The sequence below is a fragment of the Thamnophis elegans genome, chromosome 9 (genome assembly GCF_009769535.1).
Source record: "Thamnophis elegans isolate rThaEle1 chromosome 9, rThaEle1.pri, whole genome shotgun sequence".
Classification (NCBI taxonomy): Eukaryota; Metazoa; Chordata; class Lepidosauria; order Squamata; family Colubridae; genus Thamnophis; species Thamnophis elegans.
In genome coordinates this window covers 57,772,284-58,022,753 of record NC_045549.1, presented here as the reverse complement: position 1 = coordinate 58,022,753, position 250,470 = coordinate 57,772,284, and the positions used below count along the sequence as shown (strand labels likewise).

Sequence of the window (250,470 nt, the reverse complement as noted above, 5' to 3'; positions counted from 1 at the left end):
AAGGAGATCAATTAAGGATCGTTTGGAGCCTCTGTAAGTTTTCAGCCAGGGGAGAAGCAGAAAAATGAATGGTGTGTGTTCCCTGCAAGGAAAATTCATATAGTGGAGCTGCAGCCTGAAGAGAGATGCTGTTAGTATATGTCCTCCAGCTGCACAGGTCAACAATTTTCAGTGATCTGACTATGTGTCAAGAACATTGAAGCAACAATAGACATCCAGAGATGTACTGGATATGTGGGTGGAGATTTGCTATTCCGCCTGGCTTCCCAACTGTCTTTGCAGAAACAAGGGAGAAAGTTAGAAAAAGGTTCTGTGTTTGCATACAGGATTAATCCAGTATTTAAGTATCTGCAGACATTTTACAGGAAGAGACATTTCTCCTCTCTGAACACCCCAAAAATAAACCAAAACATATACCTAAAGTCAGATCACCCTATGGAATGTACAAGAACACAGTACAAGAGGCATATATTTTAAAGACACATGTTTTCCTGGGGAGGCAGCTGAAAAGAATAGAGTGCTGCACATTGTCATGGAAAAACTCAGTTTTCTTGCTATTTTCCCCAAAGTTACTGTATTTACTACAAATAATATCTTTGGGAGAGGACAAGAAATGAGTGAGCAATTTTCCATCATGAAAGTGGTACAGAAAAGGAAGGATTAGATCTCTGTGCTGGATGCTGTGGTTCTGAATTGGATTAGAGCTGCTCAATGCAGCTAGTTCTGCTCAATGCAGCTGGTTTTTTTTTTTTTCTGAAAAGAACCAAGTTAAGCACTTCTTTAAAAATGCTTGCTAAACATTTATGGTCTTATGTTGCAAGATGACAACTTTTAGTTCTTTTATGTTCTGACTTACAATAGTGACATTTTTAGAACTGAACATCCAGCAGTTCTTTGTCAAATTTCTACTAATAGCTTGACATTACAGAATCTAGGATTTAGTGCAAGGAATTGACAGATTCAAAAGTCAGTCTTAAAGCTGCATAAAAAAATTGATGCGGACTCTATCCCTAGCTCTGGGAATGAATATTTTCTTTATTACAATCTTATTTAAAGCATTAATTTTTCATGAACGTTCAGATTTTGCTTCTTTGATTGTCTGGAAATTTGCAAACTCACCATGCCAGTAAAGACTGTCGGATTCAGGCTATTTTGCTCAAACTCATCAAAACCTTCCAATCCATGAGGCCTATATCGCTTATATCCCGCTAAAAATATTTCACCATCAAAAGCCAATGCATCCTTAGCCAAACAAGGGTTCACCATCTTTTCTTTTTCAGGAAAAGTCTGGAAGTAATGATGATGTCTATCTGAGTCTGTCATTGTTGTGTAATATAGAATTATATTTTAGTTTAACCTCTAAAGTTCTAAAATTGCTTAAGAAACTAGTTATCTGAAGAATCATCTTTCCCCTTATAAATCCATTTAGAACTACACAGGAAAAGCTCTTTTGTAAATGTTCCCATTTCAGAGTCTTATTTGGCAGTCATATAGAAAAGGGTCTTTTGTTGAATTGTTCCCAAATTGTAGAACACAATTCCTTGGAGCTGCATAACCTCTTCCATCTTCATAAAGAGAATTTAGATACCTCTTCAGTCTTAAGTTTCTATTAAAAACTATAATTGTTTTTGCCTTACTATTTTCAGCAAACTACCACTTCCTTTTGCTTATCCTGATTGGGTAGGAAATACAAATAGAACTAAAGCCTCATAGAAATAGAAATAAATAAAGGGAAAGAGGGTAAAGGAAAGGAAAAGAAAAGAAAAATCAGGGACTTTCAACTTCTTTCAGTGAGAAATAATAGTTTTAATATCAAGTTTATGCTTATCTAAAATGATAAATATTAGCCATTTCTATTGGATGGGTTTCTGCTGGTTTAATTACTGGTTCTCAACCCGCGCATGTGCGTTGATCAATGTAAATTGTTTTTTGCACATGCGCAGAACAATTTACAGTGAATTGCACACACACAGTCACTAAAAACCAAAATAGCGGCAGCCCAGTGACGGCGAGGGAAGTTCTGTGCCCCAGGCCTGAATTCCACTACAGGTTTGGCCAAACCGGGAGCAACCCACCTCTGATTTCTATAATCATAATCTACTTAGTTGTCAAAACCCAAAACAGGTAAATAAGTGGCATGTAATTCTTTCTGATTCCAAATCTTTTGATTTAAGGGTGGGTTTACCTTGAATAAAAGGTTATTTCAGCATATATGTAACACTTCCACCTCACAATCATTTCCTTTCTAAGGAAAGCCTCCTGGGGTGACACCCAAAGGGCTATTTTAAGAAAAAATTCTTTATATTTATTCCAGACCCCATAAGTGAAATTTATTCCAGTCAACTTTTATTACAAACTTTAATAAGCTGAAGAGAAAATGTGTATGTGTGTTTCATTTAGAATATATACTGCACTGTCAAATGGTACTTATATAGAAAAAAGCTATGGATTTAAGCTTACAGATCATTTGGCTAAAGAGATGTCACTATGATGCCACAGACACGTGTCACATAGTTATGATGTTGCATGTGGCTAAAATTAGACCCATTTATCTTGAGTCGATCATTCATTTTTCTTGAACCTGTACAGGAGAACTGATTAAAAAATTACATTCCTGTCACACACACACAAAAGCTATCCTGTACTCAGCCTTTGCATACTTGGCCCTACCTAACAAAATGAAATTTAGTAGTGATAAAAGTAAGTTTCTACATTTAGGCAACAAAAAACAATTGCATAGGTATAAAATAGGAGGTGCCTGGCTCAATAGTAGTAACTGTGAGAAGGATCTAAGAGTCCTAGTGGATAATCACTTAAGTATGAGCTAGCAGTGTGCTGCAGCTTCCAAAAAAGCTAACAGTCTTAGGCTGCATTAACAGGGATAGAATCAAGATCACATAAAATATTAGTACTGCTTTATAATGTATTGATAAGAGCACTGAATATGGCATCCAGTTTGGATGTCATGGTATAAAAAAGATGTTGAGAATCTAGAAAGTGCAGAGAAGAGGAACAAAGATGACTAGGAGACTGGAGGCTAAAACATATGAATTGGATTTGTCTAGTTTAATGAAAAGAAGGACTAGGGGTGGCATGATAGCAGTCTTCCAATATCTAACATCTACAACAAGGAAGAGGGGTTCAATCAGTCTCTAAAGCACCTCTAAAGGGAGAACAAGAAGCAATAGATGGAAAGTAATCAAGAGAACAAACTAGAAATAAAGAGAAATGTCTCAAGAGAGAGAACAATTAATCAGTGGAACAGCTTGCCTTCAGAAGTCGTAGATGCACCATAACTGGATGTTTTTAAGAAAAGTCTGGACAACCATTAATATGAAAAGGTTATAGGGTCTCCTGCTTGAGCAGGGGGTTGGACTAATAAGGTCCCTTCCAACTCTGTTATTCTGTAGACAATGTTGCTGCATTGATGCTTCTTTTAAATAAAGCTAAACAGTTAATACTTGGAATGGTAGGCTACATAGGAAATACTAGAACTACCAGTTAGGCTGGTAAATTGAAAAATATCCTGGAAGAAGTCAGTGCTAAACCATATCATCTGTTATTATCTGGCTCAAACTAAGCTACTCATGATATGACTCAATTATATTGACTCATGTCTCAGATCATCCTCAAGAACACTGAAGCTTGGCTGTTAGATACTATGGGGTTTTAACAGATTATCAGAGTCATCTAGTTATAGGTCATCTAGTTATAGGTCATCTAGTCCAACCTCCCGCTCAAGCAGGAGACCCTACACCATTTCTGACAAATGGCAGTCCAATCTCTTCTTGAAAGTCTTAAGTGATGATGGTGGTAAGAGACTGCTCAACTTTCAGACACTAGGTGGTAGTGCAGGGGTCACATTCTTGTGAAAACTAATTTCCTTGAAGACAGATGTTGTTTGTGGATGGATTTTATCTCCTGCATACTCTAGTTCCTCTCCATGTGGGAGACATTCAGAAGGGAACGTCTCACCCATTGTGGTGCAATCTATTTAGCAACTCAAGACTGTGTTTTAGAATATCTTGAACTGAAGTCTGAGAAAGACAGAGAGATGTTGAAATGCTGGGTGGAAAGAGATGAAGAATGAACTTTAAACTTAACAAATATGATAGCTCAGATGTACAATATGTAGAAGTTTATAACATCTTTATTGACCACAATTACGAATCAACTTTGTTCTCAAATAGCTGGATTTATTTTATACACAAATACACATGCTAATTGGGCTATTGGATATGAAATATGTTCAACACGTTTTCCAAAGTTGTGTTCAGAAACTGAGCCAATAGGTTATCTTTAAGTTCCACCACTTTCATTAAATGTGGAATATCTTGTACATCAGTGGTGGGTTTCAAAAATTGTTGGAACCTACTCTGTGGGTGTGGCCTCCTTTGTAGGAGTGGCTTGCCGCTCCATGTGACTGGATATGAAATTATGAATTAATACTTAGGTCAGTCCAAGTAGCTATTCAGAAACTCTGGCATTGAAGCATGCAAGTCTTAAAGCTGTCAAGTTACAAGATCCTTGCCAGTGGTAGGTTTCAAAAATTTTTGGAACCTCTTCTGTAGGTGTGGCCTGCTTTCCGGGTCCACTGGTGGAAGCTCTTCTAACTGGTCCGGTGGATTTGACGAACCGGTTCTACCGAATAGGTGCAAACTGGTAGGAACCCACCTCTGTTGCACATTAATCCTACCTTATAAAATATTGTAAATATACTGTAAATTCTTACCTTTCTTTATCAACCACTATTTAGTATCTGGGTTCTAACCTTAAGTTAAAAAAATAAACAGGCAAAAAGACATATTTAATATTTTTATTTAAGATATACAGACTTATTAAAACCTTAAACAATATGAAATGTGTAGTGCTATAAATATGTTTCACATGCTTTGTTTTGTTCATTTCCCTAGCCATTCCAAAACCCCATTAATCTTTCTCGTGTCTCCACGAAGAAGTTGGGTTTTGCTGAACAAGTTGTCTTCAGTAACTAATAATCTTGGTTACACTGTCCTAATGAGATTATAATCGATTATTATTATTGTGTGCATTATTTTAGTAACATTTACATCTCAAGACTAAAATATTTCTCCATCAAAAGTATTTTTTTCTTCTATGTGTCGGATTTTTGGAGACTGTCTCTTTCCTAGGGCTGAGAGAAAATGACTGGCCTAGTCATTTTCAGGTTACCCAGCTGGCTTTGTGCCTAAAACAGAATTAGAACTCACCGTATCATTGTGTCTATCCAGATGCCTTGACACTACACCAAACTGTTTCTTATCAAAAGTATAAAGACTCAGTAGGAAGCTGAAAATTACCACATGATAGAAAATCTAAATTTGAACACCACTTTTTAGAACTTTTCCTCACTGTATTGCAGTTCTGAACTGAATACTATTTCATATAATTCATAAATAAAAGATGTGTTTATGAAAAACAACCTTGGGTCCCAAACATAGCAATCTAAAATGCAGATGAGCATCTCAGAGACGACTACTTGAAAGTGGCAGAGAGATAATCACATAACACAACTACAACTCCCTTCCAAGATAGGTTTATACAAATAACAGTAAGGCTGCTCTTTTACTTGGGAGTAAAAGTGATTAAGAGCAACTGGGGATATTTATAAATAGGCTAAGAAATCTTCCAATTGACTCTGTTCCCACATTTATTCGTACAGGCTAATTTCACAGGAGTGAAATCTCCTTATCAGTTGTTAATCAGCACTCAAACATTGTTCAGGGACACAACTCTACCAAGTTACTATTACTACAAGCAAAATGTCAAGACATCCTTATCCCTTTTCTTTTTGACTTGCCAGGCAACAGTTGCCATTGTGACCAGTCAGAATTTAAGAGAAGTCTTTGGTGCTCCCAAATTTGAACAATTAATTTGTAATGAATAAGCTTGCTTTTTTCAACTGTTCTGTTCATTTTGTTGTAGCTCCAGTTAAGCCACCTGGCTTGAGTTTTCCTACAATACAGCAGGCTTGATGGATTGGGTTCTCCTTGTGCAGAACTATCCCTGTTAAATTCACCTCCTAATGATTAATTGATTGAGTCAGTTGATCTCTTTCTGATGATCTTTCTACACATTCATCCATTTGCTGTCCCAGTTAATTAAAATATTTGGGGACCTTTTGAAGTGAATCAATAAAATTAGTTATTAAAATGAATCCTGCCTATTAGTTACATTAAAAGATGATGGTGGTGGTGGTGGTGACAATGGAAACTGAATGTGTAGATTCAGTGCTGGTCACCTGATGTGAATCATAAAATCTAGAATAGTGACAGCACCTGTAAATTTATTCCAGTATTGTACAGTTTAATTGTTACCTTAATTGTATTATGAATCTCTGTGTTTTTTGGAAAAAAAACCTTTGAAAAAAATCAAGGAAGTAGGTTATGCAGAACTGTTCTTATATAACCCAATGTATGCTGCTGATGTCAATAAAACAATATATTATGAGAGTTCTTAATTATTTGGTGTGTGGCTTGATTTACTTTCCCCAAAAAGACTATGGTTAGCTTTGTAATATAGCTAACTCAATGATAATATTGAAGCTTAGACTTCATTTCAGATAAGAAAGTGGATAAAATATTGCTTTTATGCACAGCCATTTTCACTTCTTTCACTGAACATCAATGCATCACAACAGATGCTATATTACTGATCCCTTTGTACCAGTACTTCCACACTTCAAACATTCTCTTCAGTGGTGGGTTTCAAAAATTTTTAGAACCTCTTCTGTAGGTGTGGCCTGTTCTGTGGGAGTGGCTTGCCAGCCATGTGACTGAGTGGGAGTGGCTTGGTAGTCATGTGACTGGGTGGGAGTGGCCACGATCATGTAACTGAATTCTTTGCCCCAATGAATGATCTACAAAAAGAAGATATAAAAAAGGAAATTTATTATTTTGTGCACTTACTACTTAAATAAAATTAAAATAAGTACACAATAAAAGAGCTACTTACAGAAGGAAGATGACTGTCCTTGTCGGTCTTCTACATCACTGACCACACTTGCTCCAGTGAATGGCCTGCACAAAGAAGAGATACAGAAATGAACTCTTCAATTTGCATGCCCTGCATTAGGATGAAACAAGCACACAAAACAATAAAAGAGCTACTTACATAGGAAAGATGACTGTCATTGCCGGTTTTCTACATCACTGACCACACTTGCTCCAATGAATGGCCTGTACAAAGAGACATAGAAATGAACTCTTCAATTGCATGCACTGCATTAGGATGAAACAAGCACACAAAATAATAGAAAGGGAAGATGACTGTCCTTTTTTGTGTTGAAGTCACCCACTGACCACCTTGCTCCAATAAATGGCCTGCACAAAGAGACACAGAAAGGAAGACTTTAATTGCATGCATTACTACAATAAGGATGTAATCAGCACACAAAGCAGTAAAACAGCTATTTACATAGGAAAGATGATTGCCTTGCCGGTCTTCTACATCACTGACCACACTTGCTCCAATGAATGGCCTGCACAAAGAAGAAATGAACTCTTCAATTTGCATGCACTACATTAGGATGAAACCAGCACACAAAACAATAAAAGAGCTACTTACAGAGGGAAGATGACTGTCTTGCCAGTCTTCTGCACCACCACCACCTCACCACCTTGCTCCAATAACCTGCACAAAGAAGAGACACAGAAAGGAAGATTTTAATTGCATGCACTTACACCTTACATAAGAATAACACAATGAAAGAGATACACTCAAGTACTTACTTGTCTTATTGGTTTTCTGATTGAAGATATTTCCAGATTGTTCTTAGGCTTCCAGACTCCTCAGCTGCAGTTTTCTTGTTCTTTATTCGTGGATCATCAGCCATGAAATGGTGTGATCTGAGCCACTTTTTCACTGCAGGAATTGGGTCCCATCTCTCAACAGGCATGCCAAGAACACTTATCATCATCAGATTACTTACGTTTGGAAAAATTAGGTGGGTTCTTTGCTCTGAACATATGAGGTTCATTTTTGAGAACCCACTTTCTATCTCTGCTCAACTAACAGCAATTGTGTTGACATTATCTCTAGCTTTTCTGATACCATCAGGAATTTTGTAGTTGTTTGGATTTTTGAGCACATTTTCCAAAAAAATCTCTGTAGTCATTTAAATTAATTTTGTAATTAAAAATTTCGCTAAATTCAATCAATGCTGCCTCTGCTTCTGCCCATGGAATGACTACATCTTCAATGTTCCAGTAATCCAGCTCCAAATATGTGATAAAGTGTAACTTGTTTGTGGCTGGCAATTGGATACCTGTTTTTAGATGGTCGCAATCCACTAGCCTTTTATTCAAATTGGTGATGATGCTTGACAAAAGGTTTTCATGAGGAATGGCAACAAATCATTGATTTGGAGCTAAATTTATGTTTTTGAAGGCTTGTGTAGCTAGTATTGCATCAATGTTTTTTTCATATAGGCTCTTCCCTGTCTAAGCACTTCAAATGCTTTAATTGTTTGCAATACTAATTATTTGGCCCTGATGATATCTGTGTTTCTCCCCTGCAGGGCATTTGACAGAAGAGAAATCTCATTTAGAATATCGATCATGAGGGCCAAATCGTTCAAAAATTTAAAATTTTAAAATGGGAAGCCATGCCAGGGAATTTTTTATTGCCCAGAAAAAAACTAATGTAGCGCTGGATAAGCACGCCACACAGCTATGGTTGACCTTAAACTAAAGGCAGCCCATCTTGGTCCCAAAACTCTGCCAATCTTCATAATTTCAATGCCCAATTGTTCAGAGATTTGGAAAAGGTCATTCTGGCTCTTGCAGGATTTCTGGAAACTAGTGTGTATTTTATCAAGGAAGATCTTGAAGTGGTTGAGTTGTTTTATTTCTTTTATTGTATCATCCAGCACAGGTTGGAGGCGGTGGTTCAAGCAGTGCCAGATTATGATGTTTTAGAAGTCTTGAGCAATTCTGGTGCTGACTCCAGATTTTCTCCCAAGCATAATGTTGGCACCATCGGAGTAGAAAACTATTAATTTCTTCTGCAGATATTCGGTGGTTAATCCAACTTTACATAAGCTTCCTGTTGCTGCAGAACATATTGTCTCTGCATCTTGTTTCTCCAATTCCAACAGCTCAACGAAAATGGTTGCTGGGCATTCTGAATCCTCCACTTTAACAAAAACTATCAGAACTGCTTTCATTGAAGGCTTCCTCAGTTATTAAACACACCTTTAGATTCTTTGCAATAATCCTGGAAAACACAGTGGTTTTAATTTTGTTTGCAATGAATTCAACTATTTTCACTGTGGACTGCAAGCCTACTCCAACATCTACTCCAATCATAGTTAGCAAATTTATCTGTGCTTCAATGTCTGAGAATGGATTGCATCTTTGTGCCAGGTCGTAAACAGTAAAAAATAATTTGCAAGTACTGGATAAATGTTTGTCAGTTGACTTATCTATGGATTTGGTTAAAGCATCTTGCTCCCATTGTTTACTGCATCATCCAGCACAAGTTGGAGGCAGTGCCAGATTATGATATTTGAGAAGTCTTGAGCTATTCTGGTGCTGACTCCAAATTTTCTCCCAAGCATAACATTGGCACCATCAGAGCAGAAAATTTTCTACAAATAAGGTGTGCTTTTGATTGAAAATGTTCTTCAATTTTTTTCTGAGAGATGCTTGGTGATTCTCCTTAGTTGTCCCTGCTGCCACAACCTGGAAATGTTTCCACTCTCTAGAAACATGAATCCCTTTCTCTAATGAGAACAAGGATTTTGCATAATACTCACAACATAACTTTTTGTCAGATATTACTAGTCCATCATACTTCTCCTGGAAGTTTCTAAATTGCTGCAAAGCCCAGCAGTCAGGAAATTGTGGAACTTCAGTGGAGGAGACGGACTTGCTGCTTTCTCCGACCTCAAGTGGTGGAAGTGGTTGTGCTGGTGGTGCTGGGACTGGTGGTGCTGGTGCTGGTGGTGCTGGTGATCTTGGTGCTGGTGACTGTTGTTGATCAGGTGATTGCCCCTCTCTTGGTTTTTTGGACAAGAAAGAAGTCATACTCTGTTGCCTGTTCTTCATCCTGTTAAATAATACTAACTGCAAAAGAAATAAAACAATACTGGACTCGATTGTGGTTGTAAGTGGAGGACTACAGGTAACAAAAGGGACCTCTGTTTTCACCCAATAATGTACAGTCTTTTCAGGAAGAATGTCCCCCAACAAACAGGAAAGATATAGTCTTTCATCTAAGAAGTTAAATTAAGAATGAATGTCATAAGTAGATTCACAGAGCAATACAGATTTCTTTTTCTGAAATTTATTCCTCAGGTCAAAAAAACAGGACTATACGAATTAGGTTCAGTACTTAGGTCAGTCCAAGTAGCTATTCAAGAGTTAGTGGTGTCATGGTTAGAAGCAATGGTAAAGCAAGATATGAATTTAAAACCAGAAATATTTTCTTGGGTATTTCAAAGGGAATACAATACATATTTAATTTTACACATGTTAGCAGCTGCTGGAATTGTGTTTGCACAACAGTGGAAAAACAAAGATATGAAAATGAATAAATATTAGAATGTGCAGGAATGAATAAATTGACAATTAAAATGAAGGCATCTTCAAATACTTTTTCACGTGGGGTTTGTTTTATCAATGGCTAACTAACAGAAACAGAAATTAGAAATCTAAAAGTATGAAAGAAAACACCAATTATGTAAGGAAAGGTCACTAAAATGTATAAGGAAATATTATTAGTACTTGACCATTTTAATGTGTAGATAATTGTGGGACATTACACACATACTATGACAGCGCCAGGAAAACACCAAAAGAACAACAGTTTTCCCCCAAAAGACTGCAGATAAAACCAGTTTTTCCCCTAAACCTAAGGACAGGAAAGACACAGCCACTGGAATAAAAACCATCAAGGCATTTTGGGAAGTTTTAAAGGACAGTGCCAGGAAGCTCACAGAACCAGAAACCACCAGACAAAACACCAGCTGAAAGGTAAATTTTAAACGCATCCATTAAGACAAATAGCTCTCCTGGCTCCCCTTTTCCTGTTTCCTGGCAGAACTAACCCCCAGGATAGGAAAGACAAAAGACCTGGGACCAAGATTAGCCCAGGAAAGCAGGGCAATCAGAAACCATCAAAACCAATCAAGCTGCAGGAGCTTACAAAGCAGCACACAACTCAACATATGAAAACAGCCATGGAGTCACTTGGTTATTGCTGCAAGAAGCAACCACCTCACAATTACCTCAACAACTAGGTATCACACAGAAACACACAAAATCTAGTAAAGCTGCCTTGCACCAACCTGACCTGCCCATAGAAAAGCAGCCACTTTGAGGCATATAAATTTTATGTGCCTGGATGAATGAGTTCCGAAATGTATGCTAAATTTCACGAACAGGTTCTGGCGTACCGGTGCGAACCGGGAGAAACCCACCCCTGATTCTCTTTCTATTTTTCATCTTTTTTAGTGGATATCTACCAATATGTATAAATTTATTTCCTTGTTGTAATTTTTAGCTACTTAGATCTAATTTGCAAATATTCACTATTTATCTCTGTTAAACACCATTCATATTCATGCTTGAAATTCTAAATAGGTTAGTCAACTTCTCTGTATTCTATTGTATGGTGCACACTCATCTATTCATGTCAATAGATGAGCAGAATAATTCTATGTAAAATAGGCTATTGCAAGCCAACATATCTTTTCTTGGAGCCCATCAACTGAGAAAAAACATGACTACTTTCAGGAGTTGCAGACAGGTGGTAGATGAATGCCCTGCATGTTCTGAAGCATCTTTCTTGCTTTTGAATCAAAAGCTGCCTGGCTTAATATGTACAATACAGAAGCAAAACAGAAAGCTGTATAGGTTATTTCTATTGAGTATCTGTCAGGCTAAGCCCAAGAATGAAGAGCAATTGAGTCACAGTTCAGTTCTTTATTTGCTTACACACAACAGACATAATCTTGCCAGACTAAACCCTTACTATTCTCTCCCAACAGAGATACCTTGGAAGATTATAGAGAGTGGCTATCCTTATTCGTTTCCTCAGTCTACTATTTGGTTCTGGGCTGTGCTATATTTTGTCTTGACCTCTTTTAGGGGTGTACTCCCTCCCTGAGAAACTCAAACCACACCCTCACAATGTCTGATTTAATTTCCAAAAGAATGTTAATTGTAAAATCAAGAATGACACATGGTGATTTTTTTCGAGATGAGTTCTTTATTGTTTTACAACTACAGGCAAAATCTTGTCAGACTGAGCACTCAACTATCTGCATCTACAGTTTATTCTGTGAACTACCCAATATTAGAGAGGGGCAGTCTTTATCCTCTTTCTCTCATACATAATATTTGGACTGAATTATTCTATAATATTTGGACTGAATTATTCTTCTGGAATGCAATACCTTCCTCCTAGGAATCCATCTGATAACATTCCATCACAAATACAGTAGAAAATAATTCATTTGCAATACTTGTTCCCTGAACAAGGTGAGAAAAAGGCATTACTTGAAAAATGCTGGATAAAACCTCATGCAAAATGTGAGTCTTAATTGGAAAGGCAGTGATTGGAAAAATCAACATTTTCTTTCATGCAAGTGGATTTTTAACACTGATTGCAACTGAGATAAAAAATCAAATTAAGTGGAATATTTATGTCAGATCTTACTCCAGTCACTAATGAAATGCTTTGTTATATTTAAGCTCAAACACCCCATTGAGATTTGTAATTGATATATTAGATGTAAGGGAAAATAATCACAATTAAAATGTTTTGTTTTGTGATTACTTTTGTTTTTAAATGAAATGTCTTAAGTGTTCTTCATAATAAATTGTTTGATATTCCATGATCTTGAAAACAATTTCATATGACACTATTCTCTTGTCCAACACCACAGAACTCTCTCTTTGATGAAAAAGCCATAAAGATAAAGAGTTGGAGGCATGATGAAAATTGATACTTTACTGTCAGGAAAGCATGGGGCTTTGGACATACTACAGGACATCCTGGCCAAAAAAACCCCTCTCTATCCCTTTTCTGGCCATATTAGAAAACTCCTCCCCCGCTTTGGATTTCTCTACCACTGGGAGGTTGTGATACAGAAGGAAATGGCCATCACACCTCTTTGGGGAAGAACAGACCAGAAAATAGATTTCAACGAATAACGAGAATTACATTGTATCACCATCGGCTATAAACAGAGTTTTCTCAATCTCAGCAACTTTAAAATGTGAGCATTTCAATTGAGTAAAATAATTCCATGATAAGTTCCACGATAAGCCAAAGAGTCCCCCCCAGCGGGGGGAATGTGGTTAATTCTCTAATGTTAACCTCTACATTAATCTCTTTCAGGAACCATTTCTCTTATGAGGAGAGGCCGCCTGTCAGGCCTGCAGTCATATTCCTTTCTGGATCTTTGGCCTGCCACACTGTCTATATTTTACTATGCTGTTTCTAATGGGGGGAAATGGGAAGGGGGATGCTATGGAGAAAAATGCTATGTAGCCAAAATAAAATTCCTTTCTAGAATCCAAGGTCATTCTTCGTCTCTACACCTCTGCACCTGACCGGAACTGGATGGGTGGAACTGCCAGCATGGCAGTGGAAGATTGGACATTGTGATAGACCTGTGGATGTAGGGGCAAGATCATGAACTTTCAACTGGGTGGGGGAAACCCAGGAAGCTCAGATTTAGGTTTCCCAGATGTGCCAACATGACTCTCTTAATAAATTGGAACTTTGAGGAATACTTTACCTTGGACTCTGATTTAATTTTGGATATTATTTGGAACCCTGACAGGAAGATTTTCTGTGAGGAATCCTAACATGCTTCTAGGAGCTCTAAACTGCCCCTAAACCAGCTTCCAGGCATCTTTCTTTGCATTTCATCTTTCTAGGTTCTGTCTGCTTTAATTGCAAGCAAAATACATAACAAATATAACTATTTTTAGAGTGCTTTGAAAGCAGCCAATTCAGATAAAAATAACTCTTTGTGTAGTTTAAGTAGCAGCCTTCAGTTGCTAAACACAGAGATGTATTTTGAGCACTTATGTAAAGGAAAAGAAAAGCATTTGGGGAAAAACTATGAGAAAAATCATGCTTCAAAGAAGTGAGGTTCATTTTCCTAAATCTAAGGCTTTGAGGAGACAAAGACACAATCAAAATCAAAGACACACAAAAGGAAAAAATAGCCCAAACTATCAAAATAGTACTGTAAGGGATAGATTGGGAAATCAAATCAAAATAGGCAAAAAAGTGGTAAGAAAAAACCCTATCCATTCTAGGCAAGTTCAAACCACCTGGATTACATCTCAGAGTTTTGAAGGAGCTGACAGATGTGATCTCAGAACCCCTGAACCAGTGGTGGGTTTCAAAAAAATTTGGAACCTCTTCTGTAGGTGTGGCCTGCTTTCCAGGTCCACTGGTGGAATCTCTTCTAACCGGTTCGGTAGATTTGAACGAACCGGTTCTACCGAATAGGTGCGAACTGGTAGGAACCCAGTTAAATGCACCTAGGGTGATAGGGTTTGTTTTAAATGGATAAAAAGATCTGTGCTGCTCGTTATCAAAATCCAAGTGGAAGTGAGGACACCACTGATCCTGATGCTGGAAGGCAGAGGCAGAATTCCTCCCCCCCCCCATTAAGTTGTGTCTTATACTCCTGTGCATCTTATACTCAAAAAATACTGTTTTGCAATAAACAAAATATTTAGAAACTCTGCACAATCAGCAAAAACATACCCAGGCACAGGTTTACCATCTGATCATAATCTACTACTTGCCAAAGTCCAGCTGAAAGTTAAAATGATGAAAAACCCGAATACTCCTAAACCAAGAATTGACAGTGACTTCATCATTAAATATGGAGATGAGACAAAATAAGAACTAGAAATTCATTTAAGAGAAACCAACAATGTAAATAATGAAGATGTAGAAATGAATTGGAATAAATTTAAAAATGCAATAGTAGAGGTAACAAACTGAAAACAAAGAGAGAGGTATCACAAGAAACAACAGTGGATGGATGAAATTGGTCATCTTGTGGATGAAAGACACTCTTATAAAAATAAAGAAATTACAATGAATTGCTGAAAACAATTAGAAGAAAAAGTCGACTGGCAAAAGAAAAGTGGTTTGCAAAGAGATGCAAAGAAATAGAAGAAACAGAATGTATTCATGATAATTTCAACTTACACAAAAAAAATGAAAGAAGTAGCAGGTGTCTACAAAAAGAAAAACAACTTAGTTGACAAGGAGGGGAAATCATTTTGAATGAGGATGAAAAACTAAAAAGATGGAAGGAATATACTGAAGACCTTTTTGAGGCTACCAGGGATGATATTGATATGGGAACTTGTTGTGGTCCAGCAGGAGCCATTGGAGCTGCCACCAGACTCCGACAGCGAGGGGCCCTATGAGTCGGCTCTGGAGGATGTGGAGGACCCTGGACAGGGTTCCGACTCCAATCAGGGCAGAGAGAGGCTGGTTGGCCACCAGGTGGCACCTGAGCCTTGGACCAGTGGGGAGGAAACAAGGGAGAGTGAGCCGGACGCCAGCAGTGAGTTGTTCCTGGATGCACAGCACCGAAGAGCTACTAAGCATCAGGAACAGTTGCGCAGTTACAAGAGGTAACTGCACTCAGCTGGTGGTCATTAGGCTCCTCTCCAGACTATAAAAAGACTGCTTGTGCACACACCGCTCTTGCAGAAGTCAACGCAGAAACGAATGTCGGAGAATATTGCTGTGAGCTTGGCAGGCTGGATTGCTGCCAAGCCTTATCTGTGCTGGATTGCTGCCCAAGCTTGTCTGTGCCGGTTTGCTGCCAAGGACGTGTCTGTCTGTTAATTAAATGTCATAACTTATCTTTGGCTCGGAGTGTGCTTTGGTGGGGAATGAGGGGGGTCATAACAGGAACTATAACAACTGGACCAAACATCACTATGGAGGAGATTGAACACGCAATAAAAATAGCAAAAACAAGAAAAGCCACAGGACCTGATGGTATCCCAGTAGAAAATTTTAAATTGCTGGAAGAAATTTTTACTACAGCTCTTCAATAGAATATATGAAACAGGAAAGGTACCAAATGATTGGCTAATCCCCCCCCCCCAAAAAAAAATGCAAAGAAGTATGGAATACAGAACAATAAGCTTAATGAGTCATGCCCTGAAAATATTCCTGAGAATAATTCACACAAGAATATACAACAAAATTGAGGAGTGTCTAAGTAACACACAATTTGGTTTCAGAAACAATCTTGGTATACGAGATGCCCTATTCAGTATTCAAGTTCTTGTACAGTGCTGTAGAGATGTCAATCACAGTGTTTACATGTGCTTCATCAATTTTGAAAAAGCATTTGATAAAATAAGGCATAGCAAACTATTACAAATCCTGAAACAAGTTTCATCACTGGAAATACCCATAAATATCTAATATTGTTAGATGTTGTTATCAATTTTGTGGGTCAATGAAAAAAGTTTTTCAAAAAAGCCTGCTTTGATGGGAGACATTTCCACATACTTTCTACATGTGCTTTTCCCACCACAGCCAGGATCCTGGATACATACAAGATTTACAACAAACATGAAAAAATCATGTTTCAATTTAATCACTTGAACTCAACTGCTTGCCCTTTGTTATTTGGGATGCCCTCTTTTCCCCTTGTCTTATATTGGTATTTTCTTATTTCCATTTCAACCTATGCTATTTTGTCATGAAATATTGCTAAGAATTCTCTTTTCTCCCATGACAGAAAGTAAATTGACATATTAAGGAAGATAGATGTCACAGCCAAGTGCAGAGACAAAAAATAATCCCACTGTTACTTCTAAGAGTAGACAGACCCTGCTGAAAAACTAGTATCTTGGGGGTCAACAAATTATGTTAGATAGAGGCCAGCTCTTGTATTCACTTATTAGGTTTTCCACCAATGCTTATTGGGAAGTAACATTTGCTTTGAAAATCTCTCTTCTGCTTCCTATCTCTCCATTCTAATGCTCCTAATTCAAATGCATTCAAGTGAACATTGATACTAGTCCCATTTTTTTTTACTATTCTTCATATTAGATCTGCTAATTCCTGTACTTATCCAACAGCTGAATTCGTAATCATGATTATTTTAGTTTTTGAACATTTTCAGAAATGTTATCCTGGTGTGTGATCTATACAATAATCACAAATTGAGGGAGAAAGGGGCTAACGTCATGATGGCATGACATGCGATCTTGGTGCTCTGAGATTGCAGTCAATATTTCTGCTGCTGGATGGTCCATTCGGACCTAAACTGTCCTGCAGAGATGGTGATTGAGAAGGGCACCTCCTGCTGATCTCAGGGACACCGGAAAGTCCCTGAAAGTTGCAGGAATAGCCTTTTTCCAGCAACAGAAACACAGCTAATGAAGCTGCTGAAGTTGGGACAGCTCCAGAACGGGAAGAAAGTGAAAAGAGAAAGTGTGTCGAATTGGTGAGGAAATTTTATTATTAGAAAAAGAGACTATCCCCCCCAAAAAATAAGTTAAATTAAAATTGAAGATAGAAGACTGTAAGTGGCGAAATTAATCTATATTAAACTTAGTGTGTTATCCTGTTTCTAATTTTTTTTCATGGATGGAATTTTTGCAAAGGCTCCCTATTTTTTAAACTGAATGGATTAATTTTTTCTTCTTCTTTTTTCACTTTTTTTTCATCTATGGATTAAAATTTTCCTTCTTTTTGATAATGCTTGATTGGATTGATTGGATTGTTCTTGATCTCCATTTAAGGGTTTTTTCTTTCTTAAGCTTAGAATATAAAGAAGATAAGACTATAAAGGGGGTTGTAACAACAGGAGGAAAAGCAGTTACACTGCCACTTAGAGGCTGGAGGCTGGATACATTGTTTTTTCTTCTTTCTCTTTGATCACTTGAGATTCAAGGTTCTTTCAGTTTGTTTACTGACAGTGATAATAGGAAGAGCACAAGTTGTTTATACAGGTGCTTTTTGGGAGTTCTATCACTAGCTATTGGAGGGAAGACAACACTTCCTCCCGCATCTCTGTCAGGTTGGGTATTCCCAGCTGCATGTCTGGCTCTTCGATCACCAGTGGGATAGCATTGCTTGCATGGGCTCCTGCTGGCATCGGCATTGGCTCCTTCAATGGCTTACCAGTGGCCTCTTTCCCCTTTTTCTCAGCCATCTCTTCCTGACAATTTCCCTTCCCCCTAAATTGATAGGGGTGGAGGCTCATGAGTCCTGAAGGTTTGATGAGTTTTAGGTGGGTTGGTTTAATGTCACGTTTCTGAGTAATGCTCCCAACCAATTCAAGACTCTGAGGCCTTGGCTTCCTCAAAAATCTGGTTTATTGGGTATATCATATTGGCAAAGTCAGCGGTGAAACCAACACTGAATAATTCCCATATTTTTGATATAATTAAGAATAGATACAGTCCACACACACACCCCTTGTGGCCTTGTGGTCACATTAGCCAATCAAGGAGGTGATGAACTTCTCAGCACTCCCTCCTGCCATTGCTAGGGCATGTTGATCTGGCCTTGGTTCTCAGGAGCCTTATTGTTGTTATGTCTGGCCAATTGGAGGAAAACATTCTACATTTCATAAGTCCCCCCCCCCCCCATATAAGCATGGCAACTAAGAAATGAAGCAAGAAAAATATGGCTTCAAGTAGAGTCATTTGGAGAGTTGACATTAACATTTTTTCCTGACAAATAAAAAAAACAGCTTGCAAATATGTTTCACAGTTAAATGAAGTGTTTCCTTGGCAAGGAATAATCTGGGCTCTTTTGCCAGTTTACACCTATTGGTTTGGGTCTGTTGATTAAGATAGTGACAGCATGGCAGAAATTCTTGTGATGACATTCTCAGATATTATCTTGTGATAATATTCCCATTTTTATGTAACATCATCATAACAGAGCCAGGCTGGTGCAGTGGTTAAGGCATCAGACTAGAAACTGCGAGAACATTATGAATTCTACCCCCATCTTAGGCACGAAGCCAGCAGTGTGAGTTTGGGCTAATCATTCCCTCAGAGCCCTGGGAAGGAGGCAATGCAAACTATGTCTTGAAAGACCTTGGCAATTGTATGGACTAGTCCAGGAAGTTGCCAAGAGTAAAAAACAAAACAAAACAATGGACACACAGTGACAAGGGTAGGGCAGTTGCTGTCTCTTGTAATTTTGAGCTGATCAAAATTTTTAAGGATTTCTTCTTCCAGAGTTTTGCATCATCTGTGGATAGAACCCTGCATCTCTGAGTTTTTCCTTTACATGGTTTTTCAATTCTGCATATTTTTAACAGACAAAACATCTCTCTTTTCCTACCTATATTGTTTCAATTTACCACTGCTACAAAACAAACAGTGCATCTCCACCATAACAGTAATTATTCACAATGCAAAATGAATAAAATGCAATTCATTAACTGATTGCTGTCCAAAAACCGATGAAGCTTTATGGATTAGAAATTTCTGTTTCCAGCTTTAATTATAGGATGTGATTCAAAGTTCTGGAAATTATTGAGCTATGTGTGCAATCAAACTGTCAGAAATAACATTAAAGCAATAGCAGTTACTTACTGTTACATAGAATATTAGCTGGTTTGATGGGCATAATATGAGACGTGTGCGCAGAGCTGAATAAGGGCAGGAGAATATTAAAAAGTGAAAAGATATTAAAATTGTGGTTATTACTCCCCCTAGTGCCAATCTCATTGAAGGATATTTTTGAATTTCAGTTGTGTTAACAATTGAGTATTAACTGCAGGCTAAACAGATACATTCCGGAGATCTTGCTTCAATAGAGAATATTTGCAAAAATGGATTCAGAGAGAATCAGTGTCTTCATTTTCTACCTGCCGTTGCATATGGCTGAAATAAGGAGAAAGGAAATGTTCATTGGGAATTATGACACGCTGTGAACATATAAGACAGCTAATCATCTTCAGTGTGTAAATGAAGACTCAATCATCCAGGCCAAAACTATTTTTAAAAGTTAAATCATGGCAACTGCACTGAAGTTTATTAAAACTGAGATGTTTCGTAATTCATCCAAGTAACTTCTTCAATCTAAATGAAATTTTTGGGTAGGCATAATCAAAAATCATTGGAATGTACTAACTCTTGCCATACCGACTTCAGGGATTTCTTCAGTGGTGGGATTCATATAATTTAGCAACTGGTTCTCTGCCCTAATGACTGGCTGGGTAGGTGTGGCTGGGTGGTCATGTGACTGGGTGGGCGTGGCCAGCCCAACATCACTCAGGTTGAGGGGCACCTCTCCTTACCCCTCCCCTGCAGCCACTCCTCACCTTGCCTGACTTCTCCTCGCAGGGTTGCTCACCTGACCTTTGAAATAAGGACAACAAGCACTTTGCCACCATTTGGGCTCTTTTCCCCTTAGCCTTAATTAGGGCTGAGGATGGCTAGAGCCATGACTGGGCTCCTGGCAGCAATGCCTCCTCCACTCAGACAAATGGAGCCTAGGCATCTTCCTCCTCACTTCCACTGGCAGCCTCTCATAAGAGAAAGGCCAGTGCTGAAGGCCAGAAAAACTAGGAAGTGCTTTGCTGCCTTACCTGCTGCTGCACATGAAAGAGACTCTGAGCAGCTGCTTTGGGGGCATCCCGGTAAGGGAAGCCTGCCACATCCAGGCCTGGCTGCATCCTCTGAGCAGCAATCGCAGCCCCGGCCGCCACCACCTAGCAAGACAGCCAGCCTAGCCCGAGCCCACCAGGTGCTCCTAGCCACTGGCAGGGACCTTCTGCCACCTTCTGCCGCTTTCTTTTTTTTTTAAATATTTTTTTTATTTTTCAAAACAAACACAACATCCTTCTTTACATGCTGTAGAAAGTGTATCAGTTGGTTACAAAAAGACTTCCGTGCATCTCTTCCACAGTCAACAAACTTAATTTATATTAACTCAAGTATTTTAACTCAGATATTTATACATGTTACCATCATCATATCTCTATTTTCATTTGATTATAATTGTTTAAACATCTTTCATCATAAAATATACCAAGATTTAATACATAACCACATACTGGCCTTTCATTTACTATTTCTAAAATCCTCCACTAACACTGAATCCTTATGTCCAATTCTAGCTAAACATCCATAATATTTAATAACAAAATTTTCTAATTCTCCTTTCCAAATCACTGTTTACAATTTACATCCAGTTTCCTTATGTTATACCCATATCTATCTCTATCTCTATCTCTATCTCTATCTCTATCTCTATCTCTATCTCTATCTCTATCTCTATCTCTATCTCTATCTCTATCTCTATCTCTATCTCTATCTATCTATCTATCTATCTATCTATCTATCTATCTATCTATCTATCTATCTATCTGTTGTTATCCTTAAGCCTCCTTTATTATATATCCCGTATCATAACATTTTCCCCCTTATAATCAAAACTTTAACTGTATCTAACTTAGTTCTTTTTTTATTAACCTTTATATATAATCCAAAGGGATTTCTAATCTTCCTTTCATGGGTACCATTCAATATTCATATCCAATTATACTCATCATGACACTACACATTGTATACATTAGTAACATTAAAAATTATTTATTTAACTATATCTATTGTCAATAAATTTCACTAAGTTTAACTAGTTTTAAATTATACTCTTTCATCTATCAACCTGTATCTTTCCAATAGCAAAATAGCCTCATATCTTCTGCCATTTGTGGTGTCAGTCCTATAATCATCTCCTTGATCAACTTTGTATGGACTCCTCTTAGCAACTCCTTGCTTATAAGATCTCTCATGTAATCTCGATGCCCTTCTTCTGTTTCCTTAATCAGCTTATCTTTGATTGTCAGTAGTCTTATCAATGATATTGCTAATAAAATTTATCTCTTTAAATCCATAAATTATTTTCTTTTTTCTTCTTCTGTATCTTGCCATCTGGGCTAAATTTCTCCTCCATTTAATTTCTCTTTCAGTATTCCACTCTTTCCATTTTCAGAGACAAACCAATCACCATAAATATCAGCAAATTTAATTTCTTTATTCATTTTCCACTTCAAATTTTTGGGTTTTAACCACCATGTTTCCCACTTGATAAACATCCTCAACTACTTCATCATATTTTGCTGTTAGATGCTCTAAGTCTCCTAGCTTCTTCTCTATCCTCTCATATGTATTTGATAATTTCTGTATTTCTAAGAATATCTTTTGCAAGCTTAAGGTTTCTTTCTGCTGTTGAAATTGTGCCATTATCTCCAGCTAACAAACACAGCTGCTCTAGCTTGGAAGGTTAATAAGATTAAGCATAGATTCACAATAACATTTTGTTTTCACTTTTTTCTAGTTAAAGATATACTTCAAAGGGACATCTGTATGCTTTCCTTCTTATCACTCTCTATAACCAAGCAGTGAGACCTTGTAGTGCCAAGCCAAAATAATCAGTGAGAAAAATAAGAGTGGTTCATTTCCAATACATAAACCTTCCAGCCTCCGAGTAGCAGTGTTATTGTTGCAATTTTCCTTGTTTCATTTTGTATCTTTTTTGTATTTCAAGTTTAAAAAAGAGCCCAATTTTTGAATGAGTTAGGAGAACACCCACAGTAATGAAAGAGGAAAATTTTAGTCCATAGGTTACAGAGAATAATAACAGAAAAAAGTAGAAGAAAACTTAATCCATTCATTTTAAAAGGCTTGCATAAATTCTTTCCATGAAGATAGCATTTTAAAAGTAGCAATAGCAGTTAGACTTATATACCACTTCATAGGGCTTTCAGCCCTCTCTAAGCGGTTTACAGAGTCAGCATATCGCCCCCACAGTCTGGGTCCTCATTTCATCCACCTCAGAAGGATGGAAGGCTGAGTCAACCTTGAGCCAGTGAGATTAGAACTGCTGAACTGCAGATAACAGTCAGCTGAAGTGGCCTGCAGTACTGCACCCTAACCACTGCGCCACCTCGGCTCAAAAGTAAGATAACTCACTGTCCAAAACCATTCCAAATTTAATTCCTCTGCTTAATTCTTCTGTTCTCCAATTTAAATTAATTTTAAGTTTTTAATAGGCAGTCTCTTTTTAAAATGGTAAAAGTTCCCCACCAGCTGGAAACACTTTCTCTTTCCGTATCCTTCCATTTTGGAGCCACCCCAACTTTGTCAGCCTTGGCTAGATTTTTGTCGCCGGCTTGAAGAACTTCTCTTGCATCAATCAGGGGCTTTGTGATGTCCCCAAGGTCTGCAAGACATATTCTTCCTGTTCAGTGTCTCTGCAGGACGGTTTAGGTCCGATTGGACCACCCAGCAGCATAAGTATCGGCTGCAGTCTCAGAGCATCAAGACCGCACGTTTGCATTGTTGCAACGTTGGGTCCTCATCCCCTCCTGCCGCTTTCTGCATTTAACTTTGGGGCCACTCGGGCAAAGGCAGTCTGCCACATCCAGGCCCAGCTATATCTCCCGAGCAACAATCCCAGCCTTGGGCACTGCCAATGCTACCTTGCAAGCCAGACAGCCTAGCCCTAGCCTGGGCCCACTGGGTGCTCCTGACCAGTCTCCCAGAGACTGTGCATGAAGGGACAATTGTCCTGTGTTGCCTAGAGAGGCTGTTGGGCAAGGCCAGTTGGTGAGGACTATGCATCCAACAAAGGGGCCAGGTGAAGGGCTTCCTCCCCTCCCTCTTTTATGCATATTTACAAAGAAAGGGCTGGGAACTTCAAGCCAGGTGTGACCTCCAGCCCCAGCCTCACCCACCCCTGCTGGCAGCTCTGGGCTGGGCAGAGGTTCAGCTTTCCTGGTTGGCCACAACCCCCAATCCCCACCTGCCCTTTCCTTATTCCCATGGCTGGTGGCAGAGAGGAAAGCAAGCCAGGGCCAAGCTGCCACCTTTCAACTACTTGAGAGACCGCCTACTGCCAATTACTTCCACTAGGCCAATAAGATCCCATAGACTAGGCCTCCTCCGAATTCCATCAGCCGGTCAATGTCGACTGGCAACTACCCGGAGGAGAGCCTTCTCGGTGGCTGCTCCGACCCTATGGAACGAAGAGATTCGTACCCTCACCACCCTCTAGACCTTCCGCGTAGCCCTTAAAACCTGGCTGTCCTGACAGGCCTGGGGCTAAAGACTTCAACCCCACCCGAATAGTATGACTGTTGTGCTTTTTTAACGATGTATTGTCTTCATGTGTATAACTTGTTTTGTACTTCCCTCCCCCTGAATTGTGAGCCGCCCTGAGTCCCCACAGGGAAAAGGGCAGCATACAAATAAAGTTAAAATCAAAAAAATCAAAACCCTCTCTGCCAGTCCACATCTCCCCCCCCCCCGGACTCTCTGCAGCTGCTGGGTCTTACCTGCTACAGCTGCCTGTGGGCAGCAGTCAGCCAGGGACTGTGAGGCAGTCACATGCTAGTCTACCTTTATTTCTTTGTCAATAAATATAAATTTAACAACTTCTGCTTATTTTCCCATCAACTTGTCTTTATCAAAATTAGCTTTTAAATTCTAATCTTTCTCCCCTCCCTCACTTTTTATCATAACAAGTGGCTTCCTAATATTACAAATAAAAGTGGCAATCACAAAGAAGAAAGAAACTTGTGAAATATCTGGAATTCTGAAAGGGATATAAACTTGAATGGGCTGACAGCTTTGGCCATTTTCAACCTCTCTCTCTCTCTTAAGTTTGTTATTTTTTTGTTTTAGTGTAATTTCTCATCTTTTGCCCTGGGAATAACTGTGAGGTTGGGATGTGAGAAACAAGAATAGGTTGAATGGCAGGGAAAGGATTTTCTTCTCACAATATCAAATTCAGAGATTTTATTTAACAGCTTCTAAACTCCTATGATACATTTCTTAACACAATAGGCATCCAGATATTTGTTTTAGAAATATAGGCCCCACCCCAAATCTAGATGAGCAGAAAATAAGTAGGGATCCACTGCAAATATCAAGGATCATAACATTCATTCATTCATTCTGTGCCACCAAGCCAGTATTGCTCTTAACTATCATATATGGCATCTGGATAACTTTTCCAAAGCTTTTGTTGCTTTCCTACCAAGTGCTAATCTGTAATGTAAATGTCTATGGAGATTCTCAATCATCCAGGTCATGTTTCCCTCAAAGGTACTTTTTACAGAAGTTCTAACTTAAGAAGCTTCTTGGATAAGAAGTGAAACATTTTCAAATAAAAAATCCCCTAAGAAAGTTCAGTTGCCTATTGCAAAAAGCACCTTTGGGACAATCTGTAGTGTAGATAGCCCATCCTCAAAGGCAGAAGTTATCTATCTCTGAGAATTGTCTTAACTATCAGCTGAACTGTTTAGAATTTTAAAAAAATGTTTTAAAAGTATTGGGAGTGGCTATGAATTGACTTCATTTGGAAGAATGTTGACTTTAGTTCATAAAGGAAATTTCTAGGCTGTTGGATTTGGAGTTGGGTAAATGAAAACCGTACAAAATTTTTCCTGGGCTTCTCTGCTCACTTCTAAGAAATTGAAGTATATGAAATCAACCCTCTTAGAACTTATTTTCTGACTATGTTTGGAAAATTAACAGCAAGTAAATTCTACTGTTGAGAGATGGTCATTGATATTGGATTTTATTGGGTAAATACATGGATGGGTACTTGCTGATGCTCTTTTCTCTTGTGCATACTCAGAATAGGCATACTTATCAACAAGCAGACTTCCACCGATGCCTATTTTTTATCCATTAACTGAATGTGTCTCCATATTTGTGGAAAATAGTATCTGTTCACAAATTTTCCCCTTTGTTTTCATGAAGTGAGAAACGGAGGGGAAGGAACATTGTTAGCTAAGAGCCGAGGTGGCGCAGTGGTTAAATGCAGCACTGCAGGCTACTTCAGCTGACTGCAGTTCTGCAGTTCGGCTGTTCAAATCTCACCGGCTCAGGGTTGACTCAGCCTTCCATCCTTCCGAGGTGGGTAAAATGAGAACCCGGATTGTTGTTGGGGGCAATATGCCGACTCTGTAAACCGCTTAGAGAGGGCTGAAAGCCCTATGAAGCGGTATATAAGTCTAACTGCTATTGCTATTGCTATAGCTTCCTGCTAATTTTTTTCTTGTATCCCCCTGAGGAGAGCTCAGAACTGTGTGCTTATGCTAGTCTTCCTTTATTTTTTTTGTCAATAAATATAAATTTAACAACTTCTGCTTGTTTTCCCATCAACTTGTCTTTCTCAAAATTAGCTTTTAAACTTTCTTGGTGAAAGTATTCTTCTGATTTTCTCACCACTTCCCCCTTTAGTCAGACCTCAAAGCCATCTCCATCTGTAAAAGCTGTAATACTACAAAATTGGTCAACACTTTACTCAATTAGTACGTGGAAATTGTGTGAACACGTAAAACAGTAGCTGTAAAAGGAATCTGAGGAGTAAAACAATACTGTACTGAAGAAAAATAACACCAAAATAGGACACAGATGTCTCAGTGATTTGATAAAATGTTTTTGTCTAGTCTGAAAAATAACTGTAGCAAATACTTAATGTGTTAAAAGTTGAGAAACTGAAAAGTTATATAAGTTGGTCCTTCCAAATTGGCTAGTAAATTAATACAAAATTCTGAGAATGAATGCTCTGATATGTAAATGTTTATCTACAATAAAAATCCACTGTAATGGAGAAAACCTCACTGATATCGTTCAAACGTAGGTTGGTTTACCCTAATTAGATCTGAGCTATTACTTCAGGCATCTGAAATGGCAGTTAGATAATAAAGCCCCCATTAAGAGTCTCATCTTGTGGACCAGAAATACTAGAAGAATATTTGAACTCTTTTCACTTTTGTTGGTGTGATTTTGGTCTGAATCAAATGAGGAATGGGAATGGACCAGTTGTAGGGCTTCTACAAGGTCAGCTAGATAATGAGGTTCAGGATGAGTTCAGATCATTTTCTTAAATAAGTCAACTTTAAATTTGTGGATTTCAACTTCCAGAAATCCCCAGCCTTCACTGGAAATTGATCTTCACACCTGTTAAAATGTGTGGGGAAAAAAACTTTTAAAAGGTTTGAAAACAGTAGTTTAGAGCATTCTCCTCAGATGAAACCTATTTTGATGTACTTTTTAAAATCTGACAATAATTATACCCTCCGATATCATAATAAACAAAAGGAGATAGACTAGCAATGCATAAAGCTGAAAATGTTCCAATAAGCAATGTGAAACAAATGTTTACATTTTAAAAGTGTCATGTCTTCAAATCAGAGTGTGTCAAAATACAACTATCCTTCAAAATGTGCACTTCTTTTATGAATTTGTGTATGGAGGCTGGATGCATGAAAGAAAAGTTTCTTGTGTATCTTCTATGAGAAAGTATTTTGGCTTATACACTACACCTTCTGACCTTGGTGTAGCTGTACCACTGATCTTCCAAGATGATGCCTTCATCCCCTACCTCACCTTATGCTAATTCATGAGACTGACAGAATGCCTTACTTCCAAATGCTAGGAAAAAATATGATGAAACTGATAAATTATTTAGAGACTCCTTCTCCTATCTAGAGAAATGAGTCTTCATCTGGAGATAGAACTATCTCACAAGTAATAAATGTTAATTATTTTGTTTTATTGCATTAAGCAATCACATTTATAGTAATGTTAAAGGAGATAACAACTGAGGAATGCTCAAAACAAGGAAAGTAGGGTAAAGGGATCTCTAGAAAAAACAGGTAAAGGAATATAGGAGGTTCTAAGTGGATTAAAAAAACAGTTTATTTTTTATTTACTTTATACGTTTACTAAGTAAATAAAGTGACTCTGGGCAGTGTGCAACCATTAAAATAAAACAAATATATAAAAACAACTATTAAAAAACTGAAATTATTGAAAAAACACAACAATTCAATACAGGACAGAGTAGATTAAACATAGTACTTGAGCCATCTAAGATATCCCTGCCCCTTTTGACTCCTAGGCCTGATAACAAAGTCAAATCTTGAGGGATTTACAGAACATTAAAAAGGATGGCACTAATTTTATTTGGGAGGAGTAAGAATGTTCCATAAAGCATAAGCCATGGCAGAGGAGGCCTGCCTCTTGGGACCCAGCAAGTGTTAGTCCATATCAGATGGTACCAGAAGTCCAGTGGTGGGATTCAGCCAGTTCGCATCTATTCGGGAGAACCGATTGGTAACTTTCTAAGTAGTTCAGAGAACCAGTTGTTGGAAGAAATCTTTTGTTTTTTTCCACTTTTCAGTACTAATCCTGTAAGGAAGGCAGGAAGGAAACATTCTAGTGTTGTTTCTAGCCTAATCTTTATTGACCTGCTTACAGAAACTGCCTCTCTGGTTAACCCTTATTACATTGTAATAGCTAAGGCGAAGCCTCCATCGACCTGAGTGACCTTGAGTTGGCCACGCCCACCCAGTAACATAACCACCGAGCCCCACCTACCCAGATGGTCATTAGGGCAGAGAATCGGTTGTTAAATTATTTGAATCCCACCACTGCAGGAGTCTATGCCAGATCTAATGGGATGGGCAGATATAACTGGGAAAAGGCAATTTTCCAGATGCCATGAAGGGCTTTAAAGGTTATGTGAGAAGTTTTGTATCAAAATTTATTTTATTCTTTATACTATTTCCATCTTTCCTTAAAACATTAATAAAATCCACAGTGGTCTGAGAATCAGTGTCTTCACTAGATAATTGATAGTCAAGCTGAAACTTAATTAATCAAGTAAAAATAGTAAATCGGGGGGGGGGGGACTTTTACCCAAACTTCCTCAAACTCCTAATAAGTTGCTGAGAGCTAATCCACATATCAAAGGAAAAATAGGGTTAATTAAACTAGGACTCCCAATGGAACTGCATGTTCACAAGAATGCATACATACATATACACATGCCCCTCAAGTGTCATCATAGAATCAGCACCAAGACACTTACACACCCCAGACTGTCAGCCCTGAATCCATCTTTGGATAGACTTTACAGGGCTGCCACAGTGGGAACAGGAGAGTAGCGAAGGGAGTAAATCATAACAATATTCTTTCACATGATATCAAGGGGTTGCTGGCACCTGGAAGGGAGTAGGTGAAGTTTGGCAGCAGCTGAGACAGAGGATTGATTGGCCATGTGGTGTGAATGTCACTGGATAAAGCAGGATGTGTTTTACTGTGGGTGGAGGAAAACACAGGAGTTCAGATTTGGGTTTTCCCCAGATGTGCCAATATGACTTCTCTAATAAAATCTTACTTTGATGGACTTCGTCTCGGAGTTCTGAGGAGTTAGTTGGAATGCTTACACAGACAAGCACTCCCAAGCATTGCCACTTTACTCCATTTCTCTGCAGCTGCATCAGAGTTGGTATTCAGTTGGTTGAGACCAGTTTGGTAGCAGAAATTTTGAGTAGTTCGGAGAACTGAAAAATATCACCTCTCGCTGGCACTGGCCCTGCCTGGTTGCCCGCTTGCCACTCACCCCATCTTCCCCCCCTCTGCTTGCCCCACCCCACCCAGTCATTCCTCATCTCCCCGCCATAGTACACTGTGTGGCTCCTTGTGTTGACCAAATAGTCTCTGCTCTGTGGCTTGCCTGCCTCCCAACATGGTGCCTGCAGCCCAACCAAGCAGCCCTGACCTGCCTGCCTGGGTAAGTAAGCCTGTGAGTTGCGCTATTCCCCCCCTTCCCTGGCCTTCAGGTTGCCTGGCTTGCTTTACTGCCTCATATCCATGTGGGCTGCAGCGCTCATGGCCTAGTAAGCTTCCCCCCCCCCCACTGTCCCTGGCCACAAGCTTGCTTGCCTTGCTTTGCCACTACGGCTGCATCCCATGTGGCACCAGAAAGCTGAATGGCTGTGCTGGCTGGAAGAACCTTCTCCCCCTGGCCAGGAAACTGTATGGCTGTGCTGGCTGGGAAAACCTCTCCCTCTGGCCAGGAAGCCGCATGACTGTGCTGGCTGGGAGAACACTCTCCCACTGACCAGAAGGCTGTGCTTGCTAGGAGAACAAATTTCCCAAGGATTTCTTTGCCTACCTGATTTCCAGTTCCTTTGGGTTTCTTGCCATCGTGTGCAGGGAAATGAAAGTTTGTGGGGCTAAAAAAAAATTCATTCAATCAATCAGCAGGTGGACCAGCACCACCAGCACCAGCACTACCAGCACCACCAGCACCACCAGCACCAACACCACAAGCACCATGAGCACCAACACCACCAGCACCACCAGCACTACAAGCACAACCACCTCCACCACTTGAAGTTGGAGAAAGCAGCAAGTCCATCTCCTCCACTGAAAGTCTTCACAATCTTCCTGTCTGCTGGAAATTGCAGCAATACAGAAACTTCCAGGAGAAATATGATGGACTGGCAGTGTCTGACAAAAAGTTAGGTTGTGAGTACTGTGTGAAACACAAGTTCTCATTAGAGAAAGATGTTCAACGTTTCCAGAGAATAGAAAAATTTCTAGGTTGAGGCAGCAGGGACAAATAAAGAGAATCAGCAAGCATCTCTCATAAAAAAATGAAGGAACATTTCCAATCAAAATCACACACCATTTATAGAGAGAACATTAAACAACGGGAACAGGATGCTTTAACAAAATCCGTAGATAAGTCAACTGGAAAACATTTATCCACTACTAGCACAATATTTTTTACAGTTTACAATCTGGCACAAAGATGTAAACTATTCTCAGACATTGAAGGGCAGGGAGATTTGCTAACTGCAATTGGAGTAGATCTGGGATTAGGATTGCATTCATGGAGATCCGCAGTGAATTTAGTTGATTTCATTGCAAAAGAAATTAAAACCACCATGTTTTCCAGCATTATTGCAAAGAATCTGAAAGTGTGTTTGAATATTGATGAAGCCTCAATGCTATCAATGAAAGCAGTTGTGATAGTTTTTGTTAAAGTTGAGGATTCAGAATGCCCAACAACCACTTTGGTTGAGCTAGTGGAATTGGAGAAACAAGATGTGGAGACCATATGTTCTGCAGTGATGGGAAGCTTACATAAAATTGGGTTTAACCACGGAATATTTGCAAAAGCATTTAATAGCATTCTGTTCTGATGGTGTCAGCATTATATTTGAGAGAAAATCTGGAGTGAGCACCAGAATAGCTAAAGAGTTCCCAAACGTTGTAATCTGGCACTGCTTGAACCATCGCCTCCAACTTCTGCTGGATGACTCCATAAAGGACATCAAGCAACTGAATGACTTCAAAATATTCCATGACAAGATACACACCACTTTCCATAAATCCTGCAAGAGCCAGACAGAACTTTTCCAAATCTCCTCCCATCACCCCCAAATAAATGGAGGGTGTAAGAGAGCCAATTCAGTACTGGAACAATACCTTAGATACTATATTATCAACAAGACAATTGGATTGATCTCTTATCATTTGCAGAAGTGGCATATAATAATCCAGTGCACTGGGTTTACTCCCTTTAACCTGGCCTCAGGTCAGGACTTTGTAGCAATCCCCAAGCTACCCCTGGAGAAAGCCCCAATCCCCTCGTTATTAGAGTGAATGCAACAATTGCAAAATACAATGGCCAATAGCCATTTCCATAAATCCTGCAAGAGCCAGATGGAACTTTTCCAAATCTCTGAACAACTGGACAATGAAACCATGAAGATTGGTGGAGTTTTGGGACCAAGATGGGCTGCCGGTAGTTTAAGGTCAGCCATAGCTGTGTGGCATGCTTATCCAGTGCTACATCAGTTTTTTTCTGGGCAATGAAAAATTCCTAAGCATGGCTTCCCATCTTGAAAATTTAAATTTTTTGACTGATTTGCCCCTCATGATTGATATTCTAAATGAGATTTCTCTTTTGTCAAATGCCTTGCAGGGGAGAAACACAGATATCATCAAGGCCAAAAAATTGGTATTGTGACCAATTAAAGCATTTGAAAAGTTTAGACGGGGAAAGGACCCATATGAAAAAAGGTTGATGGAATGATAGCTTCAGAAGACTTCCAAAATATAAAATTAGTTCAAAATCTACAATTTGTTGCACTTCCTCAGGAAAATCTTTTGGAAAGCATCATCATCATCAATTTGAAGAAAAGGCTGATGGATTGTGAACATCTAAAAACAGGTAGCCAATTGCCAGATGCAAACAAATCACAATTTCTCACATACAGTATTTGGAGCTAAATTACTGGAACATTGAACATGCAGTCGTTCCATGGGCAGAAGCAGAGGAAGGATTGATTGAATTTGGAGAAATGTTTAACTATGAAATTGATTTGAATGACTACAGAGATTTTTTGGAAAATATACTCAAAGATCCAAAGAACCACACAATTCCTAACAGTATCAAAAAAGCTAGAGATATTGTCAGGACAATTGCTGTTAGGTCAGCAGAGGCGGAAAGGGGGTTCTCAAAAATGAACCTCATATGTTCAGAACAAAGAACCTAACTGTTCCAAAATTAGTAATTTGATGACAATAAGAGTTATTGGCATGTCTATAAAAAGATAGGATCCAAGATTGGATAAAAAGATAGGATCCAATTCCTTCAGTCAAAAAGTGGCTCGGAGCACACCATAACACAGCCGATGATCCACAAGTAAAGAGCAAGAGAAGTGCAACTGAGGAGGTTGGAAATGAAAGAAAAATGTGGAAATATCTTCAACCCCAAAACCAATGACACAAGTAAGTACTTGAGTGTATCTCTTTCATTGTGTTATTCTTATGTAAGCTGTAAGTGCATGCAATTAAAGTCTTCCTTTCTGTGTCTCTTCTTTGTGTCTCATTCATTGGGGCAAGAGGTCAGTTGGTGGTGTTGAAGACCGGCAGGACAGTCATCTTTCCTCTGTAAGTAGCTGTTTTATGTACTTATTTTATTCTTATTTAAGTAGTAAGTGCACAAAATAATAAATTTACTTTTTTATATCTTCTTTTTGTAGATCATTTATTGAGGCAAAGAATTCAGTGAGATCAACTTGGTCACTCCTACCTGGTCACATGACTGCCAAGTGACTCCCACCGAGTCACATGACCACCAAGCACCTCCCATCCGGTCACATGACTGTCAAGCGGCTCCCAACCAGTCACATGACTGCCAAGCCACATCCACAAGATAGGCCACACCCATAGAATAGGTAATGAAAAAATTGAAACCCACCGCTGGATCTAATACCCATCCAAGAAAATGCTTCTACCAGTATGATGTCATAGGAGACAGGCCAGACCTCATTGGTACATGGCCAAGCAGAATTTATAAGCCTCTCAAATTAGAATCCACAGACCCTTTTAGAGTAATGAATATATCTTTATGTAATGAAACAGGGAGGCTAGACCTTTTTATATAAAATATAAAAATAAAAAGGAAGATTGCATATTAAAATGAAAAAGTACTAATCTTAGCCAAAGTTGATTGGTTTCTATAAATACTTTATTGCTTTTGCTTCTTACAGCTTTGTTTGGTTTAAAACACTTGTGAGGTTTGTATCATTCAAATTCTGCTAATCTTTATTGTTTCACTGGTTAAAGCATTTGGCCAAATAAGTATAATAAATTAAATAAAAACATGAAAATATATGTATAGAAAAGCATGCTGATTAAAATACAATTTGGAAAGCTTTCCTTTGTATGCCATTATTGTAGTCTTTAAATACACACACACACACACACACACACACACACACATATATATATATATATATGAATTTGAAAAATGTAAGATCAATGGATTAAATGATAAGGGAGCAGGAAAAATAATGTGGAAAAGTTTGACTGAAAGGGCAAAATCATATTGTAAATAAAATTTGTTTTTATTTGCTCATTTAAGGTCTCTTTTCCTTATTTTAAACTTCATATTGGAATTTTCAAAGGGGATATTAGTGACTACAAAAATATGTAGAAAAAAGATTACCACAGATGCGGGGATAAAATCTTGCAAATAATTCATCATACTATGTAGAAGAGCTTTTTTAGCTTTGACAATGCTGAAAAGTTGATCTTTTTTATTATTTTTTATTAATATAAATAGAAAGAAGAACATGTTCAAAATCCATATAAACAGGATGTTGTCTGGTTACAATTCTTTTGAGTAATGTTCATCATAAAAATAATAATAATATTGTCTAATAGTAATCTCATAATGACAGTGCTTTTCCCTCATAATATTAATCCATATTTATTGTTAATACTAATCAGAATTAATCAAAATTAATAAGTTACAGTGATCAAGTCTAATAATAAAATTAATTATTCTCTTGTAATTTTAGAAGTTCTAACTCCTATTCCTCTTATTTAATCATCGATAAAACAGATCCCATACCTCAAAATATTCAATGTCTTCCTTTTCTTGAATTTCAAATGTTAGTTTATTCATTTCTGCACATTCTAAAATATTTGTTATTATCTTTCCCTCTGTGGGGATCTCCTCGCCCTTCCAATGTTGTGCTAACACAATTCTGGCTGCGGTTAACACATATATTATTAAATATACATTCCTTTACTGTATTTGTCTGGTATGATGCCCAACAGAAATTTTTCTGGTTTTAAATCTACATGTTCCTTTATCATTTTTTCTAGCAAGGTGTGTATTTTGGTCCAGTATTTTTTTTTACTTTCAGACATGTCCACCACATGTAATAATACAAACCTGGGGTTCTCCCCCAAAACTTACATGTATCTCCCTTGGGAGTTTGTTCTTTTTAGCATAGCTAGTGTGAATTCTGAACACTTCTTCTATCTCCATCCTAATCTCGTGTGTTGTTATCTGTAAAGTTTGAGTCAATAGATCTAACATCAACTCAGCTATGTTTTCTTCTTTCTCTTCCTCGATATTCTGAAACCCCAGGAAGTATTCAGCCTTTTCCATTTGTAACTGGATTACAGTTCCTTCAAGTTCTTTATTGGCCTGTGTTAGTCTCTGATTTATTTTCTCTGGTTTTTTCTCTACTTGTTCTGTTTTTTCTTCAATTATTTTAATCTTTTCTTCATTTTTGGTTAGCATTTGTTGAAAAGTCCCCAATTTTTCATCCATACTTTGCCTTTTCCCCTTGATCTCTCCCATCTCAGTCCTCATCTCACCCATGTCAGTCTTTATTTCATTATGGTTTTTGGATATGGCCTCTTATTGTGATTCGAACAATGTTTGCATAACTTTTTGAATTGTATTCATTTTTTCCTTATGGATTAAACTTTCTATTGACCTTTGGCTTAAAGGGTTTAATGTTGCTGATGATGGGGCAGATGATGTGCTGATCCAGTTCCCCCCCCCCTGCCTCAAGTTAGATAGGTTTGAATTTGACATTTTGAACTTTATCAATGTTTCAGCAACTTTAGATAAGGTGCCCCGCCACCCTTCAAATTTCTTCCAAATTCTCCACTCCCTCTTTGTGCCATCTTTAATATTAAATGGTAACGCTCTTTCCCCCACAATATTTTTCCTCCCTTTCAATCCTCAACAAATTTCACTACTTAACTTTAATTTTAACTCTACATTCTACACAGATTGTAACTAAAATGCCCAAGTAGTCTCTTTAGTATCCCTCTCAATTCACTTATTCTTCATATAGGAAATTATATTTGTAATCCTCAAGGCCCACAAAAAACCCAATAGTTGCATGTCACTTCTATTCAACAGTTCAAAAAATCTCCACTTTCATGCTGTCCAACGTATTTGTAATCCACAAAGAGTCAAATGCTCTTAAGGACAAGTCTCTATGTCTTCCCCATCTATTTCTAAGTATCCAGTGTAAGCAGTTTGCAAGTGTTAATTCACAGGACAGCACCCAATTAAGTTTATCAGCTCAGCTTAGTTCCAAGGAACCCAAGTCTTTTTTATTGCATCAGACTGTTCAATTGTGCAAGGTCTTCTCCCTTTGCTTGACAGGTTCCACCAGCAGGTGATGTCCTTATTCTATTTCTCCACTTTCACCCAAATCCACTTCAAACCTTCACTTCTGCAAAGTTCACTTTCCAGAATTACAACATATACTATATACCAAAGTGTATCTTAAGTATCAATGAAGCTGGCAAAATATCCACAAGCAAGCCACCTGGAACTCTAACCCATTAAAGGTCTATTTTTTTTTACCAAGTACTCTCTTCTCCTTCACTTGGGTCTGTCCTCAGCTTGTGTATTTAGTTGCTGCAATTCTAGAGAGGTGAATAAAGACCACCTTCTCTCTTTTAGAGTCTCATTTTCAGAAAGAAGTTAATTTCTGGGATAAATTCCTGAACAGGAGTTGGAAATTAAGAATAGCTCACCCAGATCACACACGCTGTTTACTGCTCATCTCCTTTATTGCTCTTTCATTGAAGCTGTCATAGCTTGGGTTCAGCCAACTTAAAGTCCATCTTTTACCCCCATCATGATGTGGAGTTTTCTGGGATCAAACAGTGAGTTTGCAGGCTCCCTATGATGGATGACACTTCCCCCTCTGCCTCCACCACCTCTCCAAGGTGGCTTGCAATTGGACCTCCTGCCAGGTGGAATACAATGTCTTAACATGGAGTTCCATGAAAACTTGTCATTCTTGCCACAATGTCAGCTCTGCCTCTCCTGAAGCGTTGGTGTTTTAAATACCAACTCTTTCTTGAAATGATTTTGATATAACACATAACTATGTATATGTTTTACAGATATATTTGTTGCATTTGTTTCCTACAAATGCAAGTTTGTTTCATGACAAACCTGCATGATAGGCTAAACTGTGAGATAGTGATTGGTCTCATAATCTTCCATAAGTTTCCCAGTTGAATAAGAATTGAAATTAAGATCCAGCATAAAAGAGAATGTGTACCAATTATCTACCATATAGCCATCTGTCAGGCATTTATCAAGTCAGTTAACTGAACCATGGTTTAAGGTCCTTCTGGAAGGCCAGCAGAATCCTGTCCAGCCTAATGATGTTCCAGTGTAAGATCCAGCATAAAAGAGAATGTGTACCAATTATCTACCATATAGCCATCTGTCAGGCATTTATCAAGTCAGTTAACTGAACCATGGTTTAAGGTCCTTCTGGAAGGCCAGCAGAATCCTGTCCAGTGTAATGATGTTCCATAAGGCAGTGGTCACAGCAAAAAATATTTTCCTCCTAGGTCTTTCAACAAAACTCCACCATAATAAATTCATTATAAGTCTGTCCAGATGCAGTTTGTCTAAGGCATCAGGCTACAAATCATAAGATTGTGAATATTAGCTCCACCATGGGCACAAAACCAACAAGTAACATTGGACCAGTCAATCTCTCTCAGTCCTAAAAAAAGACAGTAGCAAATTATTTCTAAAATCTGGTCAAGAAAACTTCAGGGACTTGACCAGAAAGTTACTAAGAAACACCATTGGCTTCAAGGCAAACATAAAAAAGTCTGTCTCGAAACTTATTCTTACAGTTTTCAGGACTATGTTTTCTTCCAACATGCATTAAAGATGCCTTTCCAAAATCCATGTGATTCTTGATTCTTTGGCTGGCTAACTACATGGGCTCTAGAGAGAAAATTTGGAACAGGATAGAGACACTCTGACATTCCTCCCTCTCAAATTCCTCAAGTGTGACCCCAAGAGAAAGATGGCAGCAGCTCAGAAAGCTGGCAACTGTTCCATTTATTTACCATCTTGTAATGTGGCCCAGTGTGTGCTTCCCAATGCACACATACACATAGATGTACACAGAAGCAAATGGGAAAGCAGTCGCAATCACAACAGCTCACTTTTTTGTTGTTGTTGCAGAAATTACAAAGGCCTCCTTAAGCCACTTTTGGTAAAGGAATTAGAAATAATTTATTTGTTTAGATTATACAAAGGCTTTGATGTTGCTTCAGTTGTCAAGAATTAAACGAGTTACAAGCAATCAAAGACAATGCTGTGCGAATTTCTCACATAGCAATCTATGGCATGAAAAGCTTTAGGAAAAATTGGAGCTGTTCATCCTTTTAAATAGACTTTGAAGTTGCAATCACTGTGGCTTAAAATGGAAAAAAACATTTGCTTAAATGGATGACTAATGCCTAATAGAAGCCATCTTATTAATGAACCATCAGGCACTCTTGCAAACCATAAGAGAAAAATAAGAGTTCAGTACAAAGGCCTCTGATTCATCACCTATTCAAACAGTAATGATAAATATTGGTGGTTTCTTAAATACAAGAAATGGTTCCTACATTAAACATTATTTTAATTATTCAGTATTTTAGGGTGAAATTTCACAGTGGAATTCTTTCATACACTTAAAGGCAAAGATATTATATCCAGATTTGTTTGCTAATAGTACAGAACTGTTCCCTTGGATAGCTTACAAAACCGTCAAAAATTCTAATTAATTTTATTTAGATCCATGAGCAGCCTAATTTAATATTTAAAATGATCAGATTGTGAATCTGCCCAAATATTGAACAGAATGAGAAAACATTTTACCAAAAGCAGTGAAGTTGCAACCCAATGGTTATTAAATGTTATTAATACAACAAATTTTAAAAAATCAATAATGGTTATAAATGTTTAATCAAAGATAAATATTTCCCAAATCACAACCCTTTCAAACCACCACCTCAAATGAATTGTTTCACTGAAAAAGAATATATGTTTCTCTGTATGTGTGTGTTTCATACAAAGACACATGCACCAGAGGTGGGTTGCTATTTTTTTTACTACCTGTTTTTTTTACTGCTTTTGTACATGTGATGCTTCTGCACATGCATCAAGGAAGCAAGAATTGCATAGAATTGCATAGTAAAATATCTTTAATGTTAATCTCTGCTGAACACAGAATGTTGGAAACTCTGGGATTTCTAGCATCCATTTTTAGTACATTCAATAAGACTGAATTTCTTTTAATGAACTGAAATGTTTCCTCCCAGGTTTTTTTGCCATTTGTTCTGAGTTGCTGTTTATAAGATAAGTGCCAATTGACTTGCCTACATTCTCCTGATTATTTATATGTATCTACTTTCCCTTCCATTCCTTCCCAGACTTGCCACAATCTCTTAGAACATTGATCTATTTATTCACTATGCTTGTGGTTGAGGTTTTTTACCATTGAAATTACTGATCTCACACGCCTGGTAATATGAAATTCTTTAATCTGATAGTGAATGTGTTGCATAGACAGAGCCAGAAAGCTGTGGTGAAGCAAAAGGCATACATATGGTGGCATCATGCCTTTTGCTTCATAAGATAAAGAAAGTGAAATCAAATTATTTCCCTATCTTAGGCAAAGCTCCTGTATTTGAAGAAATGCCCAATTAGTTCCAACCTCATAAATGAATTATTTTAAATATTATTTAGTTTGAATGTATTACGCATATGTATTCCTTTAATATGTGTTTTAGATAGGATTCTTATGAAAAAAAATGTTATTTTCAAGGAATGTTTAAAAAGAATTCCAATGTTCTCTGTTGCTATGGCAATGCCTAGTGAAGTGTTTTTTAATTAGAATACATAATATTGAAACCTTTCTCTTAAACTGCAGAATTAATTGAGCTGCTAGTCCTTATATTTCATGCAACAAAAATAATCTGTTCACATAAAGACAGCACCAATAGGATGGATGAAAATGGAATAAACACAGCTTTGCACATGTGGGAGTCATATTAAGGAAGATCTTGTGTAGAAATGAGCAGTGAAACTATGCTTCAGACAAGCCTCCAACCCTGCTAAAAAGGCATGCATTAGATGTTGATTTTCTATATATTTTGGAATCTAATCCTACAATATTTAAAAGCTTACATGAATGGGATCAATATCCATTGGCTTCTCTTTTTAGATACTCATATTAAATGCATGAAGGTACAGTTACTTCTATAGATGATAGCTTGTTTTACAGTTCAGTTGAAAAATGTGAGCTATATCAAGTACTATTTGATAAGACAGCTCCAGATGATGTACTTCCTGCAGGCAGTAGAATACTTCCAAGACTAATGGGATGAAGAAACTAGGACAGTGTTAGTGAATCTTTTCTATATCAAGTTCCAAAATGGGAGCATGTGCATGCAGGGAGAGGGCTTCACTGGAAAGAGCATCTCCCCAGTGTGCATGCATGGGAGTGCCAGAAATCAGAAGAGCATGCACGCTGGCCACCTGGTCTTCCAGTTTCTGGCGTGCATGCATGCGCAAAGACCAGCTAGCCAGCACACATCTGCATGCTGGAAACCATGCATGCCAGGGAGCTGCTCTTCTGGTTTCCAGTGCTTCTGCGCACCCAACTATTGGCTAGGCAAAAATTGAAAAATATTTTGGAAGAAGTCAGTGATAAATCACTACAGTGGAGCTGCCCTGAATATAATCTTGATATATCCATTAAGTCACTGCAAACTAAACATACCCTTGAAGTAGGCTTTGCTGTACATTATAAGTGTGAGAGAACTGATACTATATCCCACCCCCACCCCCAATCCTTCAAGGGGATAATGTTCAAGTCAGATGCCATTGTGGCCTTCATCCCCTTGTTAATGGTGGACAACATGAGAACAATGTCAAAAAAATGCAGGAAAGAATTCTATTGGCATGGTGGTAAATTTTATAAAAAGAAAAGAAAGAACTTGATTGTACAGCACCTTGCATTTCCATTTCCTAAGTGAAAATAATCAAAATATGCTAACGTTATGTCACTATTTTGCTTTCATGAGTAAGTTTTGGTTGACTAGTGAGCAGAATATAAAAATATTTTCCCCAACATTTAATAATTTAGGATCACAAGATGCAGATTAATTATAGATACCAAAGTAAACAGATAGGAATAGATCTTAGCTGTGAAAAGTTATACAGTCCAGGAATACCTTGCACTATTTGGCTTACAATTTTTCTGCTGGGATCAGAGACCAATTAAACTCTGTTCATGCAGTTAATTTTAAAGTGTTTCAGTTTCTCAAAAAAAATAAAATAAATCTGAAATGTTTCCATGGAGATTAGCAAGAGATAGTCAAATGACGAACTTCTTGCCTGTATATTTGCTTTGGTTTCTATGGTTTCCAGATGGCAGAAAAAAATGAAGTTACGGATTTGTAAAATATAAAAGGTTAATACAGGTTCAAAGGGAAACAGAAATAGCCTTCTGTTCCATCAACAAGGGAACTCAGTAACTTCTTGTAAATCGTGTGATGATACTGTTCAACTTCATGCTTTTGTAACCCACTCCAGCAGGGGTAACATATCTGTTCAGCAGGCATATTATTTTGTATCAATGATGGATACAATATTTTGAGGGGGCAAAATGCTGCACAATCATCTGAGCCATTTGTTGAATTGTGCAATTAATGTTATCTTAGTTTTAACGAAGCAGGACAAATAACCTGACTACTCAAAGAAGTCAAACTGAATGACATGTAATAAAACACACAGGACAGCTGTCGAAAATAGCAGCTTATGCCACATACTTTCTGTAACATATATTAATTCTTACCCAATGTGGAACTTCCGGTCTGGCGTCACGCTGGAACGGGCTGCTGACAGACTCTCTGTTCGGTTCGCCCGGTCTTTCCACGAGCGTGGCCGTAATAGGCAAGGTCCCTTCGAGGTGCGAGGACCTTTGGAGAGGGGAAACCTTTGTGCAGTGGAGGGTGAAAGGCGATCTCCTCCCACGAAGCAAGAGGCTCCCTCAGAGTTCGTGCAAAAGAGGTCGGCTGATTAATGGCCGACCAGAAGGCGTGACTGCCAGCCACTAATAAGGAAGGGAGAGACAGCTGCAGGGAATATATAGCGGACCAAATGACGGTAATCACAAGATCTGACTTAAAAGCCTAAACCTAAAAGATAAACAACTTTACTGCAATAAATACAGATACGTGTGTGGGCGCATTTATCTGCAGCGGCTATTAAATACAAACAGTGAACTTTTGTGAAAGCTGATTGACGTTGTGAATAGAAGAAGACAGGCTTTGGACTAGTTAAATTTGAGGATTAACAGAGGACGAGACGAAGAAGAGAAGCTGGATTTGCCTGCCTGGGAAAAAGGAAAGAAGTTTAATCACAAGGGTTTGAAGTACCCGGTGTCATATTACAGCCAGAGACAGCAGAAGGAAAACACTACACTGACAACAGGAAGAGATTGATGGGTGAGTTCTAAATACTTTCTGGCCTCTCCTGCACCCTGTCGTATCACGCTGAAACGTTTCTCTTCCTGACTCTCCCAGATACTATAGAATTAACTGAGCCTATATTTCACAGCCCTGCTCCAGCTTAATTACCCTGTATGTACCCCGGGCTCTGTATAACTACTTAAGCAGCACTCAGAAGGTACTAGACTTACACCTTATAGGGGAAGAGCTGAATTAAAGCAAATGGCAACGAAAACAGTAACCTTAATTAAAGGGAGTAAAAAGCAAACTCCCCTATCTACCCCGGTGAGGGAAAAGTCCCCTGAGGGCAGGCAAACGGGAGATAAGGCAGCCCCAACCCTGCAAGACCAGGAAGTAACAATGGACTCCCTACAAGAGACAATATTGAAGATGGGGGAAAGTGTCGCCAAAGGCCTGGAGGGAGTAAAGAATGAAATGCGTGAAGTAAGAAACAATATGGGAAAAATTGAGGAACGTATAGGAGTAATACAAACAGCGCTGCTGAAAAATGAGCAGGAAATTCAAAATGTTAAGGGGAGAACGGAAATAGTGGAAAAAAGGATAGACAAAGTGGAGGACAATCTGGAATCTATAAACTCAAGCCTGGAGGAGGCCATCCTCCAGCTAGAATTAGAGCGATCAGCATATTATTTAAGACTACAAAACGTGGAGGAAGCAAAAGATGAAAACCTCCGGGAGCTGATTGGAGAAATCCTGGGATTAGTCCTCGGCAGGCCGAAAAAAGAGGTTATTAATGATCTGGACGAAGCCTATAGAGTCAATACAGGCTTCGCGAGACGCCACCGGCTTCCGAGGGAGATCCATGTGAGGGTGTTGAGAAGACAGCTGAGAGAGGACATTCTAAGTACAATAAGAGGGGACTCTCTAACATACAAAGGTAAAGAAATTCTCATCTTAAAACAGACTCCACGGAGAGTCAGAGAGAAGAGAAGGAAATACAACTTCCTCTCCACACGTTTAAACAGAGACAGAATTCAGTTCAGATGGCTCCTTCCAGAAGGAATGTTGATAACATGGAGGGAAAAGAAATACCGAATAGATACCTTGGCGAAAGCTCAAGAATTCCAGGAACTTTTACTAGCAGACGATGAGAGATTTAATAAAGAAGGACTTTTAAGACAGGGGGACACTATAATTGAAACTCAACCAGAGGGGCGGGGGCCAGGAGAGGCCAGAGAACGAGAGAGATATGGCAGAGAAGATTCGAGAGCAAGGTCACCCATCGAGACTCGATCCAAAGGTGCCCTCAAAGCGAATAACGTGTAAGGGAATTGAAGAATGGGAAACGAATGTACTATCAGCTAATGTAAATGGTCTTAACATAACTTCCAAAAGAAAACGAGTACTGTTGGATCTAGTGAAACAAAAGTTAGATGTAATCTGTCTTCAGGAAACCCACATTAAAGAAAAATACAATAACCTGTTGGTCTGTCCAAAACTAGGTAAAACATTCTGCTCGTCAGCACAAACCAGAAAAAGAGGAATTGTGATGTATATAAAAGAATGGTTGAACCCCAAATTAATATATGCAGACAAAGATGGTAGGGTATTAATGGTGGAGATAATTAATGGTGGGAAAAAATTTTTACTAGTTGGAATCTATGCCCCAAATCAAAAACAAGAGAGATTTTATATTAATCTATATAAGAGGATAAATGAAATAGAGTGGCAAAATATATGTATTCTAGGGGATTTCAACGCTATAGCAGATGGTAAGATGGACTATAAGGGTACCCACAAGAAAAGCACAAGAAGGAAACTACCGTCTGCCTATGTAAATATGGTGAAGGATTTAGATCTTTATGATGTCTGGCGAGCAATGAATGACAAGATGCAACAGTACACGTTTTACTCCCATCCACATAATTCATGGTCCCGTATCGACATGGTTTGGTCAAACTCGGAGCTACTCATGGATACCGTAAATATTGAAATAATAACCAACAAGTGGGCCGATCATCACCCAGTCTTATGGCAATGGAAAGGGAAGGCAAGGATAAAAGCTAGGTGGACATTAAACCAGAACATACTACAAGAGAAACAATTTGTACAACAAATAGAAAAGGAACTGGGCTACTTCTTTAAAGAAAACGGTAAAGAGCAGACCTCAATACAAAATGTTTGGGACACGATGAAGGCAGTTGGGAGGGGAATTTCCATAGCCTATATAATAAGAAGAAACAAAATGCACAGGGAAAAACTTAATACACTGAACAAAGAACTAAGAGAGACGGAACTGCTGACCCAGAAAGAGCCAGAAAATAGTAGACACAGGGAAAAAGGAGAGTTAATTAAACACCAAATAAATTTGATCTCCCAAGAGGAAATAGCACAAAACATTAAGAAAATGAAGCAGAATTATTTTGAACATGCAAATAAAACTGGGAGATGGTTGGCCCACAAAATAAGAAAGGAGAAGGTCAAAAGAATTATTAAACAACTGTATGACGAGGAGGGGAATCTGAAACAAGAAATAGGAGAAAAGAAAAAGATAGTACAGAACTATTATAGGAAACTATATAAACAAGACGAAATTAATGAACAGGACATTAGAAAATACCTTATAAAGCAGAAGCTTCCAGTCTTGTCGGAGGAGATGAGAGAGATGCTCGATAAAGAAATTACACAAGAAGAACTGAAAAAGGCCATTCAAAAACAAAAAAACAATAAAACACCTGGGCCGGATGGGCTCCCGTCGGAAATATATAAAAAACTTCAAAATACCATAGAAGACAAATTATTAGAACTATGTAATGATACATTGCAAAATGGTAGGGTCCCAAAATCATGGGGGGAAGCCTACATTACCCTAATACCAAAGGAAGAGGCGGACAGTAGCAAGGTCCAAAATTATAGACCCATATCCCTGTTAAATGCAGATTACAAAATCTTTGTATCAATATTGGCGGAAAGACTAAAAATAATATTAAATCAAAGTATCCATTCGGATCAAAACGGCTTTCTCCCAAAAAGACATATTAGAAACAATACAAGAATAATAATTGATACCCTGGAATTCTATCAAACAAGATCCGAGAAACAACTCGCATTAATCTTTGTCGACGCTCAGAAAGCCTTTGATAACCTAGATTGGAACTTTCTAACCACTCAACTAAAAATGATGAAATTTGGCGATAAATTTATTAGGATTATAGAATCTATATATTCACGGCAATCTGCAAATATTATAGTCAATGGGGAACTAACGGAGAGGATACAAATTGGAAAGGGTGTTAGACAAGGGTGCCCGCTCTCCCCACTACTATTTATTACGTCTCTAGAGGTCCTTTTAAATCGGATAAGATCAAATCAGGAAATTAGGGGCCTGACCATAAAAAAAGAACAATATAAAGTACAGGCCTTCGCGGATGACATGGTCTTTATCGTGGAAGACCCCTTACTTTCAGGACCGAATTTGATGAAGGACATTGAGAACTTTGGGTGTGTGGCCGGTTTAAAAATAAACAAGGAAAAAACAAAAATGATTATAAAAAATTTCCCCAAAAACCAGATTGGAGAACTAGAGGAAACAATGGAATTAAAGGTAACTAAAAAAATTAAGTATTTAGGGATCTGGCTGTCTGCGAAGTGCTCTTCCATAAAAGAAGACAACTATGATAAGTTGTTACAGAATACCCAAAAGGACTTAAAAACCTGGTCAAAACTACAACTATCACTGATGGGAAGAGTCGCAGTAATTAAAATGAATGTTCTCCCAAAAATCCTCTACCTATTTCAAACGGCACCGGTTAAGCTAGGGGAAAAATTTTATAATGATTTGGACAAAATGATTCGTAACTTTATATGGAATGGTAAAAAGCCCAGAATAAAATATATGCACCTGCAGGATAAAAGAACTCAAGGGGGAATGGGATTACCGGAATGGAAAACATATCATCAAGCAGCAACAACTATGTGGATAAAAGAATGGGTAATGTTAGCTAATAAAAGAATCTTAACAATAGAGGGCCACGACCTGCAATACGGGTGGCACAACTACTTATGGTGCGAGGGAAATAAAATCCACAATTATTTTAGTAGTCACCATTTAAGGGGGGTATTGATTAAGGACTGGCTCGAAATTAGAAGGAGATACTATACGCAACTACCTAAATGGATATCTCCGACGGAAGCCCTGATATACCCGAATTTGATAAACTTGGATAAAATTGTTACCTACCAACAGTTGCTAGACGACCAAAACAAACTAAACCCCAGGGAAAATTTGGCTGATAAGGGAATAAACATCGATTGGTGGCCATATCTTCAAATTCAAAACAAACATAAATTCGATCTAGCACAACCTGGCTTCCAGAACAAGAACCAGGAATTAGATAAAATTTTAATTGGACCAGATGAGAAATTAATTTCAAAAATATACAACTGCTTACTGATTCGAAAAACGGAAGCAGAAAGAGTAAAAGAAGTCATGGTAACCTGGGCCCAAAACATCGGCCACTCAATAGATCTAGACGACTGGGAAAGAGTCTGGGAATGGAATCTAAAATTGACAAAGTCGACGGCCTATAAAGAAAATATATATAAAATGTTCTATCGCTGGCATCTTCCACCGACAAGACTGGCGAAAATGTCTTCAAAAGTTTCAGCCATATGCTGGAAATGTAAAACGGTGCTGGGCACGTACTACCATATGTGGTGGACGTGTCCGGTAGCCAAAGCATATTGGAAGCAAATACTAGGATGGCTGAATGGAATCCTGTCAATTAAACTATGCTTTAAGCCGGAAACTTTCTTATTAGGAATAATAGATCAAAAAATTTGCAAATCTGACCAATACCTCCTAGTCCATATTCTGACAGCGTCAAGGATTGTTTACGCACAGTGCTGGAAGAGTGAAAATGCCCCTACCAACACTATGGTGATGAATAAAATTTTAGAACTAGCAGAAATGAACAGACTGACGATGCGAATTAATGACAAAGAAGACACAGACTTTTATACAGTCTGGGAGAAGCTATACAAATGGCTTGATGAGTCAGTGAAGACCTAGACATAAAAAGAGATAGCTAACTAACCTATCACGATTAAACCAATAACTCAAATGAACAATATACAACAACTGAGAGATAAACGAAAGGAGAAATGTATCAGGGGCGAGAACCCACCGTCGAGCAATTTTGTCACGCTACAATGCTGGGAAAACTTTAAAAAGCTGATAGGAAATTCGCTATAATTACCTGCATGAAATTAGTGATCAAACTTCATTTTAGATGAGGCGAGAAGACGTATAATCCTTGCCTCTTCAAGCAAGGAAAGGGAAAGAGAACCAGATTGTCCTCAGCAGAGGAAAATACGCAAATGTAACAAAGGTTAGAAGGGAGGGAAGGAGGATAGTAGGGAAGTCTGGATGGAGAGGAGAAAGGAGAGGAATAGGAAAGGCAGAAGAAGGGGGGAAGAAAGAGGAGGAAGAGAAAGAAGAGAAGGGAAAGAAGGTGGGAAGAAAGAAGGAGAGAAGAAAGAGAAGAAACTGGGGGAGGAAGGAGGGAGGGAAGAAGAGAGGGTAGTAAAGAGGGAAAGAGGGAGGGAAAGAAAGAGAGAAGGTGAGTTGAAAGGAAGGAGGGAAGGAGGGAGGAAAGGAGGGAGATTAAGAGAAAAGGAAGGAGGAGGGAAAGAGGCAGGGAAGGAGGGAAGGTATGTGTGAAGGAGGGGGGGAGCGAGGGAGGGAAAGGAGGGGGAAGGAAAGGAGAAAAGGAGAAAAGAAAGGAGGGAAGGCAGGGGAGAAGGAAGTAAGGGGGGAGGGAAGAAAAGAGGGAGGGAAAGATACCTAACCTTTGATGTTTATAATGATTTGATAGTATGGGAATATCTCGAAATGTAGTTGTATTGTTTTGTTACAAGTTATGGATGTTGCATTTTCTTTTTACCAATAAAATCTATAAAAAAAAATAAAAAAAAAATTCTTACCCAATGTGCTATTCTTATGTTTTTCCATGCTTGGGTCAAACTATATTTTCAGGTGTCACAAATAAAAGATACCACACTATAATTTCAAGAAATAAATAGAGGTTGAACAAGGTAGCCTGTTTTCCACAACTATCCCCAAATATTGATGCTTAAGCTATGGATCTTCAAGGCCAGAGACAGTTGATCTCAGGCAGATTGATTCAGTCTGATTTATTATCCTTAGTCTATTCAGACTGAATGATGTTGATGCAAACAATACATGAGATCAAAATTAGGTCATATGAAGTCAAGAGAAGTCAAGACAAGCTTCTTGTGCTTGTTTAGTCTTAGCAAGAATCAGATGCTTAGCAATCAAGATCAGGGAGATTCACCAGACTATTCAGCTGAGTCATAAAATAAGCTATTCTGAGCAGATGAACATTGATAATGCCTTGGCTCCACATCTTCTGGAAACTGATTCTAATTGTGTTTCTCATGCAACTTCCAACTTGAGACTGATTGATAAGGGAAAGTTTTTGAAAGTGATCTTTAAAGACTATTTAAAAACAAGTGGAATAAAAAAATGATCTTGTGGGAGGCAACATGAGACATAAATCCATTATAAAATAAAATACTTGAACATCATTGCTCAATATTGGATTATTCTTTTTTTTTTTAATTCAGCCCATCCAAAGCAACGGAATTACATTGGTTTTCATTAAAGAAATGTATTAGATCTAAATTTCATCAAATATCAATTGCTGTAGATATGGGAGTTAGAGAATGCTTTTAAGAATATTTTATCTTGTGTCATTATTACCTCTTCTGTTCTGCTCAGCATATTTAATAAAAAGTCCCATGGCAGCAGAGATTTTATTGACAGAAGTTCAAGGGTTCAAGGTAGCCTTGCAAAGAAGGGTGGCACCCATGGGAAAGAATAATGTTATATTCTTCATGTGTATATTCTTCTCTTCATAGAGACACCTAATGAGCGATATGAGTGGGTCACTTTCCACCTGAAATATGTGGATTAGCAGGGATACTTTAAGAAGAGGAGGAGAAGACACAGCTGCCATTCTGCAATAGGTTGCATAGGGTTCCTCCAGAGTATAATGTGTAAATAGTGGCATTTTAAAAAAAGTCTTAAGTAAAATTGTGCACTAAAAAGACTTGTATAAAATATAGGCATTTTATGTCACGTGCCAATACCCTCCCTTTTTGTAATTATCATATGTTGTCTTAAAAAGGAACTGCAACAGAAGCTCTTAAAACAGGCATTTGAATTTTGCATCTGATTTCCAAGTCTTCAAAAAGGGGGGAAAAAACAGATCCAGGAAACTACAGACCTATCAGCCTGACCTCAATATCAGGAAAGATTCTGGAAAAGGTAATCAAGCAACGAATTAGCGAACACCTAGAAGCAAACAAAGTAATAGCCAAAAGCCAACATGGGTTTATCAAAAACAGATCATGCCAGACTAATCTTATTGCATTCTTTGATAATGTGACAAAATTAGTGGGCCAGAGGAATGCTGTCAATATAGTTTACTTGAACTTCAGCAAGGCATTTGATAAGGTAGACCATAACCTACTACTAGATAAAGTAGAAGAATGTGGGTTAGACAGCATCACCACCAGATGGATTCGTAACTGGCTGACCAACCGCACTCAACGTGTAGTCCTCAATGGAACTGCATCTTCATGGAGGGAAGTATGCAGTGGAGTACCCCAAGGCTCTGTTTTGGGCCCAGTACTCTTCAACATCTTTATCAATGATTGGATGAGGGAATAAATGGGGAACACATCATATTTGCAGATGATACTAAGCTGGCAGGAATAGCCAACACGCCAGAAGATAGGCTAAAGATACAGAAGGATCTTGACAAACTTGAACATTGGGCACTATCTAATAAAATGAAATTCAATGGTGAAAAGAGTAAGGTTCTACATTAGGCAACAAAAACAAAATTCACAGGTACAATATAGGTGGTATCTTGCTCAACAGTAGTAACTTTGAAAGGGATCTTGGAGTCCTAGTGAACAACCATTTAAATATGAGCAGCAGTGTGCAGCAGCTGCCAAAAAAGCCAACACAGTTCTAGGCTGCATAAACAGACGGATAGAATCAAGATCATGTGAAGGGTTAATACCATTTTATAATGCCTTGGTAAGGCCACACTTGGAATACGGCATCCAGTTTTGGTCACCACGATGTAGAAAAGATGTGGAGACTCTAGAAAGAGTGCAGAGAAGAGCAACAATGATGATTAGGGGACTGGAGACTAAAACATATGAACAACAGTTGCAGGAACTGGGTATGTCTAGTTTAATAGAAAGAAGGACTAAGGGAAACATGATAGCAGTGTTCCAATATCTCAGGGGTTGCCACAAAGAAGAGGGAGTCACACTATTCTTCAAGGCACCTGAGGGTAGAACAAGAAACAATGGGTGGAAACTAATCAAAGAGAGAAGCAACTTAGAACTGAGGAGAAATTTCCTGACAGTTAGAACAATTAATCAGTGGAATAGCTTGCCTCCAGAAGTTGTGAATGCCCCAACACTGGAAGTCTTTAAGAAAATGTTGGATAGCCATTTGTCTGAAATGGTATAGGGTTTCCTGCCCAGGCAGGAGGTTGGACTAGAAGACCTCCAAGGTCCCTTCCAACTCTGCTATTGTATTGTATTGTCTCCTTCTCTAATGCTTGACATCCATTTTGTGTCTAAAACTGAAGCCCTTTAACACTGCTGTTTCCATTGTATGTTCTTTCTTCTAAGAAATGGATCAGCCACATAAAAAGAGAATTATTATTGGGCTGTGCACTTCCCAAGAAGGTGAGAAGTTATTAATTGCCTCACACTCACGAGAAGTTTTTTAAAACTTTGCAAGGTTTTTCCCTGCACAACAGCTGAGAGACGCTAGCAGTGGGGCACAATTTGGGGATGGTGGATGGGGCAGGGAATGGGGCAGGGCAGGCCACGAGATGCACATCTTACCGGAGACGGGCAGCTCCAGCTCTTTTGGCTTTTTCAGGGCTTTCTTTTAAAAAAGCCTCTCCAGATGACCGTAAAAACTTCCGAGGTTGCTTCAGGATGGGGCAGTCTGGCAGCCTTTCCCCTCCCCTTCCCCAGGCACCTGCAGCCTCGGGGCCTGCCCAGGTGCTTGGTTAAAGTGCAGATTGGATCCTAATGGTCCATCACTGGAGGCTTTTAAAAAGGGGAACTTTTCAGCAGCTGGGCAGCCAACAAAGCTCTCAGCCATGACCAGCACTGCTGCCACTCCTGCTGTCCAGGCGGACAAAGGGAGCAGGTGGCAGTGGCCTCGGTATGGCGTGAGCTTTGGGCCTGGCCTAGGGAGGTGGCGAGTGGCTTGCCTGGGCAGTGGCTGCAACAACCACAGGAGGAGCGCCCCTTTTGCCTCTGACAGGCCTTCCCTGCAGTTGCAGCCACAGCACCCCCCTCCTGCTGGCAGCTGAGGGCCTGGTCCCACCTCATGCGTTGCACCCACCTCCCAACCTTCGCCCGTGCCTCCATGCCATTTTCAGGCAACCTGTTTGCTGGGCTGCCCCCATACCCACTGCGGCACAGAGGCATGGGCAAAGGCTGGGAATGGGGTGTGTGTGCAACACACAGGAGATCCTAGGTGTAGTTTACTCATGAGCAACATTGGTTGGGAGAGGTAGGGACAAATGAGCTAAATAAAATTGGGAAGCTCTTCCTAAATTTTAAATTTGCAGCAGTACCAGAAAGAAAGAAATTTGTAGGGATATTGTTCTGTATTTGGCAGACCTTCCATACTTAACCCAATTTAAGCAGTTGATAATTTAAATATTCCTTTATTTCTAAACTCCAGTTCTGATTTTTTTTCTTAGAAAAAATAGTTTTTGTTCTTTAACCAAGGCACTATAATTAAATGCATCTTTTAGCTCTCTCTATTTTGTTCTTGCCACTGATGAGCCTTCAGAAATGTATCTAATTAATTTCATGTAGCTTTTAGAGTCCTCAAATTAAGTTGATATGACTAACTAGATTAAAAGTGCAATCAAAACATGAAAAATAAATGATGTTCCAAAACATATCAAAACTGTTCTTCAAGTCAGTTTGCTGGAAATACTCACTAATCTGGTAAACGGCTTTCAAACATCCAGAAATTGTTACCAAAGGTTAATGAAATGATTCTATCCATTTTATTAGATATATCTGAATATTAGCCTTTTAGTTATTCAGAAAACATGCTTTCCATGATATTGATACAGTAGAGAAACCTTTCTTTGAAAACACAACTCTGATGAAATCAAATGTTTGGAGGTTGCTATTCTCTGTGATTAACACTTAAGGCACACTAATCAGATTTCATCTCCAGCCAGAAAGCTAATGGAATGACTGTACTCCCTTCGATTTCTGGATCTTTGCAACAATCAGGATGAAGCCAGTGCCGTGGGCTACCCTACAAACATTTGCTATAGGCTTACTGGTGAAGTTTGTGCAAAATATATTGGGAAATGCAAAACAATGCTGTTGTTGCACAGACAGAAGAGCTGATCTGGTTGGAATGGAGCATTGGCACTGCCTGTTTACCTTCTTTCTTCTCCTGGAGGTATTTTGGAGGCCTCATAATGAACAGTCCATTGGAGATGTCATACTGGGTGACTATGGGAAAAGTTGTACTTCAATCCCAGCAGAAGAGAACAAATGGGAAAAATCTGCCACAGATAGCAACCCAATTTAATATTAAATCTTAAGCTTCAGATTTTTTATGATGTCCTTTCCTTTATTAAAACATACCTTAAATTTCATTCTAGGCTAAGGAATCTGACATTCAGTTTCATGCATGGAACCCACAAAATTAGAATATTTTCAAATATTTGTCTCCAAAGCCATTCCTCTTGTACCTGGAAATGGAGAATTTTCCTTCCCCCCCCCCCTGATCTGTAAATATTCAGTCACATGTTATCAAGACAGCTACCTTTATTGCATACTACAGATGAGTGTGGGATGATAAGGAGCAGAGGTGGTTTGCTCCCTGTTCAGCCCGGATCAAGCAAACCAATAATAGCGGTGGTGGGAGGCTCCGTCCACCTGCCTGGATGGTTCTGCTCATGCGCAGAAGTGTTGCATGCATACAAGCAAACTGGTAGTAAAAAATGTAAACCTACCATTGGGCCGGCTCTCCCAAGCCTCTTGAAAGAGGTTCATAGCCTGGGACATCATAAGGTTCTCATCATCATTGTCCTGCCAAGCAGCTGTCGGCTGCCGATGTCACCTTGTGGTAACTCCAGCCAGAATTTCCTCAGGGTCATACTTCTGTCCCACTCCCAACGACCATCTGGGGCGGACGGATCATTCCTCCCAATTCAGATCCACCATCCGCTCGATCTCCCAGTGACACGAGGATGCAGCCCCATGTCGTCCTCTTGGTCACTGCCTGGGTAAGACATTCCATTGAAGATTTGGGTTTTATTTACATTCCCCCCAGAAGGTGTTATATCCGGGATGAGTGTGAAAGTGAGATCTTGCTTAATGCCAAGCCGGCCTCCCTCAGCAACCAAGAAAGAAACCACTTAACTCCATTTTGCAGAATTAAGAGTACTTTTACTGGTTATGAAGAGATAGCAGCTAAGCAAAGCAAGATCTGAGGCAAAAGCGCACGAAATCATACATATCAATAGGTGACCAAACCCCCTCCCCCTGGTAACCCTCATCCCACTGTCCAATCTGCAAATCCCTTAGGTGTCATGTGAGTTCCATCTTCAAGGAGCATCATCAGGTTAGTATGCAGAACGGTTGGCCTTGACCGACACCAAGCACTAATCTCCAGCATGCGCAGTAGACAGTGAGAACAAAACTCTCTTTTTACAATCTCTCCTGTACTTAAACTTTCCCTCCCAAATACCAGCCCCCTCTCCCCATTTCAATGGCAGCCGAAAGCAAATAGAGAAACAGGCTGATATCATCCCTTTTTTGCTTTTGTCTGCCAATGCCGTGTATAAATTGCCCAATTTTGCATGTTGTTTTTTAATATGTACTTCCTGTAAGTATATAATGTCCAATTTTAATTTCTCTAATTTATTAAATATTCTTCTTTTTATTGCTGAATTTATTCCATTTATGTTGATTGAAATTACTTTTATCTCTTCTTCCATATCTTACTTATTTGTAGGTTTAGTTGATCTAATTGTTCTTATCTCCCTTTGTCCTTTCATCTCCTTTACTTTTGCTTCTTCTCTTAATGCTTTTTTTCCCTGCTCTTTCATTGCCTCTTTTGGATCTTTCTCTTTGACTTCCTGACATTTAGCTCCTCCCTCTTCTCTCACCCTCTCTTCCTCCTGGAGTCCTATATATTGTTCATAAAATAATTCTACCTTCTCTAGGGAGTCTAATCTGTGTAATCTAATCAAATAACAATGTTGGAGGTAATGGAGGGAATTAAAAGGCAAAAGAAGGGGAAAACAACAAGACGAAATCATACATATCAATAGGTGACCAAACCCCCTCCCCCTGGATTACCAGCAGAATTATACAAAACCTTACAAGATGTACTAAGCAACGTAATGTTGGAACTATTTAATTAGTTATTAAGGGAGGCAAAGTTACATGGTCTGAGGAGTACATAACTCTTATACCAAAAGAAGACTCAGATTTACAGCAAGTAAAGAACTACAGGCCAATTTCATTACTAAATGTGGATTATCAATGATGGCAGAAAGAATGAAGAGACTCTTTAATGAATTTATACATATGGACCAAAATGGATTCATACCTAAGAGACAGATGAGAGACAACATGCAGATTGTACTGAACACGTTAGAGCGCTATAAAGCTCACCAAGAGAAACAAATGGTGCTGCTATTCTTGGACACAAAAGGCTTTTGACAACATGAACTGGAAATTTATGATAATGGAATTACAAATGATGGAGTTTGGTGAGGGGTTTATTAACATGATTGAAACAATTTATAATAATCAATCAGCAAAGGTGATGGTAAATGGGGATATGACAGGAAAGGTAGCAATCAAAAAGGGAACAAGGCAAGGATGCCCACTATCACCACTATTATTTATATTGACACTAGAGATCATGAACAGAGAAATAAGACAGAATAAAGAAATAAAAGGAATGAGGATTAAAAAAGAATATAAGCTACAAGCATTTGCTGATGATTTGGTGTTTATTATGGAAGGTCCAATAGACATAGGACCGAAACTAATTGAAATAATAGAAGAATATGGAGAAGTAGCAGGGTTGAAAATAAAGAAAGATAAAACAAATATTCTGGTGAAATTTATAACAGCAAAACAAAAAAAAAGAGTTAATGGGAAAACTGGATATACAGGTAGTTTAAAAAGTGAAATATCTGGGTATTCAATTGACATCAAGATGTGTAACAATAAAGGAGGATAACTATTATAAGGTGAGAAACAAACATTAGAATTAGACTTGGACAAGTGGAGAAATTTACAGCTATCATTAATGGGAAGAATAGTGGTAATAAAATGAATATATTACCAAGAATTTTATACCTTTTTCAAACAATAATGACGTGGAGCCGCAGCGGTGAAGCTGGAATGGTGGGGCTAGTGCAACTCGCAGGTTTACTTACCTAGGCAGGCAGATCTGGGCCACTCAGTTGGGGTGCAGGCACCATGTTGAAAGGCAGGCCAGTTTGTGTGGCTCCTCGGGGTGAACACGAGGAGCCATTCAGTGTGCTAGGCCGGGGAAGTGAGGAGTGACTGGGTGAGATGGGGAAAGTGGCGGGTGGGGTCAGTGGTGAGTGACCCCACTCTTTCTGGCAGGTGATATTTGCCAGTTCTTCGAACTACTCAAAATTTCCACTACCAGTTCACCCAAACTGGTCTGAACCGGCTGAATACCACCTCTGATCTAGACAGACCTGAACACTGGGCCCTATCTAATAAAATAAAATCCAGTGTAGAGAAAAATAAGTTTTTACACTTAGGCAAGAAGAACCAAATGTACAAGTACAGATTAGGTGAAAGCTGGCTCAATAGCGGTAACTGTGAGAGGGATCTTGGAGTCCTAGTGGACAATCATTTAAATATGAGCTAGCAGTATGCAGCAACTGTCAAAAAAATGCAATCCTAGGTTGCATCAATAGAGGGATAGATTCAAGATCACATGAAGTATTAATACCACTTTATAAAGCATTGGTAAGACCACACATAAAATATTGAATCCAGTTTTGGTTGTCACAATATAAAAAAGATGTGAAGACTCTAAAAAATATCTGGAAAGAGCAACAAAGATAATTAGGGGGCTCTAGACTAAAACATATGGAGAATGGTTACAGGAATTGCGTATGTCTAGTTTAATACAAAGAAGGAGTAGGAATGACATGATAGCAGTGTTCCAATATTTGAGGAGTGGCCACAAAAAGTTACAGATCACCCATGAACACACACACACAGACACACACACACACACACACATCCCGTGTAACTCTTGAATGAATAGAATATGATAATATACCCCTTTTTAATAGAAAAAGATCATGACTCTAATATTATTTTTAAAAACCCAAATTATACAAAATATTACAAAATGGCAAAAAGTCAGGAGAGAATGTCACCACTGGTCATTGTGAAATTGTGTTTTTTTTTTAAAAAAATAGACATAAGCATTAATTCAAACTTTTGAATTTTTCAAATTCAAACAAAAAAATAATTCTACATTTCTGGCTAAAAGCACCCCAGGATCTGTATCAAACTCTAAAAGACATAATGTTATGTTTAGAATAGATGTTGCCATTTGGGTTGTCATGGAAACTTATAAGGTGTATAATTTTTCTTTCTGCATTACTGGGAGAGAATAAAGGAATAAATTGTCATTCGAAATGATCCAGGTTCACACAGGCATGACGCTTCTCATTAAACAATAAGAAGAAGAAAACAGAGCTACCTGGTTTTTACATGGAACATTTGCTCATTCACATTTTGCAAGCACTATATATTTTCCTTTATTCACATGCAGTGGAAGCAACTGAGTTTATTTTATTTTATTTTTTGCTTTAAACGCTGCCTTCTATTTTTGCTATTTTTGCTTTAAATGCTGCCTTCTAATATTGCTACAATTACATCGTAATACTCAGTAAGTTTGGTCCCTTGCTGTAACATCATCTTCTCATGGCTCTCCTGAATTTTCAGCTATTAACCAAAATATTAGGCATAGTTCTACTTTTTTCATCCAGAATTTCCTGATTGAGATTACTGACCAAACTCAGCAAAATATCACATTTGCTAATCAGCATACAGAGACTCAGATAATTCAGAAAAGATGAATTATGCATAAGGCCATCACCTGCTGATTGATCCAAAATCCATTATATACCTCCATTGGTTTAAATGGTTTTTGGAAGACCACAGTGTACAGAGCGAAACTTCTCTATGCTTTTGAGAAATATGCCTCGCATCATCAAATGGAAAGTGCATTTACTAGCATAGTCAATAAAATAAAGAATATCGGAAATGTATATGCTGCACAATATTCTTTCCTGTTCCCTATATTATTCAAAGTGCCTCCCAACATTTCTTTTTCATGGATAATTGGCCAAAGTCACTTTGGACAGCAAGATGGATGGCATATAAATTTAATAAATAAATAATAAATAGTCAGTGAAGTGTCTACCGTTGCCTTTGATTACAAATTTAACAGTCCTTTTCCTGATCTATTCTAGCTGAGTGATTTGGCATCCAAAACATCTGAAGGCAATTATAATCCAAAATCCATCAAATCTGTCTGGGTTGTACTACAGTATTAGAAAATGTTAGAAAACTGCTGTTTTATTGTCTTTAGTTAATATTAGCCCTTTTAACTTTAAGGCAAAATGTAAACATTAATGTTCTAGATAAAAAAAATAATACAATATGCACATTTAATTATAAAAATATCAGAAGTTTGATCTTTTATTAAACCTTACAATTCTCCCCTAACTCAGAGTTCTTTCCTTCCTATTCAATTGTTCTTAATTTTTTCATTCAAGTCAAAATTTAGAGGCACCTATGTTAAGTTTTAGGAACATGTTTTCAGATGCAAGTTCCCAGGAGACCCAGCCCAGCGCAGCCTGGCATCTCTGCCCAGGAACCTAGAGATTGAGGCAGCTGACTGGAGGCAAGAGCCCAGCAGAGTGGTGGAGGTGAGAGCCCATCAGAGCGACAGGACCAAGTGGAGGTGAACCATCAACCTAGACCCGACAGACCAGGAGACCAGCTGAATGATGGCACTGAGCAGAAGTGAACCATTGACCCAGTCCAGTAGCCCAGGAACTTGTTGAGGAGCCCAGTTGCCCAGAACCCAGCCCTGTTCAGCAGCCAGATCCCCACCCAGCCCAGGACCTCAGCCCCACAACCCAGGACCCACCCAGAGATCACAGATTCAGCAGAGTAGCATATTTGTTAGATTATTGGCATCCTTTGTTAGAAAGAAATCAGCTCTTCCTTTTGTTAGTTTATGTTATGTTATTGAGAGGAGATTCAATTCTTAGGGGAGCAAAACCTGTTGTGGCCCAGCAGGAGCTGTTGGAGCTGCCACCAGACTCCGACAACGAGGGGCCCTATGAGTCAGCTCTGGAGGATGTGGAGGACCCTGGACAGGGTTCCGACTCCGAGCAGGGCGCAGAGAGACTGGTTGGCCACCAGATGGCACCTGAGCCTTGGACCAGTGGGGGGGAGACAAGGGAGAGTGATCCAGAAGCCAGCAGTGAGTTGTTCCTGGATGCATGCCATCGAAGAGCTACTAGGCATCAGGAACAATTACGCAATTACAGGAGGTAATTGCGCTCAGCTGGTGGTTATTAGGCTCCTCTCCAGACTATAAAAAAGACTGCTTGTGCACACGCCCCTCTTGCAGAAGTCAACGCATTGACTAAAGAGAACTGTCGTAACTAACTTGGCAGGCTGGATTGCTGCCAAGGTTTGTCTGACTTGCTGCCAAGATTTGTCTGACTTGCTGCCAAGGACCTTATCTGTTTGTTTGCTTGGCTTTCAGCCACTGAGATTTTGGCTTCTTGCTATTAAAAGTGCATTCTAGTTAAGCTTGTCTCGGCTTTCGTTACTGGATGGAGGAGGAGGTCAGAACAAAAACCAATCATCCATAGACTGGACATCAATTTAGGGACATATGCTGTCTTCCTGGAGCAAAAATCAAAGATGTGGCTGAGAACCTTATTAAAATAATCAATCCCACAAATTACTATCCCTTTCTTCTCCTTCACATAGGGACCAACGACACTGCAATGAAGCCTCCAGAGGGCAAAAAACGGTCAAAAATGAAAACCAAAAATCAGCTTGTCACTGTGGATGTGCGCTGAAATACGGTCCACTTTCTGATCCATACCATCAATTAAGTTCAAAATATTTTGAAACACCAAGGCCATCTCATTAAGAAATTCTCTCGTTCCCAGCACTGTTCCTTCAACTCCAGCCATAATGACAATAAACGTAGGGTAAATAATCACGTCTCAATCAAATCCAACATTCAGGGAGTCCAAGATCCTGGGAGTATGCCTTCTTTCCAGCAGATATTTATTTCACTCAATCTCTACTTTTTTCAGAACAAAATCAATTTTCCAGATGGGTCAGTCCCAGCATTAACTCTGTATTCTGTTAATCCAAAATATTTTCCAAGTTCCTTGAGTCTACTCTGTATTTTTTAGTCTTTTTTTTTCTAGCTTCCCAGGAGCTCAGTAAGTTTCCAAGAATCTAGGAGTCATTTTTCCTTCCATCAGTGGATGGTGCTCTCAACTTACTTTTCAACATAAATCTCTATAAGAATGGTATTTTCCGCGGCTTGCAATATTATTTTGAGTCTCTTCTTTAGGGTTTTTTCTTATCCTTGGGGTAACTTTAAAGAAAAAAGAATCATCTCACCCAGCAACACAGTTCTGTTCACAGCTCTCTACTTTCCCGCACTGTCTTGGGTATTCTGGCTGGTTCCTGCTTCATAGCAGCCATTTTGACTGCCGTTGCTCCTCATCTTCAGATAAGGAGGCTTTCCAAATCAGGGAGCAGAGATGAAGCTCTCCTCATCCTGCAAGGGGGGGCTATGGCTCAGATTTGAGCTCTACAAAGGGAAGACCATGGAGTGGGATCATGGTGATTGTGTTCCTCACCTCCGACACCACAGAAAGCTCAGCCTTATAGCATATATAGCATGTGTCTTTGGATATTGCATGTATCTTTGGAACTCCTTGCTATTGCAAAAGAGGTGATTAGTTGCTGTTTACTGTGTGCACTCAATTTGTTTTCCTTTTCCTTGGAGCCTAGGAAGGAAAGGAAAACATTTATAGAGAACCATTTTTTTCATGGTTAGGACCACAGGCTAGAAGTTGGGAGAACTTTAAGTTCAAATCCTGCTTTGGCCATGAGGACTGGCTGGGTGATTTTGAACTGGTTATTTCCTCCCCTGCTCCCAGCCCTAGGAAGGAGGCATTGGTAAGCCACTTCTGTATCTGTTACCAAAGAAAAACTGCTACCACCATCTCGGCAGTTTCTAGCAACATGATTTCCATAGCCTATTACATCAGTGGGAAGCCCCAATTTAATTTTTCAGGAAAATGTTGTGGGAATTTTCCTCCTTTTTTATGCTTTGGAAACTCTTTTACTTCCCTGAAAGCAAAATTGGACCCTCTGACAGGGAAAGGTCAGAGCTGACTGCAGAGCTAGGAGATCAGGCTTCCAAGGGCGCCAGAAGAACAACTGGAAGTTGAGGTAACTTTCACACATTTTGAATCAAATTTTGCCTTGCTTTTGTTGCTATCATTTCAAACTTAGTAAAAGTACCTCTTCTCTAATCCAATAGAGTTGGGGGTTTTCTTCTTGAGTTTTGAATGGAAGCAGGCCTGACAGGTAATTGGTTTAACAACTAGAAGTAGTCAGTGCACAAGCACCTTCTCTATATGCCCATTAAAAAAATCTAGGATCCTGTGATTCCAAATACCAATTAGAGACACAGAGAAGACTTCAATTAGCAGTATTGTAATGACATTGACTATTCCCAACAAAAATTACCATTATGTGGAGGGGATATATAGATCTTCCAGAGTCATCCTAGTGACCAAAAAATAAGATGTATCAAGAAAAAGGGACCATGAAGAGTTAAGGAACATCCAACAAAAAGGGATGCCCACGTTGGTGGTTTACACAATCAGAAATCTGCTAACTCTAAATGTACAACAAGGTTAGAGAACATTTTAAGAAAAAAATAGTCTTCAAGGTCAATAGGTGACCTTAGTGTAATATTGGCCATCTTGTTTAGTATGTTCCATACAATAGCACTAGCACTTAGACTTAGTGTTATGTTCCATGCCCTGCAGTCCCTCTATTTTATGGAGCAAGAAATCCTTTTGTAGAAAGAAAATGTAAATACAAGGTCAATTATCCCCACAAGTCACAACTGCTGTGCCCAGTCTTCCACAAGTATTTCTTGGAGGTTCACTTGATGATGTTTCTGTAAGATGTAGTTTTCCTATACATTTATGTTTAAATACATGGAACATCAACAATAAATACACATAATCAATGAAATCATATACACAATTACATACATACAAAGCAATATCCAAATGTTCACCATCCCATTGTTCTATGAAGCTAATATAGCATCAGTCCTAGGACAAAGTCAATATGGCAGGGCAGCGATGGCAATCTTGTTGTAGCTGGAATGGTGACCAGTGTATTCACATCTGTAGTGATCAGCAGGAAAAGTATAACCAAGTATAGTTTTCAGTAGTGTGGAGAACTCTTCCCAAAATGGCTGTAGTTTCTTCTGACAGGTTCCTATTAAAATCTACTGAAGCAAAAGACAATCATTAGTGAGAGGTGGTGCTGACTTCATGGTGATACGATGCATCTCCATGGGCTCCATGGGATTGTGCTGAATTCAACCTACTAGGAGGTTCCGAGGGACCCAAATCACCTTTGAGTGGTGATGAAGACCCTCATTAATCACAAGGAGACTGCATACTCCTATTTGACATGGAGGAAGCTCTCAATCCAGCAGGAAAAAAAGATGGCCATTGCTTGCCTGACCAGAGCTGTGGCAGTCAACCGATGCAGCAAGCTTGGAATTTGAGGAACAGTGTGATCGATCTGTCTGAGATTTTTCCAACTCCTGTTCTTTTTTTACCTAGAACCAAACCCTAAAAGGGAAAAAAAATCCAGGAAGAGACTCTTAGAGCTATTTGTTAAAGCAGCGAATAAGTACCTAGAGAAAAATCCCTGACCCGGAAGACAGGAACTAAAGGGAGAAAAGTAAAAAAACTTCTAAAACACAGAAAATTGGACTTTTAAATTGATAGGTGCTGGCTTAGGAAAGGCATTTTAAAATGCTGGAACTATTTACTTAAATATAAATTGAATCAAACGTGGTCAAATACATGTCAGACTGGAGACACTGAATCTTAAGCAGAGACCGCCACCCACTGACAAATGGAAAATGTACCATACCTCTAAAAGTCTGGAGAAAAATTGATAAGAGAATTAAACAATACCTGGAGACCTGTAGTGATATCTTCTTCTTCTGGATTTTTATCCACCTTATGACTACTGGAGGTTTAATTGTGAGAGCAAGGTTCCTGGACTATCTAAAAGGAACTGACTGATAAATCCTGGGATATAAAGAACTATGATTATTGTACTCCCTGAGGAGTAATGTTAGGACCGAATATATGGTTTTTGGACTATTGAGAAAGAGTGGGACTTATTAAAATAAGATGAGATGCTTCTTCAGAGGAAAATGAGTAGACTTTTACAAGAAATGCCATTGATGTTCCAGAATATTAATGATACTATGACAGAAAACCACAGGGAGATAAGGAATCTAATACATGGTATGGATGGGAAAATAGAAAATGTTTCACAAGAGATAATGAACAAAGATCAAAATGTCCAGAGAAAAGAGAAGACAACAGAAAGAATGGAGGAAAAGATAGAACAGAAAAATCAGCAAATAAAACAAGAAAAGAAAAAGGAAAGGATAAAGATAATAACAACTGATGAAATAAATCTAGGAAAAATATCTTAAAAGATTTTAAAATGAAATCAGATAAGCAGGAAGATACTTTTGAAAGAGAGGTAGGGGCTTGGGTAGATACATTGGAGGACTGACAGTATAAGATGGCAGAGATGGGAGAAATATTTAAACTAGATAGAGATAAAGATCCAATAGAGGAATACAGGAGGCAAGCCAAAAAACAAATAAGAATTAAAGTATTAAAATGGGCAAGAGTTGATGGATAGAAAGGAACTGTCTTAGAAACAAGAATTAGGGGGGTTATTTGTATACACACTTTAATATAATAGAATAAAAATAATAACTAGCTTGGAAGACCAGAGGTTGAAAGATGGTATTGTTATATATGTTCAACTAATATTGTGTTGGTGTTAGAGTGGCATATTGAAACATTGAACAATTAAATATTGACAGATTATATCTTAATACAAATATGTGTATCAATACTAAGATCACAGAAGTTTGATTAACATAACAAATATTAATATCATTATTGTTATTTATATCAAAATGAATGATATCCAGATGCCATGCTATTTATGCATTGATGTTGATGTAAAAAATAAAATAAACCTGGGAGACAGTGGGAGTCAAAAAGAGGAGGTGGAATTTATCCCCCCCCCCCAAAAAAAAAGTGGTGAGCAAGCTTGTGAGCTATTTATTGAACTGGAAGCAAAGAAAAGATTTTTTTTTTTTAAAAAGAGAAGACATTTAAAAGCTAGGAAGTCAGACTGGGGATTTAAAATACAAGATAGATTAAGTTGAAAACTTTTTGGAGTATGAAATTTGGACACCTGGAACATTTAAAAAGCTTTAGAGCAGATGATACAATTTAAGCTAACAAAAGAGAAGGGAGAGAAATAGAGCAACAGTGACATAGATTGAAGAAAACTGCAGAGAAGCGAAAGTAATGAAAGTATGACCTTCACTGTATATTGAAGATAAGCTTGTTTGTTACAATAACACCTGTGCTAGCAAATTGTTTAGAAGAAACAGCAAAGACAGAGAGTAAAACACTGTAACTTTTTAAACAGTGTAGGTCTTTGAACTTAGATAAAAACTAAACAGATAAAGTAAATAGAAGCTTGGAAATAGCAAAGAACTTTTTTTTCCTTCCTGTTTGAACTTGTTTTTCTTTTGGGTGATTTATGAACCTGACTGGTTGAACTTAGGGGCTTGGTGGGACTAAGTGGATTATAAATTTATCACATTTATTAAATCTATCAAGAGAAGAAAGGATTAGGGTTTGAAGAACCTAAAGGTTAACATGGAATTTCATTTCTGTTTTTCTATTTTCCTCTCTTTTGGACTACATAACAGCAAGTTTGTAACTATTTGGAGATGTTGGTGGTGGCTTGATTTATGAAAAAACTCTTTAAGTGGAAATTTGTGGGGGATTGAGGGACTGTTAGAATATTATTTGTATAATTGCTTATTATTCTTTTTAAACTTTTTGAGGATCTCAAGACTACTTGAAATGACTAGTACTTCAAATTTAAGCAAAGTAGAGAGAAAAAATGCAACGGCATTCTCAGCAGCAGCAGCTGCAACTAGTCCAGCACGTCAAAGATCTTTGGATAGCAAGTTGCAGCAGGAGAAAATGAACACAATGAATACAATGCAAGCAGAATTGAAATTAATGCTCCAAACATTTCAAGAAGCCACAACAAGATATGAAAGAAAGAATGGAAAAGATAGAGGTTAAAATGGAAAAGATGGATGATAAAATGGAGAACATTCAACAAACAATAACTAAAAATGAACAAACAAAGGATGCAGAAAATAGAAGAGAAATCAGAACAAACAGAGAAGAAAATGGAACAGATGGGTGATAGATTTACACAGTCCAATAAAAATTTTGAGAGAACAGTAATCATGTTGGAGATGGATAAAGCTGAATACTTCTTGAGATTCCAGTATATTGAGGAAGAAAAAGGGGAAAACCTTGCAGATATAATGGCAGAATTGTTGGCAGAAGATGTGGAGGGGAACAAGCAAGAGATGCTTGCTGGGATGGATGAAATATTTAGAGTAGACACAAGATATGCATCAAGAAATAAATCACCTAGAGAGGTACCTTTGAGAAGGCACTAAGAACAGAGATACTTCAAAGAGGAAGAGATAACCCATTGAAATATAAAGGAAGAGACATAATAGTTCTGAAACAAGTCCCTAGAAGAGTAAGAGACACGAGAAAACAATATCAATTTCTGACAAGACAATTAATTAATCATGAAGTACATTTCAGATGGTTGATACCTGAGGGAATCCTGGTAACCTGGATAGATCAAAGGCATAGATTGGATACTATAGAGAAAGCAGAGCAATGTTATGATGAACAATTTGGATCATATGAGGAAAAAGGAAAGAGAGATGAGAGATGATAAGAAACAAGTAGAAGCATCATAAGGAGGAAAAGTACAACAAAAAGAAGATGAAACAGAATTATCAGAGAGAGCCTAACAAGAAGGTGCAAAGACAAAAGAGCAGAGAGAAATAAGAGCGACCATAACAATAAGACCTATCTACAAGTAAAACCATGGAAGATGAAATAAAACTACTGTCGATTAATATAAATGGATTGAATTCTCCTATGAAAAGGACTTTTAACAAATTAGGAAAGTTAAAATTAGATTTTATTTGTCTTCAAGAGGTCCCCATCAAAAAGCAACAACACAATAAATTATTGGAATATCCTAAAATGGGGAAACTATACTCCTCATTAGCATAACAAAAGAAAAGAGGTGTGGTTCTATATATTAAAGAAACAATAAAAGCAAGATAAATTTATGCAGATGAAGAGGAGAAAATATTGATGGTGGAGGTAACAATGAACTATCAACAAATACTTTTGGTAGCAATATATGCACTAAATTATAAACAAGAATTTTTTAATGAAAAACTGCATAAGAAAATTACTGAATTGGAATATGAAAATATTTGTGTGGTAGTAGATTTCAACACAATTGTAAATGCAGAATTGGATTATAAAAGTAGCAAAGAACATAAAAAGCTAGAAAAATGCTTCCAAAAACTTTCTTTAAAATGGCAGAAGAAATAGGTATTCAAGTTATATGGAGAGAAATAAATCCTAAAAGAAATCAGTACTCATTTTATTCAAATAGACATGTGCCTTGATCAAGAATAGATATGATATGAATGTCACCAAAGTTAAAATCAAATGTTCAAGAAATAGAAACAGAAGCAAGCACTTTGGCAGATCATAATCCAATTGGAGTTAAATCAAAAGGACAGAAGAGAAAATGGAGATGGACATTGAATCAATCAATACTAAAAGACAAGGAATTTATACAGAGTATGGAAAAAGACATTGACTTTTTTTTCCAGGAAAAATAGAAAAGAAGAAACCTCATTAAAAAACGTATGGGACACTGCTATATTTGGGGACTAGTTATAACATACACAGGGGGAAAAACAAGTAAAAGAAACAAAACCAAAAGACGTTAGCAGAAGAACACAAGAAACTGGCATTAGAATTACAGAAAGAACCAAGTCAAAGAGTCAATGCAAAAGGAATACATCAGGAGGGTCCAGAAAATATTAAAATCAAAGCTGAATGCTGGAAACATAATTAAAGCCATTAATACATGGGCAGTCCCAGTGATACACTACTCAGCTGGAATCATCAACTGGACTTTGACTGAACTGGAAAACATGGACCAGAAAACGCACAAACTTTTGAATATGTACAGCGCTTTACTTCCACGAAGTGACAGGTTGTACCTGTCAAGAAAACTAGGAGGTAGAGGGCTATTGCGAATCCATCAAACTGTGGGAGAAAAAAAACGAAGTTTGAATGATTATGTGAATCAAAGTACAGAAAAATTGCTGCAGGCTGTGAAAATGGAGAACATTATAAAAACAACAGAAAAAAGGCAGAATGTAAGGGAAAAACAACAGGATGACAGATTAAACAAATGGAAAACCAAAGCTTTGCATGGACAGCACTTGAAAAACATTGAAGGAAAATGTGATGACAACTTCACATGGACATGGCTTAAGACTGGTTCCACCCCAGGCGCTTGATGGACCCTGAAAGGTTCCTGATGGAGCTTGGGACTTTTCCTGAATCCCTTGCTCACAGCTCGACCGAAGCCCTAGTGGAAGCCTGGGATAGGGCGGCCACTGGGGCCTTGGATTGTGTTGTGCCTTTGCAGCCTCTGACCTGGTGTCAATCCCAGGTAGCTCCCTGGTTTACTGAGGAGCTTCAGGAGATGAAACGCCAGAAAAGACGCCTAGACAGTGCCAAAAGTTTGGATCTGAGTACAGCAAAAACCACGGGGAACATCAGGCTCAGAAGGTTTTAGAGAATGAGAAAGTCAAGATCTTTTGGGACTTCAGAATTCAGACTGACAGGCACTTTGCCCACAACACACCTGACACAAAAATAGTTGAAAAGAAAAAAGTATGGTTCATTGACATTGCAATACCTAGTGATGCGCAAATTGAAGATAAGCAGCAAGAAAAAATCACAAAGTACCGGGACTTGCAAATTGAAGTAGAGCAAAGGTGGAAAAAGAAATCGAGTGTTGGAAATTCTAAATTTATCATACTTGAATATTCTGACTCTACAAAAATACCACCCTATTTAGAAAAGCTTATATCCTTCGATGTTACCTTAACAGTTCCTAGGTCCTTGGTTAGGACTTGAGCTGTTGAGCTACCAACCAGCCCCAAAGGCTGTGAATATCACCAAAGATTAACATGATGATGATGATGATGATGATGACGACGACAACAACAACAACAACAACAATAATAACAACTCTGCCATTGCCGGTCCCAATCCCGGATGAGAAAGGAGGAGGGTTGGGGTCAGGTTGGCAACCTGGCCCAATTAAAAAAACCCACCAACCCATACAATATGGTGAAAGAAACGGATAAAAGTTTTATACCGCATTGGTCGTCGCGCGGGTTAACAAGGGCCATGGTGGATGTTGGGGTCCCTGGACATCCATCGACAAGTGGGCTACAAGTGGACCAGCCAACAAAATGACAAAAAGTGCAGATGAAAACCGTGCCATAATGGCCTGTTACTACAACTCAGAGCCAGAAAAAAGAGGTTATTTAAAGCAAATGTATGAATTATGGAAACAACAATATCCAGATTCAAATGTTAGTGAACAACGACTAGCAGATCAAAGGCGATTTATTATACGGAATAAAGTGTTTAGTGAAGTTGAACTTCAGGAAATTCAGGCAAATTGCAAAACCAAAAAAAACAATATCACAAGCGGAAATAACTGATATTCAAGACACAACTAAAGACATTATAGTAGAACTCCCAGAAGAAGCTCTCGGGGAGGAAATAACACCACCACCACTAGAACCAGTTATCACTGAACCAACTGATGAACTAATTCAAAAACAAAAAGAATTGAAGGATAAGATCATGGAGCATTTTCTGCTTAATGAGGAAAGGCAACGTTTACCATCACTAAAAACTGTGCCTAAGAAAATTTTGGCCCCTATCATGAAAATGGTTAATGCAGTGTTTTCAACAATTGAATCGGGATCCATCTTGGAAACGAACCAGTTAATGTACAGTGCAGTTGTAATAGTCACTAATGAACTAGGCATTAAAATCAAAGTACCTAGTCACACAACAGAAAAAGCATCAAAGCCAAAGTGGAAAATCCGATTAGAACAAAAAGTCAAAAAATTAAGGGCAGATGCTAGTAACTTAAAGAACATGCATGAGCAACGGCTTAAAAACAACAAAATCATAGATCGGCTAATCAGAAGATATAGATTGGATACAAGAAACATCAATGAAGCTGTAAAGATTGTAAAACAGCAGATAACAGCAACAGCTAGAAAAATTGAAAGATATGAGACACGAATCATCCAATATAAACAAAATCAGCAATTTCGATCTGACCAACGGCGTTTTTATCAAAGTCTTAATGTGAATGGTGACACCAAAAGTGAAAAACCAGAAAAGCAGGCCACAGTTGAATTCTGGAAAGAATTGTGGGAAAATGCAAAGGACTACAATAAGGAAGCAAAGTGGATACATGACTTTGAGAAAAGCATTGGCAACAAACAAATGCAAGTATTAGAAATAACAACTGAGATGGTCAAAAATCGAGTAGAAAAGGTAAACAATTGGACATCACCTGGAAAGGACCAATTACATGGTTTCTGGCTCAAATATCTGACCAGTTTACATGCAATATTGGCCAGGCAACTGAATGAAATTTTACAAAAGGGCCAAATTGATGAATGGTTGACAACTGGAAAAACATACTTGATTCAGAAAGATGCAACTAAAGGAACAACACCTGAAAACTACAGACCAATAACATGCTTGCCAACAACCTTCAAATTACTCACAGGCATTATTGCAGATAACATGATGGATTATTTGGAAACAAACAACATCTTGCGAGTAGAGCAAAAAGGCAACAAAAGAAGGAGCATGGGCACAAAAGATCAGCTCCTAATTGATAAAATGATATTAGAAAATTGTAAGAACAGAAAAACGAACTTGAATATGGTCTGGATTGATTACAAAAAGGCATTTGACTCACTGCCACATAGTTGGATCATAAAATGCTTAGAAACAACTGGCATTAGCAAAAATATTACATCCTTTACTGAAAAGGCAATGAAACAATGGAGAACTGAGTTGGCAGTAGGGAATGAGATCTACGGAATGGTTAATATCAAGCGAGGAATTTTCCAGGGTGATTCACTTTCACGTCTTCTCTTCATCATCGCAATGATCCCACTATCAGTAATCTTAAAAAGAAATGAAATTAGGCTACCAAACAGCCAAAGAAGCTGAAAAAAATTCGCATTTACTATATATGGATGATTTGAAACTCTATGGAAAGTCAGAAATAAAAATCCAATCATTGACAAACACAGTCCGAGTATTCAGCACCGATATTTCAATGCAGTTTGGCATGGAAAAATGTGCCACTGTATCTATAAAAAGGGGCAAAATCACTGCATGTGAGGGAATTGAAATGCCCAATGGCCAACTAATTAAATGCAACGAAAATGAAGCCTACAAATACTTAAGCATTCTGCAGTTGGATAACATCAAGCATGGAGAAGTAAAAACTATTGTCAGATGAGAGTACACCAACAGAGTTAGGAAAATTTTGAAATCTAAATTGAATGGTAGAAATACAATCAAGGCCATAAATACCTGGGCAATACCAGTTATAAGATACACGGCTGGTATAGTTAACTGGACACAAGCTGATTTGGACATTTTGGACCAAAAAACCAGGAAACTAATGACAATGCACTACAGTTTACATCCACGTGGTGATACTGATATACTATACCTGCCCCGAAAATCAGGTGGCAGAGGATTATTACAAGTGAAGCAAACAGTTGAAGAAGAAAGACATGCACTGGCTGATTATTTAAAAGAAAGTCAAGAACATCTATTAATCGAAGTAAAGAACAAAAATCTACTGAAGGCCCAACAGACGAAACAAGAATACAGAAAAGATATGATAAAATCAAGAATGGAGAGTTGGCACAACAAAGCACTGCATGGCCAATTCCTGGAAAAAATAAAAGATAAAGTGGACAGTGAACAAACTTGGTTATGGTTAACAACAGGTACATTAAAGAAAGAAACAGAGTCACTAATCCTGGCTGCGCAAGAACAAGCTATCCGCACAAATGCCATTAAGGCCAAAATCGAAAAATCCCCTGATGATGCCAAATGCAGACTTTGCAAAGAAGCTGATGAAACTGTTGATCACATACTCAGCTGCTGTAAAAAAAATCGTGCAGACTGATTATAAATTGCGGCACAATTCAGTAGCACAAATGATCCATTGGAATTTGTGCAAAAATTATATTAAAACAGCAAGAAACTGGTGGGAACATCAGCCTGAAAAAGTCACCGAAAATCAGATGGTCAAGATCTTGTGGGATAAAATAAAGAGCTACATGGGTATTGTATACATGCATCATGCTTTATGTTATTGTATATAAACTAATTCCTTCTATAAATGAATCCTGCTGAATTATTTAGTTGTGTGCTGGTTGGATTGTTGTAAACTCTGACATACAATATCACATTGAATTGCCTCCCACTAAAAAACTCCATAACCACAGGAATGTTTACTCCCCAAACCCTTCAGAAAGTTCAGACCCAAGAGACTGTATGATGACCACCAGAAATAAATATATAATTATTTCCTTTCATTAAAGTAGAATTACCATACCTAATAAAACAACAAAATAACAAGTCTTGGAATACAAGAAAAACCTATCCATTGTTAATGCAGACTGGAAATTTGCAAAGAGTGAAATTTGGAGAGGGTGAGCACTAAAGAATCTCTGTATCATAGTAGGCTTCTTGCTAGATTTTGCTTACCACCAGTAGCTACTAGGAGGGACTAGTTACATTCTGATAAGAATTCATGAACCTGATTGAATTCCTTGCTAATTTGTGTTCTGTATAAATTGTGGCATTTCAATACTACATGGTGTTAGCTCAGCAGATCCCCCAAGAGCAGGGTTGAAGATGAGGTATCCATATTTTGAATGGGGTTCTCTAGGCTTAGGAATATCAACAAAAAACTGATCACATTTTATGCAAACACCTCACCTTGATTTCCGCAGTCTTCTGCAGAGCAACTGTTCAGAAGTGGGAATTGCCTTGAAACATCTTTAGCCTGTGTGAAATTTAAATTATAACAGGGTGAGTTGGTAATTGGACGCTTCTTGGAAACAGAACTAGCACTATTTTGGTTGGTCTACCTTATGGGCCCTTGTATTGTGTGAATCAGGCACTCCACTATATATTTATTTCCATTCATTTGTTGATTTGCACCTTCATTTGAATGCCCGGCTTCCGGGAATGATTTGGCTTTTGTACTATTTGCATGGTCGCTAATTTCTGTGTTATGCCACTTGAATGTATGCTTAATTCTGAGAGTATGTGGGTGGCTAATAGATACTTCTGTCTTAATTCTTTGTTGCCGATATATGTTCTCTGATTCTTTGATATAGTTGACCTTCTGTCTGTCTTATTAAATGTAGCTACAACTTAGGCAGTTTCTCCTATAAATAATGCTGATTCTTCTTTCTTAGTGGTTGGTAGGTAGTTGAAGATGATACACAACTATACTCCCATTTGTCACTCTTGAAAAGATGAGAACAAGGAACTAAAATCACAGACCTACGCTGAACTGTTACAGATCCTGAAATAACATCAACAATCTCACTCTAAATCCATAGAAAATAAAACATGGAAAAAGAAGACAAAATGCTTGTACTACCCACCCCAGCTGCCTCCTCATTTCTAATTGTGTGCATTTGTGTGGTTGGATGCAAAACCATTTCAGCAGTTCCTATGTGGGAGAGCTGAAAATGGGCCACCTGCAGAGCACAGTATCCCTTCCCCCAACAATTCTTTTAAAACAAAATGCATTTGCAGCAGAAATAAATCAGCTCAGCTCTCAAACATAGCCCAAATCATGAGATCAAAGCCAAGAACTGCTTTAAAATTGGTTTAAAGCCTTACCACAATGTATTATTTAGAGCAACATGTTTGTACTGGGTATAGCTAGATAGTGTTGTGGTCCACCGGCAGCCTGCGGATCTGGCAGCAGAGTCGGACAGCAAGGAGGTTGGGGAGGAACATGGGCCAGTCCTGGAGTCTGGGAAAGGCTCAGACAAGGGCTCTGAGTCAGAGGCAGAGTGAGGCCCAGAGCCATCTGGGAGTTATGTGCTGCCTCCAGAGTCGGACAGCAGTGAGGCAAAGGAACAGGCTCCCCCTGCGTGCATGCACAGAACTGCCAAAAGGCAAGAACAGTTAAGACATAAGGGATGACTTGGGAGTAAGGCTTGGAGGTGATTGGCCAAACCCATAGGACATAAAGGAGGAACAAAGGCATATCAGCCTTTGCAGGAAGGAACTTGGTTCATGCTGGTCAGTTTACCTTCTGAAGCTCCATTTTGACTCTTTGCTCCGTGTGGCCTTGCCAAGCTAATTGCCAGTTAAGTCTATCGCAGTGTTTCAAAGAAGACAAAGGGGGGTGCTTATCAGCCTTATCCCAAAGGACTTTGGCAGCCTACTGTAAGACTCTTTACAACTATTTGGGACTCATTGCCGGCTGTGAATGAACACAATTCACAGCCTTTGAAATAAAAAGGTTTTTGGGACTACACATGTGCTTTTTACTGTATCAGGAAGCCTAGGTCAGAATAGGTAGGCATGTAAGTACATAGATACATTGGTACATAAAGAACTGGCCTTGTTCAATGTACATTACAATGACTATTTGTTCGGTCATAACACATAAAAAAGGGTAGCTGCATCTATCTAATCATCTCTGAAATCAAAAGAGTTAAGATAGTGGAACTTATGATTAAAGTGAATAGTCTAATTTTTCTTACTCTTCCTTCACTGATGTCCTTGTCCCTGCTCCTGTATTTGTCAATGTTCACACCACTGTTTTTTTTTAATTCCACGCTCAGTTGGCTGAATATGCATACTGATATGCTGTATTACAATGGTCTCCAACCTTTTTATCACCGCGGACCGGCCAATGTTTGATAATTTTACCGCAGCCCGCTGAGGGGGGGTGGACATTGATTGTTTATATTTTAGATTGTTTTGATTTAATAATTTTAATTTGATTGTATTTAAACATGCCTTCAAAATAAAATACAGTTACATCAAAAAATGAATATAAAGTGATTTAACATTTTAACTCACTAGAACGCTAAATCAATGAGAACCCTGAGCTTGTTTCTTTGCAACGAGACGGTTCCATCTGGGGGTAATAGGAGACAATGACACCCGAAGTGTGTTGCTTATGTCCAGTTTATTCCGTTGTTTTGTTTCGATTGCTGTCACTGCAGAAAACCCCGTTTCACACAGATAGGATGTTGGAAATGGCAATAGGGATTTAAGTGCTGTGGTGGCAATCTCAGGGTATTTCGCCATGACTTTTCTTTTTCCCAAGGAAACTTTCTAATGACGTCTGTTTGTACTCATTTTTGCTAATTTGTGGGTTAAATTTGAGCAAACACAATATACACATACACCAAGCACTGTTAAACATGAGAAAGTACCGGTGAACAGAGAGAAGAGCGCCCCGATATCACGATATTTTGTGCATGCGCGGTATTGGTGCAGTTTTCGGTGATGTCTCTCAGCTCCTGGTTAATCTCTCGTCCATGGAAAGTCGAACAAACCTGAGAGAAATACACCACAGTAAATAAAATGGAAATAATTTAATGTTCCTTGGGCGGCCTGGTACTATTTGATCCACGGACCGGTACCGGTACGTGGTCCGGGGGTTGGGGACCACTGCTGTATTAGATCATGTCAAATTTTTCAACGTTCAATTTTCAAACATTAGGGTTTGGGGGAAGGAGGATCCACGTTGCGATGTCACAACGTACAGTCTCAATATTCCGAGACCGTCGTTGACACTTTTGCCACTGGACGGTCCATTGAGACCTAAACCATCCCGTAGAGATGGTGATCAGGAAGACGAAGCCTTGCTGGTCTCAGGGACATTGCAAAATCCCTGATTGACCAAAGGGAAGCACTTCAAGTTGGCGGTAAATAGGCAGCCCCCAGGCTGATGAAGTCGGGACAGCTCCGGAAGGAAGGAAGTGAAAAGTGAAAGTGAGTCCATCTGGTAAGGTATTTTTTCTATTTTGGTAAAGACTGCCCAAAGAAATGTTTCTTTAAAGCCAAATTAGATCCTTAAGCAAAAGAATGGAGCAGCGAAATTAACTTTAATTGGATTGCTTTAGAAAGTTTTTTTTCTTTGTAACTATTCTTTGTGGATTGAAGTGCTCGCAACGTTTCTCATTTCTCCTCTTAAAGTGAATGGATTGATTTTTTTCTTCTGTTTTTTGTTGCTTTGTTTTTTTACTTCTGGATTAAAACAATTCTTCCTATTACTTGTTATTAAATTTCACAAAAAGAAATCTAAAGAATTTTGTTTCCTATAAGCCAGAGATAAATATTAGAAAGTGAAAGTCCCTTGGGAGTGGGACAGCATACAAATTAAATAAATAAACAAAAGTAGCACACTGCCACTCGGAGGTCAGAGGCTGGGGTTTTTTAAACAATGTATCTCTTCTCTTTCTTTCTTTGATTTCACTGACTTTGTAGCTGAAGGGTTTGCAACTTGTTTACAGAAACTGATAAAGGGCCAAGGTCATGAATTGCTTTCATAGGTACCTTTGAGAACTATTTCGGCAGGGGAAAGAAAGGGGAAAAAACCAGAACCCTTCTCCTTTGAAGAGCATAAAAGAACTTGTGTTCAAGTCAATCTAAAATAAAAAAAAATAAAAGAGGCCTGGAAGGCTAGAGTGGCAGTGGCTATTAGTTTTTTTCTTTCTTTCTTCTGTTTTGGAAACATGGATCAATATTCAGATGAGGAAACCTTAAAATTCCAAAAATATCTTGGCTGGAATTCAAAATCTACTGGAAGGATATGGGAGAATTGAGAAGAAGTTGGAAAGACTAGTCTTCCTCACAGCAAAATATGGTGGGATTGGAGCCCCAAAAATTAAAGGGGAGAATGAAGTTATAGAAGATAAAGATAAGACAATAGATGAATTTATTAATGGAGCAAATGTGAGTGGAATTGGAAAGAAGGGAATATGGAAAAGGGAATTTGATGAATTGGAGCTCTACCCCAGATTTTTTCTGGGGTAGAGCTCCAGAAGAAGAAAAAAATGGTAATGATGATGTACTTAAAAAGAGAATTTTTTTTCAGAAGCAAGATTGACAACCAAAGACAAGCTAATTTTAGTACCAGCCAGTGGGCAATGAGATTACCTGAGAGATCCTTCAAGCAACAAAGTGTGGAGAGAAGTCTATAAAAACCTTATAAAGGAGTTAAAAAGAAGATTGACACCACAATTGGCAAGAGAGATAAGACTGTTTTGTTACTGGAAAGATACAGGTTGGCAATGAAAGTTGATAATAAAAAATTAGTTGATTTTGGTGATTAATAAGTAGGAATTTAGTAACTCTTAGATTGTTTTAGATTGTTATTAAATGTTTATTCATTAACAAATAATTAACTATAATAATAATGAAATGATAATGGATACAGTTTAATGATATGTACATGTATTGGCAAACTAGTAAAAGAAATTTGGATATAAATTGCAAATTGTGACTTGGGAAAAAGACCTATAAATTTTATTAACAATTTTTTATTTAGATCTTGTTATAAAGGTATAAGGGGTTTTTTTTGGGGGGGGGGTGTCTGACGAGAGGAGATGGGACATAAATAGTAAATGATTTTTAGCCAATTATAATAACAACAAGGAAATGTCAATGGACATTGTTTAACAATATATACACACTATGGTATTGGCAAAAGTAACTTGGATATAAATTCTAAACAGTGATTTGGGGGGAAAGGGGGGGGAAAGGTTTAGAAACTTTATTAATTGATTTTTACTTGAAAGATATCATAAATGTGTAATGTTATTGGAGGATGTTTTGAAATAGCTAATGAATGCCATTATGTGGTTGTGTCTTTAAGTATGAATGATTTGAGGTAAAAGCACGTTCAAATAATTGTAGTCAAATGAGAATTGGTCAAATGGTACATTGATAGTAAGATATACAAAGATTTTTTGATTTAAAGTGTATAATCTAATATGAACTATAAGTAATGACTGTGGAAGAAATGCATGGAAGTTATCTGTAACCAATCGACACACTTTCTACAAGATGTAATGAAGAATGATTCTTTTTTGTGTTTTTGTTCAATTAAAATAAAAAAACTTTTTTAAAAAAAAGTTGTGCCTTGGGAATTGTAAAGATATTTTGGCTTCTTTAATATAATTTAGATGTGCTTGGTAAGTAACTACATAAATATAATCACTTTTCAGACCAGCAATTCCCCAGCAAACAATTTAGATCAGCAATTCTCCAGTACCATCAAAGAAATACATTATTCTGTGTGCAGTGAGCTGGATGGAAAATATCTTCATCATTTTACTCAAGAGAAAGGCTCAAAATCAGGAAAACCTGCTCAAGTGATTGCAGATAACCTGATGTATTTCATGAAGAAAAAAGGCATTCACAAAAACTTGAAGCCATTGGAGGAGATTTTATAAATGTTAATACTGGCTGTAAAGGTGATGCCATGGGTAGGGATCAAGCCAGAGCATTCACTCTGCTGGAGCTAATTGACTGATCTGAAAGTGTATATGAGCTATCTTTGACGTACAAACTGATTCAAGTGGAAATAAAGAAGTTCATTGATGGACCAATGTAATTGTCAGCTTCTATCTTGCTTGCTTGCTGTCGGCTGCCATAGTAATGGGGGGAGGGGGCTTAGGTATTTGGGAGGGGAAAAGTGCAGGTGGAGATGTCTCGGAACAATGAGGGAGGATTGCTCCCATCATCTACTGTCCAGCTGAATGGACGTATTTATGCCCAGTCAAGGTCAACTGTCTCTGCATAGCATGTGGATGAAGCCACCTGAAGATGCCCCCCACATGACACCCTTGAGGGCTGGGGACTGGGCATTCAGTCTGGGCCTGCGGGGGGGGGGGGGGGGTTGGGAAAACTTTTGATATGTAAACCTTTGCGCCTTTAGCCTCAGACCTTGCTTTACTTTGGTTGCTATCATTTCATATCTAGTAAAAGTACCATTTCTCTAAAACAATGGAGAATTGGGGGTCTCCTTTCTTGGATTTTGAGGGAGGCACCTCTGACATTAAGTAAGGTCTGCTTTATTGGCCATCCCGGAGTTAACACTACCGAGGGGGCTGAGCAAAGAATGCCCAACCAAGGTAGTGATCAGGAGGACCTGGGGCTGCCAGGTCCACTCCTTCCTTGCCTTGCCCTGGTTGGGAAGAAACGGAGTGGATGGCTGAACTGAAACTTGAGGAGACGCTGGTTCATGCCAAATGGTCATTGGCAGTGGGACGGATGGAGACTCCAGAGGGGATTCTCCCAGAAGTAACAGCCACCAGACGCTGGCAGACGCTGAAGAGAGTAGGAGAGTATGTGAAAGGTATACTTTGCCAGTGTGTGTGGGAGCTGAGCAGGGAGAAGGGGGAGCAGAAGCCCCTGCTAACCCAGAATTAGTCCCTGGAGCTCAACCAGGGCCAGCACAGACTGCCAGAGCTCAAGCGGTGGCAGCACTCCAGCCCCCACCGTGGGTGGGAGAGTAGCCCAGGGAAGGCACGGAATTCCAAAGGTCTCTCCACTAGGTGTGAAATATGGAGGGGATCCCAAAACTCTGGGATTCTTCCTAGCAAAAGTCTGGAATTACATGCAGGAGTGTAGGGAGGACTTTGCTTCAGAAGCAGCAAAAGTGAGATGTGTCACCATAGTGCTGGAAGGGGCAGCAACTGAGTGGATGGTGATCCTTCATACCGAAGATTCCCCACAGCTGAGAGATTACGATATGTTTATGACAGTCCTAAGGGCACCTTTCAAAGACTCCTAGCTGAGTGTAAGGCTAGGACCAGGATGAAATCCTTAACCCGGGGCAGAGATCAATGGCAGCATACACCCAGGAGTTTTGCGAGCTGGCTTGCCACATGCGGGGATGGTCCCAGGAAGCTCTGGTGGAATGTTACAAAGATGGCCTTAACAAGGATATCTACCAGCTATGTGTTTCCCGAGAGGTGCCCTGAGACCTTCAGTGCTGGTATGTGATGGCAGCAGATGTAGAAATTTACCTGGCCAGAAGCCAGCACTGTGGGGCAGCAGTTGGAGCAAACCTTCCCCCTCAGTCTCGAAAGAGGACCCTAGAGCTGCTAAAGGGGTGTCAGCAGCCAAGCCCAGATCAACAGCATGTTTCAGATGCAGAAAGACTCAGATTACCCTGCCTACAGAAATGGAACCCTCATGTGAATTGGAAGAAGAGTTTGCTGCACATCCCGGTGTCCTTGTGGCCAGGTTGTGAAGACAAACAAGCGGAAGGCCACATGGAAGGCAGGGAAGCATGTTGGGGTTGCTGGCCACGGGGAAGGGAGCTAGCAGCCTACTCCCTTCCCTGCAGTCCTGCCATGCTTGCCTGCCTTCCCGGCGGTACCCCACGCCCACTTACCTTCCAAAGTTGCTGTCCAGCCCAGCCCAGCCAGTGGGTGGAGACACAGCCATTGCTCTTGGGCTGAGAGGGGTGGTGGCGGTGCTCTGGGAGGGCAGGCATGTGCAGCAGTCCCATGGCAAGGCTTTGGGGAAGGGAGTAGGCTGCTAGCTCCAACCGACATGCTTGCCTGCCTTCCACGTGGCCTTTCCTTGCTTTGCCTTGCCTGGCCTCTCCGCCATCCTGGAACTGCGCCACGCTGGGGAGTTCTCCTGCACAGACACACCCAGCAACAGCAGCTCTACACACACACACACACACACACACACACAGGGGGGGGAGAGAGACAGAAGAAAGAAAAAGAAAAAAGAGAAAGAAAAAGAAAGAGAAAGAAGGAAAGAAAGAGGAAGGGGAGAGAGAGAAATGAAAGAAAATGAAAGAAAGAAAGAGAGAGAGAGAGAGAGAGAGAGAGAGAGAGAGAGAGAGAGAGAGAAAGAAAAAGAAAGGGTTGCAAGAAAAGCAATCTGAGCCTGTTAACATAAGGGAATATTTACATCTACCATACATAGATACATTTAAACAGCAATCTATTTCTCAATATTTGGGTGATGCTAATGGTAGGTTATTTGTAGTAATGAGCTTTACTTAATGTAATTACTTGACAAGTAATTAAGTTGTTTAAAGCTTTTTTACATTTTTTGAGTTTTTTCAGTGCCATCGCCCAGTACGAATCTACAGAGTTATTTAAAAAGAAACATCTCAAGCTAAGCTTAAGTTTATGTGAGAAAAGTGAAATCTTTGCTATTGCAAGCTTCATCTACTTCCGATACTCTGGTGTGCCATTTGATAAAGCTGGATTGAATTGTTGCTCACCTTATTTTCCAGATGTTGTATCAAAGACTGAGCATAGTGCCACAGATCTGCACCATTGCTTTCGCTATAATTTTCATTGGTATGAAAGCTGATGCTATGTTGAACTGGATTCCTTCTTTTTGTTTTCTTTTTAACAATAGTATGAAAGTGATTTTCAACTGCCTCATTTCAAAAAGGTTTTCTTCAACTTCCCAACCTAGTCCAGAGACATTTATTTCCTGATATATTACATGTAAGAACTATTAAAGTCCAACCATGTATCTTTAACTTTTTTAAAACTTTGCCAATGAAGGAGAATATTTGGTGATCTTTGGTGCAAAACTTTGCATTATCCTATTTTAAATAGAATCCAATCATTCTGAATATGCAAAATAATCCAGATATTTTGGGTTATCTTCTTCACTGTAATCCATTACTTTTGTTTTAAATTTTTGTTTTGAATATTTTGAAAGCAAATATGAGAGCAGGATTTGGGGTGGGAAATGGGAAAGTTCCCCATCCACATGTTTGCTGAACTTCACAGCATTAGGTGTACCATAATGGTACCATGTGTATGGTTCTGGACATGTCTCATCAGACCTACAGTATAGACATTTAATCATATCTAGAAAGACTTTTCCTCTCTTTTGGTCATGACATGAAATTTATTTTCTAAAGAGATAGAAGTCTGTTTTTCTCCAGTTTAAGAACACTTTAAGATATGTAGTTAGGAAGCAACAGTATGCTGCAAAATTATTTAATTAAATGCTATTAAATCAAGATGATTATTGCTCAAAACAAAGTGTCTGTGATAAACACAATTGCTTTTCCATTTCTATTTCTTTGACCCTGTCCGTATACCTGCCTAACTATTGTTTCTTCTTTCCTCATCCTTGCCAGCAATATTTCCCCCCCCCCACCTCCATATGCTGCAACAGCATCATGTTTTAAACCTGGTATCGCCATCTGTGATTTTTTGAAGACATTTTTGCCTATTTTGTCTAGCTAATATAATCCTTTAGAATGTAGAATATTACCTTCAATACATTCAATATATCTTCAACATCTTCATCAATGATTGGATGAGGGAATAAATGGGGAACTCATCAAACTTGCAGATGACACTAAGCTGGCGGGAATAGCCAACACTCCAGAAGATAGGCTAAAGATACAGAAGGATCTTAACAAACTTGAACATTGGGCACTATCTAATAAAATGAATTCAATGGTGAAAAGAGTAAGGTTCTACATTTAGGCAACAAAAACGAAATGCACAGGTGCAGTATAAGTGGTACCTTGCTCAACAGTAGTAACTGTGAAAGGGATCTTGGAGTCCTAGTGGACAACCATTTAAATATGAGCCAGCAGTGTGCAGCAGCTGCCAAAAAAGCCAACACAGTTCTAGGCTGCATAAACAGAGGAATAGAATCAAGATCACGTGAAGGGTTAATACCACTTTATAATGTCTTGGTAAGGCCACACTTGGAATACTGCATTCAGTCTTGGTCACCACGATGTAGAAAAGATGTGGAGACTCTAGAAAGAGTGCAGAGAAGAGCAACAAAGATGATTAAGGGACTGGAGACTAAAACATATGAGGAACGGTTGCAGGAACTGGGTATGTCTAGTTTAATAGAAAGAAGGACTAGGGGAGACATGATAGCAGTGTTCCAATATCTCAAGGGTTGCCACAAAGAAGAGGGAGTCAAACTATTCTCCAAGGCACCTGAGGGTAGAACAAGAAGCAATGGGTGGAAACTAATCAAGGAGAGAAGCAACTTAGAACTGAGGAGAAATTTCCTGACAGTTAGAACAATTAATCAGTGGAATAGCTTGCCTCCAGAAGTTGTGAATGCCCCAACACTGGAAGTCTTTAAGAAGATGTTGGATAGCCATTTGTCTGAAACTGTATAGGGTTTCCTGCCTAGGCATGGGTTTGGACTAGAAGACCTCCAAGGTCCCTTCCAACTCTGCTATTGTATTGTATTGTATTGTATAACATAGGCAGTGTTTGCTTGCTTCCGGAAATTAGTCCTAAACGGGGCTGGAGTTCTGTTATGATTTGAAATGCCAGCCCGTAAAGATAATTGTGAAAACGTTTAACTCTGGCAACTATAGCCAAGTCCTCTTTGTCTTTGTCTAAGTGGCTATAATTGTATTCGGCTGCAGCTAGTGTCCTCGAGAAAAACGCAACAGGTGCTTCATGCCCATTCGGTAAAAGGTGGCTAAGAACAGCGTCCACTCTGTAAGGAGAGGCATCACAAGATAATACAATGGGTAGCATATCACTGTATTGTGCTAGAATGGAGTTAGAGATTAATAGCTGCTTGATGGCCTTAAATGCTTGAGCTTCTCTGTGACCCCAAACCCACGGTGATTTGACATCTAGTAGCCGGTGCAATGGCTCTGCTATGGAAGCTTTATGTGGTAGGGATATTGCATAGAAATTGAGTAAGCCTAAGAAAGCTTGTAGCTCGGCTCTATTGTTCAGTGTGCGCACATCAAGGATAGCTCTAGTTTTGGCAGGTGTAGGATGGATTCCCTCAGAGTCAACCAAGAAACCCAGGAATTCCATTTGAGGCACAGCTATGGGCATTTCTCCCTTTTTACTCTGAGGCCAAAGCTCTGGAATTGCTGTAACACAGAGCGAAGACTGGCCATAAGCACAGAACAATCTGGGGCTGCTATTAAAACATCATCGAAGTATGGTATTACTCCGGCAATTCCCTGAAATAGCTGCTCCATCAGGCTCTGGAATAAACCGGGTACTACACTAACTCTGAACTGGAGGTGACAACATCGAAAGGCGATGGGTAATGATCGTCTGTGCCTCTGCAGTTTCATTGTCTACCAGCAGTTGTGGTATGCTTGGGCCAAATCAAGTTTAGCAAACATATGCCTTTTTCCTAAAAAGTGCAGCAAATGCTGCACTACGGGCACAGGGTAGGCATTGGGTGGCAAAGTGTGGTTTATTGTGACCTTATAGTTGGCACACAAATGCAGAGATCTGTCTGGTTTTATTGGGGTCACTATGGGGGTCTCCCACTTAGAATAATCCACTGGTTCAAGCACCCTCTGAGCAATTAATTTGTTGAGTTCAGCGTTGACTTTAGCTTTAAGGCCAAAAGGAATGCGCCTAGGCTTGAGGCATATAGGGGCAACAGCCAGGTCCAAATTGAATGATACTGGCTTTCCTGTGTACATTCCCAGCTTCCCATCAAACAAAGAAAGGAATTCCTGTGCCAGGATGTCTTTGTCTATATTTTGTACCATATTCACACCACTAATACACAGCCCTAATGAATCAAACCAATCCAGGCCAAGGAGACTGGGCAATCTTCCTTCTACCACCACCAAGGGTAGAGAACTCGTTATATTTAATGCGGAACTGGCCATGTCCCACAATGGGAATATTATTGCCCTGGTAATATCTAAGGGACAAATCACAGGGTTGTAATTGCCTCTTTGATAGTCTAGGCCAGTGTTTCTCAACCTTGGCAGCTTGAAGATGGGTGGACTTCAACTCCCAGAATCCCCCTGCCAGTCTAGCTGGTGGAAGAATTCTGGGAGTTGAAGTCCATTGATCTTCAAGGTGCCGAGGTTGAGAAACACTGGCCTAGATTATCAAAGACTATCAAAGACTATCACTAGTCTAGGCAATAATCTTTTTATAGTGCTCCAGGACACAATGAAGTGGCAGATCCCGTGTCCACCTCCATGTCACAATTAGACCCTCCTATTTGTACCATGAGGTGAATTTTCTTATGTAACGTTTGACTGATATGCTGAATAAAATTTCTGGGCACAGCATATATAGCATTACAGCATTACAGTCATTTCCCCCTCAAAGGAACTTTGATTGATATCATCTTTGAAATTTAGGTTTTTCTGTTTTTTTCTTCAGTCGGATAAGTTGCTCTACAGACTTTGGCTATGTGCCCTTTTTAGCCACATCTTTTACAGACAGCATTTTTAAAGTTACAAGCTGTCCTGGGGTAATTTCCCCCACATCCAAAACAAGTCCCTTGGCTAGAACGGGGATAGCTTTTATTTCTACCCTCACTTAAGCAATTAATTTCTTCTTCCTCATCAGAAAAGCTCTCAATGGTAGCCTCACTCTAGTGAATAGCCACATCTGAGGGGGTTTCAACCTTCGATGGACAGTGCGGCAGCTGGTTCTGTATAACTGCTAGGGATTGAGCTGACATTTCTGCAGCTTTAGTCTCACCCAGTGCTGATTGAAAAGTTACCTCAGGCTTGGCAAGGAGGCACCGTTGTAGGCGAAGATCCCTCACTCCGCATACCAGCCTGTCTGACAGAGCTTCATCAAGATCTCTGAATTCACAATGCAAGGCTGTAGATCTCAAAGAGGCAACATAATGATTTATAGACTCCCCATCTGCCTGATTCCTATGATAAAACTCATGGCGTCTGGCAATTTTAGAGTGAGTAAGAGTGCATTTTTAATTTAAACATTAAGGTGTCCCAAGGGACTGCATGTATAGAGATTGGTGCTGACAGGACTCGGGCCACATCCAACATTTCGGTTCCACACGCAGTCAGGAAGGTAGCACGCTTCCTATCACTGGAAATATTGGTGAGGTGGTTCGCTCTGAGGTAACATTTGAACCTCTCTACAAATGATTCCCAAGTTGCAGTAGTAGGACTGAACAGAGTGAATGGTGTGTGGGAAGCCATCTGCGATCGTCTGTGGTGCTGATTTTAAAATTCTCTGAAGTAATTTTATCATTTTGTCTACCGTGTATATTTCAAAGACTAAGGAATCTGCTGCCTCAGTTTGAGGATCCCACCTTCGTCACCAGTGTTCAATACTTTGAACAAAGGTGTTTAACAAACTGAGGCGAGACAGATCTAACACCAAGCATTTATTTTACAACAAGAATCACTATCACGCAATTAGCAATTAGAATACAAACTGCAAGTGCCTGTCTGACAGCTCCTTAAATATCCCGCTGTCAGACGACTGGACCAATCAGAATTCAGCTCTGTTCCCGCCCAGGGAATAGCCTGCTTCAGATGCTGAATACTAACAGGACACATCTACTGTATGTCCTTTTTTCAATTCCAAGCACTTCCACTCTACCCACCCACTCCAATTCCTGTCTCAGCTTTGAGGCTTCTCTCCTGGTGATAATCAAGCAACAAGTCAACATTTTAACTGGCATTAATTTCTGGGGAGTACAAATTTGCTCGTTCCTGAGATAAGCATGTTTAATGCTGTTACATCAGAAATGGGTAACAAAAAAGGTTATGCAAATATAAGGTTCTTGTATTCACTATGGCCAAGTCTTATTTATGAGCACTTAAGTGTCAATTCTCTGGGGGTTATATGTTATAGAAAAAGTTATGATTACTTTTGAAAGGAAGAGGTAAGAGTCTTTTCACCCTGTGAAACCACGTGGGTGGTTTCATTGGAGAAGAGGTAATCACAGCAGGGCCCAAGAAATTTCAATATTTGGCTTTTCTTCCCTCCTTATTCTTTTTTCCCCCTGAGCTTACAAGCTGTTTCAAATGTAATGATTCTGGGCATGAGTTATGAATGCATATTGGAATTTTGCACTACTCTCTGATTTACATGCTCTGAGCAGAACTTGGTATCCAGGGAGAAGGCAAAGAAAATCTGTACATGACAAGTGAAGCAAGGGAGAATAAGGTAGCAGGGGGTTGAAGAAATGTGTCAGCACATGGCTCTGACAAGTGAAAGATTAAAATAAGCCAAAAGGCCAGCTTCTGTCCTCAAGTCCAGGGGTTTTCTAGCCTTTTAGCTGGGGAAGAGGGCAAGAAAGTAGCGTTCCAGCAGCACCCTCTTCCTCACACCCGGTCCTTCCCTTTCAAACTTCGGGAGCACGTTTTTACGAAGGGTGTACCCCCCCCCCCCGGGGCTGTCTGGCACTGCAGCAACCTGTTCGGATTTCAACTGGGAATCTTCCAAGGAAGCCGCGAAGCAAGCGCCGAGGCAGACGCACGAAGCCTACCAGCCGCCCCCACATCCAGCGTGGGTTGTAGGTGAAGCTGCTGCTACGTTTGCTGTCCCGGCTCTAACTGAAACAGAGTGGGAGGAGAAAGGGAGAGCGACCCCCACTCCTTTTCCCGGAGAAGCCGCGGCTAAAGCTGCCGCGCTTTTATGTGCACACAGACTTGATGGATCTAGTTGGAGCCATAACCACGCAAGGGCGAGGGGGCCAGTGCTAAGTCGCCGGCCTAATTCGCACAGCGGAATGGAATGGGGGTGAGGGAAGAAGACAAGGCTCTCCCTACAAACACGCGCGCGCACATACACGCGCGTGCGAAGCAGTGGCGGAGGCAGCATCGCTGCCCATTGCTAGGTTTAGGAGAAAGAGAGAGTATAGGGAAGCTCCGCGCTAGGACCCAGCAAAGCAAGACGGCGCCTCTGGGCCCTTTTTGCCCTGCGGACCTACGACTGCAGCAGCGCGCGTCATTGCCGGGGTGGCAGCAGGCACAAGGCGCGGCGGGGTGGTCTTTTTTCCTCCTCTCTTCTGCGGCGCCGCCCCTCCCGGTTCCTGGAACTCCAATTGGGGGAAGCGTGCCTACTGCAGCCGCTGCTTGCCTTGCTGTCCGCTCGCTCGGATGCGCGGATGCCGACGCGCTCCTCCTCCTCCTCCTACCCCCAAGACTAGACCTGCACGCGGACAGACTGCTGCTCGCCTGCGCTCACCTCGCGCTCGGGTTTCCCCTCCTCGCGCACGCCCGGCCACGCCGAGCCCGCTTTGAATCCGCTGCTTTTCGTAGGATTGCTGTGTGGGGCGGCTGGTGCTGGTGCTGCAGTCGTCTTTCGGCGCCCCCCTCCCCCCCCAAGCCTCCCAAGTTTCCCCATTTTCGAGCTTCCTTTTCTCTCCTGGCAAGATTTCTTCAGCCTCACCAAGTCCCCCTCTTCCTTCTCATTATTATTGTCATTATCATCACTACCACCACCACCACCACAGCTACATCTTCCTCCCTCCCTCCCTCTCTCTCTCTAAGCTCCTGGTACTCCCAAGGTAGGCTTCTCACATCCCCCATCCTTTCCCCTCTTATCTCCATCCATGGAAAAACTCAAGAATGCGTGGTTTTGTGTGTTGATCTGCACAAAAACGGGGGAAAGATGTTAGCCTCTGTTTCCGCCAGTCTCGACTTGGATGTGCTTATGCATAAAGAGGATTCACTGAACCTTTCCTCACCCCTCAGCTAATGCGAGCCTCCTGTTTTGAGTAGATCCTTTTAAAAAAAAGATCCTGCAACTTTGTGCTGCTGACGGTTGTTATTTATGAAGTGCATATCTCGTCTTCGTGAACGTGACAGGTATTGTTTTCAAACAGCTGTCAAACATGTTCAACATTTGGAAGATATAAACTGCATTGGATTATAGGGATGTCTGTAATACCCTTCCTCCTGTTCCTTTCCTCCTCTTCTGTGTCTCTTTTATATTTTGGAAAATATATAAAATTAGAGTAAATGTATATACAAATACCAGTAGTGAAGTGATGAATTAATTTACTGGATAGGGAAAAGTCTGGAATGTTTTTATGTTATAAAGAAGGGTGGAAAGAAAACAATATTACTTGGATCTGTCCATATGTCACTTTTAATTATGCACTGCATGTTCGAGCAAAGCATGATCTCAGTGGGGGATGGCAATATAATAAGTTGCTCACTGGGAGAAAAAGTGCTTCTGAGACCCCAAGATTTAAAGTCCTCCTTGAAGTGATGGTACTTGAGTTGACTGAAAGCATCGATAAATAGATATAAGCTAAGTATCCTCTCCTTTTCAGCCTTTAGGTTTTGCAAAACAGCTGCTCTCAAGAGGAAGAAAATACCCTACATGATGCAGTGGCTTCTCATTTTCTTGATATGCTTTTCTGCAAGGTGAGAGGGAATTTGGATTGTCTATCAGCAACATTAAGGAATATATTGTTTTCTAATGATTGGTGTAAATGGCATATGTACAGAGATGAGTGTATCATATTCCTAACATGAGTTTTCTAATTGTATGCAGAATAAGTAAAGTAACGGAAGAAGTTATGGGGATGGTAAAATGCTAGAAAACTTACAGTAGACCAGTCTTAAATGTCAAATGATATTTGTCATGTTTATCCTAAAATAAAACAGAAATTAGTTAGGAGGGGTTTTTTTTGTATTTTTTGATGTTTTGCAATGATTTCTGGAGTCATTGTGCTACTATTAATTATCCCAAGCCTGTCCACGCCGAGAATAAGATTTTTCTAACGCCCAGAAACAAGACAAAATAGGAAAGGTAGTGGGGTATTTTGTATATAGACTAGTATTTTTGGTCAAGATAATGGAAAGGACTTGTTTAATCTGTAAACCTCTAGGTGAAGATAGTATACAATTTCATAATCCCTTAAAATAAAACAATGATATGAATTACTAATCAACTTTTCTGGCTGCTGAATAAATGGCAGTTCTAAAATAACAGTATCATAGAGCACAACTTAAAGATGTTCATTAAATTGTCACCTGATCTCATTATGCAATGCATCCAGTTAATAGTGATTTGTCACTACATTTTTGCTTGTAGATTCAAATCTGGATCCAGCTACATATATTTGTAGCTGGATTGAAAATGTGCTTTCAATTTTATCCAACTAGCAAAGATACTGCAGTATGAGTTTGGCCATAGAGGGCCTGATCTTCCTGTCTTTACTCAAGTGAGTAAGTCATATTGCTGTCAAGGAATCAGCATGAATAACAGAAAATGATTCCAGTTTGTTCATTTTTCTGAATTAGACTTAATGATAGCCATTTTGTGTACTAATTTGTCTATGGAAGAGACCTTCATTGGATATTTCCACAAAAGTATGTTTTTATACAATATGCATGCATTAAGAATAGTGTTTAGAATATGTTCTCAAGTAACCTGCGGCAAATAGTTTTAGATGATTGAATGGAGATGGTAAAGCAATATTAATGCTATTTTAATGTGGTTCTGTTATTTGAAATTTATATGTCTTTGTCATTTGAATTTGTATTTTAAGAGGTGCTTTACTTTTCAGTAGTAGTCTTAGCCAAGCAGCAGAAGCATATTGGATTTATTATTGCTTTTAGTAAAAGGATAGGAGGGAGCTAAGTGATTTATTGTTGTTGTTTTATTTTCCAAGCATCTTTAAATTCATTCTGCATATAATGTTTCTTATTTTAGGAAATCAATATATGTTTTTCATTGAAACCTGATCGTTGTTTTCAATTGCTGTTGTTGTTGCTGCAAGAATTTTTACAGCAATAATGCCAATCTCAGGGTTTTTTTTAAAAGCTGAGCAGAACTCTTATTATTTGCTTTGTCATCCTATATGTGCCCATTAAATACAAACATGGAGGCCAATTCAACATAATGGCTTATGAACCTTACTGTCCCTGAGTGCATACAGTAAATGTTTAGGTGGTCCCAAGTAAAATAAATAAATAATGGTCAACATCTTTGTACTGATTGTTCTTGAAGACATTCATTTGTACAGCACCAGTTGGGGAGTTCTGTATAACTCTTGTTTTCATAGGTAACCATAAATCAGCATTGTACAATATTTTGGAGTACTTTATGGACAGCTTTTCTTATGGGGAAAAATGATTATGTTTCCAGTTCTGCAAAGACCGGAAAATCATGTCAACCTCTTCTCTTAGGGGTTGTTACCAGCTACCTATATTTATGTACCGTATTTTTTGGACTATAAGACGAACCTTCTGCCCAAAAAAGAGGGTGAAAATCTAGGTGTGTCTTATATACTGAACACAGCATTGTTGGCCTCCTGAAACCCCATCCCCTTTGCAAAATGGACATGCTGAGGGTTTGGGAGGCTTGCAAAGTGCTCCTGAGGGCTGAGGAGGGCAAAAATGAGCAAAAAACAGGCCATTTTTGCTCATTTTTGGCTTCACCAGCCCCAGGAGCACTCCACAAGCCTCCCAAAGCTCTGCATGCCCCCCTCTTTTTTTTTGCAAAAAACAAGACATGCAGAGTGCAAAAACGTTTTTAAAAAATTTACCTCTTCAAAATCATGGTGCGTCTTATACTCCGGTGCATCTTATAGTTCGATAAATACGGTAATTGCTAGCAGTAAAACATGACAACATCTAGCTAGTTTTGGTACATCTAGTTAATACTCGGGTAGTAGACTATGAGAAACCCTAGGTCTATAAATTAGATTGAATTTTGAACAAATCCCAGAAGAAGGTAATGGCAAGCCAGTTTTGTGCTGTTGCCACGGAAGCTACATAGATGTGTCCATGTAGTCACAAGAGTCAGCCTTGACTTGGAAGAATTGTTACTTTTATGTTGCATAAATATTGCAGCTATGCATGCCTGAAATGTTATTTGAAAAAAAGGGCTTCATACCTCAGTTGAGCATGGCACTTCTCTGCTATTTATTTTTTAAAGCAGCAGATCTTTTTAAAGGTTTCTTTGCAAATCCTAAAAAAAATGCTACTGCAAACTCATGCAGAAGTCTTAAAAAAAGGTTGCTTTAAAGAACAACAAAAAAATCCACCTCTGCCAACTCAAGATATGAAGCAGTTCTTTTGAATTGTTTCTGAAACTTAAAAAGGTAAAGGTTCCCCTCGCACATATGTGCTAGTCATTCCCAACTCTAGGGTGTGGTGCTCATCTCCGTTTCAAAGCCAAAGAGCCAGCCCTGTTCAAAGATGTCTCCATGGTCATGTGGCTATGCTGTCATATTTCATGTGCTTGAAATATACTTTGTTTCATTGGTTCTGAGTTCTATACATAGAAAAGAAACCCCTTCCTGGATTATATCCACTTATGTAAAGTAAAACGAAGTCTCCCTCAAGTCAGAATTGATTCCTAGTGAACTCATGGACATGATGTGCCGTTTTCTTAAAAATATGGAAGTGGCTGTCACTTTTCTCCTGGGATAGCATTTTCAAAATTCTTATCTTGGCTACAAGTTGAAGATTTCCTGGTGGTCTTCCATTCAAGTACTGACCATATCTAATCCACCTTAGCTTTTTCAACATCATGCAAGGTTATTGGTTAAAGAGTGGAAAAGGACACATAATTTGAGTATTTAATACTGAGTAGAATTTACTGCAGGAAGCAGCAGGAAATTAGAAACAGGAAAGTAACTGCTGTTGTTTTAGCATTATATATTAAAAGGTGATGTTAAATGAAAGGTTCCATATTTAAAAAACGATTGATCGCTACATATTCAAACCATAATGAATGTACATGGAGCATACTTAGTTTATTTTTTTCCCAATGTCTGTTAGATCAGCACTGGCTGACCCCAATGAAGATGAAGCAAAAAATAACATTACCATCTTCACAAGAATTCTAGACAGACTTCTGGATGGTTATGATAATCGGCTAAGACCTGGACTGGGAGGTAATGAATAATTTGATTCTGAAACAAACAAAAGATCCTACAATGTTGCTAGAACTCCATGGTTTAATAATTCTGTTTATTAATGTTCTCCTAGTAGTAAAATTTCCTGCAGGAATTTTTAAGTTGTGGGTGAAATGTTGAGCATAGGTTTAAGAAAGTAGTTTCCAAACCTTTCATGTTTAAAATCACTTTTTAGTACTGATGGTATGAAGTTCTTGGATGAGTAGCATTTTCCGTTTTATATTTGGGATTAATTTGGAACTTAATACTGTATGTAATGCTAGTTATTTCAGTATATATAAACTGCCACAAGGGCCTGGTGTGGTACTTTAATCCTATCAGGGAAAGAACTTTGACTATTAAACTATCATTGAAATATTGGAAATATTAATGAAAATTAATAGCTTCTCTGTCTAAATAACTAGTGTTAAAAGCACTATGTAGCACAGTTAACATAAATTACTTCTGCTAGAACTATTAAAGAAAGTCATGATGACACATGTAGTTTATTTAAATACCCGTCTTTCATCCAGAGCTTCCCAGGGCTCTCTCTTTTTGCAGTTGTTTTTGGAGTGAATTAAACTTACCTATCTCTGATCTGCCTTTCACTAGGGGAGACTTTTGTTGCCAACCTGGGCAAGGAAATATTTTCTTTATTCTACAAAATTTAACATAGATTTGAAACAGAACTGGACAGTAAGTTGTGGAATACAAGGCTGTGAAATCTGTGAGAAAATCTGTTAAAAAGAAAACAATTCCTGCATCCTGATCAAGAGGCAAAGCTTAGGGATAGAAAATTGGCTGTGTTTTGATTGAACCTTTTCTCCTCTTAGCCTTTTACGGAATCCCTTGAAGTTTTCATGGACTTCTAGGATTCTATGAAATACAGTTTGAAAATATCCTGATATAACCTACATGCTATAGAAATATGGTAATTTGAAACACACATACTGGTGGTCCTCTCCCTACAACCACAATTAAGACCAAAATCTCTGTTGCTAAGCAAGGTGGTTGTTAAGTGAGTCAGGCCCAAATTTTTTGTCATAATTGTTAAATCATTGTAATTATTAAGCAAATCCAGCTTTATGCATTGAGTTTGCTTGTGGAAACTATCTGGCAAGCTCATAAATGGGGATCACGTGGCTCTAGAACATGCTGTTTGCCAAGCTCTGAAATTTTGATCATGTCACTATAGGGATGGTGTGATGGTCCTAAGTGTGAGTACTGGTCCTAAGTTATTTTTGTCCTAAGTGCTCTTGTAACTATGAACAGTTGCTAAATGAATTGTTGTAAACCAAAGAAAACCTGTACTCACTCACAAATAAACCTTCTCAGTTGGCTGAAATATACAGACACAATATAGTACTTTTGTCAACATTCCGACTGACAAACCCAACCAAAACAAACACAACCGAAATGGTCCTAATGCAAAACTTTATTATTTGCAGTTGTTTTTGGAGTGAATTAAACTTACCTATCTCTGATCTGCCTTTCACTAGGGGAGACTTTTGTTGCCAACCTGGGCAAGGAAACTGCAAACTGCAAAAGGCCATTTCAGCACAGATGAGGGCAAAACTAGATTTGACTAATTCCTGCACAAATCCACATAATTAAAGTATAGATTCCCCCCCCCCCCCCATTAGACCAGGTCACACTGTCCAATTGAGTCTCATTGTATTTTTATGGGAAAAAGTCTTTGACTTTGGCAAACACATGCCAAAGTGTCCTTGGTTCTCATGGCTGTCTTCTTGATGTCTGGATTCTACGTTCCATCTTCCCATTCCCCTCCCATCTGGTTCATTGGCAAGCTGAGAAGTGATAATGGTTGCAACAGCAAAAGCACACTTCAAAACTTGACAACTTTTTTCAAAATCTTTATTGCCACATACGTCAGAAACAGCAGCAGCAAAAAGAAAAAGATTTAAATGAAATATGCAGTTTATATTTTTAATAGCTAGAACAAGAGAACAGTAATTTAGGAGAAAAAAGAAAAAAAATGCAACCATTTAGTGCTAAAGAATCAGTAGGTTGGGGAAAGAATTATTTCTGTATGTTGCATCAAAATTTTGCATTTGAGTCCTGGAAAAAGTCTAAACATTGACCTTGCTGTTCAGGTAACTGTGTATTGATTTAACAATAAAATAAGAGGCTGATACATCTCTTACCTCTTTTGATTATTTCTGGCATCACTGTATGAATAAATGATGATTCACAAATCTTTACTATATTAAAAAATAAAATGCAAGAATATTGTTTGCCAGGAATTATGTAGCCAGTGGTGTACTGTAGATAGAATTTTGTTAATGTGTTCTTTGAATTAAAGATAGTGTAGAATCTTGTCTTTTCTTCTGGAGGCCTTCTTGACTACTACTTACTGATTTAAACTGTCTGTTTTCTTATTTTCTGTTGTTTCTATTTGTCTTGCATGGAGTTCCAACACAGGAATGGAATAACTCTTTATTTGAGCTGTGGCTATGCCAGCTTTTCCTGATCATATGGTAGATTTGCTGTAAAATTATTACATGAGCGATCATATATTTTTATATAGTTGTTCAATTCTTTGATGGCTGATTTTGTCAATCATGTAGTGCTTAGATAATTGCTGATAATTTGAACAATATATAATCATGTGGATGAGAACAGTGCAAGAAAAATTAGTTCTAGACTGCAATGGAAAGCTCAGCCTTACAGATTATAGACATGTGAGAGAATAGAAGGGTCCTCCTTTGTTCTCTTAGTAAAATATTCTATTTTGAGGGCTGACCAGAATAGCAGTACAGTTGTTTTGTAGATATAAAGGTGTATGAAAGATAGATGTAGTCTCCATTAAGATTTATTTTGCTCTGACAGAAGAGTTTGCCTGCCTTATCCTAATTTTCATTAGCAAAGAGGTCTAGGAGTTAGGATTATTCTGTTCATTGTGAATAATTGCCTAGAACTGTAGACAAATACATTCTATGGGTTCTTCCTCCGAGTTCTGGGTTTTGAAATGTACAAATGCTGAATGTTGACATCTTATAATGTACAAAGAATAATGTACATACATTATTCTAGGTAATTCTCTTCTTTCTCCTCTGCCATTCCCATAGTTTTCAAACTATGTTCTCAGAACAAAAAGGGAGTTCCTTACGATAAAGCTTAAAAGGACAATTTAGCTCAAGCAACCTCAAACTAAGGCCCGCCAATGCAAAGTGGAGTGTTGGGATGAAAAGCAACTGTCAGCTTATAAAGTAGTGCTTTAAAAGTCTTTAAAAACACTTTAAAAACAGACTTTCAGATGTTTTTCACAGCCTATTTATCTGAACCGGCAGAAAAAAAATGCTTTAAAAAGTGGGGAAAAAAGAGCTTCCAAGGATCACACGGATCAGCTGTGAGCCGCACAATCATCAGAAGCTTTCTCCCTCACTTTTTAAAGCATTTTTTCCTGCCTATTCGCCCGAACCGGCAGGAAAAAAATGCTTTAAAAAGCGGTGAAAAAGCTTCCGTCAATTGCACAGCTCACAGCTGAGCCATGCAATCCTCAGAAGCTTTTTTTTTAAAATACCAGTTCGCAGAAGCAGAGACAACCGTCCCTACCGATTTGGCCAAATGGGGGGATTTCACCCCTGGTTTTACCCCCACTGTATTTTTTTTCCAGAGAGTAAGTCATCTATGTAGAAAGTTTGGTTGAAATTGCTAGAGGCGTTCCAGAGTTATACTGGAACACATAGACACAGACACACACAAACACCCCACTCAGGGGTCTCTTATCCCCACAGTGTTTGTCTCTGGAGGGTACGTCATCTGTGTAGCAAGTTTGGTCAAAATTACTCGAGGCGTTCCAGAGTTATGCTGGAACATATATATGCCCATCCATCCATTCAGCCTTTATATGTATGTATGGGTGTGTATATGCATGTTTATATAGATGTAGGTCTTTGGTTATTCGGGTTTTCTCCCGCGTAAAATTGGAGGTTTATATAGATATAGATATATTAATACCATGGAAACAAATGTTTTAAATTTTGATGATTTTTTAAGTATATGAGAGATTCTGCTGTTGTTTTATGAGAAAGCACCAAGCCATTTGAAAAAAAAAAAGACAAGAATTGTTCTTTACCAAAAATTGTTATAATTTTATTTAAAATATCTGCAAACACATAAAAAAAGGAAAGGATATCTTATATAGCAGTAGTCTTATGTGAAGATTTAGATTTGTTCATTCAACAGTAGTTATGTGCTTTATTTATAGTGGAAATTAACTGTATAAATAAACTTATGTGCTGAAATTAATTCTCCAAATACAACTTTTGACAGTGAAATACATTCTCACATATGTTAAAAAGGCAGGTTCTTTGGGCTAGGTACATTTGGTGAAAGACAGCATGTGCTTCCACCCTTATAGTGCCTTTTTTGGCAACTGTAAGAACATGCAATAGCTATTTTCTTCTGTTAATTTCTGTCTCACAGATGTGCAGAAGAACAAAGACTTCATCAAGAATATGAGTCTCCAAGAACAATCTTATCCTAATGTTGTTATTTGAACACATAAGAGTCAGCTTAACCCACCACCTAGGAGACCGATGGATCCAAAGCAATAGCTTTTAAAAAAATTAAACTTAAATTAAAATCTTAAGAAATGATATACAGAAATAGTTTTGCACTGAGGTTTGCACATTGAAGTCTAGTTCCTTTTCCCCATAGCTTTGCAAAAAGCATTTTAATTGTGATGCTACAGAGGATTCTGAAACACTTTCAGTTTACTCATATCTAAGTGATCTTGTACTTTCTAGCATAAGTTACTTATACTGTAGCTCCTGAAATAATAAAAATTCTACAGTTTGATCCTCTTGGTGGTTCTGAGGAATGCGTAACATATGCTTAAATCTGAAAAATGTAGTCCTCCTTCTCTAACTGGTTAGTTTTTTCGGAAATGAACCACTTTTCTCAAAGTACATTTAGATATAAGGTATAAGGTAAAGAGTAAAGGTTTCCTCTGTCCACTTGTGTCCAACTCTAGAGGGTGGTGCTCATCCCTGTTTCTTAGCCAAGGGAACCAGCATTGTCTGGAGAAATCTCGGTAGTCATGTAGCTGGCATGACTATACACTGAGATGCATGAAGGCTGTTACTTCAATTTAGTAAATTAATATGTATCATCAGGTTGACACCATTGCCTGCAAATATGATTAAGATGCCAGAATACCTGTCAGGTCCCATATATTTCTACAGGGACACTGGCATTTTGGTGGGAGAAGGAGGGGAGGAATGGAGTGATCTGTATATGAAGTTTCTGTTTCTTGCATTACTGTGTTAATCTCTATGTAAAGTTTCTGTTTCCCTGCAACAATGTAGTATGGGAGGGGTTTGGTTAGAATTGCTTTTAAATGGCTGGTTCTAAGTGAGAAACTTCAGATCTCTTGTTATCACAAACCTTTCAATAAAAGCTCTTTTTGGAACAACTACAATTGCAAGAGTCTTGCTTTCTTGGGAAGATTGGAGAGGCAAGCTCTTACAATACCCTTTAATTAAATCATTGGTATAATTTAATGCCTCTATTTTCAAGAAGCAACATACACTCTACTCCTGTTCTTGTTCCTGGTGTCCCCCTTTCAGGAAAAGGAAAAACAATTGGTTGTTAAAATAAATTTCCAGCATAAATAGTCACTTTGGATAGTGAGATTGGTGGCATATTAAATAAATATAAATAAATATTCTGAGTGGAGGTGAATGAATAATGAAACAGAAGAAATGGGATCATGGAAGTTGAATAAAGTCTATTTAGGATGTATAGCATAGCATAGTCATTTATTCTGAGGCTTAATTAATGCAAGTTTTAAACTAAATGTGTTGAACTTATAGCATTAAAAATCTGAAACATTCTGAAATTTGTTTACATCCAAAACTGAAATATTTCATATGAGAAAATACATAACTGGTTTTAATAAATAAATGTCAGAAATAATCTAATATATCACACCAAGAGTTTCACAGCAGTAGAGTGGTGATATGATAGACCACCATGTTGCTGCAGCTACCAATATGTTATGGTGCGGTATGTGAAAATGGAAACTCCCCAGCTGCTGCCACCTCCTTGCCACCTATCCCAATGTGCTCTGCCCACCTGCTCATTTGCCTACCCACCCAGCTCTCCCTCTGGCCGGCCGCAGCGAGTTATCCATGTAGGGAGTTTGCTGTGTAGAATTGTTCTGAGATGGCCGTGGAGAGTTGTCCTCTTCAGATATGGGAATTGGAAATGACCGTGAGGATCAGAAAGAAGAATATTGTCAGATAAGAGCTTGAGCCCATCTCAAGAAAATAACTTGAGAAAATATCTCAGACAAGCCCCTCCCTAGTTTGCACTCATGATAAACTCTAGGAGGGGGAAAGTACATCCAGATTTACAAGATTCTGTTATATGTAGTCCTTGAGTTACAACCACTCAGTCAACAATTGTTTAAAGGTACAACAGTATTTAGAGAAGGAAATATGATTGGTCCTTGTAGTTGCAGCCATTGCATCATTTCTGTGTTTACATGATTACAATTTGAATGGATAGATATTGATAAATATCAAAGAGAAGAAAGAGGGAAAATCGGATAAATCTTATTCAAAGATGATGAATACTCCAACAGAAGCTTCCATCTTAACCTAGAAAAAAGTTAAAGGAAAAATCTTCACGTCAAACTCAGTTGCTCATGATTTAATGGAACATGATTCTTTTGCTCCAAATATTTCTTTCAAAGTTAAAAACACTTTCTAGTTGTTGTTTCATTTTCCGCAGCACTGATATTTCTTATTCAGTCTTTGTGTTTCAGGATCACCCAAGATGAACTATGGGCTGACATCTTGAGGGACAATCTGGGGGGGGGGGGATTAACATTCATTGCACACATGTTATAATGTATCACCAATCTGTGATATTAACATAGTTTTAAAGGACTGTGCGAGAGCAAGTTTTATAAATCAAACTTCTTCACTGTCCTCAAAGTTCAGAATTTTGCCTGAGCCTGATAAAAAAAGATGACAAAAGATACTTTAGGCATTGAGCCATCCAAGTTTTTATGACTCTTAACCCAGCACTATAATTTTATAAGCTATGGTTGCCTGCAAACGTTAGTGTACTTTAATGAATAGTGGAAAAAGATTATGCTTACATTACACAAGGTCTCTTGCATTTCTGTTGAATTATTTTAGCAAAAATCTTTTGGAGCAAGTATTATTTGATGCATAGTGATTAAATCATAACAGATCTCTGTCTAGACTTGTAAACATGACAGTTGGAAGTAGACAGTATGTGTGACACAATATAATTTGTATGAAATTATTATGTTTGTGATACAACAGTTTCTAAAACTTTTATTTTACAAAATCAGCTTGGGAAAAATTTACAAGATAAAAATTCAAAAGAAAATTCATTATTATACAAAATGGGGCATATTTATTTTAGAGGAAAAGACCGGTGGAAGATTAAAACAGAGCAAGATGCAGAATTGATATGGAGCTACCCAAATAAATCTGCTGTCTGACTGCGAAAAGATCTTGCCAAAAATAAATGCTCCTAATAAATGACTAATTTTCCTTTGAAGTTTGGTCTGAGGCTCATGAATCAATTAGGGCATTTTTTGGAAACCTGACAGACAGTCAGATCTAAGCTTTGTTTGAGTTATATCTGAACTTTACCCCTGTTCCTTCCCTCCCCTCAGTCTGTGCCATAAATCATATTCCCAAATGAGGTGCACCCCTTCCAAGCCTGCTGCAGTAATCTGAGATCCGACTTCAGCCAATAGTATGTGTGGAATGCGCTCCCCCTCTTCTCTTATTATGGCAACTTTAGGAGTTGACATCTGCTGGAATTCATTCTATTAACATTTTATCCAATCATAGATAGAACCCGTTTCCTATCTTTTTAGTCTTTTCTCCCATTTTATTAAGGGGCAGAGTTATCCTCTTAATAATTATCAATCCAGATCATTTTGTTGAAGAGTCATGCATTTCGCTTATTTTTAATTTTTCTTTTTAACCAAACCATGATATTAGAGATGCATATCACATTTTAGCAGATTATTTATGGCTACAAATAAAACCATATTTTGAGCTCAACTGTGTTTTTAGCAAAATATGTAAAAATAGTGGGCTAGAGCCAGACCATGCCATACTATAGCCTGCTAAAATAAGTTAGACTTAATATTTTTTCCATGAAGGTGAATGTACAAAGACATTTGGAAAGATAATAACTTGTAGTGACTGCAAGACTTAATTATTAATAAGATCACATATCTTGAGGTGTTTTTCCCTCAAGAATGGTCAGAATCCTCTTAATAGTTTCAATATCAGAAAATAAAGAAATTACAGAAACAAGATAGAACACATAAGGGATTTGACTAAATTTGGAAAGAAAATGCAAAAATAAGAATATTGCTGTGGTTTATGCACAAGGCCCAGTTAAATACAACTCAATAACTGAACAAGTCAGGCTATATGATTAAATGGATAAAAAATTCAAACAGAACAATTGACACGCAACAGTGGGATAATAGGTAGAAGGAAAATATTAAATTTACATTGGATATTACATTTTGGGAACTTGCACAAGATGTAATGACTAGTAAAATTGATAATTTATTCTCTAAAAATAACTGTAAAGCTAATAATCGGATGGATCATTGTTGCACATTGAACAGCAATGCTGTAAAGTCCAACAATTCTGTAAAATGATTTGCTGCATACATTAATTAATTAACATTCCTGCCATTTTTATTAAATTTTCATCGCCAGATTAAATCCTCTATTCCTCTGTGAATAGTTGTTATTTAATTGTTGTCTTAAGCTCTACAATCTGACAGATGTTGGGATTGGGACTCCAAGATCTAGGCTACAAAAATTCAGATGATAACAGCGAGTAATTAAAAAGTTTAAGACAATAGTGAGGAAGAAGGCGGGGCTTAGCAGTGAGAAGACGGAGTTTCAGGCTGTTCCTGAAATTCCCCTATTCCGAAGGAATTTGGACGGGTCATTGGACCCTAGCTGTCCCGTAGAAGACAGTGAAAGGTGAGGGGAGATCCAGTGACCTCAGAGACGATCGCCAAGTCTCTGGGGGGCGTGGAATTAACCCCTCCTGCCAACTCCTTTTGGATTAGCTATATGCTAACCGAAACTGCAGGTTGCCCCTAAGAATGGTATGAATGGATTCAACTGGTAAGCTGATTTTATTACTCAAAGAGAGACGGTCCGCACTAAAATTTAAGCTAATTGGAACCAAAGAACAGAAGAATCTAGCGGCGAATTGGTCTTTTTTTTAAAATGGATTTATGGCTGGTGGTTACTCTATTTCTTGAACGCTTTAAGGAATTCTTCAACATCTCCCCCTGACTCTTTCTAAGTGGGCTGTAAAACTAACGATCTGACACTTTTATTGCTTGGCTGTGTTAGTCTAAGATCAGATAAGATCACACAGTTCCCAGCGTATTTTTACTTGCAAATATCTTAGAGTCTTTAACTACGACACAACATGGCGTCGAATTATATTTCCAAGGGCTCGCTTCATACACTTCTTTCTGCATTTCGAAAACTGTTTGATTCTTATCAAAGATTTGAAAAAAAATTGGATTATTTGACATTAAAACTTGAAGGAAAAGGTGAAAACGTTGAATGTTTGGATGTTCCTGAAACACAAATGAAAAATGTGAGAAATGACGTCTGTTCTATCTCGGAGGAAGGAAGAAACGCTATGCTGGAAAGGGGGAGAGCTAAAGAAACTACACTTTATGAAACATCATTGGCAGATTCCATAATTCCACCTTCGAGAATTAAAGTTAATTTGAAAAGTTTAACTAGCTTGGGACAACATTACTATTTCATCAGAGACAATCTGAGCAAAAAGGTGCGAAGATATCCCTGTTTGGACTTGCTTATAAAAGCATTTGGTAAATCTATTCATCGAATGGCAATAGGACTGAGAAGGTTTTGCTATTGGAGAGACATAGGCTGACAGATGGAAGAATACAACTTAAAATTAGCTAAATCTAATTACTTTTATTTGTAATAGATATAGCTGAATAATAACTGATATTGATAGTAATGTATATAATGTGGAGTTGATATGATACATAATAATTGGATATGAGAAAGGAAGGTTAGAAATTCTTTTGGACCATATATAAAGGTTATTAACTACAATAATTACCACTATTAAAAAATAAAATAAAATATATACAGTTAAATATTAATTAATATGGGGAAAATGTTATGATATATGATATAACTACATAAAGAAGGGAGAATGATAATAAACTACACTGCATGGAAGATGGACTTTTTGATATTAAATATTATGGATGCTCAGCTAAAATAGGATATGAGGATTTGATGTTAATAGAGGATTTTGCAAACAAGTAAATGAAATGTCAGCATGTGGTTATGGACTAAATCTTTGGCATAGTTAAGGTTGAAGGATGTTTGAATAACTGTAGTTAACTAAAAGTGGAGGTATAATGATGGCAATATGGTAAACATTTGAGTCAAGATTTTTGAATTAATATGAATTAATGGAAGAGATGCACCAAAACATGTTGTAACCAGCTGATATACATTTTTTTATATAATATATACCTGTGTTGTTTTTTCTTTTTTTTTCTTTTTTTCTTTTTCTTTTTTGTTTTTTCTTCCCTGCCTTGTCCTTCGTTCTTTTTGTCTTTTTTGTCTTTTTTGTTGGTCTCTTTTTTTTATTTTTTTATTTTCCCACTGGTCTGGGCATGTATTGTTTAAGAGTATTATTATTATTAATATTTTAAAATAATAATTACAGTCAAATGAAAATGGATATATGACGATGGTGATATGTATGAATATCTGAGTTAAAACACTTGAGTTAACATGAGTTATGTTTGTTGACTGTGGAGGAGATGTACGAAAGTTTATTTGTGATCGACTGATACACCTTCTATAGCATGTAAAGAAGGATGTTGTACTTGTTTTAAATTAAAAATTGAAAAAAAATTTAAAGAAAAAAAAAAGTTTAAGACAATAGTCCAGGTCTGCTAAACTACACTTCTCAGAGATGTACATTTACTGTCCACCAACAACTTCAATTAGGCAGGATAACTCATACTCCTAATATGCGTGATTGCAGTAGCTACTGCACTTAAAATTCTGGCAGCTTTGTGCTGTGCAAGCTGCTGTTTCTTAGTCATCCTCCATGGATGTATTGCTCATAGAATATACTATAATCATCTCTTTGTATTAGAGTGTGAATAACTAAAATCTGATATTATCTTAACTGACAGATTAGTGAAAACTGGATCAAATTACAATTTGTTTGTTGAAAATGATTCCTCAGATAGGATAGTTCTTTTAAAAGGAACCAACTTATTTATAAGAGGTTGCCTTTCTAATTCCCAGTATTTACCTTTTTCTGCTTGTCAAGATCCATCTTCAGTTCATTGACTATATGAAATAATTTTGCTTGGAAAGTTTTTGATAACTAAACTTGTGACTACCATTCTGGAAGATTCATTATTCTGTTGCACAAATAAAGTGAATGCAAAATACAAAAACAGAGCTTCTCTGGTGTTCACACTCCTCTGGGGAGCCACCTGACTTAATAGCCCCACAGCTGGCTGGCGGACTTCCAGTAGCCATACCAGCAGGCCCCTGGGCTGACCGCGATAGCAATCTCAGAGGCAATATTAAGGCTAAAATTTCCAGGACTCCGGAAAAGCAACATATCCGACTCCAGGCAGAGTTGAGGCCCAAGGAGAAATGCTCAGGCAGCGGCAGGAGGGCTAGAGTCACTGCCCAGTCAGGCTGAGCATACTCCAAGCAGCAGAGAAATTGAAAGAGAGAAATAAAGCTGCCGCAGCAGCAAAATTCCTTGCAGTGAGACTCCTTTGCCCTAGAGTGAGACAAAGCGCTTAGATGGCTGACCAAGAGGGTTCAGCAACATCAAGCACCCCTGATGTGGGGTGGATCAGCAGTTCCCAGAATCCAGATCATGCACAAGACTCCAAAGGGCGGAAATCGGCCACTAGAGGAGCAGCGGCCAAAATACTAGCCAGAACGTTTTCCTCTCAAAGAGCTTCAAAAGCTGAGGAAAAGGATGCCAGTAAAAGACAAGAGCTTATTGATAAGAGATTTGCCATGGCTGAGAAGGAGGCAGAGTGAAGGAGGGGCGGGAACAAATGGAGAGGAAATGTTTGGAAATTCCCGCGTTTCATCAGCTCAGCCAATGGAATTAATGCAACAGATTATTTGTGCTCAAGCACCAGATGGGCTAGAGAGCAACTTCTACAGCCAGCTCTTTGTTTAGATGATAATGTGAGTCTGACTGATTGACAGGAAAATTTCCAGGCTTGGAATCAGTGGGAGCTGCAAATAAAGAGGATAAAACTGGTTCCTGAAACCATATTTATTCCCATAACAGCGGATCTTTGATCACCTGGGATTATGGACCAGATGAAAGCTCTGATATCAGAGGGCTTAACACAGGTCATGGCTGAACAGGGGTGTTGACTGCTTCTGTGGCGCCAGAAAAAAGCAGAGACCAGGATTACTTCATGGCAACAGAACAGCGAAGAGAATTGCAAATATTTCAATGGTCACACTTAACCTTCTCATCCATGCAGAGCAAAACATCAGCCTCAGGGGATGAGGACCAGAGGGAAGCAGAACTCTCAGAAGATGCAGGGATGGCTCCAGATAACCCAGTTTTTGCAGGACTTTTTCAGCCAGCCCTGTTTAAGTCCTTGTTATTTAAAGCCAAGGCAGTAACACACATGGGAGCTGACCCAACTGCAACTGATCCAACAACAGAGTTAGCAGATTCAAATGAGCTTCTATTTGCCAAACCAACCACAGAGAGTAAGGAAATTCCCTCACCAGAGTTGTTCCTAGATGTAGTTCTAGGACAATGGACTCAACCAGGGGTATTCCCAACTCCAAGCAGGAATGATAAGATATTTTATAATGTGGCCCCAGATACCTCCAAAGCTCCAACCACCAACAATAGATGGTCCAGTGGCAGCCTCCACATCCTCCAACATCCTGGCCAACAATGCTGAGGATGGTTTAAAGGGAGAGGATAAAAAGGCAGAGCTGACCCTTCACAAGGTGCATCAAGCAGCTACCTGGACAGTCAAAGCGACTACAACTGCCTCATTCTTCAGCAGGGCCTCTTTGGTCTGGCTTCACCAGATGCAGGAGAGGGTGGCCCCCAGAGATATCCAATTGCATCAGAACCTCAACAAGCTGATAGCGATGGTGAAATTTATGGCAGACACCACTTTGAATGGCACAAAATTTGCCCCCAAAGCCATCGCAGCCTCAGTTGCGGTCCAATGCCTGGTTTGGCGGCGCCATTGGCAGGGGGACTTGAAACATAAATGGAAGCTAGCTACTGCTCCCTTCAAAGGGAACAAACTCTTTGGGGAGGCAATAGAGTCCATTTTAGTGGAGACTAAAGACAAGAGAAAGTTCCTGCCTTATATATATATATATAGGTTCGTTGACCACCGTTCCCCACCTTATTTCTGCAGACTGTTCTTTTGGTCCACAAGAGAGTTTGGTTCGCAAAGAGCGTATGCTCACAAGCAGGATCAACAACCAGATAGATATGTGTTCTGACCCCCTCCTCCGTCCCATAATGAATGCCGAGACAAGCTTAGCTGGAATTCCACAGCACTTTATTAGCAGGAAACATAAATCTCGGTGGCTGAAAGCCCAAGCATAACAAACAGATAAGAACCTTGGCAGCGACTTCGACAGATACAGATAACAGCTTCTCTAGTGTTAAGAATTAAGTTGAATCCTGCAAACCAGACTCCTCCCAGAATCTCTCCTTAAATACAATCCTGAGAGGAGCCTAATTACAACCACTTGGGTCCAATTATCTTTTGTATCTGCATAGCTGTTCTCTTCGTTGATCTGCCCGGCATTGCCGGGCATCCAGGACCACCTCCCTTGTCTCCTCGTCACTACTCCAAGGCCTGACGTCAGGAGCACACTCCCTTCAGCTTTCACCACTGCTCCATGCCTCAGGAGCCTCCTGGTGGCCAACCAGCCTCTCTGCACCCTGCTCAGAGTCAGAATCCTGTCCAGGGTCCTCCACATCTTCCAGAGCCGACTCATAAGGCCCCTCACTGTCGGAGTCTGTTTGCAGCTCCTGCTGGGCCACAACAGATAGGGATTTAGGGACAGGAATGGACAATGTTTCCAGGGAAAATGCCCATTTTGGGGAAGAGCCAGCTGTCCACAACAAGTGCCACCAAAACAAGTGATGACAGGCCCAACCCGCCCATTGGCGGAAGGTTGGGCCTATTTGCTGACTGATGGGAGACAACCACCACAGATATCTGGGTCTTGAACACAGTGAGACTATGGCTTATCCTTGAATTCCCTTCCACACCCCTGAGCTTCTTCATAAGTTGTCCGGTCTCAAGGGACAGGGCAAAAAGAAGCCTCATGGAAGCAGCAGTCCAACATCTATTGGACATCCAAGTTATTCAACCAGTCCCACAGGGTGAAAAGGGAAAGGGGTTCTATTCCATCCTGTTTGTAGTTCCAAAGACCTCAGGGGGAGAGGGTGGAGAGCAATTTTGGATCTGAAGAAATTAAACACATAATTTACAAAAGGTTCAAAATTGATACAGTCCCCTTCGCCTCTCAGGGCAACGGTAGACTTATGAATCACAATCTGGACCTTACAGAACCACAGGTTCTCTGTAAACGTCTACAAGAGTTATCTGTCTCCTACCAGTTGACTACTACACCTGGGAGCAGTCATAGATACCAGGGCATGTGAAGTCTATCTGTCGCAAGAGTGCCATGTCAGCATAAAAGCATTAGCAGGCCAAGTTCTGACAACCTGAACAGTAACCCTGGATCTTCTCTCACAGCTCCTGGGCAAAATGGTGTCCTGTATATCGATCGTGCTTTGGGCACGGCTTCATGCAAGAACTTGGCAGTGGTTCCTCCTGCCCTACCAAAGATCAGGCAGAAGCAATGCGAAGGTCAAGGTTCATGTTAAACCAAGGCTACTGCAATCCCTTCAATGGTGGCGGTCGCGTGCCATAAGATGTTTTTTCAAAGAACCAAACCACCTGACTATTACCCCAGATGCCAGCCTATTTGGCCTGGGTGCCCACTGCTAGTCCCAGAGAGCACAAGGACAGTAGTCCCAAGAGGACCTCAGGAACAAAATCAACTGGCTGGAACTCAGGACGACTCATATAGCCCTCAGAGGTTTCCAGGAGATTATAGTGTGAAACCACATACTCATTCTGATGGACAATGTAGCCACCAAGGCCCATATCAACTGTCAAGGGGTGACTCATTCCAGAGCACTCATGCAAGAGTCAAGACGGTTAGGGATTTGGGCAGAGAAACACCTTCTCTCTATCAGAGTGGAACACATCTCAGGGACAGCAAATGTGCAAGCAGACTGGCTCAGCAGAACCAAGGTCGACCACTCAGAATGGCATCTACAGACCTGTTCAGGAAACTGTCAAAAAGATTCACAAACCCAATTCTGGATCTCTTTGCTTCCCCAGCAAACACTCAGTTGCCAAGGTTCTACTCCAGGTTCCTGATACCAAGGGCGGAAAGAGCCAATGCTCTCTGCAATTTGTGGTTCCTCCACGTCCATTAATTGCTAGAGTAATCAAGAAAGTGAACAATGGAATGTCAAGCTGCATTTGAAAAACTTAAATGGCTGTTTGCAGCAGAGCCAATTCTAAACCATCCAGTTTCCAGTTTATTGGTATTTGTATGCCGTCCACTCCCAGGGGACTCTGGGCAGCTTACAGACAAACACGGGAATTAAAAATTAAAAATAGATCACATCTGTGTGATCTAATCGGTCTTTGGGAGGTAAATGGCAGGAGGCGGTCTCTCAGGTAGCCAGGTCCTAAACCATGTAGGGCTTTAAAAGTAATGACTAGCACCTTGAAGCGTGTCCAGAGACCAATGGGAAGCCAGTGCAGTTTGTGGAGGATAGGTGTAACATGGGTGTATCTAGGTAATCCATTATCGCTCGTGTGGCTGCATTCTGGACCAACTGCAGTCTTCGAGTACTCTTCAGGGGCAGCCCCATGTAGAGCGCATTACAGTAATCCAGTCTTGAGGTGATGAGGGCATGAGTGACCATCCGAAGGGCCTCCCGGTCCAGATAGGGTCGCAACTGGTGCACCAGGCGAACCTGGGCAAAGACCCCCCTGGTCACAGCCGACAAATGATGTTCTAACATCAGCTGTGGATCCAGGAGTACTCCCAAATTGCGAGCCCTCTCTGAGGGGTGTATAACTTCGCCCCCCAGGCTAAGAGATGGAATAAGTGGACCATCCTTGGGAGGGAGCATCAATAGCCACTCAGTCTTGTCGGGATTGAGTGCAAGCTTGTTCCAGATACAGAGAAACCATTCATCATCCAAGAAGATGTCAGTGATGTGGCAATAGGAGCAGTCCTGCTTCAGAAAAATGAACAAGACCAATTACCACCATGCACTTACACATCCAAAAAATTGAATGAAACTGAGCAGAGGTGGACCATTTGGGAGAAAGAAGCTTACACAGTTCGGTGGTCACTTTTAACCTGGAGGCATTTCCTAGAAGGGAGTAAGATTCCTTTTGAAGTCTGGATGAATCATAAAAATTTAGAAGCCCTAAAGAGCCCCAGGAAACTCTCCCCAAAACAAGTATGATGGGCTCAGTACTTTAAACACTTTGAATTTACGCTCAGATATCTCCAGAGGGGAAAAATTTTCTGGCAGATGCACTATCCAGAAAACAATTGTATGAAGCCAGATGTAATCAAACCCATGATACAAAATAATCAAATAGTTGCTAAAGTAACCACCAGATCCCAGGCAAAACAAGAAACTTTGATGGAGAATGACACCACCAAAACTTTTAAACAAGCCACCCATGAATGGTTTTTGAGCCACAAAGACAGCAGCCTGATGAAAGATAACTTAGCTTGGGTGGGAGGGAAGATGTATGTTCCAGCTAGCCAAAGACTGTGCTTAATGGCAAGGTGCCACGACTCCAAATTAGCTGGACAATTTGGTTTTGTGAAAACTTTACACCTTTACACCTAATTCAAAGGCAATTTTGGTAGCCATCACTAAAAAAGGACATAGAGAACTATGTAGTCAGCTGCCCTATTTGTGTGGCAGCTAAAAGACACCAAGGGAAAATCCCAGGAGTATTACAGAAGGTAGCTGAACCTTCAGCACCCTGGAGAGAGATTGCTATGGACTTTATTGTTGAACTACCAGAAAATGCAGGGAATGCTGTCATTTGGGTCATAAAAGACCTGTTTTCAAAATAGGCACATTTTATACCTTGCCAAATGATCCCAACTGCCAAAAGTCTAGCCAAGTTATTCCTGATACACATTTATCACCTTCATGGAGCCCCACATGGCTTATGAAACACATGGCTAGTAGTTAGATTAGCTTTAGAGGAAGCTAGAGTGGCTTTTAAAATTCAAACTGACAAGAAAAGAGTGGAACCCAAACCTTTCCATGTTGGAGATAGAGTATACTTATCTACAAAATTCCTGAAATCATTGCAACCATCAAAGAAATTAGGGCCGAATTTCATTGGACCTTTCCCTATCACTAGAATCATCAATCCAGTAACAATAGAATTATTCCTTCCAAAGACACTCAGGCAAGTCCATCCAGTATTTCACATTAGTTTACTGAAACAAGAAGTAATCTCACCACTCAGACCATCCACATGTACACCATCTGTTCCTATCATGATAGAAGGCGAACAACACTTTGAAATTAAGGAAATCCTTGACTCTAGGATCCACAGAGGGAAAACCTAATACTTAGTTGCTTGGAAGCACCTACCTTCATCCCAAAATGAATGAGTAGCTAAACACCATGTTGGGGCCCCTACATTATTGAAAAAAATCCACTCCTAATATCCTGACAAACCTTGTTACAATACTATGATGGAATTTTTGTTTTTATCTTTTCATAGGTGGATCTCTCCTTTTTCTAAGGAAGGCAGCATGTCAGGTCCCTAAAAGTGATACTGCCATTTAATTGGGAGGAGGGTGGCCTTGAAATCAATTTATTAGCTATGCCTATGACAACTGATATTTTACAACTAGTTTCTTGGTGCTGAAATGCCTGAGATCCCATCACCTTTTGGGGGAATGTTTATGATAGCCACCTGGGACATTTCACTTTACTGTGTAATGGAAGATAGCCATGGGAATGTATGTTTATTTGGCTCTCAGGGCAGTTGATAAAGGAAACATCTTCACACTTGTGTATTGGCTAAAATCTGCATTCTAACAAATGGGAAGGGTCTCTACTGCTTTAATTCGACTTGCATTGCCTAAGGGGATGCAGATGTTGCTTTGAGTTTAATGGCTTCCATTCTTCTTAATAAAAGGTTCCTTTTGAAATACTCCATTTCAAGAGTCTTCATTTTCTTAAGTTAGGAGAGGAGCCCTTACAGCAGAGATGCTTTACTCATTCTTTGCATCAGTCTTCACATAAAAAGAAACTACAGGTGAAACTCAAAAAATTAGAATATCGTGCAAAAGTTAATTTATTTCAGTAATGCAACTTAAAAGGTGAAACTAATATATGAGATAAGACTCATTACATGCAAAGCAAGATAATTCAAGCCATGATTTGTCATAATTGTGATGATTATGGTGTACAGCTCATGAAAACCCCAAATCCACCATCTCAGAAAATTAGAATATTACATGCAATCAATAAAACAAGAATTGTACATAGAACAATATCGGGCCTCTGAAAAGTATAAGCATACATATGTACTCAGTACTTGGTTTGGGCCCCTTTTGCAGCAATTACTGCCTCAATACGGCGTGGCGTGGAAGCTATCAGCCTGTGGCACTGCTGAGGTGTTATGGAAGACCAGGATGCTTCAATAGCGGCCTTCAGCTCTTCCGCATTGTTCGGTCTCATGTCTCTCATCTTTATCTTGGCAATGCCCCATAGATTCTCTATGGGGTTCAGGTCAGGCAAGTTTGCTGGCCAATCAAGCACAGTAATCCCACGGTCATTGAACCAGGTTTTGGTGCTTTTGGCAGTGTGGGCAGGTGCCTAGTCCTGCTGGAAAATGAAGTCAGCATCTCCATAAAGCTCGTCTGTGGAAGGAAGCATGAAGTGCTCCAAAATCTCCTGGTAGACGGCTGCGTTGACCCTGGTCTGCGTTAACCCTGTGTTGACGCAGTCGTCCAAAATCCTGTTGCTCAGTGGTCCTAAGTCCTCTTTTCTGATGAGAGCAACTTTTGCCAAAAGCACCAAAAACTGGTTCAATGACCGTGGGATTACTGTGCTTGATTGGCCTCTCCATTCTTCCTCCATACTCTGAGTCCTTGGTTTCCAAATGAGATGCAAAAGTTGTAAAAAATAGTAAGAGAACACCTTCTTGATCTTGATGAATTCATATCACCGGGACTTGATGGATTACATTCCAGAGTTATAAAGGAGCTGGCAGATGTCATCTCAGAACCACTGTACCATGCCTTTCAAAAATCCTGGAGCTTTGGGGAACTACCAGAGGACTGGAAAAGAGCTGATGTTGGTCCCATCTTCAAAAAAGGGAAAAAAACCCAGACCCTGGAAACTACAGACCAATCAGACATTAATACCCTGGAAGATACTGGAAAAGATAATAAAATACAGATTTTCCTACATCTAGAAATGAGTAAAGTAATAACTAGCAGTCAGCATGTGTTTGTTAAAAACAGATCATGCCAAGCCAATCTTATTTCATTCTTCAATATAGTGACTAAATTAGCAGATCAGCGAAATACTGTGGACATAGTATACTGAGACTTCAGCAAGGCGTTTGACAAAGTAGACCACAACCTACTTCTTGGTAAGCTAGAAAAAAGTGGGATAGATAGTATCACCACCAGATGGATTTATAACTGTCTGACAAACTGTATTCAACGAGTAGTCCTTAATGGGTCTACATCTACATGAAGGGAAGTAAGCAGTGGGATACCATAAGATTCTGTCTTAGGCCGAGTACTCTTCAATATCTTCATAAATGATTTAGATGAGGGAATATAAGGGGAACTTACCGAATTTGCAGATGATACAAAACTGGCGGGAATAGCTAACGCCCTAGATCTGTGATGGTGAACCTATGGCATGCATGGCAAAGGTGATACACAGAGCCCTCTCTGTAGGTACATGTGATGTTGCCAGCTGCTCTTCTGGGTTCAGTCATGCGCAAGTGCACCGGCTAGCTGGTCTGGTGTGCATGCACACTGACCATCTACTCCCTTCCGGGTTCTGGTGCTCTGACCTATGACACTCGGTGCCAAAAAGGTTAACCATCATTGCCCTAGATGATAGGCTCATGATCCAGATGGATCTTGACAGACTTGAACACTGGCCCTATCTAACAAAATGAAATTCAATGAAGAAAAAAGTCAAATCTTACACTTAGACAAGAAAAACAAAAATTACACATATAGACTGAGCGAGGCTTAGTAGCAGTAAATGTGAGAGGGATCTTGGAGTCTTAGTAGGCAACCAGTTAAATATGAGCTAGCAGTGTGCGACGGCAGCCAAAAAAGCCAATGCAATCCTAAACTGCATTAACAGAGGGACACAATCAAGATCAAGTGAGATACTAATATCACTCTATAAAGCCTTAGTATTACCACACCTAGAATACTGCATCTAGTTTTGGTCACCACACTATAAAAAGATGTTGAAACTCTAAAAAAAAATGCAGAGAAGAGCAACCAGAATGATTAGAGGACTGGCGACTAAAACATATGAAGAATGATTACAGGAATTGGACATGGCTAGTCTAGTGAAGAGAAAGACCAGGAGAGACATGATAGCAGTGTTCCAATATTTGATGGGCTGCCTGAGAGACAAGGGGGTCAAGCTATTTTCCAAAGCACCTGAAGGCCAGACAAGGAATAATGGATGGAAACTGATCCAGGAGAGATTCAACCTAGAAATAAGGAGAATTTTTCTGACAGTGAGAACAATCAACCAATGGAACAGCTTGCCTTTGGGAGTTGTGGGAGCTTCATCACTGGAGGCTTTCAAGAAGAGATTGGACTACCATTTGTCATAAATGGTGTAGGGTCTCCTGCTTGAGGGGGGGGGGGGGGGTTGGACTAGATGACATGCAAGGTCCCTTCCAACTCTTAATCTTACCTCCACAGATTTGTTTTTGGCCAATGATGAGTCATCTCATTTTGAAGGAAATAGCTAATGTCAAATTGGAACAGTTTGTATTTTAAATGCTAGATGGGAATTTGTTAAAATGTTTGGCATTAAGACTATTTTTTTCTAAAGTCTTTATGCAGTTGTATAAAACATAATACCACTGATTTTTCTTGTTATTCACTATTCTATACATAATGTGCCTTATTTTGAATTAAATTAAATTTGCAATGATAGGAATGAGAAATGTACTAACATAAATTGTAAAGGTAAAGTTTCCCCTCGCACATATGTGCTAGTCATTCCTGACTCTAGGGGGTGGTGTTCATCTCCATTTCAAAGCCGAAGAGTGAGCATTGCCCGGATACATCTCCATGGTCATATGGCCAGCATGACTAAATGCCAAAGGTGCATGGAATGCTGTTACCTTTCCACCAAAGATGGTCCCTATTTTTTTATTTGTATTTTTACATGCTTTTGAATTGCTAGGTTGGCAGAAGCTGGGACAAGTAACGGGAGCTCACTTTGTTACACGGCACTAGGGATTGAAACTCCCGACATTCTGATCTACAAGCTCAGCATGTTAGCCACTGAGCCACTGCGTCCCTGTAGCATAAATTGTACACACACATATATATTTAATATTTGCAGTTTTAGAAACAGTACTTGAAAGGTTTTTCCAAACTCAATAGACATTTTTCATAGATAGATTTCTGAAACTGGCACTAAAACCTGTTTGAAAGTACCAGTGATTGAAGAATCAATAGAGGAATTGCCAGTGTCATAGATTAAGTAGTTTGGATTGTTTCCCTTGGACCTTGTACTCTGTAGTGGGGAGAGCAATTTATGGACGTAAGCAACTTTCTCTACTAGCTTCCTCTTTATTTAGCTAGTGGGAAATTGACAGAGGAGGTAGCAAATAGCAGTCATTTGATTGTAGATCACTGCAACATCATAATTGTAACCTGGGAGCCTAAGTGCCCAGATTGTGATCACATGGCTGCAGGGACACTGTGAAAGTCACAATTTCAGAAACTGTTTATTAGTCCCCCTCGTTCAGTTCTGTTGAATAATTGCTAAATGAGTGGTCATAAATTAAGGATTATGTGTATGACTAAAAATATCACACAGGATATACACATCATATATATAACATCTGTGGGTGTGTGGGTGTATGACAGAGATTGAAGGGTAGATTTGATATGCCATTCTTGTAGATTCTTGATCTCTTTTAGCATTCTCATTGTCAAAGGTGGTGACTAAATCTTGGATTATTAGTGGGCTACAGAATAAACAGGCATTACATGCTTATGATTTAGAAAACCTGTTGTATAATAGCTGTCTCTATGGTTCTTTCTGTGAGGATGGTTTATATTTTCATGGTTTATATGATCAATTCTAATGGAGCCTGAAATTTGGAAAGTAGAAGGCTTTGATCCAGATAGATAGCTTAGCCATAATAGGTGATAAATGAATCTTTATGCGAATGTAGCATTATTCTCCCATCTCTTTTTTATGCATGCATCAAATAAGATCAGATGGTAATTCCATCTGGATTGAATTTAAGACTCCTTCATATATGAATTTCTGAAAATATATTACAAGGTGGTATTTCACTAATTGATCAGATTAACAAAGAGTTTTATTACTAGTTGTCTTTCAGGATATTTAAATGCATTCAAAATGTCCAAAGCTTTAAATGGTGAAAGGTAGAAATCTTTATTACAATAGAAACTGATATCTTATGTGAATTATGTGAATGTATATCTATAATCTATATGTAAGAGAATAAATGACAGTAAAAATATAAAGCATAATATAGGTAAATAATATTTGGTCATAAGTAGCTAAGTTTAAATAAATAAAGAAATGTACATAAAAATGGATAACGAATAAGGAGATTATGAATGAAAGATAGAAATGTATAGTAGGAAAAACACTAACTGCAAAGAAACTGATTCGGAACTGCGGTATGATATACGATGGAACTTATTGTTCCTATGTTGTTTTTAAGTTATGTGTTTGTTTTTGTTGACGTGCTTATGTATTTAAAATAAAATAAAGAATTTATCAGGAAAAAAAAAAGAAACTGATATCTTGCAGTTTGCCATATAATTTCAAGCAGATGATTTGCCCATTTGTACTTATTAGTATTAGACTCAACTCTATTTAGTCTTTACTCGTTTTACTTTTTGCTACTTTTTGAATTTTGCATACTAGAAGAGCATCTCACCTGGATTTCATCATGCCATTTCCATTGTCTACCACATTTATTTTCTAAGTCTCAGTCTGCAAATCTTCAGGCTACTTAGATCATTAAGCACAGTGTTCAACATGGATATAATGATTTTTTGCTTCTTGTGTAAAAATTGAAAACAAGAGTAAAACGGAGGCGGGGCTGTGTTGAATTGGTGAGATAAATTTTATTATTAGAGAAGGGAACACCCCAAAAGATCAAAAGTAAAATTAAAATTGAAGACGGGAGAAGTTAAGCGGTGAGATTAAGCCTGCGTCAAACTTACTGTGTTATCTTTCTTTAATTTTTTTTTATGGATGAAATTTTTATGAATGCTTCTTACTTTTTAAACTGGTTTTTTTCTTCTTCTATTTTTCTTTTTTTAATACTTATTGATTAAGATTTCCTTTCTTTTTTTTCAATGCTCTATTGGATTGTTTTTCTAAGAACCTTTCTCCTTAGGATTGGAATATAAAAGGAAGCGAAAGCATAGGAAAAAGAAGTAACACTGCCACTTAGAGGCTTGGAGGCTTGGAAACATTGTTTTTCTTTTTTCTCTTTGAACATTTGATCTACATTTCAAGGTTTCTGAGCTTGTTTATTGAAAATGATAGCGGGAAGAGTACAGATTGTTTATGCAGGTGCTCCTCTGGGGTACTATCATTAGCTGGACTGGAGTGAAAAGAAAGCCTTGACTTGAAAGATTGCAGTGAACTTGTTTGGAATTTAATAAAAAAGCTTTGGATGCTATAGTGGCAGTGTTTACTATCTGGAGGAATGGCGCAACATGAAAAAGAAAAGGAATTAACATTGCAGATCATTATGCAAGAAATTCAAAAAATACAAGTAAGAACAGAGAGCATTGAAAAGAAAATGGAAAATATAGAACAAAGAACAGAAAAACTAGATGAAAAAAATGAGAATATTTACAATGATGAAATTGGAGGACAGAGTTTAAAAAATTGAAGAAAAAGATGAACAAAGAGATAAGAAAATTGTTGATATTGACAGCAGATTGAGCGTGGTTAAAAATGACAGGAGTGGAATATTGAAATGGGAGATGGACAGATTGGAACTTTACCTCAGATTCCAAAACATAGAAGAAGAAAGGGGAGAAAATTTGGCAGAAGTAATGAGAGAAATTTTGGCAAAAGCGTAGGTAATAACCAAAGGGAAGTTGATGGAAGGAACAGATGGAGGGTTTCGAGTCTTTACAACATATGCAATGAAAAACAAGTTGCCAAGAGAAGTCCATATAAGATCTACCAAGAAAGCAATCAGAACACAAATACTACAAATGGCAAGAGATATAAGATTGCACTACTATTGGAAGGATACAGGATGATGTAATGAAATGCTATAATAAAAACTAATTTAAATTTAGTTAAAGATGTAATATTATTGGATGGTTTTAGGATGAAGTAATGAAACGCCATAATATAAATTTATTTTAAATTTAGAATATCTCACATAAAAGGATGTAATAATAGTTATAGTCAAATGAATGTATAACAATGATAATAATTGTATACATACATATAGACATATAGATTGATGATATGTGATTCTATATAAATTGCAAGTGAAGATTATTGTGAGGAAGAACAAAAGCTTTGTAACCAATCGACATACTGTATGTAACTGGAGGATGGTTTTTATGTTTTGTGTGTGTTTATGTTTGTTTGTTTTAAAATAAAAAAAATTATATAAAAAGAAAAGAAAACAAGAGTAAAACTAGAAAGCAAGGAAGATAGAAAACTTTTTGGTAACCCTCATTATATTGTAAGTGTTTAATACAATAAATATTTTAAAATGTTCATGGAAATAATACACCTTCCGATAAATAGCTTTCATGAAGTAAAGAAAAAAAATACATTAGAAAACCAAAAACAAAGTTCAACACATTAACAGGGCATTGTAAAAGGGAAAAATAGCATTACTTAGAGTGGATATCTTCAAATTTTGTTTGAAAAGAAATTCTGTAGTTTTGCATAATAAAATATTCTCCTGCAACAAAGTACAGTATATCAAAACCATTCTTTTATCTATAGTCTCTGCTATCCCCTGCCATCACATAAAGTATGTTGCCTTTTACAGCAGTATTTTGCAAGTATTAAGGAATATTAAACCAATTTCAGGATTATTGATTTTTTTCAATTTCTTTACAAACTTTTGACCAAAGTTTGTTTAATGTAACATGCAATGATGGATTGGATATTTGGAGAAAAGATAGTAAGTTGTATTAAAACGTTTACACTAAGATATTTTGCAAAAGTCAGGCTATATACATACATACATACCAGTGATGGGTTCTGGATCCTGTTTCAACCAGTATGTGCAGCGTCCACATGCGTCTTAGCACCTCCGTGAGCCTCCGTGAAGCTCCAGCTGCTCAATGGAGCATCGTGCAGGTGCTGTATGTGCTGTGTGCATGCACGGAAGCACCAAAGACTTAAAAGACCAGTAAGGAGCTCGGACGGGTGGGTCCTCCGGAGCACCATACTGGAACGGTATCTGGTGCTCCCGGCAGGCTCCGGTACGCCTGTACTGGGGCGTACTGCCTGCAACTCATATATCATAATTTTACCGGATGTTGGTTTTGGATTATTTTCACAGTAAATTCTTGATGGTTTTTACAAATATGTATATTTGAATCGTGCTACAGGAAACAAAATCCAGTAAAATTAATTGTTAGAATTCAAATAATTTTCTGAAAAGAATCTTTGTTAAGAACTTATGTTAAAAACTCACACTCTGTGTGTTTTTTTTTTTACAAATGCTTGCAGATGTTGTAAATGTTTCAACCTTATTCTTCTGAATTCAGGTTGTTACTTGTATTAATTCTCTTTGCAAGCTGTATTCAGAAGTTACAGAACTAATACTTCTATAAAGAATCCAAAGGCATATTACAATTGTGACTGAAATAAAATACATTTTATGTTAAGCAAGGTTTTTAAATTTATTTTGAAAAATTATTTGCTATATTAATTAACATTAAGAAAGAAATACACAATTTATTGGGCTTTTATCAATCCAGATGGCTTTAGATATGTAAGAGAGATTCTTAAAAAAAACTTGGCACCATTTAAAAAGATGATTTAGAGATGCTTTATGAGCAAAGGATTAAAGCAATGGTTTTAATTGTATATTATCAAAATAGTACGAGGTAAAAATATTTTTTTACGTTTTTATTTCAAACACTCCAATTTCCATTGTCTGTTTATTTATTGGCAAAGAAATATTTCTTAATTTATGCATAATTATAAAAAGAGCCAGAATCATAGAATTAGAGAGATGGAAGGGATCTTGGAGGTCTTCTAGTCCAATCCTCTGCCCAAGGCAGAATACCTTATATCAGGGCTGTCAAACCCGTGTTGTCAACCAATCTCCTGGCTTCTTTCTTTCAAAACACACACACACACACACACACACACACACACACACACACACACACACACACCATTTATATATATACACACAGAGAGACTAATACTTTTAGGTATTAATTATCAATAAAAAGCAAATTAGGTTAGAGAATAAAATAGAATTCTTTAATGGCCAAGTGTGATTGGACACACAAGGAATTTATCTTTAGTGCATATGCTCTCAGTGTACATAAAAAAAGATACATTTGTCAAGAATCATAAGGTACAACACTTAATGATAGTCATAGGGTACAAATAAGCAACCAGGAAACAATTAATATCAATATAAATTGTAACTGTACAAGCAACAAAGTTGCAGTCCTGCAGTCATAAGTGGGAGGAGATGGGTGATAGGAACGATGAAAAGACTAATAGTAATAGTAATGCAGCCTTAGTGAATAGTTTGACAGTGATGAGGGAATTATTTGTTTAGCAGAGTGATGGCGTTCAGGGAAAAATGTTCTTGTGTCTAGTTCTCTTGGTGTGCAGTGCTCTATAGCGTCGTTTTGAGGGTAGGAGGTATGTCCAGGATGCGAGGGGTATGTAAATATTTTCTTGGCCCTCTTTTTGACTCGTACAGTGTACAGGTCCTCAATGGAAGGCAGGTTGGCAATAATTGTTTTTTCTGTAGTTCTGATTATTCTCTGAAGTCTGTGTCTGTCTTGTTGGGTTGCAGAACCAAACCAGACAGTTACAGAGGTGCAGATGACAGACTCAATAATTCCTCTGTAGAACTGTATCAGCAGCTCCTTGGGCAGTTTGAGTTGGTGCAGAAAGAACATTCTTTGTTGTGCTTTTTTGATGATGTTTTTGGTGTTAGGTGTGTATTTTAGGTTTTGAGATATGATAGAACCTAGAAATTTGAAGGTCTCTATTGTTGATACTGTGTTGTCTAGTATTGTAAGAGGTGGTAGTATGGGAGGGTTTCTCCTAAGTCTACCACTTCTACAGTTTTGAGTGTGTTCAGTTCCAGATGGTTCCGGTCGCACCACGAGGCTAGTTGTTCAACCTCCCATCTGTATGCGGTTTCATGGTTGTCTCGAATGAGACCAATCATTGTTGTATCATCTGCAAACTTCAATAGTTTAACAGATGGATCATTTGAAATGCAGTCATTGGTATATATAAAGAAGAGAAGTTGAGAGAGCACATAGCCCTGGGAGGCTCCTGTGTTAATTGTACAGGTATCTGATGTGATTTTTGTCTAGCTTCACTTGCTGCTTCCTGTCTGTTAGGAAGCTTGTGATCCACTTACAAATATGTTTAGGCTGATTTAGTTTAGTTAGAAGAATGTCCAGTATGAGGGTATTGAATGCTGAACTAAAGTCTACAAAGAGGACCCTTGCGTAGGTCTTTGGAGATTCAAGATGTTGTAGGATGTAGTGCAGAGCCATATTAACAGCATCATCTGTCGATCTATTTGCTCGGTATGCCAATTGCAGGGGGTCTAATGTTTCATTACTTGGAAAATTATGTCTTCTCCTTTCTGTGTATTTAATGAAATTCTCAAGCCCAGGATGACATCATAGTAATTCTGCATCCAATTTTAGCTACCTGATATCATAATAAAATAAAATTAATGAGTTTGTACATATACACATACTGTATATATGTATATTATTAGTAGCAAAATAATTAAGCTCAGAATTCCAGTTGTAATAAGCTTTCCATCAATAAAATTTTCTAGCCATTTTTAATTATTAATATTAAAAATTCACAGTGTAATTAAAACTTCAAATAAGAAACCTGATTCAAAGTATAACTTTTAAATTCAGTCAAATGTGTATTGAATATATTAAAACAAATATGTCCTAACTCGCAAAGCATTAGACGGGAAAATCATATACTATGAGAAGGAGAAAGAAGGTTAGAAGGAAAATCCTTCTCAAATAACGTACTCAAGTTACTCAAATAAGGAAAAAAAAACAATTATTGCATATAGCACAACTTGATCAGACTTTAAATCAGGGGTAGTCAATCTTTTTATACCTACCGCCCACTTTTGTATCTCTGTTAGTAGTAAATGTTCTAACCGCCCACCAATTCCACAGTAATGGTGATTTATAAAGTAGGGAAGTGACTTTACTTTATAAAATATATAAAGTAGAGTTACAGCAAACCTCTACCGCCCACCATGAAAGTTGAAACGCCCACTAGTGTGCGGTAGGGACCAGGTTAACTACCCTTGCTTTAAATGATAAAAAGTTAGTTTCCTTTTTCTTTTCCAACCCCTATGTTTCTTACAATTAGATTTTCTCTCAATTTAAGATGCAGCCTCCCTCAAGAAAATTATCTCTTCATTAAAAGGCCATCTGTCTGTGCAAGAGAATTTGATATACCATCTCACATAATTTGTAGTTAATAGATAGGCAAGAAAACCAGGCTATCAAAGAACAGAGTGGCTCAATACCATCAACGTTGACACCATCTAGAGCAAGGGTCTCACACTCGTGGCCCCAGACCGGATGTGTCACGCACTGACCATGCCTACCCCTGTTTTAATGAAGGGGAAATGTTGTGATATGCCACGTGACGACAACGTGTCATTGCAAGCTTGACACCCCTGATCTAGAGCATAGAACAACTCAAAGAAGTTGTGCAAGATCAGAAAATTTGCCAACTGGATTGTTTAAAGTTTCTTGGGGGCAATATTTGCTGTTGTTCACGTGTTTGGTAATTTAGCTTCTGATAGTAGTTTGTTATAAAAGTCTTTCAGTGGCAAATGTAACGTGTCTTCAAAAGATTTATAAAATTATGCTGGGAGCCCATCAGCCCTTATGTCAATTGCATATAAAGAGAATTTGCATAAGATGTTTTATAGATGGCACAATTGCCAAAGATATTTGAAGACAAATTAGCTAAATGTTGGAAATGCTATCAGACACCTGGCTCGTACTATCATATGTGGTGGACCTGCATAGAAGCAAAAAATATTGGACTAAAATACATATGTGGCTGGAAATTATCCATGTTATAACAACAGCTAGGATTGTATTTCCACAAAATTGGAAAAGTGAAGAGATTCCGACAGAGGAGAATGTGATTAGGAAAACACGAGACTGTGCAGAAATGGATAGATTGACACTGGCTATCAAAGAGAAGGAACAAACTGATTATTATACAATTTGGGAATATTTTTACTGGTCGTTGGAGAATAGGTATAAGAATTAATAGTAAAAGAAGTTGTGTAAAGTATAGAAAATGGATTAACTGTTAATATAATTAATAGAGTTAATAAATCATGAAGAGGATTGTTATAGTATCAGACATTTAAGGTATTGGAAATTAAGCTAAGAATAGATTGAATAATGAATATGATTGTAATCTTTGTAAACTGGCAATTCATCCCCTCATTCACTAAGATTGCATTGCCCATTATTAATCTCTTGAACACAAACAGAGAAGCAAAGCCAAAGCATAGGCGCCCCCTTGAGTGGACCACGGAGTGCCAGGCTGTGTCTGAGAAACTGAAATGACATGGATGCCCCTTTCGTGGTAAAGCTGATGGCGGTGACGTGACCTTGCGCCTACACCTTCTGGAAATTAACTGAAACCAAAAGGAGGTGGGCAATTTGGAAGAAGGAAGCTTTTGTGGTCTGGTGGGCCCTGTTAACCTGAAGGCATTTTCTCGAAGGGGCAAAACACCCTTTTGAGGTGTGGGTGGACCATGAGAACCCAGAGGTTATGAAAACACCCCGGAAGTTGTCACCCAAGCAAGTTTGCTGGGCACAACATTTTAATCAGTTCATTTTCTCTGCACTACCTTCTGGTGGTGGGGGAGACCCTTTATGGCAGATGCCCTATCTAGATTTCCCCAATACTTTTTGAATGTTTTTATTAAACAGTATTTTTTTTCCTTTTTTTAAAACACAAATATCAACATTTGCAACATATCCACATTGGTAAACCTTCATCATACTCTTTTTATCCATACATGTATACCTTTTATTGAAGGTGCATTGAAGTCACCTAGTCTTATATCTCTTACTCTCCTCAGAACCTGTTTTAGTACCACAATTTCCTTCTCCTTATATTTTAAAGGCTCATTTCTTGCTCTTTATAAAATTGCTGCCTTCATTGCTTTTTTTGTAAATTTCACATCTACCTCTCTAGGGACTCTATATCTCACCACGGATCTGGTGTTGACTCTAAATATTTCATCAATGTCAGCCAAAAACCTTTCTTTATCCACTTGTAGGGCATCCATGAATAACTCTGCCATTGTTTCTGCTAAATTTTCTCCTTTTTCTTCCTTGATATTCTGAACCTGTAGATAATAGTCAGCGCTGTCAATTTCTAAAGAAATTATTATTCTTTCTTTATTTTTGTCTGTCAGAGTGAGTCTACTATCAATTTCATCCACCTTTTTCTCTGTTTGTTCAACTTTTTCTTCTACTTTCTGTATACTTTGTTCATTTTTTGTCTTCATTTGTTGTAGATTTTCCGGTTTGTCTTCTATTTTCTCTAATTTATCTTCTACTTTCTCTATTTTTCCCTTTACTTCTTTAAATTCCTCATGCAACACTTGCATCATTCCTTTCAGATCTGCATGCATAGCCTGCATCACGTTCATTTTTTTTCTGGTTGTAATAAAGCATCCGATGTCCTCTATCCAGAGGGACTCGAAACAGCTGAAGAAGATGCTGATTTTGGTGCTGACATTGTTTTCCTCACCTTAATTTTTTTTTAAATATTTGTAATCCACAAGAAAAGAAAAAAGTAGTAATTGATTGTAATCCAAGGATGAAAAAGAAGAAAAAAGAAAAGAAGCAGCAATGAAAGAAAGCCAAAAAACCATAAAAGAAATAAAAAATCTTATAATCCAAACATCCAAAAGAAAAAAAACCATTTTTTTTCAATTTTGTAACCTGACTTCTTGTTATTGTTTTCTTCAGGTTCTTCCGATCTTAATCCTTTAGTATCCCACAAAAAGGGATGATGTATCAGTAAATTGTAATCCACATAGGGCCACCAAACCCAGTTTGGCTGGGAGGGGCAAGGGGTGTGGATGTCCATGATGCTATTCAGCAGGTTTGCCATTCTCAAAAGGTAGCTACTGGTTTGCCCAAACAAGTGCGAAATGGCTGAATCCCACCACTGATAAGGGGTGTCATGATAACAGTATTCCAGTACTTGAGGAGCTGCCACAAAGAAGAGGGCATCAAATTATTCTCCAAAGCACTAGAGGAAAGGACAAGAAACGATGTCTCCTGTAAATGTAGACAGTGATATAATCATGTCATCCTTATGAACTCCAGTGGATCCATATGCTTCATGTTGAAGAACTGAATAAGTTGGAGATTTGCTCTACTGAGAAAGTCACAAAATGCTGCTTCATTTGTGTTTTTAGCTTATCCTTTAAAGGCCAATGATACATGTCAGGATCATAATAACAAGAGAAACTTGTTATGACATGTCTGTTAATACCAGTTTTTATAGAATAGTTCATTATGAAAAGAAATATAAGAAAGCGGAAAAATACAAATTATAATTTATTATTTCCCTCTGCCCAAATAACTTTCTCAGACCAAAAATTATATTGTTTTGCTGGTTTTGATTCATTACTGAATATTTCAGTGCATAGATAGATTTTAAAAACTTTGGTGACACTGTTACTAAAGTGCAGTATTGTGGGCAAATTCTGCCCACACTCTGGAATTCAGTCCTGATGGGGCTCAAAGTTGAATGAGCCTTACATCCTTTGTTGTGGGCAATATGCAAATAATGCTTATATTGTAAACCACCCAGAGAATACTGTATAGTGTTATATTATGATTATCATGAGCGAGGTGGCACAGTGGTTAGAGTGCAGTACTGCAGGCCACTTCAGCTGACTGCTAACTGCAGTTCAGTGGTTCTAATCTCACCAGCTCAAGGTTGACTCAGCCTTCCATCCTTCCGAGGTGGATAAAATGAGGACCCAGACTGTGGGGGCAAATGCTGACTCTGTAAACCGCTTAGAGGGGGCTGAAAGCCCTATGAAGCAGTATATAAGTCAAACTGCTATTGCTATTATTCCAATCAGAAATTTGTTTATAAAATCCTCTCACCAAAAAATTGAAAATGTTTTATACAACAAGATGCTTCATTAATTTCAGCGTTTTATGCAGGCTTGACCATTTCTTTTGGTGGTGTGGGGAATATACAGTGGACCATTTGGTAATGTACCTATGAAAAAGGTACTTATGTTAAGCAGAACACATAAACTAAAAAAATGATAAGAATTTTGTTCCTGAAGGATGTTTTCTGGCCTCTCTGTTTCCATTTTATTTTCCTATGATCTTTTGCCTCCTTTTCAGTCCATTATACTTGACTCTAAAAATGCTGTAAATAATTTCCATTACTTCAGATAACAAATGTGTATTAATGCTTTGAAAGCTCAGAAGTTAGGTATCCAGAACTATTGTATAAAGTTTTCTGATTTATAAAATATTTTTGTTCCTTTAAGCCTTTCTGTAGTTTCAGACTTGGAGTTAAGATGTATAGAATAAAATGTGAGATGGATATGAATATATCTTGCTATTCACCATTCATTTCATTCATTAAAAATTTGATTTAACATTAACTTTCTTCTAACTTAAGAAAGTGAAGACTCTTGAAACAGAGTATTTCAAAAGGAACCTTTCGTTAAGACGAATGGAAACCATTAAGTTCAAAGCAACATCTGAATCCCCTTAGGCAATACAAGTAGAATTAAAGCAGTAGAAACCCCTACCATTAGTTAGAATACATATTTTAGCCAATAGACAAGTGTGAAGATGTTTCCTTTATCAACTGCCCTGAGAGCTGAATAAACATACATTCCCATGGCTATCTTCCATTAGACATTAAAGTGAAACATCCCACATGGCCATCATAAACATTCCCCCAAAAGGTGAGGGGATCTCAAGGCACTTTGGCACCAGGAAACCAGTTGTAAAATTTCAGTTTTCACAGGCACTGCTAACAATCGATTCCAATGCCCCCCTCCTCCTAATTGAATGGCAGTATCACTTTTAGGGATCTGACACCTTCCTTTAACCAAATGCAGATTCAGCCAATCCACAGATGTGAAGATGCCATCGCACCAGCCACCCTAAGAAACAGAATAAGCATACATTCCCTTCTATTGGCTATCCAAGTGAAACAACCCAGATGGCCATCATTACTATACATTCCCAGAGAAGATCCCAGGGTGCTTTGGCACCAGATTAAAAGCTATAAAATAACAGTTGTCACAGGCAATACTAATGAATTGAAACCAAGCCCATCCCTTCTCCCAATTGAATGTCAGTATCACTTTTACAGATCTGACACCTCCCAAGGAGAAAATTCTCATAATTTTTTCTTGTTTTATTCCAGATAGTACAACTGAAGTTTTTACAAACATCTATGTGACCAGTTTTGGACCAGTTTCAGATACTGACATGGTGAGTATGGCAACTGAAATATATGATGATATGGCTGAACTGAAGCAAAAAGCTATCCATCTTCCAGTGCCAGATTTAGGCATAAGATAAACAAGTTATAGCTAAGGACCTCACATTCTGTAGGATCTCACAAAATTTCAGATTTTTTTTGGGGGGGGGAGCGACGGTGGGATGAATGACATTTTAAATTTTTATGCAGCTTCTATGTGTACTTTAGTTTTTCAAATATTGTATAGCAAATTTTGTGTACTTTTAAAATGTTCACATACACACACACACACACACAGAGACACATACACAGAGGTTTTAGAAAGTTTTAGGTTTTAAAAAGTTTCAGATGGATGTCAGCATGTGGACCTGATCCATGTATTGAATCAAAGAAACCCCGAAACACAACTGACCAAAAGACAAATGTTTGATAGTAATATGTACAAGTGTTCAAGAATATATATATGGTTTTACTGAAATACACACACACACACACACACAATTCCGAGTAATGCCCCCAACCAATTCAAGATTCTGAGGTTTTTGCTTCCTCAAAAATCCTGTTTCTTAGGTATATTATATCAGCATGGTCAGAGGTGAAATCAACACTGAATAATTCATTTTTGATACAATTAAAGAATAGATACTGTCCAATCTTCTCCCCTTGTGTCACAGGTCACATTAGCCAACCAAGCAGGTGATGAACTTCTCAGCACTTCCTCTTGCTGTTGCTAGGACATGTTGATTTGGCCTTGGTCCTCAGGAGCTTTATTGTTGTTATGTCTGGCACATTGGAAGAAAACTCTGATGACCTGAGGCTGGGCATGGACACAACACAGCTGGAATGAAGGCTTAAGTCCCCTTTATTGCTCCAACTTTCCCCCAAAAGTCCCACCATTCACCATCAATGAACAAAGCTCTAAACACAAACCTCTAATAGTCCCTACCTTCTATTAGTCCAGAGGATCAGCACAGTTGAGAGCAGCCACACTTCAATGAATTTTGTTCCAAGGAATCCTTGTCACAGGAAGTGTCAGGGTACTGAGGATTTAATAGCTGCCACTGATGAAAGGTTGTAAGCTGTAATCAGTAAGCTGATGCAATGAGGATCATTCAGCAATAAAGTCATAGCCTCTTTTAAGACTGTTATGGAAGGTCCACACAAATCTCTATATAAGTGGCTATTAGACATGTTTTCCTCTCTCTCATCATGTATTTCATTTTCTCCACTTGTGTTCGTAGTTGGTAAGGGATTTATCTCTGCATGTATTATATGTCTCTATATATGTATATATAAACCACTGTTAATTGCATAAAGGCTCTTTGTGTTGTATGTTGTGTTATGCTCCTGGGTATATATCATGGTTAGCAAGCAGCATGGCCTCCATTAACGTAATGGGAGGAGGTTTCCTGGTTCTTGGTTGAATGAGACTAACTACCTCTGGTTAGGGAGTGTGAAGATCTAGATGTACCTATGAAGGGAGGATTTGTGGATGATTGTTACTAATCTACCAGCAGTCCTGAATGATGGTGACCAGAGGAGAAATGAAAAAGTATTAGCAAGCATAATTCTTGCTTTAGAAGACAGTCAACTAGCAATAGCAATAGCAGTAGCAGTTAGACTTATATACCGCTTCATAGGGCTTTCAGCCCTCTCTAAGCGGTTTACAGAGTCAGCATATTGCCCCCAACAACAATCTGGGTCCTCATTTTACCCACCTCAGAAGGATGGAAGGCTGAGTCAACACTGAGCCGGTGAGATTTGAACAGCCGAACTGCAGAACTGCAGTCAGCTGAAGTAGCCTGCAGTGCTGCATTTAACCACTGCATCACCTCGGCTACACATGAGAGGTCTCCAGTCTGCAAAATAGTGTTGGGAGGCTTTGCGCAGTGTGTGTGAGAGAGACTGCGGGTAGTAAGGTGTTGCTGATTAGGAAACTGTATAAGGCACAACTGAAGCCAGGAGAGTCTATGTCCACACATTTGCAGACTATGAGAAGGACATTGCTTGAGTTGGAAGAAAGGGGAATGACTTTTACTGAAGCACACAGGGTGTATGTGGTGCTTAATTCCTTGGACAGTTCATGGGATGTTATTGTGACTAGTCTAGAGTCCATGCAAGAACAGGATTTAACCATGGCATATTTAACTGGTCAGTTGTTGGAGGAGGAGCAGAAATGGCTGGAGAGGAGACCAGGAAAGGGAGAAGAGAGCGTTCAGCACAGACCATCATCTACAACAGTCCAGGCTGCCGGAAGAGCAACTGAAAGAGTTAACTTTGTGAAGAGATGCTACATGTGTGGTTCTACTGAGCATCTCCAGAGATGCTGTCCTGAGAGGAGGAACAGGAGCAGCAAGACAAGGGTGTAGATCTAAGCAGCAAATGTGGAACGGTTCTCCAGCATTATTTTCCCTGGCAGCATCAACAACTAAACACATCAGGGATATGTGGTTTTTGGACAGTAGGGCGAACCAGCACATTGTTAATGATCCACATGTGTTTTCTAGTTTGAAACCAGCAAGGCAAACGTGGGTTAATCTGGTTGATGGACAGAGAACTGCTGTAAAAGGGGAAGGTAATGTGTATGTACCAGAAATAGATGCAACATTGTACAACATGTTATATGTACCTGCTTTAGAGCACAATTTATTGAGCATATCCATGTTAGACTGGCAAGGTTATGAAATAGCTTTTGCTGGGGGACTATATACCCTTAAGATAAACGGACAGGTATGGGATGTTCTGGGAATACAATAACATAATTGTGCATGTATACTTAAGAATGCTCCTGCACATGACAATTGTATACACCTGTTACATAGAAGATTGGGTCATGCAAGTTTTAAAGTATTGAAAAAGATGCCTAACATAATTGAGGGACTGAAATTAAAGAGCTGTAATGTATATTTGCATTGTACTGTGTGTAAGGAAGCAAAAGCCAAAATATATCTGTAAGTAAGAAAAATGCAAGAACTACACACAGGTTATTACAATTAGTTCATGCTGATTTGTTTGGTCCTATAGCACCCTCTTTAAGAGGAGCGAGATATGCCTTAGTCATAGTAGATGATTATAGTAGATATGGATATTGTTATTTACTGAAAGATATGACTGAGGTATTGCAACAATTCAAGAAATGGATAACACTCGTAGAACGACAGCATGGATGTAAGGTATGCCAGCTGCAAACAGACAGAAGAACAGAGTTTATGTCTGAGAGGTTTCAAAAGTGGTTAAGCAGTCTAGACATATGGCATAAAAAAAACCAAATCCATATTCATCTGCTGAGAACGGGGTGGCTGAGAGAAGAAATTACAGATGATGAAAGGCACATTGCTTGTTGATGCAGACATGAGTAAAGTGTACTGGGGAGAAGCCATAAAGACAGTGAATTATATTGTTAATAGATTATGGAGTGAGGCAACACAGAAAACACCATATTTCCTGATGCATGAAAGGAAACCATCTTTAGTTCATTTTAGAACATTTGGTAGTTATGCCTGGGTACATGTGCCAAAAGCTACTAGGAGAAAAGGTCAGACAAAAGCCAAAAAACTTCAATTTGTTGGGTATGAGCTAGGAATGAAGGGGTATAGGTTTACAGATGGTACTAAGCGAGTAGTGATCTCAAGATCTGCTAGCTTTGCAGAACAGAACAACTGGAATAAGATACATGCAAATCATGATGAGTTTAGCCAATACAAAGTTCTAATGTGTGGGAAAATGATATCAAGTCAGACAGAGATGTAGAAGAGGATAGAACTTTGATAAAATGCGAAAACACAGATGACATAGATGTAGAAGAGGAGAGACCAGAAACAGTGACAACAGGAACACATAATACCAAGACGATCTGAGAGGAGTAACAAAGGTGTACCTCCTGAATGGTTTACTGCAAGTAAGGTCAGGGCATACAGTGTTAGATATGAACCTCAACAGTACCAAGAAATGTTGGTAATACCCAAGGTATAATGTGAAAGATGTAAATGTTAATGTAATGTAAACATGTAGACATACTGTAATGTGAGAGAAGCTGTAAAGGAGAAACTATTATATGAAATATGTTAACAAAAACCTGTGTGTGTAGGGAAAGTATAAAGTATATGTAAAAGTGTTTGAGAGTTCACTGCAACTGCATCATAACCCGGAGCAGAAGCAGGTTGCTGTGAACTCGTACCTAGCCAGGCCAGGCATCCCAGTCCTGGGATTTTCCCTTGACGTATTTTACCTGCTGCATAAATAGGGCAGCTAACTACATAGCTCTCTATGTCCTGTTTTTAGTGATGGCCACCAAAATTGTCTTTTAATTAGATGTAAAGTTTTCACAGAACCAAAGTGTCATAATTTAGAGTCATGGCACCTTGCCATTAAGCACAGTTTTTGGCTAGCTGGAACATACAACTTCCCTCCCACCCAAGCCAAATTATCTTTCATCAGGCAGCTGGATTTGTAGCTCAAAAATTCGTTGGTAGCCAAAGCTTGTTTAAAAGTTTGGGTGGTTTCATTGTCCATCAACGTTTCTTGTTTTGCTTGGGATCTGGTGGTTACTTTAGCGGCTAGCTCATTGTTTTATACTATGTGTTTGATTATGTCTAGCTTTTTACTGTTGTATTGTGGCTTTCTGGATAGTGCATCTACCAGAAAGGTTTTCCCCCTGGGAGCCATCTGAGTGTAAACTCAAACCGCTTAACGTACTGGGCCCATCGTACTTGTTTTGGAGAGAGTTTCCTTGGGTCTTTAAGGCTTCTAAATTTTTATGATCCATCCAGACTTCAAAAGGGATCTTACTCCCCTCTAGGAAAATACTTCCAGGTTAAAAGTGCCCACCGAACTGCATAAGATTCTTTCTCCCTAATGGCCCACCTTTGCTCAGTTTCATTCAATTTTTTGGATATGTAAGCACATGGTTGTAATTGGTCTTGCTCATTTTTCTGAAGCGGGACCGCTCCTATTGCCACATCGCTGGCATCTGCTTCTGATGAATGGTGTCTCTGTGTCCGGGTGCTTTAGAATTGTCTCTGCTGAAAATAGCCATTTAAGTTTTTCAAATGCAGCTTGGCATTCCTTTGTCCGGTTCAAAGGCTGCTTCGGTTTTGGGTTATTCCCCCCCTTCATTTTTAAAAGCTTGGTGATGGGGAGAGCAATCTGGTCGAAAGCGGGGATAAATTGATGGTAAAAGTTGGCAAATCCCAGGAAGCTTTGTAACTGTTTACATGTTCTGGGTAGTTCCCAATCAAATACCACCTGCATTTTTAAAGGATCCATTTCTATGTCTTGGTGTGAAATGCGGTATCCTAAATAATTGATTTTTTCTTGGTGGAATTCACATTTAGAGCGTTTAGCATAAAGTTTGGCAGAATGGAGTTTGTTCAGAACAGCTTGGACTAGTTTTACATGTTCTGCTTTGGTCTTGGTATATAATAAAATGTCATCTAAATATACCAAAATGCCCTTATACAAATGCTCATTTAGCATTTTGTTTATTAATTGCATAAACACTCCAGGGGACCCCTGTAGCCCAAGTGGGAGCACTTTGAATTGGTAGCATCCAGGAGGGGTGTTAAATGTCATTTTACATTCATCTCCCACTTTAATTCTGATACGGTAGTAAGCTTTCCTTAAATCCAGCTTTGAAATTTTTTTCCCTTTAGCAAGGTGTGCTAGCATGTTTTTCATGAGGTGGAGAAGTGTACATGTTCTCCACACTGATAATATTTAAGTTTCTAAAATTGACATATAGGCGTTTAGAGCCATCTTTTTCTCTCTCTAAATAACACTGCGGCTGCAATTTTTGATTGGGCTAGCTCAATGAAACCACTTGCTAGTTTTTTCTCAATGAATGCCCTCAGTTCTACCAGCTCCCTTGGAGACATGCTAAACATCTTGGATTTAGGGAGGATTTCTATCACACAGACAGTGGAGCGGTGGGAGTGGGGCTTGTCAGAGGCTTTTTTGCTAAAAATCTCAGCCAAGTCTTTGTATTCTTTGGGTATGCCCTGGATTGGCATAGTATAAACAGACATTGCTGTTACTTAGTGCTCTGCTCCCTCAGTTTCTTTGTGTGAATTCTCAGCAAAAGTCACGTGCATCTGAACTTTTATGGTGCCTTGCTTCCAATTAATTTTGGGCTTCCATTTTTTCAGTCATGCAAGGCCCAAAAACTAGTGGCCATTCCATGCCAGGTGCCACTATGAATGTAAGTATTTCTTCGTGAAGCCTATCTGTAGCGGCTCAGTGGCAAATGAAGCTGACTCCTTCCCTGATATTGACCCATCTAGCTGACAAAAAGCTATGGGACTTTTCAGATTCCTTACATTAATCTTCAATTTTCTTACCAGGGTTGGGCTGATCAAACAGCGGGTGCTAAAACAAAGATTTTTATCCCCCCTCTCCCAGTTAGGGATAAAAGTCTTAGGAGGAGGGTAAGTGGTTTAATTGACTTGCTTACCAGTGGTTCCTCTTCTGGGTCACTTTTGAATGAGTATGGTTCCTCCTGCTGAGAAGCTGGGGTTTCCTCAAAAAGGGGAGGGGTTGAAGATACTACAATCTCCCTGCTCTTTAAGGCCATCTTCTTCCCATTCTGGCCAGGTTTCATAGGTTCCCCCTTCCCCAATAAGCACTCTGGTTTCCTAACTGGTGTTTGAGAATGGCATTCTGCAGCTCGATGCCTCTCATTTCCACACTTGATACAGGCTGAGGGTTTAGGAGAAGATGCTAATTGCAGATTGAAAGATTCTTGCTTCCATCGGAGTGGGGATTTCTTCCATACTTGCCCTGCTCGGTACTCGTTCCTGACCATATCAATCTCAGCCTCTTTGGCAGTGAAATCCCACTCATGTAGGTGGTTTGGTGCAACTCAGACCACACAGGGATTGTAGACGTCATCACTCAGCCCATCATTGAACCAGCTTATCAGGATATCCTCTGGCCAGTTCACACAACACTCCAAGTCTTGGAATTCTTTGGTGTACTCTACCACTGGCCGGTGTCCCTGATTCACAACTTTAATGTGGTCGCATGCTTTGTGGTCTGCGAGGGGGTCCTCGAAACGTTGTCGCAGGGCCATCATGAAATGGTTGAAGTCCCGCAGTTCTGGTGCATCGGCATCATGTAGGGTCACCATCCATCTGGCAGCAGCTCCTTCCAGGGCTAGGGTAACCACTTGCACTTGGGATCCTTGGGTTTGAAAATCACACCCATATTCTTGCATGTAGGTGAGCATGTGTGCCACAAAGAATCCCAGTTGTTGCATCCCCATCAAACGTCACCCCAAGGGAAGGAGTTTTTTTTCCTAATTGCAGGTTTCAGGTTTCGTTGGGAGTGGGTCCCTATCCATGCACTGACTGGGGGGAGGATTTGCTGGGTCCCCTGCTGCTGGTGCTGCACCATCTGCTTGATCAGCAGGGCCCAGAGGGGGGTAAGCCCACCTGGCATCATCCGCGGCTGCCCCCCTTCCCAAGCTTCTTTGCTTGCATTCTGGCTCCCCCCGGATGTTGAGATTTTCCAAAATCTCCATCACCAACTGGGTTACATGTCTCTTCAGACGATCCTCCTTCAGCGATGCTTCATTTAGTTCCTCCTGGTCAGAGGGGACTTCTAGCTCCAATTTCCACCCCGGTTTTCGGTTACCATGCATGCGGGTGACTCCTCTGGTCTCAGCTGTCTTTCATCACGATGCCAATCGACCAGTGGAGCTTTTTGAGGTCCTCCAGGTTCACCTGATTCTCTCTGACAGGGTACATGGAGCAGGCCTCCAGTTGCCGGGGGGGGGGGGGAGAGATGACATCTCCCTCCAGCATTCAGCTTCCCCCTGCTCACTGTTGTGCTTGGACATGGTTTGCAGGGTCCCCTTGGTAGAGCAAAAATTGCTTCTCCAGGCTGACCATTTTGCAGAGACGTTGCTTTATGTAAGGGTTCATCTCCTAACTTAAGAAAGTAAAGACTTTTGAAATGGAGTATTTCAAAAGGAACCTTTTATTATGTAGAATGGAAACCATTAAGTTCAAAGCAATATCTCAATTCCCTTAGATGGGGACTCCAAGGCCCCTCTTCTCCCAATTGAATGGCAGTATCACTTTTAGGGATCTGACACAGGCAATACACCAGAATATAAACTGACAGCAAACAGCACTTCTTACTAGTATGACTAGCACTGATGATGTTACCTAGTTAAAGAAATTTCTTCAAGAAAACAAGCAAGCTTATAGAGCACCTAGGACCCACCCACCCCCATTGTTAAAGTGTACAGCATGCATTAAAAATGTGGACTCTGGATGTGAGAATATGCTTGAGGTGATAGTATTTTTGGCTTATTAGTATTTGTCAGTCAATTGCTTATTGCATTTTTTTTTGCATGAATCTAAATCTAATATAAACAAAGCAGCTTCTCATATAAATTGGAGACCAGTTATTATTATTATTTTAAAAAGCCTTGAATGAGTTAATGAAGGAAAATTGAATGGGCCTATGTAACAGAAATGCATTATAAGATGTTTGACCATTAAATATATATATTTTAATATCTAGATGTTGATTTAACAGTCTGGATTTGATTAATATCAAATTTCATATTGTACTTTCAGTTTTTATAGTTTAAATCCTTCACCATTGTTATTTTTACATTTTTAATCTTGCAGACATTTCATTACTCTAACTAGGTGATATCATCAGAAATAAATAAATAGATTTATAAACTGGTGCTTCAGTAACAATAATTAAAAAGTCAGTATCAGTCTCTGTAGGAGACTGTTTGGACACAGCCTTCTAATTTTCTTGGAAATGCTAATAACATTGCAATAAAAGGCAACATATAGATAGAGTCTTCAATTTATGACCACAGTTGGAACCAGGAATTCTATTGCTAAGCAAGGTGGTTATTAGGCAGATTACACCAAATTTATAACCTTTTTGCCATTGTTGTTTAGTGAATCACTGCAGTTGTTAAGTGAATCATAGCTGTTAAGTGAATCCAGATTCTTCCATTGACTTCTGTGGAAGCCAATTGAGAAGGCCACAAATGGTGATCACATGATCCTGGCATGCAACTGTCATAAATACATGCCAGTTGCCAAACACCCAAACTTTGATCATATGACCTTGGTGATAGTTGTAAGTGCAAGGATTAGTCAGTCATAAGTTACTTTTTTCAGTGTCATTTTAACTTTGAATGGTTGTTAAACAAATGGTTGTAAGTCCAACCATATGTAGATAGGGTTGCAACCAGTGGTGGGGTCCGGATCCCATTAAAACTGGCATGGTGCAATGGGGCCCAGCGTCCACCACATGAACACGTGCAGCATGCGCGCACATGTGCTCAGCACATGAATGCATCCTTACCTCCTGCGATGCCTCCTGTGACACTCCAGCTACTCGGTGGAGCGTTGTGCAGGCGCCGTATGCTCTGTGTGCGGAAGCGCTGAAGAGCTCAAATACCGGTAAGGAGCGTGGGCGGGCAGGTGGGCCCTCCGGAGCACCATACTCGAATGGTACCCAGTGCTCCCTGCAGGTACCGGTACGCGTGTACCGGGGCGTACCAGTCTTAACCCACCACTGGTTGCAACATTTGCAATGAAATATCCTTGGAGGGATAAATTTATCAGTTCAATATCTGTAATAAAATGAAAAAAAGGAAAAAGATTCAGATTCAGATTTAATTTATTTGTATGCCGCCCTTCTCCGGGAGGGACTCAGGGCGGCGAACAACTCAAAAGGGGAAAGGGGATACAAACACAATACATATAATTAAAATACACAAGAGTCATACGGCCATACAAGTCGAGAGGGGAGGGGAACTCATCAACCCCAGGCACAGCCAGGTTTTGACGGCTTTCCGGAAGGCCTGGAGAGGGGCGAGGGTCCAAATCTCCGCGGGGAGTTCATTCCAAAGGGCCGGAGCTGCAACAGAGAAGGCCCTCCCCCAGGTAGTAGCCAGATGGCATTGGCTGGTAGACGGAACCCGGAGGAGGCCGACCCTGTGCGATCTAACGGGTCTGGGGGAGGTAATTGGCAGAAGGCGGTCTCTCAAGTACCCAGGTCCAATATCATGAAGGGCTTTGTCATGAAAGTGCATCATCCTCATCCTTGGAAAACAGCTTTGCAATAATAAGTAAAATATCAGTGGGCTGGTACTGCAGGGTTTTTTTTTTTAACTCCATTAATTTAGAATAGAATATGAGTCCAGGATACTAAAGTAGCATTTACATATTTACTTTGAGCTGTAATTATTATTTCAAGCTCTGTGAGCAAAATTAAATACTGACCCACTATCAGAATCACCAGATCCAATTACTCTGGCATGATCTGACAGGCACATCTGAAAACACAGCAGGCAATTTGGGGGTTACCTTTTAAATAATCGGCAGGCTGACAGCTTGAAATGGTTGGCATCTCAATTCCACAAGAATAACATTTCTCCCATGGGAATCACATGCAAACTCAAGTTGGCTCAAATAATTAATTGAGATGCAAATAAATAGAGAAATGGACAGCAGATGAACAGTTGAATAAGCTGTTCCTGAAACAATGTAGAGGAAGAATGTGTCTTAGTGAAGGACTTTGAGATAAGATTGAACTAATTTGGCTAATTAATAGTTGGGCTAAAATGAGAGCTTTACTTACAAAGCATGATACAGAACAAATTGATAGATTGGTTCTATGGCAAAGTAATTCCTGCCCCGGCACCATCTCAAAAATATGTTGATAGTGCAGAAGGAAGCTCTTATAACCTAATGAACAAAATCTCAGATAAACTCAACTTTTACTGGGTTTTGAATATGGCTTGATCTCCTGCTTCTCTTTGAGCAGAGTACAATTTGAAGAGTGCAATTTCCAAAGTATGCTATCAATAGGCTGATTGGTCTTACATTTGAAGGTTGTATTTATTCTAACTGCAGTTTTTAGGTTTTTCCTTTCCAGTTTATCAAGTTTCTTTTGAACATCATGTAAAAAACCACTGCTTCCATAAAAAACACTTTTTTAAAATTATTTTTCCTCTCTGTCACTTATCTTCCTTCTGAGAAGTTTTCAGGGAGTTCTCCCTCTTTTCTCCTTTTCTTGCTTTATTTTAAGTTCTGTAATGACAAGAGGTGGATGCTTTGGATGGGAGGAGGTTTCTGCCTTCATCTTTTGTTGGCCTCTTGGTTGATTATACATTCTGGCCTTGGCTTTCTTGTATATCTTTGGTAGTTACTGCTGCTACCATCTATTTCCAGAGGAATGCTTTTACCTGTAATCCTGCACCTGTTAAATGAAGCATGCGGGGGCCTCACAGCCACATGATCCATTAGCTAATATTGAAGAAAGAAAAAGAGCATAACTAAAGTGAAATAAATTTCCTAGTGCCATCTCTCTGGCTTTTGGATGCATGTGCCTAAGAAAATTAACTGTCCTACTTATCCCAAGATATATATAATCAGAATTAAGCAGGAAAAAAGGAAAGTGAAATAATTATTGTTAAGTTTAAGTAGACATAGAATCTGCAAAAAGAGAGACTTCCTGTGGTGACGTCATCATGCTTGGAGCTAAGGAACCTCTCCTAACCTCTAACTCCAACTTCTTCATTTGGGCTAATTTCTGAGCACTGTGGATCCTGAAGGGACCAGCAGATTAAGGGGGAAACTCTGAAGACGCTGGGGTGATAAGGGAAATCCCCCAGTGGGTAGGAAAAACCCACTAAACGGACGAGGATCTATCCTGCCATTTAGTTAGGACCAGAGCGATGGCGACCGCATAAGAAGGAAGCAGAGAGAAAAAGCAGTTGAAATCGAGACATCTGTTACTATTATTGACAACCCAAAGAAGAGGAGGGCAATGCAAAATTGGCAGAGAGGGTGAGCTGGAAAGAAAGAGGCTCTGGGAAGGAGACTATTTTTGCAGTTCAGATTTTTTGCTGAAAAGAAGTGAGAGCTTAGACACTGAGTTGGAATTGACAGCCTGAATAACTTGAAGGAATTGGCCACAGCGAGAACAAAAACCCGGCATGGACAACAGGAGTAGAACATAGTAACTGCAGAGAAGACTTGGAAGGCACAAAGGATGGTTTAACAGTCGGGTTGGTAGTTGACTTTTTTCTTCTTGCTCTTACTTCTACTGTTTTGTTTTTCCCAAAGAATAGTTGAACTTACAAGTATTTGGTATTTATTCGCTTCGGAACTTGGAATGGTACCAGAGACAGTAGAGAGAGGACTGTTTTGGAACAATTAGAGGGTGTTGTTACCCCCCCCCCTTTATTTCCTTTCGCCACTGGACTTTTTGTATTAACGGATTGACACTAACAGTGATACTGAGGAGAGGGTGACACCTAGTGGATTATAAATTTGAACCGTGAAGTCTGATGCAAGAAAACCAACAGTGACATAAGCTGATATACATACATAGAGAGAAACTAATTACTAGAATTGAATACCTGTATAACTGATACAATTGAGAGGCATCTATTTGTATAAGATAACAGTGTGATATATAACTATGATATATAATAATTAAGGATGAAAAACAGAATAGAATAATACATAGGAATGTTTAGATATTGAAACGTGATATTAAGGAAAGTTAATTATTGTTAAATATTGAGATATATAATTATTTATACCATTGATATTGCTGATAAAATAGAAGTAGGATTTATATGCAATTGTAGGCAAGGATAAATAGGGGGATAAAAATGGCAACTTCAGTAAAGTTAGTGAAAAAAACTACACCCAATATGATTTCAGCAACATCCCCCTCCTCAAATCAAAGGTCAATTGAGATCGCATGGGGGCTGGAGAAAGGTGGAACAATGGCAGGAACAACGGGACCAGTACCAACAATGCAGAGTATACAATTGATGCTCCAGATAATACAAGAGACATTGATGAAAAGCCAAGAAATGATGGCTACAAATCATGAAGAGATAAGGAGGAATCATGAAGAAATGAAAAATGAAATGGGAGAATTGAAAGGAAATATCAAAAACGTGGATGACAAAATTGAAAGGGTACAGAATGCCTTAGCAATCAATGAACAGAAAATCCAGAACATCGAAACAAAAATAGAACAAACAGATCAGAAGATGGGAAAAATGGAGCTGGAATATAGACAAGTTAATAAAGAGTTAGAGTTATCAATAATCCGACTTGAAAATGAAAGAGCTGCATTCTATCTAAGATTCCAAAACATACCGGAAGAGAAGGAGGAAGACCTGAAAGGAAAAATGATTGAAAATTTCACCAAAATTTTAGAGAGAAACGAACAAGAGTTGAGAGGGGACATCGATGAAGCTTACCGTGTGTATACTAATTATGCCAGAAGACATAGGCTCCCGAGAGAAGTGCATGTAAGATTTGCTAAAAAAACAACTAGAGATGAAGTGTACAAAAAACCAGAGAAGAGACAATTACATTACAGGGAAAAGAGTTGATCACGCTTAAACAGATTCCAGCATAGACAATACCAATTTTTAACAAATCAGTTAAATAAAAACAGAATAATGTACAGATGGTTGGTACCAGAAGGGGTACTGGTATCCTGGCAAGGAAAAAGATATAAGATAGAGAATATAGAAGAAGCGCAGAAATTCTAGGAAGAATACTGCAAAGGGGAAGAAGAACAAGGAAGTAAAGAGGACCTAGAAAGTAGAAGTCAAGAGGAAGAAACATCAGAAAATAAGGAAAGAAACAGGAGAGAAGAACAGAGGCAAGAAAGAGAGGGAGCAGAAAAAGAAGGCGCGAGAGGAAAAAATGAGATACAAACCAGAAGCAACAAAAAACACCCCATCTAAAGATGGACCAGGAAATAACAATTATTTCGATAAACTTGAATGGACTGAACACACCCCAAAAAAGAGCGCAGATGTTTAATAAACTTAAGAAACTGAAGGTAGATACAACCTGTATATAGGAAGTGCGTATTAAAAGGGAACATAGGAAATTACTGGAAAACAAAAAAACTAGGGAAATTATATACAGCACTGGCAGATAAAAAAAAAAGGGATAGCAACCTATATAAAGGAAAAATAAATTCCAAAGAAGTCTACTCTTATGAAGAAGGCAGGATGCCAATGATTGAATTAGAGACAACAGAAAAACTGATATTATTAAAAGTCATATATGCACCAAATCAGAAACAAGAGGAATTCTATAGGAAATTACACAACAAAATAAATGAATTAGAATATGAAAATACTTGCTTAATTTGGGATTATAATGCAATACTGGATAAAAAATGGACTATGAAAGCAAAAAGAAAAATAAAACAAAAAAAATACATTACTCAAATCCTTTTTTGAGATGGCAACGGAATATAAACTACATGATATTTGGAGAGAAAGGCACAAAACAAGAAAGCAATATACCTTTTATTTGAACCCCCACCAGTCCCTATCAAGAATTGACATGGCTTGGATCTCATCTGGTCTATGTAATCGATTAGACGAAATTTAAATAGAAGCAAATTAGTGGGCAGATCTTAATCCAATTAAATTAATATAGAAAGGTCAAAGAAGAAGAAAAAGATGGATGATGAATTCAAATATTGTAAATGAAATAGAATACACTCAAATGCTGGAGAAAGAATTAAAACTATTCTTTAGAATAAATAAAAAAGAAGACACCTCAATTCAAAATCTCTGGGATACTATGAAAGCATACACACGAGGCCTTATGGTTGCCTACATCGCGAGAAAAACTAGAAAACAAAAAGAGCAACAAGAATGTATGCAAAAAGAACTTAGGGAAGCTGAAGATGAACTACAGAAAGACCCAAAGAATAAAATTAAAAAAGAAAAAAGAGAAATGATAAAACATAAGATCAACTTAATAACTCAAACAGAATTAGCACAGAAAATTAAAGCAGCCAGACAAAATTACTTTGAACAAGCCAACAAACCTGGATGATGGCTGGCATACAGATTGAAGAATGAAAGAGAAAAAAGGATGATATATCAATTAAAAGACGATGAGGGAAGAATTCAATACAAAGCAGAAGAAAAGAAGCATATTATTCATAAATACTTCACAAAACTATAGACGCAAGATATTGTGGAGGAAATCAAAATAAAACATTATTTAAACACAGAAAAGATAACACCAATCTCAGAATAAAGGGAGGTGATAAACAGGCCAATAACGTTAGCCAAAGTGGAATTAGTCCTGAAAAACCAGAAAAATAATAAAACCCCAGGCCAGAGGGAATAACGGTAGAGTTATACAAATATAATAAAATAATATTGGAAGAACTAGGAGTGGAAATGTTTAACGAAGTTTTAGGAAAAGCCAAGATACCTGAATCATAGACAGAAGCAATAATATCGCTAATCCCAAAAGAAGAAACCAACCTACCAGAAATTCAAAATTACAGGCCAATTTCATTACTAAACTCCAATTATATTTGCAGCAATTAAGGCAGGAAGAATTAAACAGGTTTTAAATGAATGAATACACCCAGATCAAAACGGATTTTTACCTCACAGACACATTAAAAATAATATGAGAGTCATCCTAGACATAATAGAGTATTATGAGGTGCATCCAGAAAAGCAAATGGTACTGGTTTTCCTTGAAGCACAAAAAGCATTTGACAATGTAATCTGGAAATTTATAATAACACTATTGGACGAGATGAAATTTGGACAAAATTTATAAAAATGATAGAAGGATTTTATAATAGTCAGCAGCCAAATTTCTGATGAATGGAGATCTAACAGAGAAGATTGAAATAAAAAAGGAGTCAGATAGGGATGCTCCCTCTCTCCTTTGCTGTTTATATTAACTTTAGAAGTTTTATTAAATGAAACTCGGAAGGATCAGGGAATAAAAGGTTTAAGACTCAAAAATGAAGAATATAAGGCCCAAGCCTATGCCGATGACTTAGTATTTGTTCTAGAGGACCCATTAGAATCCAGCCTGAAATTAATTCAAAAATTAGAAAAATATGGCAAAGTGGCAGGACTAAAGATCAATAAAGGCAAAACAAAAATGATAACCAAGTACATGACAAAAAAGCAAGAAGAGGAACTGAAAGTAGTAACCAGAATGCAAATAACTAAGAAAGTGAAATACTTGGGATCTGGGTGTCGTCAAAATGTTCCAAAATTAAAGATGATAATTATAATAAATTAGTGATATAAATAAAGAAAAATTTAGAAAATTGGAAAAATATTCAGTTATCACTCATGGGACGTATAGCGACAATTAAAATGAATATTTTACCAAAAATCTTATTCCTGTTGCAAGCCGCACCTATTAATCCAGGTAAAAAATCCTTTCAAGAATTAAACAAAATAAGCGCTAGGTTCATTTGGCAGGGACGAAAAGCGAGGATTAAACTAAAGTCAATGCAAGACAGCAAGGAGAGGGGAGGCTTAGCATTACCAAATTGGGATTTATACGTCTCAGCAGTAACAATAACATGGGTGAAGGATTGGATAGAGCTAAAGAATAAAAGAATTTAGAAGGCCATGATTTGCAAGCAGGCTGGCATACATTCCTATGGGATGATAAAAATAAAACGCACAAATACTTTCAAAATCATTTAATCAGAAGAGCGTTATTGCAAAAACGGCTCAAAATCAAAAAAATCCACTATGTGAAAATCCCAAATTGGCTATCACCGACAGAAAGGATGACTCACCCAAATTTTATAGATTTGAACAAAATGCTAAGATACAGAGACTTAATTGATAGACAGGGAAAGTTAAAAACATTTGAAGAATTGGCAGAACAGAACATGAAAGTTGACTGGCTAACTTACCTCCAAATCAAAACTAAATACAATAATGATACTAAATTATATGACATGGAAACAGAACCACATGAATTGGATAAAAATATTCAAAGCTCAGATAGAAAGATGATAGGGAGAATATATAAATTTCTCCTGAAGTATAAAATGGAAGAGGAAATTGTGAAAGAACAAATGATAAAATGGGTGCAAACTTTGGCTATAATATTGAATTAGACAAATGGGAAAAATTTGGGGGAACAAACGTGAAAACGACACTATCAGTTGCATACAAGGAAAACCAGTATAAAATGTTTTACAGATGGCACCTGGCACCAACAAGGTTAACTAAAATCTTAACAAATACCTCCCCAAAATGTTGGAACTGCGAATCAATACACGGAACATATTACCATTTATGGTCTATCTGTGAGGAGGCTAAAGTTTTTTGGAAAAGGATCAAAAATTGGCTGGAGGCAATAACAGGGGTTAAAATAGAATGGAACCCGGAAGTTTTTTTTATTAGGAATAATGTCTGTGAAATACAAAAAAGAAATCCAGTATTTAATACTACATATAATTACGGCGGCAAGGATTGCCTTTGCCCAGAAATGGAAAAACAAATTAATTCCAAGCGAAGATGAAACAATAAGAAAGGTTATGTGTTGTGCTGAAATGGACAAACTAACTAAAGAAATCCAGGGAAAAAAAGAATCAGAATTCTACCAGATATCGGATAAATGATGTAGGTGGATGGAGGAAAGAAACAAGAATCAATGAAGGAATGTAACAAAACTCAAAAATAATAGTTATGAATAAAATAAGAGGGTTAAGAATGGTGAAATCCAAATGAAATATAATAGAAGGGGAAATAATATAAGGTGAGCATTATCGATTGATAATAGCTATTAGGAAGAACAGGAAGCTCCTGTTCGTGTTGTATTGTGTAAATGTGGTGAACGTCTAGGTTTTGTGTGTGTATTTTACATGTTTGTTAATTAAAAAAGAATCTGCAAAAAGAATCACAGGTGTATGAAATAAAATCTCAAACAGTGCCTGAAAGGAATGTTTCATAAAAGCTTCTAAAGAAGTTATGAGGAATGATAAATCTGCTCCTCAGAAATCCCAAGACATATTAAACATTAAACAATAAGTGGATTTGGTGTATTGGTGAAAATGGAGGTGATATCCAGTTCTTTTTTCAACCAGAATTGGAACTGGCAACTCAGTTGTTAAGCAAAGCAGCCATTAAGTGAAATCACAACAGTAGTTACGTTGCTACTGTTAGAGCCGAGGTGGCGCAGTGGTTAAATGCAGCACTGCAGGCTACTTCAGCTGACTGCAGTTCAGCAGTTCGGCTGTTCAGATCTCACCAGCTCAGGGTTGACTCAGCCTTCCATCCTTCCGAGGTGGGTAAAATGAGGACCCGGATTGTTGGGGGCAATATGCTGACTCTGTAAACCACTTAGAGAGGGCTGAAAGCCTATGAAGCGGTATATAAGTCTTATTGCTATTGCTATTGCTACTTTAGCTTTCCTTTGCTTTACAGACTTGCAAAGCTTGAGCTCATATTTTTCTTGCACAGAGAACATATTTTTCTGTGTATGCACAGAAGTGGCACGTGCGAATATGCACACGAGCAAACCAGTAGTAAAAAAGATGGAAACCCACCACTGGTTGAGTCTGTGAACAAGGATTTTAATGTACTTTATAATGCAAAGTATATAATGAAATATTTCATTATATCAAAAAATCAGCATATAAGCAGCTTAAATGAACAAGTAATATATAAAACAAATAGTAGCAGATTAATAATAAACAACATCAATCAGAAGCAAGCTAAAAATATCCATAAAAGAAGTTCACTTCCTTCTGTCCAGGATATGGACTATAAGCAATGCTTGATCAGGATATGCACACATCCTCTCCATGACTGGTTTTCCTGGTTACCTTCTGGGAGGAGGCTTCGTGATAATTGAAGCAGAATAACTAGATTCTGTAATAACTTTGTAACATATAGTACCAACCTTGTTAACTCTCAAGACTTTTTTTTCTGCTATGTATTCAAAATGGACTGGATGGATACCAAATGGGTGTGTATGTGTGTGTATGCACATGTGCATGCGTTCTTTTGAGAGTGGGCATCAGAATTTCATTTTTTTCCCCGTGTAAATGTGTTTTTATTTTCCATTTCCATTTTCATACAGTCACATATATACTGTGCATAACCGGGGCCATATAACATTAAACAATAAACACAGCCATTCCTCTTGTCAACAATACCCCCCAAAATAGAAACCCAATGTACCTCTTCGACCCTCCATACACCCTTTCTTTCGCCCCCCCCCCTCCAACTTTCCATCTTCCCTCCATCATTCCCCTCTACCCTACTTCCTCTCCCCCTCTACCACTCCTCTCTCCCGGTACACTCCCTCCCTTCCTTCTCACCCTCCCTCCAATCCTCTCTCCCACCCTCTCTACCCCTCTTTCTTCGAGCCGAGGTGGCGCAGTGGTTAAATGCAGCACTGCAGGCTACTTCAGCTGACTGCAGTTCAGCAGTTCGGCTGTTCAAATCCCACCAGGCTCAAGGTTGACTCAGCCTTCCATCCTTCCGAGGTGGGTGAAATGAGGACCCAGATTGTTGTTGGGGGCAATATGCTGACTCTGTAAGCCGCTAAGAGAGGGCTGAAAGCCCTATGAAGCGGTATAAAAGTCTAACTATTGCTATCCCTCTACTCCTCCCTTCGGTGTATTTCTACTATCTATTAATATATTCAGCTTGTCCTATTTTTACAGTGGGATTAAAGAGCAACAGTATACAAGTGCAGTCGCGTTACTTTGAGATCTAACACCTACTATATATCCCCCCTCCCCCCTTCCCCCCTAACCCCCCACAGAATTTCATTTTTAATGTGTGCCACTGTGTACACAGGAAAAGTGACAATAAAAGTTATCTTATATTCATAAAGGCCTGAAAACAGATGCTTAGAATACTGTATTTTCTAGGCAATTCAAAGTTGATGATCCATCATTTAAAAGCTCCTACTATTAGTGTTTGACAGACTCAACTGATGTCAAGAGAGTGGGAAGAGTATTAAGACAAGTTATATGGATATAAAAATGGATCAGAAGTGGGTTCCTACTGGTTTGGACCAGTTCGGCCAAACAGGTAATAACTTGGTGGCCTGAGTTGCTCGAACCGGTAGTGACCCAGGCCTGTTATGCCCCTGAACCAGTTCTCCCAGTAGCTTCCTCCTGCCTACACACACGTAAGCAGCATTCATGCTAGCCTAGCTCCCCCTCCCCGCCGACTGCAACCCTGGCCCTGCCTGAATGGTCTCCAACATTCCATTCTTCTGCCTCTCCAGCTCCCAAGCCATTGGGGTGCCCTCAACAGCTTTGGGGCCTTCTCCTGACTGGGATTGGAGTTAAACTTCCTGCCGGAGAAGTCGGAGCCTCCGCAGGCTCAGGCAGCGCCTCTTCTTTCCCACTGAGAGAAGCCGGACCGCCAAGGCCGCCTTTCCCCAAACCTGGACAGCGCTACTCCAGCCTCCCCGGTGTCCAAGCTGCAGCAAGCTTCAGTGACAGTCTCTAGGTTGCAAAGCACAATCAGTGCCTACTCCATTTGACAAATAGCATTGTCTTGTGAGAACTACAGCAGAAAAAAACCATCCCTTTTTTTAGGGGGGAGAAAAAATGGAAGGAAAACTTGAATAGCTCTAGAAAAAGGTATCATCATATAAATGTGGAATAAAAATGTGAGTGTTGGAGAAACTGACCTATAAGTAATCTAGATTCCAATATATAAATACTACTAAAACAATCTCTATAATGTAGACCAGAATCTTTTCAAAGGATTATAAATTCAGTCCCCATATAAATTTGTTATGATCTCCTGAATTATTTATTTTTCAGTGGATTTTATTTTTTAAAAGAATTGTTTATCAAGGATTGCCTACCTGCCTTGTTGTTTTTAGTTGACTGTCATGTTGAAACATTTTTTTCCACTACAGGAGTACACAATAGATGTTTTCTTCCGCCAAAAATGGAAAGATGAAAGGCTAAAATTCAAGGGTCCTATGAACATTCTCCGACTGAATAATTTAATGGCCAGCAAAATCTGGACTCCAGATACATTCTTTCATAATGGAAAGAAGTCAGTAGCTCATAATATGACTATGCCAAACAAGCTATTACGAATCCAAGATGATGGTACTCTTTTATATACTATGAGGTATGAGCTTTTCTTTTCATTTGCTTTTCTCTTTGTATTTCCTATACAGATAATCCCCGGGTTAGGAGCATTCCCTTAGTGAACATTTGAAGTTACACGATAAGCACACCCTAGTGTTTATGAACAAGTCCTGAAATTATGCCTCTGCAACATTTGCCCTGCCTATCCCCTCTCAGCCAGGTCTTCACAGGCACTTTACCTGTGGAGACTCAATTACTGTCATGTTTCCTTGCCTGCTTCGTTGCTTCAGGTTTTTGTATTTGCAGAGAACAGATCTAACGTACTATGAGATCACATGAGATCAGTAGCATGAGATCTCTCTGCGAATTGAGGCTCAGATGTTTGCAAATGGAGATGTTCTGACCCAGCTTAGCAGAACCAAGAAATAGACTTCTTGTTCCAAAAAACCCTCTTTATTTAGCTCCTGTGAATTACTGGCATTCACGCACATGGAAAGTCGAGGCAATAATCCTTCAAAGGGTTAATTGGAGTAACAGATCTTATCAGTTCTTTGTGATACCTGCCAGGCCAGGAACCTCCAGTCGCAAAACTGAAAGTTACCATATTTCTCAGATATAAAATGCTCTGGAGTATAAGACGCACCTTAGTTTTTGAGGAGGAAAATAAGAAGAAAAAAATTCTGCCTCTGCCTACCAGCATCCATGGTATTCAGCTGGCACATGGTAACAAGGTCAGCCAATGAATAGGCATAGCAACTAAGTCAGCCAATGAAGGCTATTTGGACTCTCAAATTTGCTGTGTGAGCAAGGAGACAGGAAGGAGCCTGGCTTAGCTGAGAACTGAAAGTGAAACTGCTTGTGTTTTGCTTGTATTTACTGCTACCTTAGAAAACCTACTTTTGGTAATGCATTGTATATTATTATTATTTTGAATCCTGCTGAATCAGTTACTTGTGTGTGCTTTCTGAATGCAATTGCTATTGCAAACTCTGACCAGCCAGGTCAGCTTTGGCACTTATTGCAGCCTGATCCAGCACAGCTGATTGGCAGGTGGATCAGACTGCCAGAATACCCCCAATCAACTCTTCCAGGCTGCAGGGATTGCCACAGACCATTGCTGCCTCCATGCCCTCTGGTGGGAGTGGGTGGGAGTACATTCGATGTATAAGATGCACCCAAATTTTCACCCTCTTTTTTTGGGGGGGGGAAAGGCGCGTCTTATACTCCCAAAATATGGTAAGTTCTGGCAAGCAGTTTCTGAGGCACGAACCACGATAAGCAAATCTTCAGAAAAAAGTCTGAATGGTTGTCTCCTGCAACCACCCCTCCCCTTCTATTTATTCCCCAGCCAGGGAGGGGCCATTCAGTGTCCATGTATGCCTTCATTCCCGAGTTGGCTCCTTGTCCTCAGTTGTTCTCCTCTCCTAATAGCTCTGTGCATCCACACATCTGGAACAGGCCTTTAGGGCAGGGGTGAAATTCAGCAGGTTCTGGAGAACCAGTAGCGGAAATTTTGAGTAGTTCAGAGAACCAGCAAATAATAGCTCTGACTGGCTCCAGAATGGGAATGGATATTTTGTAATATCCTTTCCCCAGGAGTGGGGAGGGAATGGGGATTTTGCCATATTCTTCCCCTGGAGTGGGGTGGGAATGGAGATTTTGCAGTATCCTTCCCCTGCCATGCCCACCAAGCCATGCCCAGAGAATCGGTAGTAAAAAATTTTGAATTTTACCACTGCTTTAGGGCCTTCTTTCTTGTTGTAGATCCACTTGATAAGGCCTTCTGTGATGAAAAAGGCCGAGACAGCTATGCATGGCCCTCCAGGCCCCCTTTTTCATTGCCACAGTCCTCATCAAGTGGATCTCTGGCAAGAAAGGAGGCCAGGCCTCCTTTTTCATCACCAGAGACCTCATCAACCCCTTGCTGATGAGAAAGGAGGAAGCAGGTAAAGAAACAGGCTGGAGAGGAGACAGATCTTCATAAGTTAAGTCTCCCAGTGCAGCAGGATGGGTGGGGCGAAGCAATTGTGGGGACCCCAGGGAGGGAGAATGAGGTATTTATGGGTTGGGGTAGGCCTGCACCATCACTAGCAATAGCAATAGCAGTTAGACTTATATACCACTTCATAGGGCTTTCAGCCCTCTCTAAGTGGTTTACAGAGCCAGCATATTGCCCCCAACAACAATCCGGATGCCCATTTTACCCACCTCGGAAGGATGGAAGGCTGAGTCAATCCTGAGCCGGTGAGATTTGAACAGCCGAACAGCCGAACTGCAGAACTGCAGTCAGCTGAAGTAGCCTGCAGTGCTGCATTTAACCACTGCACCACCTCGGCTCTTATCCCTCCCCTATGGCCTTTCCCACCCCAAGATACTTCATGTGGACTTAATGAGCCGCACATTCAATTATCGAATGCATGGGCGAAAACAGGGAGTGATCTCATTCAAGGTATGAGATTCACTCTCATGAATCCTTGGGTTAGAAATGGAATGGACAGTCTCCATTATATTCATAACTAGAGGACTATCTGTATTAGCTATATGTCATGTACAGTAAACTTATACTATATATTGACATATGACATTTGGTCTAGTGATTAAGGCACCAAGCTTAGGAGGGAGTTCTACTTCTGCCTTAAGCATGAAAATTGGCTGGCTGACTAGGTCAGTCGTTCTCTCTCACCCAACTCACCTCACAGGGTCGCTGCTATGTAAAAATAAGATGAGGAAGGCGTATTAGATATGTTCAACATATTTATAAAAATAATAAAAGTGAGATAAAAAATCTAGAAGAAAAATTACAACCTTCTTGCAGTAATTCAAAGATTGGGTTATGTTTTGGCTTCCAGGTCTGACAGTTATATTTGAATGGGGCAACCTAAATCTTTATACTGTATTAAATGCTTCAAATAATGACATAAAAATGAGACAGCTATCCTAATTATAGTGTATCCTGTGGTATGTTTATCTCCATTTTTATCATGGAATTATTTCCTTTCTTTGGTTGAAACGGCAGAAATTAAATTACCCATTAGTTTCCTCTGACTATGAAAGATTTGCCTGGACTATAATTCTTTATCCATGTGGCATAGACTTCTAATTGTTATTAGACAAGCTATGATTGTATAATTTATATGTTTATTCAGTTGGTCCTTCCTAATAATTGTGAATAAAGTATGTCTAATGTTTTGACATGATAAAACAGTGTCCATTGAAGGAGCCTATAATATAAACCAGCAAATTGCATTAAATTGATATTTAGTTTAATATAAATTATCTTTGTGTTGATTCAATTAATTTTTGAGAAATTGATTTTCATAATCTCTTAGCAGAAGATAACCATAAATTGGCATTTTCTCTTCTAGGCTTACAGTCCAGGCTGAATGTCCAATGCACTTAGAAGATTTTCCTATGGATGCTCATTCATGCCCATTGAAATTTGGCAGCTGTAAGTAAGATTACTAATTCAGCCCTATATGATAAATATATGATATTTTTTCACCTAGACTTATGAAGAATAAAAGTGTGGTAAATTCTGAATGAGAGCCTATTAAGGTTAGGAGTGATTCTTGGGAAATAATAAACATGGAAGAAAAAGAAATAAATAAAAGTATACAAAATGAAAATAGAGCAATTGCAAGACAGGATAGTAAAAATCCTATTTGAAAAAATAATCTAATTTTGTAATACAATGAATGTAAAGTTTAAGAAAAGATGGTTTTAATGCTGCTAATAGTAGAGTGAATTTTTGTGTGTGTTATAATGGCACAAATATGTGTGACATTTCCTAGTGGAAATGCTTGATGGAATGATGACATGAAGGAGGCTATGGATGAGAAAAATGCTGCAAAAAGATGTGGGGTGAGTCAGAATATTGCTAATAATCCACAAACATTTTCTGGCTTGAGGCCAGCTAAGCAAACATTTGTTATTTTGGCCAATGGACAGCAATCTGTTGTTAAAGGGGAAGGTAAAGACTATGTACCAGAGATAGGAGAAACATTAGACAATGTCTTATATGTTCCTCAATTGGATCATAGATTTGAATATTTCCAGGTTAGATAGTCAAGAGTGTGAAATACTGTTTGCTGGAGGATAATATCCATAAGGAAGGATGGAAGAATTTGTGCACAAGGAGTTAAGCAGGATGGTCTGTACATTCTAGGAAGGCAGGAGAATGTTGTGCACAAACACTTATGAACACTCACACACATGACAACTGTGTACATTTTTGGCACAGCAGATTTGGGCACACAAGTTGCAGAGTACTGCAGAAGATGCCAGCCCTACCTGAGGGGCATACGCCAAAACGAAAGCCAAAGCAGTGCAAGATTTACTTAAGAGTGTGATGTTTGTAAGAAGGCAAAATCTAGGGTGTATCCTGTGAGTAGGAAAAACTCAAGGCAAACAAACAGAGTTATACCTAGGAGACCTGAAAGACGTTATAAAGGTATTCTTCCTGAGTGGTTCACTGCAAATGAAGTTAGAGTAGGTAGCATCAATAATGAACCCAAGAGATATGGTCATGGTCATTGCCTAAGGAAAAGCAAGATAAATGGAGGAAGTTAAAGAAAATGTCAAGCAGACAGAGAAACCAGACTGACCTGGATAGAGAAAGTGAATGTATTCAGCCAAGTGATGGTAAGCAGTATGTAATGGAAAATAATGAGACGGTCAGATCCCTATCATAATACTGCCATTTCTGTGGATAGGGGGGCCTGGATCATTTATTCACCTATTACCCTGTTCCTGTTTTCTACGTATCCTCTAATCCCTTAGTTTATAACTCTAGCTCTGACACCTATTTACCCTCTGCTTTGATTTACCTTTGGGGAATGTGTAAGGTGAAGGGTCATTGGCTTTGTCTCAGTTCTGAAGCCTCCTGAAAGAAGCGCCTGGGAACAGTCCCTTATCTCCTTCCCAGGATGACCACCTTCACAACATCTTCACACCTGTGGATTGACTCATTCAACATCGGACTGAGGTGAGGGGTTTCTAACTCCCTTATCCTAACAGAATTGCCTAAGGAGACCTTAGAGCCTGCTTTGATTTTGTCTTGCAATCACTCATTTTCAATAAAAGGTTCTTTTGAAATGCTGCTGTCTCAAGAGTCCGTACTTTCTTGATTGGGGAGTAGAGGCAGGACCTTACATAAAGCAGGGTCTGCAAAAGTGGTCAACTCAGAGAAGCAAACTCGCTCTACCTAGGGGACCCTGCGCACAATGTCTGAGCAAAGCGGTGAGCAAGGAGAGGAAGAATGCTGGGGTGAAACCTCCACCACCACGCAGCCAGAAGCCAGCTCCTTCTGCCCCATCAAAGACATTGAAGCCAACTTGGAGGCCCCCACAAAGCTCAGATGGTTGATCGGAATGGGGAAAAAGGATAACTGGTGTGGAGGAATCTGAGCAGTCACCCTCACCTGGGGCAATCACCAGGCTGGAAATGTGAGCTAGAAGCCCTGTCGGACCAGGAAGAGCCAATTGAAGAACTGGGTGGAGATGACTACCTCAAGAGAAAGGTTTTGTTTTGTGATGGAGACTCTTGAAAACCTGAGAACCAGGGAGGAATTAGATTGACACCAAAGAGGAGGCAAGGCAGAAACAGCAGCCAACGAGGCTGGGACCACTGCTCCGGATCCAGCAGCAGCAAGTCAAGCAGACATGGCAGGGGGGAAGCAGCCATCCAGGTGAATCCACCATGAACAGCACCAGCCCTTGCAATGTTCCTGTCCAGCCCAGAGTGCCACAACTGGAGAGGAAGACCCCCCTCCCCGGGAGGGAAGTACAATGGCAATCTGCAGCAACTGGGGGTTTCCTGGCACATGTCTTCATGTATGTGCAGGAGTACAGGAGGGATTTCCATACCCAGGGTGATCGGGTCTGAATCATCACCTTGGCCGTGGAAGGGGAAGCTGACCATTGGATGGTAACCCTCCACAATGCAGATGCCCCTGAATTGTGGAACTTCAACCGATTTATGATGGCTCTCCACCACTGATTTGAGGACCCCTTGGCAGATTGCAAAGCTTGTGATTGCATCAGAACTGTGAAACAGGGGTGCCGCCTGGTAGCTGAATACATTGAAGAGTTCCGAGACCTCGCCTGCAGAATGGACTGGCCAGAAGATATCCTAGTGAGCTGGTTCAAAGATGGCCTGAATGATGACCTCTACCATGCCTGCCTGGCTCGAGGGGCCCCAGACTGCCTGCACAACTGGTACATCCTGGCTGAAGAAGTGGAGGTTGACATGGCCAGAAACCAGTACTGAGGGGGAAGAGCTTGTAAGAGATCCCCACCCCACAGGAAGCAAGAGCCATTCAAGTCACAACCCCCCCTGATGCCAAGATCATCTGCCTGCTTCAAATGCGGGAAGGAGGAGCACCATGCAGCTGAGGGTCATTCAAAAACTCCCACTCAAAAGCCAGAACACCTGTCCAGAGGAAAGCCCGTGAAAACAACGCCCTGAGAAAAGACACTGCACTGAGAAGTGGAGAGGCCATGGAGGTTCACCCCCTTGCAAAATTAGGGGAATGAACTCTGGCATCACCTGGGGAGGAAATGGGCCCATCTGAGAGAGACCCTGAAGACGACCCGCTGGTAAGCAAACCAATCTGAGATCTCACCCTGCCCCTAAGACTATTCGTCCCCAGAGCAGGAAAAAGTAAAAATGCTAGCCCTCATGGTGCACCCAGTATTTGATTAGCCCAAACCTGGTAGGAAAATTGGGCATATGCTTATGGAAGTTTTAAAAAATCCTATCGCGTTCTGCCAGTTAGAGGGGTCAGTCACAGAGGGTGAACTTGCCATTCTTGCCAGAGAACCCCTGGACATAGCAACGAGAGACTCACTTTCATTGTGGCACCCAGAATGGAGTGGCCATTAGTCCTGGGACTCACCTGGCTAAGGAAATGGAATCCCAGAGTAAACTGGCAGCAGGGAATCCTAAGGTTCCAATGGGCAGTGACCAGACCAGATGGTTGAAGGGAGGAAATTCAAATAAAGAAACAGCTTTGGATGGTAGAGCTGCACCAATGCAGGGCATTCCCAAGGAGTATAAGAACTGAGTTGAAGTATTCAGCAAAGAGCATTTCGACGAGCTCCCCCCCCAACCATCACATAGACTGTGCTATTGAGATCCTCCCAAGCGCTAAACTATCAAAGTTCAAGATCTATAGCATGTCCCCCAGAGAACCTGAGGAATTGAGGATCTTCATAGATGAGAACTTGGCTAGGGGATTCATCGAACCAACACGACCAAAAATTACCGCCCCGGTGTTATTCCAAGAAAAGAAAGATAGGACTTTGTGCTTATGCATGGACTATAGAAATCTAAACACTGTAAGCATAGAGAATGTGTACCATCTTCCCCTCATGAAGGACATGTTACGCCGCCTGTCCAAGGGGAAAATCTTTTCAAAACTGGACCTAAGAGAGGTTTACTATCGAATCAAGATTAGGGAAGGGGACGAATGGAAAACAGCTTTTAAAACCCACTTGAGGTTTTACCAATTCAAAGTGCTTCCATTTGGACTACAACGGGCTCCCACTGTGTTCATGCAACTTATAAACGAGGTGCTCCATGAGCATTTATACAAAGAGGTTATGGTGTATTTAGATGACATTTTAATATACACCGAAACAAAAACGGAGCACATAAAAAGTTATGGTGTATTTAGATGACATTTTAATATACACCGAAACAAAAACGGAGCACATAAAACTTGTCCAGGCAATCCTAAACAAGCTCCATGCCATTAAGGTTTATGTAAAATTGTCTAAATGTGAGTTCCACAAGGATAAAATAGACTTCCTGGGATACCGGATATCCCATGAGGGCATGGAGATGAACCCAGGGAAAGTATAAGTGGTGATTGACTGGGCCCCTCCCTTCAAGTGCAAGCAACTGTAGAGTTTCCTGGGATTTACAAACTTCTCTCGACAATTTATCCCAGCTTTCATGCAAATTGAACTCCCCATCATTAATCTTTTGAAAACAAAGGAGACAAGCCAAAGCTAATGCAACCCTTAAACTGGACTATGGAATGCCAGGTGGTGTTCAAGAAATGGAAACAATTATTCTCAGCTGAGCCAATCAGACCCAGAAAAACCTTTTGTCATACAGGCAGATGTGGCTGTCAGGGCAGTCCTACTCTAAGAAAATGAACAGGACCAACTACAACCCTGTGCATAAACCTCCAAAAAACTAACAGACACTGAACAGAGAAGGGCTATTTGGAAGAAAGAGGCATATGCAGTGCGATGGACTCTCCTTAGCTGGAGACATTTCCTAAAGAGGAACAAAATCCCATTAGAAGTGTGGACTGATCATAAGAGTCTGGAAGCTCTTAAACCCCCACGGAAACTCTCCCCAAAACATGTGCTCTGGGATCAATATTTTAAATGTTTCAACTTCAGCCTCAAATATTTTCCTGGGGGAAAAGATTTCTAACAGATGTGCTGTCCAGAAAACCACAGGCGGCCAAGGTGATAACCAGGTGCAAGCTAAAAAGACCCCCTAGCAGACAATGCCACCTTTCAGGTGTTCAAACAAGCCTTACTAAATGATGAATGGTTTCAAGCCCATAGAAATACTTAGAGATAACTTAGCTTGGTTGAGGGGGGAGTAACTTATACATTCCAGCTAGCCAGAGGCTGCCTTTCATGAAAGTACGCCATGGTTCCAAACTGGTTGGCCACTTTGGCTTTATGAAAACTTTGCACCTTATTAAAAGACAGTTCTGATGGCCATCCCTCAATAAGGACATAGAAAGCTATGTTGCCAGTTGCCCTGTCTCTGCAGAAGCAAAAAAGGATGCAGGGAAAAACCTCCAGGATTCTTACAAACCATAGCCAAGCCTTCAGCACCCTGGAGAGAGATCTCTATGGATTTAATTGTAGAGCTGCCTGAAAGTGGGGGGAACACTGCCATTTTTAACCAATTTCGTTGTATTTAAGTACAATGACAATAAAGATTATACTTATTTGGGTTGTAATGGACCTATTTTCCAAGCAGGTCCATTTATCCCCTGCCAAAAAATCCCCACTACCGAGGCACTTGCAAAAATGTTCTTGCAACACATCTATCGCCTGCATGAGGCCCCACAAAGGAAAACATCTGATTGGGGTGGGAGGGGGGTTGATTCACTTCACAGTCCTGGAAACATTTTTGGGGCCTTCTAGGTACTGGACAGGGTCTGAGTTCTAGTCATCGTCCTGCTACTAATGGCAGATTGGAACGGGCTAACAGTATTTTAGAGCAATATTTGAGATGTTTTATTAATTATCAACAAGATAATTGGACTGACATCCTGCTTTTTGCAGAGTTTGCATACGTACAATAACTCTGTGTATTCTAGCACTGGATTCACCCCCATTCTGAGTTGCAACAGGCCAGGATTTTGCCCCAATGCCAGAGCTCCCAGTAGAAAAGACAACCATACCCTCCCTTAAAAAGTAATGTGACAACTGCAAAACACCTTCCCTGTACTAAGATTGGTTCTGAGCAAGGCTAAGGCTGTTTTTAAAGCTCAGGCTGACAAAAAAGTACAAAGCCAAAACCTTTTAAAATAGGGGATAAGGTCTACTTATCAACCAAGTTCCTACAGTCCTTGCAACCCTCCAAAAAGTTGGGACCTAAGTTCATAGAACCTTTTCCTTTAACTAGGATTATTAACCCAGTGACAGTGGAATTACTTCTCCCCAAAATACTTAGGCAAGTCCACCCAGTATTTCACTGCAGCCTGCTGAAATTACCTTACCCCCTAAGGCCACCTGCAGACATTCCTCCCCCTCATGATTGAGGGGGAACAACACTTTGAGATTAAGGAAATTCTAGAGTCTCGCATGGCTCCACACAATATATAGTAGCCTGGAAGCATTTACCACCACCCCTCCCAGAATGAGTATCTAAAAAATATGTTAGGGTCCCCGCATTTTTGAAAACATTCCACTCGCAGTACACTAACAAACCCAAATAACTTACTATGTTGTTTCTCTTGTGCTTTCTTTACAGATGGACCACTCATTTTTCTAGAGGGGGGGGCAATGTCAGATCCCTATCATGATACTGCCATTTCTGTGGGGAGGGGGGCCTGGATCATTTATTCACTTATTAACCTCTTCTATTAGAAAGCCTCCTGAATGAAGTGCCTGGGAACAATCCCTTATCTCCTTCCCAGGATGACCATCTTTACAACATCTTCACACCTGTGGATTGGCTCATTCAACATCAGACTGAGGGGAGGGTTTTTTAACTCCTTTACCCTAATGGAATTGACTAAGGGGACTGTAGAACCTGCTTTGGTTTTGTCTTGCAATCACTCCCTTTCAATAAAAGGTTCCCTTTGAAATGCTGCTGTCTCAAGAATCTGTACTTTCTTGATTGGGGAGTAGCGGCAGGACCTTACAGAGACAGAGTGTACAGAGTCATTAGAAAATGAAAGTAGGAGCAGTTCTAGCAGCAGCAGTAGTAATGGTACTAGTAGTGTTTGTAGCAGTGAGAGTAGAAACCAAAGCAGGAAGCAAGGACATAATAGAGATAGAAGGCATCATGAATATATTAAAGCATTCAGCTGTTCAACTTTAAAGGGGAGGAGTGTCAGGGAAATACTTTAAGAGCTGACCAGCTGCTACAATGATGTAAGTCAGCAAGGTTTTTGGGCTGTTACAGCTTTAAGAGGCTGTATAGATAAGAAAGGCCCTGTGAGGGTGTCCCTCTCTCCAGTTGTGCTTCCGTGCTATAGTTGATTGATTGCCTGACTTTGCCTAGTACGTGTATGTATATATTCCTTATATATAAACTATCATTTGAAAGACAACCTCTGTTTACTGTATTTTGCTCTTGGATTGACTCAAAATAGACACACTGACATAGTCCTTGAGTTACAATGATAAATGGGACTGGAATTTCTGTAATTAAGCAATGTGGTGATTAGCTGAAATATCACATAGCAATAGCAATAGCAGTTAGACTTATATACTGCTTCATAGGGCTTTCAGTCCTCTCTAAGCGGTTTACAGAGTCAGCACATTGCCCCCACCATCTGGGTCCTCATTTCACCCACCTCGGAAGGATGGAAGGCTGAGTCAACCTTGAGCCGGTGAGATTTGAACCACTGAACTACAGATAACAGTCAGCTGAAGTGGCCTGCAGTACTGCACCCTAATCACTGCACCACCTTGGCTCTTTTATGACTAGATGTTGATGGTAATCCCAAGATTCCCCATTGCTATCATTAACTGAATCCTACCACATGGGCCTAGCGACATCCAAGCCTCTTTGGAGATGACACAGGATGATTCAGGAAGAAGACTTGGCATGGCCAGCTACAAAGGGCCAGCTTGGGTGTGCCTCATCAGCAACGGGAGGAAAATAGCTAAGATCAGCTGAGTGCAGCAGGGTCTGCAAAGTGGAGAGTAATGGGACAGTGGTGGGTTCCGGATCCTGTCGCAACGGTTTGCTGGAACAGGGCCGGGCATCCTCGTCGAGCATGTGCATTGCGTGCGCATGCGCACACTACCACCCTGCAACACCCCAGCTACTCGGTGGAGGTCCCACAGGTGCCGTATGCTGTGTGCGTGTGCGCAATTGGCCTGTTTGCCTCAAAAATGCCTTAAAAACCAGTAAGGAACGCAGGCGGCTGGGTGGGCCAAACAAGCCACCATTCCAGTATGGTGGCTGCTGCTCCCAGCTACCACCAGTATTCCCATACCAGGCTGCACCACCCGGAACCCACCATTGTAATGGGAGCTCTGCACAGTGGTTCTAAGGTGGTTGGCTATAATGTGGAGCTGGAGACAGCATTCAGCAGCAATAGCAGTGCTGGGGCTGAAGAAGATGCCTGTGTGAAATGATACTGCTAAAGACTCCAGACCTCTAGTGTCACTAGATGTTGATGGTAATCCCAAGATTCCCCATTGCTATCATTAACTGAATCCTACCAGGTCACTGGTAGAGGTGTCACTGCTTATAAGGATGTGCCTAGTGTCACTGATTACAAGGCTATGCAAAGAAGCCAAAAGGGCATAGATGTGGAACAGATATTGGGGGGGGATGAGGTGAAGCATCCCTATGGATGCATAGTATGTGCAGGCAGGTTGCCAAGTGCCTGAATTTTGATCATATGAATATGAGGGCATTATTGCACCCATAACGTCAGGGACAGGGCATCAGTACTATTCATTTAATGCTGCTATAATTTTGAACAGTCACTGAAGAAATGGTTTTAACTTCAGCACTACTTGTATTATATTCATAGTGTTAATGTTTGAACATATTAGTGCATTGCATCACAGAACAAATTGTGGTAATCACAAACTGTCTAGCAAGTTTCTTTCCTATAGGCACTGTATTTAATTGATAGCTTTAAATTGTTATTGATATTTTAAGAGTTTGACAGAGTTTCTTACCAATATTAAGACAAATATAACTATCTACCTGTTTAACATGGAACAGAATGTTCTAAAATATTGGAGAATGTATGTGTATTAAGTTATATTCATTTAAGCAAATTTAAATTCATTTTCATATTAAAATTAATTCTCTTAATTGGTATAATCAGTGAATAGACTTGAAAGTAAAAATCTGTATGAAATAAGTGTACACTTGTACATAATTATAAAATAATTAAGTACAACTCTAAGGGTACATCAAATCTGAGGCCTAGAAGGTTACTTCCTGGGAACATGGCTAACTGAACAGATGCCCAGGGAGAGATCTCTGAATAATTTGAATATTTTTTCTTTGGGGTATAGCTCTTCTGTCTTCTAACTGAAGGAACTGGCATCCCATCAGTTTTTATGACCTACCTGATCAGGGTATGTCAAAGAACTCCCCTTGGAATCTTTCAATACAGCTGTAAGCCAGCAAATGGTTTCTGGAGTTGAACTCCAAAGTTATCTGCATGCCAAAAGCTGGGAGGGGAGGGGCTACAATGTGTTTGGGGTTGAATTCACCTTTCAAATGATAGTAAGCTATGCCTTTCTCTTCTTAATCACCTTCAATGACTGTTAATCTTTTTTGTTTAAGTCAAGAGGCTCTTTCTAGCTACAGCTTGCTATACCTTTTTGAAGACTTGCACCATTTTAGGGATCTCTTTTTGTCTCAAAAAACAAAAAAGAAGGCTGTTAAGGCAAGCCAAATAAGAAAGTGTGGTGAGAAAAAACTGATTGAAAACTGTGATTTTAGTTTGCTATTGTAATAACTGGTAGCTTGATCTTAGCTGTGGATGGCTAAAATCTCCTGATTCTGATTAAAAGAGGAAGTCAAGGTGGTGGAAGAAAGAATTAGAGATATATTTGAATGGTCTCTAAATAAAATACGCCAATTTGTTTTTTTAATAAAGTTTTTTATTTTTTCATTTTCATAACATATAATCACATGTATACTCTTACATAGCGAACATCATATTGTATTATTAAATGTTTACATCACTTCATCTTACCATCAACTCCCCAAAATAATTATTGGCTCTTCTGCTTTCCATATACCATGTTTGTACCTTATCCATCACTTTCTTCTCCCTCTCTCCTCCCCCTCCCTACCTCCTTTCTTCTCTCTGCCATCCTTCCCTTCTCTACTTCCCCTTCCTTGCTCCTTCTCCTCTCTCTCCTTTCCACTCCTCATTTCTCCCCTCCTCTCCTCCCCCCTTGCCCTCTCTCCTATCCCTCTCTTCTTCCCTTACCTCTCTCCTTTACTTCCCACTCTTCATCTAATTTACTTGGTAAAATATGCCAATTTGTTGACCAGCTGTTCTCTGATGATAAAAAATCCTCTCAAATTACTTCTGAGATGAAAATGTGGGGAATGTTACCAAACTTCCGAGGCAACTTCACAAGTAGCTGAAAATGCAGAGGAGTTTATCGCAGTTTTAGAAGAACCTGATATTAACTTTCACTACTATGGTAGTGTAAATCTTTCAACACAACTGAAAGAAAAGCGTTAAGAAAAAAAGACACATTTGGGACTTTTTCTTTAAGGACATTAACAAGGTTGAGGATTTCATGATAAAAAGAAAGGACTACAAGTTTTTGATACTTCCAGAGAAGAAAACATTTTACTCCATGAAGATAAGCTGAAAGGAGTGACTTAAATTTAATGAGTTAACTGGAATCAGAATGCATTTTTCTCTGCTCGATATGTGCAACTGAAAGAAAGGTTTAATCCAAAATTTGAAAATCTATTTTTTTTACATATACAGGTAAAACTTGAAAAATTAGAATATATTTAGTTCAGTAATGCAACTTAAAATGTGAAACTAATATATGAGATAGACTCCTTACATGCAAAGCAAGATAGTTCAAGCTGTGATTTGTCATAATTGTGATGATTATGGCTTACAGCTCATGAAAACCCCAAATCCACACCCAGAAAATTAGAATATTGTGAAAAGGTACAATATTCTAGGCTCAAACTGTCCCACTCTAATCAGCTAATTAAGCCATAACACCTGCAAAGGGTTCCTGAGCCTTTAAATGGTCTCTCAGTCTGGTTCAGTAGGAATCACAATCATGGGAAAGACTGCTGACCTGACAGTTGTGCAGAAAGTGATCATTGACACCCTCCATAAGGAGGGAAAGCCTCAAAAGGTAATTGCAAAAGAAGTTGGATGTTCCCAAAGTGCTGTATCAAAGCACATTAATAAAAAGTTATGTGAAAGGGAAAAGTGTGGAAGAAAAATGTGCACAAGCAGCAGGAATGACCGCAGCCTGGAGAGGATTGTCAGGAAAAGACCATTCAAAAGTGTTGGGGACTTTCACAAGGAGTGGACTGAGGCTGGAGTCAGTGCATCAAGAGCCACCACACACAGCCATGTCATCTGCTGGTGTTGGTCCACTGTGCTTCATTAAGTCCAGGGTCAACGCAGCCGTCTACCAGGAGATTTTGGAGCACTTCATCCTTCCTTCCGCAGTTGAGCTTTATGGGGATGCTGTCTTCATGACTTCAGGCTGGAGTCAGTGCATCAAGAGCCACCACACACAGATGGATCCTGGACATGGGCTTCAAATGCCATATTCCTCTTGTCAAGCCACTCCTGAACAACAAACAACTTCAGAACCTGGGCTAAAGAAAAACAGACCTGGTCTGTTGCTCAGTGGTTCAAAGTCCTTTTTTTCTGATGAGAGCAACTTTTGCATCTCCTTTGGAAACCAAGGACCCAGATTATAAGGAAGAATGGAGAGGCACACACTGCAAGATGCTTGAAATCCAGTGTGAAATTTCCACAGTCTGCGTTGATCTGGGGAGCCATGTCATCTGCTGGTTTTGGTCCACTGTGCTTCATTAAGTCCAGGGTCAATGCAGCCATCTAACAGGAGATTTTGGAGCACTTCATGCTTCCTTCCACAGATGAGCTTTATGGGGATGCTGACTTCATTTTCCAGCAGGACTTGGCACCTGCCCACACTGCCAAAAGCACCAAAACCTGGTTCAATGACCGTGGGATTACTGTGCTTGATTGGCCAGCAAACTTGCCTGACCTGAACCCCATAGAGAATCTATGGGGCATTGCCAAGAGGAAGATGAGAGACATGAGACCGAACAATGCAGAAGAACTGAAGGCCACTATTGAAGCAGCCTGGTCTTCCATAACACCTCAGCAGTGCCATAGGCTGATAACTTCCATGCCACGCCGCATTGAGGCAGTAATTGCTGCAAAAGGGGCCCAAACCAAGTACTGAGTATATATGCATGCTTATACGTTTCAAAGGTTCGATATTGTTCTATGTACAATCCTTGTTTTATTGATTGTATGTAATATTCTAATTTTGTAAGATTGTGGATTTGGGGTTTTCATGAGCTATAAGCCATAATCATCACAATTATGACAAATCACGGCTTGAACTATCTTGCTTTGCATGTAATGAGTCTAACTCATATATTAGTTTCACTTTTTAAGTTGCATTACTGAAATAAATGAATTTTTGCATGATATTCTAATGTTTTGAGTTTCACCTGTATATAATGCTTAAGTAATTTTTAAAGTAGGCAAAACCTATTGAAAATGTATTTGAGAGTACCTGTATTAAGAGAAAGTTAAAGAAAATGTATCAGTTTAAAGAAAAATTATGTATGTTAAAAGGGATGTTTATAAAAGAAAAAAATCTATAAGGGTAGTTTGGAGGTAGGGATCTAAACACAATACCAAAGTTTAAAGCTTGTATGTTAAGAAGTCAAAGAAAAAGAAAGAGGCGGGGCCTGACATTGCTACAACACGACACACAATCTTGGGGCTTCAGGATTGCTGTCGATATCTCTGTTGCTGGATGATCCTTTTGGATCTAAACCAGTGATCTAAACCGGTGATAGGAAAGGGCACATCCTGCTGATCTCGGAGGCATCGTAAACCTCTGATCAATCCAGGAAAAAGCTCTTTTTGCCAGCTACAAGAGAAGCAGCAAAATGTCTGCAGAAGGTTGGGACAGACCCCTGAAACGGAAGCAGAATAGGAGAGACAGTGTGTTGAAATGGTAAGAAAATTCCTTATTATTAGAGAAGAGAAAACCCAAAAGACTTAGAGTTAAAATAAAATTGAAGACAGAAGGAAGCAAGCGCCGAATTAACCCTGGTTTAAAACTATCGTGTTATCTTTTTCACTTTAATTTTGTTTGTTTTCTATGGATGGACTTTTTACAAATGCCTCTTACTTTTAAACTGGACTGGTCTTTTTTTCCCCTTCTTCCTCTATACTTTTTCCATTTTTTGTATTTGTGGATGAAAAGTTTCTTTCCTCGCAAGGCTCGGTCGGATTGTAATCTTTAAATTTTTTTTTCTTCTCTTTTGGAGTTCAGAGCTTAGAAAGACAGGCAAAAACAGAGGGAAAGGATGTAACACTGCCATCTAGAGGCTAGAGGCTTGGCAACATCTGATAATACAAACCTATTGGCTTTGTTTACTGAAAGGGTCAGTGGAAAATGTCTTGTTTATAAAGATGTTTCTTAGAAGGAAAGAGAAAGCTTTGACCTGAAAAACTTTACTGAATTTGTTTGAAACCTAGCAAAAGCCTTGGATGTTTTAGTGGCAGTGTTTATAACCTGGAAAAATGGCCCAACATGAAGAAGAAAAGGGACCAACAAAGAATTATGCTAGAAATTCAAAACGTCTTAATAATCACAGAGAGAATTGAAAAGAGACTTGAAATTATAGATCAAAATACAGAAAGTATGGAGGGAAGAGTTGAGAATACTTACAAAACAATGATGAAATTTGAGGACAGAGTTCATATGAAAGTGATAAGAAAATTGTTGACACTGACAGTAAATCGAGAGTGGAGGGAAATGATAAGTGCAAAATATGGAAAGGAGAGATCGATGAACTGGAACTATCTCAGATGTCAAAATATAGATGAAGAAAGGGAAGAAAATTTGGCAGAAACAATGAAAGTAATTTCAGCAGAAGCACCAGCGATAACAAAAGTCAAGCTGATGAAAGGAACAGATAGAGGGTTTCGAATCTTTATAAGATATGCAATGACTAAAAAGTTGTCAAGAGAAGTCCACATAAGCCTTATCAAGAAAACACTTAGAATACAGATTCTACCAATGGCAAGAGATATTGGACTGCACTATTTCTGGAAGGATACAGGATGATGAAATGAAATGTCACAATAAAATTTAGTTAAATGTAGTTAAATTTTGAGTACTATGTATAAGAGAAAGTAATAATAGCTATAGTCAAATAAATGATCAATAATGATAATAAAGCATTTATATATACTAGATTGATAATATGAAATTTTATACAAACTGTGATGATGGAAATGATGTTGAAAAACCTTTTTATAAAAGATAAATAATTCTATATAGAATAGAAGATAAAGATGTAATATCATTGGATGATTTCAGGAGATGTAATGAAATGCCATAATATAAATTTACTTCAAATTTAATGTTTCATATAAAAAGAACGTAATAATAGCTATGCTTAATGGATGTTTAACAATTATAACAATTTGTATACATGTATATTAGATTGATGATACTAATAATGGAAAAAACATGGAATTGAAAATAATTAGATAATGTTATCAATGCAAAAATAATAGAATGACAGGATATAAAAAAATCTTTATTATTGGATATATTGAAGATAACATAATGAATCATTATAATATAAATGGATACATATTTAGAATACCTTGTTTAAAGTGGAGAAACAATAGTGATAATCAAACAAATGAAGTATAATAATAATGTATACAAAGATATTTGATTGACAGTATGTGATTTTTGATGAAGCTCAAGTGATGACTATGGAAAGGATGCAGAAAGACCTTGCAAACCAATTGACACACTGTATGCAGTTGAAGAGGTTTTTATGCTATATGTTTTGTGTGTTTGTGTTTGTTTGAAAATAAAAATTGTATTTAAAAAAAGAAGTCAAAGAAAAAGATGTATTAGAAACTTTTGATTTTTTTTAAAGCATTTTTTTTAAGTTTAGTACTTTGAAGGGAAAAAGGGTGAAAAAAAGGTTTTTTCCCTTTTCAGTAAGGTCAAAGAATTTGAAAGAATACAATAAATGTTGTAAATAAAAGTGGTGACAATTCACAAAGATTACTAGTTGCAAATAGAAATACCTGTTATTTCCATAGCAAGGAAGATAAAGCAGGAATGGTTTAATTGATTGTTTTATTCAAAGAGGAAAATATGTTCTTATTTGGATATCACTTCTGGATTTTGTGCTTTGATCCTGGTTTTGTTGATCAGAAAGATTTGGTGTTATAGGAATGGTTAGTTAGATATCAATGTGTAAAAGCAAAAGCTGACGTTGGAGTATGTTCATCTTGTACTGTGATAAGAGTTGAAAGTCAATGCCCCCTTTTCTTTTTCTTTTCTCTTTCTCCTTGTATTTCACACACCCCCTTTCCTGCTCCCTTTCCTTCCCTTAATTTCCTATTTTTTCTTCTCTTCTTTGTATTGATGAAAGAAATGTCCTTCTGGGTTCGGGTCCAAGTGGGGAAAAAGACACTGGAGACATGGAGGCTGCTTGGAAAGATGGTTTATTGTTGGACAGAGCCACATGGCTTGAGTCCTGAACAGAAAAGGTGATCACATGCTTCAATATTGATGGAGAAGAAGAGAAGGGCTGAAGGAGGGGCTTGCTAGGCTTTTTATAACTTGTTCAGTCCCACCTCTCTGTTTCCTGTTCCTGTGTAAGAAATGTATTCTGATTGGTTGTCAGACTCCCTAGGGCCCTGCAGGGGCAACTCTCTGGGCTGTGTTTTGAATCCAGGTTTAGTTGAGTTCTCAGATGCCATGTGGTCAGTTGAGTAAAGTGCCAATATTATCATGCCTTTACTCCCATCCCCCTGGGGCTGCAGTGGAGAAGTCTTTATTACGTAAAAGGGACTAGCTTGGCCTTCTCAATGGGACATTAACAGTGGGGATGGGCAGGAAGCTACAGGCAACTATTCTGTCTTTTAAAACATGTTTCTTTCTTTTCATATCCAGAGAAATATTCTGCCTTTTCAATATTTCCTAGGATATTTCATTTTTCTGGGAGAGGGCTGGATGATGACTTCCCACAGTATTTTATATAATAAAATAAAAATAATAAATGGTAAAAATCTGAGGCCTAGAAGGTCAAAATGTCCTAAAATGCAATCCTGTTTTATGTTAATCTGAAAAATAAGACTCATTTAATGTAATTGTCCATTCTTCTAAACAATCTTGTTGATGATTGTACTGTCAATTGGTAATTTTGCTGATTTAGAGTTCACATGGGTAGGCCAAATATATTGGCATACTGTATATATCTCTAGCTTTTTGTCCCCTACAAGGAAAACTTAAAACTACATATTTGTACCTTGAAAAAGGATGAACACTATGTCATCTTTTTTCAAGGTACAAATATATAATTTTTATGTTTGCCACTCACTCTTACTGAAATAGATTTTAAGCAGCTAACAATAGGTGAGAACCATAATGCAGTATACAAAAATAAACTCTAACAAGGTAAGATAATACATTTTTTATTTTTCAATTGCATAAGAGAAACCAATTCATTGGGTAACATGAGCATATGTTGATAAACAGAGGTTTTGGAAATAAAGTGCTTCATTTACCACAAAAGAAACATTTATCAGGTAGTAACAAGTAGAGATGTTAAATTATCTAATTTGTTCTGATACCTAAATTGTGAAGATTCACAGGTGAAGATTTAAACTTGAAAGTATACAAAGAGAGATTTAAAGATGTAGCTTTTGATGAATCATTATTTTATTGCAGATAGAAAAGCCAGTAATAGTGAAGAAAATATCTACTGCAAATTGTAATATTCAGCCCACGTATTTATAACAGATTGAACATTCAAATGAGGTACTCGCTTTTTCCCAATTATGCATTGTAACAAATTGATAAATCTTGTTTTTTGGTGGGAAAAGTAAGCAGCATCTCTGCATGGTTATTGTAACAAGCCAGCCTAGTCTCACCAACTTTTCTTCTGATCTTGTCAATTTCTAGTTCTCATTTCAGCTGAGGAAATGTGGTTGACCAGTAAATGAGAAGATATTTTCAAAATAGTTGTGCATTCCAAATTGTAGCTTGAAAAATATTCTTGGTATACTTTTTATTTCTTGTTCTTTGCGCTCTGAAGCTTTGCCCTCTTGGGCAGCAGCATCTGGAAGAAACTGCAATGACATCAAAAATGATGAGAAAATCCATGCAGTTATACAATTATTTAGATGAATGTCACAGCATTTGCATCATGATATAATGGTAGACATTTCATCATTTGCTCTTCCTTAGCTCCCTTCCTCTCCCTTGCATGAATACCTATGCTTTCTGGAGTATTTTAAAGTTTGAGTTTGAGTTTCATTTTATTTATATGCCGCCCTATTCCCGGCGGGACTCAGGGCAGCGCACAAACCCAAGGAGGGGAAGGGGGAAACACAAAAACTACAAAGTACAGGGTATTTAAAAACAACCAACAGCCACACGATTCAAGAGGGGAAGGGAACTCATCGACCCCAGGCCTGCCGACACAGCCAGGTTTTAACGGCTTTTCGGAAGGCCTGGAGAGAGGTGAGGGTCCGAATCTCTGTGGGGAGTTCGTTCCAAAGGGCTGGAGCCGCCAAGAGAAGGCCCTCCCCCGGGTAGTAGCCAGATGACATTGGCTGGTAGACGGAACCCGGAGGAGGCCTGCTCTGTGTGATCTAATGGGTCTTTGGGAGGTAATTGGCAGCAGGCGGTCTCTCAAGTACCCAGGTCCAATACCATGAAGGGCTTTATAAGTGACGACTACTACACATCTCAGCAAGAAAACAAAATTTGTGCCAACAAACAATTATCCATATTTTCTGGCTTTAATGGGCTTGCTTGAGGGAGCTCATGAAGAGGCAATGAAGATTCCAGATATTCCTAAAACAAAATCTCTAGGGGCGAAAAAAATACCAAAGTCGAATAAAAGAATTGAATGATTTTGCTGAGTGAATGATGTTTGTCCATCATGTTCAAAGACCTTGACATCTAACAGGTTGTGGGCTGTCCATGATGTGTCCGCAGGTGGCTGGTAAGGCCTATGAAGGCATGAAATGTTCTGCCACATGTCAGGCAGATGTGTGGGCATCATTGTTGCAGCATTTGCAGCTCTGGCTTTGCAGAGTGCTCACTTCTCTTGTGCTACGGTTGTACTTCTTTCCTCAGATGTCTGGCAGCCTTGGTGGATCAGCATGCACCATGTTGAACGATCTTGTGCCAGGGTTTCCCAGGAGGTGGTGTCAATTTCTAGGGACTTGAAGGAGACTTTCAATGTGTCTTTGTATTGCTTCCTTTGTCCTCCATGAAATTGCTTTCCTAGAGACCGCTCGCCATAGAGGAGCTGTTTGGAGATGCAATGGTCTGGCATCCTTGCAACATGGCCTGCCCAGCGTGTCTGGGCTTTCATCAGCAGGGTGTGAACTGATGGCAGGCCTGCTCTGGAGAGGGCTTCTGTATCTGGCAACTTGTCCTGGCACTGGATCCTCAGTATTCTACAGAGGCAGATCATGTAGAAGTGGTTCAATTGCCTAGTGTGCATCCTGTATGCAGTCCAAGTCTCACTGACATACATCAGGGTATTTAGCATTACTGCTCGGTAGACTTTGAGCTTTGTAGCAAGGCTTATTCCACGGTGGTCCCAAATGTTGGTCAGTAATCTGCCAAATGCAGAGCTTGCCTTGGTGATTCTGCAGTTGACCTCAATGTCAATTGTCACTGCATGGGAGAGGGTGCTGCCAAGGTGTATAAATTGATCCACTGCTTACAACTTTTGTCTCTTCACTGTGATAGTTGGCTCTTGATGTTGGGCTTTTGGAGCTGGCTGATGCATCACTTCAGTCTTTTTTATGTTGATAAGGAGGGCGAAGTTGTCACATGCTGCTGCAAATTTGTCCACACCAGAAGAATGTATAACCACCTCCTGTTTATGTGAGCTGACCTTCATTGGCTAGACAAGTTTCACACAGGGCCACAATATCGATGTTAAATCTTGTGAGCTCCCTGGAGGCCAGGGCTGTTTTTCCTTCTTGTTGACTTGCTAAGGGGTTGTCTTGAAGCGTACATACGTTTCATGTGGCAATGATGAGTGGTGTCACCTTTCATTTTCTTTAAAGTTTTGTTATTCGACCGCATGAAATGGGATCCCCTCCAGCCGCAGTAAGCTAGACAGTTTTCTTTGATGCAACAATGTTTAAGGCACCTTTTCTAGCCCCTTCCTCTTACTACGGAGGTGAGCAGTGTGGTCCTGAAGAGGGCTGCTCAGTCAGTCAGATAGATGCCAAATTCAGCTGTTGCTTTGGTCAGCAAGAAGACGACCGTTAGAACTGAGTTGCCTGTGTGCAGGTCCATGGCTAAAGCTCCCAGTGTATCCACACCTGCTGCTTTGTTGCTCGCCCACTGCCATAGGACTTTGAAGGTTCACGGGAATTGGGGGGATGTCAAGACTTGTGTGTGAATTGGATTAAAGTGAGGGAGAGGTGTGCATAGTCACTCTTTCTTCCCAGATTCCATCTTGCTCCAATAGCAAGACAAGAGTCGAGACAGTTGGAGATGGGCTGGGCGAATGGTTGACCAGGGCATCTTTATGTCTTGCCGTGCTCTTAGCATACCACATAGCTTGCAGAGACCGCCTTCATGACCATTGTCCTATTCTAGTAGGTTTCTTCCACTCAATCCGCCAGAATCTGTCTTCACATGCTCAGGATAGACAAGCCCCAATCTCACCGAAGGTCAGTGATCCAATGGTTACTCTCAACCTAGTTTGGCCAGCCTGTCAAAGCCCAGGGTGTGACCGCTGTGCATGCTACAACTACTAGGAGCCACTGGTGAGAGCTGAATGACAGGTGGGGACCAAAGGTGGATGAGCTGCCTTGAAATGAGCTGCCCTAAAAGGACACGACATGCCCCTACACCAGAGGTGCTACCCCTCCCTGGACACCCTATACACCCTTGAGTGCTTGAGTGAATAAATCCATGGTCAATGTCCCCAAAATGGGTATCATCAAAGTTCAAAGGAATTTGTGGAAAAATATACTGATATTATATCAGAGTTTGTTGCAAAAATCAAATCCAGAAAGCACACAAAGATAACTGATTCAGCAGGATTCATTAACTTCTTTATATACATAATAAATATACAGTACCAACAGCTGGTTCACAGGCAGAGAGAACATGGTATTCAGTTTCAGTTCAGATCAGCAGACAAGTCCAGACTGGTTTCGTTTATCAGCACAGACTCAGAGCTATAGTCACACCCAGACTCCCTGCTGCCTCCAGCAAATACTGTTTCAGTTTCTAAACAGTCCCCATTGACTGACTTAGTTGCTATGCCTATTAAAGGCTGACCTTGCTACCATGTCTCCATTTCAGTTCATGAATATTCTGACACTCCTCTTTTCATGAGTGAAATAGAAATAAAATCAAATAACCTAATATTCTTCTCAGACCTGTATTTGAAGACCCAAATTCACAATTCCCTTTAAATACCTGAGAATCCTTTTTACTGTGATACATCCTTTGCAATGAAACAAAGATCATCTACAAATGCTAATAATTGGCAATCCCCACCTTTTAAATTTCCAGTGTATATGCAACCATCAGCCTTGCAACTCTTGAACCCAAGACCCTTCAATGCCTTATCTAGGTAGATATTACAATTCCTGGCTGACTGTTTCAGCTCAGAAATGTCCTTGTTCAATTTATACACCGTGTTAGGCAACCTTGTGCAACCCTGTGGCAAAATCATAGATGTGAACACTTTATGTTTACCCATGGATTTCATTTCTTTTTCTGTGGCTTCTTTCCCTTTTACTTGTTCACATTTTGGTAATTCCAATACTTTTTTTATAGTTCCTTGGCTCATACTATACATTACACACCTTTACTTTACTAGCAGAATACCAGTCAGGTGGAATCCCCTTGTTCCATTACTCTGACCTGCATGGCATTGACTGCTCCTGTGTTATCTTTGAGCCTGGCTCATAGCCAATAAACCTGAGCTTTCTAGCCTTTGATTGCCCTTTTCTTGTAACTGCTTTTGGAATATGCACCCATGCATTGCTTCCAAAAACCCTTAAATGTGCCAGAGATGGTTTTCTCCCATATAGCACTGCATATGGAGTATCATTAATGGATGAACTCCACAGGCTATTGATTAAATAATTAGCAGTCAACATGGCTTTGCCCCAATATGACCGGCTCAGACCAGAATCCTCCAGCAGGGAGTCCTTCATGGTTTGTAAGTGTCAAGTACTTTGAGTGTTAGTGTATAAGCATCTGAGTCTTTTATGGCTGGCACTGGGTATGCTTCCTACATCTCCTAATTTGTATCTGGGTTTTTCTTCTTTCCCCTCTCTAACTCTGTTTGATTGGTTATCTTGGAATTTTTGCTTGGAATTAAGTCCCAAAGATGCAAAAAATTGTTTTAAAGATCCTAAAGATTGGTCACCCTCACCCTTCATTTTTAGTTTATAGACCTTCTGATAAGTTGAATCAGTTGTTTTCTGAATACATTCTTCCTGGTTCTTATGAGGTGCAGCCCTTCCCTTGCCAAAAGCTCTTCATGTAGATAATGCAGACCATAGTCTATGAATCTAAAGTTCGCTTTTTGGCATCAACTCTTAAGCCAGTGGTGCAATTCTAAAATCTTGTTGATCTTTCATTGGAAATACAGATAAAAAACCACTTGTGCTCCTTGCTCCTTCACTTTCTTGCCTAACTGCTTGTAATCTCTTAATATTGTTTTTCAGATTCATTGTCATGTCATTTGTCCCTATTGAAGGAGGAGAAAAGGATTGTAATCTGTTGATTTGATTATTTTAGTAAGATTCTCAACTACATTAGGGAGACAACATACTTCCCTAAATGTCCAATCTGCAGATGGCTGGTTCTGTTCCCCTGAGAATTTAATCTCATATCACCAACACTTGTCATTTTTCCCTAGGAAAGTCTGGACTACTTCCAATCAATGTTCTAAGTCTGGGATGCTTCCAATCACTGGATTACAATCACTGTTCCTTTTCATCTGACTCTCCATAGAATTGGTTTTGATGTCTTTGGGTAATTTCCAATTCATCAGTTTTGTCACCAGTTCTTTAAAAAAATTAAGTTCCCTGGTAGTGAGTATGACACATTTCTTAAATGCTAACATTTACTTCTATTAGAAGTAGAAAATGATTTCTAAACTTTCTAAAATCAATATGATGCAGTAGCTGGAGAAATACCCAAAGGCTAGAAATATCAGTCTGCAACTTATTCTTCCCTTAGAAAAATGTCAACATTTGTAAATATCAGAGTTGGCATAAATGTAGCTGACATAACTAGTCATTTTAGAACCACAGCAATTGTACCTCTTAATGAAGTCAAAGTAATGTACATTGCGAAGGGCGATGAATGCCCTGGATAAGAGAGACCTACTGTTCAAATATCTGCTTGCCAAAGGAGGAATTGTTTCTGGTGGAACTTGATTTGGTCCAGGAAAGATCATCTAGGTTCCTGATTATTTTGAAGTATAGCACAACAGTGGAAACCAGCCATACTGTGGATCTGCAGCCCTTTATTTAGAATATGAAGATTGATCTTGAGCAGGGGTGGGTTTCAAAATTTTTACTACTGGTTCTGTGGATGTGGCCTGTTTTCTGGGTGGGCTTAATTTTGTGGGTGTGGCTTCATGGTCATGTGACTGGCTGGGAGTGGCTTGGTCATGTGACCGGGTGGGAGTGGCTTGGCACTCATGTGACTGGATGCGAGTCACTTGGCAGTCATGTGATCAGGTGGGAATCCCTTGGTGGTCATGTGACCGGATGGCAGCGGCCAAGTCGATGTCACTGAATTCTTTGTTCCAATGAATGACCTACAAAAAGAAGATTTAAGATGACTGTAAGGAGTGCCTTTCCTTCTGCTTAAGAAAGTGAAGACTCTTGAAACGGAGTATTTCAAAAGGAACCTTTTATTAGGTAGAAGTGAAAACATCCAGTTCAAAGCAACATATAAATCCCCTTAGGCAATGCAAGTAGAATTAAAGCAGTAAAGACCCCTCCCATTAGTCAGAATGCAGATTTTAGCCAATACATAAGTGTGAAGGTGGTTCCTTTACCAGCTGCCCTGAGAACCAGATATTCATACATTCCTATGGGGATCTCAAGGCGCTTCGGCGCCAAGAAACCAGTTGTAAAATATCAGTTGTCACAGGCACTGTTAATAAATTGACTCCCAGGTCCTTCTCCTCCCAGTTGAATATAGTAGAATTGCCAAAAAGTGGGGAAAACATGATGATTTGGACTGTACTAGACCTGTTCTCCAAACAGGCACACTTCATACCCTGCAGTGGACTACCCTCAGCTCACCAGCTGGCTAAACTTCCTGAAGCACATCTACTGCCTGCATGGAGTACGTCAAAAATTATCTCAGACAGAGGGGTCTAGTTTATGACTAAGTTCTGGAGGGAGTTCCTGCAGTCCTTTGGGTCATCCCAGGACCTTAGCTTGGCTTTTCACACAAGCACCAATGGGAGGGGGCAGAGAGACTGAACGCCACAAAAGGTAAAAGTTCAGTCCAGTTATCCTAATGAAAATTAATAAAACATCTTAGATATTGTTCTAGTAAATTGACCGTTAGTTTGGGTGTGGTTTGAAGAGCTCAACCCCTGGGTGGTGCCAAGTAAATTTAAAAATGCCCTCCAAAATTTGGAGGTGAATTGATCACCTCTGTCGGAGATGATTCTCTGTGGGGCTCTATGAACATGACATGTATCAGGAATAACTTGGGTAGGCTTTTGGTAGTTGGAATTGTTTGGCAAGGTCTGTTTTTGAAAACAGGTCTGTTTTCCAACCCAAATGACAATATTCCCTACAGTTTGTGGCAGTTCTGAAGTCCATAGCAATCTCTGTCCAGGGTGCTGAAGGTTCAGCTACCTTCTGTAAGACAGTGTTTTTCAACCTTTTTTGTGCAAAGGCACACTTTTTTCATGAAAAAAATCACGAGGCACACCACCATTAGAAAATGTTAAAAAAATTTAACTCTGTGCCTATATTGACTATATATAAAGTGTTTTTCCCACGGCACACCTTACACTATGTCACGGCACACTAGTGTGCTGCGGCACAGTGGTTGAAAAACTCTGCTGTAAGAGTCCTGGGGTTTTCCCCTAATGTCTTTTAGCTGCCACACAAATAGGGCAGCTAACTACATAGCTCTCTATGTCCTGTTTTTAGTGATGGCCATCAAAATTGTCTTTTAATTAGGTATAAAGTTTTCACAAAACCAAAGTGTCCAGCTAATTTAGAGTCATGGCACCCTGCCGTTAAGTGCAGTCTTTGGCTAGCTGGAACATACAACTTCCCTCCCACCCAAGCCACATTATCTTTCACCAGGCAGCTGGATTTGTAGCTCAAAAACAATTCGTTGGTGGCCAAAGCTTGTTTAAAAGTTTTGGTGGTGTCATTGTCCATCAGTTTCTTGTTTTGCCTGGGATCTGGTGGTTACTTTAGCGATTAGCTGATTGTTTTGTACTATGTGTTTGATTATGTCTGGCTTTTTACTGTTGTATTGCGGCTTTCTGGATAGTGCATCTGCCAGAAAGTTTCCCCCCCAGGAGATATCTGAGTGTAAACACAAATTGCTTAAAGTACTGAGCTCATCGTACTTGTTTTGGGGAGAGTTTCCTTGGGATTTTAAGGGCTTCTAAATTTGTATGATCCGTCCAGACTTCAAAAGGGATCTTACTCTCCTCTAGGAAATGCGATTTAAAAGTGCCCACCAAACTGCATAAGTTTCTTTCTCTCAAATGGCCCACCTCTGCTCAGTTTCATTCAATTTGGTTCTAATTGGTCTTGCTCATTTTTCTGAAGCAGGACTGCTCCTACATCTGCTCGTATGATGAATGGTTTCTCTGTGTCCGGGTGCTTTAGAATTGGCTCTGCTGAAAACAGTCGTTTACGTTTTTCAAATGCAGCTGGGCATTCCATTGTCCAGTTCAAAGGCTGCTTCAGTTTTGGGTTACCCTTCCCCTTAGTTTTTAAGAGCTTGGTGATGGGGAGACCAATTGGGCGAAAGTGGGGATAAACTGGCAATAAAAGTTGGCGAATCCCAGGAAGCTTTGTAACTGTTTACACATGCGCGGTGCTTCCCAATCAAGTACCACTTGCACTTTTAAAGGGTCCATTTCTAAGCCCTGGTGTGAAATGCAGTATCCTAAATAATCAATTTTTTCTTGGTGGAATTCACATTTAGAGAGTTTAACATAAAGTTTGGTAGAGCAGAGAGCAGAGTTTGTTCAGAACAGCCCGGACTTTACATGTTCTGCTTTGGTCTCTGTATATAACAAAATGTCATCTAAATAAATCATGACCCCCTTACACAAATGCTCATGTAGCACTTTGTTTATTAATTGCATAAACACTGCAAGGGGGGGGGGGCTTCTAGCCAAATGGGAGCACTTTGAATTTGTAGCATCCAAGTGGGGTGTTAAATGCCATTTTCCATTCGTCTCCCTCTTTAATTCTGATGTGGTAGTAAGCCTCTCTTAAATCCAGCTTTCAAATGTTTTTCCTTGTAGCGAGGTGTGCTAGCATGTCTTTAATAAGGGCTAGAGGATATATGTTCTCCACTATGATAATATTTAAATTTCTACAATCCATCCAGAGATGTTTTGAGTTCTGTTCTGCCAATTCTTCAAATGTTTTTAACTTTCCCTGTCTATCAATTAAGTCTCTGTATCTTAGCATTTTGTTCAAATCTATAAAATTTGGGCGAGTTGTCCTTTCTGTCGGTGATAGCCAATTCAGGATTTTCACATAGGCGATTTTTTTTTTATTTTGAGCCGTTTTTGCAATAACGTTCTTCTGATTAAATTATTTTGAAAGTATTTGTGCGTTTTATTTTCATCATTCCATAGGATTGGTTTCTTCTTTTGGGATTAGTGATATTATTGCTTCTGTCCATTATTCAGGTATCTTGGCTTTTCCTAAAACTTTGTTAAACATTTCCACTCCTAGCTCTTCCAATATTATTTTATTATATTTGTATAACTCCACCGGTATTCCATCTGGTCCTGGGGTTTTATTATTTTTCTGGTTTTTCAAGACTAATTGCACTTTGGCTAATGTTATTGGCCTGTTTATCTCCTCCCTTTGTTCTTTTGAGATTGGTGTTATCTTTTCTGTGTTTAAATAATGTTTTATTTTGATTTCCTCCACACTATCTTGCGTGTATAGTTTTGTGAAGTATTTATAAATAACATGCTTCTTTTCTTCTGCTTTGTATTGAATTCTTCCCTCATCATCTTTTAATTGATATATCATCCTTTTTTCTCTTTCATTCTTCAATCTGTATGCCAGCCATCGTCCAAGTTTGTTGGCTTGTTCAAAGTAATTTTGTCTGGCTTTTTAATTTTCTGTGCTAATTCCTTTTGAGTTATTAAGTTGATCTTATGTTTTATCATTTCTCTTTTTTCTTTTTTAATTTTATTCTTTGGGTCTTTCTGTAGTTCATCTTCAGCTTCCCTAAGTTCTTTTTGCATACATTCTTGTTGCTGTTTTTGTTTTCTAGTTTTTCTCGCCATGTGGGGAATCGTAAGGCCTCTTGTGTATGCTTTCATAGTATCCCAGAGATTTTGAATTGAGGTGTCTTCTTTTTTATTTATTCTAAAGAATAGTTTTAATTCTTTCTCCAGCATTTGAGTGTATTCTATTTCATTTACAATATTTGAATTCATCATCCATCTTTTTCTTTGTCTTTGACATTTCCATTTTAATTTTATTGATTATGATCTGCCCACTCACTTACTTCTATTTCAATTTCGTCTAATTGATTACATAAACCAGATGAGATCCAAGCCATGTCAATTCTTGATAGGGACTGGTGGGGGTTTGAATAAAAGGTATATTGCTTTCTTGTTTTGTGCCTTTCTCTCCAAATATCATGTAGTTTATATTCCATTGCCATCTCAAAAAAGGATTTGGGTAATTTTTTTTTGTTTTATTTTTTTATTTGCTTTCATAGTCCATTTTTTTTATTCCCTGTTGCATTATAATCCCCAATTAAGCAAATATTTTCATATTCTAATTCGTTTATTTTGTTGTGTAATTTCCTATAGAATTCTTCTTGTTTCTGATTTGGTGCATATATGACTATTAATAATATCGGTTTTTCTGTTGTCTCTAATTCAATCATTAGCATCCTGCCTTCTTCATCAGAGTAGACTTCTTTGGAGTTTATTTTTCCTTTATATAGGTTGCTATCCCACTTTTTTTTTTATCTGCCAGTGCTGTATATAATTTCCCTAGTTTTTTGTTTTCCAGTAAGTTCCTATGTTCCCTTTTAATATGCACTTCCTGTATAAAGGTTATATCTACCTTCAGTTTCTTAAGTTTATTAAACATCTGCCCTCTTTTTTGTGCATTCAGTCCATTCAAGTTTATCAAAATAATTGTTATTTCGGGATTCGGGATTAATTGGGAATGGGCCCCAATCCACACGCCAACTGGGAGAGAGGTTTGCTGGGTCCCCTGCTTCTGCTGCTGCTGCACCATCTGCTTGATCAGCAGGGCTGAGAGGGGGTATCCCCCCAGGCATCATCCATGGCTGCTGCCCTTCCAGTGCTTCTTTGTACTTCTGGCTCCCCCCAGATGTTGAGATTTTACAAAATTTCCATCACCAACTGGGCTATATGTCTCTTCAGACGGTCCTCTTCAGCGATGCTTCATTTAGTTCCTCCTGGTCAGAGGGGCTTCTAGCTGCAATTTTCACCCCGGTTTTCGGTTACCATGGGTGAGGGTGACTCCTATGGTCCTCCCAGCCCAGCTGTCTTTTGTCCCGATCCCAGTGGGCTTCTTGGGGTCCTCCAGGGTCACCTCATCCTGTCTGACAGGGTACAGGGAGCAGGCCTCCGGGAGGGGGGTTGATGTCTCCCTCCTGCATTCAACTTCCCTCTGCTCACTGTTTTGCTCAGACATTGTTTGCAGAGTCCCCTTGGTAGAGCAAAGATTGCTTCTCTGGGTTGACCATTTTACAGAGGTTGCTTTCTGTAAGGAGTACCTCTCCTGCTTAAGAAAGTGTAGACTCTTGAAATGAAGTATTTCAAAAGGAACCTTTTATTAGGTAGAAGTGAAAACATCCAGTTCAAAGCAACATCTGAATCCCCTTAGGCAATGCAAGTTGAATTAAAGCAGTAGAGACCCCTCCCATAAGTCAGAATTCGGATTTTTAGCCAATACACAAGTGTGAAGGTGGTTCCTTTACCAGCTGACCTGAGAACCAGATAATCATACATTCCTGTTCTGATCCCCCTCTGTACAGTGAATCACACCGACACAAGATTGCTGCTAGACAATTTATTCACAGTAAATTAACACACCGACAAAACTTTTGCAGCAACCCATACTTCTACAGATAAGAAATACACACAAGAGCTTCTCCAGCTTTAGTATAATGGCTGTGTCCTGCAAAAAGCCTCCTCCCAAAGTCTCTTCTTATATACTCTCTTGGGAGGCGACTAATCACAACCACCTGACCCCAATTATCTTCTATATCTCCATAGTTGCTGTCGGTGCTTATCTGCCCATCTTTGCCTGGCGTCCGGGACCACCTCCCTTAGCTCCTCCCCACTGCTCCAGGGCCTGACATCAGAGACAAACTCAATTTGGCTTTCACCACTGCTCCATGCCTCAGTCGCCTCCTGGTGGCCAACCAGCCTCTCTGGTCCCTGCTCGGAGTCTGAACCCTGTCCAGGGTCCTCCACATCTTCCAGAGCCGACTCATAGGGTCCCTTGATATCAGAGTCTGTTTGCAGCTCCAACGGCTCCTGCTGGGTCACAACACATTCCCTTGGTTATCTTCCATTCATTAAAGTGAAACGTTCCACATGGCCATCATAAACATCCCTCAAAAGATATGGGTATCTCAAGGCACTTCTGTTCCAGGAAACCAGTTGTAAAATATCAGTTGTCACAGGCACTGCTAATAAATTGACTCCCAGGTCCCCCTCCTCCAAATTGAATGGCAGTATCACTTTTAGGGATCTGCCAATGACTGTCATTGCCTGACTTTAACATCACTGACCACCTTGCTTCAATGAATGCCCTGCACAAAGAAGAGACACTGAAATGAACTCTTCAATTGCATGCAGTACATTAGAATGAAACTAGCACACAAAATAATAAAACAGTTCTAAATATATGAGAAATTGTAATTTCTTTGCGTCTGGCAATTGGCTACCTATTTTTAGATGTTCACAATCCATCAGCTTTTTTTTTTTCAAATTGGTGATTATGCTTTCCAAAAGATTTTCACGGGGAAGTGCAACAAATCATTGATTTTGAACAAATTTTATATTTTGGAAGGCTTCTGAAGCTATTATTCCTTCAACCTTTTTTTCATATGGGCCCTTTCCCCATCTAAGCATTTCAAATGCTTTAATTGATTGTAATACCAATTTTTTGGCCTTGATGATGTCTGTGTTTCTCCCTTGCTGGGCATTTGACAGAAGAGAATATCAATCATGAGGGCCAAATCAGCCCAAAAATTTAAATTTTTTTAAATGGGCAGCCATGCCTGAGTATTTTTCACTGCCCAGAAAAAAACTGATGTATCACTGGATAAGCACGCCACACAGCTGTGGTTGACTTTAAACTACAGGCAGCCCATCTTGGTCACAAAACTTTGCCAATCTTCACAATTTCAATGCCCTGTTGTTCAGAGTTTTGGAAGAGTTCCATATGACTCTTGCAGGATTTATGGAAAGTGGTGTGTATCTTCTCAAGGAATATTTTGAAGTGGTTCAGTTGCACGATGTCTTTTATGGAGTCATCCAGCACAAGGTGGAGGCAATGGGTCAAGCAGTGCCAGGTTACAATGTTTGGGAACGCTTTAGCTATTTTGGTGCTGACTCCAGATTTTCTCCCAAGCATAACGCTGGCACCATCAGAGCAGAATGCTATTAAATGCTTTCGCAGATATTCTGTGGTAAACCCAACTTTATGTAAGCTTCCCATCAGTGAAGAACATATGGTCTCTGCATCTTGTTTGTTCAATTCCACCAGCTCAACGAAAATGGTTGTTTGGGCATTCTGAATCCTCAACTTTTACAAAAACTATCACAGCGTTGGGGCTTCATCAATGATCAAATACACTTTCAGTTTCTTTGCAATAATGCTGGCAAACATGGTGGTTTTAATTTCTTTTGCAATGAATTCAACTATTTTTACTGCAGATCTCCGTGAATGCAAGCCTACTCCCAGATCTACTCCAATTGCAGTTAGCAAATCTACCTGCCCTTCAATGTATGAGAATGGTTTACATCTTTGTGCCAGATTGTAAACTGTAAAAAATATTGTGCTAGTAGTAGATAAATGTTTCCCAGTTGACGTATCTATGGATTTTGTTATAGCATCATCCTCCCATTGTTTAATGTTCTCTCTACAAATGGTGTGTGATTTTGATTGAAAATGTTCCCTCATTTTTTTTTTATGAGAGATGCTTGCTGATTCTCCTTATTTGTCCCTGCTGCTTCAACCTGGAAATTTTCCCCCTCTCTGGAAACATAAAACACTTTTCTCTAACGAGAACCTGTGTTTCGCACAGTACTCACAAGCTAACATTCGTCAGACACTGCCAGCCCATTATACTTCTCCTGGAAGTTTCTGTATTGCTGCATATTCTAGCAGTCAGGAAGTTTTGCAAGACTTTTAGTTGAGGAGATAGATGCTACTTTCTCTGACTTCAAGTGGTGAAAGTGGACATGCTGGTGCTGGTGGTGCTGGTCCACCTGCTGGTGCTGGTAGTACTGGTGGTACTGGTAACTGTTTTGGATCAGCTGATTGCTCCTGTCTTGGTTTCTAGATGAAGAAAGCAGTCATACTCTGTTGCCTCTTCTTCATCCTGTTAAATAATACTAACTGCAAAAGAAATAAAACAATATTGTGCTTTGGACTCGATTGTGGTTGTAAGTTGAGAACTATAGGTAACAGAAGGGATCTCTGTTTTTACCAACAATGTAGTCTGAAAGAATAAGCTTGCATTGAGAATGCAAGAATTCTCCCAATCCGATGGACCACTCCACGAATTCTGATTCCTAGGCTGCTTTGGCAATGAGACACACACGCACACTGCAGGCTGGGTGAAAATGGTGGTTTCTGGCTTAACCAGAGCACTTTTTATTAGGAAAGTTCAAAGAAACTGGTTCATCGGTGGTTAGTACAAACAAAGGATTTCACAGTATGTTACAAATCACTTCTTGATTACACATCATGGCAGGGAGGAGGAACAAAAGGTTTTACTGTTGCTTTGATAAGGAGAAATGAGGAGGTATAGAATTGTAAATCACACAGAGAGCTACATTAGGCATCTGGGAGTAACTGATTTGTTACACGAGGCGGCAAAAGGATGCAAGGCTAATTCTGTGTGTTTATATCTCAGATAATAGAGGCCTCTCATTTCTGTGTGTATCCGTGTATTGCTATTCACATAAACACTTGAAATGAATTCAGCTTTCTCTTATCTAAAAGCTTTCCCAGGACTGTTTTTTCCATATGGCTCTTGGCAAATGTTCACTGGGATCAATTCAAATAGTTTATTATTCTCTTGGCCAATTATGGGGCAGATTCCCACATTTCCTCCTTTTTTATTTTTTAAATGGAGGGGGCAATTGCCATGGGTTGTTTCTTTCTCACAAATCCCCCTTCCATTGGATATCCAGGAATTATTAATTCTGATGTGTTGACACTTATTAATAATGCGTGATGCTTCTGGATAGCAGCGTCCGCAATACTTTGCATAGTGGATCTCAATAATGGTATTATGCATGGCAACATAGTTAATCCCAAAAATATCATTCCGATAAAAAATAACCCTTGCTTCCAATTGTTAAAAATACCTCCAAGCCAACCATCAGTGTCCAATATGCCTTTCCAAGTTTGTACAGGAACATGTGCAGTTTGTATCATAGTTCGAGTTATTTTTTCTATTACAAGTCCAGAATCATCAATTTGTATACAACAATTACTAAAATTAAATTTACCACACACTCCGCCCTCGGCAGCGAGCAAATAGTCTAAGGCTAAACGATTTTGCATAATATAAGTTCTTGACAATACACTTTCTTTTGCAAGTTTTGTTAAGGCCAATGCAGTTTCATTTGTAATTATTTCTAATACAGCTTGTAATCTAATAATACGATTAATCATATATATCGGCGTTCTATATCCCCATGATCCGTCTTGTGCCCATGTCGCAGGATCATAATATGCAATAATTCTCTCAGGGGGCCACTCGTCATCCTTCCAGTTACCTATTTTTATCCCTTTAGAGAGATCTATTGATCGTTTTCATCTTTCAAGAGTATCATATACAGGGACTCCCAATTTCTGTTTTTTCTCTATAGGCATTAGGAAGAAAGAAGGTTGAATTGCCCCCAAAATGCATGAGCCATACCAACCTGCGGGTAACATATTATAGGCAAAATTACCACATATCCAATATAACCCATCAGGTGAATTCCACACAATAGTATCATTCTCAGGGTCTGAAAGCCCTTTTAACTTAGTTACTTTCAGCAATGAGTTTTCAGGTTGGGTCATATTAGTTTGTGAAACCCAAGTGTTATTTTCCCACTCATTAGAACATTTTAGAAATCCCATAGGTTTATTTCTTTTAGTCTGATTATTTTTATTTCTGGTATAACATATATGACCTATTATATGGGAGGTAACTTGCCAGGTTTCATTGAAGTTGTTATTAAAGGTGAAATTCCCTTTCCATTGAGCTATTTCAGTATAATTTGCTTCTTGTACATGCCATGGCCAGCGATCTCCCATAGTGGTTCCTCCACATACAAAACAATTTTTTAACATAAGTTCTGTAGCAACTTCTTGAGCCAAATTAATAAACATATTTTTTGCTTTTGGAGGTGTAGGTAGATCGTTAAGTTTAGCAATCTCCTGCTCATAACTCCAAAAAAAAAAACTTTACAGATTGATTTGTTAATTTTGTTGCTTCAGTCTTTACAATAATATATCCATAAGGATCCTTCCCTGCTTTATCTATACCAATACCATAATGATAGTATCGGGTACCTAAAGTACCTGCTACCTGCGCAGAAAGGCAGAGTGGCGTGCAGTGATGGGATTGACAATCAGTAGTAACTGGAGTAATAGAAAGATCAAAATTATTAGGTCCATAGCCACTTGTATACCAATATACACTCGGTAGGGTATAGCCTCCATGTGATGAAAGTGTCGAGCGAGTGAATAAATATCTACGGTTTTGGATATATGATTGTTCCCATGACTGTCCTCCACAGGTTACCCCCGCGGATCCTGTTCCTTGCCCTATATCAATTGCTAAACATGTATCAAAACAAACAATAACAGGTGCTATTCCCTTTGAGACATTATGGGCTATGTACCCTGATAATCTTTGTGCTGTAAGAAATTGATGTTTTAAACTAGATCCTCCTTTATAGCCATAAACATAGATGCTACTTGTTATAGGTCCTACCGCTTTTGGTTCATAACATTGTATCCCATTTGGTGTATAGCACTGATTGTATTATGTATTATTATGTGTGCATGGTGGTATTAAAGTTCCATTGCATTCAGGTTTCATAGTATAATATATTAAGGTCATAGAAATTTTTGTACCTTGTTTGGTTTTTTGTAAACAGGCTGTGCAAATGTCCTCTTTTATCTCTCTTTTTGTAAGGTGGCGAAAGCTGCCTCCTCCTATCTCTTGTTGATAACTCAATAATGTTAAGAACCACTCACTAACTGGGGGAAATTTTATGCTTGCTCTTGAAGTTACTTCTGTTTTTATCATTTTATTAGGTAACCCTTTTTGATATTGTATGCATTGATACCAACCTATAGAATTCTCTGTAATTTTTACTTTAATGTGTGATAAACAGCTGTTCTCTTTCGGGTGTGAAATACCTCTCACATACTGGAATGCCTTTTTGAATTTTGCAGGCAAAAATTGCCATGTAATTAAACATGCTGCAGCTGGATTTTTCAAATAACAAGTTAAGGTAACTTGTGTATTGGCTTCTCCGTATGTATTGTGAGGGTAGATGCATATCCCTTGAGAATTGCAGTTTTCCCCATTGGAGTATGGAATGATCGCTCTTTTTGAGCGGTTGTGTGTGAAAGGAATTTCTTGAATATCCCCCACTATTCCCTTCTTATTTTTGCGTTCATATTCACATGCCCCCCATGTAATTAAAAGCACAATTCCCACCCCCAACATCATTAGCAAAAGGTGCAACAGAAAATGCTTACAAGACATCGGAAGAGCCCAAAAATCCCAAAATCCCATTTCCTGTCCAGGCGACGGTCCTCTGAAAAATGGGCATCTTGGTTGCCGTGCTCTTGGGACATAAGGACGGCCAATGACTTGCTCCGGACGGATTTTCATTTTTAGCACTAGACGTCAAAAGAGGGATCAATAGATCTTACGTGATAATTGTTAGAAAAAGGATTATCGAGAGCTTGTTGTACTGTGGGTGTAATACGAAGTTCAGTAGTGATACGGGAGGGATCGGTGTAGTTAAAATATTCCTCAAGATATTGTTCAATTATCACAATGTCACATGGGATTTTGCAGTCAACACACAGCTCACAGGAATAACAGTGGGAGCAGCAACAGGCTTCGCAGGGGCACGGGCAGAACCAGCACATTGGTCGCAATAGAAATTTTAGTTGTCTGTTGCTTGAAACAAAAGGGATAGGCTTGCTTCGGGATCCTTTGTATTACCCGTCTTCACTGATTTCTCATGAAACGGTCGTATGCATCTTCCAGGAACCCACAACACTCTGTCCGGGAGTTGCACGGCAGCGTAACCACGTCCCCAGGTAACGAGCTCCACGGGGCCCTTCCACTGAGGGTCTGGTAATTGTCTGTAATAAACAAGAGGGCGGGGAGAGACTACGCTATTCTGAAAATGTCTTTCCCCAGCTGTGGAGGCTATAGGTGAGCCTGTAAGATTTAAAAAATTCTGTGTGTATAAGGCTTTACTCAAGCAGTTTTGGATTTCAGGCAGCCCTATCTTAAAGGGGCCTTGCTGCTTATCAAGCATCATTTTTAGTGTTAAATTTGCTCTTTCTACAATTCCTTGTCCTTGGGAATTGTATGGGATGCCAAATTTATGGACAATTTTCCATTGATCACAAAAGGTAGCGAATGCAGCGCTACTGTATGCGGGTCCATTGTCTGTTTTAATCTCCAGGGGACTTCCTAAAACTGAAAAAGAGCGCATACAATGGTTGATCACTTGTTTGGTTGTTTCCCCCCGCTGTGGGCTTGCAAAAATAAAACCTGAAAAGGTATCCACCGTAACGTGAATATATTTCCAGGGTGCAAAAGGAGGATATTGAGTGACATCCATTTGCCAAATCTCACAACGCTTAATTCCTCGGGGGTTAACTCCCATAGGAATTGCGTTACCTTGTCTGCTACAGGTTGAGCACTGCTGGATAATTGCTACAGCCTCTGTTTTTGAAATTCCAAACATCTTCATTAAGGCTTTTGCATTTTGATGAAAATACTCATGGCTTTCCCATGGAGTTGCAAATCCAATAAAACTTTCTCTAGCGGCTTTGTCTGCATAATCATTTCCTTCTGTTAGTATTCCAGTAAGTGACTGGTGACTCCTAATATGAGCCACAAAATATTGAAATTTTCTATCCATAATTAATTGTTGTAACTGTAAAAACATATCTAACAATTGCTTATCTAAGGCTGGTGAAAGATAGGCATCAAACAAATTATTAATCACTTGGTAAACATACAATGAATCCACAATTAAATTAAATGTTTGGTCTTTTAATTTCTCAAAGGCTAATATAGAGGCAGCCAACTCAGAACGCTGTGCTGAACTCTGAGGGGGGGTGTGGTAAGTCACCCATTGTCCTGAAATTTGATACACACAAGCTCCCCTATTTTTAGTTCCGTCAGCGAAAACTGTGACTGCATTTTTAATTGGCAATTTACTTTGTAAGGAAGTCAATTGTAAATGTTGTAGATTCAGTAACAAAAACCTATAGTCTGTGGGATAGTGGTATTTAATTGTCCCTAAATAGTCACTTAAGGCCAATTGAAGTGCATCTGATATTTGAAAATATTTCTCCCACCAAGGTAGTGGATATGGAACGTAAATAGTTTCTGGATCCGTTCCCATTACAGCTCGAGCTCTCTCTCTTAACTTTATAATTATCTGGGATAACAATAGAGGTTTTGTTGAAACTGTTCTCCCCGGGGTGTTTGACAAATGTATCCATTCAATCACTAACACTTTTTTCTGTTGTGTTTGCAACAAACACCCTGTGGGCAAGTTTTTAGTATTGAAAATAGCTGCTGAAATAGGAACGTGTAAAATCATCCTATCTACCCATTTCTTTGCTAGGGCCGCTTCAATGACCTGAATACACTGTTTCTCTCGGTTCCCTATCGTGAGAACTGCAGCGGGCTCTTCCTCCTGCCAAAAGTGCAAATAAGGGTTGTAACTGACTTGTAGTTAATCCCATGTAAGGGCGTGCCCAGTTAATTGAACCCAAATATTGTTGTAACTGCACCAAACTACATTTATCCATTTCAGGTAGTTTTGGAATTACTGGTGAGGCATGGGATGTCATTATTTTATGCCCTAAGTATAAATATGGTGGCATGGTTTGAATTTTTTCTGAAGCAATTTTAAATCCTTTATCATTAAATCCTTGTATGATCTCTTTTATTACTTGTGAATGTGCACCCTGTGCATTCTTTTCTATTGCTAGCAAGATATCATCCATGTAGTGGTAAAATAGGATACCTCTATACTTGGCTCTAAAATGTTTTAAAATATTATTTATGTAATATTGACAAAGCGTTGGGCTATTTAGCATTCCCTGGGGTAAAACTTTCCACTGATACCTTACTGTTGGCTCACTATAATTTAGTACAGGAATTGTAAATGCAAATAATCTTCTGTCCTTTTTATGTAGGGGTATTGAGAAGAAGGCATCTTTTAAATCAATAACTGTTAATTCATAATTCTGAGGAATGATGTTAGGATTTGGCAGACCGCATTGCAAGGGTCCCATGGGCTGAATTACTTCATTTATCTTTCTTAAATCTTGAAGCATTCTCCACTTTTCTGATTTTTTCTTAATTAAAAATACAGGAGTATTATAAGGGCTATTTGACAATTCTATTTTTTTGTCTAATAACAACTGTTGTACAATTTCTTTTAATGCTTCTAATTTAACAATAGGAAGTGGCCACTGATCAATCCATATGGGAGTATCATTTTTTAGTGTAAGCTTCATTAAAGGATCCATTTCATTTATTCTTAATACAAAACATTCATTACCATCAGTTCAAAGAGCTATACGTAAGCCAATGAGCTCTATTTTCTCAATGTCCCTCTAGGTCTGAAAGCAATTACACACACACGCTTCTCTCTCTCCCCCCTTCTCCTGTTTCCTTTCAAAGAATGACTCAGGGGGAAAGAGGGGGGTGGAACTCACACACGCAATCACTTAAGTTAACAATCAACTTTAGCTCAGGGCTTAACGATTCTACAGACGGCTATCCTGCTCTTTAAAACATGTTTTCTCTCAACAAATTTGGAAATGATAACACACAAGCATACACACACATACCATTAAACAACTTTGCAACTTACTGTTTCTTACTGCCTGTGTAAATTAATTTCACATACAAAAATCCCATTTCAATCATTCTTCAAGCAGCGGGGATATTCAAAGAGCAGTTTAAATCCTAACTACTCTTTTTTCCCTCACGGCTTCAAGCCCAAATAAACTTAGCTAGCTGATCAAACATCAATTAAATTCAATTCTCCTCTTTCTCTTTTACCTCTGTTCACTTTCTTTTTCTCTCTACCTCTCTCTCACTCTTTTATCACTCTTTCTCTCATTCCAAAGTTAAGGTTGCCCCAAACTGAGACAACAAATCTCTCCCCCACAAGTTAACATGCAATTTTAAAATGACCGGTCGAATACGTGCCTTAATTATAGAACCTGGGATGGACACCTAAGAATTTTTTTTAACAGACATTACATCAAAGTAATCAAGTCCAATTACCTAGGTCTTCCCATTCAGTCAGGCTTTACCTCATTACTTACTAAATTTCTTACTTTTGCTCAAAGTTATGCCCATTCTATCTCCTTAAGCACATCATTTGCATCTGGGTGGGGCTCGAGCTCTACTTTTCTTTTAAAAGACAACTATTACAGCTGCAACAATTTTCATCTGATGGTGGCCAGAAAATCAGCAAATTTGTTATAAAATTGAACACTTTAAAATCCCTGTCTTTTGGATTGAAAATATCTTATCTACAATTACCTTGAGGGTGCACAAAAACTTAGGCACACATTTATACACGCACAAAAACATTTTTCTCCATTCCAATTCAGATCTGACACGGGCTTTTGTAATTAGAGCTGCAAAAAGTGCATGTTTCTGAGAAATGAAACATCTGTGAAAAAGTTTCAGGTGCTCAGGCAGAAAAATGTGCTCAAAGCAATCAGAAGAGAAATCAGAAGAATCAGTAAGCAAGAACTCCTTGAGACATGAAATTACGATGAGGAAAGACTAAAAGTGGCATAATGAAATAGAAATAGCCGGAATCACCAGAGGAAAATAGGAAAAGCCTGGCAGATTCACTTGCCAAGAGATTGAAATGAGAAGGAAAATAAAAGGCAGCCTTTTGTGTGGGGCTAGCTGAATGCCCCAAAATTAATCTCCCGAAGTGTAATGCTGAAGAGCTTCAAAGGCTGAAGATAACAAAGGCATGCATACAAGGGAAAAGAAAGCCTTGGATTCAGAGTGTGAATTTAGCAAAGAGGTTTTCAAATATAGCGGGGGGGTGTCTGGTCCCCCCATCACGGCTTGTTCATGAGTTTTTAAACATTCCGTGACGATCTGCCAAGTGGAAAGTATTTTTGCTGCTGAGTACCATTCATTTGGCAATAAAACATAATTTTCAGACAAACTCTGCAATAAACCTTGCACATATGGAGACAATAATCCATAAGTTGTTATGGCTGATTTTAAATCTTTTAAAATATTATGTGACAAGGGGGTGAACACAGGATTTTGTCCTGCAAAATCAACAGGAAAGGTGGCTAACATTTTCAAGTCATCCAATTTTACATCGTCCCCACTTCTCTTTTTTTGCATTCCTGCAGTGAGGGGACCGAGTGAGCACTCAGTACTTTTTAAAACTGGATAAATATTAGATTTTTCTGCCTGAGGAACTTGTTGTTTGATCTCTTTTTCCTTAATTTCCTCTGCAATTTCTGTTGTTACTTTTTCATTTTTAGGAGGGATATCAGATTTTTCTGGGGTGTTGGATTTTTCTTCTTGAGGAGTTTGCTTTAAAATCTCCTCTTTGCTTTCCCTTTTCTCTCCCCCTACAGCTTTTGTTGTTATTTCCTCATACTTGGGAGGGGCAGTGGGGTTTAAAGATGCTAATTCATCTGCCTGCTTTTTGGAAAGCGTGAATGTGTCTCCGTGATGAAGACAGAGAGCGGTTAAAACAGCCTTCCAGCTGATTAATATGATTGTGGGTGCTCTGGGCTCCTCGTGTAAATAGGAGCCTATTTTCGTCCATGTGTCTATATTAAGGGATCCAAATGCTGGATAACACGGACAGTTCTGCCAAATGTATCTCATTAATTCTTTAGTGTCTTTCTTTGTGGGAAGTTCAGTTTTATCCTTTAATATAATTTTATGAGCTCCAATAATCTGTCCAATTTCCTTAAGGTGAGCCTTCTGCTCTCTGGACAGGGGTCCTGTTCCCTTAAGGTGGGCCTTCTGCCCCTTAGACAAACCTGTCCCCATACTTACGAAATGCGCTGAGTAAGAGATGAGGATATTGGGCACGCTGTGGGTCCGTCCGACCTGTCCGGGCCTCCCTGCGTCGCACCTCGACTGACTCCTGGCGTTGTAAAATGAATCACGTCGGGGTCACCACTTGAAAGAATAAGCTTGCATTGAGAATGCAAGAATTCTCCCAATCCGATGGACCACTCCACAAATTCTGATTCCTAGGCTGCTTTGGCAATGAGACACACACGCACACTGCAGGCTGGGTGAAAATGGTGGTTTCTGGCTTAACCAGAGCACTTTTTATTAGGAAAGTTCAAAGAAACTGGTTCATCGGTGGTTAGTACAAACAAAGGATTTCACAGTATGTTACAAATCACTTCTTGATTACACATCATGGCAGGGAGGAGGAACAAAAGGTTTTACTGTTGCTTTGATAAGGAGAAATGAGGAGGTATAGAATTGTAAATCACACAGAGAGCTACATTAGGCATCTGGGAGTAACTGATTTGTTACACGAGGCGGCAAAAGGATGCAAGGCTAATTCTGTGTGTTTATATCTCAGATAATAGAGGCCTCTCATTTCTGTGTGTATCCGTGTATTGCTATTCACATAAACACTTGAAATGAATTCGGCTTTCTCTTATCTAAAAGCTTTCCCAGGACTGTTTTTTCCATATGGCTCTTGGCAAATGTTCACTGGGATCAATTCAAATAGTTTATTATTCTCTTGATCTCAGCTAATCTACCTGGCCAATTATGGGGCAGATTCCCACAGTAGTCTTTTCAGGAAGGATGTCCATTAACAAAAAAGAAAGATCTAGTTTTTCATCTAAGAAGTTAGATCAAGAAGAATGAATTTCATAGGTAGATTCACAGAGCAATACTGAATTATTTTTCTGAAATTTATTCCTCAGTTCAAAAAACAGGAATATATGAATTAGGTTCAGTATTTAGGTGAGTCAAAGTAGCTATTCAAGAGTTAGTGGAGTCATGGTTAGAAGCAATGGTAAAGCAAGATATGGATTTAAAATCAGAAATATTTTGTTGGGTATTTCAAAGGGAATACAATACATATTTAATTTTACACGTGTTAACAACTGTTGGAATTGTGTTTTCACCACAGTGGGAAAACAAAGATATGAAAATAAATAAAGAAAATATTAAAATGTGCAAAAATGAACAAATGGACAATTGAAATCAAGGATAAACTTCTAATACTTTTTAATGTGAGATTTGTTTTATTAATGGCTAACTAACAGAAATAGTTAGAAATCTAAAAGTATGAAAGAAAACACAAATTATGTAAGAAAAGGTCACTAAAATGTATAAGCAAATATTATTAGTATTTCATCATGTGTAGATAACTTCGGGACATTACACACACACACACACACACACACACACACACACACACACACACAAAAACAAACAAACAATGACAGTGCCAGGAAAACACCAAAAGAATAACAACAGTTTTCCCCCAAAAGACTGCAAATGAAACCAGTTTTTTCCCTAACCCGAAGGACAGGAAAGACAAAGCCACTGGAATAAAAACTATCAAAGCATTGTGGGACGTATTAGCATAAAGGACAGTGCCAGAAACCTCACAGAACCAGAAACCACAGAAAACAGTGTCAAGAAACTCAAGCCAGCCCATCCCACTTTAAGAAAGTCCCAGGCAAAAGTACCAGCTGAAAGGAAGACTTAAATTCTTAAGTACACCCATTAAGACCAGGGGAATCAGCAGGCTAAAAATAGCTTACCTGGAACTGCCCTTTTTCTGTTTCCTGGCAGAACTAACCCCCACAAAGCCCTTCATGAAGGTAATATAGACCTGATATTTGGCGGGCAAGCACACCAAGCTGCATTTGTGCAAATGGCACATGCACATATCAAACCGCTGCTGCTGCCACCTGTCAGTGGTTCATAGATCCAGAAAGGTTGGGGACCACTGATATGGACTGTTAGGAATGTAAGCTAACAGTTGGGTTAGCAATATATAAACCATGCTGTACCTTTAAGTATATGTGTAAATCTGCTGTAAATGTGATTGGTTGCTGTTACCTCAAGTGGCCATAAGATGGAGTCAGAATGCATTCTTCCAAACCACTCTCACTAAGCTTCTCTGTATGCACTCATTCTCCTAATAAGGAGCTTACCTAACATGGACTATGCTCTAGGAATCCAAAGTTGTTTCGATGGCACCATCACAGGGGCCACAGATTTACTTCTAAAATCATCCATTCCTTCATTGGATGTTCACCTTATGCTGGAAGTATGATGAAAAACTACCCGTACTGCTATCTCTTTGGCTTTCATGTCCAGTTGCTCATAGTTTCTTGATTTTTTTCCAGGCTCTTAGGTGTATTGTTCGTCCCCAAATGAAAGAGGAGAAAAACATAATAATCTGTGGGTTTTATTATTTTAGTAAGTCTCTCTGTCATATCTTTGATCTTTGCTCTTGGGTAACAGCATATCTCTCTTGATAGATTATATGGTCTATCCCAAATTATATTTGCCTTTTTGATCAGATCTGGTAGAAGAGGCATGTTGGGCATCCCATCTACTAGGGATCTACAATTGGCAGGTCCCCAGCCTTTTCTGCTGTGGCATATATGGAACATCCTGCCCCTGAAGTGAGGCTGTCTCCATCCCTGGTGATTTTCTGGAGGCTCCTCAAAACCAGGTTATGCCCGGCGGGGGGGGGGGGACAAATGAGGTATTGAGGTGGCTCCATTGTTGTTGTTAACTGCTACCATCTCTTAAAATTGTGATTATTTGATGCATTTTGAATAATAATTATTTATATATATTGCATTTTACAGTTTTATTGTATGCTGACCAGAGTCACATTTTTGTGAGATATATGGCCATATAAATTTGATGAATGAATGAATGGTTGAGCTTGATTTCTTTTTTTAAAATATTTTCTTTAATTTTTAAACAAAAAAACAAGACATATAACATAAAACATCTTCAATTTGTACAGTGTGTCGATTGGTTACAAGGTTTTTGTGCGTCCTTTCCATAGTCATCTGCTTAAATTTTATCTAAAGTCACATGTCATCAATCAAATATATTTGTATACATTATTATTATAGTACTTCATTTGTTTGATCACTATTGTTTCTTCATTTTAAACAAGGTATTCTAAATATAAATTCATTTATATTATAATAGTTCATTATATCATCTTCAATATATCCAATAATAAAGTATTTTTATATCCTATTCTAAGTCATTATATTATTTTATTATTGGTAACATTCTCTAATAATTTCTAATTCCATGTTTTTCCCCCATTATTAACATCATCAATCTAAAATATATGTATACAGTTTTTATATAAAATTTCATAGTATCAATCTAGTATATATAAATGCATTATTATCATTGTTAATCATTTATTTGACTATAACTATTATTGCTTTATCTTTTACATAATACTCAAAGTTTAACTAAGTTTAACTTGATTTTATTGTAACATTTCATTTCATTATCCTGTATCTGTCCAGTAATAGTGCAATTCAATATCTCTTACCATTGGTAGAATCTGTATTCTAAGTGTTTTCTTGATAAGTCTTATGTGGACTTCTCTTAGCAACCTGTTGTTCATTCTATATCTTATAGAGAGTTGAAACCCTCCATCTGTTTCTTCCATCATCTTGCCTTTGGTTTTCACTGGTGCTTCTGCCAAAATTACTCTCATTGTTTCTGCCAAATTTTCTCCCCTTTCTTCATCTATATTTGAAGTCTGGGATAGAGTGTTCCATCACTCGCTCCTGGTCCCTGAGCGGTCGGCTTGTCCTCTCCACCCACCATCTCTGCCCCAGCTGTCACCGCATGAGGCAGAGAAGTAGCTTACGCATGAAGTGGCCGGGATCCTGGACTCAAGATGGCTAAAGGGACAATTCCAATACTTGGTGGACTGGAAGGAGGATGGGCCAGATGGGGGGGACTTGGGCCAATGTGACAGACATGCACGCCCCCGCTTTGGTGCAGACCTACCATGCACAATGGCCCTTGAGGCCGCACCCCAAGCATCAGACCCGAGGAAAGGGCCCTGCAGTGAGGGATAGTGTTGTGGCTCAGCAGGATCCGGTTGAGCTGCTGATGGACTCGGATAGTGAGGAACCAGATGAGTCTGCCCTAGACGATGTGGAGAACCCTGGGCAGGGTTCAGACTCAGAGCAGGGACCAGAAAGGCTGATTGGCCACCAGGATGTGCCTGAGGCATGGAGCAGTGGGGAGGATCAAAGGCAGTTTGTCCCTGATGCTAGATTGAGAAGGGCTGAGAAACGGAAGCAGCAACTCCGTAGGCGGACTAACAGAAGATGATTAAGCACGGGTGGTTGTTGATTGGCCCCTCCCAAGAGAGATTATAGGTGAGGCATTGGGAGGGGACATTTGCTGGAAACAACCATTTGAATTAGTAGTTAAGAAAATCTACCTGTGTATTCTAGCCGTGTCTGTTCGTTTGGACTATCTGCGTTGGTTTGTTTGAACTATCTGGGTTGCTGCAGAGCTACTCTATTGAACATGAGTTGCCTGGGCCCTCAGACAAAGGATTCGTTATCTCAGTAATTGAACAGTGACAAACAGCCAAGCCTGTGTTCTGGTTTATTCACAGGCCCGGGGGGGGGGGGCAGAACACATAATTATTTGCAATGTTAATTCCTTTTCTTCTTCATGTTGTGCCATTTTTCCAGGTTGTAAGCACTGCCACTAAACCATCCAAGGCTTATTGTTAAATTTCAAACAAATTCACTACATCTTTCAAGTCCAGGCTTTCTCTTTAATCCAGTTGGGCTAGTGATAATACTCCAAAGGAGGATCTGTATAAACAAATCGTACTCTTCCCACTGTTCCTTTCAATAAACAGAGTCAAGGACTTTGAGATATAAAATATAAATCAAATGTTCATAGGAATTAGTGTTTCCAAGCCTCCATCCTCTAGGTGGCAGTGTTACTTATTTTTCTCCTGCTTTTAGCCCTTTCTTTGTTCCGAGCTTCAGAAGAAAAAAAATTAAAAGATAAAATCCACCCGTACGTTAGCAAAAAGAAAGAGATTCTTGCTCCACAAATACATAAAGTGAGGAAAAATAGAAGAAGGAAGAAAGAGACCAGTCCAATTTAAAAAATAAGAGGCATTTGTAAGAATTCCATCCAAAAAAAGAAAATGAAGTTAAAGAAAAAAGATAACACACTAATTTTAATACAGGTTTAATCTGTCGCTTACTCTCTTCTGTCTTGAATTTTAATTTTGCTATAAATCTTTTTGGGTGTTCTCCAATAATAAAATTTATCTCACCAATTTTGACACACTCTCTCTCCTGCTCTGCTTCCGTTTCAGGGGTCTGTCCCAACCTTGTGCAGCCTCAATGGTTGCTTCTCTTGTAACTGGAGGAAAGAGCTTTTCCTGGATCAATCTTTGCGATGCCCCTGAGATCAGCAGGGCATGCCCTTCTCTATCACCATCTCTTCGGGAGAGGTCCAAGAGGACCATCCAGCAACAGACATATAGAGAGCAATCATGGAGCCCCAAGATTGCATGTCGTGTTGTAGCAATGTCAGCCCCGCCTCCCCGTCCAGTTGAGCTTGATTTCTTTTTTTTAAATAATTTTTTTAAAAGTATAAATTATTTACTGCAATCATATCAGAAAGGATCAAACAGATACTAATAGAACGAATCCACACAGACCAGAATGGATTTCTACCACACCGATCAAAAACAATATGTGAATTATATTGGACATCCTAGAATACTATGAAGTACACCCTGACAAACAATTGGCACTGGTTTTCCTTGATACCAAGAAAGCTTTTAATAACATAAACTGGAAATTTATAATGCTACAATTAGAAATAATGAAATTTGGAGAGAAATTTATAAAAATAATAGGGGAAATATATAAAACCCAAACAGCCAAAGTTTTTATGAATGGAGGTTTAACAGAAAAGATCGAAATAGAGAAAAGAGTAAGACAAGGATGCCCCTTTTCTCCTCTGCTGTCCATACTAACATTGGAAATACTCCAAAATAAAATCAGGAAAGATCAGGAGATAAAAGGATTAAAGATCAAAAATGGAGAATATAAAATTCAAGCCTTTGCCGATGACCTAGTGTTTATATTGGAAGACCCCCTGGAATCTGGCCCTAAGTTAATAAAAAAATTAGAAGAATTTGGAGAGGTGTCAGGTTTAAAAATTAACAAAAACAAAAATAATAAAAAAAATTGATGAAAAAATAAGAAAATGAATTGGAATTTACGACTAAAATGCAAATAACTAAGAAAGTTAAATACTTGGGGATCTGGGTGTTGGCAAAGTGCTCTTCAATTAAGGAGGACAATTATAATAAATTAATAATACATATAAAGAATCACCCACAGAGTTGGAAAAATATACAATTATCACTAATGGGGCATGTAGCCACAATGAAAATGAATATTCTCCCAAGAATTTTATTCATTTCAAGTAGCACCAATTAATCCAGGCAAATCATTTTTTGAAGAATTAAATAAATTAACATCCAAATTTATACGGCAAGGGAGAAAACCAAGGATCAAATTAAATCTAATGCAAGATAGTAAGGAGTGGGCAGGTTTAGCACTCCCAGATTGGGAGCTATACTCTCAAGCAACATCATTAACATGGTTGAGGGAGTGGATAGAACTGAAAAACAAAAGAATCTTTGCCCTAGGAGGACATGATTTGCAAGTGGGATGGCACACATTTCTATGGGATGGAAAAAATAAAACCCGCAAGTATTTTCAAAGTCACCTAATCAGAAATGCGCTGCTTTAAAATTGGCACAAAATAAAAAAAGCCCACTATACCAAAATTCCAAATTGGCTTTCCTCGATAGGGACGATGACACACCCAAATTTTATAGATACAAACAAATTGACAATATATAAAGATTTAATTAGCGAACAGGGAAATTTGAAGACAATGCAAGAATTGGCAGACCAAGGCATAAAAGTAGATTGGCTTACATACAGGCAAATTAAATCTGGATACAACTACGGCATCAAAACATATGAAATACAATCAGAACAACATGAATTAGATAAGATCATCCAAAGCACAGAAAAGAAAATAATTGGGAGAATATACAAATGTCTACTAAAATGCAAAATGGAAGAAATAGTAAATGAATCCATGATAAGGTGGGCACAGAACTTTGGCTACAATATTGAATTGGAAAAATGGGAAAAGGTTTGGGGAATAAATTTAAAATTGACTATGTCTGTGGCATACAAGGAAAACCAGTACAAAATGTTCTATAGATGGCATCTACCACCCGCAAGACTAGCAAAAATATCATCTAGGGTATCACCAAAGTGTTGGAAGTGTGGCAAAGCACATGGAACATATTACCACACATGGTGAACATGTGAAGCGCCCCAAAAATACTGGGTGTCAGGCATGCCTCCTTCAGCAACCAAGAAAGAAACCAGTTGACTCCATTTGTAGAATTAAGAGTACTTTTACTCATTAATGAAAAGATAGCAGCAAAGTAAAGCAAGGTCTGAGGTAGAAACGTGCAAAATCATATATATCAAACATTTGCCCAACCCCCTCCCCCAATTCCCCAACCCAATGTCCAATCTGCAACTCCCTAAGGTGTCATGTGGGATGCATCTTCAAACAGCCTCATCAAGGGGATATGTGAGACAGTTGGCTTTGACCAAGTCCAAACATCATCCACCAGAATGTGCAGAAGATGGTGAGAACAAGACTCCTCCAGTACAATATTATTCCCTTCCCCAATACCATGCCCCCCCTTCCTATGGCAGCCGATAGTATGCCACCGTAACAAAGCAGCCGTAAGCAAGTAACCAAAACAGAGGCTGACATCTAGCCCTCTTTAAGAAAGAGATATCATCCCTGCAGGAAAAGAGAGAGGAAAAACAATAAAAAATAACAATATAGCATATACATCTATTATAAAATCAAGGCTTATCAGGATAACTGGTGTAGAACTTACGCAAAAGTCTGGGAGCTCTAACATGAGATTTGAAGCCTCCTCCAACCCACCTCGCATATACACCGACAGTTCACTAAACTCTTGGATGTATTCAGCCACTGGATTTTTTCCCTGAGTAAGGGTTTTCATCTTGGTTCTGGCCTTTTGATCAGTGAGCGGGTGATCAAAGCGTTTTCTCAGGGCGGCCATAAACCTATTATAGTTCCAAAACAGAAGCTGACACTGGGTAAAAGTTAAAAACTGGCTGGAAACCATAACAGGAAAGCAAATATATTGGAAACCTGAGATGTTCTTATTGGGCATAACGATGACTAAATATAACAAAGAGGCCTTATATTTAATCTTACATATTATCACAGTGACTAGAATAAGAGGGTTAAAAATGTGAAACTGTATAGAAACGTATTGTGAGGGAAAATAGTGTATGTAAAGAGGTACCGATTGATAGCTGTTACAAAAAGGAATGTGAAGTTCCAGTGTGATGTACTGTATAAATGTAGTTTATGTCTTTGTTATTGTGTGTTCAAAATAAAACAACCTTTAAAAAGAAAAAAAAGAAAGAAATGAATTAATTTGGGGAAATAATTTATTTTGGGTTGTACTTTTTCATATTTGGTTATATTGTAAAATACCTTCTGTTTAAATGTCCCTATCATTATTTAGAGATTTAAATATTTAATTCATACTTGAAATTATTTAATACTCTCAAATATTCTGAATCCCCCTTTTTTTGTTCTTGCTAGATGCATATACAACAGCAGAAGTAACCTACAAGTGGACATTCAATGCATCAAATTCAGTAGAAGTAGCTCCAGATGGTTCAAGGTTGAATCAGTATGATCTCCTAGGCCAAACAATTGGACAGGAAACTTCCAAATCCAATACAGGTTAGTAAGGGGAAGAAGAAATAACATACAGCATTGATGAAGAATCCAGTTTAATATTTGTACTTCTTTATATTAACAGTCAAGATACAATTTATTTCTTTTTCTTAAAAAATATGCAATATGGGATCAACCTGCCAGTTTAATTTGGAATATAAAACTAGGTAAATAATAACATTGGAAAGGACCTTAGAGATGTTCTACAGGTAGTCCTCACAATCACAATTGAGCCCAATATTTCTGTTGCTAAGTGAGATGTTGGTTAAGTGAATTACTGCAGTTGTTAAGTTAGTGTCAGGCTTATTCCAGCTTAGGCACTTAGGAAAGAAAAGCCCTCGACTCCATGGTTGATGTGAAAGCAGTTTCATTGTAAACAAAGCTGGATCTGACTATTCTCACACAAAGCCTGAGATTTTCCCATCTTCCTGGGCCTACCCTAGTCCATCAGTGTCCAATAGTATTTAGTTTTGGTGTTTTGAGAATGGCTTTGAGGTTTGGCACCTCTTTGGTTGAGTTTCGCATTCCATTCTCATGATTCTGTCTTTGATCGGCCAGTTCATTCTGGATTAACAACTCTAGTTCCTGTCACCCTGTTATTCCCTCCCTCTGCCCATTCCCTACTTTCCCATCTTCTTCCCTCCTCCCCTGCATTTTATGGCAAGATGTCAGCAAAGCGAGCTATACTAAAGATGGCAGACCTGACAGATAGTATTGTTAAGTGAATATGGCTTCCCCATGGACTTTAATTGTCGAAAGGTCGCAAAAGATGATCACATAACCCCAGGACACTACATCTGTCATAAATACATGCCAGTCAAGCATGAAAAGAAGAACAAGGGGAAAACATGATAGCAATGTTGCAAATATCTAAGATGCGAACACGTGTTTCACATGCGCCCCAAAAACCAACTGGCCAGTGGGAGGGTGCGCGCACATGCAGGTCAGAGCTGAGCTGTGATGGCAGCTCATGTGCCTGCAGAGAGGGCTCTGTGTGCCATCTGTGGCACACGTGCCATAGGTTTGCCATCACGGATATAGGGTTTCCTGCCTGTGCGAGGGGCTAGACTAGAAGACCTCCAAGGACCCTTCGAATCTGTTATTCTGTTATAGATATATTTATCTGGTTCTGCTAATATGTAATTTTTCAAAGTGGCTTATCTGAGGAAGAATGAATAATTATTCTTTTGTTATTAATCTGGTCTCTGTTTTTTCAGGTGAATACACAGTAATGACAGCTCATTTCCATTTGAAGAGGAAAATTGGTTATTTTGTTATTCAAACCTATCTTCCCTGCATCATGACCGTCATTCTGTCCCAGGTGTCCTTCTGGTTAAACAGGGAATCTGTTCCTGCAAGGACAGTTTTTGGTATGTAGTAAGTAATAACTTATTATTTCATATGCTAGCATAGAAGGATGTATAATCCTTTCCCCCTGTTTTTCTTTTAATAATATTTTGTATATGATTGAAATTCATGAACATTCTCATTTCTATCTAATGCTGTTTTAGGTTCAGTCTACAATTTTCCCGGAAGTTGGAAAGAGAATTAAAATGTGAAATGGGTCATATTTAAACCCATATATTTTTTTGCCAAGATGAGAGGAATATATGTATTTGTATAATTGCCCCTCTCAAATCAGTTATTTTGGGCAGCAAACATTGACAAACAATTAAAAATACAGTACAAAAATAAATTAAATGCAAATAACAGCCAAGAGATATTACACTCCATTGGTGTCAGTGGTTTGTAGAAAATGTGTCTTTAACATATTCAGAACTCCAGGCCAGGCCATATAGCCAGGTCTTCATGGTCTTTGGCAAGGCCAGCAGGTTTAAGGCCATCCTACTCTCTAAAGGGAGATTGTTCTGGTAAGCAATAGAGTATAAATAAAATAGCAGACAAAAACCCAATGTACATTTTATACAATGAGCTGAAAACTATCAGGACAGGAGTCTCTCATAATTTCATAGCTCTCAACCTTCTCATCTTCCACAAAGTTGACTGTATCCATAGGCTGGAAACTAATGATTGTGATTTTTTAGAGTAATATGGATGTTTTTTTTAGGGTGCTGAGTTGTTTTTTATATATTGGCTTTTATTGTTTTTATTTTTTTTCCTCAGCACTCTGGTAGACCCACCCAGAATTAACAGAACATAAGATGGGCAACTATATAAGTCTTGGGAATCAGTAAATAAAATGGGTTCATTTTCAATGAAAATTTCTTGAAGCAAAGTGCTGTGTAAAAAGAAATCTATGTCATCTTCTCTTAATGAAGAATTAATGCAGTGTACTTCACAAAAAAATCAAAATCTTTTGAGTAATGCATCTGGAATCTATATAGGACTTCTGATCCTTAACAGACAACACAATCTTATGTTGCTTAACTTATTCAATTGACTTTCTAAATCTCTTCCCTTTTGCCAATTTTGATTTAAAATAGTATGATATAAATTCTGGTTTAGAAGTATAAACTTGTTAAGCTTGCATTCATTCATTCATTCATTCAATCAATCAATCATACATTCATTCATTCATTCATTCATTCATTCATTCATTCATTCATTCATTCATTCATTCATCTTATACGCCAAAGATAGAATACAGAATAATAGGTTGGAAGGGATCTTGGAGATCTTCAACCTTATGCTCAAGAAGGAGACCTTATACCTTTCTGGACAAATGGCTATTTTTTAAAGTAATATGGGTGTTTTTTTAGGGTGCAGAGTTGTTTTTTATACTTGGCTTTTGTTGTTGTTTTTGCTCAGCACTGCTGGTAGAGCCACCCTGAATTAACAAAACATAAGATGGGCAACTATCTTATGAAGACCTCCAATGATGGTGCACTCACAATTTCTGGAGATGGATAGGATAGGATACATTAATAACGTAACAAAGTTGGAAGGGGCCTTGTAGGTCATCTAGTTCAACCCAAGCAGGATAACTTACACCATTTCTGACAAATAGCAGTCCAATCTCTTCTTGAAAGCCTCCAGTGATGAAGCTCCCACAACTTCCAAAGGCAAGATGTTCCATTGGTTGATTGTTCTTACTGTCAGAAAACTTCTCTTTATTTCTAGGTTGAATCTCTCCTTGATCAGTTTCCATCCATTATTCCTTATCTGGCCTTCAGATTCCTTGGAAAATAGTTTGACCCCTTCTTCTCTGTGGCAGCCCCTCAAACATTGGAACACTGCTATCATTTCTCCCCTGGTCCTTCTCTTCACTAGACTAGCCATGCCCAGTTCCTGTAACTGTTCATTGTATGTTTTAGTCTCCAGTCCAGAGGTGGGTTCCTACCGGTTCAGACCAGTTCGGCTGAGTAGGTAATAACTCGGCCTGCCACGCCCCTGAACCAGTTCTCTCAGCGGCACTATAGGCAGCGCCATGTTGTTTTTTGCTTTTGTACATGTGCAGAAGCATATTTTTAGTACTGCATATGCGCACATAGTGCGTGTGAAGCATGGCCCTGAGCAAACCGTCAGTAGCATCAGCTGGAACCCACTCCTGCTCCAGTCCCCTAATCATCCTGGTTGCTCTTCTCTCCATTTTTTCTAGAGTCTCAACATCTTTTCATAGCGTGGTGCCCAAAACTGGATGCAGTATTCTAGGTGTAGTCTTACTAAGGCTTTATAGAGTGGTATTAGTAACTCACTTGATCTTGATTGTATCCTTCTGTTAATGTAATTTAGGATTGCATTGGCTTTTTTGGCTGCTGCCACACACAAGTTGGGAGGGGCCTACAGGGGCCCTTCCAACTCTGTTAATCTGTTAGAGTGAGGGCACAAAGGAAAAAACTGTCTTTGTGTCTGGTAATTTGGCATGCAATGCTGTATAGCAGCATCTTGAGGGTAGGAGTTGAAATATTTTATGTCCAGGATGTGAGGTGTGTGTAGATATTTTCTCAGCCCTCTTTCTCACCTGTGAAGTATACAGGTCATCAATGGAAAGCAGTTTGGTTATTATTATTTTTGTAGTCCTAATTATCCATTGAAGTCTGTACCTGTCCTATTTGGTTACTATACCAAACCAGATAGTTATAGAAGCACAGGTGTCAGACTCTATAATTCCTTTAAGGGTATCAACAATTCCTGGGGCAGTCTGAACTTTCTGAGTTGATGCAGAAAAACATTCTTTATCGTTGTGCCTTTTTAATGATGGTTCCAATGTTAGCTGTCCATTTCAAATCCTGGGAGATTATAGAACCCAGAACCCTGAAGGTCTTTACTGTTGATACTGTGTTGTCTAATATTGTAAGAGGTGGTAGAATAAGAGGGCTCTTCCTAAAATCCATTTTCAACGCTACAGTTTTTAGTAAATTCAGCTACAGGGCCACTTGTTCAATCTCCTATCTGTATGTAGACTCATCACCTCAAATGAGACCAATGACCATTGTATCTTCAATAAACCCACTGATTAATTGATCTCACTGTCAGGAAATTTCTCTTTAATTCTACATCGTATCTGTCTTTTATTATCTTTCACCAATTATTTCTTGTCCTGCCCTCAAGTCCTTTGAAAACTAGGTTGACTTCTTCTCTGTGACTCAGCCCCTCAAGTATGGAAGACTGCTATCATTCACCACTAGTCCTTCTCTTTGTTAGACTAGGCATACATAGTTTTTGCAACCATTCATTGCAGTTTAGCCTCCAGACCCCATATCATCTTTGTTGCTCTTCTTTGCACTCTTTCTAGCATCTCAACATCTTTTCTGTATCATGGTGGCTAGAAGTGATTGCAGTTTTCCAAGCATGGTCTCATCAGTGCAGAATAAAGCACTATTATCATTTCACATGATCTTGAAACTATCCCTTTGTTGATGCATCTTAGGATTGTATTAGCAACATACTGCTGGTTCATGCTTCAGTGGTGGTCAATTAGGTCACATATATGCCTCTAACAGTCACTACTGTTGAGCCAGGTGCCACCTATTCTATACCTGTGCATTTGGTTTTTCGTGCCTATGTGTAGGATCTTTTCTCACCATTGAATTGCATTTTGTTGGATAAGGCCCAATGTTCAAGTCTATCAAGATCCTTCTGAATCTTGAGTCTATCATCTAAAGTGTTAGCTATTCCCCCCAGCTTGGTGTCAACTACAAATTTGATGAGTTCCCTTCTATCCTCTCATCTAGATCATTGATGAAGATTTTGAAGAGCACTGGGCCTAAGACAGAACCTTGAGGTACTGCACTACATGCTTCCCTCCATGTAGGTTTAGTTTCATTGAGGACTACCTGCTGAGTGTGGTAGGTCAGCCAACGGTGAATCTATCTGATGGTATTATCTGTTCTACATTGTTCTGACTTATCAAGAAGTGGGCTGTGGCCTACTTTGTCAAATGCCTTACTGAAGTGAAAGTATACTATCTCCACAGCATTTGTCTTACCCAGTAATTTAGTCGACAAATGCAATAAGGGTTCATGATCTATTTTTAACAAACTCATACTAGCTTCTATTAATTGTCTTGTTTATTTCTAGTTGCTCACAAATGCACTAGTTAATTATCTTTCCCATGATCTTCCCAGGTATTAATGTCAGGTATTTCCCTTTTTGTAGATTGGAGCCACATTAATTCTTTTCCAGTCCTCTGGTAGTTCCCTGGTTCCCCAGTATCTTTGAAAGATATGGTTCAGTGGTTCTGAGCAGAGGTGGGTTGCTGCCAGTTTGGCCCGGATCGGCCGAACTGGTAGTAGCAGCGGCAGGAGGATCCACTCACTCGCCCAGACGCTTCTGCACATGCGCAGAAGCATCACGCATGCACACGAGTGCATGCAGGAGCGTGTGCAGGAGCACGCCTGAACCGGTAGTGACAAAAATTGGCAACCCAGTTCTGGTTCTGAGGTCACATTTGCCAGATATTTTAGAACCCTGGGATGTAATCCATCTAGTTTTGGCAAAAGGAAATCATATAGAAAGGATAGGTTTTCTTTTACCATTTTCTTGCCTATTTTAACTTCCATTCCCATTCTGCCTTCTCCTGTACTGCTTTTGATAGGTTGGATTATTTTTCCTGGCATTTGTTGCAAGACGTAGTTAATTCAGATTTCCTGACGTTATCTTTGCAGATTTCTATTTTAGTTATATGTCCCCTTTTCCATTTTTTATACTTGTCCTTGTTTTCCTCTCAGTTTGTCAGAGAGTTCTTCATGCAAGCATGCTAGCTTCTTCTGGGTTCTCTTGGTTTTCTTTCTCGGTGGTATTGTGTTAGATTTGGCTTTTATACTCTTATTTTTCAGTGTTTTCCACTGAATCTTTAATTCTACATATTAAAGATTAAGAAAGCAAGACATAATTCAGCTGAAAGTATTTTCTTTAGTGCAAAAGAAAGAAAGTACATTCCTAGGGAAAATAATTAATAAGACATAAATTTGAACATCTAGTAAAAGCATATGAATCTGGGAGTTTTATTTGGATGGTAGTTAGTGTTGTATGATCTAAAAAGGGCAAATGAAATAATCTACAACTATTATATGACCTCACCTCATATTCCATTTTTGAAAACAATTTTATGCAGTGAATATAAAAAGTCTACACTCTGTTAAAATTGAGATGTCTGTGAGATGTAAAAAAAATCAGATCTAGATAAATCACCTTAGATTTTTTTTTGACCTTAAATATTTAAGTTGTACAATTCAATTGAAAAGCAAACTGTAATCTTATAGAGGAAAACAGCAATAAAAAACTAGAATAATGTCTCTGCATAAGTGTGCATGCCCTCTTATATAATAGAGATTTGGCTGTGTTCAAAATTAACCAATCACTTTTAAATTGATGTTGAATAGTAATCAGTATACACTGCCATCAATTAAAGTAACTCCAAACAAACCCATATAACGTTCCGCTGTTGTAGTAGGATTTTTCTGACATTTATTCAGTTGCCTGCCGCAGTAAAAACAATGGTTTTCATCAGAGGGATCTCATTCTTAGGAGATATCGGTCAGGAGAAGGGTACAAAGAAATTTCCAAGGCATTAGATATACAATGGAACACAGTGAAGACATTCATCGACAAGTGGTGAAAATATGGCACAACAATGACAGTATCAAGATCTGGATGTCCCTCCAAAATTTCTGAAAAACAAGAGGAAGATGGGTCCAAGAAGCTACCAAGAGCCCCACAGCAATATTAAAGAAGCTGCAGGAATTTTTGGCAAGTACTAGTTATGTACTACATGTGACAACAGTCTTCCCTATTCTTCATACAGTATGTCTGGGCTGTTGGGTATGGTGAAAAGACAGAAGCCTTTTCTCACAAGGAAAACTATAAAAACCCAGCTACATTTTGCAAAAATGTACATCGCATGTGACAAAAACATGTGGGAAAATGTTTTTTGGTCTGATGAGATCAAGATTGAACTTTTGGGCCACCATTCCAAAATGTATATTTGGTGCAAAAGCAACACTACACATCACCAAAAGTACACCATACCCACAGTGAAGCTTTGTGATGGCAGCATTATGTTTTGGGGGCTGTTTTTTTTTTCAGCTGGAATTGGGGCTTTAATCATGTTGAAGGGAATTATGATCAATCAATTTTGGCACAAAACCTTCAGGCCTCTGCTAAAATGCTGAAGAAGAAATGGAATTTCACCTTTCAACACAACAACAATCCAAGCCATATCTCCAAATCAACAAAATAATGGCTTCACCAGAAAATCAAAGTTTTGGAATGGACCAGCCAGAAGCTGGACCTGAATTCAATTGAATATCTCTGGGGTGACCTGAAGGGGTCTGTGCACAGCAGATGTCCCTGGCAACCTGGCAGATTTGCAGCACTTTTCCAAAGAAGTGGGCAAAGTTTCCCAAAGCAAGGTATGCTCTGATGATAGTTTACAACACCAAAAGACTGAATGCTTTGAATAAAATGCTTCAACAAGGAGAGAAGGAGAGAAGAAAGGAGGGAAGGAAGGAGGGAATGTAGGAGAGAAGGAAGGGGGGAAGGAAGGAAGAAAGGAAGGAGAGAAGGAGAAAAGAAAGGAGGGAAGGAAGGAAGGAGGGAAGGAGGGAAGGAGAGAAGGAGGGAAGGGGAAGGAGGGAGGGAAGGAAGGAGGGAAGGGGAGTAGGAGAGAAGAAACGAGGGAAGGAAAGAGGGAGGGAGGGAAGAAGAAGTAGGACCGTTGTAAGATAAGATGGATCTATGGGATGTTAAGAAAGCAATCTTCAAGTATATTGTCAACTGTAGGGGAAAATTGTTATAAATACATATTATTAATAACAGTTATGAGATCATATAACTGTGAATGTATATATGAAATTGATAAAATAAAATAAAAAAATTAAAAAAATGCTTCAACAAAATATTAGTTTATGCATGTCCACACTTATGCAGTCACATTCTTGTAGTTTTCTATTATTATCCCCCCTCCATCTCTTTCAGTTTGTTTTTCAATTGAATTGTACAGCTTATATGTTATGATAAAGGTGGAAAAAATTCTGAAGTGATTTATTTTGGTCTGATTTTTTAATATCTCAAATATCTGGCATTTTTAACAGGGCTTAATATCCACCCTATTTGATCTGTGTAGTCTATGGTTGGACTACATAGATTTAGAAGTGCTAAGCATTAATCAGTCAACTATTAGTCTTCATCTGATAATTATATATAAATGATGTTGGTAACATAAGTAAACCTTTCACATCCAGGCTTTCTGTAATCATGTCACTGCTCAAAATACATAGAATCCGTGACCCGACAAATACGCACACAACAAAAGTGTGCCGACAAAACAGCGGTGAGAAAACCGTGACATCATAAATGTGCCCACAACAACACGCCGACAAAACCGCGCCCACAAAAGCGCGATTTAAGTTAAGGTAAGGGTTAGGTTCAGGTTTAGGTTTAGGATTAGGGTTAGGATTAGGTTTAGGGTTAGGATTAGGGTTAGGGTTATTAGGTTGTTATTACTTGTTTGTTGAAGGTGCGCTTTTGTTGGCGCACTTGTCGGCGCGCTTCTGCGCTCATTCGTCAGCGCGATTTCAAACTCGTGGTTTTCTCGCAGCGGTTTTGTCACCACGCTTTTGTCGAGCGCACATTTGTCAGTGAACCCATAGAATCAGAATGGGACACTGCACTGTGGCCAGCTCACTGCTACCAGTTTGTTGCAGCCAGCTTGCTAAGGCCAACTCACCTCTGCCAAGTTGCTGCAGGACAAATGTATATGATCAACTTGCCTTGGGGACAAGTCACTGAAGGTGGCCAAAAGGAGAGTCAGGTGGGTGAATGAACAGGTGGGCAAAGTGTAGAGCATAATGGAATGGGGAGTAGGGAGGCGGTGGTGGCCAGGGGCTTCCCATTTACACCCCTGCTGCTGCTGCACCAGGCTCTGAATGGAAGAAGTCAGCGGCAGCAGGGAGCTTCCAATTTTCACACCACCCACTTGTGCTGAGTTCCACGCCCAGCAGCGACTCTGTAACTGGCACATCAGCAGCATTGATGGTTCCATGCAGAGCATGGTGGCGGTGGCAGCAGCTCCGAGCCTGGCAAGTCAATGCCATTAGTGATGGCTCTGATCCCAAATCAGCAGTGACTCCATGTTCAGCATGGCAGCAGCAACAGTTCTAAACTTGACATGGCAGTAGCAGCAGGAGCAGCAATTTTGAGCACAGTGGCAGTGGCAGTGGCAGGGATGTGTGAAAATAGAAAGCCCCCAGCTACCACTGCCTCCCTGCCATTCGCCCCAACACTGCAGCCATTATTGTCCCCAGCTTCTTCTGCATGAAGCCTGCATGGCTGCACAAAGATCTCTCTGACAAATTGAAAGAGGAAAAAGAACAAGTACAAAAAATGGAAAGAGGGACACATAATTAAGACAGGATATCAGCAGATAGCCCAAATCTGCGAAGACAAAGTTTGGAAAGCAAATGCTCAGAATCAACACAGACTTGCAAGAAAGATCAAAGATGATAAAAAAAAGTTTCTTTCAACATATAAACAACAAGAAAAAAATCAAGGAAACAGCCAGTCCACTAAAGAGAGAAGACGGCAAAGAAGTAACAGGCAACAGAGAGAAAGCAGAGCTGCTTAACTCATTCTTTGCATCAGTCTTCACGCAAAAAGAAACTATAGTCCAACCTACCAGAAACATAACGGGAAATAACAGACTGGAAATAAAAGTTGAAATAAGCAACAACGAAAAACCAGTAAGAGAACACCTGTCTGATCTTGATGAATACAAATCACCAGGACCTGGCAGATTACATCCCAGAGTTCTAAGGGAGCTGGCAGGTGTCACCTCAGAACCATTGTACCACATCTTTCAAAAATCCTGGAACACCGGGGAACTACCAGACGACTGGAAAAGAGCTCATCTTCAAAAAAAGGGGGAAAACAGATCCAGGAAACTACAGACCAATCAACCTAACATCAATGCCCTGGAAGATATTGGAAAAGGCAATTAAAAAATAGATCTGCCAACACCTAGAAATGAGTAAAGTAATAACTAGCAGCCAGCACGGGTTTGTTAAAAACAGATCATGCCAAACCAATCTTATTTCATTCTTCAACATAGTGACTAAATTAGTAGACCAGCAAAATACTGAGCACATAATATCTTCAGCAAGTCATTTGACAAAGTAGACCACAACCTACTTTTTGGTAAGCTAGAAAAAAGTGGGATAGATAGCATCACCACCAGAGGGAAAATTGGCTGACAAACTGAAGTCAACGAGTAATCCTTAAATGGGTCTAAGTTTACATGGAGAACTTACCAAATTTGCAAATGACACTAAACTGGCAGAAATTGTTAACATCCTAGAAGATGTTAAGATGGATCTTGACAGACTTGAACACTGGGCCCTATCTAACAAAATGAAATTCAATGTAGAGGAAAATAAAGTCCTACACTTAGGTAAGAAAAACCAAAAGTACAGACATTAACTGGGTGAAACCAGGCTTAATAGCTGTGACTGTGAGAGGGATCTTGGTGTTTTAGTGGACAACCAGCTAAATAAGAGCCAGTAGTGAGCAGCAGCAGCCAAAAAAGCCAATGCAATCCTAAATTGCATTAACAGAGGGATATAATCAAGATCAAGTGAGATACTAATACCACTCTATAAAGCCCTAGTAAGACCACACCTAGAGTACTGCATTCAGTATTGGTCACCACACTATAAAAAAGATGTTGAGACTGTAGAAAAAATGCAGAGAAGAGCAACCAGGATGATTAGGGGACTGGAGACTTAAACATATGAAGAACGGTAACGGGAACTGGGCATGACTAGTCTAGTGAAGAGAATTTCCAAAGGAAATGTGTTCCAATATTTTAACATTTGGCTCCCACAGAGAGGAGGAGGTCAAGCTGTTTTGCAAAATACCTGAAGGCCAGATAAGGAATAATGGATGGAAACTGACCAAGGAAAGATTCAACTTAGAAATAAGGAGGAACTTTCTGACAGTGAGAACAATCAACCAGTGGAACAGCTTGCTTTTTGGAAGTTGTGGGGGCTTCATCACTTGAGACTTTCAAGAACAGATTGGACTGCAATTTTCAGAAATGGTGTAGGGTCTCCTGCTTGAGTGGTGGGTTGGACTAGATGACCTATAAGGTCCCTTCCAATTCTGTTAATCTGTTATCTGTTAAGCCTGATGACAGTGAATTGTATGAAAATGGGAAGCTTCCACCCATCCTTATGCACTCGGCCTACTCTCTCATTCATCCATCTGCCTAGCTCTCCTTTGGGCTTCCCATAGCAAGTTGTCCCCACAAGTTGGTTGTGTGGAATTGACTTGCATTGACTTGGTATTAATGAAAAATGGGTGAGAGGAATCAAGGAGAAATGAAACACAGTAAGAAACCACCCAGACTTAAAGAGATTATAAACTGATAATTTTTCTCTGTAACCAAAGACCTAGAGAAGCAAATAGAGTTATATAATTAAGAGCCAAAAATAAAGAAATCAGACAGGACAGAAATGAATGTAATTTCTAAATATAATATAGGTGAAAAAGAGCCTGTTTATTTCAACCAGCATTTAAAGTTTAAGATATGTTTTGTCTTCATTGTTATGAAATTATTTCTAAGTATTAATTGATAATTTCAGAATAAAACTTGTCAGATCACTGATTTTTTTAAAAGTTATTCTTTCAATTGGTATTTTTCCTTCTGTGAAACATTTTACTCCACTGTTGGAAATTTTTGTGAAAAATGGGCATAAAGTGAGATGGCCATGTGATTGAGTGTGTGTGAGTGACATCAAGTTGGCCATGCCCTCTTTCTGTTTCCTTATTCAGTTTGTCTTTGATTGTAAGCCGTGCTATCAAAACTTTTGCTAGTGGAATTTCTTTCTTTAAATCCATAGGTTCTTTAATTTTATCTTCTTCTATATTTTGACCTTTGAAATAGATTTCCTCTCCATTTAATTCCTCTGTCTGTATTCCATTCTTTCCATTTTCAGGAACAAACCAATTACCATAGGTATCAGCAGGTTTAGTCTCTTTATATTCATTTTCCGCTTCGTTTTTTTGAGTTTCAATCACCCTGTTTTGCATTTGATGAACATTTTCAATTTTTTCATCACATTTTCTTGTTATGTGCTCTAGGTATTCCAGTTTTTTCTCTACTATATTTGATAATTTCTGTAGTTCTGAATATATATTTTGCAAAGTCAAGACCTCTATTTTTCCTTGGGATTGTAGCATTCTGACAAACACAGCTACTCTAGCTTAAAAGATGAACAAAATTAAAGTATAGATTCATAAAGAACACTGCTCTCACTTCTCTCTAGTCGAAAACATACTTCAAAGGGACATCTGTGCACTCTTATCAGTCTGTAGCCAAACATTAAAGCCTTGTGGTGCCAAGTCAAAGCAATCCGTGAAAAAAAAAGTTCCGTTTTGAATACACAAAAGTCCGATCAACAATACCTCCCAGCCTCCGGAGTGGAGACACTATTAAAGAGTTTCTTTTTGTATCTTTTTTGTATATCAAATTAGAAAAAGAGGTCCAATCTTTAAATGAATTAGAAAAATACCCACAGCAATAAAAGAGGAAAACTTTAGTTTGTAAATTACAGAGTCACAAAGAGAAGGTAATAAAAGAAAACTTAATCCATCCATTTCAAAAGGTTTGCATAGATTCAATCCATGTAAATAACATTTAAAAAGTAAGATAACCACTGTCCAAAACCATTCCAAATTCCATTCCGCCGCTTGATTCTTCTATTCTTTAATTTAAATTGGTTTTTGAGTTTTTATAGGCGGTCTCTTTTTTTAAAACAATAAAAAATCCTCACCAGCTGGAAACACTTTCTCTTTCCATATCCTTCCATTTTGACCAACTTTGTCAGCCTTGGCTGGATTTTTTGTCACTGGCTTGAAGAACTTATCTTGCTTGCGATATCCCCGAGATCAGCAAGACGTATTCTTCCTGTTCACTGTCTCTTCAGGAAGGTTTAGGTCCATTTGGACCACCCAGTGGCAAAAGTGTTGGCTGTGGTCTCAGAGCATTGAGACCAGACCACACAACCATCTCGTCACGACATTGGCTCCTCCTCCATAGTCCAGAGTGTTTTATAGTCCAAAATATATGGTACTTATAATCTTCTGGAAGAGCAAAATCAAAGCTCTAATAAAGCTAGTCATCTGGTTTTTTCAACACCTGATGTAATTAAAGAGCCGAGATGGCGCAGTGGTTAAATGCAGCACTGCAGGCTACTTCAGCTGACTGCAGTTCTGCAGTTCGGCTGTTCAAATCTCACCGGCTCAGGGTTGACTCAGCCTTCCATCCTTCCGAGGTGGGTAAAATGAGGACCCGGATTGTTGTTGGGGGAAATATGCTAACTCTATAAACCGCTTAGAGAGGGCTGAAAGCCCTATGAAGCGGTATATAAGTCTAACTGCTATTGCTATTGCTATTATATCATTTAAATGTGAGTGTGAGTCTCCAAAGACTTGAAAACCCTCAACCACATATATTAAATCAGTGACAGATTCCTTGACTGACTTCTCATGTGAGCTGGAGTCTATTCTCAATCATATCTATTTTGGAACATAAATTCTAACATGGTCTTAATAGTGTTATATCTTCTGTAATACGAAAGAGTGTAAGTTTGTTATGAAAAATTTTGGACTGCCTGCTATCTTCTCTTCAAACATTCTTGAATCAAAGGTAGACCTAAGCACTTTTGTATTTTTTCCAGAGAAATGTCTTACTTTCCTTCAATGTAGTATGCAGAGTGATGCATGTTATTTATATCAGTTTTTAAAATCTTGGTTAGATTTAAAAAAAGAGGATTTCTATTTTTAAACTGATAGTGATTTGTTGTTGTTGTTGTTAGTATTAGTATTATTGTTATTGAAAATCTATTACTTTCTCCTTCCCCTGTTTCATTCTCCACACATAATGTACAGTACTTTCAAGCAGCAAATTACTCTTAATCATTTGAGATAGTGTGGCTATGTTAATAATCAATTTTTTCAGTATTTTTCATTTATGACATCTCTTTAATATGGTTGACCTAAGGCAACATGGTGAATTGTAACCAAATGATTTGTTGTCTTTTCTTGCCTCACATTACTTTGTAAAGGAAGTTACAAGTCCAGCTAATTGGATAAATCTGGAATGTTTTTTTTCATAGATGATGTATTTAGAAAACAGGTGATTGTGCCTTCAAGGACTAGGAAAGAACTGTCACACAATTGCCTGATTTTTTTCAAAAAAAATTAAATATATGTGCTATTAGTGAATTCCTAATGATGAAGAACGTGTTAAATGACAGTCTTTTTCTAAGCTTACGCCAGAGCCAGTTTGGTAACTTGGATCACCTTGCGTGGTTACTTTCTCAGCCCCAGAATGTAGGCTTGCCAATTCTGAATAGCTTGCAAAGAAAACCACTGGGAGTTCTACAGTGTAGTGATTTTATCCAGGAGTAAAAAACTGATTTGAACACACAAATGCAGCCACACTACATATATTAAATACAAAAATAGTTTGCAGAAACAGTTGAAATTTATTACCTGAAAAACCCTTAAAAAATCAATTATTCTTGTTTCATGAGTTTCTTCCAGCATGAAATTCCTTGTTTCTTCCATCATGAAATATTCTTACTATTTCAGAACATAATTTACTTTTGTGGAATTGCATTCTTATAATTTGGAGACTTCTCTTATTACACTATCCAATACATGCTACCTTGTGACATATTTTACACTGATATTTAATGAAGTATTTCACTATTAATCCCCTTTTCTTTCCAATTCAGTGTTAGTAATAATGCAATGCATTACCAGTTACCAACAATCCAGTTATTTCTGCAGCATTTGTATCAAAATAGATCCAGTATATTTACAGACCTCACTTTATTTCTCTCCTTTGAATTGAAGAAAGATAAAAGCAATCTTATTATGAGCCATTCTAGACTTCAGAGACCAAGCCTGGTATTGTTGCAGGTTCATTTTATAACCTGTTTCATCATGAACTGAAGGTATTCTGTCTGTTACTGCAACTTTTCTCAGTGTTTGCTAAGTAGGTGAGCGCAAATTTTTTTTTTCAGATGTATGATGTATAGAAGAATCAAAGAAACATGAAAACCACATAACATACTCCTTTATAGGCACACTTAAGGTTTTTGTGCATTAAAAGTTTGAAGAATCAAATAACTAATGCACAAAGTAGTTTTCTATTTTAAGAGCATACTTATTAACCCTTTTAACTATAGTGTGTTGTAAGCAGTCTTTCAAAATCAGATCTGAATATAAAAAGTGCTTTCCCTAGATATGGGGAAATTTAAGTTTAAAGTCTAACACGTTTAAGTATATTTATAGCTCAGGGTTGAAATGAAGGCTCTTTGGTACTCTCTTGGACAACCTTTGTCTGATTGGACAGCCATTTGTCTGAAATGGTATAAGATTTCCTGCTTGAGCAGAGGTTTGACTGGAAGACCTCCAAGGTCCTTTCCAATTCTGTTATCCTCTGAGCTTGGTTATTTTCTTCCAGATGTTTCATTACCCAAACTAGTAATATCATCAGTGCCAGACTGATGATGTTATCTAGTTTGGGTAATGAATTGCCTGCAAGAAAATAGCCAGGTTCCAAGAGCACCAAGGACCCTTCACTAATACATTTGAAGTTATATTTGACAAGATGCTTTTCTAAAAAAAAAATAGGAATAGGAATGTAACATGAGGGAAAAGAGAGAAAAGGGAAGCAGAGGCAGCAAGCTGATCTGACCTCCATCCCACTGAGGGTGTGTGTGAAAAGGAGGAGGTTTTGCTGAGAAAGAGGAGAAGAGCAAAGGAGAGAGAGAGGGTGAGAGAGTTAGGTGAGGCTTCAGTGGGGCAAGCTTTAGGAAAAGGTAGAGAAAGAGGCCTGAGGGAAAGGTAGAGAAAAAGACCTGAAGGAGAGGGAGAGAAAAAAGCCTCTTTTCTCTAGAAAGGGGAAAGGGAGAGGTCAAGTGAAAGAGACACAGGCAGGGGAATTAATGAAGGAGCAGAGACAGTGCAGGGGTGGGTTTCAACCGGTTCGCGGCGGTCCCCACGAACCGGTTGGTCGGCAAACCCGGAAGTAAGTAACTTCCGGGAACGGCGAAGGGCCCGCCCGCCCGCGCTCCTTACCCAGTTTTGACGAGTTCTGCGCTTCCACACATGCGCAGGACGCATACAGTGCCTGCGCGATCCTCCAGGAGCAGCTGGAGCATCGCACAGACGCTAGTATGCATGCGTGCACTGCACGCATGCACGAGGACGACGCCGGCCCCGTTCCAACCGAACTGGTTGGAACGGAGTGAGAAACCCACCCCTGAGACAGTGGAAAAAGCAGCAGAAGATGGAGAGAGAGGAAGAATGGCACGCCTGCTGAGAGGAGACTGACCACTTCCCCACCATATGACCTGCCTGCTAGGAGAAGAGTGTCCAGAGGGATCAGCTAAATGACAAGACAGCTGACCCAGGCAAGTGGAGACGCCTGAGCAAGGGAAAAGAGTGAACCGGCAGCTAAAACTATGGATCCTCCTTTCAATTCATTTATTTTCTCTCATGGTAATAAGGCTTAGTAACATGGCACCAATTGTAAGAAGTTAGCACCCACCCATCTTCTAGTAGAATCAAATATTTTGAGAAATATTTAAAAGGAAGAATATATTTTCCTGGATGAGAAATGGAGAAACGTGGTTTTTTAGAGGGAGAAAGCAGCCTCCACCTTCCTTAATAGCCAGCAGCAGATGTCAGCACTTAAGAGATAAAAGGATAGATAGCTCTGGTCACAGGCAAAAATTCCCTGCAGCAAGGTCTGAGCAAAGGCAGAATGGATGGAATTAGCCCTCACTCAAGATCTAAAACAGGAGGAAAGACATTAAGACACAATAGGACTTGCCAAACACCCTTTCAGTACACAAGCCTCTTCATTACATCATCTCAGAGAGTCCAAACCTCAACCAAATCCATGTGGTTCTGGTTCATCATTAAACCATCTCTCCAAGCAACCTCCATGTTTCCAGTGTCTTTCTCCCAGCTTGTGTAGCAGGTTAAAACCCACCTCTTACAAAAATGAAATATCCTGGGAAATATTGAAAAGGTAGAATATTATATTTTCCTGGATAAGAAATGGAGAAACATGTTTAGGCAGGAAACAGACTCTCTCTTAATAGCCCCCACCTTTGTCAATTGGCCATTAAAGGCCTGGGCCAGTCTATTCTGCATAACAAAGATATGCTGCCTAGTAAAGCAAGATATGTTGCATTGGCAGTCTCAGAAGTAGGAGTCCCCAGGGCTCATTGTGTGTAATTTTTAAAATACTAAATAGCCTGGATTGCACACTGGCTAAACTCAATTTAGTCTCACTAAAATAAGAGCTAAGGTAGGTTCAAAAACCACCCCTTGCTAATGGGTGGCTTGTAGTTATTTAAAAGGCAAAACCATAGCTGTGAAGAATTTTGGGACTTCTGCTTTCTTGTAAACTGTCTGGAAGCTCACAGAAAGCAATATCCAACATCTGAAATTAATTGGCATAAAAAATTGGATACTGTAAATTTCTTTCCAGAACTTTTGTCCTGGCTTCATGGTTGAAAGCTCTCCTTTTGGGAGCCACTGAAGAAATCCTTCTGCTGCCTCTCAATGCCTCCCCCTTTGTATCAGAAAAAAAAAGTCCCTGATCTGACTAATTTTAATCTTTTGTCAAGAACATGTGTGTCCCACTCACATGTTTTGAAAAAAAAGGAGGGATTGTTGAAAGTTAAAACCCACCCCTCTCCTAGAAAAATGAAATATCCTGGAAATATAGAAAAGGCAGAATATTATATTTCCCTGGATAAGAAATGGAGAAACATATTTTTAGACAGGAAACAGACTCACTCTTAATAGCCCTCACCTTTGTCAATGGGCCATTAAAGGCCTGGGCCAGTCTATTCTGCATAACAAAGATAGGATTTGCCTTCTACAGAAACTAACCACAAGGCACCTGGGAAAATTACATCAGCCAGCAAGGCAATCAAACTTGGACTCAAAGCACAGCCTACAGAGTTGCCCCTGCATAACCCCATGGGTATCTGACAACCAATCAGAATACAAGATCAAAGGCCGGAGAGGGCATAAAATCAGGGACTTTCAGCATCTCGGCCCTTCTTCACCCAACATCTTGAAGCATGTAATCACCTTTGTCTCCAGGACCTCAAACCATGTGGTCCTGTGCACCATTAAAACTATCTTTCCAAGCAGCGTCCATGTTTCCAGTGTCTTTTTCCCCACTTGGAACTGAACCCAGAAAAACATTTCTTCCAACACAGGTTTGAAGTTTATTTAGATATCTGTGGCATGTACTAAGTTTATTGTGATCCTGACAAGCTTGGGGGGAGAGAGAGACTTGAATCTGGGTCCTCTATATATTTTGTTAATTTGTCTCTTTAGCTTGGCATTTTGTAGCTCAAGTATGCCCACCCACTTTCTGGAGAACTTAAATGACCTCTCTGCTAAAGGATTTCACTTTATGAGCAAGAGTTGGCTTTGATAGTTATCATTGCATTTTAACTATTTTAATTCCTCAAATGCTCTGGTGCCCGCCTGATTTGTAACTCTGGGTTGCAGGTATTGCTGATGAAAAGGAAGATATTCAGACAGAATAGTTTAGGTTTCCATGACGACTGTGATTGTCACTGATCTTCAGTGTGTATTCCCCCATTTCTAATCTAATGATTGGTATTTAGGACAGCTTTTTGCAAGCAAAGAAGCTTTTTGTATTTTTGTACAGGTAATCCTTGACAACTGTTCCATTAATAACCATTCAATTTTACATTGGCACTGAAAAAAGTGACTTATGGCCATTTTTCATACTTATGACCATTGCAGAATCCCCACAGTCGCAAGAGGCTGGGTGAGGTGAAGCGCCCCTCAATGTGAGTGATGTCGAGTTGGCCACACCCACCCAGTCACATGACCACCCAGCCACACCCACCCAGCTGGTCATTAGGACAGAGGACTGGTTGTTAACTTATTTGAATCCCACTACTGGAAATGTGGGACATTGGTTCAGCTTTTTTTGAGTGCAAACCAGAACAGGACTTAAGAATGGAAGCTGTTAAAGCCAGTTTGATTTCAGAAGAAAACAAATGCCATTTTAGAAGAAGCCACAAGAAAAAATTCCTTAGGTGGAGACCCAAGGAGCAGAGAGAGAAAAGCAACGGACAGGATGTCTGCAAAGGCCAAATAAGAGAAGAGATTGAATTATAGCTCAGCAAAGATTTTCCAACACGACACAACAGCAACAGCAAAGGCAATGTTTCATCTGTGGTGATAGGACTCATTTGAAGAAAGACTGTTTGCAAAGAAATGATACAACAGATGGACAGGCTGCTGTTGTAAAAATTACCTATTTTAATAGAGAGACAAATGGTTAATAGACAGAGGGGCTAGTCAAACAATTGTTAATAATTCTAAATTGTTATTCAGAATGGATCCAGCTGGAGGAGATTCAGTAGCCTTGGCAAATGGCCAGAAAGCTAAAGTCATTGGAAAAAGCAGTGTGGTGATTCCATGTCTGAAGGAAAAGTTTAGTAACATATTGTGTGTGCCTGAAATGGAGCATAATGTACTGACTGTCTCTAGTCTAGACCAGCAAGGATTTGAGGCCACATTTGTAAATGGGAAGTGTCTCATAAAGAGAAATGGGAATGTAAGTACACAGGGCATAAAGCAGGATAATCTTTATGTGTTGCATGGACAAAAGGTTCAATATGCCCAAACAACATGATTCATGTGTTCATCTCTTGCACAGAAAGCTTGGCCATGCCAGCTTCAGAGTTTTGCAAAAGTTGCAACAGTTTGGAGAAGGGTTAAACTTAAAAGGGTGTAAGGCATACTTGGATTGTGCAGTATTTAAGTCATCAAAGTCCAAGGCATTCCCAGTAAGCAAAAGTAGCACAAGGCAGACAACAAGAGTTCTAGAGCTGGTACCTGCAGATTTGGTGGGGCCAATGCAAGCCAGTTTGAGAGGAGCAAAGTATGTGCTGGTCATTGTAGATGAGTACAGCAGATTTGGTTTCTGCTATTTACTAAAGAGTAAAACAGAAGTGCTTCAGAAATTTAAGCAATGGATAAGCTTCATAGAAAGAAGGTATAAACAACAGGTATGTCAGCTGCAAACTGACAGAGGTTAAGAATTCATGTCAGCAAGGTCAACAGTGGTTGGGACAGTCAGGAACAAAACACAGATGCACAAATCCATACACAAGAGCTGAGAACAGTGTAGCTGAGAGGTGGAATTGTGTCTTACAAACAATGAAGGACTCACTGCTGGAGGAGGTCATATTGTAGTGAAGCCATGTTGACTGTTAATTATTTAATCAATAGGCTATGGAGTTCCTCTACTATTAATATTCCATATGCTGTGCTATATGGGAGAAAGCCATCTCTGGCAAATCGAAGGGTTTTTGGAAGCAATGCATGGATGCATATTCCAAAAGCAATTAGGAGAAAAGGTCGACCAAAGGCTAGAAAGCTCAGGTTTACAGGCTATGAGCCTGGCTCAAAGAGCTATCACTTTAGCAATGGAAGCAAAAGAATAATCATTTCCAGATCTGTTAGCTTTGCAGAGCAAAGTTGGAACAGAATTGGTGCAATTTTTTGGAATGATCCACTTAATGATGACGGCACACTTAGTGATGGTAATTCACTTAGTGATGGTGTCAGCATTCAGGGGGGAGACACTTACAAAAGAACAAGAAAAGGAGTCAGGAGAAAATGATGACTCAGATATGAAGCAAGAGAGGGTTGAGACACAAGAGCCGTCAATGCCAGATAGATCAGAGCAATGGAACAAGGTGATTCCACCTGAAGATATTCTGCTAGGAAGGTTAGGATGTATAATGTGTGGTATGAGCCAAGAAACTATCAGGAAGTATTGACACTACCCAAAATTGAACAAGTAAAGTGGATAGAAGCCATGGACAAAGAAATGCAATCCATAGGTGAACATAACATGTTCACATCTATGGTTTTCCCACACAGTTGCAAAGCCGTAGGATGTAAATTGGTATATAAAAAAGAAAGTACTGCCCAACAATGAGGTACAATATAAAGCAAAATTATTGGCACTAGATTTTTCACAAAGGAAAAACAGGCACTATGATGAGGTTTTCGCGCCAACTGTAAAAAGTGAAAACACAATTTTGGCACTGGCAGCAGTACGTGGCATAAAATTTGGCATTTTGATATAACCATAGCATTCCTAAATGCAGAATTAGAGGAATAAATTTACATGGTTCAAGCACCAGGATATGAAAGTAAAAAACCTAACACTGTACATCAGTGGTAGTCAACCTGGTCCCTACTGCCCATTAGTGGGCATTCCAGCTTTCATGGTGGGTGGTAGGGGTTTTGTCCGATACTGAAGCACTTTCCTTTTTTAAAATTTGATTGACTTTTTAAAAAAATGTCTTCGCATTATTTAAAAACATCTTCATTAGGTTTTTATAAAATCACCGTTACTATGGAACCGGTGGGCGGTTAGAAAATTTTACTACTAACAGAGATACAAAAGTGGGTGGTAGGTATAAAAAAGTTGATTACCCCTGCTGTACAAAAATTGAACAAGGCCATTTATGGGCTGAAGCAGTCAGACAGAATATCTGTTTAGATACTGCATTGAAGGGTTTTGGTTCAAGAGTTGCAAGGCTGATGGTTGCATATATATACTAGAAAGATACAAGGTGGGGATTGTCAATTATTAGCATTTGTACATGATCTCTGTTTCATTGCAAAAGATCTGTCACAGAAAAAGAAATTTGCTAATCAAGTAGAGAAAAAATTGAATTAAAAGATTTGGGTAAAATGCAAAATTATCTCGGTGTAGAGATACAAAAAACTGAGAAAGGTGATTATGTTCTCAGTCAAAGAAGGAAAATTGAACAGCTGTTGGAGAGATACAACATGAAGGATTGTAATTCTGTTCCAACACCTACGAGCACAGATTTTCACAACACTTTGGCTGACGACAAAAGTGAAGCCTGTGATCAAGAGATATATCAGTCTGCAATAGGGAACTTGTTACATCTGTCACAGTGGTCCAGACCAGACATAGCTAGTGCAGTAAGCATCTTGAGTCACTTTACTGCTGCACCGATGCAATTGCATTGGATGAGTGTAAAAAGGATTTTCGAGTATTTGCAGGGAACTGTGCGCTTGGGTCTTCAAATACAGTCTCTGAAGAATGGAAATTAAAATGTAATGTTGACAGTTATAATGCCAATGATGTAAAAACCAGAAAGTCCAATTCTGGGATTGAGGTATTGTTTGGAGAGACCTTAATTGGTTGTAAGTCCATAAAACAAACAACTGTAGCCATTTTTAAGGCAGAGGCAGAATTTATTGTTCTGTCTGAGCTTTGCTCAGAGGTAACTTGGTACGTACAGCTGTTGAAGGATTTAAACGTAAAAGTAACTGAAGCTGTAACAGTGTTTGAGGATAATGCTTTCATTAAAATGGCAACAGGTGCCAGAGTAAATAGAAGCAAGCATGTGGATATTAAATACTGTAATGTAAGAGAAGCCATCAAATGTAAATGCTTCACTGTTCTTCAGAGGAAAATGTGGCAGATATAATGACCAAGCCATTGGGTGGAGTGCACCATGGGAAGAATATTAAATTATTTGGTTTTATGTCTACTCCAATCATGAAGGGAGGAGTGTCAATATATAAGGGTTCATGAATTGGAATAGACATGGTAACAGTCAGACAATGGGGACCCAGACGGCTCGAAGGCTGGGCATGGCTTAGGTTAACTCTGTGTGTGTGTGTGTGTGTGTTTGTGTGTGTGTGTATCAGTGATGACTAACTTTTTTGTTGTTGGGTGCCAGAAATGTGAGGGTGAACATGATAGTGCATTTGTGTGCCAGCACCCATACTGCAAAGTGTACCCCACATGTGCATGCATGCACAATCCCCCATGCTCCTCCCCATGCGCCGCACTGCTCGCCTCCAAGCTGAACTTGGGATTTCCCTGGGGGGGGGGGGCAGGAGAACCTGCTTTCACCCACCCCAGGCTCCAGGAAAGCCTCCTGAGCCTGGGGAGGGAGAAAAATGGTCCCAATGGGCCTACCTGAAGTTTGGAAATGATCCATTTCCGGCTTCCGGAGGGCCTCCAGGGGCCAGGGGAGTTCTGAGGAGGTTGAAAATGGCCTCCCTCGGCCTTCCAGAAGGCCGAAAATCAGCTGACTGGTGCACGCATACGCACCGGAGCTGACAGCTCACATGCCGGCAGATATGACTTCACATGCCACCTGTGGCACGCGTGTCATAGGTTCATCATCACAGTTCTATAGCTTCTGTGAATATTGATTCTGTACTTCTGGATTCTGAGTTCTGGTTTTGGCTTCTGCTGTATGGTATTGTATATAAAGAAGTTTCTTATATAAATGAAACCTGCTGAATTATTTACATGTGTGCTGGTTGGGTTGCTGCAAACTCTTAACAAGTTCATTTCTTCTTTTTCTACCCTACAGGAGTAACAACAGTGCTAACAATGACAACGCTAAGCATCAGTGCTCGTAATTCCCTGCCCAAAGTAGCTTATGCCACAGCTATGGATTGGTTTATTGCAGTTTGTTATGCATTTGTGTTCTCTGCCTTGATAGAATTTGCCACTGTAAATTACTTCACAAAAAGAGGATGGGCATGGGATGGAAAAAGTATAGTCAATGATAAGGTGAGTGATCAAAAATATGTTTAAGGTTTCTTCCAATTTGAAAAAAAAAAACATTTTAGCAGCATCTCTGTTGATAGTTTTCCATTACTGAAAAATAATTAAAGTCTTAAGCCAATATAAAGACAGGGTATGATAAACAAGAATGATTATGAAAAGAAGTAGAGAATTTGGGTCTGCATTTCAGCAGAAATTAAACAGTTCATACAGAATCTTTATCTGTTTCATCTTAAAGAAACAAATATTATCCCAAAACCTTCAACCACATTTCATTATCTTTAACAATTTTTATAAGGAAACTAGTGAAACAAAAGGTATTTTGCTAAAATAATTTTAACTATGGTATATTGAGCATAATAAAGGAAGAGCTGTCATAGATTTATATAATCTTTTTATGTAATTGTACAGATTCTCATTTGACTAAAGCAAATTGTTTATTTTAAAAATGGTTTTCATTTTCAGAAATGTTTGGTTTCAGTAGAGGAATTATGTGTTTAAAATACATAAATATCATCCCTTAAAAGGCATTTAACAGCAATTATTATACTTTATTCATTGAACATGAAACTCAATCAATTCTGTTTATTATTATTATTATGTGGTTAATCTTTGGTGAGATTCACAGCCTTTGGGGCTGGTTGGTAGCTCAACAGCTCAAATCCTAACCAAGGAACTAGGAACTGTTAAGGTAATGTTGGAGGAGACAAGTTGTTCCAAGTAGGGTGTTTTCTTGTAGAGTCAGAATGTTCAAGTCAGGTAAATTTAGAATTTTCAAATAGTGAGGTAGCCCTTTAGGTATTGCTCCAAGGGCTCCAATTGCAATCGGGACAACACACGATTTCTTTTTCCACAGTCGCTCAACCTCAATTTGCAAGTCCCGGTATTTTATGATTTTTTCTTGCTGTTTATCTTCAATTAGCGCATCACCAGGTATTGCAATGTCAATGAACCATACTTTTTTCTTTTCAATTATTGTTATGTCAGGTGTGTTGTAGGCCAAGTGCTTGTCAGTCTGGATTCTGAAGTCCCACAAGATCTTGACTTTCTCATTCTCTAAAACCTTCTCAACCTGATGGTCCCAGTGGTTTTTGCTGTCCTCAAATCCAAACTTTTGGCACAATTTCCAGTGAATAATTTTAGCAACACGGTCATGGTGTTGTAGTCAGTTTGTGAAATTTTGCTGCACCCGCTGATCAAGTAGTCGACTATCTCATCTTTCTCATTACAGAGGTGACATTGGCTGTTGGTGGTAACATGTTGAATTTTTGCCTTCATGCAGTTTGTGGCTAAGGCTTGTTCTTGAGCTGCCAAAATAAAGCCTTCTGTTTCTTTTTTCAGTACTCCTGATCTTAACCAGTTCCAAGTTAGTTTTTGGTCAGCTTTGCCTTCAATACTTTTCAAGTATTGGCCATGCATAGCTGTGCTTTTCCAATTTTCAGCTCACTTCTCAATTACTTCTTTCTTATATTCAGCTTTTAACTTAGTTGTCTTCAAAAGGCCTCCTTTATTTACTTCCTTAATCATTGGTTCTTCACTTTTCTGGATGTAATCATTCAAGCTGTGTTTTTCTTCTTCCACAGTCTGCTTTACATGTAGGAGTCCTCGACCACCCTCTGCTCTTGGTAGATACAATCGGTCAACATCACTTTTAGGGTGCAAAGCATGATTCATTGTCATAATCTTCCTTGTTTTTCTGTCCAAATTGTCCAGCTCCATCTGGGTCCAGTCAATTATTCCTGCAGAGTTACAGGTATAGCCCAGGTATTTATGGCTTTCATGATGTTTCCTCTGTTCAGTTTGGACTTTAATATCTTGCAAATTTGTCGAATGAACTTGGCTGAAGTGAATTCCTTGACTTTATTATGCATTAAGTCAGAGGCCTCTAAAATCCCCAAGTACTTGTAGCCTTCTTCTGGTTTTACTGCCTTTATCATTTCTTCATTCTCAAGTTGTATTCCATCATCTTCTAGGACCTGGATCTTGCCTGCCTTGGTTGCCATTGTATTATTATTATTATTATTATTATTATTATTATTATTATTATTATTTTGGTAGATACCGAGGATGCTGGCAGCAATCTGTATCAACCATTAGCACCAATCAATTGTATTTATTAGACATCTTTAAATGTTCAGTTGACTGAGTTTCATGTTTAATGAATAAAAGAAATAATAATAATAATAATAATAATAATAATAACAACAACAACAACAAATAATGACAAACACAGTCCGAGTATTCAGCACCGATATTTCAGTGCAGTTTGGCATGGAAAAATGTGCCACTGTATCTATAAAAAGGGGCAAAATCACTGCATGTGAGGGAATTGAAATGCCCAATGGTCAATTAATTAAATGCAAAGAAAATGAAGCCTACAAATACTTAGGCATTCTGCAGTTGGATAACATCAAGCATGGAGAAGTAAAAACTATTGTCAGGCGAGAGTATACCAACAGAGTTAGGAAAATTTTGAAATCTAAATTGAATGGTGGAAATACAATCAAGGCCATAAATACCTGGGCAATACCAGTTATAAGATACACAGCTGGTATAGTTAACTGGACACAAGCTGATTTGGACCTTTTGGACCGAAAAACCAGGAAACTAATGACAGTGCACTACAGTTGACATCCACGTGGTGATACTGATAGACTATACCTGCCCCGAAAATCAGGTGGCAGAGGATTATTACAAGTGAAGCAAACAGTTGAAGAAGAAAAACATGCACTGGCTGATTATTTAAAAGAAAGTCAAGAACATCTATTAATCGAAGTAAAGAAAAAAAATCTACTGAAGGCCCAACAGACGAAACAAGAATACAGAAAAGATGTGATAAAATCAAGAATGGAGAGTTGGCAGAATAAAGCACTGCATGGCCAATTTCTGAAAAAATAAAAGATAAAGTGGACAGTGAACAAACTTGGTTATGGTTAACAACAGGTACATTAAAGAAAGAAACAGAGTCACTAATCCTGGCTGCGCAAGAACAAGCTATCTGCACAAATGCCATTAAGGCCAAAATCGAAAAATCCTCTGATGATGCCAAATGCAGACTTTGCAAAGAAGCTGATGAAACTGTTGATCACATACTCAGCTGCTGTAAAAAAATCGCACAGACTGATTATAAATTGCAGCACAATTCAGTAGCGCAAATGATCCATTGGAATTTGTGCAAAAATTTTAATATTAAAACAGCAACAAACTGGTGGGAATATCGGCCTGAAAAAGTCACCGAAAATCAGATGGTCAAGATCTTGTGGGATTTCCGTATACAAACGGACAAAATACTGGCGCATAATACACCAGACATCACACTGGTTGAGAAAAACAAGGTTACAATCATAGATATTGCAATACCAGGTGATAGCACGGTCGCCGAGAAGGAACATGAAAAAATCGCAAAATACCAGGACTTAAAAATTGAAATTCAACGACTATGGCACAAACCAGCAGTGGTAATTCCAGTGGTAATTGGCACACTGGGTGCTATTCCAAAAGCACTGGAATTACATTTAAAACAGTTAAAAATTGACAAAATCACCATCAGTCAAATGCAAAAAGCCGCACTGCTTGGATCTGCATGCATATTACGAAAATACGTTACGACGTCCTAGGCCCCTGGGTGGGGCCCGACTAGTAACCAATGCCAAATCCGGCGAAACAACTGGCCGCTGTGATACAATTGAATAATAATAATAATAATAATTATTATTATTATTATTATTATTATTATTATTATTATTATTATTATTATTATTAATAATAATAATAATAATAATAATAGTCAACCCAAACTGCCGACTTTACAATAACAAAGTCGAAACTGTTTCACATTTAATATGTGAATGCAGCAAAATCGCACAAACTGATTATAAAGTTAGACATGACCGAGTTGCTAAATTAATCCACTGGTCATTATGTAAAAAATATGATTTACCTGTATCCAGAAAGTCATGGGAACATAAAGTGGAAAAAGTTATTGAAAATGAGAAGGTGAAGATCTTGTGGGACTTTCAAATACAAACGGATGCCAGATATCACGGTTGTAGAGGCCGAAGTGTACAGTTTATTGATATCGCTGTTTCTGGAGATTCCCAAGTCGAAGAAAAAGAACTATAAAAAATAAGGAAATATCGCGACCTGGCCATCGAAACTACACGGCTATGGATGAAGCATGTAACAGTGATACCCATTGTCATCAGGGCACTTGGCACCATGTCCAAGAACTTTACAAAATACATCAACAAATTTCAGCTTCCTGCAATAACTCCAGCGGAACTGGAAAAAACTGTGCTACTCGGAACATCTTATATTTTAAGAAGGTTGTTGGTTGATACCTAGGACACTGGCAGCAAACCGTATCAACCATTAGCACCAGTCACTGGTATTTGTAATGCATTTTTGAATGTTCAGTTGGCTGAGTTTCATGTTTAATGAATAAAGTATATACCATGTTTTCCCCAAAATATGACAGGGTCCTATTTTCTTTTGCCCCATGAAATGTGGCCTTGGGCTTATTATCAGGGAGGGCTTTTTGTTTTGGGGTTGCTGTGTGGCTGATCCCTTGTGAGCGTACTCCCAAAGATCCGGGCATAGCCTCAGGGTTGAAGCAGCCATGAGGTAACCATCTCACGAGCAGCCGCCCGGCAAATTCCCTCTCCAGCCGGGCAGAGCACCATTCACTGACCTAGGTGGTATCACTAAGACACCAAGCCACATGACACTCTGCCCACCCCCCAGCTCCCGTGGCTGGGCACATTCAGGATACCCCCTAGGTCAGTGCATGGAGCTCTGCCCGGCTAGAGACGGGGGTTGCGTGAGCGCCTGTTCCGCCCCAGCCTCACCAAGCCCTTGTGCAACTCTACCAGGGTGCCGCCATCGCTGCCACACTCTGAGCATAACTTCCAAACTCCAAAACTCCACTGCCAAGTCTTCCAGCATTGGCCGCTTTAGGAGTGCTCTGTGTGGTGGGCCGGCTGCCGGACAGAGTCTTCTGGACAGAGAGTCTTCCGAACAGAGAGTGGGGGTGGAACAGGCACTCGCACAACCCCCCTCTCCAGCCAGGCAGAGCTCCATGCACGGACCTAGGGGTTATCCCGAATGTGCCAAGTGGCGGGAACTGGGGGGTGGCCAGAGTGCCACGTGGCTTGGTGCCTTAGTGATACCCCCTAGATCAGTGAATGTGCTCTGCCTGGCTGAAGAGGGGATTTGTCGGGCAGCTGCTCATGAGCATGGTCATCTCATGGCTGCTTCGCCCCTGAGGCAGTGCCCGGCTCTTCAGGAGCCCACTCACAAGAGAGCAGCCGCCCGGCAACTTCCCCCTCTGGCCAGGTAGAACGCCATTCCCCAACCTAGCAGTATCCCAAAGGCGGCAAGCAACGTGAGCGCCTTTCTGCCAGCTCCTGCGGCTTGGAGCCTTTGGGATACCACTAGATCGGTGAGCGGTTCTCTGCCTGGTCGGAGGGGAGGTTGTCCAGGGGGGTTATATTTGGGGGTGGGCTTATATTTTTGCCCACACGAAAAATGTGGCAAAGTGTTTCGGGACAGGTCATATTTTCGAGGAAACACGGTAGTAATAATAATAATCTAGGTTTAATAAATCAACCTTTTTATTTATCAAGAAGGGTTTTTAATCAAACAAAAAATAGAATGGCTGGTTCTATTGATCCAGCTGAACCAAAACATGTTTTTGATGTTTTCAGTTGGAAGTAGAATGAAAAATGCTTATTCGGTTCAGGGATATGAACCAAAATGTTGTTGTTCTGGAAGAAGAGGTTACAATGATGGATATGAATGGGAAAAAATCAAGGATAAATGTCAGGGTCCCAAGTAATAGATTCATAGCATGCAAAACTCTGAGGCAGGTAGGTTCCTCAAAGAATAGCTTTATTGGAAATATCACATTGGTGCATATGATGAAAGCCGACTCTGAAGGGTCCCTCGATTTTCACCTAATTAAAAGTGAACGTTTTTTCCTCAATCCCAAACAATCAGTCACATGGCCCAATCAAGGCAGCGTCTGCTGGACATCACTCCTCCTTCTTCCAGCCAGGTGTAAGAACGTCCTTGGATCTCAAGAGAAAGTATTTTATTTTGACTACACAACCCTAGCTATCTCTAATCTCCCCTCCCTATCCCTCAGCTCCAGTGTGGCAGCACTGAAGCTCCAAGGTGGCTTCAGCCAGGCCAGCCACAGCGTTGACAATAAAGACTTTGGCATGTTATTCTAGATAGATAGCCACAACCACCCCTAGTTTAGTGAAGGGGAAAACCCATGATGATACATCATGTGATGACATGATGCCGTAAGTTTGACACCCCTGTCCTAGAGCAAGTGAGTCAGTGACAAAGGAATATTGGAATAGTGTTGATACATAGACCGTACAGAGGAGAAAATAAGAGTGGTGTGATGTCCACCAGCCTTGCTCTGCTCACCCAATAAAATACCTCTGGAAACCCTCTTGCTTTAACCAAAACCTTGAACAAACCAAAACATCTGGGTTTTGTTTCTCCAGATTTATGGCTGACTCAAAACAAAGTAAAAATAAATTAGATTAATAAGCTCCCTAAAAGGGCATTTTCAATTATTTGACACCTGCAGTTCTTAAAAAGAATTTTCCTCTTTTAAAAAGTCCTTTTTTAGTGCTAAAATGCTGTTTTGAAAAAATGTTTCTTTGTTTCTACAAATTCCATTGAGTGCACAAGGAACTCGAGGAAATGACATTTTATTTATCAGTTACATAGCAATAAGAAGACACAAGCATTCTTAACATGCTAGTAAAACCATAGTTGAGGTGGAGTTCAAGTGAATATACTTCAAATTGCAATTCAAGTTAAAGTACGGGATAATTGTGAGGGAAAGCATGAAAGAAGGGGAAAATTGAACCTCTGTGTTTGGATTTTATATCATTTATCTGCTAATTTATAGATATCAGAGCATTGATGTCCTTTTTGGGGTGGGAAATTCCATGTCACTAACCCGTGGCTTATAAACTAAAAAATCAAAAGTAGAAGGGAAAAGGAAGTACCCAAGGAAGTCAGGAAGTACCCTGACTTTTCATGAATTTGTTACATTATCACATGTCTGTTTTAGAATTATTCAGATAGTTCAATTCCAGTTTAGTTGATGGTCCATCCATTCTTCTTCACAAATAATTTGTTTCAAGGTCTTTCAATAGAAGGGCTCCAGAAAGTAATAAGCAAAAAGAACAGATAACATTTATTCTGCCGTTCCTCCAAAAGAGCTTTGACCAGCCTTGGAAAACTAAACAGGTTTGGACCTAGTTAGTAAATGAGAGACTACCAGAAAATTCTATGCTGGGAAATTAAAAAAATATCCTGGAACAAAGCAATTCCAACTGCTTCCATATTGTGCTGTTCTTAATAGTGAAGAACACAGTATAAGAAAGAAGTATATTTCTCATCATTGCAGTTACTGGTTACCTTGACCATAATGTGCATTTCAGATCTTCTAACTTACTCCTTTTCTTGAAGTATAAATAATATATCTATGCAGATTGAATAATAACAGTCTGTGATACTTTCTCCATCTCTAGATACTGCAAAATAATTTGTTTTATAAAATAATAAATACAAATATTCTGCCCACTTGCATAAGAGTTGGTTCACATTGAAGCATAGGTACAGGAGCTTCCAATTTGGTCAGCATGAAAACAGCATTACTCCATCACAGTGAAGAAAATGAATCATGTTACCATTGAAGATTCACACATAGGTACACATGGCCTTAACCAAAAGTTGGAGAAGCTTTCTACAATGGCAGTACAATAGTCAACAAGGTTAATCCGAGGCACATTATTGTGAATTGAATGAAGTAGATAGTACTATTGGTGCAGAAACTTTTGAAGATATGTATTATTAATATTATGTTTTAACAGAAAAAAGAAAAGGCCTCGGTCATTAAGAAAAACAATGCCTACGCAGTGGCTGTTGCCAATTATGGACCAAATATCACCAAGGATTCTGTTCTCCCCACCATCTCCAAGAGTGCTACCACTACTTCAGAACCCCACAAAGTCAAACCAGAAACCAAACCACAAGAAGCAAAGAAAACCTTTAACAGTGTTAGCAAAATTGACAGAATGTCCAGAATAGTATTTCCAGTTTTATTTGGCACATTCAACTTGGTGTATTGGGCCACATATCTAAACAGGGAACCTGTCTTGCATGGGTTTGCACCCTCACACTAAAACCTTAACTTTATGCTGAGGGTATGTAACATCATTATGATCAAGTTGTTTTCCTATGTACAGTATGACTAATAACTGCTAATCAGCGAACTAACATGTACAGGATGTATATAGATGTCATGTTTGTTTATCTCCAAAGGAGGTGCACAGAGTTTAGTCATGGGATCTGTAAGCAGATGGCACCCATGGCAAATATATTCTGCTCTCCTATCTATGTGAGTTCTCCTAAATTTGGATTTAACTATGCTGAATTATATCCATACAAACCATATATGGTCCTACATAACTATTTAGTAATGCTATTTTTTTAATTTAAAGTGTAAGATATTTTTCTATGAGACAACTGGTTCTACTTAATGCAAAGAAGCTATCATTTAAAAAGAGAAGGATTTTTTTAAAAAAAGAGTAATCTTAATTTCTTACAGTATCAGTGCCCGTGTAAATATTATAGATATGTGGTGAGCATAAGTACTCTCTTGTTAGCAATCATTAAGAATGCAAGTTATGCATAAAAGATTCAGAATGGCAGGAATAATTATTTCATTTAATCAAGTTTTGAAGTTGCTAATTATTGGCTTATCCTATGGTATGACCAGTGGTCTGTTGATAAACTAAAGGGTTGCACTTCCAACAATACAAGGAAACAATTGAATCCATACTAGAGGTGATATTTAGCAGGTTCTAACCAGTTCTAACCATCCACCAGTAGTGGAAATTTTGATTAGTTGGGAGAACCAGTAAATACCACCTCTGACTGGCCCCACCCCCATCTATTCTCTGCCTCCCCAGTCCCAGCTGATTAGGAGGAAATGGGGATTTTGCAGTAACCTTCCCCTGGAGTGGGGAGGGAATGGGGATTTTGCAGTATCCTTCCCCTGGAGTGAATATTGTTTTTGTAGATTGCTTCATGTCAACACCTTTTGATGTCCAACTGGGACATCAAAGTTGGAAGCCTATGTCTTAAGTCGGCAGAAGCTTAAACAGGATAGAATTTAACCAGATAATTTAATCCAACAGGAAGACTTGTTTCTTCCCAGGGAGATAAACTTGCTATTAGAAATAGAAAAAGCTACTGAAAATAGAACATCATATATGCAGATAACTTCAGACATCACTGCTGAAATGCATGGATATTTTTGAACATTAACATGAAGATTTACTGTTGCTTGGAAAGAAGTTTCTTGTCTGATAAATTTAACAATTTAACTTCCAAACAACAGTTCTCTCTTCTTGTCCTGTCCTGTTCTGTGCTGCAGAATTACTTTTTCTCTCCTTTCATCCAATTTTTTCTGTTCCCTTCATTCCATTTCTATCACTTTTCATTTTTTTTTCATATTGCTTCATGAAGGAGAGAGAAGGGAATATGCATGTATGTGTGTGTCTGTACTTACATATTTCTCTCTATAAGAAAGTTTACGGTTTGAACATGGTTGATATGTGCTGATGGGAGTTCATATCAATAAATTTGGTACTTCATTTTAAAGGCAATTGGTTTTAATCAGTACGTATTACTTCAGGTTTTTTTAAAATGTTAATTTGTCTGTACACTTTTTGGGATGGAAGTATTCCCTCTCCCTCCCTCTCTCTCTCTCTCACACACACACAGACAGACACACAGACACACGGGGGGGGGGAAGCTCTGGGAACAGGAGCAACATCCAGCTTTATATTTGCTTCCCCATTAACTTGCATTGTAGAAAGCTGGCAGGAAGAAATCATGATTGCACAACTTTGGCTGGTAAATCATAACTTTACCAATTTTCAATCTAACAGGGATTCTGTGTTTTGGATGCATGATTTAAGTTAGCTCATTTGAGGTACATTGATTCAAAATTGTTGCCCTGTGATGAACCACTTCACCCAATTGAAGGTTACAAACAATCAAACAGACAGAAGCGTTTTAGCAGTCTATAGATATACACACAAACAGGAGAAATTGGCATTGTATTGTATTTTTGTCTGCATTTATTATATACTGTATTTTTCTAACTACCCTACATTTTGGGGAGGGTCTTCTTAAATTCATATTTCAGGTAAATATGATCCTTCAAATAAGCCATTAAGTATTAAGGATATAGTAGTAGCAATAAGGTAAGGGCAGTTTTCATTTTATTATTTGAAATAACTAGAAAAATATTTGTTTTCAATTATTACATTTCTGATTTTTTGAAATGAGCAGCCTTAGAAATCGTTTGCATTGATTGCTGTGCATATGATAATTTGCCACTAATAGAATCAAGTAACTTCACTAATAAACTTAAAAGGAATCCAAAGTTTGGTGCCAAAGGATGGATACAAACGTTCACTTTCATATGATGAAGTTATCTTTTGCTCATGGAAAAGCTATTCTCAGTCTCTAGAGTATTGCATGAGAAAAGTGCAATTCAATCCAAAGATGTTCTTCCATTTATGCAACCTCCTTCTGCATAATCTTGCTCAAGCAGAAGCATAAAAGCTACCATCACATTAGTACGTGCTTGAACAAGCAATTTGTAGATCAGCCAAAATATTCATTTTCTTTCTGTATACTTGTTTCTTGGAGTGTGTTCAAGACCATGTTTTGTAGCCATGGTTTGATATCTGTAACATTAACCCATTCAACTACCCAATAATGAAAAAACTTCTGACACTTTTTTTAGATTACTATAAGAAATTCCAGAAACTAGACAGAAAAATAAACTTGATCAGTCAATAGGGCATAATCTCATGGATAATTTGCTTGTTATAATGCCTTGAGAAGCAACATTTTACATTTTTACATATAGATATATAACTTTATCTAGAAGTAACTTACATGTAGTAGACAGTCACAAGGCAACTTTGAATTTAAAATCCACCTTGTGAATTTCCATTTTTTATAACTTTCAAAAGAAATGCTAAGTACTTAGAATATACAATACATTCGGATAATGTTCACGAAATTAAAATGTTACATTGGTAACATTTTTGTGCATTTTTTCCAAAGTAAAGTTTCCATTAATTCCACTCTGAAAGCCTCCCTTCATATACTATTTGTTTTTTAATGTTGGTTCCATAATGATAGTTTGATTAATTCATTTATCATAAATTATTATTACTGCTTTTGTAAAGTACAATTTATCTTTTCCTGGCATAAGTGTAAAACAACTTTTTTTAAAAAATAGTTTTTTCTATGAAGTGGATTATTTTTTGTTTTGTTTATAAAGAAAAATCTTTAATGCTTCATAAATACTTATAAAAACAAAATTAAAGCCTGTATTTAAAAAATTTTGTATTGTATTTAATATGATCCATTAATTTAATCCTGAAACTTGTCCCAAAGCCCTTATAAACAGTATCATCACTGATAATTATTTATATTTTTAAATATTTCAATAGATTTGGTCAATCAAAAGTATTTGATTCACATATCGGTACATATTAGCAGTTATTAGTTGATTTTTAAGAGAAAAAATACACCAGAATGATGGTGTATTTATATTAAAACTGTGTAGTTGTCTAGTGTTGTTTACTGCAGTTTTGTACAGTGCATAAACTAGATATTGCAAAGTTGAATAATATTGTATATTTCTAAAGCAAATTTAAAATTAACGCGTGGAAACTCATGTATATGTGTGTTTGAATGTATGAGGTTAGAATGCAGTATTTTGGCTGATTCTGCCCACTTGATAGGAATTTGATCTTTATGGTTGATTCAGCTTTCTATCCTTCCAAGATTGGTAAAATGTGGATCCAGGTTGTTGGGGACAATATGCTGACTCTGTATATCAATAGCAATAATCTATTGATATATGTGTATGTATGTTTATATGTAGATAGATAGATGATAGATAGATAGATAGATAGATAGATAGATGATAGATAGATAGATAGATAGATAGATAGATAGATAGATAGATAGATAGATAGATAGATAGATAGATAGATATTGTAAGGGCTCCTCTCCTAACTTAAAAAAGTGAAGACTCTTGAAACAGAGTATTTCAAAAGGAACCTTTAATTAAGAAGGATGGAAACCATTAAAGGCAAAGCAACATCTGAATCCCCTTAGGCAATCCAAGTAGAATTAAAGCAGTAGTGACCCCTCCCATTTGTTAGAATGCAAATTCTAACCAATACACAAGTGTGAAAATGTTTCCTTTATCAACTGCCCTGAGAGCCGAATAAACATACATTCCCATGGCTATCTTCCGTTAGGCATCAAAGTGAAACATCCCACATGGCCATCATAAACATCCCCCCAAGAGGTGATGTGATCTCAGGCATTTCGGCCAGGAAACCAGTTGTAAAATATCAGTTGTCACAAGCACTGCCAATAAATTGACTCCAAGACCCCTCCTCCTCCCAATTTAATGGCAGTATCACTTTTAGGGATCTGATATATATACATATACATATACATATACATATACATATACATATACATATACATATACATATACATATACATATACATATACATATACATATACATATACATATACATATACATATACATATACTGTACATACATACGTACGTACGTACGTACGTACGTACATACATACATACATACATACATACATACATACATACATACATCTTCTAGTACCAAATCTTCTAGTATTTACATTGCAATCTTATACATTTCTACTCGAAGTAAGTTTGATTGAATTCAATAGGGTTTGTTCCTAGGAACTTCAACATAACATTACCCTAAACTAAAGACATTTCATGTAATAGGAAAAAGTGTAAAGGATGGAACCATATTGCCCCATAATGTATTTATCCCCTCTAATAAATTATCCTTTCTTAATTAACAGTACCTGAAAATATAGTTTATTTCAAACATTATTATAGAAAATCCTTATTTTTATATCTGTTCATATATAATGTAGATCTATATTACTCAGAAATGAGTGCAAGAGTATATTGATATTGTGAAGTTCATGGCAATAAAAAGTTCTTCATGGTAGAGTTATACATATTTTAAAATGTTTTATTTGTAAATTAGCAATTGGCTCTCCAGTGCTATGCTATCCAGGTACAAATACATGTATAAGTGTGTATATATGTAAATCAAATGTAAATACCACAACGTAGACAGTTTTTAATTTTATTGTTTTTGGACAAAGGGCTGCAACAACAGAATTCAAAGGCAAAGCCCAAGTTATTGATCTGAATCCTTCTCTTCAAATGTTACAAATGTTACATCTATGTTGTTCTTGGAAACCTGCAAACAAATTACTAATAGTAGGAAAGGTAAAATAACCACCTTTTATTATCAGGGACCTCTTTCTCTTTGGTCCTCCAGTGTTAATACTTTTGAGGCATTCTGAGTGTGATGAAGTGTGAACCAACATTTTCAAAAGACCCAATACAATCTGATTCACCTGTTACTTTGTCCTCACTGGCACTGGTACATGAAACCCAGTAGTGAATCATAATAGGTCATAATATCTTCCAAGTATGTAATATTTGAGCGTTCACAACCAGTCAGGGCTCTTCTGTCGCAATCTGCTCTATGTTTTTATCTCTCATTAATTTCATAGGAGATGACAGATCATAGCACTGCACAAGGTTTGGAGGTTTGGTCTTTGAAGAAAGAGAATGTGTTTTATAACCTAGATATTTTCTTAAAAATTGATGTTATACCAGAGACTTTTTTTTCCTTCCAACAATAGCAAATTAGAAGTTTGCTTCTCAGAAATTAGGAAAGGGGGAATCTTAGATGCAACTGATTTATGCAGTAGATTTTCTTTGTGCTGTCTAGATTGATATATCAGGGCTGGAATTTCAAGTTTTTCAGGCAGCAGGTAGGATAAAACTGAACAATATTTGTCTGGATGAAATTCTTTTTAAACTTTGTGGGGACCTAGTATCAAATAATCATGCATATTAGTGAGCTTGCAATAAACTTCACACATACAGTTATTACAATTCCATGCAACAATAATGTAGTTGCTCTTTGCTTTAAAAAAACCATACTTGAATGAACTGTCTTGAATTGTATAATAATATCCTGATTCTTAAAATAAGGATAACTACAGTCATGCTATTATCAACCAATACCCTGTTTTACACCAAGTAAATTATGTAGGTACATTTGATTATGTTGCCTATGGACTAGGACTGCATTCTAGTGGATGTCACTGACAGATCTTGATAATTGCAGTGAAATTGTTGGCCCTGGTGCCTATATATAAAATATAGGTAGTTGTTAACTTGAACATAGGATGATACATAGCTTATTTGTAATTTTCAGTTATTTCGGTTCAGTTAGTTCAGTTCAGTTGTAGCTTCTCTAGTTTTTAGTTATACTCATTCATGCTACTAATATTGAAGTCAGCCATTAGTATAAGTGTTTTTAAAATTCAAGGTTAAAACCTTTATCTTTCGTCTGTTTGCTATTCTAATTCTTGCTGGCTCTGGTGCATACAATGCTGTACTTTTTCCTTTACTTTTTCACATTAAGTTTAAGAAATGTCTACCCATATTTACAATATTGTGATTTTTTGTTTTGTTTTAAGGGAATAAATTAAAAGCAATTTTGAGCAACTTCTGTATACTGGGCAGGAGAAATACTGTATATTTCAATAATTATACTGCTAAAAAGACAACGGTATACAGATCTGCTTTGATGATAAACTTTACCAAAAGTTCTTTTGGACATGCACATAAATGCTCAAGTAAAAATGAAATGGTCACATTAAACTTTCCGGAGGACCTGATGGCTTTACAACTCTAGCAGTAAGTTGGTACACCAAACGTGTGAAACACAGTATCTCCAAGTGCTTTGCGCAGCCCTACAAGTAAATTTTGTTTACTAGATCTTTTTCTATGTTGGGTCCAAAATTTCAAACCTGAATCAAAAAGAAATACCTAAGCCATTTCATAGTTAGTTGAAATGAGCATTTTTTTCAACATTTCCATTCCACTACTCATTATTCAGCATTAACAGCTTTTAAAAAAAAAACATGCCTAGTAATCTAGGGTATTAATATATTGGTGCTGCAGTCTGCGCATTTGATCTATTCCTTCATACAAGGCAAACAAATGCAATGTAGAATGGATGCAACAGCTGTACCTAGCACATATCATGTGAATAATACTTGAAACAAGATTATAAACTAGAACATAGAATAACAAAGTTGGAAGGCACCATGGAGGTCTTCTAGTCCAACTACCTGGTTGACCAAGAGATACATATAACATTCCAGACAAATGGTTATCCAATCTCTTCTTGAAAACCTCCAGTAATAAAGCACCTACAACTTTTGGATGCAAGCCATTCCACTGATTGTGTATCTCAACCTTGACAACTTTAAGATGCTGACTTGAGAATTCTGGGAATTGAAGTCCATATGTTGTAAACTTGCCAAGGTTGAAAGCACTATATAACAGAATAACAGAGTTGGAAGAGACTTTGGAGATCTTCTCATCCAACCCCTTCTAGAGCAGTTCTAGGAGACCCTGTACCATTTCAGACAAATGGTTATCCAATCTCTTAAAAACTTCCAGTGATGGAGCCCCCACAGCTTCTGAAGGCAAGTTGTTCAACTGATTGATTGTACTGTCAGGAAATTTATAGTTCTAGATTGGATCTCTCTTTGATGATTTTCCACCTGCTACTTCTTGTCCTGCCATTAGGTGGTTTGGAGAATATGTTAACCTTCTCTTCTTTGTGGCAGCCCCTCAAATATTGAAATACTGCTACCTAGTCCCACTTTTCATTAGATTAGACATACCCAGTTCCTGCAACCATTCTTCATATATTTCAGCCTTCAATCCCCTTATTATCTTTGTTGCTCTTTCCACTCTGGAGTATCAACATCTTTTTTTATATACTGAAATCAAAACTGGATGCAATATTCCAAGTATGGTCTTAACAAGGTATTATAAAGTGGTACTTCACATGTTCTTGATTCTATCCATCTGTTCATGCAGAATTGTGCTAATGTTTTTGGCACTGCTGGCTCATATCAACCTAGTGGTTGTCCACTAGGACTCCTAGATGCCTCTCACAGTTACTACTGTTGAGCAAGATGCCACTTATTCTATATCTGCACATTTGGGTTTTCTTGCCTAAGTGTAAACCCTTACTTTGTTTTACTTATATTGTAGGACAGTAAATTGTAGGGCTCCTGATATTTTTATTTTGTGAGGGCAAGCTTTTGGCATTACAAAAAAATATATGAGTCACATATGTTACATTTACAATAAAGAGTGTATTTCATTATAAAGCCTCTAAACCTCAAATCAGTGTTTGAGATGATTCATTTCATGATATAAATTAAAGTATATAGAGACTGTAGTACTATATGAGTATATTTGCAAGATATTTTTTTCTGGATAGATAGAAATCTTCCTTATAGTAAATCAGATAATCACAAATAGATAAGCATTGTCTGCATCAGTTGCCTCTTGGTTTCCAGAATTTTAAACAGAAAGGTTTCCTTTCCAAAAATGTCTGTGTCTATTTTGCATAAAATGCAGATGATCTACCATTTGCTGTCACTTTTCTCCATTTGTTTGCTTGGTCTGAGTGTCACATTTTCATGTAAAATGCATTTACAAGTGTAAGCTACATCTACGAGGGCAATTATTTCAGCAGCATCTGCAAGGAAGGTGGTCAAACAAGCGAATTGTGGTTGTGGCATTGCAATCAAAGCCCTGTCCTTTTTATGTGGCTGTGGATGCCATTTTGCTTGTTTTGACTCTTTCGTTTTCTTCAGACACTAAAGCATGGATCCTTGTTTCTGCTGTATTAGAAGATAGCACTGTACAGGTGAAACTCTAAAAATTAGAATATCGTGCAAAAGTTCATTCATTTCAGTAATGCAACTTAAAAGGTGAAACTAATATATGAGATAGACTCATTACATGCAAAGCAAGATAGTTCAAGCCGTGATTTGTCATAATTGTGATGAGTATGGCTTACAGCTCATAAAAACCCCAAATCTACAATCTCAGAAAATTAGAATATTGTGAAAAGGTGCAATATTCTAGGCTCAAAGTGTCCCACGCTAATCAGCTAATTAAGTCATAACACCTGCAAAGGGTTCCTGAGCCTTCAAATGGTCTCTCAGTCTGGTTCAGTAGGAATCACAATCATGGGAAAGACTGCTGACCTGACAGTTGTGCAGAAAACCATCATTGACACCCTCCATAAGGAGGGAAAGCCTCAAAAGGTAATTACAGAAGAAGTTGGATACTCCCAAAGTGCTGTATCAAAGCACATAAATAGAAAGTTATGTGAAAGGGAAAAGTGTGGAAGAAATAGGTGCACCGCAGCTTGGAGAGGATTGTCAGGAAAAGGCCATTCAAGTGTTGGGGATTTTCACAAGGAGTGGACTGAGGCTGGAGTCAGTGCATAAAGAGCCACCACACACAGATGGATCCTGGACACAGGCTTCAAATGTCATATTCCTCTTGTCGAGCCGAAATAAATGAACTTTTGCACGATATTCTAATTTTTCGAGTTTCACCTGTATATGGCCAAGCTGTAAGGGGAAAGAGTAGGAACGTGACAGTTAATCTAGTATGGACATTTTCTGGTAGAATTTGAATTATTTGAGAACTGTATCACAGAAAAGAATGAATGATTTCTCCATTCCTGTTTCAATGCATAGACTTTTTAAAAATGGTGCCTGGGTTTATTTAGAAAGTAGATAATGTATATTTTCTTATGCGTTAGGTGATGTTTTAACTGAAATAATTTTAAAGGAAAGAAGGAAGGAAGGAAGGACGGAAGGAAGGAAGGACGGAAGGAAGGAAGGAAGGAAGGAAGGACGGAAGGAAGAAAGGAAGGAAGGAAGGAAGGAAGGAAGGAAGGAAGGAAGATCTCCTAACTAAACATAAACCTTATTTTCAGTTGATTCTTCCTTACATATACCATTTCTCATATTGTGGATCCAACACCTTGTCTGATATTATTTAATAAAAATCTCAGTGATTTTCTGATGTTTCTCTGCATAGGGAAAATGGTACTAATTACAATAACAAAGTAGTTTTTGCAGTTTTGAAAAATTTGAATTTAGCACCATAGGGACATTGGATGATAAATTTGAGTAATGACATTTCATTCAATAGGAATCAGTAGGAAAATTTAATAGTAATTTTACCAAGCCAAAAATTAACTTTCTTCTATGCCCTTCAGAAATATACTCAATTTCTAGGATTTGTGGTTCTATTGCATAGCACGTTAGAATAACCAGCAGTTATGGATGCATTAAAACTGTTGTTGCAATATCTCTACAACAAGGATAAAATCTTATGTTAGCTTCTTGTGACAACTGCAAAAACTACTATTACTAATCTTTTTACCTTTTGGGTATAACTTCACCAAACCCTGACCTAAAAAATAAAAGCACTTAGCCACCTAAAGCATATTGCACTTAGCTATCAGGTAGTAAGGTGTTTTTTTTTCCTTCTTAAAATAATGCATTGCTTGCTACAGAGTTCCATCCAGACATTTTATCAGGATGTATTTTATCTTCTAGTGTAAAAGCAAGTATTTGGAATAAATGTGGATGCTAGGATTGATCACATAGTTTCAGAGATTTTATAGATGTGTAAGATATCCATTTCTTCCTGCCCGTTTATAATCAAAACTTAATTTAGTATAAGACATTTATTTATTTTTATTCTGTAGATACTTACTTAAGTTGAATTCTTCAAAGCCATTATGAACCGATTGATAAGATTTGATAAGGAAAAAATAATAGAAATTGCTTTAATAAAATAATAAAGCATGGACACTAAGCCTTAATTTTATTTTTATATCAAGTAAGATAATAAATTGTTGGAAGCTTATTTGTAAAATGAATGCATGTATTTCAGAGAAATGTGTATTAATTGAAATCCTAGGATGAGATAATTTTTTTTAAACATACATATAATTTTCTCTCAGAAGCCTTAGAACAGCTGCAAACCAGAGCTACTTCGCAAATATACTAAGAGAAATGGGGTTTCAACCTGTTAGTTAGTTGCAAATCTGATAAACAGATCTTCCAGTAATACAATATTTATAATTAATAATACTTCAGTTTCTATAAGCATTGTAGTTCATTTATCTTCCCCACACACACACACATATGTTTGCATATTAATTATGAAGGCACCTATCCTACTTAAACCAGAAAATTGTTTTAAAATGTAATTTGGAAATATGTAGATAATCTGTTTTCCAGAAATCCAGATCTAACTGGATTAGCAGAATATGAATAATTATGTATAGACTTAGTGTAGAACTGACCAATTAGAGCACCATATGACTGGTTCACAAGTGTATAAAGTCACTTTACACTTAAAGACTGGATAGATGTGTGAATCATATTTATTATTTAATGCCACATCTCCGTCTGGGTGTCTTACAATATAAATAGATAGAATTATGACAATCTAGGTGCATTTTAAAAAGGATGACTGAACGCGTGGAGGCTTTTTTAAATTTGTCTTTTCTGTAACATTTCAATGTCTTCAAGTATTGTAATCATAGGACCAAGTAGATGAATTATTCTATGGAATCAATGCGTAGCCAGAAAATTTCCCATGCTACACACCTGAAAGCACCATGTTTGAAATAAATATAAAATATACATTGGAATGGCTCATTCACATCAGAACAATCACACAATATTGTAATAATCAAGTGACAAGCATATATTGTTGAACTAGCACAGATATATGGTTTCATATTTAGTTTGGTTGAGTTAATTTTAAACGAAGACTGTGCTATCTCCTGGTAGTAAATGTTCCAGGCCTTGCTTCTATATCAAGAATATCACAACCTGATACATTTCTTTGTAAAATTAAGGCTTGCACTTAGTAACTTATGGTCTTCTCAGTTCCTTACATGATAAAAATAACCATATATGATCTGCAGAAGCAACTATATACCCATGGTTTCAAGATGAGGATAGGATGTCTTTTCAATTTCTTATTTCAATTTAAATAGTGGTGATTATTCTCCTGAATAGCTTAGATTCTAGTGGTTAAACTAAAAGAAACTACTTTGAAAGAAACTGCTTTTTTTGAGCTTAATTTAACTCAACTTGTATTGTTGTAAACCAGAAACACCAAGATAATGTTGTGCATCTTTGCTTAATATATTATTTCTGAAAAGTATGTAAGTTGTTTAATACCACAAAAATAATTTCATTTATGTAGACTGTATATAGTTATGTAGTCTGTAGCAGTGGTGGTTTGCAGGCGGTACGCCCCAGTATGGGCGTACTGGTGCCTACTGGGAGCACCGGGTACTGTTCCGGTACGGTGCTCCGGAGGGTACGCCCGCCCGCCGTCCTTACCTGTATTTGAACTCTTTGGTGCTTCTGCGCAAGCGCACAGAACATACAGCGCCGGTGTGATGCTGCGCCAAGCAGCTGGAGCATCGCAAGAGGTAAGGATGCCTGCACGCATGCTGCGTACGTTCATATGGTGGACACCGGGCCCCGCTGCACCGTATCGGTTGCAACGGGATCTGGAACCCATCACTGGTCTGTAGCTAGTTTTTATCATTCCTTAATTGCTTTGTTGCTATTAAAGTGTTTAGTTGGCTTGGAGCTCATGTGATTTCTGTTCAAGGTGCTCAGAATTGCACTAAATTAAATGTAGTTAATGTTCAAAATATGAGCTTCCATATACTATGTGGCCAAGACTTTTGCTATACTGAGCCATTGCTGCTGAAATGCTCATGACAAATGAAAGAGAGAATCCTGTTTTTGGCACTGCTATTTAAGATGATCATGTTAATTGCATCTAAGACTCAACTTGTTTATAGTATTTACCTTTTAGCACATAAAACAGCAAAGTATTTTATATTTATTTATCAAAAGATCTACGTACAGAGAAAAAAAGCTAAAGAAAATATAATTAAATAGAACTATATAGAAAATAGAATTAGTTTACAAGAAAAAATAATTTGATGACACATCTGTTTAACACAGGAAGATTGAAGATTAATTCACTTGCATTGTTTAAAAATAAGATGCTATTTTATGGAGAAAAGTGATGGCAAATGAGGGCTTCTCTAAGGCAAACCAATGATCTCTAAAATGTTTACAACAAGCTTGTGCAATGTGTCTCACTAAGTCAAATGTAACCTCACCAACCATACTTGTGGTAGAAAAGGCTGTTTGACAATTCCATTCCTTCAGGTCTACATCAGCAGCAGAAGTATGTGTAGAGAGGTCCCCATGTGATTAAGCCATATTTGGCTGCTGGACTATATTTGCCTTCATTGATGGCCAATTATTCAAGCCTGGTTTATAGCCAGTACATTTTTGCATATTGTGTGGCTTAAGAAACATGGGGGACGGGGCTGTCAAAACTAAGACTTTGAATTTGGCTTACAAATAAATGGAAGGAAAACAAAGGTGATGCAATAACTTAGCACATTTCAAAAAAAAAAGTGATATCACAGTCAGGTGAAACAGTGACAACTGCCATGTTTTCAGGAAATGCTAGAGCTGGCCAGTTAAGTTGTACAAATGCACGTAGTCTTGGAGTTCAGAAACAGTGGGAGAATTAGAAGCCTTCCCAAGCTTTGACTTTTTATTACGGTTTTCATTTGGTTGAATAACAAGGAATAAAAGGAGGAGGACTGTTTCTTTTTTGAAATAGTGAAACTTACTCTTGTTCTCACAGACATCACTTAAAGATTTGCACAATTTAAAAAAAAATCTGCATGATAAATGTATCTCTGTAATTTAAAACCTCAGTATCATTAACACAAATCTCTGGATGGCAGTTCATTTCTTAATGGTTAAGAAGAACAAAATACAAACAAAAACAAAGGGATAATAATATTCTGTAATTTGTGATTGTGTTTAGCTTGGAAAAAAGTTATTGCTTTCATAAAAATGTAAAAGAAATAACTGGACCAATGTTTGAATATATCACTTTGCTTGCTAAAGAATATGTATTAACCCACATGCAAAATAAAGCTTATCTTTTTGGTACTTATTAAAATTAATTTAAATATATTACATTCTGTTTTGTTTTGGCTGTAATGGTGTACCTTCTCTTCATCTTTCTGGATCTTGCAAAATGTAAAGAAAAAAACTAAAATGATGAAAGGTGTACATGTTAAAGCTAAGGGAAACATGCTCTGTTACTTCCCATTTATTTATTTATTATTTATCTTTAGGCATTTTTAATCCCACTTTTATTATTTTTATAAATAATAAAAAGTGACATGTATAATACCATTTTCTCCACAACAATCACAACAAATACACACACATGTTAAGCACAGGAAATCAGGAGTTTGTCCAGGCAGTTCAAATAAATATAGGTTTATTGTATGCTAATGCTCTCTTTAAAGAATCTGAACTACCATCAAAGTAAATTGGCGGTAGATAAGTCAATGGAATTCATGGGTTGTATTTAGAAATCTTGAGGGCGTGAAGTGACTCGAGACTGATGATGCATTCGATACATACATAAATATTTTTACACACACACACATTCAATATATATATACATACATACATACATACATACATACATACACTGGTCAGGATGTCATATATATATATATATATATACTGGTCAGGATGTCATCACACAGCCCATTACCCAGCTCGTTACAACACAAAAGAACAATAGGCACACAGCCAGTACCTCAGCCACACAGGATGTTATGAAACAGCCGACTAATCTGCAAACATCAACTAATCAAGATGTTACAACACAGCCAACCAATCCGCTTACAGCAACAAAGCCAGCACTCCACACACACCAATATTTGTATAAAGACGGCAGCTACGATCATGCTTTGCTCACACAAGCACAAAGCTGAAGGCACCAGCCTGAAGATGGTGAGTGGGACCTTGTCGAAATGTCGCCAAGACAATCTCAATCTTACACAGGAAAAGACCCGAATACAACAAGACCAGCATATCTACACCCGTGAAAATCTACAAATATATATATATATGTGTGTGTGTGTGTGTGTGTGTGTGTGTGTAAGTAAGTAAGTACATACAAACAAATGTATGTATATATGTATGTTTGTATGTTTGTATGCTTGTATGTATTGTGGGAGATGACCAGATACAGCCCAAGGGAGGGATCAAGTGCATATGTAAAAATTATATTATATTTATTATATTATATTTATAGGAAGGTTGTATATGTATGTATGTTTGTTTGTTCCAGCAAAACTCTAGAATGCTTCAAGCAATTTCAACCAAATCCTGGGGAGGGGAGGGGAGGGGTGTTAAGACATGTATATGTATATGTTCCAGCAAAGTTCTGGAATTCCTGGCCCATTAAGGAGACCGAGCGTGGCATCCTAGAGCGGCAATGGTTTGTGATGTCATGGGAGGGAGAAGGGAGAATCTGGACCATTTAAGCAGAGCAAGTGCAGCGTCCTAGAGCAGCAATTGTTTGTGATGTCAGTTCTTTCCCAGCTTCCTCTGGAAAGCCAGCCATGACATTCATCCTCCAGTGGACCAATGGTGAAGCGCCTGATGGAGTTGGGGCAATGTGCCAGTATTGTAGACAGGGCGGGAAAGAGGAGCACATGGGAGAGGGAATGGAGAGGGCTGTTCTGATCTAGGCCTCCTGATACAGTAAAAAGCACACACTTAGTCCCCAAAACCCTCTTTTTATTTCAAAGGCTGTGAATTATGTTCATTCACAGCCTGTAATGAGTCCCAAATAGTTGTAAAGAGTCCTACAGTAGGCTGCCAAAGTCCTTCAAGACTGATAAGGCTGATAAGCACCACCTTTATCTTCCTTGAAATCCTGCCAAAGACTTAATTGGCAATTAGATTGGCAAGGCCACACAGAGCAAAGAGTCAAAATGGAGCTTCAGAAGGTAAACTGACCAGCATAAACCAAGTTGATTTCTGCAAAGACTCATGTGCCTTTACTCCTCCTTTATGTCCTATGGGAACAGCCAATCATCTCCAAGCCTCGCTCCTGAGTTGTCCCTTCTGTCTTAATTGTTCTTGCCTTCTGGCAGCTCTGTGCATGTGTGTACTGGGAGCAGGGAGAGCCTGTTCCTCTGTCTCGCTGCTGTCTGACTCTGGAGGCTCTGGAGACAGCACATAACTCCCAGATGGCCCTGGCCTTCTCTCTGCCTCTGTTGCAGAGTCCTCATCTGAGCCTTCCCCAGACTCCAGGACTGGCCCATGTTCCTCCCCAATCTCCTCACTGTCCAACTCTTCTGCCAGCTCTGCAGGCCGCTGGCGGACCACAACACTATCCTTCACCACCAGGGCCCTTCCCCTGGGTCTGGCAATGCAGATGCAGCCATGACAGGAATTGGTCATGGAATGCTCTCACCAAAACAGGTGCATGCATGGAGGTCGCATCCTCCCCGGTGAAATCCTCTGGCCCATACCCCTTCCACTGAAACCATCCTTTCAGCCACCAGGAGTCACCTCATACTCAGGTGGTCCATCTCCATCATGTGGTGCTGTCTGGGGAGGGTCAGGTTGGCAGAGCAGACAGGGTGGCTGTTCTGGAACAAGGAGGGCTCTATGGAAGACCGGATGGACTCGCATCGAGTGTGGCAATGTCAGATGGTAGGTGATCAGGTTGATAAATGCTTCAACAGGGAATGGGCCAACGTACAGCTGGTCTAGCTTCCTGACTGGCTGGTCTAACAGAAGATGTCTAGTGGACAACCATATCCAATCCTCCACAGCCAACAGCAGCGGTGCCCACCGAGATTCGTCAGCGACTCCAGATACCGTTGCACCAATTGATGGATGGCCTGCAACTCAGACAGAGAGTCATTAGCCATCAAAACCAGTGAGTCGAGTTGCGTAAGGGGAAACAACTGAGGATGATAGCCCACATTGGCCAAGAAAGGGATCGTTTGCGTGGAGGTGTGCTGCAAGTTGTTAGACGTGAACTCTGCTACTGCCAAATAATCCAACCAATTGTCTTGCTGCTGGTTGATGAAGCAGCATAGGTATTGCTCCAGGATCCCAATGACTTTCACAGTCCTGCCATTGGTTTCCGGATGATGCACCGACAACAGGCAGATTTTCACATCTAAGGTCGTCATCAGCCCTTTCCAAAATTGGGCTGTAAACTGAGCCAAAATGAGATATCAGGTAGGCCATGCAGCCAGAAGACATGTTAGATAAATATGTGGGTGGTGGCACAAGCCATCAGTAACCCATGACATGGAATGAAATGTGCCATCTTCGTCAAAATGTCTACCATCATGAATACAGTTGTGAATCCAGAAGACGGAGGCAAATCCATCAAGAAGTCCATGGAAATGGTGCCCCAGGGTCTCTCTGGTGGCATCAATGGCTGGAGCAGCCCTTGGGGGGCTCCTGTCGGCATTGAACACAGGACGTGAGGTAAGCCTGGACAAGCAGCTGAAACCACTTTGCTGATGACATAAAACTATTTAACACCACCGACAATGCTGCTGCCCTACAAAGCAACCTTGATTATGTGTCAGAATGGTCATGTAATTGGCAACTCCAAATCTCAACTAACAAATGTTCTGTCTTACACACTGGCAACAAGAATCAGAACACCAAATACAAGCTGGGAGGATACAACCTCGTAGACAACCCTCACTCTATCAAGGACCTAGGAGTACTCATCTCAAACAACCTCGTAGACAACCCTCACTCTATCAAAGACCTAGGAGTACTCATCTCAAACAACCTAAGCCTCAGTGCTCACTGTAACAGCATTGCCAAAAAGGCATTAAGAGTTGTTAACCTAAGACATTAAAAAAATTATGTGGGTCCAGTGGTGTTTCATGAGAAGAGTACTCCATTCCTCTGCTTATAATAGAATCCCGTATGCCACCAGGCTCGAAATGTTGGGCTTGGACAACTTGGAACTACGCCGCCTATGGTCTTACCTAAGCATAGTACATGAAATTGTCTGCTACAATATGCTACCTGTCAATGACTACTTCAGCTTCAACCTCAATAATACATGGGCAAACAACAGATACAAACTCAAGGTAAACCACTCCAAACTTCATTGCAGAAAATATGACTTCAGCAACAGAGTGATCAATGCCTGGAATACTCTACCTGACTCCATTGTTACATCCTCAAACCCGCACAGCTTCAACCTTAAACTGTCTACCATGGATCTCACCCCATTCCTAAGAGGTAAAGGGAGCATGCATAAGCGCACCAGATTCCCTGTCCTACTGTCCCCATTTATTTGTACTCATTTCCTTTGTTCATACCCATGTTTATATTTACACCTGTTATCTTGTATATGTTTGGCAAACTAAATAAATAAATCAACCTCATATGGCTATCAAAAGCAGCTTCCTGGGTAATAGAACTATTAACACCCTATCTGCTGGGTCTCATAGGATGGGCAGATGAAAGTGGGAAGAGGCTGCCCCTCAAATAACCTGGTTGCATGACTTGAAGGGCTTTAAGGACAACAACAACACCAGTGAAGACCTTAAACTGGATCCAGAAAAATGCTGGTAACCAATGCAGCTTGTGATGTGCATTCAATTCTTAAAGACTGCCCAGTAAACTTGGCAGTATTACTGTCCTTACATTGCTCTCTCGACTCAGTTCAAAACAACCTCATTTCAACTCTGCTAATTAGGGCATGGTTTATTTGAAAGCTAAATCGGTTCATTTCAAGCTCAGGCCATTCCCAATTTTAGAAAGTCCTATTGTCTAAAGTTATCAACTGCAGAAAGAAGCTTCTCTCTGTGGAACATAATCAATCCTGAAAGCCTCCAGATGGTGCAGTTTGCTAAAGTGTGCTTGCATATACATGTGCATAAATTAAGAATCTCAAAGCTAAGCTGCAAAGAGCTACGTAGCATTAGATGGCAGGAAAGAAATACACAGAATGCTAACATTCAGCTTTCAGAATTTCCCAAACAACAGGGCTAGTAATGAGAATTCTGGGAGTTGAACTTAGTTGATCTGCCTGGAAATTGTCATTGACTGGAAAACACAACATGGGACAAAAATTAAGTTAATCTGATAAAATTTAGCTTCAATTCATTTTGAATTTGGTGTTTTTAATGTATAATTATTATTATTTTAATTGAGTAACTTCATCTGGTTTCATCTTCCTGGTGTCTTGGGAGGATTTTATTTTTCACAGCTTTAAAATAATCCCCAATGACAACTGTAAGTTCCTGAATTAATTGAAGGCACAACATAGCTTGGAATTGAGAAGATTATATTTTTAGGAAGAAATGTAAGAGCAACATCTTGGAGGATGAGGAAAATGAGAAAGCACATAGGTAGAATATCTTTTCCTGTCCTGCAGTGTTAGGTTGCATCAAGCTTAGTCTTGCTGGCTTTGAGCGTGTTGCAAGTTCTTTTATTGTTGTTGGGAACAGCAGAGAGACAGACACTGAATGCAGAAATATAACCATGATTTTAGTAACAGCAACAGAATCGGAAAGGACCTTAGAGGTTATCTGGTCCAACCCCCCTGCTCTCACAGGAGACTTATACTATTCTGATAAATGGCTATCTGGTCTCTTCTTAAAAGCCTCCAGTAAATGGGGTGCACACAACTTCCAAAGCCAACTTCTTTCTACTGGTTAGGAATTTTCTTCTTTGTTCTAGGTTGCTTCTCTCTTTAGTTCGTTTCCATCCATTATTTCTGCCTACAGGTGCTTTGGTTAAGAAATTGGCAGCCTTCTTGTTCTGACCCCTCTCGTTCCACACCCAAGCACACTCTGAGCCAAAGATAAGTTACGGCATTTAATTAACAGACAGACAGGTCCTTGGCAGCAAA

General features: G+C 39.0%; 1 protein-coding gene across 1 annotated transcript; it reads left to right on the top strand.

Moving 5' to 3' along the window:
• Nucleotides 1–85,030: 85,030 nt before the first annotated feature.
• LOC116512949 (gamma-aminobutyric acid receptor subunit alpha-2) lies at nucleotides 85,031–230,784 on the top strand. The gene is made up of 10 exons (XM_032223650.1): nucleotides 85,031–85,058; nucleotides 87,593–87,686; nucleotides 91,056–91,171; nucleotides 125,339–125,406; nucleotides 146,107–146,327; nucleotides 149,653–149,735; nucleotides 198,313–198,456; nucleotides 199,668–199,820; nucleotides 222,375–222,577; nucleotides 230,473–230,784. The coding sequence occupies exons 1-10, from the start codon at nucleotides 85,031–85,033 to the stop codon at nucleotides 230,782–230,784; spliced, it is 1,422 nt and encodes a 473-aa protein (XP_032079541.1).
• Nucleotides 230,785–250,470: the final 19,686 nt, after the last annotated feature.

Coding starts and splice junctions, on each gene's coding strand:
- LOC116512949 (XM_032223650.1), top strand. CDS start 85,031: ATGTTTAATGCTGTTACATCAGAAATGG. Junction 125,407..146,106: donor CAGTTTCAGATACTGACATG/GTGAGTATGGCA, acceptor TTTCCACTACAG/GAGTACACAATAGATGTTTT. Junction 149,736..198,312: donor CCCATTGAAATTTGGCAGCT/GTAAGTAAGATT, acceptor TGTTCTTGCTAG/ATGCATATACAACAGCAGAA.